The sequence below is a fragment of the Haliotis asinina genome, chromosome 4, assembly GCF_037392515.1.
Source record: "Haliotis asinina isolate JCU_RB_2024 chromosome 4, JCU_Hal_asi_v2, whole genome shotgun sequence".
NCBI lineage: Eukaryota > Metazoa > Mollusca > Gastropoda > Lepetellida > Haliotidae > Haliotis > Haliotis asinina.
This window is the reverse complement of record NC_090283.1, coordinates 64,761,657-65,050,014: the sequence shown is the minus strand read 5'-3', so window position 1 is coordinate 65,050,014 and position 288,358 is coordinate 64,761,657. Positions and strand designations below refer to the sequence as shown.

The 288,358-nt window shown below is 40.6% G+C and overlaps 3 protein-coding genes across 4 annotated transcripts; all 3 read right to left on the bottom strand.

The window, feature by feature from the left end:
- Positions 1-58,594: 58,594 nt before the first annotated feature.
- Positions 58,595-61,798, bottom strand: LOC137281782 (sodium-dependent glucose transporter 1A-like). The gene is made up of 3 exons (XM_067813397.1): positions 61,727-61,798; positions 60,771-61,062; positions 58,595-59,682 (listed from the first exon to the last, which is right to left on the bottom strand). Exons 1-3 carry the CDS (start codon positions 61,796-61,798, stop codon positions 58,595-58,597), a joined length of 1,452 nt encoding a protein of 483 aa, XP_067669498.1.
- Positions 61,799-98,259: 36,461 nt separating this feature from the next.
- LOC137281779 (uncharacterized) lies at positions 98,260-174,641 on the bottom strand. Of its 2 annotated transcripts, XM_067813394.1 has the most exons (52): positions 174,552-174,641; positions 167,712-167,769; positions 164,829-165,116; positions 163,802-164,029; positions 160,960-161,151; positions 158,626-158,850; positions 157,597-157,815; positions 151,748-152,044; positions 150,353-150,408; positions 150,079-150,225; positions 148,856-148,938; positions 147,617-147,779; positions 146,890-147,157; positions 146,161-146,367; positions 145,252-145,467; positions 142,987-143,211; positions 140,510-140,734; positions 139,699-139,919; positions 139,274-139,350; positions 138,738-138,933; positions 137,763-137,904; positions 137,109-137,345; positions 136,122-136,367; positions 135,162-135,376; positions 134,562-134,641; positions 133,955-134,147; positions 132,363-132,492; positions 130,835-131,065; positions 130,102-130,323; positions 127,986-128,209; positions 127,209-127,285; positions 126,387-126,573; positions 125,219-125,357; positions 124,061-124,288; positions 122,721-122,966; positions 122,155-122,375; positions 120,273-120,349; positions 117,980-118,178; positions 117,310-117,439; positions 116,596-116,813; positions 115,850-115,935; positions 113,531-113,732; positions 113,007-113,124; positions 111,371-111,784; positions 110,271-110,485; positions 109,243-109,319; positions 107,871-108,060; positions 106,478-106,592; positions 104,342-104,562; positions 102,782-102,864; positions 102,136-102,322; positions 98,260-101,650 (listed from the first exon to the last, which is right to left on the bottom strand). In XM_067813394.1, exons 3-52 carry the CDS (start codon positions 165,109-165,111, stop codon positions 101,516-101,518), a joined length of 9,213 nt encoding a protein of 3,070 aa, XP_067669495.1. In that variant the 5' UTR covers positions 165,112-165,116; positions 167,712-167,769; positions 174,552-174,641; the 3' UTR covers positions 98,260-101,515. The 2 variants fall into 2 exon arrangements, with proteins under 2 accessions (XP_067669495.1, XP_067669496.1); XM_067813395.1 differs by lacking the exons at positions 98,260-101,650; positions 102,136-102,322; positions 102,782-102,864; ... (2 more) ...; positions 107,871-108,060; positions 109,243-109,319 and having other exon boundaries at positions 110,333-110,485; positions 111,399-111,784.
- Positions 174,642-178,733: 4,092 nt separating this feature from the next.
- On the bottom strand, positions 178,734-234,554 carry LOC137281781 (uncharacterized). Its single transcript, XM_067813396.1, has 40 exons — positions 234,505-234,554; positions 232,283-232,584; positions 228,841-229,068; positions 227,025-227,216; positions 223,186-223,410; positions 222,113-222,331; positions 220,754-221,011; positions 220,007-220,062; positions 218,386-218,547; positions 217,612-217,694; positions 216,955-217,117; positions 214,336-214,651; positions 213,382-213,602; positions 212,389-212,465; positions 211,941-212,136; positions 211,364-211,493; positions 210,590-210,804; positions 209,913-209,992; positions 209,067-209,259; positions 208,437-208,566; positions 206,403-206,633; positions 205,656-205,877; positions 203,470-203,693; positions 202,422-202,498; positions 201,100-201,286; positions 200,425-200,560; positions 199,540-199,767; positions 199,156-199,401; positions 198,283-198,497; positions 196,973-197,049; positions 196,275-196,473; positions 190,034-190,169; positions 189,203-189,417; positions 188,345-188,430; positions 184,166-184,367; positions 183,024-183,141; positions 182,191-182,238; positions 180,596-180,826; positions 179,712-179,951; positions 178,734-178,883 (listed from the first exon to the last, which is right to left on the bottom strand). Exons 2-39 carry the CDS (start codon positions 232,557-232,559, stop codon positions 179,716-179,718), a joined length of 6,735 nt encoding a protein of 2,244 aa, XP_067669497.1. The 5' UTR covers positions 232,560-232,584; positions 234,505-234,554; the 3' UTR covers positions 178,734-178,883; positions 179,712-179,715.
- Positions 234,555-288,358: the final 53,804 nt, after the last annotated feature.

The following is a 288,358-nucleotide window of genomic DNA, read 5'->3' as shown; positions in this document are numbered from 1 at the left end:
GTTGATTTGCTGATGCCCTGGTACACATCATTGACTCGTTCTCTCTCGCTTTTCCAGAGATCCTTGTAGCAGTGAAACACGTCGCTGTCGTCGATGCTCAGCACCTCGTTACCGCTGATCTTGACGGTCGTTTTCTTTATGATGGCTCGACCCACGTTCCGCACTAGCTCGCGTTTGTCGTTGTCGGAGGTCAACGTGATATTGAACGCCAGTCGAACAGTGCCTGGTACAATGAGGTCATTCTCACCAAGGTTTGGAAATCTAACCAGCAGAGTTTGATTCTGGTCTATCTTGCTGGGATTGTTGGTGATGGTCACCGACTGGCGCACGGCTCTGGCTCCTAATGGCTCTCTCAATCTTCTGAAAGGATCTAATTTTCTGCCGTACATTGTTATATAAAAGAAATATATTTTTAATACTAATGGATGAAGACATAGATATGACGGAGATGCCGGGCGCTAGTGCCCAGGCATTCGATGATGAGCAGGAGACCTCATTTACTAGTTCACCATTGAACCAAGAACTCTTGGAAACAACGGTAAATGATTATTACGAAAGTTTAAGAAGAGATAAAAACTACGTTGAACCACAGGGTCGATACCATAAGAATTTTTTTATTGATACAAAGGGTGTTCTACGCCTTAAGTCTGACCCAGGGGTTGACCTCTTTAACAAGAGCAATAAAAAACCACTGGCCTTGTCAACTCTAGCCAGCCGCCATGGTGTTGAATTTATCCGTAAAAATCTAAACATGAATGATTACGGTGGTGCAATACCTAAGGCCGTTAAAGAAGATCTGCAAGCTACCAGATCCCACCTCACCACTAGAGATGAAATGACACCACAGCGTGCTACAGAAGCCTCGGACAGCATAGAAAAACTGTTGAGCACCTACTGGGACAAACCGTTACCGGGGTTTGACTTTCCGGTAAGGGAACTGCGCGGCTTAGACGAAGCCGTGAAACGCGTGCGTGGAGAACTCGTGAACAACATGGGGAAACTGAACGAAATCGACGAGCACATCGCTAGGGAAAAAACCAAACTCAACGAAACTGAAAACGATGATATGAAGCGTCGTATCAATGAACGACTACGCGATTTAGAAGACGAGAGACGTACACGATTGGAAGCCGCTTCCTCGAATCGTGAACAGCTTCGATCCCAGATCAGTCGCATTCGGGAAACAATCGATAGAATACTGAATGAGGATACAACTTTAGCCAACAGGATTCGGATATTGTTCCGGGAGCAAGGGATCACCATCGCCAGCATTCTAACTGCATTGGGTTTCATCATATCAACCCTGGTGGTGTCACTGACAGGGGGTACCCCCACACCTGCCGGCGGGGGAACTCCAACTGGCGGTGGTGTTAAAGACTGGATAAAAAAACTCGGGGAAGGCCTAGCTAAACTGGCTGGTAAAGCCGCCGAAGGCCTTCCCGGCATCCTGGGTAGCATCGTCTCGTGGTTGTTGAGCGCTCTGTCTAAAACTGCCATGTGGCTCAGTCAAAACCTGTGGGCAGCCATCGTCGCCGTGGCGGGTCTGGTGTACGTAGCGGCTAAGAAATCTTTAACCAAATAAGTCCCAAAGTTACCCCACCAACCACTAGGGCTGTTTTATTATCAATATGATTGGAGGCCTGAATATGGGGGTGTGTGGGGGGTACCCCCACATGAACTTTAGGCTCCGGAGGTGGCGCCACTATACCCTTTTCACGTGGTGGGATGTGTGGGATATAGGGGGTGTTAATATCGGGGTTGATACCCAACTTTTGATCCTTCGTGGCTATGACTATTTTGTTGTTATAACCCACCACTTTTTTTACTCTCAGTTGCATATCACTCGGAGCCATGTACAGCCCCACACCGAACACGTAATTGACTTTCGATCTGGCGTATTCTAACACGTTTTGGTAGCGTTCGATGGCCCGCGGGAGATCAACTGGAGAATTGATAGCATCCTCAACATTAGAAACGAACTGTTTCTGAGCGTCGTAAGCAGTTCCCTTACCGAGGATGTTGGAACGCGTCATCGACTGCGCACCCAACAGCGCCCACACGTACGTTCGAATCGAGTCGTTCAACCTGACTACCCCGGCACGAGTGAATCCTTTCGTCGTGTCCAGCATGAACATTTTCCACCCGTCTGCGGTTGACTGCTCCACTTTCTGGACTGTGAAAGCAACGCCACCTTTAAAGTTCATACGATCATCCCTCCATTCATTACTCGACAAAGCAAAGTCCTGGCGTAGTATATCTCGTTTCAGTAAATCATCACTGACTTCTTTCACTGGTCGCGCGCCATCATAAGGAATACCCAACCCGTGGTTCGGCCCCTGCAAACGCCAATCCGTCTTCGGGTTTATTTCGAATTCATTGCAAATACGTTCGTAGACCCGTCTATCGTACGGGTTGTTTGTTGCGTCCCACGCTTTGTCCTGTGGGAGGGGGGCACTGATCTCTTTAAGGATACGTCTGACCTGGTAGTACACGTGGAACTTGAACACAGACTGACTCAGCGGTCCACGCTGAGTGTCGGCCAATGCCACACCACACCCCGTTGTAGCGCACCACACGGCAAAGTTGAATTGATTCTGCCAGAACTGCATAGGGTTGTTGAACCAAGCGTGGACTGCCTTGATGTTAGTCACCGAAAGCTTATACTTATCGAACACATCTAAAAGCTGGGCATTGAAATACAACTCAGGAGCAACCACGATCTTCATGGGGGAGAAATCTACGTCCAGTTTAGGGTAAAACACACCAGGGGAATACATTTTAAAACTATTATATAATAAATATATATGTAATATGTACATAACACTTCCAGGAATAACGAGTGGTGAGGCCGTTCAGCTGACGCACGCGATCGATAACACGTCAGGTCAACTCGAAGTCGCACTCTGCGATATCACCTACCTACCGCAATGGACTAACATCAATATCAGCAACAATAAGCTGTTCGTCAGTGGGGCTCGCAGCCAGATAACTGACGGCTACTACAGCGTGTGCTCTCTAAACGACGAGGTCTTCAAACCCCTGGGAGCCGAACTCAAGATGAACGACTCAAACGGCACAGTGGTGTTAATCAACAACGGAAGAACCTCCTTGAGGCTCGGCCGACCATTAGCGAGGATACTCGGTATGTCTCCTGACGAGATAAAACCAACAACAACCGTCACAGGCACGAAGTTACCCGACCTAGTACCGTACCGAGAGCTGTACATTCATCTCGGTCAGGTGAGCACAACGTATAACATTCAAGGAGGTCACCCTTCCACTATACTGAGAGCAGTGCCGGTGAAAACTGAGAAATTCAACGACGGTAGAACCGAGTCGTTTTCACCACGGCAGTATAAGAGATTAACCCAGGGCAACATACCTGAGCTGACAATATCGGTGTTAGATATAAATCATAATCCTGTAAATATAGGATACCTCAGCTTAACGCTTCATGTAAAATGACCAGCGCACAAGGGCCCGGAGTGAAAAAATGCGTCAATATCGGGATCTCCGACCTTGGAGACACGCGCGGTTTCGACGCTCCCGGAGTAGATGGTAAATCGTACGCCTTGCAACTGAAAAACAACATTTACAAACGCGTTGAAATCCCCTCCGGTGGAGCCCTAAGTGATATGATAGATACCACAAGAGCAACAGTAAACACTAAGTACTCCCTTGTCAACACCGGTAATAATAATTGGGTAATATACCCATCGTTCGGTGGTAAACTGTTCGACTTAGACGATGTTGAGAGCACTACCGTCGCCCGAAACAAGCCATATATGCTCGTCTTCACCGAAGATGACAAGTGGGTGTTGTTACCCGATAAAGACGACTGGTTTCTCAATATTAGGCTCGTCTCCCCTTACGTGTTCACGGATAACAAAGACAACCACCTAAACAAAGTCGTGAACAATGGAACCCTGCTCGTGGCTTACGTCCCAACTCAGAGACGTAGCGTAGTCGTCAGCCCAGTCAACTATATAGCAGCCCACATGCTATCGAGTAAACCGACCATACAAAACGTGAAATTGCAGTTGGTGTCTGAATTCGAAGGCGTGGTTAGTATACTAGAGGATCTAACGATAAACGGAACACTGATCATCAAAGTCTACCTAGGGGAACCATCGGGGAATAATATCGAGATCGTGAAGGGGATCAAACTCGGGTGGGTGAAACGACATCAGTTTCAAGTTTGCAATGTTTACGTGCGGGGGGGTGTCGACCCCAAGACCAGTCTGCAGGGGGTCAACGTGATCGTGGAAAATAAGATATCACTAACCAATATCTTCCTACCTGACAACATACACTTCATGGGTATGAAGTTAACCCCTGAATTATTATCAGAAAAACAGTTGGAAATTATATCGTAATATTATAATAATGACCAGTCATCATCCCAACACTACACTTAACGACCTGGGAGATACGGAGGGATTCGATCAGCCTGGTGAGGAAGATGAATTATACATCCTGCACTTCAAAGACAACGTGTACAGACGGGTGTTGTTATTAGATTTTAAAGAGCCCAAATGGCTGATCAACTTAACACTCACCTCACCTTATATCACATTAAGCGAAGATGTATTGATCTCTAAGATTAGGAACAACGGTATCTGGCCCGGGGATTTCATTCCAGAGAGTAAATCATACATGATAACTGTTGGTATCGAAAAACATAAGTTAAAGTCTGTAGGAAAAAATAAATTAACATTTAGCAATAGTGGTTATAGCAGATATCTTCCTAGCATATCAGCCCCTTTCACACTCATCATAGAAGTCTTCTTGCATTCAGACGATGAAAACACCTCACGAGTACACCAAATTTTACCCGGGGTGTCAATACACTGGTTTGATGAACACCATGGTCAATATTGTCGTATTGTTATACAACAGGATTCCTACGGGGGCCCTATAAACCGCTTAATATACCTCAGTGGGGTTTTTATTACAACAGAAAGGTATATTAGCCTCTCACCTATTACCCTGACTGATAAGATAGATCTTGTAGACTTCAAATTCATTTATAGACTATTAACTGAAACCCAATTAAAATATCTTTCATAATATATATTATAGGATGGGTCTGTACCCAGTCGTAGAGGAAGTAGCGAAGACGTTGGAAACCGTAGATGGGTTCCGCTTGAGGCAGTTATGTGATGTGAAACGTCAACTAGAACAAGACCGTGACACGCGGAAAGCACTATGTAAAAAGTACAATAGAGCTTTCAATATCGTGGACGGGGCTGACACTACCCTTATGGCAACCAGCATGGGACTAGGGGCGGCAGGCGTTGGGTTGTTGGCTACCATCGTGGCTGCACCTATAGTGCTAGGTATTGAAATAACGGCTGGGGTGACAGGGTTGGTAGGGTTGGCGCTTAAGTTAGTATCACGCAGACTTAATCGTAAGGCATTGAAACACGACGAGATCAGGGTTCTGGCCGAAGCAAAGCTGAACACAGTGAGTGAGCGAATTTCCACGGCACTCTCTGACAGTAAGATCTCAGAAGAGGAGTTTCGTTCAATCCTATCTGAACTCAAAAAATATAACGGAATGAAACAAGATATTCGGTCCAAGTCTCGTAAGTCTGCTATCAGCGAGGACGAGAAAAAAAAGTACATAGAACAGGGGATACAAAAAGCCCAGCAAGCCTTTATTATGAATACCAAAGAGATCGTAGGCGGTTCACGTTAAACTGTTTCATCGATATAAACATGACATAGGGGAACACGAGGGCGATAGCCGTAAGCGAGCCACCGATCCTATATGGTCAGTCAAAACTTACAACATAGATAAAGTGGATATGAAAGCCGACGAACCTAACTTATACTACTTGAGGGATGGGCCGGGTAGGGGTTTTGTAAGAGAAGAATTATTGATCGTACCGTACGGCACAGTGTTACCTCCTACCAAGGCACAGTAATTACCGCCAACTTTTTTGTAGTAGGGGTAATAGTAGCAAGATCTAAGGTCCCAACCAAAGCCTTATTTAGTAAATAAGGCTTTGTAGAGACATTTCTTGAAAGTGTTTTAAAACCCCTATTCCCTATACTACTCCGATCCTAAGTTTAACGCGACCTTAGAACTTATGAAACCATATATACTGTAGCAGATCTGGAAGTAACTGCCGAAAAGTCATACACCAAAAGCAGTGGGGTCTTATGGATTATGTTGTGGTGACTCGATACACACTTTGAAATTTGATTTCAGCACCTGTTCCATATGACTGCACAACGCAACCGAGTCTCCCATGCGGCATGGCACTAGGTATTGTCATCTCGTTAAAGTGCGATGGCGCCCGCCAACAAAGGCAAACAAATCGCCTCGGCGGAGTGTTGTCATCTTGATGACTTCATATAATGCTCGCTAGGGCTCGGTGAAGAAGACAAACAAAACGCGTCAGAAAGGGGATTGTCACACCTGCCGTCTTATCTGACACGTAAACCGTTTTCGTATTAATTTCGGAATCATTTATGTGAATGTTTACAGGTGGATTCACTAACTACAATGATAACTGGTTAGGCGTCTTTAACGTAGAGTGACTTGTAGTCTTAATGTTATTGGAACGGTGTCATCAGGCTGTTAGTGAGTGAGTGAGTTAATATTTAACGTCACATTGGCAATATGAGGCTGTTAATGTTTATAGTTGAAGTATCTACGTGTAAATATGTCGTCGGGATTTGAAAAGTTATAAATCCTTCCACGTCACGATATGGCTGCAAAATTGTCGATGTGACGGTAAATATTAACTCACTCACTCACTCATTAACAGCCTGATATTGCCGATGCGACGTTAAATATTTAATAATTCGTATTTACTAACATACATCGTAACCTAAAACGTATTGTCTACAGAAAGCAAACAACTATCTATACATAGCAACAATTTAATGCTTAACACGTTGGTTCACATATACAAATCTAAATACAACGGAAACCAGTCTATCTGGGTAACCCTCTCCCAACACGATAAATGACTGGTCTGACCTACTTAGATTCCTGGAAAAAAGTGTTTATTTGGAAGGAGGCGGACAAGCCAGTCTTTACATTCTGCGCGAGATTGAAATTTGAATTTGAGTTGACCGTGGAGCATGCTAAGGTACCAACTGTCGAATGGGAACCTTGCACAATTAAAGAATATAGTATCCTTTCTGATTGACCGACGAGTCAGTGTTGTAACTCACCAAGGTCTGTTGATTACTGTGACCAGTGAGCTTGACGATTTTACGTGCCTCTATCCCGGCATGCGACAAGAGAGTGATAGTGATGGTCCTAACACAATGATTGGTGTAAATGCGACTAACCTGGCATTCTTTAAAACTGGTTTTCATCATTTCTGACAGAGTATTGTTGCCAAGTGGTTTCAATGTGTACCAGCATGGATCGCCAGCAGTGACATTCTTCCGAGGAAGTTGGTAGTAAGCGGGATGCTGCTTGTTCATATTTCAAATGTACTTTTTGAAGGAAGCAACTGGGCATATGATGCAGTGTAAGTGGCGTAAATGCGGGGTTTCGCCTGACCCTTGTCTTGCAACCTACCGGGATGATGTTTGGTGGATTCGGAGTGTGTCATTGCTATATACTCCATACCTACATCGTCGGATTCAACAGCAAATGAATCAATCGTCAAATCACGCTGAATTTCATTTCCCCTGCGACCAAAGTCAAATCAAACCACATGTTTTTCTGCAACTGAACCGGTGTGTCAACGGATACAGAACATCTAATTTTTGCGAGATCTGCCTGTGAGATGGGTTCGTGGTGTTGTGGATTGTCTAAACCAAGTTTTTTTTATTTTCTTAGCATTCCTATCAAAACATTGTTAGCACTATGGAACTCAATGTCCTGCAAAATATTGATGTTTCGTTCAAACGGCGGAGATCTCAGATGCCTATGAATCGCCCATCGGATTCCGACAGAAGAAGGCTTTGAGTAGAATTTGCCATCTTTAGTGCGAAGTGTCAGAGGTGTGACGCCAGTTTTTCTTTGGGAAGTGCTTCAAACTTGATGGATATCTCATGATGTGTTAGCCATTCTAAATGGAAACAAACATACTCTTTACCGGGTGCGCACTTACTTTACATTTTGATGTCATCTTTTCCATAAATAGGGAAATTTACAAGGCTTTGAGCAATGTTAAATATTGGTTTTTTTGGGGTTGGACATATAAAGAGTGATTGTGTGGAAGCTTATATGATAGATTCTCTCATAATTAAGGAGGAAATAGTCGTATTTTTCTGTTCTAGAGACAAGGTTTATTGCATGAGTCCACGTTAGCTTCATCAATTGTTACGAAGTGGCAGCGGCTTTCCCCAGAAGTTGTTTGTCTCTTATCTCTGGGGGAATAATTTATTGAGCTTTTTTTTCTTAAAAAAAATAAAGAAAAAACAATCCATTCAAGAGATACAAGTGTAGATCTATTGTGTTGGCTATCTTAATCAGCTGGCTCATTGCACTAAATAATTTGCAGGCCCCATTATAAAATTGTAAACAAAGCTCGTAGAATCTCATAATCAGTTGTTATCGTTTTTTTAATAGTTCCGGACTGTTATCTTTTTCATTACTTCCATTCGCCCTACCTGTGTTTAAGTTTCCATCGTTATTTAGTTGTTTTTTCGTCCTTAGGTGCATATTTATTCTGTCCTGGTATGGCACTTTCTGTTATTTCTGAGAATAAACGAGGTTGAAAATGATTATGTACTTATGTTAAATTGTAGCGATATATTTACAAACATTTAAAAAAAGAGAGATGTTTTTTCTCGGACAGATAGGCTTAGATAGCAGACAACATTTTCAAACTGATTTATATCCAAGATGTTGTTATCATAAGGTTTCGGGGGTCAGTTCACCGGAAAGGATTAGGTTTGCCAGGATTGAGTCAAACTCATCATCATCAAATTCGTCCAGGTCTGGGCCAAAACTGCCGACTGAAAATGTACCGACATCAAGCGCTTGTGCGATGTTTACATCCGCCATGTTGGTGGTCAAGCGGAAGTAGACCGGCAGTGTTGTAAACGTTCGCCATCAAAACAGGCGCATTCTCACTCGAAATTGAAAATGTCTATTTGTATTGATTGACCAATCAAATTCAAGCATTTCACATAGCTATGGTAGAATGCAGGAAGAATATTACACTGAGCTATCTTCCCAGGGTCCCGTTTCACAAAACTTTCGTAAGCCTAAGATCTCGTAACTGTATTCGTAGCAAAAGACCCGTGAAGATCCCGGGGTAGAATAGGCCTTCAGCAACCCATGCTTGCCATAAAAGGTGACTAACGGGATCGGGTGGTCAGACTAGCTGACTTGGTTGACACATGTCATCGGTTCCCCATTGCGCAGATCGATGCTCATGTTGTTGATCACTGGATTGTCTGGTCCAGACTCGATTATTTACAGACCGTCGCGGTTTCAAAGTAACAGGACATTGGGTCCTGTAAGTTTCAGATGTCTGTCTGACCCACTGAAAATTCACAGGACCATCAGAATGCAGTTAAACAAACATTTCAGATTTGACATTTCTTATAACTGGCATTGAAATTATTAACAGTATATGATAACAACCATAAGATTTCTAAACAACAAACAAGAACTTCACACAAAGACATTGTGAAATAATCAGTCAGTCACTGGGGATGGCGGGTTGGTGATTTCTATCTGACCACTGGTGAATCTGCCAGATTTGTCAGAGGGTCAGATGCTATTGGTGAACACTGAGCTTCATCGTAAATGTCGCCATTCTTCACACTATACAAAAATCGCATTTTTTTGAAATGTGAAAATTGGATAAATACTGTGAGTACTGAATTTCAAAAATAACATTAATGATCACTGAAGTCAAGTTTTCAACCAGTAATGATAAGTCTTCAGACGCCTATTACATCGCGCATACTTCATAGTCAGCTGTGACAAATGCATCATTGAATTCCCCACACATCATAAAATCAAACTGCAAATGGTCTTTGTCACCAATACCGACTGTCTGGATAAAATGAAAGATACTGGGCATGAGAACGAACGCTTAGCTCGAATGACTGCGCTTGTTTGAAATGTAAATAAAGAAAACATCTGATTTTACACTGCGTAGCTTTTTCGGAAATTTTCAAAATTGCTTAGAATGGCTCAGTACGCTTGGAACATTCAGGGGAAGACTATCGTAACAAGAAATAGCCAGTTAAATAGATACGATGCAATCATTTGATAATTCAGAATAAACTGTCAAATTTCTAGTGCAGCGTGACGCCATGACTGACACAAAATTACGCAGAACGACAACGGTACTTATCGGTATTTCTGGCTTCTTTCGTCATTTACAAAGTAAACGATAAAAACATATAACAATACACAGATATACAGAATAATTGTGATTACTTACATCTCACGTTTATGTACAAAAGATCCCCGAATCAAGGAGAGAGTCCATAGGCCGAATAAAAGGGGGTGGGGTCAAAGCGAGCCCTCTTATTGGTCGATACTTGCTATCGTCCGCCATTTGTTGATGATCGTTAAGTTGATGGTCAAAATCGGCTTTCAAATAACGATAAAGAACCGGTAGGTGTCATGAATGGTGATCAATAGGCCAATCACCCATGGTTATGTTTAGATGAAGTTTTGATCGATTGCATGCAATGGTATCGTAGCGATCGGCAAAACAGGCTGGTGGGGAACACCGAAGTGTCAGGCCTTGTCTAGATATATGATACCGTGAAGACGGGCGTCATCTCAAAATTTTAATATTTTTTTAAAAAAAAAAATATTTAAACCTCGCAGTGGCACGAGGGACTTTGGTTCCGACTGGTGACTAGGAACCCGACTACGTGCGTCGCAAAGGATATATCATAAATGCACAGGCTGTGCGTGATGGCAAACTCAGGTACAACAGCAAATCGTGTCCACAATATTTAATTAATGTTTCTATCGATGTGCCTTGTTTCAATAACGTTAGATCTACCCGAAAACAATTTGGAGTAAGTTGCCCTGGTTGTGGTTCATTTAAATATTCGACTTCCTAAAACGGAAAAATATGTAAAAGAAATCCCCGGTACTGACAACTCAACGTTTATGTCATATTTACAAGTCACAACATACAATATATGTAAAAACAATGTGAGAATATATTTAGACACAAGTGCGTTACAAGCTGATGAGACCCGTGAATGTCCCGGAGTAGAATAGGCCTTCAGCATCCCATGCTTGCCATAAAAAGCGACTGTGCATGTCGCGACTAGCGGGATCGGGTGGTCCGGCTCGCTGACGTACATGTCATCTGTTCCCAATTGATCGATAATCATGTCGTTGACCACTAGATTCCCTGGTCCAGACTCGATTATTTACAGACAGCTGCCATCTAGCTGGAATATTTCTGAGTGCGGCGTAAAACAAAACTCACTTCCTCACAAGTTGATGGAAAGGTAATAAGCATTTACATATTACGGAAAACAATGAACTGATGCAAAAGAAGTAACGGTTTTCTTGAAAGTTAAATGCTAATTATACCTAACACTTGCATGGTCATCATAATCTATGATGTGGAGTTAAATAACATGCAGGGTATAGCAGTTTAATTTCCATGTTTAATAGCCTTGTACAAAATGCATACATCTTTGAAAATCTTCCAACTTCACCTGGTATAGTGGTACTAGATACAAACATATTGACACCGAGATATTTCTTAGAGAAGGAGTTGTGTAAATTTTCAGTATTATCTCTTTCAGTGTAGCCGCATTTTTCAGAACCATATACAACAAATCGTACTATTTTTTTGCCAAATATTTCCAAAAATAAATTTTGTGAGTTTAATCGATATTTCTTAATAAGCTCATAAATGGGAAAACAAATCTTTTCACCTTGAGGTGCTAATATGTCACGTGCCATTGAAAATGGTTTGAAAAAATATACCTAAATAACAAACATTTGTCAATATCAAATTGCTGCTGTTTTACTTGATAGGTATGTACACATCGATTCATTTAAGGTCAATGGTTATATTACAAGCAGCACACATCTTTAATAATCTTGTACGATTAGGTTTTAGTGTTTGGCCACCTAGTATGTAGCTCAATGCAAAACTTTATTACAGGGATAATGCTTAAAACTGAACCAAACTCCTTTCTCCTTTCCTTCAATTCTAACTTTTCTCTTTCAATGACGTTCCGTTCCTCCATTGCCTGAGGTATTCTCCTCAACACTTCCAATTTTTCTATTTCAATTTTGACAATATTCTGAATGTCGTTGTCATCATCGAATGTATCATCAACAGCCACTGTAAATAAGAAATGCCTTAGAATTAAACTTACAAATGCAACTGAAAATCTACAATTTTCAATTATATAACATAAACTGGATCAGCTAGATTCAACTGATAGATGCAAGTGACTTTCCTGTATGAGTATTCCTTTTTGTTTGCTTGACGGTTACTTCACTGCAGTGTTGGGAGGCGATATGATACTGTGTAATAATGATATATCATATCTTTTGACATAATATAATGACGATAGAGTATTACGTTGCAATTTTGCAATAATACGTCAGTTGAGAGAGAGAGAGAGACTATATGTCAAGCTTTGGGATTGATAGCAGAAACATGATTGGAAACTGATACTGCTCTTAGGCAAGTAATATACATGCTGTTTAGTTTGACCTGGTGCATGATATATCTAAGGGAACAAACCTCCACACGAGTGATTTTCCACTGGGGTATCGGACACACTTGTTGCCGGTGTCCACTGAGCCCTCCGTCACTGGTGGGGACCGTGTGGCCATACATTAGTATGTAGGACCTGTAAAGACATTCATGACATTAATGTTGAGATCATGACATCTGTTGAAATATTTTCAGTGTAAAATGCAGACAATTATTTTAAATTAATGTCACTGATTTTATGTGAAGATAACTGAAATGTTTTTTTAAAGAAATTATATTGAAGTTTTAGTCGGAGACATACTGTGCTTATGGTAATGCTACTTACTAGTTTGAAAGAATTCTGACTCCACTCCACCATCAATCTCTTCCAACTGTCATGTGAATATGACACTAACTACCTGTTAAAAATTGTCATGGTTGATGCAAAATATTGTCTTTATGGTACCGTCAACGACAAATCAATATATTTTCTAATAATTTACTTCACACCATTAGGATAGATATTTAGAAACTTAGTCATTGTCATTCATGATTTCTGTCTATGCAGAAAAATTGTGTAGCACATTTCAGCAAAGTTTCAGCAATATAGTGAATACTCCTCTCTTCCACTTCTGACATTGTTTTGGGCCAAGGGCCGTCACCAGTTTTCTTCATCTCCCTCCTCGTCATTTCCTTTTTTAAAACTAAGGATCTGTGAAAATTCAAGTCTTGTGTATAAGATCATGATAGATCCAAAAATACATTGACATGTTATCTCATACATAATTATGATATTTTGAGAATGTTGGTTTATCAACATTCTCATCTCTCTATTGATACATGTATGTGAAGTAATTGTAATATATGTTTTCTATTTGAAAAGACATACAGTATATCTTTTATGTTAGATTTTGTGTATCAAAAGGTAGCAATGTTCTTTACATTGTTACGTTTAAAAAATTGCCATGTCAAAAAGCATAAGAACTCCCCTCAGACCCAACAAAATATAACACTGACAAGTCTAAAATATGCAGTATTTTGCATTGAGCAAAACAAAGGCAAGATACAAAGGTTCACAGAGGTTTCAGGTTATGTAGGTCAAGCATTGACAGAGGGGCAGGCTAACTGATGTATTACATCACTATGAGTACACTGAGTGAAGACAATTGTGGTGTCCCGCCAGCTGGAATGTTCCTGAAATCAGCGTAACCCAATAACTCTCTTAATTACACTGTGACATATAAAGCAAATGTATTGCCCAAGCATTAACTTCTAAGACTTTGGGGAAAGTACAGGGAGTTCGATCCAGTTTTTCGTCAATTCTGATTTTTCATTCGATCCTGGTTTTGTTTCCGGACTTTAAATCTTCAAATGCGTAAGTCCAACTTTCACTCTACATACGCCTTATGTGGTTTTCCAAAACGGTCTCTTCAAGAAACTTTGATATAACACATGTCAATGTATATTCAATGTTGTTACATGCTTCCATCACAGGATGTGTTTCAGTCACGTGTGATACACCACCTGCTGCGACATGACGCCGCTGTCAACGTGTGTTCTGTTAGTTGCGTGCACGGCTTCTGAGATCGGGGTAATGGGGATCAAGGAAACGTTTTTCGGCCAAGCCAGGGGAGGCTACTCCATGATCCCCTGGGATTGTAGCGGGTACCTTACTATAGCAACACTCATCTGGGGCCGGGCATGTGAATCAACTGCTCCCCCGGACTCAGCTTCGACATGAGCTCCAAGAACTGTGAATGGGACTCTGGGTCATGCAGTGCTTCTACCATTGCGGCTAAGTTTCACAGTTTCGTAGAATTTGTACAGTTCTGGTAGTGAACGAATGATATGATTTTACTCAAACTTCAGCCATATGTTCTGCCTTATTCTAACTGGCTAAACCGATATCGTGTTTGCACATATTCACGCATGTGCAGATTTGAACGGGTTTCCGGTTTCGTGTTTTCCCGTAACACTCAGACTTCAGCAAACAGAATAAACAAAATGTTATGCTCGAATACGATTGGTTTGTATTGCTATGCGCCGATGTCCAAATTAAAACAGTAAGTTCAGGAAATGTTTGTAAATAGTTCAGAATGAAACCAACTAAGAACAAAATGCGTCATAAATTCCCAATTTGTGTGTTAGAAATAATTAGGTCTGCCCATGGAAACAAAATAATGTAAATTACAACTAGCTACAATGCAGTACATAATTAAGCGAAATTACAAAATTCAATGGCAGCACAATTACAATTAGACTAACAACTAGTCACTCAAATGAACATATTTTACTGAAAAAGTTCATAGTAAAAGAAACAACATGATGAAATGGATGTCTTCATTTTCAGCAAAGGATATCTAGATTTGCCACATTTTCTAGACTTGCTATATGTTTGCTTCAGGGCCTGTACGACAGACTGAATTACAATGACAGTATGAATTCTTCTGAATCTAATCTGAAGCAAATGAATACAAACACAACCTTGTTTTACAATGAGGAACGCTGCCGAAAATCACAGATCTTTTACTGACTGATTCTTGGGGGGACTGTTTTAGTTTGAACTTTGGTTAAAACTGGGTGAACAATAAGTGGAGACATTAGCTATGTATAATACTTTAATCCGTCTTACACAGAAACTTTGGTACATTTTGATATTTTATAATATTTACATTCAGCCGCAGTTTCAGGATAAGATCAAACTAAATAACATCTCGAGTATTATCCAGTATAGGAATAGACAATGCTTTTTAATTCAGTCACAGCCGCAAAATACTTTCTGTATGTTACTAAACCAAGTCAAATGTTTGATTCAGTACAATAGCGCTTTGAACATAACATCCAAGTATGGAAAAAGTGCAATACAAATGCGCAATACAATACAATAGAATTCTCTTTCAGGAGTGTCATCCAAACGGTGCGCCTCAGGTTTCTCACGATGGTGCTTGTGCATCCTGGCAGCTGTGCCAAGTTCCACAAGCCTGGCTTTCTCGAGTAAGAAGGAGAGTGTAAATACCCGACCCTCTTCGATCCTACCTCCGGTTTACGAGGGTTTAGTGAAACGGGGCCCAGATCATCAAGGGTCAATTACTAAAACATACCTTGAACGTCTCTAGAAAATACGGACCGCTCCGGATCGAAAACCAAACCCGGCTTCTCGCAGGTGTGAGTGGAGAGAGTCTACCACCCCCCGCCCTGCAATCAGGATGTAGTGTTTAGAGAACAGGGTGTCGGACGCCGGGTGGACGTCGGTCAGGGTCGAGTAGGGTTCTACAGAACAACCGCTCTCCCTCACATACTCACCTGGATCGATCGAGAGTTCTTTACTATATATTTGAGTGCAAAAGAAAGGGTGACGCCATGCTGGAACTGAGAATTAAGCAGTCAACAAACGATGATTTTTAACACGTGGACGTTTCGGACCTTAAGTCATCACTGTTTTGATCGCTGCTGTTGATATGTCTTTTGATAACGCATATAAGTCACTTATCAGTGACGAGTAGGCAAATCTTACAATTTATCTACACGTCGCCGACTTTTTCGACAACCACCGGAACAGTGTTGGGTATTTACACCATCCTTCTGACTGGGGAAAGCCAGTTTTTCAGTTACTCATGCGTGTGTTACAGCTTGTTCTGCTTGACCTGAGCTACTCTACATATGCATGACCCGGGAGGTCAAATGGCACAAACGGCAGGTCGAGTTAACTTCATTAAAGAGGGGAGCTCGCTGCCAAAAAGTCAGAATAGGAAACTTAAACCATCTGCAGCTGAGTTAACACATTGCCGACGATTTCTCGACATTGAGATTTCAAACGGACACCTTGTCTCGGCTGTTCGGACATGTTAACAATCACCTGACAAAGGCACACCCCTTCACAATAATAGACCCAACCAGTTGTGACACGATCACGCAGTGCAAGATTTCTCACTTGATCAAGTCAATATGAATAGTCTGTAACTGGCGACTAAAGGGATCGGGTGGTCCGACTCACTGACTTTGCTGATGAATGTCATGCCTCCCAGTAATGTTATATAAGTATATAATACTACTCGGTTCGACAGACTGCAGTTGAGCTAAAATCTATCTACTGTATAAATATCTCATTATTTGTACACATCAGGGTTCCATACCTTTCCTTTGTCAGCTTACTGGTTTCATCAGATTACAGCCTGGCCAATTATGCTAAGCATGTTGTTGCCTTTGTTACTTTCAGCCTCATTAATCACAAGTCAAGCCATTGGTAACACTGTTTCTGGAACTTTGCTCAATCTTCGTTTTTGTGCCTCATAAGTCAAGTTTTGTGCCTCATAAGCCCCCGGATGATTACGATATTTAGACGTAGACAACCTCCAGCAGCATGGCTTTTGACGCTCTTTTGCAGTGACGATCTTTTCCTAAAGAAATAATCTATATCTCCGACAACACCGCATACCTAAACGCATTCAACGTGGATATTCAAAGATGTATAATTATGAAAATGAAAACAGCAGAAACTAAAATCAAAACTCAACGAGACGGGTGCTTCTTCTAGTGACGCCATGTTTTGATGTGTTTTTCAGGACGCGACCAACAAATCACGGAACGGGGCCAAGAAATCTCCGAAGATGGCCGAGCGTGTTTCAAGTATTACCGACATTGCTTCCGATAGGGCCGTTGTGTTTATGTTATTACCGCTAAACTACCGATATCGGTGCAATTGTTCCGCGAGTGGGCTGCGTTTGTTTACATGTGAAATGCAATTCCTTCAAATTTGCCGTAATTCCGTCAATTACTTAGGTGAGCCTGACATCGAACCTCGTGAAATCGATCATGCTTTGCTGTCAATCAGGTAATGGAGATGTTTGAGGTATTCTTTTGATACATCCAAAGCCACGGGGCTTGATGGCACTGGAAACATTGTATTAAAAATATCTTCAGGTTATCTACCGTCGCTGTTAGCGGAGTTAACATTTCCATTCGTAATAAAACATTCCCTTCATCTTGGAAACTAGCCTCAGTAATACCGCTTCTTAAGAATGTTGATGAACGTTTGTTCAAATTATAGGCCAGATGCGCTAACTACCTGTCTCTCAAACTTTTTTAAAAAACCGTTTCTAAATACGTCTTCAACTTCTTCACAGATAGAAATGCTCTGTCAAACTTACAATCTGGATTAATGCTTGGCGATTCTACAGTAAAAGGAGAATACCAACGTAAAACTATTTTTGATTAATGGAAAAACGCATTCAAAAGATCACTTTCCGTATCAAAATTTCTCAGAAAGTTTGTAAAATCGCAATATAAACCTGAAAAAACGACCTCGGATTTCCGCTTGTTACGGAAACACCCGACAGTTAATGAGCAGAGGCGGTATCAAGTGACATGACGTCAAATGTGACTATTACCGGTGGCTTCCTCTTCGGTTATATTTGACAACTTGACAGTGACCATGGATTCTGAAGCTGTAATATTTGTACCCTACGTCATGTTTTACCTGAAAGTTAGACTGTATCAGTACTAACTGATTTTACATCGAGCAGGAGAAACTTCCAGTGAAGATGAAGACGTAGAATCAATCGAATTGCAGGCACCAATTTGATTCCATTCAATTCAATTTATTTCTCCGGTAGTTTGACCATGTGCCCCAAAGTACAATTGATTGTGACTTAACATGTGACAGGAAGAACATAAGTACATCTCCATGAAAAGGAAAACACATGTTTCATGAATATTGCGACAGAAGTTATGGTTCGGGTAATGTTTTTGTACGGAGGACAGACAGACTTTTATAATTATTTTGTTCCGCGATGCACACACCTTTCACATACAAATAACACATGGTACTCATCTTTCAGAACTTCTAGATTACAACATACATACGTAGTACATACAGGAATGCTCTCATTAGAACAATGTTTTTTCTCAATAAATGAACTTTAAACTAATGCAATGCAATAGGTAATTTACGGAATGTCACGAATCAAGGTGTTATCACTTAGTGATGTAAGGTTGTATTAATGATAAAGTAATTCCTTTAAGTTGTGGATGTACAAAGAGACTCATGCCAAATCTGGTAATGTATATATCACTGATTCTTTGCGCAAAAGTGTAGTTAAACATTTTTGTGTTTTTCCTGCACATTGCTCTATCCAAACATATGAAATACCAGTTGTGAAAAATAAGTGAGGGACATGTGAAACATGTATGCTCACCATGTTCATCAATTTTTTTAAGGAATAGATAACACTGGTGAGGAAGGCTGTGTGATACCATTCTTAATACTTTTAACCAAAACGTTATAACACGCCTTTGAGTAGAAATGTGTGCGCATCTACCACACACACCAAATATGGCATTATTTGATGCACACTTGCAGACACTTCGTAATGATTTTAAGTATGTAGTTTGTACCTTTTCTGTGTATCCATAATACCTAGCACCCTCTTCATTCATGAAGTACTAATTACTGTCTAGTTTTTTACGCTGTTGGCATTTTTTCACATCGTACAATGTGAATAGTGTAACAACCATCAGACAGTGGTACGAACAACCGTCAAACACTCGCAGTTACGCATCTGAAAATAATACCTTATTTCATAACACTCCTCCATTCCTTCAACAGGCAAACTGCTTAAGCAAATAAAATACACACACACACACACAAAACACGCACGCACGCACGCACGCACGCACGCACACACACGCACACATTGACCCCATCAACACCCTGACCCTTGCCCGTCAATCTCACCCCATTTACCCATCCATACAAAAACAGTCAAACTGTTTTAACCGATGAATTACACAGATGATGGTATTACAGTTCATACACACAGAGATGTTTTCATTGTACTTTAATATAGTCGTAGGTGTAACTGCATTCCGATGTCAACTGGTCTTGAAAGTAAGCGCTCCTGACACGGAATGAACTTGCCTAAATCTGTCTTTGAAAACGGGTAAAATGGTAGATCTTTTCATTGTTCGATGATTCCATACATCCCCAGGTAACTGAATAAATCATCATACCACTTTATACATGGTATTTGGTCTCAATATTATTCCTGTGTTGTAAACCTACTTCATTTATGTATCCAGCTGTCGCAATAATGTACTTAAAGGACGTTTGTATATTAAGTTTCTGCATGCTTTGGCGAAACAGAAATGTTTAAACCACTTTGCAACTATTTTCAACAGGATTTTTTCAACAGTATTTTTTTTAAAGAAAAGAACACACCAAACCATTGAGATGTTGTCTTTACGTGCTTTAACGTCCGATACATTCTTTTACAAATCTACTTGTCACGTAATGTTAATGAATTGCTCGTGCAAGTCACTCTATCCATGGAAAGTGGTGGGCAATACACATGCATTGATGCTTTTTCACTGGCGTTTATTGTTCAGTTACCTGCTTAAAATTAAAGCTAAAAATAAGAAGTTTGACACTTGCTGTCAAACAGTAGACTAGCCAGCCTCGAGCATACCGGTTGCACGTTCACGTTCAGCATCGGTAAGGCGTGGCATGAGAATGGGTAACCTCGGCTGAAATGGGTTTTTTTCCAGTCACCAGCCACTTATCACTGTGGTTAGGCAAATGAAATCGTTGTCCCGTGACAACTATCACGCGCACGGTTGCGTTTTCACAAACTGCATTCACCATGATTCTTGAGAGCTGACATGGGAGGATACCTCAGGTTTGACCGAGGCATGTTGGCATTCGATCATAGTATTTACCCTGCGCACATAATTTTAGTTCAGTTTCCCGACCACTAATGAACTAGTGACTTCACACTTTGCAACGTACGTACAATCCCATAAGCTGCAATGTTTAAAAGAGTTCACAACACTGTATATATTCATTAAAGTATTGAAATTCGGTAAATAAGCAACGGAAAATTTGACAGATAAATTATTAGAGTTAAGTTGATTCCTCACAAATGTGCAAAATCAGACTTGAATCTTACGGAAATTGAATTTATGAAAATTATTTATGCTACACTAAAGTAGTGAGTGAGTTATCATTATTACAACCATATCGTGACGTACAGTAAATTAACATGTACATCTATGGAAATTACGTCAAGTGTCCGAATACCTTTTGCACGATTCTTTAGCCTGGCCAGCCTCGAGCATATGAGGTGCGCATAATTTATGTTCAACTTTTGTAGGGCGTGGCATGAGAATTAGTAATCTCTCAAGGACTGTTGATGCGTGTTTCAGCAGCAAATTCTGTTTGTAGTTAGGCAAATGAAATTGTGGTCTCGTGACCTGGAACACGTGCACAGTCGCGTTTGCACAAATGCATCCACCGTGATTCTCGACAGTTCAAAGGTGCGGATGCGTCAGGTTTGGCTAAGCCACGGTGGTATACAGTAACCATGGTAACTCTATGTTTTAGCCATGTTCACTATGATTTATTTCTCCAGATGTGAAGGTCAGTATTTAATACCTTGCCCTTTAGGTAAAAAAATATGATTTGTGATGATGTTTAATGATAACTGTTTGAACAGTTTAACTTCAAAGGGTTTCTGTGACTTCTGGCATTACCCACAATGACACCTGCTGGAATATTACTAAATGCGGTGTAAAACTAAACTCACTCACTCACATTTACAGATAATATGTCGTGTCACCTACTATCTTTGAAGGGAATACTGGGCGTTCTGCAAATGCATTCTGTACACTGCATATTCATTACGTAATGTTTGTGTAGTTCACGCGAAATAACAAATCGTAAACCACAACGCATGCTGACGAAACACCTCAAACTGTATCATCATTAATTTATCATGGTGTTAAAAAACGTTACTACAGCTCTGAAATTGTGAAAAAAGGCCCGGCATAGAGCCAAGCAACCTATCAGATTCCCGTTGTTGTCCCCAGAACACACATTAGCACGGCTAGTTTGGTACCAGGCTCCATATCAATGGAGTTTGATGACACTCAGTTGGTTTACTGGTCGGGGGAAAGTACCCGTGAAGATTCAGATAACAATAGGGCCTCATTATCAGATGCTTCGATGACTAACGTGATGGTAAGGCTCGCTGACTAACTTGGTACATGCCATCTTATGGCATCTCCGTAGATCAGTGCTCATGTTGTAGATCACTAGATTGTCTGACCTCGATTCAGTTATTATAGACAGCCGTCTGTTAGCTGGAATGTTATCTCCCGACAGACAGATGATTGACAGACACTGAGCGAGAAGGTTAATTAGGGTAGCACCTTCGAGTATAATTGAACAGTCCACTGTCTAGTGAGTAGAGTAGGGTGAACATGAAACAGACTCGTTACTAACAAGTAACTTCTCTTCTCAAAATTACTGAATTCACTAGGGCGAATGTTGATTTGTTTTGTTCATGACGATGCACAGAATAGACACAGGGGATTATCGTGGAACCTTTTGGCGGGAGTCCGTTGATACTGTTGGTGGTACTGCTCATATGACATGACAGACATTGCATTTTTCACTTTTCGAGTTGACAACTGGTGACAATGACAGAACATTTTATTAACAATACTATTTTCTTAATTTACAAATAAGCACAGAGTACATAGAGTGGCAATACACATTGCTAAGATAAACATTTTGATGGATGGATGTGTGTGTGCTCGCATCCGTGTGTATATGTGTATGTATGCATCTATGAACAATAATGAGTCCATTTATGATCGATCATGAATAAATTATAAACGAATGAATGAATTTACGAACGAAGGGATAAATGCACGAATAAATAAACAAATGAATGAATACTCGACTGATTAAAAATGACAAAGAAAAATAAAACATGCTGATATGAAAGGACTTACTAGGAAAGTGCAATAAACAAAGCTTGAAATAGTAAGTCCTTGGTAAGCAACCCGCCCTACAACACACGGGTTAAGTGCTACAGACTTCAGTTGCACACACAGTTATCAACACTGACAACAGTCCGAACAACTGTACTGTAAGTGTCCGGCTATATATACACTGAAGTGTGTTTCAATTCAATTCATTTCCTTTTATTTTATTTCTGTGTTACAGGCTGTTGGTCCGAAAATATAAATAGCAGGAAATTATACAGAGAGAACAAACAACCCAACATTTTACAGGAAATGTAACCAATCTTCTAAGAGCAAGAGCTTATTAGTGTATGGGTACAATTGCTGCTTATGAACGGAAGGTATTTAGTCAGTATTGTGACGGTTTATAATTTGCCGTGACAACAAAACGTTTATAAAATCCGCTCAGAACCAGCACAATATAACACTGACAAGTCCAAAATATTCAATAATATGTATTGAGCCGACAAATAGTAAGATACAACGATTCACAACAGAGGTTTCTAGTGCAGTGCAACTAAATAAAATCTTAAATATAATATCAAAACACCCAAATCCTGGTTTTAGTGAGAAACAGTTCTACTATATGTTACGCAGAAGGCGGTCTTTAATGCATGTCAACGCACGTTAATGCACGTTGACGAAGAGGCATACAGCCCCAGTAATCCAAGTGTAAGTCCGTGCCTGTGTGTGTGTGTGTGAACACATCAACCATATATATATTCACAGTCACTGATTCTTGAGCATTCCAGCGGAGTATGGAGCCTTCGCCATTGGTCTCGTGTTTACCAACAGTCAAAACACACACTCATATACAGAAGAGTTCCTAAAGTGAGGCAACTCTAAAGCACTACCTTAAAAGGCGAGCCGCTGATTACTATTACCGATGATACGAAATGTGACCCATAATAACTATCACACAAATCTCTACACATTGTGACCCAACAATAACAATCACTTAATCAGTAATGATGCAAACTCTCGTAACAGTGTCCTGTAATGTGCACAATATGGAAAATACTTATCTGTGATAAAATTATATGTTGTACATTCAACCATGAAGTGATTTTTATCTTCATTCCAGTCACAGTCACATTTCACAAATCGTATTAAAATTAATTTCTGTAATTTCACATGTTAGTGGAAATGTTGCAAGCTAAGTAAACACTTCTTCTAATTGTTATGGGATTAACGGAAATAACATACTATTCTCAAGGCTATATAGTCGACACAGTGTCGTCATGACGTGTATCACCACGACATACAGACGTGATCAGTCAAGATAAGACAGAATGTGAAATAGTGGTTTTATGCCATCACACGAAACACACTATGGCATACAGGCACGATCAGTGTGGGTGAGATAAAATATGAAAATATGTTTTAATATCAATACACGAATTAACAAATGACATACATACAAGATCAGTCGGATAAGATAAAACAGGAAAATGTGCCTAAAAATCAATACACGACCACACTATGATATACAGACATGACTAGTAGCTTTACAATAAAATGTGAAAATATGGTTCAATATCAATACACTTAACTCCCAATGACATACACGAGTCACTGTATCACATACAGACATGATGAGTCTAAGTAATATAAAATGTGAAGATATGGTTCAATATCAATGCACGAACTGCACTATCACATACAGACATGATGAGCCTAGGTAGGATATAAAGTGCCTTAAACGGTTTTATATCAATACACGAAAATTACATATTGATCTTTCGAGAAAAAATACAATGTCAACGTAAATGTAATGAAACAATACACAAACCACACTATGACCTCCAAATATGATTAGTCTGATAAGAGAAATGTGAAATTATGGTTCAATAACAATATGCTAAACTCTCAATAACATACATAGATCGCCAGTCTAGGTAAAATAAAATGCAACGGGTTTATAACAATACATATATGATCACTTTATTTAAGATACAATTTCATTGTCAAAGTCTTATAATAATACACAAAACCCGCTATGACGTACGGACGTGACCACTCTAAGTATCATAAAATGTGAACATGTGGCTCAATATCAATACACGAACCACACTATGACATACAGATATGATCAGTCCGGTAAAAGTAATGTGGAAATGTGGCTCAATATCAATACACGAACCACACTGTAACATACAGACATGATCAGTCCGGTAAAAGTAATGTGGAAATGTGGCTCAATATCAATACACGAACCACACTATGACATACAGATATGATCAGTCCGGTAAAAGTAATGTGGAAATGTGGCTCAATATCAATACACGAACCACACTATGACATACAGATATGATCAGTCCGGTAAAAGTAATGTGGAAATGTGGCTAACATGTCACAATTTAATTCTGGACTCACAGAAGTCCAGAAACTCTCAGCACTGTGGCCACTCTCGCACAAGGGATTTCGCAAAATTAAACAGGCAGCTGTTATGTATATGTGCTAAGGATGAAAAAATGAAAAAAAAAGTTTTCGAAAACTCAAAATTTGCGAAAGTGTTTCATTTCATCCAGAATAAATGTTTTGGAGGTTGTAAATGAATGAAAAAATGTTAATAAGTATCATGACACAAATTTCAGCTTGTTGTGACTTGACTCTGCTAACTGACAGCGATTTTAAAAAATCGCGCCCATGGGTGAAAAACATATTGGCCCATGGACGAGAATAATTAATTTCATTGAAACTACATGTTTTTTTTCCGGGCTTTGCAGTTTTTCAAAAATGAACGTGTATTTATTAGTGTCTTGACACGAAATTAAGCTTATTTTGACTTAAACCGGCTAATTAAGAGTAATTTTTCAAAAAGTCTCGCCCATGGGCGAAAACCATTTGGTCCATGGGTGAGAATATTTACTTTTACTCAAAATATACCTTTTCCCATGTTTTGGAGGTTGTGAATGGATGAAAATATGTTCATAAGTATCATGTAACAAAATTCAACTCTTTTTGAATTAATTCCGTTAATTTAGAGCTATTTAACAAAGTCTCACCCATGGGCGAAAAACATTTTGGCCCATGGGCGAGAATATTTCCTTTTACCCCAAACACATCTTTTCCAATATTTGGAGGATGTAAATGAATGAAAGTACATTTATGAGTATCATGACAGAAATTTCAACTCATTTTGACTTAATTCCTCTAAATGAGAGCAATTTTGAAAACACCCGCCCATGGGCCAAAATGTCTTTCTCCCATGGGCGAGAGTTTTCAAAATTGCTCTCATTTGCCTTCACTCAAAATACTTCTTTTCCTGTGATGTGGAGGTGTAAATGAATGAGGATATATATATGAGTATCATGGCACAAAATCCAACTCATTATGACTTAATTCTGCTAATTGAGACCGATTTTCAAAAACATCTCGCCCATGGGCGAAAAACATTGGGCCCATGAGCGAGAATATTTCCTTTTCACTCCAAATACATCTTTTGGAGGATGTAAATGTATGAAAGTGCCATTGTGAGTATCATGACACAAAATTCAACTGATTTTGACTTACTTTTGCGAGTTCAGGAAGATTTTTAAGAAATATGCCAGAATAATCACTTTTACTCAAAATACATCTTTTCCTGTGTTTTGGATTTTGTAAATGAATGAGGATATATTTGTAAGTATCATGGCACAAAATTCAACTCATTTTGACTTAATTCTGCTAATTTGTAACAAGTACAAGAATCCGGATTTCCACTTATTTTTTCATTAGTCTTAATTCGACTAATCTCCCTCGTGGACTAAAATATTTTCGTTTGCTCGTTTTCTTTATTTTGCAAACATATGGTTTAAAAATAGATGAAATTCTCATGAAAATTCAGTTTAATTTTGTGAGTTTAGTTTTATGTCGCACTCAGCAATATCCCAGCAATATGGCGGCGGTTTGTAGATAATCGAGTTTGGATCAGACAATCCAGTGATCAACAGCATGAGCATCTACTTGCACAATTGGGAACTGATGACATGTGTCAGCAAAAGTCAGCGAGCCTGACCACCCGATCCCGTTAGTCACCTCTTACGACAAGCATAGTCGCCTTTTATGGCAAGCATGGGTTGTTGAAGCCCTCGTCTACTCCAGATCTTCACGGGTCCCGAACACAGAGCTTTACTTCCAGCAACATATACAGTACACTTAGAATACTAAGCCTTGAGATTCTTTTGAATTTAGGTATTCTATAAATATACCAAAATTCAACCTATATCTATGAAGTTGAAGTTATTTGTGAAAGCCCTAATCAAGAGTGACCAAACTCCAGTGACTATGCTGGGACACATTAATAAACGGTGTTGTGAGATCTTTAAACTGTATTGAAATATGTCTTGTCAATTCCGCTGACATTCGCCAAATGTACCTACCTAGTAGTTTTAAGTGTACCTACCCAGTTTAGCATGTTTCGTTTTAATAGTGTGGTCTACATTTTTAGTAATTCCCGTTTGCCCGTCTCGGCTTTTCTTCGTCCGAGGTTTTATGGGGTATTCTCCTATTTGTCAGACCAGAAAATATCTACAACAGGGGTAGGTCACTCGCTTGTTTTCTTTACCATTTGTACTAATTAGTATGCGCCTCCTCATGCTCCAATGCACACAGTGACCTGATTCGCCTCCATCGCAACTTAGGCTGCGTTTAACAGTACTTCAGCCAGTTTACTCAGGCCTCCCTAAGTAATTGAAGGAATTACAGCAAATTTGAAGGAATTGCATCTCAAATGTAAACAAACGCAGCCCACTCGCGAAACAATTGCAGCGATATCGGTAGTTTAACGGTAATAACAGAAACACATCGGCCCTATCGGAAGCAATGTCGGTAATACTGGAAACACGCTCGGCCATCTTCGGAGATTTTTCGGTCGCGAGCGGAAACTCACGCAGCAAAACATGGCGTCGTTGGAAGAAGCACCCGTCTCGGTGAGTTTTGTTTTTAGTTCCTACTATTACATTTTTATACTTATCCATCTTTGACCACCCGCGTTGAATGCGTTTAGGTATGAGGTGTTGTCGGGTCAATAGCTTATGTTTTTAGGAAAAGATAGTCACTCTAGGAGAGTGTCACAAGTCATGCCCCTGGAGATTGTTTAAATCTGAACATCGAAGTCGTGCCGATGATTACGAACATCATGAACGTGCGCCATGAAGAAGTTTATGAGCCATAATTTTTCTTGCTATGAAGTGCAACTGACAAATTTAAACACATTTTACAAAAAAAATGATGTTATATCTAGCGCACGTTCGTAATCATCGGCACGACTTCGATGTTCAGATGTAAACGATCTCCAGGGGCATGACTTGTGACACTCTCCTAGAGTGACTATCTTTTCCCAAAAACATAAAAACATATTGCCCCGACAACACCTCATACCTAAACGCATTCAACGCGGGTGGTCAAAGATGGATAAGTATAAAAATGTAATAGTAGGAACTAAAAACAAAACTCACCGAGACGGGTGCTTCTTCCAACGACGCCATGTTTTGCTGCGTGAGTTTCCGCTCGCGACCGAAAAATCTCCGAAGATGGCCGAGCGTGTTTCCAGTATTACCGACATTGCTTCCGATAGGGTCGATGGGTTTCTGTTATTACCGTTAAACTACCGATATCGCTGCAATTGTTTCGCGAGTGGGCTGCGTTTGTTTACATTTGAGATGCAATTCCTTCAAATTTGCTGTAATTCCTTCAGTTACTTAGGGGGGCCTGTTACTGTATCAGTCGAAATCTTACAATGAATGAATGAATGAATGAATGAATGAATGAAGAGCAAGAAGTATATGTGAATGAATGAAAGAATAAATGATACACCACGCCCATCCCTTCCAAAACATGCTAAAGAACGCAAAACTATCGTTAGATCACATGTGTTAACATCAGCTTGTTATTGTCTCCCTGGTCAGGCGTAACAATTGTCAGACAGGTTAAAACAACAAACTATCTGGTTGCCTGCACAGCTGCCTGTTGACGTAGTATACCCACATCACCTACTTTTCCTGCGTAACCTTCATCTACATCACCACCCTTAATATATTGAGCAGAGAGCACAGAAGGCCCAATAGCTGTAACCACTGAACCGTGGCGTCTCTTTGCTCTCAAGTTCCCAGGTTTGGGTGTCCTTTTCTACCTATTCCATTAATCTTTGAAACATCTAACAAGCTTAACGCATGCATTTTTTTTACTCAAATGTGATGTTATACATATCATAAGAGTATTTTTGATGTGTTATTCAGTTGATAAATGATTATTTCATGATACATATATGTACAATATTTTGCTTTGATTCTGTAACTACCCACATTATGACATTGAGACCATTCTGATTTATCGAGTAAAAAACGATTGTATTTGAATTTGAATCTTGGCATATTTTACCGGTTTGCCACTTTTGCACTCTACCTTTTTAAAGGGGGCGTGCATATTTTGGTGGGTTTTAGTATTCCATCTATTCATTTGGATTTATTAATTTATTTGTTTTTGTTTTGTTTTGTTTTTTACTGCTAGTGGGCCTGTTAGTCTGCTTTGATAACTGTAAATTTATTCTGACGTTTGACGAGCGGAACATGAAGTGTTGTTATCATGTATGTTATGTTATTATATTATTGGTATGGAGCGGCATTGATATGTATGTTTATGCTTGCCAATCCAGTCCCGATTACTTGAGGATATTAGTTTAAACTATAGATTAACGTATCCATACTATTAATGTGTAATCATTATATCGGGCTATGAGGAATACGTAATGTAATCAAGATTGACTTTGCGTTTACTTTTCTATTTTATAAATAAATTTTCACTATTTTTGCTACGCTCGAACAGATTTACTTTGGCTTTCGTGATTGTGGTCTCTAAGTATTTTAGAAATTATGTTGTTGAGACAACCGGAACTGTTGATCTGCAGTCTTTCAAAATTCATTTTCACGAGATATGTTTTCCCTTTTTACCAGTTCTCAAAATGAACATATAGCTGTTTACACAAAGGTATCTTCCCGTAAAATAAGTAGGACGAAACGCGAAGCTTAGCAGCTTTACTGAAGCCATAACTGATTGCCATAACTGAAGTTGTTAAAATGATCCTGAAAACTGTCATTTTCAACATTCACCTTGCAAGCAATTTTACCAAGAAACTAAATAACTCATTACTAATGGAAGGAGTGAACTGAAAGCCCATTTTATTAACTGAAGTCACTGATTGAACTCGCTAACATCGATTCACTTACATTCTGGTACACGTGTCTTATTTCGTTTCCTGAGGACACACATTTTACTTTTTTTTTATAGGAAATCCGTGTCTAATCCCATTAAACAACACCGTTGTCACTACACCAAACGATTTTGACCTCGACCCAAAACAAAAGTTTAATTTACAGGACTACCTGTAAGATATCCCTTTCTTGATAACGAGTTTAACAGCTACGCCGAAATGCTGCTTACCTTATAAGAAGTTGTATATCCATAGAACTTTCGCATTTTTTTCCAAATGATCATGACCTGAACAGATATTACTTTGTCAGAGACTTCATGAGTGATTTTCAAGTTCTATTCTAATCCACACACTGATTTCCACTTTTTCATCATTTTGACTTTTATCTCAGTTTGTTGAGTATCTCAGCATAACTTGCAAAGACAATGGAAACTGAGCGGAACGATGACGCTTTCTGTTTCTTCCGCGTTCACTTACGTAATTTCCGCAAAGCGCCTACGACAATTTGCGCCGAAAAAGTCATGTCTCGTCCGCTGATCTTGTTTATTGGAGTATAACAGCTGCCGCTTTCAAGTGTATTTTACTTGTCATATACAAAATTCATCCATGGATCACATTAGGTCATTAGGGGACACCAGCTTTGAAATGAACAGGTGTTCGTGAGTGTATATGGATGAAAAAGACTGATTGCGCAAGACGCGCAGCCAAATATCTCACATTCAAAGGAAATCTCGAATTGATTGTTTTATAAGGCGTTGAGCTGACCGGTTGGTTTTGGTGTTGTGTATAAACCTCCTTTGCAAGAACTTTGTCAAGCATACCTGCTTTGTCCTTTTGCAAGACCTGCACATATTAGTCTTTGAAAGACATTGACATTTATGTGCAGGTGCTCTGGAAAACCTTGTCCGGCACGATATTACTTCCAATTTAGTTATTGTGTGCATGCAGCATTTCAATTTTGGAAATGTGCTTAAAACATATTTTGATTCTCAAAGAATGTGGTTCATTTAGCAAGCAAAATATTGCTTTGATTAACACTTCACCAGTACTATACAATATTAAAGAATACACAAAACCGGATACACAAAAACGACAAATTATAGCATTGTGATTAGGGGTATATGGGGTTGTAGGAGTCCCTTTTTATCCACCGAGACAAGTCCTACACGCCCTGGTGGGGTGTGGATTCGGGGAAGGGGTAGCGGAGGAGATGACCAAGACACACGTACTCCATACGCTATCATGGTCTTCCTTATTGCTTGAAGATCGACATTTTCTCACTGTGGTCTATGATGACTTCGGTGAACGGAAAAGAACTTATTCAATGTGAAAACCAGAAAATAGTTGAATTCGTCCACGATTTTATCATAAAACACAAAGCTTGATTTTTAATTTTTTTTAACAGGAAACTAATTAACTTGTCAAAAACCTTCTCACAAATGTTCAGTGTTTCTACAAAGAGCTAGTCAGACACAACAAACCATAATTCTATTTTCCATGTTTACTTATGTGATAGATGTATTTGATGTAATGATATGTGACCCGTGAAGGTTCCGGGGTAGAATAGGCCTTCAGCAACCCATGCTTGCCATAAAAGGCGACTCAGCTTGTCGTAAGAGGCGACTAACGGGATCGGGTGGTCAGGCTCGCTGACTTGGTTGACGCGTGTCATCGGTTCCCAATTGCGCAGATCGATGCTCATGTTGTTGATCACTGGATTGTCTGGTCCAGACTCGATTATTTACAGACCGCCGCCATATAGCTGTAATATTGCTGAGTGCGGCGTAAAACTAAACTCACTCACTCACTCACTGTAATGATATGTATGCATATGTTATTATATGATAGTTCATATGGATGACGACACATGCTTCATTTATATTTTGTATTATATGCTGTATGGGTGAGGTACTGTAAAGCTTGTTCACCAGTCCCAATCACAGTTACAAAACACACAAAAATACAACAACATGGAGATGTGTGGAGAAAATAGAGACATATGGAGAACAGCAATGTCATAACTGAACAGAAATCATTCCCTCTATTGGTGAAGGCCGTGTGGGATTAGTTAAACAAAGAAATCTAGTCGACCATGCCTCCTAATCCTCTTACTCCTTAAACAAACGACTTGCCCGGGCTGTCTAAAATTGAACTGAAATTTGTTTAAATTCGATGTTTCGGGTATTACGTAAGGAGGTAATCAGGTGTCAACACTATGGCGTTCGACGCTCCGGACATGAAGGAAAACCAAATACGTTATAAAGTACAGTAATGTGGTCACTATGAGCGACGCAGACAGTCTGATGAGCACAGCTTATTACGGAAATCTCTTGTCTTTGGAGCTGCTCGTTGAGACGCTGAAGCCTTCTGTCAAGTTCTTCTTTATTCTTTATTGTGGCCACTGTGTCACAATATGCAGTTTACATTGCTCACAGACCCCCGATTCACGATGACGCCAACTTTCTCGACTACTGTTCGTGCGACGACTATCATTCAGGAATTGGTTCCACAGCTCATTCTTTCACCGAAGTCTTTGTGTATGTGTTTTAGCTCGTTAATTAGCGTAGAGACGAGTCTTCTGCTATTCCCGGGCATTCTCGGGCACAAGTTCTCCAAGGTAGTCGACGCTCCGGGTGTCATTAGAACAGTGTTGAGCACTGTCACACTCCACTGTTTTTCGACAGTCCTGTTGTGTATTTAAAAAACAATCGACAATCCGGGTGTGAACCAAAAGAGGATACCACCATTCTCATCGGTGGATGAAATGGGATGAAGAAAACCCGCATACTCTTCACCACATTGCTACACCGTATTTACCATAACGAATGTTTAAATATCACTTTATGTAAATAGAGCATCAAAACAAGCTGAAACCATGTATTATATTAACATGGTACTAACCATAGTCGATTCGAACCACTGCTTTACAGTTCACTGACTGGATGCAGGCTTTTCCCCGGCACGTGGCGGGGTATTCTATTCTCCCTCGCGAGGCCACGTGAACCAATCAGAAATGGACATTCTTAAATGGGGTAGGAGAAATGTGCCCTGTACGTTCTTATGAACCTTGATCTTTCAGGTACATTTCATCAGTTGTGTACAAATAATGGTCTAGAATAATGTTTCAAACACTTTAATACGTATTGATGCAGGGGCTCCATATATGTTCTTGTTTACGTCAAACGTCAGAATAAATTTACAGGTATCAAAGCAGACTCACTCGCTGAACCACTTGCAATAAAAAACCGAAACAAAGCAAAAATAGGTAAATCAGTTAATTTAAACAAATAGATGGAATACTAAAAACCACCTAAATATTAGTATGCACGCCCCATTTAAAAAGATAGAGCGCTAAAGTGGCAAAATTCAAACTCAAAACTATTCAATCGTATTTTACTCGATAAATCAAAATGGTCTCAATGTCATATTGTGGGTAGTTACAGAATCAAAGCAAAATATTTTACATGTTTATGTACGATTTATTTAGCAAAGCCAGAAAAATCCCCGACAAACACGGCCGCTTCTCCTCAATACGTGGGTTTGTGAGAGTGAGGGTACTCCCTACAAGGCTCACTCCCATTAGTTAACAAGGCGTCTTCCCATTTTATGTATTTTTTACTCGATAGGTACGGAAAATTAATTAGGCGATGTGGGTATGTCATGACCGGTTGGTTTCTCAGGATTAGGTGAATTGGGTATGGCAGAGTCGATATACTATGATCATAGGGGATTTAGGAACCATGTTGGAGTGAAGGAATGACCAAACTCTGTGATAGATTAATGAGTGTCTTTTTTAAGCATTATGAAAATGGGAATGGTAAATTAAGACAAAATGCAATACATAAAAATACTCTTATGATTATGTATAACATCACGTTTTAATAAAAAGATGCATGCGTTGAGCTTGTTAGATGTTTTAAGATTAATGGAAGAGGTAGAGAAGGACACCCCCACTTGGGAACTCGGGAACAGAGAGATGCCACGGGCCTTCTGTGCTCTCTGCTCAATATAATAGGGTGGTGATGTAGATGAAGGTTACGCAGGCAAAGTAGGTGATGTGGGTATATTACGTCAACAGGCAGCTGTGCAGTCAACCAGATAGTTTGTTGTTTTAACCTGTCTGACAATTGTTACGTCTGACCAGGGAGACAATAACAAGCTGATGTTAACACATGTGATCTAACGATAGTTTTGCGTTCTTTAGCATGTTTTGGAAGGGATGGGCGTGGTGTATCATTTATTCTTTCATTCATTCACATTTGTACTTTTTTCTTTTATTATATCTTTCTCATTCATTCACATATGCACTTCTTTCTTTTATCATTTCTTTCTTTCATTCACATATACTTCTTGCTCTTCATTCATTCATTCATTCATTCATTCACTCATTCATTCATTCATTGTAAGATTTCGACTGATAAAGTAAACTGGCTGAAGTACTGTTAAACGCAGCCTAAGTTGCGATGGAGGCGAATCAGGTCACTGTGTGCATTGGAGCATGAGGAGGCGCATACTAATTAGTACAAATGGTAAAGAAAACAAGCGAGTGACCTACCCCTGTTGTAGATATTTTCTGGTCTGACAAATAGGAGAATACCCCATAAAACCTCGGACGAAGAAAAGCCGAGACGGGCAAACGGGAATTACTAAAAATGTAGACCACACTATTAAAACGAAACATGCTAAACTGGGTAGGTACACTTAAAACTACTAGGTAGGTACATTTGGCGAATGTCAGCGGAATTGACAAGACATATTTCAATACAGTTTAAAGATCTCACAACACCGTTTATTAATGTGTCCCAGCATAGTCACTGGAGTTTGGTCACTCTTGATTAGGGCTTTCACAAATAACTTCAACTTCATAGATATAGGATGAATTTTGGTATATTTATAGAATACCTAAATTCAAAAGAATCTCAAGGCTTAGTATTCTAAGTGTACTGTATATGTTGCTGGAAGTAAAGGGCTTCAACAACCCATGCTTGCCATAAAAGGCGACTATGCTTGTCGTAAGAGGCGACTAACGGGATCGGGTGGTCAGGCTCGCTGACTTGATTGACACATGTCATCAGTTCCCAATTGTGCAGGTCGATGCTCATGCTGTTGATCACTGGATTGTCTGATCCAAACTCGATTATCTACAAACCGCCGCCATATTGCTGGGATATTGCTGAGTGCGACATAAAACTAAACTCACAAAATTAAACTGAATTGTCATGAGAATTTCATCTATTTTTAAGCCATATGTTTGCAAAATAAAGAAAACAAGCAAACGAAAATATTTTAGTCCACGAGAGAGATTAGTCGAATTAAGACCGGAATGATTTCATTTTTTTGTCGTGATAATTATAAACACACTTTCATTCATATATTTACCACCTCCAAGACAATAAAAAAAAGCTATGAAAATTTAAGTGGAAGTCCAGATTCTTGTACTTGTTACAAATTAGCAGAATTAAGTCAAAATGAGTTGGATTTTGTGCCATGATACATATAAATATATCCTCATTCATTTACAAAATCCAAAACACAGGAAAAGATGTATTTTGAGTAAAAGTGATTATTCTGGCATATTTTAAAAAATCTTCCTGAATTCGCAAAATTAAGTCAAAATCAGTTGAATTTTGTGTCATGATACTCATAATGGCACTTTCATTGATTTACATCCTCCAAAACAATAGAAAAGATGTATTTGGAGTGAAAAGGAAATATTTTCGCTCATGGACCCAAAGTTTTTCGCCCATGGGCGAGATGTTTTTGAAAATCGGTCTCAATTAGCAGAATTAAGTCATAATGAGTTGGATTTTGTGCCATGATACTCATATATATATCCTCATTCATTTACACCTCCACATCACAGGAAAAGAAGTATTTTGAGTGAAGGCAAATGAGAGCAATTTTGAAAACTCTCGCCCATGGGAGAAAGACATTTTGGCCCATGGGCGAGAGTTTTCAAAATTGCTCTCATTTAGAGGAATTAAGTCAAAATGAGTTGAAATTTCTGTCATGATACTCATACATGTACTTTCAATCATTTACATCCTCCAAATATTGGAAAAGATGTGTTTGGGGTAAAAGGAAATATTCTCGCCCATGGGCCAAAATGTTTTTCGCCCATGGGTGAGACTTTGTTAAATAGCTCTAAATTAACGGAATTAATTCAAAAAGAGTTGAATTTTGTTACATGATACTTATGAACATATTTTCATCCATTCACAACCTCCAAAACATGGGAAAAGGTATATTTTGAGTAAAAGTAAATATTCTCACCCATGGACCAAATGGTTTTCGCCCATGGGCGAGACTTTTTGAAAAATTACTCTTAATTAGCCGGTTTAAGTCAAAATAAGCTTAATTTCGTGTCAAGACACTAATAAATACACGTTCATTTATTGAAAAACTGCAAAGCCCGGAAAAAAACATGTAGTTTCAATGAAATTAATTATTCTCGTCCATGGGCCAATATGTTTTTCACCCATGGGCGAGATTTTTTAAAATCGCTGTCAGTTAGCAGAGTCAAGTCACAACAAGCTGAAATTTGTGTCATGATACTTATTAACATTTTTTCATTCATTTACAACCTCCAAAACATTTATTCTGGATGAAATGAAACACTTTCGCCCATGGGCGTGCCCATGGGCCTACCCATTGGCCACTGTTCGCCCATGGGCGTGCCCATGGGCGAGCGAGTTTAAATTTTGAGTTTTCGAGAAAAATGTTTTTCATTTTTTCATCCTTAGCACATATACATAACAGCTGCCTGTTTAATTTTGCGAAATCGCTTGTGCGAGAGTGGCCACAGTGCTGAGAGTTTCTGGACTTTTGTGAGTCCAGAATTAAATTGTGACGTGTTGGCTCAATATCAATACACGAACCACACTATGACATACAGATATGATCAGTCCGGTAAAAGTAATGTGGAAATGTGGCTCAATATCAATACACGAACCACACTATGACATACAGATATGATCAGTCCGGTAAAAGTAATGTGGAAATGTGGCTCAATATCAATACACGAACCACACTGTAACATACAGACATGATCAGTCTAGTTCAGATATACTGCCAAACAACGGGTTTATACCAATACAGATATTATCAATCTAGTTAAGATACAATGTCATTGTCAATGTCTTTTAACAATACACGAAACACACTACGACATACAAATTTGATATCAATACTGTGACATGCTATCGAATGCATGTATGGTCAGACTAATAAATTAACCATTGACCATTTGAGGAACAAACACCCTGAATGACCTTGGTGGTCATCGATAACAAAATATGAAGGGCCTCTAAACCAAATATGCCAGCGCAAACAATATGCTTTGGTTCTAAGGATGTAGTAGCCACAAACTATTGTATTTACTCTGCAGTTCATGGGAGTAATATTATTGCTTGGAACATTGTTACCTGAGTTGGCTCAGGGACTTGAAACCCTAACTGTCTCCACGAAACAAACGGAAAAGAGGACATTTTGTTTCAAGTAAAGCAACCTGAAATATAACCAAATAAGATAGTTTCTACTGAGATTATAGTACACTATAGCGCAACAAGAAATGTTACAGGCAGGGATTCCCTTGGAAACTTATAGTTGGGAGTCAGATTGAGTCTGTAAAATGTTTCGGCAGTCAAAATCAAAATTTAGGGTTTGAAGATAATCGCTTTTCAACTAATTGTGTCTTTTGTTCGGGTATATGCCTGTAAGTCTGTAAATTCTAAGAAATTGTCTCATTTCAACAGTTTGTTAAATGATGGCTAGTGGTCAATGCAAAAATAAAAAATAAAAAAATAACTAATTTGTAAATAAAGATTACGCAAAAGCTAAGATTCCACCTACATATTTATTCAATCATAAATTTCAATGCCAAGTGGTCACTGACCAAGGAATCTGGATTAAGGGGGATATCAAATGAACTTGTTCCAAGGGAGGGGACTCTGACACCAAGCAGGGTGGGTTGGCGTGGGTGTGTATGTCATACTGACTAAAATAGGTATTTGCCGTAATACTTATGCCTTCAGAACAATGTTGTGGCTCAACACTTGTGAAATAAAAATCTCTCTTTCTTACCTTTTCATGCTGGAACAGCAACAGCATAGGGGATGTCCTTAGATCTGAGCTTCTCTGGTCCTTATCTACGTGTTAAGTTTCGTGAAACTATTTTCAGGGGGTAAGAAAACGAAATACCATATCCCGAAAACGTAAAGACGACTTTGTATGCAAAGACTTTAAAATTGCAATTTCACATCACTAGACAAGACTGTTTACCATTTCAGTTGTTTGTGCTTTGTTATATTATATGCGGGTGGTTTAAGCTGACAGTGTTTGTTTTACTCGTATTCAGAGCCGGATATAGCTATCGACTGTGCTGCCCTGTGATTTAACGATGATTTGCGAGATGATTTCCGATGCAATGGTCAGAAGCAGGTTTTGCGCTATGAAAGTAAAATATTTGTAATCATAACTATGGTTCGCGCTGTTACCTCGTTCAGATGTATACCCTTGGTGTGACAGGCTAGTTTTAATTGACACGAGATCGTGATGTTGTAGTCTAATCATCAAGGTGGCTGAAGTAATTACAAACGTCGCCGCATTGCATAGTATGCAGTGCCTGATTGGTTGAAGTAAACACGAGCTATGCCGTACATAAATAGATGGAAAACCGAAAAAATAAATATAGGTCAAGAAACTTCCTTGGGTATTCGTCATGAAATGATGAACCTGGTTTGGTTTAAAACAGAAGAGTTTGTGATTCGCAGGGTTGTTACCAAAGACGCTTTTGATATGCGATATGGTGACATACTACGCTACGATAGGTATGTGGTCAATGGTTTGCTTATCAGGTCTCGCATCGAACGTGGGTGTGGTAAGAGGGGGTGAATCATTGAAATATTTCAGTACCGGAGTAACCCAAACCACATTTAGCCGGGTTCTCTGAATGGGACACAGCTATTATGCGAATGAATATCTCACCTAAGTGACGTACGTTTATCAGTTTCAAGTCTTACGTCTATTTAGTTACACTGATTACCTTCTTTAGCATTACATTGTGAGGTTTTCATTAGTGATTTTGTTGTGTCAGAAGCGACGCAGTGTTGCTTTTGTATTGGCATTTTCACTTTACACTGCGTCATACACGCAGGTTATCCGCGACAAAGGGAATCCTATTTACAGGTATGAATATTCCCAAATACTTGATAGACTGTACTGAAATAATAAATAATATAGAGTACTGTAGAACGTAATAATAATTGTGAGAGATATGAATGTTTATCGAATACCCGATAGACGGTCCTGAAATTATTGTACAGTAGAATGTAACAAGAAATGCGATAGGTATGAATGTTCTCTGAATACCCGATAGACTCTACTGAAATGCCTGCTTGAGATGTGTATTGATTAATAGTCTTGTAGTCTTATCATAATACCAGTACAGAGTCACAGACTATGTCACTAAGACAACAGAAATGCGAGCAAATAATCCAAGACACAGTTTCGATCGATGCCTGGAACTAAAACTCTACTGGAAAATTAAGAAAGCAGTTCTTACGTTTCTAGGGAATGTATGGCCTTAAAGTGTTCCAGAGGAATTGATTATGTCACACATACAGTCTTGCTGTTCTTTAGATATCACAATCACCAAAAGATGATGGTTGGTGTTACATGTGTGTTGTGTAGGGGTCACATGTGTTTGTGACTGAGAGGTCACATGTGTTTGTGGTAGAGAGGCACATATCTTTGTGGTGTTGAGGCACACGTTTGTGGTGTAGATGTCACATATGTTTGTGGTGTAGAGGTCACATGTGTTAGTGGTGGAGAGGCACATATGTGTGTTGTGGAGAGGCACATGTGTTTGTGGTGGAGAGGTCACATGTGTTTGTGGTGGAGAGGCACATATGTTTGTGGTGGAGAGGCACATGTGTTTCTGGTGTAGATGTCATATATGTTTGTGGTGGAGAGGCACATATGTTTGTGGTGTTGAGGCACACGTTTGTGGTGTAGATGTCACATATGTTTGTGGTGTAGATGTCATATATGTTTGTGGTAGAGAGGCACATATATTTGTGGTGTTGAGGCACACGTTTGTGGTGTAGATGTCACATATGTTTGTGGTGTAGAGGTCACATGTGTTAGTGGTGGAGAGGCACATATGTTTGTGGTGGAGAGGTCACATGTGTTTGTGGTGGAGAGGCACATATGTTTGTGGTGGAGAGGCACATGTGTTTCTGGTGTAGATGTCATATATGTTTGTGGTGGAGAGGCACATATGTTTGTGGTGGAGAGGCACATATGTTTCTGGTGTAGATGTCACATATGTTTGCGGTGGAGAGGCACATATGTTTCTGGTGTAGATGGCACATGTGTTTGTGGTGGAGAGGTCACATGTGTCTGTGGTGGAGAGGCACATATGTTTGTGGTGGAGAGGCACATGTGTTTGTGGTGTAGAGGCACATGTGTTTCTGGTGTAGATGTCACATATGTTTGTGGTGTAGAGGTCACATGTGTTTGTGGTGGAGAGGCACATATGTTTGTGGTGGAGAGGCACATGTGTTTGTGGTGGAGAGGCACATATGTTTGTGGTGGAGAGGCACACATGTTTCTGGTGTAGATGTCACATATGTTTGTGGTGGAGAGGTCACATGTGTTTGTGGTGAATAGGCAGATATGTTTGTGGTAGAGGGGCTATATGTGTTCTTGGTGGAGAGGGCACATGTGTTTGTGGTGGTGTGGTCACATGTGTATGTTGGAGAGAGGTCGTATGTGTTTGTGTTGAAGATGTCACATTTGGTCTTGGCGCAGAGGTCACCTGTATTTTAGTAGAATGTGCTATGTGCGCTGTACAGGTCACTTGTGTTTGAGGTGGAGAGGGCACGTGTGTTTGTTCACGATTTGTAAGTAAGTGTGTTGTGTGTGTTTACTGAGGAGAGTTCACATGTGTAATGTGGTGAGATCACCTTCGTGATATGGAGAGCTCGCATGTGTGTTGAAAAGTTGCATTTATGTCGAAGGGAAGTCACATATGAGTTGTATCGTGCGCTCCGGCGGTTTGTTGTGTTTTGTGGTGTGATGTGGAAACGAGCACGTAGCACATAACTGACACATGATTTGGGGAGTCCACATGAGTGTAAACAGGAAAAGTGTGTTGCGCACAGATCATATGTGTATTGTGGTGTGGTCACGTATGTGATGTGAAGCGGTCACATGCTTTTCTTCTGCTGCCGCTCTCAGTGCTGCGTTTCGGCGTTGTTGTAAGTAATACGAGGGATGAAAGAGTTTCAAGCCCTGCTCTCTAAATGGTTTGGATGTTGCAGTGAAGATAAAGATATTCATGATGTAGTTTGATCTTCTTAACATTTTCAAGCCGTACGAAATATGGAAATCGGCAGGGGCGAAGCGAAATGAGTCAAACATAATTGAAGGTATAAGAGAAATGGCTCCCCAAGCCAGGTAGAGGGTGATCAGCCATGGGAATTTGAACGGTGCTCCACCGTAGGCCATTGATAGTTTGTATTCCCTACATATTTGTATGTACGAGAAGGCTATGACACAGATCGGCACAATAAGTAAAAGACTGCTGAACAATACCTTCAAATACGTGCTCGAGAAAATGAAGACACACTGAAATCCTTGTCTGTTTGTTTGCCCCAATGGTACTGCCGATGCGCAAGAAAAGACAACAAAACACAGTCCAGTATATGCAAACATGGCAAGCAGGATGTTCCGTCCCGTGACGATGGAGACGTAGCGGAGAGGATGACAGACAGCGACGTACCGATCAAGAACAGCTAGAGTGGCCTGGAAAAAGTTCAGTGCTCGTAGAACACCTGTCATGATTATTCCAGCAGTGGTAAACGAGCTATTACATGTCATTTGTGAAGAAAACAATAACGGAACGTCGTACATGAGTACATGAAGTCCCGTCACAAAACCAAGCACAGCGATCCCCGTCAGAATATGTAGCGTTGGTATTTGAAGATGCCGTGACTTGACAGTAACTAAAATGATGATTCCATTGGTGGCCATGATGGTGATCGCCAAACAGATGTAGACAGCACAAAGGGTCCTGCTCCTCTCGCTTACAGAGAGCGTCTCTGTCTGGTCTCTGTCCGCCATCGACACTATCTCTTGAACACACTTGCTTTTCAAAACGAATCCAATATGTTGATTTCTTTCTGAACCGATTGATAAAACATACTTTAAGGAGCATCTGCAGCTCTACTGGACTGTTCACTTGCTTGGATCTGAGACACTGTGTACAGATATTGTAGTTGTGCTAGGTCCTGTTGTTCTGTGAGCGTGACCTCGCTTTCCAAATCAGCTTTGTTAATGCTAATGCTCCAGACAGAAAGCCATTGGTGCAGGAGGTGTTGACGGATGTGTCATTAATCAGCATCCATTGTTGTTACTGAATGCGGTAATGACCGCTACATCAAATTATACAATTATAGACAGGTGATGAGGTCAATACCCTTTTTATGCGATATTAACTGAGGACGAAGTCACATGTATATGATTGTTTATTTACGTAATTACCGGTGAAAAACCTTCTAAAAACAAAACATGTCCATTTCGTCAAGAAAAGTAATGTTATTTTCACTACAAACCAATAACGTTATGTCAACAATGCTGTGACATGTAAATAACAGAATGAGCTTGCTTCACGGCAACAGCGACTCGCAGCAGTCAGTATGAGTTTTGGTCGAACCTGGGTTTTAGTCAATATGCTTTTCTGTCGAGTCGAGTCAAGTGACTACCTCTGGACCAGTCAGGTTGCCGGAACAATATGCTTAAATAATAGAACGACATATTTTATAGCAGCGGTTCATTTCTAATGTTTGCTATTCTCTAAATGACACAGTCTGTAACCGTGGCTACATTGAGGCCAAATAACCTTTTTTTATTGATCTGTATAGTTTTTTGATAATCTACGTCAACGACACATTGCCAAGAAATATTACGAGTATCCTACTGTGACAAATGTAATATACTCATATCTTCTAATCAACCATGTGTTATAAAGACAGCTTGTTTCATTTGTAATATCCTACTGTGACAAATGTAATATACTCATATCTTCTAACCAACCATATGTAATAAAGACAGCTTGTTTCATTTGTAATATCCTACTGTGACAAATGTAATATACTCATATCTTCTAACCAACCATATGTAATAAAGGCAGCTTGTTTTATTTGTAATATCCTACTGTGACAAATGTAATATACTCATATCTTCTAACCAACCATATGTAATAAAGACAGCTTGTTTTATTTGTAATATCCTACTGTGACAAATGTAATATACTCATATCTTCTAACTAACCATATGTAATAAAGACAGCTTGTTTTATTTGTAATATCCTACTGTGACAAATGTAATATACTCATATCTTCTGACCAACCATATGTAATAAAGACAGCTTGTTTTACTTGTAATAGCCAACCGTGACACATGTAATATACTCATATCTTCTAACCAACCATAGGTTATAAAGACAGCTTGTTTTACTTGTAATATCCTACCGTGACAAATGTAATATACTCATGTCTTCTAACCAACCATATGTAATAAAGACAGCTTGTTTTACTTGTAATAGCCTACCATGACAAATGTAATATACTCATGTCTTCTAACCAACCATATGTTATAACGACAGCTTGTTTTACTTACCATGCCTCGCATCCTATGTTTACAGTAAAAACGTACTGATGAATTTTTCTTGAAACGAGAAGGTAAATCAGATGAAGTGAAATTAAGACAGCAAATTTTCATAATAGGACCTTGCCAGTTGAACATGTAAATCTCTGAATTTTATTCACTTCAGGATAGAGGTTGCTTAACACGCAATCATGGTATTAGAAGGGAGTATGCACACTAAACGAAACACGGAGAACATGAGGAGTTGGTCCAAGATAGCGTTCATGAAGTAGCGCACGTGCATTTGTTTCACAGTTCCAACTACTGCGCTTACTCCCTTGTAATACAAACCAACAATAACGATTCGAGTCTATCACCATTTGAACTTTCATCCACGGATAGTGGCACCCGTGGCATCCACGGATAGTGGCACCCGTGGCGAGCCACCTCCTCGTGGTGGGTGCTGGGTAACGCCAAGAGCTCGCCAACACCCCCGTTGTAGACACGGGGGTATATTTGGTCCACCAACCCGTTAGCCATGGGTTGCGGCCCTGTGTCGGTGGAGGAAGGGATCCTGGTGGTTGAGGGCAACAGGGGCCTGGAACCGTGTTCCTATTGCCTAACACACCACTTTGACCCTGACTTCACCTAGACGGGTGGTCGAATGGGCCCGGTTCGACCAATCGGCTGGTCATGCCAAGCCCTGTGTGTATACATTGTTTTGCACATATGTGATGACAGGTAAAAAAAAAATGTCAAAAGTCTTGGTTAAATGTTACCTTTGAATTTTGAATGAACGGATAAACTTTCATAATTTGCCTAGAGTTGTACGCCCAGAAGGCGGTGGCTCATGGGCCAATCTTGTGGAATAATTACTTTTCGATTATTCTGCTTGAGTATATCATTCAGGTATCCTTGGTGCTGCAAGTTGGAAACCCACTTGCAATTAGCATTGTCCTTGTGATACTCCGTGGTGGGTGGGGAGCCTGGATGATGAATCAAAACAAACTCAATATGGACTACCAAACTCCCACCAAAAAAACCAAACGTCAGCTCGACAACGATAATGAACAAACACCGTCCAAAGTAACAGACAACTGGCCACGTTTCCTAGTTCTCGACACCGTAGATGAGACACCACTGAAGCTCAACCCTTTTGTAATATCGAAGGGTATATATGGCATCGCAGGTGAAGTGAAGAACATAAAACGCTTGCGTTCAGGATCTTTGTTGATCGAATGCAGTAGGAAGCAACAAGTCACCAACCTGTTGAATACCGAAAGTTTAGCTGGTATCAAAGTTTCAGTTAAAGCGCACAGAACACTGAACACCAGCAAAGGTATTATAAGGGACAGAGATCGTTTGTTGGCGGAAATGTCAGAACTGGACATCGCTTCCAAAATGAAAGATCAGGGTGTCACATATGTAAAGAGATTTACCACCCGCAGAAATAAGGACATCATTCCAACAAACACTTACCTCTTTTCATTCTCTTCGCCAGTTCTTCCTAAATCTCTCAAGGTTGGTTATTGTAATATTTCAGTCAATGTTTACATCCCAAATCCCTTGCGGTGTTTCAGATGCCAAAAATATGGTCACGGTGTCAACACATGCACACAGCCAATAACATGTGCTCACTGTAGCGAGACTTCATACGTAAATGAGGATTGTGAAAGTACGGTTAAAAAATGCACAAACTGTTCCGGTAATCATTCATCCTTTTCTAAAGACTGTACAGTTTGGAAAAAACAAATGGAAATAAACAAAGTCAAATTTACTCAAAACATTAGCTTCGCTGATGCTAAAAACTTGTTGAATCTACAGTACGAAATGATTCCTATGCATCAGTCGCCAGGACACCCTCCGAAAGCTTGCCAACAGTAAATTTACCAGTATCCCGTTGTTCCACTGAATGTCAAACAGATTTGACATGGGTTACAAACGATACCCCCCAACTTCTTATACCAGAAGAACAGTCTACTCAGACTTCAGAGTCATGTGTAAACAGTCAGATATTAGCCAAAGTTCAGGACGAAGTGCAATTGTTGTCACAGTCCACCCAGAAGACTCGTTCAGAAACAGTTTCAAAGTCAGAAGCAAAAATTACAGCCAAACCAAGGACGGAGAACGTGAAAAAAGGTGGCAGAACCTCTAAGGGTTCAGAAAATCAAATACAGATATTTAATAAATATGGTTCACTGGAGGATATGGATGTGTCTGAAAACATCAATCTCAGGGCACATAGCTTGTCGCCCTCGAAGAAAGTGAGGGGCAGATCCCCTATTAAACCACCTAAAAGATAGGTCATTTTAGTAATATCGTGCAGTGGAATTGTAGAGGTCTCAGAACCAATTATATTGAATTGCAGCTATTGGTCCAGGATTTAACACCATCGGCATTCTGTCTGCAAGAAACATATCTTAAACAGACAGATAATTTCAATTTACGTCAGTTTGAAGCGTATCACTATTTTGCCCCTCCAGTTGATAGGGCTACTGGAGGTTCTACTATCCTTATATGACGGGATGTTATTCACAGCCCTACTACACTTAAAACTAATCTCCAAGCTGTTGCAGTGCGACTGACTCTGGGAGTAGCATTTACATTATGCTCTCTGTATATTCCACCTTCTTTAACACTTCAGCAGACTGATCTCCAATCACTCTATGACCAACTCCCGAAGCCATGTGTTATTATGGGTGACCTAAACGGTCACAACCCACTCTGGGGCAGTACTAACACTAATACTAAAGGCAAAATACTGGAAGATTTCATTTCAAATAATGATCTGTGCATATTTAATGATGATTCAAACACATATCTGCATCTTGCAACTGGCACTTATTCCTCTCTAGATCTGTCTCTTGCAGATTCTAACCTCCTCAATGCATTTGATTGGACTGTTCATAATGACCTTTGTGGAAGTGACCACTTCCCAACTATCCTCTCAGAAATTACTCCATCCGATTCTTCATCGTTTACAAGATGGAACTTTTCAAAGGCTAACTGGTCTTCATATCAGATCCCATTCAGACTTTTGCTGACATTCTAAATAGAATAGCTGATGAGTGTATACCAAAGTCCTCTACGACTCCACATGTACGAAAACCATGGTTCAATGCAGACTGTAGACAGGCCAGAAAAGCGAGGAAAAAGGCAGAACATTATTTTCGCCGTCATCCAACTGTCCACAATTTAAATAAATTTAAGATACTTAATGCAAAGACGCGTCGTACCTTCAAGCAAACCAAACGACAATCTTGGAGAAACTATGTCTCCAAACTTACTTCACGCACACCAATATCCAAGGTATGGAATATGGTTCAAAGCATTAAAGGCAAAGGTTCCAAATCTGCCGTGCACCATCTCAAAGATGGTGATAATTTAATTACTGATAAGTCTAACATTGCAAATAAAATTGGCGAAACGCTTGCCAAGAATTCATCATCGACAAATTATGTTCCTCAGTTTCAAAGATATCAGAAACAACAGGAAAAGACAAAACTTAATTTCGAATCAAATAACGGTGAAGACTACAATGAAGTGTTTTCATTACATGAGCTACATACTGCTCTTGAGCAAGCTCATGACAATGCAACTGGTGATGATAATATCCATTACCAGCTTCTGAAACACTTACCTGAACCATGCTTGATAACCCTTTTAGATATATTTGATACAATATGGACGTCTGGGGAATTTCCTCCTTCTTGGCGTAATGCCATTGTAGTCCCAATCCCAAAACCTGGAGGGGATCATACAGATCCATCGAATTATAGACCGATATCTCTAACTAGCTGTGTCTGTAAAACCATGGAACGTATGGTGAATAATAGACTATCTTGAAACCAATAACCTGATCACAAATATTCAATGTGGTTTCAGAAAAAATCGAAGTACCATTGATCATTTGGTACGTTTAGAATCCTTCGTGAAAAATGCTATGGTCAATAAACAACATGCAGTATCGATTTTCTTTGATCTCGAAAAAGCTTATGATACCACCCGGAAGCATGGTATTTTGAAGGATTTACATGACTTTGGCTTGAGAGGCCGTCTGCCTCTTTTTATATCAGAGTTTTTAAAAGACAGGCAATTTCAAGTCCGAGCATTTTGTCTGTCACATTATTTAGTATTAAGATCAACAGTTTATCCAAGGTTTTAAACGATTCATTTGATGGATCGTTATTTGTGGATGATTTTAATATTTCTTGTCGTGTTAAAAATATGCATACTATTGAACGGCAACTGCAGTTGTGTTTAAACAAAATAAATAAATGGTGTCTTGAAAACGGCTTTAAATTTTCTAAATCCAAAACAAACTACACATTTTTGCAGAAAATATAAACCACATAAGGACCCTGAACTATCTCTAGATGGCACTCCCATCAAAGTTGTAAAGGAGGCCAAGTTCTTGGGCCTAATCTTTGACTCCCATTTAACATTTCTGCCTCATATCAAGTCCCTTAAAACTAAATGCCTGAAGGCTCTTGACTTGTTAAAAGTTGTTTCCAAATCAAAGTGGGGAGGGGATCAGGCAACCCTCTTACACCTGTATCGATCACTCGTACGTTCGAAACTCGATTATGGCTCCATCGTATATGGTGGAGCCTGCAACAGCAACCTTAAACTTCTTGATTCTGTCCACCATCAAGGCTTAAGACTTTGTCTTGGGTCTTTCAGAACTTCACCTATTGATAGTCTCTACGTTGAGGCCGATGAACCATCTCTTACTCAACGTCGTATAAAATTGTCTTTACAATACATTACTAAATTATATTCTAATGAATCTAACCCTGTCTATAACTGTGTGTTCAATTCCCTTTATGAGGATTTGTATAACAAAAAGTCTTCTCTTGTTCCACCTCTTGGGCACAGAATTAAACCATTTATTTCTTCTGCCGGTATTGAGCTGGAAAGTATATCGCCTTCCCGTCTTCTTTCTTCTCCTCCTTGGCAGTTGGTTAGGCCACAAGTTGACCTAACATTAACATCATTTAAAAAATCAGAAACAAACGACTTACAATACAAACAAGAATATCATCAATTAAAACATAAAAATAGCAATTACAAACCCTTATTTACAGATGGGTCCATGGACGGTGGCGCAGTGGCTTGTGCCACTGTCATTGGATCCAGAACAATATCTTCTAGATTACCAGATAATAGTTCTATTTTTACAGCTGAAGATATTTCTTGTAAACATCCACTTTTAATAGAAATTATTGAATTGTATAATGATCTTGCTACTGGCCAATACGACATCGTCTTCTGTTGGTTACCCAGCCATGTAGGGATCTCTGGTAACACATTGGCTGACCTTGCTGCTAAAACAGCACTCAACAAATCTGTGACACCACTTCTTATTCCTTATAGTGATTACAAAGCCACCATTAGATCTTATATCCGTGATTTGATGCAGAAGAAGTGGGACACCCAAGTGGGTATCAATATATTACATGAGATAAAACCTTACATTGGTTATACCTACTTGGGTTGTCAGTCCAGATTTGAGGAGGTAATCATGCGACGATGTCGTATTGGCCATACACGATATACACATGCATACCTGTTGACAGGTGAGGATCCTCCGTTTTGTATCCCTTGTGATGAGAGAGTCACAGTCAAGCACATCTTGCTTAACTGTGTTGAATTCTCCATCACAAGGGGTAAATACTTCAATGTCAAAACCGTTAAGGATCTTTTTACCACTGTTGGTGTCCATTTAATTATTGGCTTTTTAAAAGAAATTGATTTCATGATTGAATTTTGATTACTGTGTTGCAAATAGATGTATTTTAATTATCGGTAGTATAAATTAGCAACTGGTATTGTTAGTGGCTGTATCCTCAAAGGGGGTTAAAGTATCGTAAAATTATTGCCCTCCTGAGAGGGTACGTAAGTCCCAAAACTTTTCTCAGTTTAATTTTTGCTTACCCGATTTTAAACGTAGTGTGTTTGTTCTTTTAAAAATTTGGCTAAACTTTCGCACAAACGCCAACGGCTGAAAGGATGGTGTAAATCCAGCTAGGGTCCATGCAGGTAGCAAAGGTACTGTAAGTCCCCATGGACCCTGGTATGGTGATCTTCCTTCATTTGTTGGCGGTCTATAGCCTGTTTTTATATTGTATCGTCCTCTAGAGTTAACTTTTTTAGATTTAATTACTAGTTTTACATGTCTGTCTGTGATAGTCTAGTTATTTTACTGTCCTACGTTGACAGGTTTTTTACCATTCTCAATTAGGTATATTATTATGGGTTCTCGTCACGATATGGCTGCAATATTGCCGATGTGACGTTAAACATTAACTCACTCACTCCCTCACTCACTCACTCCACGGATAGCAGACGACGAGCAAAATGTGCCACAAGGATGTATAGTAGTGTTGACGATTGAGTGCCAATTTCAGATCCATCTTGCCGTCATACAAAACACGTTTCTCACATCATCACTGAGGAATAACCCACAAGTCCAGCTGCATCCACACCCACTGGTGGTATGGTTCCTCTCCATACACGACAAAAACTACGTCGGCAACGTGTGGATGATTGCGATTGTCACTAGGCCACTGTACACAGGAAGTACCTTTGACAGGATTTTTTTAGTAGAAACGTTTTTCAGCAGTGGGCTGGCAAAACAAGTGTGATTGTCATGGAGGGCTGTTCCACACACACTGTCCACGCCCTTTTACATTTACATGTGATTCGTCGTTTGGTAGACAACTTGACCCGTTCTTCCAGCCTATGTAAGAACATTATAGCGACGATTTGGTGCGACAAATGACTAACTTTCATGCCATTTAAGACGATTTATTGTTTCGTAATGTTGATATATTTGCCATTTAATCGGTGCAATTTTGGCCCCTAGTATGGTGATCTACTTTCAGTTGTTGGTGATCAATAGCCCATTGTTACACGGTATTGTCTAACATAGTTTGCTGCTTTTAAAAATACATTCTTGCTAGTTTTAATTCTTTTTGTGACACGGTAATAAGTTTACAGTCCGTCGATGACTGGTTCTTTAAGTACTTATTTTGTATGGTATTTATGGTGTATCCACACCAGTTCCGTCACTATATGGCTGCAATATTGGCGATGTGACGTTAAATTTTAACTAACTCACTCACTCGGTGCGACCTTCAGTTTAGGAAAACATGGTTGAACTGAAAAATATTTCGAATTGTAAAATTTGTGTGATGTCTTACAATGTAGTTGTGTGGATACATTTTAGTTTACGTAGGCATTTGGCGTCGTGTTCAAACGGCATCCCCCCATGTAGGGAATCGAACCCGGACCTTTAGCGTGAAGAGCGAATGCATTAACCACTAGGCTACCCTACTACCTCTTTGCGATTATCAAACCTTGAGAAATAATATGCATTTGCAAATGTACGTAACAGCTGGTAACGATTACGTCATAATATTGTCACGTTTTCGTCAAACTATCAGCATTGTTAATATCAGGTTAAATGTTTTAAAAGCAGGATTTTTTTAGTTCTTCAGTAAGGCTTGTGACTGATGGGATTAAGCAGAAAAGAGTTGTTCTTCTTGTTTAAAGTAGTTCTATTGACGCGTCAGTATGAACCACTTGTTGTTATCTGACTTGTTTCGGAATGACACGAGTGAATGGTGACGGTATGCGCTCTGAGGATGACGCTTCAGGTATTATCTTGGTTTTAAAGTTCCAGTGAAAAGCCTATGCGTTGTGTGGTTGCGTAATGGATAGAGCGTCCGCTCGTCACCCCGAAGACCTGAGTTCGATTCCCCCACGGGATATAAATCTCCAACAACTGAAGGTAGATCACCATACTAGGGACCATTGAGACTTACAATACCTTTGATACCTGCATGAACCCTAGTTGGATTTACACCATCCCTTCAGCCACTGAGTGAGTGAGTGACTTTAGTTTTACGCCGCACTCAGCAATATTCCAGCTATATGGCGGCGGTCTGTAAATAATCGAGTCTGGACCAGACAATCCAGTCATCAACAACATGAGCATCGATTTGCGCAACTGGGAACCGATGATATGTGTCAACCACGTCGGCGAGCCTGACCACCCAATCCCGTTAGTCGCCTCTTACGACAAGCATAGTCGCCTTTTATGGCAAGCAAGCATGGGTTGCTGAAGACCTATTCTACCGCGGGACCTTCACGGGTCCCCTTCAGCCTCTGACGAGTGTACGAAAATCTAGCCAAAATTAAAATGAAATGAATACTACATCTAAAATTCCTGGTAACTTTAATTTTCCTTCAGATTCTTTGAGATTTACGTACCCTCTCAGGAGGAAGATACTTTAACAATACTTCAGCCTCAGTTGAGAGTACAGTAACTAACATTCTCAGTTACTAATCTAAACTACCAATGAAAATATGTATCTCTGTATAAATCATTGACCAAATCTAATTCTTTTCAAAATGCAATAATTAAATGAGAACTTATATTATTAAAAAGATCCTTCATAGTTCGGGATTTGAAATATGTATACCTTGTGATAGAATATTCAACACCGTCAAGCGAGACATGCTTAATCGTGATTTTTTCTTCACAAGGAATACAAAACGGAGGATCTTCACCTTTAAGCAAGTATTCATGTGTATATCTAGCGTGGCCAAAGCGACATCGTCTCATGATGACCTTCTCAAATCTGGACTGACAGCCCAAGTAGATGTAGCCAATATAGGGTTTTATAGCATGTAATTTATTAATACCTACGTAAGTGTCCCACCTCTTCTGCATCAAATCTCGGATATATTAGATCTGACAATAGCTCTATAATCGGAGTATGGAATAAGAAGTGGTGTCTCAGATTTGATGAGTGCTGTCTTGGCAGCAAGATCAGGGATTGTGTTACCAGAAATGCCAACGTGTCTGGGTTACCAACAAAAGACGATGTCGTACTGGCCAGTAGCAAGATTATTATATAATTAAATAATTTCTATTGAAAGTGGATATCAACAAGAAAGAATTTTAATAGCCTGGGGGCACGAGAGAGAGAGAGTCTGAAAATATTATATACTGTATGCCAAAACAAACAGACATAACAGAACCCGAATGGGCACGTCTATATAATTTTGCCACATGTTGTCCCCAAACTATTTCCTTGGTTAAGTTTTAGTCGATGTGTCATACATACACTTTAAAACTTATCACAATACGCACACTCTCTCTCACAGTGGTATCATAGCCACAGTAAATTAACGCATCAAAACACCAGTTAATAACATTATCGTCCAGAAATGAATCTGGCCGGATGAATCTAAAACCTAAAAGAATATTCAAACTGAACATGTAAATGGCTAATGAAACTGTAATTCATTCAGAGGAGCAAACATAACAAAAATGACTCATTTTGAAGTGCTGTCTAGTCGCATGACATTGAACAAGTGCCGTCAATTCAACAATCTGTGTATGGTGGTCGATCGGTACTCCAGGCCCTCAAAGGTAGAGCTGCTGCCTACCGTTTCTTGACGTTAGAATTCATGCACGATATGGCCAAGAATCGTGTTTAGAGGATGGCCATCGAAATGTGGTACAACAACCGTGTCTAGGATCTCAGTGATGTATCGTTGTCCATTCAGGTTGTGTCCTCATGTGATCCTCATGTTTACTTTCATTTGTGGTGCATGCTGGTTCATGTTCATTTGAGGAGGGTCCATTTTTGTTACCAACAACGCAAATCAGTGAACGATCATTTTCAAATTATATTCCCTTCACTTATACGCCAACTGCGCTGATCCTGACGGTCCAACCTTAAACCGACAGCACATGTCATATGCGCGATGGGAGCTTTGCGTGTTACTATTACACTTGGAGACAGTTAACCAGTATCGCATTCACCTTCACCAGTAACGTTCACGCTGGTGCATGGACAGCATATCCTTTCCCTTCAACGATAATATACCAAGCGTCATGTCCTGAAATACCTGTTCCATGATTCCACGATTCATCAGTGGGAATTTTGATCTCATATACACTAATAAAGAATCCCCAGATGGTAGTTCTAAGAGAGGTGGTAGAATCACCTGGTCGTTCAAACAGGTCATGTTTTGTCGTTATGGTAAGGTTTTGCAACCGGTGAAGAAAGTCTTTTACTAGATGTATGGATACCAAGCTTTTATACCTGGAGTGTATTTTCATTGTGTACGCACCACAATCTCTTTCGCAACTCATTATGGCGGGTAGCAGACAAAATATGAAAGTCTTGTATGCAACCACACTATACTGGGATTGTTACAAAACACAAATATTTAACAGCTCACAGAAGTGAAAAAGAATGGTCCAGTCACTGTGAAATAAACGGTCACTATCATACAACCTTTATAACGATTTGTAAATAGAATGTACATAGCATCATTATCATTTGAAGATTTACCATTCTTCAAATTGTTAAGAGCTGAGAGTATTTCTTTGTCAGTGATTCCAACATGGCGTTATCAATCTCATCCAAAAGCATGTTATCATCATCAACCACATTGTTATCATTAAGCACAATGTCATCATCACTATATGTACAAATCACAGTTAAACGCCACGACAACGCATATATACATATGGAAATTAATTAAGCAACACCAAATTCAAAGACACATAAAAACTTAACAAAGTTTAACGAAGTAATTTTGATGATTGATTATTCAATTTTGATGTATTGACATACAGCATGAGCTTTTCATGGGTTGATATGACGCGCGTGAAGCTTGCACAGCGCACGTGCATTGCTTTAACCTCAACTTTCGAAAAATGCACTTTTTCCCTGGGGTGTTTACAAGCGCAGGTTGTCGATTGCATTCGGTTTTTCATTCATTTCAATGTCATGGCACGTAGGAAATTATCAGAGGCCACTCGTTGGCAAATAATCGGCATGAGGAATGCTGGTATGTCTCTAAGACAAATCGGGACTCAAATCGGACGACATCATTCCATAATTTCAAAACTTTTGAAAAAATACCGGGCCACTAATGAAGTTAAAGACCTGCCTAGACCAGGAAGACCCAGGAAGACCACAGTCCGGGAGGACAGAGCTTTACTGAGACTTGTACGGCGCAGGTCCTTCGACTCGAGCTCTCGGTTGAGACAGGAGTGGCTTCCAGGGAGACCCATCTCGAACAGGACTGTTCGGAATCGTCTGAAAGCTGCAGGATACCGGGCAAGGAGGCCAATCAAGCGACCCAGACTGTCTCCAGCCCATAAGGCAGCCCGACTGGCCTGGTGTAATGACCGTTTGCACTGGAACATTGCCTCTTGGAGGAAGGTCCATTTCTCAGATGAGAGCCGGTTCTTGCTGCACATGGTGGACGGTCGTACTCGGGTCTGGAGGCAGAGGAACACAGCAATGGCTCCACGGAACATCCAGGAGACTGTGGCCTTTGGGGGAGGTTCCGTTATGGTATGGGGGTGCATTTCCATGAACTGCAAGTTGGATATCATTACCATCCGTGGCAACCTTAACGGTGTTCGTTACCAACAGGAGGTTCTTGACAGGGCTGTGGTACCTCATTTTGAGAACCATCCTCTGGCAACGAGACCCATATTTATGGACGACAATGCTAGACCTCACAGGGCGCATGCTGTAAATGATTTTTTGCGGCAAAATGCAATTGACAGAATTCCATGGCCTGCCATGAGCCCTGACCTCAACCCCATTGAACATTTGTGGGACTTTATTGGCCGTCGTGTGAGGCAGAGAGACCCACCAGTCCATAATCTCAACGAATTGACGGCTGCCCTGCATGAGGAGTGGAACAGGATCCCCCAGAATCAGATCCGGAGACTCATCCAAGGAATGAGGAGGCGTCTGGAATCGGTGGTGCGTGCGCAGGGAGGACACACTAGATATTGATGAAAGTCGGTGTGCAGACTCTCAGATGACTGTTCTTTCTTTCCATGTGACATTTGTGTTAATACACCTGACAACAACGTCTGTGGATGAATAGTAAATTGTGTCCATTTTTTCATGAATTTAAGACAGTTTTAAGAATTTGGATTTCGTTGCAATAAAGCAAAGTCTTGATACTTTTTCCCTTTAAGTTGTTTGTCAGAGATCGTCTGTTGAATATAAAAGTGTCAAACTATATCAACCCGGCATATTTTGATTGTCAGAACACTTCAAAGTTGCTCCAATAGAAAAAATTGGGGTGTTGCTTGATTAATTTCCAGGTGTATATTTCGTTTTGTAGACCTAACTCTTTATGTTTCCTTGCAATAAACGAATTTTTGAAAACATCACAATTTCGATACACTATCACTTCTTCCAATGCAGCTGATAATCTACACGAAGAACTTATCTAAACCCCTGACATGTATCATGATTACATGAGCCCGAAGCTTCAGCACAGTGAACATTTTTTAACATGCTGCCCAACTCATTGGAAACTGATCTGATACAAAATGGTTTATACAACTACTTATATCGTTCTAAAGCGATGGTCGATCAAGATCAGGTTCTACAACACACCTACAAACGCTATATTAAATCCAAACTGTTGTATCACTTACATTAAAGCAAACAAACCATTTGTACGGTCTCTGTTATGAAATGTGTGTACACTTTGGTATCACTGCCCATGTATGGGTAGTTTATACGTCTTGTCCCATGAACATCTTCGTACAAATGAATCAAATGACGGCATACTCCCATCTAAAAGTGTCGTTTTAGATGGCGGAGACGCAAAGAAACACAAGACGTGATATTCTGCAGTCATTCTTAACCGACGCTGACAACAACCTTTCACTGGACACCCTCTTGATCATCATACACTACCCATTCTCTTGATAATCATGCACTACCCTCTCTCTTGATCATCAAGAAATACCCTCTCTCTTGATCATCATGCACTACCCTCTACATAGATCATCATGCACTACCCTCTATATAGATCATCATGCACTCCCCTCTCTCTGGATTATCATGTACTACCCACTATTCAGATCATCATGCACTCCCCTCTCTCTGGATCATCATGCACTACACCCCATATAGATCATCATGCACTCCCCTCTCTCTGGATCACCATGCACTACCCTCTCTTTTGATCATCATGCACTACCCACTATACAGATCATCATGCCCTACCCACAGTACAGATCATCATGCACTCCCCTCTCTCTGGATCATCATGCACTACCCTCTATATAGATCATCATGCACTTCCCTCTATATAGATCATCATGCACTGCCTTCTCTCTCTCTTTCTCCCTCGACCACCATACGCTAATCTCTCTCGTGATCACCATATACTACCTCTTTCTTGACCACGAATACACTGCCCTCTCTCGTGATCACCATGCACTACCTCTCTCTCTCTCTCTCTTTCTCCCTCGACCACCATACGCTAATCTCTCTCGTGATCACCATATACTACCTTCTTTCTTGACCACCATACACTGCCCTCTCTCGTGATCATCATGCACTACCCTCTATATAGATCATCATGCCCTACACACTGTACAGATCATCATGCACTCCCCTCTCTCTGGATCATCATGCACTCCCCTCTATATAGATCATCATGCACTCCCCTCTATATAGATCATCATGCACTCCCCTCTATATAGATCATCATGCACTCCCCTCTATATAGATCATCATGCACTCCCCTCTATATAGATCACCATGCACTTCCTTCTATATAGATCATCATGCACTCCCCTCTATATAGATCATCATGCACTACCCACTATACAGATTATCATGCCCTACCCACTGTACAGATCATCATGCACTCCCCTCTATATAGATCATCATGCACTCCCCTCTATATAGATCATCATGCACTGCCTTCTCTCTCTCTTTCTCCCTCGACCACCATACGCTAATCTCTCTCGTGATCACCATATACTACCTCTTTCTTGACCACCATACACTGCCCTCTCTCGTGATCATCATGCACTCCCCTCTCTCTGTATCATCATGCACTCCCCTCTATATAGATCATCATGCACTCCCCTCTATATAGATCATCATGCACTCCCGTCTATATGGATCATCATGTACTACCTCTCTCTCTCTTTCTCCCTCGACCACCATACGCTAATCTCTCTCGTGATCACCATATACTACCTTCTTTCTTGACCACCATACACTGCCCTCTCTCGTGATCATCATGCACTCCCCTCTATATAGATCATCATGCACTACCTCTCTCTCTCTCTCTTTCTCCCTCGACCACCATACGCCAATCTCTCTCGTCATCACCATATACTACCTCTTTCTTGACCACCATACACTGCCCTCTCTCGAGATCATCATGCACTACCTCTCTCTCTCTCTTTCTCCCTCGACCACCATACGCTAATCTCTCTCGTCATCACCATATACTACCTCTTTCTTGACCACCATACACTGCCCTCTCTCGAGATCATCATGCACTACCTCCCTCTCTCTTTCTCCCTCGACCACCATACGCTAATCTCTCTCGTCATCACCATATACTACCTCTTTCTTGACCACCATACACTGCCCTCTCTCGAGATCATCATGCACTACCTCTCTCTCTCTCTTTCTCCCTCGACCACCATACGCTAATCTCTCTCGTGATCACCATATACTACCTCTTTCTTGACCACCACACTGCCCTCTCTCGAGATCATCATGCACTACCTCCCTCTCTCTTTCTCCCTCGACCATCATACGCTAATCTCTCTCGTGATCACCATATACTACCTCTTTCTTGACCACCACACTGCCCTCTCTCGAGATCATCATGCACTACCTCTCTCTCTCTCTCTTTCTCCCTCGACCACCATACGCTAATCTCTCTCGTCATCACCATATACTACCTCTTTCTTGACCACCATACACTAACCTTTCTCGTGATCATCATACACTACCTCTCTCTCTCTCTCTCTCTTTCTCTCATGATCACCATACACTAACCTCTCTTGATAATCATGTATTACTATCCCCTCACTCTCTCTCTTTGTCTCTCTCTTGAACATCATACATTACACTCTCTCTTCACCATCATACACTGCTGTCTCTCGATCACCATGTACTACTATATAGTGCGATGTATCTTCGTAAGCAAGTAGAACAGGGAGTCTGTGAGTGAATTGCCTTCCTTCAAAAACTCTGTTCATGCAAACAGTCTGCAGGCTACAATGTACTGCATGGTGCATCAGTTCAAAATGTAGAGGTCTTACACATCCCTTGGCCACGAGTAAGGAAACATGATTCCTGATGCTGGCAAATACAATTCACAGCAAGTTCCCTACCGTAAAGAGATTGCCTAATAACGATATGTAAACAATAATGATTATTATTCACACAAATACCGTGTGTTTCCCAAAGATGTTTTCTTACTAAAAACTGCCCGCTTTCTACGTGCTCTTCCCTATACAAGTGTCAAGATCTACCTCAGCTTGAGTCAGCATGGAGCACTTCTGAATGAAGTTTCTGATAAACAATTTGGAATGCAACACCAAAGCCAGAAATGCAGCGAACGCTGCACAATGTTCAATGATAGGCAGATACAGGAACCACATAATCGATACTTCTTGCAGCAGGTACCCCATCACGACCGGGTTAACTATCCCCGCAATATTTGAACCAATCATGATGACTGTCGTCACGTGACCCGTTACTGGCATGACGTCACCATCCACGTAAGAAATCCCGGAGGCAAATAAGGTTGATATGGATGCGCCTGTTCCAACAACAGATACCCAGAGACCAACATCAGAATCCAAGTGAACAGAAACCCACGCCATCAGCATCGACATCAGCATCGTCACCTGGAAAGCATTCATCATCGTCAAAGGAGAAAGGAACTTGCACAGGACAACCGCTACCAGCCTGAACAGACAGAGGCTCCCCCAGAAGGCGGTTGTGATGATTGACGCGAGGTACTTCGTCCATCCACGCTGTTTTACACAGAACGTGGCGAGATAAGCTATATAAGATCCACCTGCGGCACAAGTGAAAAGGTAAAACAACCCTACGAATATGAACACTGGATATGTGAGTCTCGGCGGTAGAGTTGGTCTGGGTAATTGGTCTGTTTGAGCTGGTTGAGGTCGCGATTTCTTTTCTGTCTTACAAGCCTCCATAAGAAAAGGAACTGCAGCTGTGACTGACATAAGTCCACTGATGAGGTAGGCGTAATGAATGAGACTCCGAGTTTCCGGACATGATATGGTCTGGTTATATAGGGGCAAAACACCCGTAGTAACGTTGTGCATTGGGGAAGTGTTACGGAAGATCATTGGATTATGAGATCCACCAGTCGAACAAGGGAACACTGTTCCATTGGAGGCTTGGTCAGATGATGTTGGGAGCTGGGATTTTACAAGGAAAGGTTTCAAAATGAGAGGAGCTACTGTCGCTCCAGCGGCCAGTGCGAAGTGCATGAACTGGAGATGCATACTGCCCTCACTGCCCCACGTGGCGACCATGTCGGTGTTACCAACTGGAACAAAATACAAAATACAATGTTCACAGACAAACCCAGACATTACAGTCAGTGAGTGAGTTTAGTTTGCCCCGCACTCAGCAATATTCCAGCTATATGGCGGCGGGTCCCAAGACATTATATGACATACCGATATGTATTAACACACCAAAACATACCATGACATGCCACTACATTGCTATATAGGTACAAAGTATAACGTTATGACTATAAAGAACCTTATATTAGAATATGTGAACGAGGAACACTCGATGTGTATAACAATGTTTACAGACATTTCATGCATAGTGACAAAAAGGGTTTAGTGGCACCAATTATCAGTGGATAGCTGTTTCAAATATATGTACAGACATACGTCACTGAAGATACTGAGGATGCATGCTTTGTTGCTGTGACAGATGAGAGAGGGAGGTGCGTACTGACTCTTGACCTACGGATCTTAGTAATCTGGGTATTTTTTAGCTCTCCTAGCGCCAAAATAGCCGCAAGTGTCATCCATTAAAGGTCACATGCAACGTAAAACACAACTTTGCAGTTTCTGTATTCACGTACCGAAGCAAATCATCAAAAATGCCAATTCAACCTATGAAGTTGAAAAAAAAACGCGATGGAAAAAAAGGCCCGCGACATGGGAGTTCAAACGATCCACTAAGTTGCCCCCAGTGCTGGGGAAAAAGGTAGTTTGCTGATGACAATATGAAATGCACAACTTCAATGATTGACCAGATGCACTTTGAAATTAACACTTATCCGGCTTATAAGCCATAAACAAAGAGCCGGCTAAGCGTATCGGCAAATGAACCAGTGGCCAATGAAAAAGGCTTCGTTACACTTGAGTGCACACCCACCGCCTCTGACTGGGTTCGGTATCGTGGCTACTTCGAGGGAGGTAAACACAAGTACAAAGTTTTGCACTTTTGATCTGCAATTACACGCTTATAATTTTGTTTACTTGTTTTTTTTCTTGATCAACAAGGCACTTTATATTGGCCTACTGAACACCAATTATAGCTTAACGGGTCTATGACGCGTTCAATTATTATTGGGTCATCACAACATAGTGCTTAATGTTGAACCTACAATACCTGTTTCCATTCCACCACTGATGAACTGGTTGACGAAACAGAGGGCTATTGTGAGTGGGTACTGCACACTGCACGGTATTCCCGCCGTCGTGATGCCGACGCCGATGTTGGCGACGCCGACAAGCAGGGACTGGTGACGGGGGAATCGATCAAAGAGCCAACTCACACACAGCGTTCCAAATAACCCCCCAGTAGCCATGGCGGTGAAGAACATAGATGCCTGCTCGATATTGGTATGAGTGATCTGCGCCAGGTCCAAGAGGGCGGGGCCGTGAATGGCGTTGTGAACGCCCTGCAACAGGAATTACGCATTAAAATTGTGAGCTACGAACATTAGCGACTACAAAAAGTTGTGGACACGTCACAGCAAACAAGATATACGTGTAATGATATTCATGCAGATAAACTTGAAAAACGCACACCACGAACAGTACCAAGGTTAAGACTTAAAAGGCTTTGATTGAAGGTATATATGCATACCTCCTTGGGTGGCAAATCTAACGGTGATAAAAGTGCATCCCTGTCTATCAGTGACAAACACAAAGGCGCGCATCTTACTGTTATAAACACGCATTCGTCTGTCGTACCTCTGGAAAGACTAAAAAATACTACTTACCGTTGCAAACAAAAATAGGGCTCTCAAATCGATATTGACATGCGTAAATGCCCCTAACCATAACAAATACGCATACACCTGTCTTATGACAAACACGCATACACGTCTCCTATCATGACAAACACGCATTTTTGCTCTTAGCGTACACGCATCTCTCCTACCATAACAAAGGCACACACATCTTTCTCATTTTTTTCTGTTGCAAACGCGCACACATGCCTCTTGACGTGAAAATCAGCCATAAGTCATTGCAACAAACGTTTTAAGAAATATTTTTCCCCGAAGCGAATCACACATACCCATACACACACCCAGATAAACACACCCAGATCATACCTACCGTAACGAAGAACGCCCAGAACAGAAAGATAGAGTGAAGGAATTTCTCCCGGTAGGTCGCATTCTTCTTCATTCCTGTGACTAGGGGGTTTGGTCCGCGTCTTTGAGTACGTTAAACGTATTAAACACTGAAAAACTACATCAACAGCTTTTAGGAAGATTTAACCCTAGTAATTATATTTCATATTGTGAATGGGATCAATAGATTAACAATGTAACGAACACATCTGAGAGAAAAGCATCAGTGGGTGAACGTCAAATGGACATAGATTGTTTATATGAATAGCTAAATCGCCCTTTTCTTATTCTCTTCTTTTCTTCTTATTCTCTTCTTTTCCCCTTTGCTCTACTGTCAATCCCGTCCAACAGTCAACCTCATCACTATCGTTATGTACTACCTGTGCAACCGGTTCCTTACATGTTATTGATGCATGGCAATCGTGCACACCTTTGTAACATCGTGAAATTCCATATATGCAAAAGGTTTGAAAATGAATTTTGTGTGAGCGTTTGTGTGCGTGTGTGGGCGCGTGTGCGTGTGCGTGTGTGTGTGTGTGTGTGACATGTTGGACAGGCACAGGCACAATAGTTGGGCGCCAGCGAGTCTAGGGCGCTACAGGCCTATATAAAATACCATAACAACCCATTGCTTGCCCAACGACAACAAATGCGGCCAATGAAAACAATCGTGGTCCAACGGTTGCCAACGTATCCAAACGACTGCCAACGAGAGGGTCGAGACTGCCAACAACATTTGGGCGGAATAACAGGCAATGCCAAATCCAAATAATTAGCAATACGCCATCACATTTGTGGGGATCCACTATATATATCACACAAATGGCTACATTTCTATTGTTTGACTTGTAAATGTCAAATGCTACTGAAAGTTGTGTACAGTTCTATATTGTGAAATGAGAGCGCAGAAATCATTACTTACGCAAAAACGCGGAGGTGATTGAGAAAGTGGCCTCTTCTCTCACTCAGCCCGTCAGGAACAAACTGAGTTAACGTCAGGCACAATCGCTTTTCACGTATACCGTAAACGTTTGAAAAAATCTGTGTTATATTTGAAGATATTTTGACTCGTGCTTCATTCGAAGGAGGTGTTGACTTCAAGTGGCCTTTTGTGTACTCAGATCTATTTACCACTCTTAGAGGGGACGGATCAGCTTTCGGAAGGACTATATCTCTTTCCTAATACATAACTTCCCAAATATACTATGCTCCATAGTTGAACGCTTCAAAGTATTCCATCTTTCCTCTGATGGATCACTATAGCCCCTCAGTTTCTATTTCCTTCCAGTATGGCACTGGACCAGTGCTTGTTTGAGACCCAGAAATAAACGGGTGTGTGCAGCGTGTATGCTAGTGTGGTTTTTATCCTGTGTCAGGGAGACCCGTTGTAATTCAAGACATGGTTTATCATCTGGTGCATGACGCGTAACCCATGACACATGACGCGTAACCCATGACACATGACGCATGTTTTGATCCATGCTTGAAGCCGTTAATTCTACCTAGGCGACAAATCCCTCAGCGCATCGTTTGAAACAACATAACTTCAAACCAGCATTTGATTCTATTTCTGTGGTCTGCTTCTGATGGTAGTGTTTAAAGTCATGCGTATATTTGGGGCTATACGGTGTCTATGGCTCTCTCTTGCGGAAAGGGGTCACTGTCGTGTTACTATGTACATAGCCAATGTTTTCACAAAGTTTCAGATATCAGTTATTTATGCTCTATACACAGACAATCTACGTTGTTAGCCCATTGTTCCAACAATGGTGTATTCACATGTCGGAGGAGTAGCTATATAAATTGATTATTTGAACAGTGGATCAAGATTTACGGCTAGGACATCTAGTGACAGCTGTACCCACGGGATGAAACATGTACATAACCTGACCTACCTCCGGCCTGTTTGAGCGAGGTGTTGACCTTATTGACGCCCAATACTGGGTCAAATCTTCCTCGATGTCCTTGCGATCACGTGCAAGTCACAGTTACTTCATGAGAGAGCATGGCCTCATGTACAATACATGGGCGAGTGACTGGTGTCAGCATTTTAACAGAAAATGTCCCTCTAGCTCCCTTGAAGACATATCAACATCAGCAAACGGTTAAAACCAGTCAAAGTCACCTTATATATTTAATTGCCAAAGGACTGTGAAGATTCGATGTAGAATCGGCCTTCCGCAGCAACTAAAATGAGTCGTAAGAGGCTAGAGTACGCCAAAAAACCCTCTACTACAAAAGCTCCAGAAAATACAGTGAATGAGTTATAGAGGATACTCAACGAGTTTAGTATTCTGCTTATTAATCGCTAACATAAGTTGACAGAAACTGCGGCGAAACTGCCTACTGTGTTAGAACTCTCAAGTTTTCTTGAGTCAAGCAAATGCTAGTAATTGCCACAGCGACATTAGCATTGTGACGTCACAACTTTGAACCATTTTGACGTCATACGACAAGAGGTATCACAGTAGTGTCATACTGCCGTAAAAATATTACACTGCACACTTCTCAATAAATCATTGCATTACTGTCGCCGACAGTTTTCTTTCACATTTATGGCGATAAACTTGTTGGATGTTACATAAAAGTAAGATAACTTCCTGATTCCATGCAAAATAGGTTAACTTTTCCTTGTTGAACATAAAATTTGAAAACTTACCATCAATGCCCCATTTTGTAACGTTCATCAAACGACACTGGATGCCATATAATACTTCTAAATTTGTGTTCCCATGAACATGAACAAGGTAACGTGACTGGGGTCAATAAATTTTCTCTTATACATAGATTTCCCTTTGTTTTCAAAGGCAATCCCAGGGAAAACACGTATCTAATGTTATAACAGTTCATATATGTGTCTCTGGTTTTTCATTAAACAGCTAAACATAAATGATTAAACCAAACACTGTGATTTTAATGACCAAGAAGAAATGTTAAATGCTGCAAACGTATTATAATGTGAATCATAAACCCGGAAAACAATCTATTTTGTGACAAAGAAGTACTGTTTTCAAAGTATTTGACATCAAAATTTGAAAAATTGAGGGTTATGGATAAGAGTGTAATGTACGTTACCTACCACAAACCAGGATAACGAAGTTATACTATTTGCAGGCTATAAGTATATAATGTGTTACACTGTTCACGTCCTTAGTAGAATCAGTTCGACATAAATGTCGTTTTTTAACTCTGTGTTTTGTTATTTTTTCCGACTATTCGAAATGAACGTTACTGTAATGTACGTTACACTAATGTACGAAACTGTGGGAAACTGACATCTATGTTGGAGCAACTTTACCCGTGGCATGTGAGCAGACGATGCCATTTTCCCACGTCACATTGACGTCAAATGAAGTTGAAAAGATCTACGTTTATGAAGTTGCAGACGCTCCAAGTAAGCTTGTAAATTGGTGGGTTTTTTTGTGAAAGATGGAAAATAGTGTAATGTCAACATGTTAACGAAAATGAATGTTTATCTGATAGGTAATTGGCGAGAAAAGGTGTGCAAACATACGAAAATTGTCATTCGTTCACAAACATTCCATAGTCAGGTTCTGACCATGGGGTAATGTACGTTACTGACGGTAACGTACATTACTAATTTCTTATCACCTAAAACATGATGAATTGTATACGCTGTTTTGATTGTGTATCAAAATTGCACATGCGGTATTAAAGTTTGAAAGCAAGTTATGTGCTGAAATCACATTTGTTCAATATATTTCAAATTGCTGATGAATTTGCGATGACTGAAAAGGGTTCTAAATAATTAAAACCTGGTGTACATGAAAGAAGATTGGTAAAGTGATAAAATGTATTAAAACACCAATGGTTATGGTAATTTCGAGATTTTGAAAGGCAGCCAACCATATGGTGAATGAGGATTACCTGCTAATTTGTGTAATTAAGTTCTGTAGTTGGTACAGCCGTCATCACATGTATGGTAACGTACTTTTCTATTCAGGTAGCGTAAATTTCGCTTGTATGAATTACCTTCGTTATCTTCGTTATTTCACAGAAATGGCAAAAACCCGTGCTGAAATACAAAAGACCTACAGAGTGAAGTGTTTCAGTGGCCCAAGAGAGAGGATGTCATTTGGGTTGCGCAGGATGATATTCTCTGATAAGCTGATACTCCAGTTCCTAGTGGCAAATCACAGAGAATGCTCAAGATATTAGAAACAGATTATTCTCTCATAACATCCACATTTGAGACAAGATCTGCTTCTATGTAATGTACGTTACACAGGGAGAGAAACATCGTTGTTTGTTGTTTTCTTCTAGGTTTATGACATTGATTTGTTTGCCGTTATTGTTTATTGTTATTGTTTATTGTTATTGTTTATTGTTATTGTTTAGATTTGTGGGATGCCTTCTATCATGCTGTACCAAAAGTGGTTTGTTAATGGAAACACAAGTGAAGGACTTTGGTAAAATGTACGTTATATCAACATTTTGTGATCCTTGTTAAAAGTTCAAACATTTCCAGTGTCCTATTTCATTGAAAAAGACTTTTTGTGCTAGTGTTTATCAACATGGACAGGTATAGTTGACAAGTCCAATTTTCAATTCAAGAGGCTTTGCAGTAATGTGCATTACGTGTGACATTGTATTGAAAAAAGAATGTAGTATTTGTATCGATAAGGTTATTGACCTTTGATCATTGTCGTTCCAGTCTTCAATAGTTTTCTGATGCAGAACAACGAACTCGATTTCATGCAACCTCTGCTTATTTGCGTAGCAAGAACAAATTTACTAAAGTTTTATTGAATGGAAAAGAAAATGTGTGACTATAAAAAAACACACGATTTCAACTGATCTGAGTGATTTTCATATACCTCGCGCTAGTTTCAGAATTACTTCTTCTGTGACTTGCATACATCTGGTAATTTGAAACGCAATTTTTAGCAATGCTTGGTGAACAATAACAGGAAAATATACTTTAATAACAACCCTAATCACGTACATTTCAGGAGCAGTTTTTGTATTATTTACGTCCCAACTAAGATGCTAAGTGACACAAAATCTAAAGAGAATCATATCCCGTTCTTTTTGGAAATGCTCACAATATGTGCTGAACAATATAAAAATAAAACAATCTTCATCTAGAATACACTTTAATTCTAAAAAAAACTAGGTATGCCAATTGCAACGATTTATTGAGAATGAGTGTACAGTATCTTTAATGGGCGAGTAATAGGATATTTATTGTCACATCGGCAGTATTGCAGGCATATCGTGACGAGAACAAGCAATAATTACACTGTAGATCAAGAAAATTGGAAACTAAAACCCTGTCGACGAAGACCAGTAAAACCACTAGTATATGACACATGTCCATATAAAACTTGTAAATAAATCTAGAACTACAGAAGACAATGCGATGTAAAAACATGCCATAGATTGCAAACAACTGAAGGTAGATCTCCACACTACGGACCATGGCCAGAACGTACAGAACACAACAGTACTACAGAACACAAGAGTGTCCAAATTCTCGCCCATTACACCAACCCTGCTATACCGACAGTGGCTTCCTGTAAAGGAGAGACTGAAATTCAAAGTTCTGTGTCGGACGTACAAGTGCTACCATAGACTGGCTGCAGCATATATATCCCGTCCACTCTCACAACCAGTGCCGACGTTCACTGCTCTGAGATAACATCCACCTTCTGTCAATGCTTCAGTAAAACTTCAGAAGCTTTGGTGATAAGTCATTCTGTGTTCATGCCCCGCGAAACCGGAATAGTCTGCCTCCAAACATAAAACTCTCTGCTTCATTTGCCTCTTTCAGATCAAGACTAAAGACCTTCAGATTCCGTAAACGCCGAGACCTTTCATCTATATGCCGCTCTGGGCATTAAGGGGTCAAGCGGGATACTAAACTCCACCATTATTACAATCTGGGGATAAGACGCTCACAGTCACAGCGCAAGGTGTAAATTATACTCCATAAGGCATATTATCTTAAACGGAATCATACAGTTGGAAACAACACTGAAAGTAGCGAGTCAGTCAGTTTGGTGTTACCTCTCTTTCAGCAATATCCAAGAAATATCATAGCGGGGAACACCAGAAACGGGCTTCACACATTGTACCCATGTGGGAAATAGAACTCGGATCTTCTATGTGACGAGCGAATGCTTGACCACTTGGTTACCTCGATCACAGCCCTAATACTGAAAACAAAAGTCATAATCACCATTCACTGTGATTAGGCGCCTGACCCCGAGAGTGTGGTTCGAATCACGTACAGTAATCAAACCAACGATATAGTAGATTTATTAGTTGACCGAGAAAATCTAATCTTATATACGTTACACGAGGCGTTTTGATGTGAGAACAGGCACGGTACAGGGGATAATAAGTGAATCCAAAAATGTTACAATGTATGTATGGCATTGGCACAAGTACCAAATGTTGGTTCCAGTAGTTATTGTTTTTATCAAAGTAAAGTATGACACAGTTACCATTTTAATATGCGGCACTGGTATAAAACCATTGCCAACAGCACGTTGTGATTTTTACTTATCAAAGGATTACTGCGTGATGCTTCATTTATGCTATTCACAGATGAGAAGTGATTAGAGACACGTCAAACATGAGCCTTCCACTCCTTGATCACCGTTGGCTTTCTTGTTGGTAAATTAACATTAACAAAGTTGATTTGGAAAAGAAGGTGGTGGACATCCGTCAACACTTCCTTCACTAATGGCTTTTCGGCTGGATCATTAGCATTAACAAAACTGATTTGAGGAGCCAGGTCAGTTCCAGTGAACAAGACCAAACACACAACGTCTCAGATCCAGGGGTAATATTTGCTCCACCACCCCGTCTGCCGTGCGTTGCGGTCCTGTGTCGGTGGAGGAAGTGATCCTCGTGATTGAGGGCAATAGAAGTCAGGAACTGTGTTCCTGTTGCCTAACATACCATTTAGGCCCTGACTTCCCCCCTATACCGATATTAAAACAATTCTAAATGATATTTGTGCCATGAATAATGATATATATACATATATATTATAATTGGACAAATATCGTTTGGAATTGTTATTAAAATCATTTGACAAATTTCATTTGGAATTGTTTTAGTTTTGGTCTTGGCTTTATTGGTCATCTAAAACGTTACTGATTTTGAAATGTGATGTTCTGAACTTTGCCTAGTCTTAAGCCCAGAAAGAAGTGTCTCATTCGGCCAACCTGGTTTAATGGTTTTCTGCTGCAGCATATCATCTGAGTATCGTTGGTGCTTCAAGACGGAGACCCATGTTTCTAATATTGTCCATGTGATACTCCGTGGTGGGTGGGGATCTCGGATGATGAACCTTTAAACAATGGCCATGGCTTATGAATCCCCTATTACCAAGACAAAGCATCATCCTGACACAGATCCTGATGTAAATGACCACATCTATTGACTGGCAACGTTTTATAGTGTGTGAGACCATTAACAAGACCCTTTTCGTGTTGAACCCTTTTGCAGTTTCAAAAGGCATACAAGGAAATGTTCATGATTATTCAACAGGTGTTAGTACCTGTTGAAAGGTGAGGAAGGATCGCGGCCAAGCATGTATTACATCTACTCTTTAAGTGATGATATTCTTGTGTATATTGTAATATGTTAGTTTCTGAATTATTAAAGTTTTATGTCAACTTGTGGCCTCCCTAATTGCCAAGGAGGAGAAGAAAGAGTGAGTGAGGCAGTGACTAAGTTAATACTTAGCGTCTCATCGGCAATATTGCAGTTACATCGTGACGAGAACAATTTAATTATATCAGCATTAAAGTCAATTAAATTGATCACGTAAAAACCTTTCATCGACGGACAGTAAATACACTAGACTATCACATATATGAACATAGAACTAGCATATAAAACTAAGAACTTTGTAATAAAACAATCTAAAACACAGGCTATAAATCACCAACAACTGAAGGTAGATCACCATACAAGGGACCATGGGACTTACAGTACCTGTGCTACCTGTATGGACCCTAGTTGGATTTACACCATCCCTTCAGCAGGAGGTGAGAGAAGACAAATCTAAAAAAACCCCAAAACATTGGCAAGTTTTAATTTACTTTACATGAGTTGGGACTTACGTACCCTCGCAGAAGGACAATAATTTCACAAAACTTCAACCCCCTTTGAGGGTATAGCCATTAAGTGAGTGAGTGCGTTTAGTTTTACGCCACACTCAGCAATATTCCAGCTATATGGCGGCGGTCTGTAAATAATCGAGTCTGGACCAGACAACCCAGTGACCAACAACATGAGCATCGATCTGCGCAGTTGGGAACCGATGACCGGTGTCACTGGGCTAATAAAAGGATTTTGTTCATGAGAGATTTATATAATGAACACGGTTTGTATCTTTACGTGATCTGAAAAACAAATATGATATAAGGGGTACTGATATGGATCGTAGCTATATGTTACACATTTTACCTGAATCATGGAAATCAATCTCTAGAAGAATGAAGACTTTCGTGGCAATTATGTCATTAATAATACCCTACAAAAGGTTCACGGACTTTATCTTAAAGGGTGAGTGAGTGAGATTAGTTTTGCACCACACTCAGCAATATCGTCAGCCAAGTCAGCGAGTCTGACCACCCGATCCCGTTAGTCGCCTCTTACGACAAGCACAGTCGCCTTTTATGGCAAGCATGCGTTGCTGAAGGCCTTCTGTTCAGTCCAGTACCAACAGAAGCAATAACTGGCTTAATTCTGAGCCCGAGAGGTGGCGCAAGACAATTTGTTTTCGTTTTGGCGAGCAGCAAGATCATTATATAATTCATTTCTATTAACGTGGATGTTTACAAGATAAAAATTTCAATGGCTTGAATCCATGAAAGAGAATTGGAAAAGATTATGTATTGTGACATAGTTCCGGTATTAATATATTTAAGATCTGATGACATTCGCTTCTACTATCAAAACAGAACTGTTCTTGGGCAATCGAGAAGATATTTTTGTTTATCCAAACCTTCCTTGAACCCATCTATAAAGACGGATTTGTATGTACTATATCTACTTTTCAATTGATTATATTCCTGTTTATATTGCAATAGTATTTCCAATTTTTAAATGTTGTTACTGTGAGGTCGAACTAACTGCCAAGTAATTCAAAGTGGTCTCCATTTGTGAAAGACGAATAATATCGTTTGAATGCTAATATTTCACGGATGCACAAGTTCTAATAGTTATGTCTAGAAAGTTTCAAGCTGCTGGGTTATACACGAAGAACACCATCATCGATTTTCGGCAGAACATATATTTTTCCTTAGACAAGTTCATTTCAGATATATATAGTTTATTCGAAAATATAAAATAACCAGGTATTCCGATGTAGCAAAGTATATGTTCGACCAATTTCAACCTCACCTACATGAATGAGAGGGTTAGGTGTAGATATTGCCCTCATGTGGATGGCTTTGGTACCTTTGTGAATCACTGTGTAAAGGAACACGAAGATATAACAAAACGCACAATGGCCATAAGCAGTATTACGAAGACGGTTCTGCCGCACATGCGATCTAGAGGCTTTCTTATGGGTCCCAGCACCCATTAAAATAGCAAAGGCCACATCAGAAACATCTTCGAGGTGCACTGATTTTGGTCCTAAGGACTGGTTTAAAAGAATCTCATTTTCGCTAGGGCAACCCATTTTTTCTCAGCAGCAACCAATCCCATTTTTCGACCCTGCACCAAAGTTGCTCGAACTTCTAGTTAGACACATATAGATGCTGCAGTGTAGAGGATACACTCTGACAACAAGAACTATGTCAAAGCAAATTGCAGCAACTTTCAAAGAAATGTGTAATCGGTGCAACAAATCGGTCCTCCTGGAAAATACCCACGACAAAAAAATTTTATCCAATATCTCGACGGTTAATATCTCGCTGGAAAACCTCTTTAAACTTCCCGCTTGCGCGAAATTGCTTTGTTCAACAAATTCATCTTGACTACAGAGGAGCAGGGATGTCGAGTCTACATTCATTCATTATGGCTCCCCAACAACTCTCTGGTTCTCGATCAAAATTCAAGAGAAAACATTTAGATTTAGAAACTGTCTCATCAACTGAAGGACAACCATTAAAACAGAACCCGTTCGGAAAATCGAAAGCTATTGCAGGAATATGTCATGACGTTTTAGAACAGGTTCCTTGATGGTGGAATGTACCAGAAAACAACAGGCTATTAATTTGTTTAAACCTTGTCAGTTTGCAAATACAAGCATTTCGTGTCGCCACAATGAACGTTGAATTCGTGTAGAGGCATTGTTCGCGATTGGACAAAATGTCTCTCTGGCATGCAAACTGTCACGGGGAACATATGTCCTCATCATGATCCCGTCCAGGCTTTGAACGACAAGCCCAAATTGTCAAACTAAATCATGCTAATAATATATCCTTTGCTGAAGGAAAGAAACTGCTACCAGACACATATGGAATCTTCCCACCAGATAAAATCCAACATACTCTGCTGTAGTATCTACCCCCTGTCCAGCAGTTGATCACGAGTGCCAGACGACCCTTTCCTTGATCTCAGAAAAGCAGAACATTCTGTATACAATTTCTGATAAGGATACAGGAACATCCACCTAGACAGATATGATGCCTGAACCAAAGAAAATCACAATGACACTGAAAGGAAAACAACAACAACAACAAAAAAAACGAACAGAAGCAACAAAGACGCTGGAACCTAGGGCCCTTAAACATATTGAGCTGACTTTACCATTAAAAGTGCCAATGGAGGTTCATAACACCTATGAACCGCTAGATATGGAGACAAGCCCTTCACAGCCATCCCAGCATAAAAGGGCTTTGTCTGATTTGCGTCTCTCTTATTGAGCTCCCATGAGTTGCTCTCATACTGTTATCCAATGGAATTGCTGAGGCATTAGAAACACGTTTACTGATCTACAACTATTTTCACAAGATTTAAAAGATCAGCTTTTAGTTTACAAGAGACATACCTGAAAAGTACAGATAGATTTGACTTGCGTCAATTCATTTCATTTGTCTTCACCCCCAGGTTATATAGCCTCTAAATCGCATGTGCGGCAGAACCTTCATTGCAATACTACTTACGGCCATCGTGCTTTTGGTGAGGCATGGTGTGATTCATAGCCCTCTTCCCATTAAAAGCAATATTCGGGCTGTTGCTGTACGGATTTCTTTACCAATAACTTTCACGCTTTGTTCCCTGTTCATTTCACCATCTTCAGCTGCTCAGCAGTCCAATCTTCCGGATCTATACGACCAACTTCCCAAACCATGTATTATCATGGGTGAACGGACATAACCCTTCATGGGAAGTACTGATACTAACAATAAAAGGGAAAGTACTTGAAGACTTCATATCTAATAACAACGTATACATATTCAACGATGGATCAGCTACTTATTTACATCCTGGTACAGGAACCTATTCTGTGCTTAATTTGTCGCTCCCAGATCCAGATAATTATATACAATGAGTTACAATGGTCAGTGCATCATGACCTTTGTGGAAGTGACCATTTTCCAACAATGCTATAAATCCAACTGATGACCCACCTGCCACAAGGCAGAATTTTAATAAGGCCATCTGGCCATTATTTCGGACACTATGCACTGAAAACTTGAAAATAACGATGTTGTCAATACTCTGGATCCGAAAAAGGTATTCGCTACTAAACTGAGGAATATGGCTAACGTAACTATGCCTGAGACCTCTGCAACGCCACACGTTCATAAACCATGGTTTAATAATGAATGTAAGCAGGGCACAGAGAGTAGGAAGAAGGCCGAGACTTTTTTTCGGCGATATCCTATATCCTATTTCCAAGATAAATTCCCGCACACCAATTTGAAAAGTGTGTAACACGGTTCAAGGAATAAAGGGCAAAGGTTGCAAATCTACTATCCAATATCTGAAGGATGGTGACGATGTATTAAGGGACAAGTGAGACATTGCCAATAAGCTTGGTGAAACTCTCGCCAAACATTCGTCTTCATTAAATTACGTCAAATACTAGAAACAGCAGGAAAAGCAAAAAAATAACGCAGACAATGATGAAGATTATATTGAACTGTTTTCACTTCATGAGCTATATACTGCCCTTGAACAGGCTCATGATACAGCAACAGATGCTGATGATATTCATTATCAGCTCCTGAAACATTTACCCGAATCATGCCAGGGAACACTGCTATAAGTCCATTTATGTAATGGACTACATGGACTTTCCAAAATTCATGGCGCAATGTAGTTGTCGTTCCTATACCAAACCCTTGGCTGGAATCATACTGATACTTCGAATTACAGGTCAGTCTCTTTCACGAGTTGTCTCTGTAAAGCCATTTAACGAATGGCAAACAATAGGTCCACATGAGTAGTATAGGGAATGACAGTTCTGGCTCACTTTCAAGAAATGTCTCTACAAAGCCTTATTTACTAAATAAGGCTTTGGTTGGGTCATTAGCTCTTGCTACTATTACCCCTACTACAAAAAAGTTGGCGGTAATTACTGTGCCTTGGTAGGAGGTAACACTGTGCCGTACGGTACGATCAATAATTCTTCTCTTACAAACCCCCTACCCGGCCCATCCCTCAAGTAGTATAAGTTAGGTTCGTCGGCTTTCATATCCACTTTATCTATGTTGTAAGTTTTGACTGACCATATAGGATCGGTGGCTCGCTTACGGCTATCGCCCTCGTGTTCCCCTATGCCACGTTTATATCGATGAAACAGTTTAACGTGAACCGCCTACGATCTCTTTGGTGTTCATAATAAAGGCTTGCTGGGCTTTTTGTATTCCCTGTGCTATGTACTTTTTTTTCTCGTCCTCGCTGATAGCAGACTTACGATACTTGGACCGAATATCTTGTTTCATTCCGTTATATTTTGTGAGTTCAGAGAGGATTGAACGAAACTCCTCTTCTGAGATCTTACTATCAGAGAGTGCCGTGGAAATACGCTCACTCACTGTGTTGAGTTTTGCTTCTGCCAGAACCCTGATCTCGTCGTGTTTCAATGCCTTACGATTAAGCCTGCGTGATACTAACTTAAGCGCCAACCCTGCCAACCCTGCCACCCCTGCCGTTATTTCAAAACCTAGCACTATAGGTGCAGCCACGATGGTGGTTAACAACCCAACGCCTGCCGCCCCTAGTCCCATGCTGGTTGCCATAAGGGCAGTGTCAGCCCCGTCCACGATATTGAAAGCTCTATTGTACTTTTTACATAATGCTTTCCGCGTGTCACGGTCTTGTTCTAGTTGACGTTTCACATCACATAACTGCCTCAAGCGGAACCCATCTACGGTTTCCAACGTCTTCGCTACTTCCTCTACGACTGGGTACAGACCCATCCTATAATATATATTTTGAAAGATATTTTAATTGGGGTTCAGTTAATATTCTATCAATTAATTTGAATTCTATAAGGTCTAGATTACTAGTCAGGGTAATAGGTGAGAGGTTAATAGAATTTCCTGTTGTAATAAAAACCCCACTGAGGTTTATTAAGCGGTTTATAGGACCCCCGTGGGTATCCTGTTGTATAACAATACGACAATATTGGTTTTGGTGTTCGTCAAACCAGTGTATTGACACCCCGGGTAAAATTTGGTGTACTTTTGAGGTGTTTTCATTGCCTAAATAGAAAAAGAAGACTTCTATGATGAGTGTGAAAGGGGTGTATATATCAGGCCTTAAGTTAGCAGGATAATTGTTAAATGTTAATTTATTTTTTAATGCAGACCTTAACCTATTTTTTTCGGTATTAGTAGTTCCTATGGCTACACTATCCGGAATGAAATCCCCGGGCCAGATGCCGTTGTTCCTAATCTTAGCGATAGTCCCATGTTCGTTTAATGTGATATAAGGTGAGGCGATTGTTAAGTTGATCAACCATTTGGGTTCTTTTAAATCTGATAACGACACCCGTCTGTACACGTTGTCTTTGAAGTGTAGGATGTATAATTCATCTTCCTCACCAGGCTGATCGAATCCCTCCGTATCTCCCAGGTCATTAAGTGTAGTGTTGGGATGATGACTGACCATTATTATACTATTATGATATAATTTCCAACTGGTTTTCTGATAATAATTCAGGGGTTAACTTCATACCCATGAAGTGTATGTTGTCAGGCAGGAAGATATTGATTAGTGATATCTTATTTTCCACGATCACGTTGACCCCCTGCAGACTGGTCTTGGAGTCGACACCCACCCGCACGTAAACGTTGCAAACTTGAAACTGGTGTTGTTTCACCCACCCGAGTTTGATCCCCTTCACGATCTCGACATCATTCACCGATGGTTCCCCTAGGTAGACTTTGATGATCAGTGTTGAGTTTGCTGGCAGACTCTCTAGTATCTTGACCACGCCTTCGAATTCAGACACCAACTGCAATTTCACGTTTTGTATGGTTGGTTTACTCGATAGCATGTGGGCTGCTATAGTGTTGACTGGGCTGACGACTATACTACGTCTCTGAGTTGGTACGTAAGCCACGAGCACAATTCCATTGTTCACGACTTTGTTTAGGTGGTTGTCTTTGTTATCAGTGAACACGTAGGGGGAGACGAGTCTAATATTGATAAACCAGTCGTTCTCGGGTAACAACACCCACTTGTCATCTTCGGTGAAGACGAGCATATATGGTTTGTTTTTGACGACGGTAGTGCTCTCAACATCGTCTAAGTCGAACAGTTTACCTTCGAACGATGGGTATATTACCCAATTATTATCACCGGTGTTGACAAGGGAGTACTTAGTGTTTACTGTTGCTCTTGTGGTATCTATCATATCACTTAGGGTTCCACCGGAGGGGATTTCAATGCGTTTGTAAATGTTGTTTTTCAGTTGCAAGGCATACGATTTACCATCTACTCCGGGAGCGTCGAAACCGCGTGTGTCTCCGAGGTCGGAGATCCCGATATTGACGCATTTTTTCACTCCGGGTCCTTGTGCGCTGGTCATGTTACATGAAGTGTTAAGCTGAGGTATCCTATATTTACAGGATTATGATTTATATCTAACACCGATATTGTCAGCTCAGGTATGTTGCCCTGGGTTAATCTCTTATACTGCCGTGGTGAAAATGACTCGGTTCTACCGTCGTTGAATTTCTCAGTTTTCACCGGCACTGCTCTCAGTATAGTGGAAGGGTGGCCTCCTTGAATGTTATACGTTGTGCTCACCTGACCGAGATGAATGTATAGCTCTCGGTACGGTACTAGGTCGGGTAACTTAGTGCCTGTGACGGTTGTTGTTGGTTTTATCTCGTCAGGAGACATACCGAGCATCCTTGCTAATGGTCGGCCGAGCCTCAAAGGGTTTCTTCCATTGTTGATTAACACCACTGTACCGTTTGAGTCGTTCATCTTGAGTTCGGCTCCCAGGGGTTTGAAGACCTCATCGTTTAGAGAGCACACGCTGTAGTAGCCGTCAGTTATCTGACTGCGAGTTCCACTGACGAACAGTTTATTGTTGCTGATATTGATGTTAGTCCATTGCGGTAGGTAGGTGATATCGCAGAGTGCGACTTCGAGTTGACCTGACGTGTTATCGATCGCGTGCGTCAGCTGAACGGCCTCACCGATCGTTATTCCTGGAAGTGTTATGTACATATTATAATATATGAATTATATATTATAATATGGATTTAGCACACTTGAAAATCGTGGTGAATGCAGATGGTACGGGGTTTAAAACAACCTTTATTGATATCTTTGAAAAATATATCGTGTCCGTTAATAACGCGCAGGCGGAGGTAAACTGGAATCAAAACCCAATGCAGTTTTGGCAGAACCAACTCAACTTTGCTGTGTGGTGTGCGACGACAGGGTCGGGTGTGACACCAGACTACGGTATAGACGAACTGAGTAAGGCGGTTATTTTGTTTCATATTTATTATCAAACGAGACGAATATTGAAGGAAATAAGTGCTCCTCTTCCCCAAGATAAAGCGTGGAGTATGACGAATAACCCCTATGATAGACGCGCTTATGAACGTATTTGTGGGGAGTTTGAGATTCCAACGAATAAAGACTTTCGCCTTCCTGGTGTGAACCATGGTCTCGGTATAGTTCTCGTGTACTTCTACAGGTCCGGAACATATTATGCCGGTTCTAAAGATGGTTCATACAACCCAAACCGTCATACATTTACAGGCCCCACAACGAATGAAAAGATCCATGTCAGCTGTATAAAGCAAACCAGTCCTGATGCAGCCACAGCCTGGACTAAAATGATCTCAAAAACATCGAAAGAATTCACTCGTGCTGGTACAATACGCTTGAACGACTCGATTCGAACGTACGTGTGGGCGCTGTTGGGTGCGCAGTCGATGACGCGTTCCAACATCCTCGGTAAGGGAACTGCTTACGACGCTCAGACACAATTCGTTTCCAACGTTGATGATGCTATCAATTCTCCAGTTGATCTCCCGAGGGCCATCGACCGTTACCAAAACGTGTTAGAATACGCCAGATCGAAAGTCAATTACGTGTTCGGCGTGGGGTTGTACATGGCTCCGAGTGATATGCAACTGAGAATAAAAAAAGTGGTGGGTTATAACAACAAAATAGTCATAGCCACGGCGGACCAAAAGTTGGGTATCAACACCGATATTAACACCCCCTATATCCCACACATCCCACCACGTGAAAAGGGTATAGTGGCGCCACCTCCGGAGCCTAAAGTTCATGTGGGGGTACCCCCCACACCCCCTCATATTCAGGCCTCCAATCACATCGATAATAAAACGGCCCTGGTGGTTGGTGGGGTAACTTTGGGACTTATTTGGTTAAAGATTTCTTAGCCGCTACGTACACCAGACCCGCCACGGCGACTATGGCTGCCCACAGGTTTTGACTGAGCCACATGGCAGTTTTAGACAGAGCGCTCAACAACCACGAGACGATGCTACCCAGGATGCCGGGAAGGGCTTCGGCGGCTTTACCAGCCAGTTTAGCTAGGCCTTCCCCGAGTTTTTTTATCCAGTCTTTAACACCCCCACCGCCACTTGGAGTTCCCCCGCCGGCAGGCCCCACAGGGGTTCCCCCCGTCAGTGACACCACCAGGGTTGATATAATGAAACCCAATGCAGTTAGAATACTGACGATGGTGATCCCTTGCTCCCGGAACAATATCCGAATCCTGTTGGCTAAAGTTGTATCCTCGTTCAGTATTCTATCGATTGTTTCCCGAATGCGACTGATCTGGGATCGAAGATGTTCACGATTCGAGGAAGCGGCTTCCAATCGTGTACGTCTCTCGTCTTCTAAATCACGTATTCGTTCATTGATACGACGCTTCATATCATCGTTTTCAGTTTCGTTGAGTTTGGTTTTTTCCCTAGCGATGTGCTCGTCGATTTCGTTCAGTTTCCCCATGTTGTTCACGAGTTCTCCACGCACGCGTTTCACGGCTTCGTCTAAGCCGTGCAGTTCCCTTACCGGAAAGTCAAACCCCGGTAACGGTTTGTCCCAGTAGGTGCTCAACAGTTTTTCTATGCTGTCCGAGGCTTCTGTAGCACGCTGTGGTGTCATTTCATCTCTAATGGTGAGGTGGGATCTGGTAGCTTGCAGATCTTCTTTAACAGCCTTAGGTATTGCACCACCGTAATCATGCATGTTTAGATGTTCACGGATAAATTCAACACCATGGCGGCTGGCTAGAGTTTTCAAGGCCAGTGGTTTTTTATTGCGCTTGTTAACGAGGTCAACCCCTGGGTCAGACTTAAGACGTAGAACACCCTTTGTATCAATAAAAAAATTATCAAGGTATCGGCCCTGTGGTTCAACGTAGTTTTTATCTCTTCTTAAACTTTCGTAATAATCATTTACCGTTGTTTCCAAGAGTTCTTGGTTCAATGGTGAACTAGTAAATGAGGTCTCCTGCTCATCATATGCCTGGGCACTAGCGCCCGGCATCTCCGTCATATCTATGTCTTCATCCATTAGTATTTAAATATATTTTATTTATATATAACAATGTACGGTAGAAAATTAGATCCTTTCAGAAGATTGAGAGAGCCATTAGGCGCCAGAGCCATGCGACAGTCGGTGACCATCACCAACAATCCCAGCAAGATAGACCAGAATCAAACTCTGCTGGTTAGATTTCCAAACCTTGGTGAGAATGACCTCATTGTACCAGGCACTGTTCGACTGGCGTTCAATATCACGTTGGCCTCCGTCAACGATAAACGCGAGCTAGTGCGGAACGTGGGGCGAGCTATCATCAAGAAAACGACCGTCAAGATCAGCGGTAACGAGGTGCTGAGCATCGACGACAGCGACGTGTTTCACTGCTACAAGGATCTCTGGAAAAGCGATGGAGAACGAGTCAATGATGTGTACCAGGGTATCAGCAAATCAACCCGGGCGCGCATAGGGTATGTCTTCACGCAAGACCAGCAAGACAAGCTATCGGACGGTGAAAAAGCCATCGCTCTAGCATACGGGAATCGATTCTGCGTGCCGCTCGACTTCGAGTTGCTCACGGGACACGCGCCGTTTTACCAGGCCGCGCTGGGTGATAGGCTCGAATACGAGCTCACGTTTAACGACTATAGCAAAGTAGTGCGTACGCCGAACGGTGATGAGGCCAGTTATGCTATAGACAACATCTCTCTGGAGTTCGACATGGTCACTAGCCCGGAGCTGGCCAGGCAGGTTCGAAGTCAGTACTCTGGGAAGATGGCTATCCTATACGATCGCGTACTGAGGCATAGATCAGTTGTGCAAGATAAGAGCGACACTGTGTGGAATATCAACCTGAACGTGCCGGCGAGATCGATGAAAGGTATCCTGGTCGTCCCCGTGGAGGATTACAAGCCATTCCAGAGGGACAGCGAGAAGTTTTTCAACCCCGAGATTGAAAAGGTGGAAGTGACCATCGAGGGCGTGCCCAACCAGCTGTTCAGTCATGGTATGAGACCACACCAGCAGTGGGATGAGATAAAAAAGCTACCAGTGGGGGATTACATAACAAAGGACCTGGACCTAAGCTCCGTGCAGATCGGTGAATACCTGACCACCAAGTACGCCCTATGGTTGGACATGCGATCCACGGATGATGATAAACTGCACGGTAGCGGGCGCCGTATAGATAACGGCAGCGAAGGGATAACCATCCAGATTACTAAGAAGGCTCAAACCGCTGGTAAGTTGAAATTATATCTGTACGTAATTATGGACGCGCAACTTAATATAGACAATGGGAGATTCGTGCAAGCCATCTACTAGTGGGGGAGACCCCCACACCCCCCAGGGGTACCCCCACCTCCCCACTGACCCACACTGCGCTATCATATGCGGGCAGACTGGCTGTGGGAAGACCGTTTTCGTGTTGGATATGTTGGAGGGTTACTACAAGGATGTGTTCGATAACATCGTTATCATGTGCCCTACTCTGAGGATGAATAAAACGTACGCGCGACCTTGGGTGATGACGGACCCAGACGTACACAAAATCGACCCTGGAACACGCCTGCAGGACTGGTTGAAAGCTCTTCACGAGAAATTTAAAGGGGAACCGACGCTGTTCATATTAGACGACTGCAGCGCTAATCGCGAGATAACAAAAAAGAGAGACATGCTATCGTACCTGGCCTTCTCCGGCCGGCATGCAAATCACAGCGTCTGGGTGCTAACGCAGAAGTTCAACTCGGTGTTGAAAGACCTCAGGGAGCAGACGCGATGGGTGGCCTTATTTCACTGCAAGGACAGGGATTCGTTCGAGGAGTGTTTGAGAGAGAACGATGTGATGAGCAAATTAGAACGGGAACGGGTGAAGAAACAGCTCGCTGAAACTAAACACGCTAAGCTCGTTCTAAAGACCGACCAACCAGTAGCATATATAGTATGCTAAAGCTAAGCAAAGCTAAGTAAAGCTAAGCAAAGCTAAGCTAAAGCTAAGCAAAGCTAAGCAAAGCTAAGCAAAGCTAAGTATATAGCTATGATATTTGAAGTGTTTGTCGTGTGCAACTTAACCTTCATTTCTCTGTGTTTTGCCTGCATCGGGTATTATATAGTTAAAACTAAATCTTACTTGTTATATTATAAGATGGAGTGTGAGGAATTGCTCGAACAGTTGGAGGGTTCCCCCAGTGGGGGTGTCGGGGATTCCCCCAAGCGAGAGAAACTGGTGGCGTTGGCTGTTGGTGGCAAAGCCAAACATTACTTTGGAGACTACACTCCGGATAAAATTCACAAAATGTCAGCCGAAGAAATCGATAAGCTGTACGCTAGATACGAGTCCCGGCTCGGAGCAGAAATGACAAAGACAATAGGATCGGCTATGACCCAGATATACACCGGTATTGTGTCACATTTCCTTCCCATTCCACCAGAGCGCCGACTTTACCTGTGGGAGGACCTCGAGAAAGACCCTTTTATCGAACACGCCGTGAGCTCTATCAGCTGCGGGCTGTACCATAAATATGGTATGTTGTTGGCTCCAGTGACGGCGGCGATTATCACGGCAAAACATTGTCAATTTGAGAGAAAGAATAATGATAATAGTATAGATGGATGCTGCACAGGAAACCCCAGTGGAGGTACCCCCAACAGTGGAGGAGACCCCACCCCCAACAGTGATGGAGGAGACCCCTTCAGTGGGGGTACCCCCAACAGTAACCAGGCAGAAGAATCCTAAGAGAGTAGCTGCCGGTAAAAAACGGTGGTGTAACCAACATAAAGTGACCAACCCCCGACTGTTGTTGGCTGTAGGCGTAACTGCTGCCTTGGCTATCTCGTGGTTATACGTGGGGGTACCCTCCCACAGTGAGCCACCACCCAACAGTGAGCCCCCCACCCCCACGGTAGACCCGCATATCATGTTATAATTTTAATATTTTATATCATATACATAATGTCTGAGGGGAAAACGTTCGTCAACGACGCATACCACGCCACAGTGGTAGCCAGTCTAGCAGTAGGGTACGCTCGGTTGACTAAAATGGTGCTTAAACAACCAACTATCAAGCTAGATTTCAACCTGCAGGATATGGGTATGCTCATAATGAACCTTGGTATGGCGATGGCCACAAAAGACATCCTAGTAAAACAAGGAATAATACCTGATAATATAATGAAATAAATATAGGGATGGCCACGATAGCTATGATGGTCGGTGGGGCGTTAGTGAATGCCCTGGCATTTTCCGGGAGTAATTTCCTCTTCTCGAAACTACGAGATGATCACGCGGCTGAAATACAGGAAGAAAGGAAGCGACACGATCTCGCTACTGAGAAATTACAAAGGGCACAGGCCGAGTACGCTAAAAAACGCCTCCAGAGGATCGATTTTATTAACGAACAACTCCAGCGTGAAAACCATGCCGTTCAAACATTCAACGATGTCGATGAAGCAATGAAAGAATACTACCTACTAACTGGTAAACAATTGGAACCGCTCAATAAACCCACACTCGCTCAATACTACACACCATCCAAGGGACAAATGAATCGTGAACTGGGCTTCATAGTGTTGGGTATAGCAGCTACTGCGTTGGTTGCGAAGCAATTAAACTAAAATACCTATATAAGTAAACATGAGACCCGCTCCATACCGATGTGAATATATACTTATGGGGAAGACCGAGGCCTGTGGTAGGAAATGCAGGAATCAGGGGTTCTGTTGTTTCCATATGGGAAGTCCTAACTACACGTGTTCTGTGTGTGGTATCGGGGTTAAAGGACACTACTGTTTATGTAAAGTTCACGGAGCGAACGTAGTCAGACATCAACTCATCTACGAGAATAAAAAAGGCTACATAAAAGAACGTAGGCGACTGCTCAAGATAAACTCCAGTGCGTGAAAGGGTTATCTCCCCTTACTGTGAACCAATTAGACATTAGTTCTCTTAGGTGTAAACACTATGTATACTGTGCGCGAGCTGAAGAGGGTCGCAAAACAGAGAGGTGTGATCGGGTATTCTAGAATGCGGAAGTCAGCATTGTTGAGATTACTAGGTTTAGAAGCCCCTCCTACAGTAAAACAATTAAAAGCTCAAGCAAAACAGCTTGGATACACGGGTTATTCAAACATGGGTAGAGACTGGTTAGTCGGATTGTTATCACATGATACCTCGCTGATAGAAGACTTCAGAGACATGTTAAATAAAATATATTTTTAATAAGGTTACTGTGAACCAATTAGACATTGGTTCTCTTAGGTGTAAACACGATGTCTACTGTAAGCGAGCTCAAGCGGGTCGCAAAACAGAGAGGTGTCATCGGGTATTCTAGAATGCGGAAGTCAGCATTGTTGAGATTACTAGGTTTAGAAGCCCCTCCTACGGTAAAACAATTGAAAGCTCAAGCAAAACAGCTTGGACACACGGGTTATTCAAACCTGGCGAGAGCCGGGTTAACCGCATTGTTATCACATGCCCCCGTAGCACGTCCCACTGTAAAACAATTGAAAGCTGAGGCACACGATTTGGGTTTAGGTGGGTATTCCCGTATGAGAAAACCACAGCTTATAGAATTATTACGACAGAATAGAGCTATTGACCTACAATTCGTGCGCACTGAGCACACCGTAGGTAATTATTTGAGAGGTTGGCGCATGCGCGTTGATAGAAACATAGACATTACAGATATCAAGCCTCTGATAGCTGATAAGGTCAACCAGGAACTAAATAACCTAGGAAGTATCAAGTTTCAGATCACAGTGAAAATGTCGCTCGATAAGCAGGTTGGGAGTACCACTGAGTATGTTCAGTCTTACTTCCGAGGTAAACAAGAGGTCGTCACACATGCAGAGACCATTGACGCATCAATCGATAACAGTTTTCAGCAGATACGAGAATACCTAGAACGCTACACACACTTGGGGTCCGGGTGGGCTGTAGATAAAATCGATAATGTCTATCTAGACATAGCTAACTACGTGCCGTTCAGAGGCGGGTCATACCTAGCTTTGCCTCCCTACTATAGGAACAAACATGCCATAGTAAACGTTAAGAATAGAGGAAACGATTGCCTGAGGTTAGCTATCAGGTCAGCCTTATTTCCAGCTGGTAAGAATTCAGATAGGCTTTCTAGCTATCCCCAAGATGATGGGCTTAATTGGGATGGTATAGATGAACCCACCCCAATATCCCAGATCACTAAAGTAGAAAAACAGAATAATCTGGCTATAAATGTCTTTGGGCACGAAGGTAACACAACAACAGTACACAGGGTCAGCCCGGTGAAGGATCGCCAAGTTATCAATATATTCATGATCCAGCGAGGTGAAAAGTATCACTACACATGGATAAAACATCTCAGCCGGTTGTTGCACGACCAGTCGAAACACGATGGGGAAAAACACTTTTGTGTACGATGCCTACACGGTTTCAGTCGAGCTGATTTATTAGAATCCCACCGGGATGATTGCCAAGGTGTGGGGCAGACGGCCATACGAGTTGACATGCCTAAGGAAGGTGAAAATATCCTAAAATTCAGTAACCACAAGAACCAAATGTCTGTACCTTATATCATATACGCCGACTTCGAAGCCTTAGTTGTGGGTGAATCCCCCACACACCCTGCCGGCGAGGCTCCCTTCACCCACAAGACACAAGAGCATAAAGCCTGTTCGTTTGGATACATTGTCGTCCGTTGTGACGGGGAAACGAAAGCTCCGGTAGTGTATAGGGGCCCTGACGCGGCTGAAAGGTTTCTAAAGTGTTTGCAGGAGGAAGAAAAAATTATTAGGAATGTATTGTATAGAATCGCTCCCATGCGTATGACCCGAGCCGACAGGCTAGCTCACGCTAGCAGCACTAACTGTCACGTGTGTGACTCACCACTTAACGGTGATTCGGTGAGAGATCACTGTCACATAACTGGTAAGTATAGAGGCGCCGCTCACAACGCGTGCAACCTCAAGCTTAAAATCAACCCTAAGACAATAAACATCCCCGTTGTCTTTCACAACTTGAGAGGGTACGACTCACACTTGATCATGCAGGCCATCGCGAAAATCGATGGTAATATAACGTGCATCCCCAACAACATGGAGAGATACATCTCCTTCAGCTTAAACGGACTTAGGTTCATTGACTCGTTACAGTTCCTCCTGTCGTCACTCGACAGTCTGGTCAAGGCCAACAATACCTTCCCTATCACCGATCGATACACAGACGCCGAGACTAGACCCCTGCTTATGAGGAAGGGTGTGTACCCCTATGAGTACATGGATAGTTGGGCCAAGTTCACCGAGACCAGACTACCCCCTATTGACTGCTTTTATAGCAAGCTGAATGAGGCGTCCGTCTCACGAGATGATTACTCGCACGCGACTAACGTATGGAATAAACTGGGTTGTAAGAACCTGGGTGATTATCACGACCTGTACTTGAGGACAGATGTACTGCTATTAGCCGACGTGTTTGAAACGTTTCGGCAGACATGTTTAAAGCAGTATAAACTCGACCCCGCATGGTATTACACCAGCCCAGGTCTGTCGTGGGACGCCTTGCTTAAAAAGACCGGAGTTAATTTAGAATTGCTCACAGATTACGACATGCACCTATTCATTGAGAAAGGCTTGCGAGGTGGGATTTCCATGGTATCCAAACGATACGCGAAAGCAAATAATCAATACGTGAAAGGTTACGATCCTAACAAACCAACCAATCACATTCTATACCTCGACGCAAACAACCTGTACGGCTGGGCCATGAGTCAGTATCTACCTACAGGGGGATTCGAATGGGTACCCCACGTTGATGTTATGGAGGTTGCACCAGATTCGAACAAAGGGTATATCCTCGAAGTTGACTTAGAGTATCCCAAGGAATTACACACATCGCACAACAGCTATCCCCTTGCACCCGAACGTATGAGGGTTAACACAGACTGGATGTCTGAGTACCAACATAACTTGTCAGGTGGGCGTGTGACAGACGTTGAAAAACTCGTGCCTAACTTAATGAATAAGACCAAGTACATCGTTCACTATCGCAACCTACAGCTGTACCTGTCGTTGGGTATGAGGCTGACCAAAATACACAGGGTGCTCATGTTCGACCAGAGCCCATGGATGGAGCCCTACATCAGAATGAACACAGACCTACGAAAAAAAGCCACCAGTGATTTTGAGAAAAATCTCTACAAGCTCATGAACAACTCGGTGTTTGGTAAGACTATGGAGAACCTGAGGAAACGCGTGACCGTGAAGCTGGTTAGATCTAGTGAGGAAGACAAGCTCAGGAAATTGATAGCCAGTCCGGCATTCAACCGTAATAAAATATTCACAGACAACCTGGTTGCTATACACATGAAGAAAAACCACATAAAATTCAACCGGCCTGTTTACGTGGGGATGAGCATCCTCGATTTATCCAAACACCTGATGTACAACTTTTACTACAACGAGCTCAAGAAACAGTACGGCGACAGGTGTGAAGTACTATACACTGACACGGATTCCCTGTTGATGGAGGTTCGAACCGAGGACGTGTACGAGGACATGAAAAAACACCTCGATTTATACGACACTAGCGACTACCCTAAGACCCATACCCTACACAGCACGGTAAATAAAAAGGTCCTAGGTAAGATGAAGGACGAGTGTGCTGGCACGCCCATAGCCGAGTATATAGGTTTGAGACCTAAGATGTACTCCATACTGAAAGCCGACAATAATGAGATCCGGAAGGCTAAGGGGGTTAAGAAGTATGTGGTGAAACAACACATCAAACACGCCAGATTCAAGGAAGCCCTGTTCAAGACCCGTACCTTTAGACATAAAATGAACACACTTAGAAGTGATGGGCATAAGATATACGGACTGACTATAAACAAGACGTCCCTGTCGCCTATGGACACGAAACGTTGGATAGCTATTGATGGAATAAACACATACGCGTATGGACATGAAAAAATTTGAGGCTATTTACTACAGCCCGCGTGGGTACTGGAAAGGAGCTAGCGCAGTAGATAAGCTAGCTAAACTAGCGCGAGTACCCCCGGAGGAAGCCAAAGCGTGGCTTGAAAAACAAGCCCTGTGGCAGATCTATTTACCGGCACCACGCTACGTGCCTAGAAGGAGGTTCGGTATTAACATACCTAATAGCATTCACCAGGCAGACCTACTGTTCCTACCCCACGATAAGAGGTACAAGTATGCCTTAACCGTAGTGGATGTAGCCAGTCGTTACAAGGAAGCCGAACCCTTGACCACGAAAGATTCGGCCCAGGTAGCCAGAGGATTTGAACGTATATACAAACGCAGCCCACTGACGTGGCCAACAGAGCTGCAAGTTGACCCCAGACGGGAGTTCATGGGTGCCGTGTCACAACTGCTAGCCAAACACGATACAAAGGTCAGACGTGGCACGGCCGGAGCCCATCGCAGCCAAGCCATAGTTGAGAGATTTAATAGGACTTTGGCTGAGCGCTTGTTCGGCTATCAATATGCTAGGGAGATGACCACCCCTGGAAAACGATCGACTGAATGGGTCACGAGGTTACCCAAGGTGGTGTCGGCAATCAACCATGAAGTCACCCGTCTCACCGGTAAGAAACCGGCAGACGCTATCAAACTAAAATCAATAGTTGCAGAGTCGGCCGCTCCATTGCGTGGGAAGGAGAAACAGATACCAGATAGGGCCCTAGTGAGGTATCTATACCAGCCGGGGGAACACGAGGGCGATAGCCGTAAGCGAGCCACCGATCCTATATGGTCAGTCAAAACTTACAACATAGATAAAGTGGATATGAAAGCCGACGAACCTAACTTATACTACTTGAGGGATGGGCCGGGTAGGGGTTTTGTAAGAGAAGAATTATTGATCGTACCGTACGGCACAGTGTTACCTCCTCTCAAGTCACAGTAATTACCGCCAACTTTTTTGTAGTAGGGGTAATAGTAGCAAGAGCTAATGACCCAACCAAAGCCTTTTTACTAAATAAGGCTTTGTAGAGACATTTCTTGAAAGTGAGCCAGAACTGTCATTCCCTATACTACTACATGTTATTGTTACGGGTACAAATTTGCCGTGACAAAGAAATCTCCTCACAACCAGCAAGGTATAACACTGACAAGTCTAAAATATTCGGTAATACGTATTCAGCAAACGGAAACAAGATGCAAAGATTCACAATAGTGGTTTCTAATACAACACAACTGAGTCAAATCTAACGTAATGGGTCACAAACACAACATCAACTCACCAAAGTCTTGGGTGGGGGTTGGAAGCAGTTATACGGAATGTAACGTGCGGACCGCGATGTTGGATGTAGGTCAAGCGTTGACGTAGAGACAGGCAGTAAGTAGGCAAAATGAAGCACACTAGTTATTCGTGTGTTTGCATGTGTGTCATCAACACAATAACACATGCACACACACGAATAACTAGTGTGCTTCATTTTGCCTACTTACACCAAAAGAGAGAAAGGGAAACAAATTAAACAACTAAACGAAATAAAAACAGAAAAAGAAGAACGGTAATAATGGAAAAGACATTAGAAAGTAGAAGGAATAGGAAAACAATTGTTCCCAAATCAGGTATGCAAAGCACAGATAGATATAAGCAAGCAGACGTACAATGCAGAGTAAAAATAAAAGGGGGTCCGGTGCGAATACTTGGAGCAATCAATATCACTTTTGGTGGAATTTGTCAAAATCACTATTTCGTTTGGAAATAGACTTTCCTTCCTTGAATGCATATTCTAAAGACATTAAGAAACTGTCTTAGAGATAATTATGTGATTTAATAGGCGATTTTTTTTTAAGTCACAAACTAAACAAGGAATTTTGTCAGTTGCAGTTGCTGTGTATTTTGGTTAATCCAATCTTGAAGGTGATTCCAAACTTTTTGGGTCTTATCACATTCCCAGTATACATGGCCCAAGTACACACTCCACAGCTGCTGATCATCCCTCTACAGAGCCCGAGCCAAAACCTTCCCGCCTCTTCCTCGGTCCAGCCTATCAGAATCATATTCCAGAATAACAGCCGGTGACAGCTTCCTCCTGCATTCAACATCTGACAACAACTTCATGATATTTTCCACGACAGACAATCTCCGTCATCTTGCTGCTGCAGACACCCTAATTTGTGATAGGGCACTTGACATGTGCCTTAGATTATACCTTCAGATTTATACCAGATTTATTCATGCTGTTGTAAGAAACAAGATGGTTCCTCTAGTTTATGGATTGTTGCCTGACAAACAGCAATATACATGTCCTGACTTTCTAAAGTGAACTAAAGATAAGTGTGTTATTTTGAATTGTCCACTATCCCCTAGAACTGTGTTTACTGCCACTCCAAACGCTGTAAGAAGTGTGTTACCTGACGGCTAGCTGAAGGCTGTTTCTTTCATTTTAATCAATGTGTCAGGAGAAAAGCACAGAAATCTGGTGTACAGTCGAGGTGGTGACATCAATAGACTCATCCAACATGGTACTGCATCGCCTCTTGCTCCAGTCGCCCAGATAAGTGACATGCTGAGGGAAGCGTTAGACAACCAAAATATATCCCACTTCACAGACAATGTAACGGAGTTCTTGGTAGAGGGGAATATAGGCAGGGGCACGTGGAATCACCATGACACCGAAGGCCTTCCTACGACCAACCATGTATAGGGTTGGCGCTCTAAGATTTTCTGATTCATTGGTTCCTCTCACCCGGATGTCTTCCGGCAGGTCCAGTTCTTCAATTCTGAAAAGCCTGTACAGAATCATCCATCATTCAACTGCAGACCGACGGCAAGTTACGCACATAATTCAAGAATTATCGAGACGTTAGCAGTAGATTTCCACCCTCTGGGATGACCTTCACCGTGGAAGAAAATCTGTTCTACAATACCTGGATTGTGTATCTCATTTAACTGCAATATGAATTGACAGTTAAAGGACATGAACACGTAAAAGATGAGAAAATGACTGGTGATTCCAGATTGTTGATGACATTGATATTATTAATAAATTAGTAATATCTGTTACACTTATGCCTTGCTGAGTATCACCAGCTACAACTAGTTCCTCTATTACGTATGTAGCTAAGTGTATATATACTGTATACCACTGCCCACACACTATTCTGATATAGACTATACCCTAATCCCTCTGTTGTTTTAAGACTACCCATTTCCAACAGTGGGCACTGTGGGAGTAAACCGCGCTGATATCGATATGGGCTTGGTAAGAACACCTTCGACACCATTGGTTTATAAGAACACACATGACACACAGATGCAGATATAGGCCTGATACGTACACTATCAACACAAGTTACAACAAGCAGGTCACATCTTACATGTAGCTTTGGTACTATTTTCCATTACTCGTGAAAATATGATCCCAATAAAAACTGATAATTCGACTGTCGATAACAGCTCCTCATTTATGCATATACGGCATGTGCATAAAAGTAAATATGATTTACGTACATTAAAATACTTTCTTCCATCCACTCCAAAACGGTACCTGTAAGCAAAACTACAGGTCCCATAAAATACAGAATTCTGTTACAAGTAACAAAAGTAAATTTTGTGACTGCTGAAAGTATGCGAAAAATATGTTGACGATATCTTCCTGCTATTGGCTGCTTCTGCCTGACCAGAGAAATTCTGTTTTTTCATTGTTTGCTTTAGGAAACAAATATAACAAACACATTTACCTGCATGCATGGACAGTTTTGGTTTCACTCGAAAATCGACCGGATAGCGAGACGTCCGGTTAACTGGATCAAACAAGCAAAAAAGGTGTGAAAGTGAAAGCAAAAACATTTCATGTACGTGTATAAATAAATCAACAGTCAATAGTAATAACAGTGAATCATCATAACATATAAGTATACCGATAATACATGCAAGGCGGGACGCAGGTTACCATTTGGCAGGTTGTCTCGGGCGTAATCGTGTACTAAAAATACATTCTCCACAAAAATGTAGGGAACATATTTATTTCTTTGCAATTGAAAACAAAATGGGGCGATATGTCAGAGTCAGTCAATGTTGATATGATACAGGTAATGAATGTTTTTGAGAACGCATCACCACTAGCACTTCCTTATGACCATAGTTGCTTGCGCAATGACCTCTCTAGAAATATGATTGGTTTATCACGTATAAGTTGCATGTGTACGATTTTCATTTTCAAACACACAAAAACGGGCGACGTTGAATTTCATTTCATGCAAAACAATCTAGGAGGCGACAGAAAGCCTTTTAGGAATATGTGATGTCCAGAGTTACCCTGATTGTTGAGGACATGCCATCGGTGTCCACTGCTAAACTTCTTGACCTGCAGTATTTCCAAACACAACTGATGTACAATCAGACCACTTAGACTGAAGTTACTGGACATACAGGGATATATTTAACCAAAGTGTCCCAGACTTCAGCTCTGGCACATAATACTCAAGATGTAAATGAGTTTCATGTTGGGAAGTTTTATGGCCCCCCTTTTAAACATTGAATGTTGAAGACTGTGGGCACAAGAATTAAGATAAGTCATTCGACTCATTTTGATCCACTTTAAGACCGCCATCGAAAACGTTGGAAACATTAAGGACAGAATGCTCTTCCAGATGGGCACACAAACTGAATTAAGTCAGTCACCTCATTTTGATCCCTTTTAAGACACCATCGAAAGCTGTGGATATGTTGAAATGCGTACGCCTCTCTAGATGGGCACTAGAACTGAGTTACCTCACTTTGATCAATGTTTGGGGATTACTCGAAACTGTAGAAAAGTAAAAAGCTGCAGACGAGCAAAAGAACCGTGGCACTTGATCCATGCAAGTAGGGGAATCAATGGAATAATATTTTTTTATGATGGATGAACGACAAATATACTTTTCCTCTGAAAGGCGCTGCAGGACACAGTTTCATAAAAAAAGTATTTGGCTTGGATGCAAAGGATGCAGTGCCAGTCTTCTTCCCAGCAGTGTATTCGGAATTTCGCTCCCCACAATCACATTAGTTTTCGTGGACGTGGCTGTCAGTTGTCACTTTGTGTGGTGAACGTTTCGAACAGTTTTGTGGACAGCTTTCATGGGTGTTTCTGGAAGGGTTACATTGATATTTTCGAGAGCACTAGTGGATGTTTTGGAGAGCTGTGGTGGATGTTTCGGAGAGCATTAGCAGATGTTTTCGAGAGCATGGGTGGATGCTGAGGAGAGCTACGGTGAATGTTGTTGAGAGCTATGGTGGAGAGCTGTGGTGGGTGTTGTGGAGAGCTGTGACGGATGTTGTGGACGGATGTTGTGGAGATGTTGATGAGTGATCACATGGATGTTAAGGAGAGCTTTGGTGGATGTTTTTGGAGAGCATTTGTGGATGTTGAGCAGAGCTGTGTTGGATGTTGTGGAGAGGTCACAGGGATGTTGATAAGTGATCACAGGGATGTTAATAAGTGATCACATGGATGTTAAGGAGAGCTGTGTTTGATGTTGTGGAGAGCACTGGTGGATGCTGTGGAGATCTGTGTTGGATGTTGTGGAGAGCATTGGTGGATGTTGTGGAGAGCTGTGGCGGATGTTGTGGAGAGCATTGGTGGATGTTGTTGAGAGCTGTGGTGGATGTTGTGGACAGCATTGGTGGATGTTGTGGAGAGCTGTGGTGGATGTTGTGGAGAGCTGTGGTGGATGTTATTGACACATGGGTGTTGTATAGAGGTCACGTGTGTATTCTCTACTAATGCCGCTCTGATCTCACTGAGTCGACGTTGATGTACATATTGTGAGTGACAGAAGATTCTCAAAACCTGTTCTCTGAATGGTTTGAATGTTACAGTAAAGATGAAAATATTCATCACGCAGCTTAATCGTAGTAACATTTTAAGGCCATAGGAAACTAAGGAATCTACCGGAGCTAACCGAAAAAGTGTAACCACCATTGAAGGAGAGTAAGATATGGCTCCCCAAGCCAGGTAGCAGGTGATCAGCCATGGGAATCTGAACGATGCTCCGCTGTGGGCCGTTGATGGTTTGATACATCTGGCTCTGTACTCCCTCCATATTTGTACGTACGAGAAGGCTATGGCACATATCGGCACAATAAGCAAAAGACTGGTGAACAACAGCCTCACATAAATGCTCGAGAAATCGAAGACACACTGAAATCCTTGTCTATTTGTCTGCTCCACTGACACTGTCAGTCCGAAAGAAACGAGAACAAAACACAGTACTGTATATGCAAACATGGCAAGCAGAATGTTCCTTCCCGTGACGATGGAGACGTAGCGGAGAGGATGGCAGACATCGACGTACCGATCAAGTACAGCTAGAGTAGCTTGGAATATATTCAATGGACGTAGAGCACTTGACATGACTGTCCCAACCACGATAAAGCTGCTGTTACATGTCATTTGTGCAGAAAACAATAACGGCACGTCGTACATGAGCAGATGAAGCCCCGTCGCAAAAGAAAGCAAAGCGATCCCCGTCAGAATGTGTAGCGTTGGTATCTGAAGATGCCGTGATTTGACATTGATTAGAATGATGATGCCATTAGTGGCCATGATGGTGGTCGCCAGACAGATGTAGAAAACACCAAGGGCCGGGCTCCTTTCCCTTTCAGAGAGCGTCTCTGTCTGGTTCGCCATCTACACTTCACTTTGTTCTCTTGAACAAACGTGGTTTTTGAATTAAATACAAGATGTCGTTTTCTTTCTGAGCTGATTGATAAGTCATATGTTTTGAAGCATCTTCAACTCTACTGGACTGTCCAACTGGTTTGATCTGAGACAACATATGCATTCTAACTGTTTGGTCTTGTTGTTCAGTGGGAGTGAGCTGACTTTCCCAATCAGCTTCATTAATACTAATGGTCCAGACAGAAAGTCACAGGTGAATGAAGTGTTGACGGATATGTCATTAATCAGTATCCTCTTTGTTACCGAATGAGATAATTAAATATACACGAATGTGGTATTCTAATGTCTAAATAACGTAGTCATTGAATCCGTGATATTATTTTCTTTCTGAGCCGATTGTTAACTACTGGGTCATCTGCAACTCTACTGGACACTTGCCTTGGTCTGAGACCGCGCACGGATATCCAGCTGTGTGGGGCTTGGTGATCACTAGGAATCACCTTGTCTTCCAGATAAGTTTTGTTAATGTTGATTAACCTGCAGGAAAGCCAGCGGGGATCAAGATGTGGAAGGATCACGTTTGACATGTCAATAATCACTTCTCATGTGTGAATAGTTTAGATTATTAGGGCTGCTGTGCAAATACACTGTCCACCTACAGTTCAATACAACTGCCATGCAGCGCGGTACATGGAAGAAGGTAGGTAATGAGGAAGTTTCAAACTGCCGCAGCAAAACTGCAACATTACTGCCACTGATAGAACTCGAAACGGAAAAAAGTCTCTACACTCTTTTGTTGGGACGAGACACCCCGAAAAGGGTATTTGTTTCCTATATCTCCATATCGCATACGAACTGTCCACGCCTGAAGCATAAATGAAGCATCACGCTGTAATCCTTTGATAAGTAAAAGTCACAACATGCGGCTGACTATGGATTGTATACCAATATCGCATATTAAAATGGTAACTGTGCCATGCTTTTACTTGGATAAAAAACAATAATACTGGAAGCAACATTTGGTGCTTGTGCCAATGTCATACATCTACAGTGGAAGCTGTATAATCCGGCAGTCATCAGGACTGAAAAAATAACCCGGTTTCGACAACCTGAGAGCTGTAGAGCTGATGATAAATGCACATGCCACGGAGAAGATTTTATGCTGGTGTTGCCAAATTGCCGGACTGGACAGATGCCGCTTTTGACAGCTTCCTCTGTATACACATTGTAACATTTATGGCTTATTATCCCCTGTACCGCGTCTATTTTCTCATCAAAACGTTTCTGTAGCATGCCATACATAGGATTCGATTTTCTCGGTAAAACAATAATTCTGCTACATCATTCGGTTGCTTGCCAACCGGGACTGGAAGCCACACTCTCAGAGTGAGGCGAATAACTGCAGTTAATGGTCATTATGAGATATATTTTCTGTATTGCACTGTGGGGTAGGCAAGCGGTTAAAGCGTTCTCTCAGCACGCCGGCTTCGAAGATCCAGGTTCTATTCCCCAAACGGGAACAATGTGTGAAGTCCATTTCTGATATGCCCAAACAGTGATACTGCTGGTATATTGATAAATGAGCACCAAACTCACTCACTCACTCATTGTTTTCAGTATTGTTTCAAGGTGTGTGATTCAATATAATATAATATACATTGTGGAAGTACGGAGGCAATGATAAGTTCCGCAAAGAGTTACTGTGATATGATGTGACAACTTTTGACTTTGACGGCACATTTAAGATTGAGAAAAAAATACTTGTGAATTTAAAAACAATTCAGCTTGAAAACGTTTCACATAAATAGAAACTTTCGCCGGTGATGTTCGCTGAACAAAATCGTAATTATCTACCACGCCAGGAAATGGAAGTTTTTTATTGTGGGTGGATAGTGATAACCCAAACCTAGACTCAATTTATTCATTTTTAAATCACAATTAGACTACATCATTAATGAAAGACAATAGGAGTTTGATTTTGTTCGGTGCTGTAATAAAATATGGGACGTACTGTTTTCTGTTTAGACGCAGTGAATTATTCTTTATTTTACATTTTGTCCACTGATGACGCCGTCACATCCAGAGACTGTAACAATGATGTATGCTCAGGTAGCATCTAAATCGAAGGTCATAGTTTTTGGATTTTTAAAAGGTTCTTAGTTGGGATCTGAAAGAGGCAAATGAAAGCGAGAGCTTTACTTTTAGACGCAGACGGGTCTAGAATATTGGGGCATATACACAGAATGACTTATCACCAAAGAATGTGAAGTTGTACTGGGGAATGGACAGAAGGTGGATGTTATCTGAGCGCATTGAACGTTGGGAGCGGTTGTGACAGTAGACAGGATAGACAGATGCAAATCTGATACATTGACATGTGTCAACCAAATCATCCAACCTGACCACTCGACGCTGTTCGCGGCCCCTTACGACTAGCTTTGGTTGCTGGAGAAGGTCATTTCCTTTGGCAAGTAAATATATAAGGTGACTGATTTCACCGGTTGTAACCGATTGCTCATGTTGATACGTCTTCAATGGAGTTAGGGATATTTACTGCAACAGTCACGCACCCATGTCTTGTACATGTGACCATGCTCTCTCACGAAGCAACCCAGTATCGAACGTCAGTTAGGTCAACATCTCACTCCAGCACGACAGGATGTAGGTCGGATGATGAACATGTTTCAGCCCGTAGGCACAGCTGTAGTATTTTCAGTAGAAAATCCCGGCTAGAAACTCCATACTAGCTATGTAAATGGATAGTACACTATAGTGTAACAAGAAACGTGACAGGTGTGAATGGTCTCCAAGTACCTGATAGAATCTACTGAAATGATAGTACACTACAGCTGAACAAAAAATGTGACAGGAATGAATGTTCTCTTGATACCCGATACATTCTACTAACATATTAGCACACTGTAGTGAACAAGAAATGTAAGACGAGTGAGTGGTCTCCGAATACCAGGTAGGTACTACCGAAATGATTGTAAACAATATCGTAAAAAGATGTGTGACAGGTATGAACGGTCTCCAAATACCCGATAGACTGTACTGAAATGATAGTACGCTATAGTGTAACAAGCAATGTATAAACTCTCCCCGATTACCCGCTAGACTCTAATGAAATGATGGTGCACTACAGTGAACAAGACATGTAACTAGTATGACACCGAACGTCCGATAGACACTTCTGAAATGACAGCACACTGCATACATGACAGGTATAAATTGTATCCGATTGCTCGATAGACTCTACTGAAATGACACTATAGTGTAACAGGTCATGTTACAGGAATACCCAATGGACTCTACTGAAATGTTAAAACAGTACGTAAAGACAAATGTGACAGGTATGAATGGTCTTTATATTTCATATACACGGAATACTCTGGTGAATTGTTAACATCAGTAAGGATTCCGATGAGTTCACATATATGTTTCGGAGAGGTCACATGTGTGCTGTGCAGAGGTGATGCATGTCATGAAGGTCACGTCTGTGTTGTGGAGAGGACATGTGGGTGCTGTGGAGAATTTATGTATTATGGAGAGGGCACATACGCGGGAGAATCCAGTCTTTTGTCCATTAACTTCAGTCTCTCTTTCTTCGTTTTGACATTGCCATTTACTTCACATGGTCTGCATAAGGCGTTTTCATGCCACGTAAACAAAATACTGCGACATCTTATGAGATCGACACTGATATCTTCAGATCGAATCGTATGAGAGGTAGCAATCGGTCAGTGAATATTCATTAACACCGAAAAAGTTGCACAATGTATAGAAATCGGCAGGTCGTTGAGACGTGGAACCCCCTTGAGTTGAACTTAACGCCGATAATAAGATTCAGCAGACTGGCCGCTGCGTCCACAATAACAATCAAGATATACCCACTTGTGATCAATGTGCAAATAGTTGTGTGCACATTCAGGATGGTTCGGAAAGAAGCATGGCTACGAGCAACTATGAAATCATTTTATTCATGTAACAGAAACATTCACAGAAATATTTCATCGGGTTTCATTATGTATGCAGGCTGTCACGTACATTCAGAAATGAAGTTGTAAATTTTATTGGCCTGTTTCATTCTGGTTTAAGATCATGACTCAAATGGGATTTGCATCCCAAATATGATGCTGCCAAACAAGAGATATACATCCTGATTATTATGACGATATTGCTACTGCGTCTTCGGTAGTCGACACCAGACATGTCCTCATGAATGTAGCCCGTTGTTAATGACGTCACATCATTCAGTTATGACGTAACCACACAAAGAATGTTGTAGGTTTCTGCCAAGCATGAAATATAGAATCCATGTCATATCGTGGATCTTTTTAAATGGCCTGACAAGACAAACAATAATCCCTGCAAACCGGACAATATAACACAAACCGACCAACTACAGATAATACCCTGAAAACCAGTTCGTCCAAGATGGAATACAGAGGGTGAGTTTAGTTTTACGCCGCACTCAGCAATATTCCAGCCATATGGAAGCGATCAGTAAACAATAGAGTCTGGATCAGATAAAGAGAACGGAATATAGAAAGCACTGATCGACTGAAAAGAACTGTCTTGCTTCATTGACAGCAACCAAAATACATCATGTCAACACAAACATGAAACAGATAATACATGTAACAAACAATTATTGAACAAAGAGCTGACAACATGAATGTCACGCTTCCAAGTAAAACTAAGACATTGTTTGCCTCCTACGCAGAAGAGGTCCTTAAAGGGGCACTGATGTGGAGCGAATAATGTTTCTCGCCAACGGTCTAATTACGAAACCAAACCGCAAATTGGTCAGTGCCCGCTCCTTCGACCGTGACGGACAAAGGAACTGGGCTCCTGTCCATATTAGCACAATTTCTTCGCCTAAACAGTCAGGAGGCCGGATGCCCATCATATGCCATTTGTTTAAAAATATCCATGGTATTCCTTGTCTGATCGTAACCAAATTTCCCAGCAGTGTAGCTCTTTTCGGATGCCTGGATGGTATAGTTACTGACCCAATTTGATCCTATTTCTGTGTTTTTAACCTCGATATTTAATCATGTTACATGCAAATATGATGTCTACAGGCACGTAGCAAGCCATTTGTTTCAGTACGGAAGATTGCAAAGCTTTATATATAGGTAGTTTTGAGTGTTGGTTCAGCTGTGATAGCAAATATCATACGTCAATTTTGGTAGCTATGGTAGCTACAATGGTTTATTATTTATGATAATAAAAACACACGGTTGATTTATTTGAATTCGTAAACAAAAAACGATGACTTTGCCTTTGGTAGAGAAATCTGAAAATTTTCTTACGTAAAAACCCCTTATTTCACCTATTTACCCAAGTACACAGCAAATGCCTGTGTGTATTCCTTATGTAACGAAATTGGTATCCGCAAAACAGTTTCGGCCCATAAGTGTTTTCAGGCTGCATGCGACACAGAGATTACATCTTCCTTGCTGTAACTCGCGTTTGAACCTACACGTGTTATTTCTCATCATTCTCTGGATGGTCAATTAACGAATTTATAACAGGTATAATTAGTAGTAACACCACTTCAGTTACTCAACAAAGGTTCCCATTTGGCATTTCTCCTGTCTGGAGTAAATACTCAACATTATAAATTAAGGTCTGTAATGGCAAATGTATTGTATGTTATGTAATATGTGCATGTAAGTGATGCAAGAGGGTTTATCAGCTGAGTTGCAAAAACAAACATCGATCAAAGGATTAACCGATAACACACTGATTGATTAATTACTTTTATCTCCTAGCGGATTTGTCAAAAGGCAGTGTGTGTAGATGACTACACCCTGTCGTAAAGAGTGAGTGCAAAAACAACATCCTCCCTTCAAAGAATTAACCACCCTTGCATTGATTGATTCATTGCTCATTATTGGTTAACTAAATTACTTAGAATAGTGGACATCATACAATTAGTTGCCAGGTGTGCTATCTTGGGAGACCAATGAGAGGTTTATCTGGTTTTCACTAACGAAAGACGTGAAACGATGTGTTAGTTTTTCGCAAACTAGACAGTTGTAAGACACAGAGCATGATTATTTACCAGCTGCAGATGAATGGAATACGATTTCTTTTACGTGGATATTGATGGATGCATTCCTGAACAAGGTAGTAGCCTGACATTGTTGCTATAAAATTAGTCTGTTTTACATTCATTATTTGCATTTTGTTTTAATTTATTTGTTGTAGCATTCAGCAGAATCTGTATGACAGAAAACACACTATAGATCGCGTATGTGTGTGAAATAGGATCCACATTGACAATGTATAAATGTTGCTGTTATGTTAGAAATTTAGCAGATCGTGTGTTCTTTCATTAATTTTCAGAATCATACAAATATGACAATAAACTAATTAGGGTTATGAGACAAAATATAGAGACGTACATTGGCTTCGTTATTTTTCTGTCCTAATAGTTTTTTTACCATTTCTACCACAGGCAGATGATTAACCTTCAAAGTGTTTCATTTGTTTTCATAATACATTTGTAATGAAGTAAAAATGACTTCACCTAAGTTGATCTGTCTATAATTAAACTATCAGTTGCGCTTACGGAATGCGCAGCAGAGGTCACGAACCAGTCACGAATTCTGGGATATCATCTGGGTACTCACGGGAGAAAAACAATAACAAACGTTTACACCAGTCCACGGAAATTGCTCCACATCAGTGCCCCTTTCAAGGTTCACTGCAAAGGAGTAACGACTTGTTAGTGCGTCACTATTACAAGCGTCATCGTTCTCCGCAAAAAACCCAAAAACTGACTATTTTCTCAGCTACAAATATTTGACAACTCATTTACTACACACCCAGACTGGCTGAGTTTTGCTAGAAATACGAAACAATTGCTTTATATTAACCTACTAGACAGAAATGATATACGCCGTTGTTCAGATGCCACAAAACGATGTGTGATCCTGTAAAGATGAACGATTGTGTAACTATCTATGCAATGTCCACAGAGTTCAGGTGAAAGAGCGTATGATGCTTCAGATCAGAATAAAGCGCATCTAAAGTGCATCATAACCGTGCAAAATGGGGTGGCCGAGTGGTGAAAGTGTTTGCTCGTCATGCCGATTGTTAGTTTGCGATTTCCCCACGCCCTGATAACGTGTGGAGCCCATTCTTGTGTCTCACGCCGTGATATTGCTGGAATATTGCCCAAAATGGCGTAAAACTAAACTCACTCATGGACTAAAAGTTGGTGTCGTGGTCACTTCGAGAGACCTGATAGCTGTTCCCGACGACACAGAGATGTGCTTGACTCGCAGCGACGGGGACGTTGACCGGAAGTCCGACACCATCTTTCCGCCAACATATACCTGTAAATACAGCAAAAGATACGTCACGCATAGCTTCTATTTGTTGCATAGTCAAACCTACGGAAAGCCAGTTCCAACCAGGATATTCTCATGATCGATCATATCATACCCAAGACGTTAACGATATAGTTCTTGTTAAACCGGACAAAGCATGCCATCATGAGCCGTTCGTCCTTGTATTGTGTATTTGTGTTGAACGACATGTCATCTTTCATAAAATATAATCCAGACTCGGAGTAATTTCAGCGAGATCTTTGCCGTCTAATGGAACGAGATATAGAGCTCAAGGTGGATTGGAAAACCGGCATCTGTCCAATCCAGCAAATTGTCGAAACTGACATAACGTCACAGACCAGTCCTTGCCTTGTACATTCATTATCTGCTCTACAGTACGGCTCGTTGTCTAAGCCGAATTAATTCTTCAGTCCCAATGAGTGCCGGTTTAGACAGCTTCCACTGTAATTGTGTATTGCAATACAACTTGCCATGTAGGAATCTTTCATCACTTTAACGCTCAGTCTGAACGCCACAGGAGTAATCCCATGATTCTCGACATCCTGTGTCTTCAACACTGTGCCGCTCAGGACGTTGCTGATAGTCATGGAGTTCCGTACTTGGTCATACGTGATGAGGACCACTGCCTCTGGACCAGCTACCAGTGCCATTGTAAACCTGGACAATGAAGTCGTGCAGTTAGAGTGAGTGAGTTACTTTGGTTGAACCACCACGTTCTTCAGCATGCATGTTGGAATGTAAACCCCATGCAATTATATGTTCATTAAAGGGCATCCATCTGGAATATATAATGAAATATATTGGTATGTGTCTTATATTAAATCTATCAAACACATGTGCAGCACAAGAAACGCAACCATTTTGGTAAGGCTTTTAAATAGAAGACATGAACGCTGATTATTTTTTTTAATGAACGCTGATTATTTTTTTTAAAGCTTGCGTTTCTTTTGATGTTCAGTATGATATCGAATCGCGATTTTCGATTTTACTTTCCGATATCTTTGTTTGAAAATGAGGTTTTTTCTAAAAAACAAAATCTCATATCCCCAAACTCATTCTTGTGTTATGAGGCTTTGACAGACAGATGGTCACGGTGAAACACAGATCACTACTTACACGTCGGTTGCCCGTGATAACGTAGCCTGTAGTATGATGACATCCCCGGTATTCAGGGCACATGGGATGGGGAAGTGTGTTTCCTGATCAACAGGGGAAAAGATAGCAGTGTTCAAATTTACCACTTATAATATTTGTATGCAAATATTGACATGTACAGATCGTTTGGGCTGCCTAACATTAACTTGGCCTGTTGACGCACGTGCACCCTGCGAGTGTAAGGGTGTGTGTGTGTGTGTGCGTGTGTGTGTGTGTGTGTGTGTGTGTGTGTGTGGAACTGAATGCAATATTGTACAGCGATATACCTTGTGTAGCTTGACCTAAAACATGATACATGGGTTGGTTACAGAGCTTGTCCTGCCAAACAACACTACTGAAACACCTGAGATATCACACAGCGCCCTCCTCCCGGTTGTTTGGAGTGATAAAGGTGCACCCCTTCTCAATAATAGACCCAACCAGCTGTGACACGGTCACGCAATGCATTAGGATTCAGGTCAAGGGGAACAAGCTGTGAGATTCAGTTATCGGTATTTGATGTCTGCTTGTTTATTTGTTGGATAAATCAGAGCTTATCCATGTTTATCAATAATACAGTCCCTAGTATGTGATCGACTCTCATTGGCTGGTGATCTATAGTGGCTAGCGATTTATTTTTATTAGCTTTTTGTTAACAGCTGTCATAATCTAGTACAGTGGAAGGTGTTAAAACCGGCATCTGTCCAATCTGGCAAGTTGTCGACACTGGCATAAATTCTCAGTCCAGTCCTTGGCCAATGCATTTATCATCAGCTCTACAATCCAGTACGTTGTCCCAATGAGTGCCGGTTTAGACAGCCTCCACTGTATTTCTATTGCCCTACGATGACAGATATTTACGTTCTAAATTTATTGATTTTAATGTTGATATGAATTAAATTGTTCTCGTCAGGTTATGACTGAAATATTGCCATGGGACGCTAAATATTGACCCAATCTCCACTATTTTTATCGTAGTTATTTTACGGTATGCCCCGCTAATAGCTGAAGAGATCGTGTAAATCCAGCTAGGGTCGAAGCAGGAGGCTAAGGCACCGTAAGTCCCCATGGCCCCAAGTATGATGATTTACTTTGTGTCGGGGCGGTGGGCTAGCCTAGTGGTTAAAGCGTTCACTCGTCACGCCTAGGACCCGGGTTCGATTCCCCACATGGGTACAATGTGTGAAGCACATTTCTAGTGTCTCCTGCCGAGATGTTGCCGGAATATTTCTAAAAGCGGCGTAAAAACACACTCACCCATTCACACTATCTTGAGTCGTTGGCGATCAATAGCCTATTTTCATAATATGTATTGTACACATGGTGCCATTGCTTTTAGCTTCACATGTTAGTTAAATTCAAAGTGTGATTGTCTAGTTATTTTACTGACCTTTGACGACGGGTTCAACAATATATCCATATTCTTTATAAACGTCATATTTCTTCTCGGCATAATATGGCTGAAACATTGCCGATGTGACGTTGAATATTAACTCACTCAGTCACTCACTCACTACTCATGCAAAACTTTTGTGGCCTTACCTTGCCGAGAGGGGCAAGACTAGTCCATTGGTAGCGTTCGCACTTCTCAGGTCTGTGGAACTTCCATGTTCCATCACTCCAGCAGGTGACCTTGGTGTTAGTCCCGCAGTGACGGTATTCCACGTTACATTGCACGTTGCCTTCAGCTCCCACCGAGGTTTCGTCGGAGATGACTCTAGCATTTGGCACTGTGGCATTTGCGCAGTCTGTGTAACGCCCCTCTGGAATTTTAACGAAAACTGTATGACCTGAATCTGTTACCTATATCACTCATCCTCAAAACACCCACTCCCACAATAATCAGAAACTCTTAGTAATAGAACGGTTAAGGTTCGGTTAGGATAGACAGCTCACAAGCCGCCATAACTTGGATTATGGCATTACCATCCAGTATCAGTATCGGTGTTAAGTACTGGAAGTTATATTTGGAAACTAAAGGTCATACCGACCCTTTCGACCAAACACTACATCGCACGGCTTGAAGTACCTGTCATGTCTGAAAGCGTATGTTAAAAAAGGCATAAAATCATTGTCATCATTACTGTCATCATTACTGTCATCATCTTAACGGAATGTTAGTGGTTAAAACGTTCGGTCGCTACACCGAGAAGTCAGGTTCGATTCTCCATCTGGGAATGATATGTCCTCATTATTATCAGTACACTGCAAAAAGTGGCGTAAATACCATACTCACTCACTCACACGTTTGTTATGAGAATGTGTTTTTACATTAATTACATGCCACATTAATAATTAGCTTTTAGTTATTGAGGGTCGCAAAAGTTTAAAGCGCTCACTGCCGACTTGAACTCACATCTTGAACTTAGTCTGTATAATTTCACCTGTTAAGAGTAACCTGAGCTGCTACGCTCAGAGTTACCTGTCCTTTTTTCTAGAGTGATCTTAACCGATAGTAGCGCTGCGTGGGCTTCGCTAAGAATGTCCAGAACTGTAACATAGGTATGTATGTGGGAATATGAAAACTATCAAATATCAAAGAAAAGAAACGTGACACAGGAAAAAATGAATTTTAAGAAAACAGGTGACACAAACCAGTCCATGCTATATCCTAACATGTGGGAGAATGGCTGCCGACGTCAAAACGTTTGATAAAAGAAATGTTGAAGAAACACGTATCGTAACACTCACAACTCTAGTGAATCTCTAAAACATACCCTACATGAAATGCACGAGCATTATTAAATTGTGTATCACCTTGAGCAGAAGTCTGTGCTAGCAGCCTTTAAAAAGTCACATCTCGATAATCATGTTTTGGAAATTTGTAAAGCGATGGTTTTACTCTAATTGTAGAAAGACGTTATGTTTGAATCAGTTATATGCACTCAGTAAGTTAACTCCAAAACATCATGTCATTTTTCTTTTATTCTTAAGAGTATATTTCAGATTGGTGTCCCAATATTCTAGATTTATGACGCAGATGTATTGTATTAGAAATCTGCGCAATCATTCATTGCAACCTGGCATATTTATTCAACATATCATTGAATATCATATACATGTCTATCCTCTATTTTGCGTGTTTAGTGGGGACTCGTGAGCCTTTTATCTGTGTAATTGCTAACGGTATAAGTGTGCTGTGCGAAAGTAACAGGCATATCATGAATTATCTCAACTGAATGTGTGGTATATTGTCATACCATGCACTTGCGATTCAACATAATCATTATTTCCATGATATACCACGAACAAAACTGCAAAGGTTACCTGTTTGGAAACAAATGACAGAACACCACTTCATAACAGTGTTCCTATTTTTATTCTGATATTTCTTCCCGCAACGCTATTTCAAAAGTTGAAAATGTTACAGGAACACTTGAATTTGCCCGTTCCTTTATTTGTTTCTTTCAGTATAGATCTGAACTAGATGCCTTCTGTTGATGGAGGAGTAGGAAGCAGGGCTTGAAGTCACCCCATAGAGGTTTGCTGAGGAGGTTAATGAGGTTGGTGGTCCGATTTTGAAGGTCCGTGGTTCCACTAATGGACGCTACATTGTGTGAACATTCTAAATGTTTGTGGTTTGTACTGAAAGTCGGTTTATAAACTTTAGATATGCTGAATTTTAGAGATTGCACAGAAAGACATGTTCCGCCATGTGAATCCTTCAGAAATACTTACCTTCTGTGAAAATATGTACGACGTCAATATTGGGAGCCTCCACTGCAACTCTGCTGATGGATGTGTAGTTGGCGACGTGGGGAGACGTTGCCACGGACGTCCCGTCTACCCGGATCTAGATGCAGACGCGGTCCAGTCAGTACAAGAGAATACTCCACATAAATTGCAACAGAAATGATTGCAACTGTTTAAGGCCCGAACCAGTCCTTTGTAACATTGATCACAAAACACAAGTCTAGGAAAATCTCATTGGTGGATACCCTTGGAGATCCGGGTTAGAACTTATCTTTAGTAACCAAGGTTACTGGTAACAGGCGACTAGCGGGACAGAGTGGCCACGCTCGCTGACTTGGTTGACAAATATCATCGCCTCCGAAGATAGATGTTCATGCTGTTGGTAACTGGAGTATCTGTTGTGGACTTGATTATTTACAGATCGCCATCATATAGATGCGAAACTAAACTAAACCCACTCTCTTAGTTGTGGAACATGGTAAAATTCGACCCAAAAGTACAATCTACCCAATTGTGTCATGATACGTTTGAAATAAAATCTAATTGCGGGCTCTTTCAAAACAATGTTTTAAAAAATATCAAAACCGCGTGACGACATCCACATGTGCATGTAGACATTGCGGTTGTAAACAACTTACTGAACAAAATGTTTTATCAATTTTAGAACATTGTACTTTCACATCCTCAAAAAATCCCAAAATATTTAAAGGAAGAAAAGGTCCTTTACGTGTTAATTGGCTAACATTTGTTGTCCTGCCAATGATTGGCATGAACCCAAGTGACCTGTCCTGTGTGTATACATATACCCCTAAGACTTGGGAGTTCGAACTTGACCATGTCCTCTACCTGATATTTTCCTAGAGTTTTCATATGAAATATAGAAATGGCTCAGGGTTTAAAACAGCTCTGTTAAAATGGTTATCGGATAGGTCAGAACCGTCCCAGGGTGATTGACTAACAAGGTTGAACGATGACATAAAAATATAGTTTACGCTACTTTTAGCTACAGTTGGAACATCACTCGTTGACCCAGTACCAGTGAAGCGCGCGAGAATGCTTTCACTAGTATGCTTTTCGCAATATCCCAACCTAAAGACCCAAAATGGGGTTCTCATGGGGGGAAATCGAAAATGCACCTTCAGGGTGACACGCGAACGCTTTCACCACAGGGCTGCCTCGCTGCCCCCGTGCGGTGTCTGGTCACTGCCAGTGTGTGTTAGAAGCAACATTATGAAACGTACAATCGATGTTTTATATAAATACACCATCTCCATGTCTTTCTGGGGACCCCTTCTGTAATAATGATGTAATACAGTGAAAGGCGGCGTAAAATTACACTCACTCCTAATAGACGCAGGATGTTGTAAGTAGATTTTACCTCAAACTGTAGTTCCATGATCGTGATAGTCAGATGGAATCTCTTATTGACGGGGATAGGAAATGGGTTAACTGGGGCAGATCTTCCCCCTCCCGGTACTGTGCTACCCAGGGTCAGACGTGGCTGGGCGGGGTCCACATTTAACGTCAAGTGACTGACTTGCTCATTCATCAAACTGAGGTAGATCGATCTGAAATGTATGTGGTGATAATAACATGCGTCTGGCCACCATTTGCACAGTATCTGTAATTCATGAGAGAAACATATGAAATTTATCTGTCTCTTATAACTGGTTAGCTATTCGCGAAACGTTTCAAGCCATTACAGCGGAATGTAGCCTTAAGAGAGAGTATGTGTTGACATACAGAGCATATGTAGTGTTGAGCGAGAGGACGTATGTTGTGTTGAGAGAGAGGACGTATGTAGTGTTGAGAGAGAGCACGTATGTAGTGTTGAGATACGGGGCGTATGTAGTTTTGAGAGAAAGGACTTATGTAGCGTTGAGACACAGTGCATATGTAGCGTTGAGATATGGGGCATATGTAGTGTTGAGATTCAGGGCGTATGTAATATTGAGATACAGGGCGTATGTAGTGTTGAGATACGGGGAGTATGTATTGTTGAGAAGGAAGGCGTATGACGTGTTGAGGTAGAAGGCATATGTAGTGTTGAGATACGGGGGCGTATGTCGTTTTGAGAGAGTGGACGTATGTAGCGTTGAGATATGGTACATATGTAGCGTCGAGATACGGGGCGTATGTAGGGTGGAGGGAAGGCGTATGTAGTTTTGAGATATGGGGCAAATGTAGCTTTGAGATACAGGGCGTATGTAGTGTTGAGATACGGGGCGTATATAGTGTTGAGAGAGGAGGTGTATGTAGTGTTGAGATACAGTGCATATGTAAGGTTGAGATACGGGGCGTATGTAGTGTTGAGATATGGGGAGTATGTATTGTTGAGAGCGAGAACTTATGTAGTGTTGAGATACGGGGAGTATATAGTGTTGAGATACAGGGCGTATGTAATATTGAGAGAGAGGACGTATGCAGTGTTGAGACAGAGGACGTATGTATTGTTGAGATACGGGGCATATGTAGTGTTGAAATTTAGGGTGTATGTAATATTGAGATACAGGGCGTATGTAGTGTTGAGATACAGGGCGTATGTAGTGTTGAGATAAAGGGTATATGTAATGTTGCGATACAGGGCGTATGTAGGGTTGAGATACGGGGCGTATGTAGCGTTGAAATACAGGGCGTATGCAGTGTTGAGACAATGGGCGTATTTGTCTTTCGAAGCACGACCTACGTATGCATCCGTGTGGAACACATGTGTACGTTCGTGTTACGTTTGAGATGTAGAATGTACGCACGTCGTCAGTGTCAGGTAGACGGAGACCGTGGATCCAATTTGTCTCTTGCAAGGCCAGGCGAACATATTCAACTGCGACTGAAAAAGCATAATGTGCAAGAGTACGATTACATTTCAGATAATATAGGTCTAATTATTACATACCAGTTTGAAAAAATAATTTGGTATTCAATTTCGTAAACTTCTTAGTGACAGGAGTGAGTGAAATGACAAAAACTCCAGTTGCTATGGTTTCATATATTGTACCTTCCCCATATCTATGTGAAACAAGGCGGTGGGATAGCCTGGTGGGCAAATTGTTCGCTCGTAAAGCAGAAGGCACGGGTTCGACTCCCCGTGGGTACAATATAAGTTATTCACTGTTTGCGAGGGGGCCATGGACCCCGCAGACGTCCTATCTCCTACGTAGGACTTACTATCTCCTATGTAGGATTTATTATCACCTACGTAGGACTTACTGTCTCCTACGTAGGACTTAGTACTTAACATCTCCTACGTAGGACTTACTATCTCCTAGGAGTTACTATCTCCTGCGTAGGACTTAGTATGACCTACGTAGGACTTAATATCTCGTGCGTAGGACTTACTATCTCCTACGTAGGACTTACGATCTCCTACGTAGGACTTAATATCACCTACGTAGGAGATAGTGACACCAAAAAAAAATTTCAACGTGGCCCTAATACGCTGCCGTATGATTCAATGTAATTCGAGGTGAAAAATACACTACCATGCAGCACCATAAGAGTTCGGAATTCACATAGAAAATAATACATCTCCTGTAAGCGGGGTACATTGAAAAAAAAATAGAATAGCGCTTAGCCAATCAGAAAGCGACATTCAAGAGTGAGGTAAGATAATGTGTGAAGTCCATTTCTGGTGTCCGCCGTGATATTGCTGGAAGATTGCGAAACTCGGCCTTACACTAACCTTACTCAATCGCTCTGAGAAACATTCGGAAAAAACTTTTTAACAAACATGAACTCGCTGACTATTCACACAATTTGACGGACGCTGATCGTGACATACCTGTGGCATCCATGTCATTTGTCGACATTCGCCCTTTACTTGGTTTGTGACGGGACCGGCAGGGGCACAGCGAGACACACTGTCCTCCCCACAGAACATATACTTTTCGTCAGCACACCTGTACTTAGTCGTTGTGTACTCCCCGGTGCTGTACTCGTCTACAGCCATGTTATATGGCGGAGGGTCTGGTCTGGTACACCTGGCGAGATTCCCATCTGCAATAACGGCCATCCCCAGTTCCGTTTATGTCTGACTACTTAAAGGGCTGTTGGGTAGCCTGATGGGTAAAGCGTTCGCCCATCACGCCGAAGACTCCGGTTCGACTTCCCATATGGGAACAACGTAATTTCAGGCTCCCTGACTGTGATATTGCTGGAATATGTATAAAAGCGGAGCAAACCCCAACTCATTCACGTTCCATAAAGCGTTCGTCATTCGCAAGGATATTTCGGAATCGAGACGCTGCAGATCATGATTCTCCGTGTGAGAGTGAGTGAATTGATTTTTGCGCCGCTTTCGGCAATATTTCAGCAATATTACACTAGAAATAGACTTGACAAATTGTACTCATATGGGGAGTCCAACCTGGGTCATCGTTCAACCACTAGTTACCCCACCAGCCGATTCTCTGTAAGATGGCACAGTGGGTTAGGCAAGGTGTTAACGCATAGGCTCGGATTTGAAAATATATTTAGCTAAATAACAGTGGTCTGTACGAATTGAGCTGTTCGAGTCTAGTGATTGATATCATGAGTATCGATCAAAGCAAGTGGAATACGATGAGGGAACCAAACAGGCCATATGAGATGGTTTGCTTCCGGATAACGGATTTTTAGCTAAGCCCATGCTTAGTAAGAGAAAACCAAACTAATAGGATCGGGTGGTCATTCTCTCTGACTTCGTTGATACATGTCATTGTATCCCATTTCCGTACGTTGATGCTCATGATGTTGATCACTGGCTTATCTAGTCCAAACTCGATTACTTACTGACCATATAGCTTCAACACAGCTCAGTATGGTGTGTTAAACAACAAAACGAGCAATCGGCATTATTACGACTGAATAAACGAACAAAGAATCACAACGTTCTACAATTACCGTCCTTTACTTTGGCGTTGGCGCTTACGCGTATGTGCTTTACATCAACGGTCGACGACCACGGCGAACTCGTGATGAAGTCGCGACCGATGATGTAGCCGGCTCCAACTCGCATCTCGCCACCATTGCCCCAGTCCAACCAGAAAGGCTTATACTCGTCACAAGAGAGGGGGCTGTGCCACTTTGTAAGTTTCGTTTCACAAATCGTACAGTCTGTCTTTGTATTCTTCCTTGCCCCGAGGGTGAACTGGACATTTGTCCCAGAGGCTGCATCACCTTTGATGTCGACAGTGACCTCTGTGCACGATTTTACCAGGAATAATTTCGTCCTCTCAGAACCATTCAAGGGCAAGGTAACCCATGTGTTATTTGTGTCTGGTTTCAAAGGTTGGTCGTTATAGGCGAAGGCATTATCTGAAACACATCCGGCAAAAAATGCATTTGTAGTTGAGGACGATTATGTTTATTTTTATTACATAAATCTAATTTGAAGTTAACGTTATTTGCATCCATAATACATGTTTAGGCACTATTTGTTTCTGATCTGGTTGAATTACGGGCGACATAACAGAAGTTTCAAAACAACAGAAATATGTCTGACAAACCGATGATGGATATAATGAATATCTGATATGTCATGATGATATAATATAACAAGTCGAAACATCGTACTAGACAACTTTGAGGTACACTCTTTGATGTAGCACTTTCCGAGATATGCCCATCTCCTATCATTACATGTGCGTTCATGGAAAGAGGTAACTCAAGCGTCTACCTTTTTCATAGCATCACTATGTTACAAAAGAACGTATCCAAACTTCGATTTAATCATACTAATTAGAAAAGCTGACTCAAAAAGAATAATCAAACCGAACATCTACTATGAAAATCTCAAAAGGAAGATAAACATGTAGTGTGTCAAGAAATACCCCAGGTATAACTTAACGCAATGTCAGCGTCAACCAACAGCGATAACATTCCTGACCCTTTTCCTCACTGACAACATCGCACGTTGAATGTGATGTTAATGTTTTGTTATCCATTACTGATGGAGAGACTGTGCCAATGCACGAAGGTTGTTTACTTTACGATTTCTATTGAGCATTCTTCTGGAAAATAATGTCCTAAATATACAACAGAGATGTGGACACAGCAGACTTGCTGCCGCCTCTAATAATCAGAGAACGGTGTTGCCTAGCGCTCTAGAAGACTAGTACTGAGATCAAATGATGGTCATCGAATTGTGGTACAACAACCCTTTCTAGGATGTCCGTGAAGTGCCGTTGTCCATTCAGATTTTGTCTGATCTGCGCAAGGTTACGGGTGTGTATATATTATATTTGTCTTCTTTGGTCCACAGTGTAAAATTGAACACGCAAATCTTGCAGTGTAAAATTGAACAAACAAATCTTGCGGTAATGATGTAAAAATAACTTGGACATTTGGATACTTTGTACACGATAAATTTACCTATCATGATCAACATCATGATCTTTACGGTCCGATAATCAGGAGATCACTGCAGCATATCGAACATAAGGATGTTTATTAATGTCTTCTGTCTTTACACATACCTCTTTCCAACATTTACACCTTCGCCCACTAGCACATGGCTGACACCTTCACTAAAACCTACCGGGCATCTGGAACTGGACAATCCGGACAGCCATTGGTCCTTTCATGGACACGGAAAGGACAAAATCTTCCCCTACATTGACCTGTACGTCTTTCAAGTCCTTACCGTCAACATTCACCTGCGAATATGAAGTTGAGATATATATTCTGCTGCACCAGTAATACATTAAAAGGTAGTTGTAATTATGTGTAATACTGATCACGTGCACAACTAATAGTGTTAGTGTGAGTTCAATGCATAACTGTCCTCGCACAATCCAATCTTTGTTTTAGGGCTGAAGGAGGACTTACATGAACTACATCACCTGATCTTCCGATCCCGTTAGTTGCCTCTTAGAGCAAACATGGCTGACTGAAGATCAATTCTAACCAGGATCTTTACCAAGCCTGATACCGTTACTCGCCTCGTATGACAAGCATGGGCTGTTGAAAATAATTCAGTGTTTTAGTGTGGAATCGAACCATAGACCAGAACCGGCATCACGATGCCATTGTTCGGCATCCTGGGTGTCAGCGGTCACTCACGCGGAAGCTCTTGACCAGATACGTGATGACCATGTGAAACTCTTGACCCATGTGGAACGGGAAGGTGTCGACTATTACGTCGCCGGTTACGTTGCTCGACAACACGAGGGTGTTGATGTACTGATCACTGGTGAAGATGATTCTGGCTGTCATGACAGAGGTGTGTCTGGGGGTGGCAGTGTTGACCAGTTGTATCTCCATCCTGGAAATAAGAGGAACAAGATTCTTGTAGAATCTTCAGAAGCCTAGATTGTGGTCTAGACCAGGATCCCGATAGATAAATCATCCTTAGCACAGAAACATTCAAAAACCAATATTAACTCTAGCGTTTAGACAAGCCGTAACGTTACGAACGCTCTGTAGATCAAGACCCTGGACGTAAGTTTACAGACTTTACAAAGATGTCTCATTCTGTTCCGCTATTTTCCTTGTGGAAAGCATTTGGAAAACACCGTGTCAACTTGAGATCTTGTTGCAACAGAGTGAGTTTACTTTTGCGCCGTACTCAACAGTATTCCAGCCACATGGCGTTGGTCTGTCAATAATCGAGTTTGAACGATGCAATACAGTGATCAACATAAGACCATGGATCTACGCACGATGATATGTGTCAAGCACGTCAGCGAGTCTGACCACCTGATCGAGTTAGTCGCCTCTTACCACAGGAAACGGTAACTGTAGATCAATTCAAATTCGGAGTTTCATGGGCTATGGCAACAGAAGCATCAGTGTTAGGACTGTTAGTTATAGCAACATAACTGTCAGAATGAGCTGTTAACACCATTGGTAGAGTCGTGATGCTAGAGAAATCCATATACATGGAAATAACAGTTTAGGGCCAATAACGATAACATTAGTTTTAAGAACTCTGACGCAACGCCAGTGAGAAACACATGTGTTTGCATGCCTACATGACAAGGACTTTTCACTACATTTCAGACGATAATTGGAGGTGAGGAATACTTTTGAACTGTGTTACGGTTATGAATTTGCAGTGACAAACGATGTAAGAAATCCCCTGTGAACCAGCAAAACAGAACAAAGACAAGTCTAAAACATTCATATATTGTCTTATTAGATCTAATAAAAAAAAATCACAATACTGATTTCAAATACACTGCAAAAGAGACAAAATCTAACGCAATGGGTGATGGTATAGCAAACTGACCAAAGTCTTATGAAACAGTTATGCAGAATGTAACACAGCGAGCGGCCTGACAGCAGTTACAGGCGTTTACGGATATTGATGATGATGTGTATACTCCAGTAATGTGAATGTGCCCCAGTCTCAACACGGTCACTAGCCTTTATATACATACTCAGTCATTTCCCGAAAGTCCGGGCACATACGACCATCGCCAACACTGTGGAAATCTCTAGCTGGCTCCCGGAAGTAACAAATAGAAACCCAAGGGCAGATAATTTCCGAACAGTCTGCTACCAAAATCTTAAAAATGCTGACCATCTATTATACGAAATGTGGCCCGTCAAAGTTACTATTCAAAACACTAGACGTTGGACCCCAATAATAATTATTACTTAATTAATAACAAAATATGCAGAAAATACACACTTGTAGCAACTGATCGTAACTTTCTTGATCATGTCTACGTGAGATTTTCAAGATTTGTAACCCGCAGTTATGGTGTTTGTTAATGTGTAGAAAAACTGAAGACATTTGTCACCGCGAATCATTGTACAACTGCTAATGAGGTCTTCGGCAATATTCACTAACTCTATGTAAAGGGTCAGTATTGGTTTCTGGATGCATTGAAAGGCTGTGAATAACTTCCGGGTGAACATTTTGTTTTGTTACTCTTAAAAAAAGTGAACTTTCAATTAGGATAGGTAGTGTAAACGTTAGCAAATGTTTCAAGGACAGACTCTATTACCACCTAAACACAACGTATGATATACACGTGCACAACGGAGTAGCCCCATACACATGATTCTTGATACACATTCTTGATTTTGACGGTTTTTCAAGACGGTCGAGAAATCACTTAGAACATTCATTTGAACACTCATCTTGCATCGCACATTTGTTAGTGTTTGTTTCTAGCCGTTTATTTTAAAACGAAAATCGTACACATGCAAATTACATGCCATACGCCATTCATCTTTAAACAGCGACTACATTCCAAATAACTATGGTTGTACGGAAGCGTAAATGGTGATTCACGTTCAAAATATTCAATAATATCATTCATCATTGATTGACTCCGATAAATCTCCTGAATATTTTTAATCGTAAACAAAAACATATGTAGATCCCCTTCTTTTTCTGAAGAGTATAACATAATTACTAAAAGGACTTACTCCTGTGCCAAAGTTGGCGTTGCTTTAATATGGAGCTTCGTTGAAGAAACCGGAGGACATGGGAGAGTTATTATATTCGCTCTGGTCTGAAATGAAATGTACGATTAAGACAAAGAATTTCGCAATTCATACTTTTATTCATGAAATGGGATAAAAAGAAAAAATCGGGGTTCGGAAAGCTTCAAAATTTGGGAACATTTTTCAGTATTTTAATTATTAATACGATAACTGCATGATTTGGAAAGAACTAAACGAGAATGAAGACAGTTCAAGATTCAGCTGATAAGAAGACTAAATTCAAAGGTAAAGTTTAGGGAACACTTCCGACTTTAAACAGGGATTGTGTTGCCGCTGGCTCTACCTTTGGGCATACAGGTACAAATGGTGGTGACGTTGTTGATTGCGGTTCAAAGTCGAAAACTGATTTACCGATCCACATTTACTTGGTCATATAAAATTAAAAAGATTAGTAAAGACTTGCTGCAACACATGACGCAGAGTTTAATTCAAACCGTTTTTGGTTCTTCACCTAAAAAATAGTTTGTCTTCTAAACAATGTGTAAGCACTCAACACAGAGATAGATAGTGTTGATGAACGCCGTACTCAGTGGAATTGCAGCTAAACGGCATCGCTCTGTAGTTAATCAAGTCCGTCTAGGCAATCTAGTGATCAACATCGTGAGCGTCTAAGATATATGGCGTTAAACAAACCGCATAAGGCTTTGATACAGCTTTAGCATACGTACAATATCGGGGTATCTGAAGGACGTCCTGAAACACGATCCTTCTACGGACTGCCAGATCCCCCTTAGGCATGTACGGGAGGGTGGGGCGTTTCCACACGCAGCCGTACCCCCTTCACACGTGTATCTGGCGACTAACGATACTGGCGTCGTGCCTACTGTGTCCAGTGTCATTCCCGCCACTGGGGGCGGCGGCGATATGCAATCAAAGGGACCGAGTTCTGAAACAAGCACACAGTTTCTTCATTTTCGCGCTCAGGAAGGTGTGGTAGCTCGGGGTGGTAAGTTGTTCGCTCGTCCCACAGAACACCCGCATGGATTCCATTTTTGGTATCTCCGCAGTGTCGCTAAAATATTGTCAAAAGTGGCGTCTAAAATACTTCACTCGCCCACTATCACCAGCTAATGTTATGAAATGTCGACTATATCTTCTGCAGTTGAAATGGTCTGGGTACAACCCAGCAAGTCGCAAGGATCGGGTCCTTGTTGTAGGAATCGATGTCACGACCTACTAACAGCTATCAAATTCAAATGATTAGTGTTACTTGCGGCATAAAACAATACCATTTTTTCATTTGAAGGTAGAGACTTTCTATTTCAGCAAATCTGACCGATATCTTTGCAGAAGCAATTTAACCTTGGATTGAAATAAGAGTTAAAAGATGAAGATTTGTTGGATTATAGTGTCAGTATTATGTGGTTGTGTATTAGTGCAACCTTTAATTACGCCATTTCCTCGCGTCCAAACAAGTCTCCTTAGGTTGACGTTGACTGGTGATACTAACTGTACTCTAGTCGGTTGTATGGAGTACGGGTAGATCATCACGGGACGGTCATTGATAGTTATCTACAACAAATGTGCAAGCTTGCAGTTACAACATCAACATTGTACGCTATAAAGCTGGCGGTACTTCTTTTACAGTTCTTTCCTGAAATTATAGAATACTCAGTAATCCATTGTTCACCACTCACTTTTCTGACACACACATACATGTGCTGCATTACTCCTCAGCAACATTTAAGTGTTCTATTACTGGTCAGCAAGATACTGGGGTTCTATTACCGTTCAACATCGTATATTTACATAGATCTGTTCTACTCCGTTTTAGCAACATACAAGGGTTCTATTGCTGTTCAGCAGCATACAAGCCTTCTACTTTTCAGCAACGTACACGGGTTCTGTTACTGTTCAGGAACATAGAAGTGTTCTATTACCGTTCAGCAACATACATATGTTCTATTACTGTTTACGGTAACTATATTTTACACACAGATCTGTTCTGCTACCATTTCAGTTATTACTATTAATTTCAGTTATACTATTACTGTTCAGCAACGTAATCTCTTCATGCTTTCATACACATGTTCTGTTGCAGTACACACTTACATACAGATGTTCCGATAGCAGAGTAAGGACCAAGTGCCATTCTTTTCCAGAATGTATGGAACTGACATCACTCGCTGACAGGATGTTTCCTGTTGTGACGCTTTGATTAAAGAAGTAAACATCCAGCTTGTTAGTCGATGGAAAGTAGTTCAAGACTATACCCTTCTCTGCTGGGCGATCCATAAACTTGAGTTCCGACCTGCAAAAACATAAAAGCTGTAGCATAGTATGCTATTTTCCACCATGACTGGAGCATCTACAGAAAAATCAGGGCATCTAATGGTTTTCATTTATATTATTATTACATTATGTTGGTTTCAGCGTTTTCCATTATGTAACAAAGCGATTAGGTGCTAATGGTTAAAGCGTTCGCTAGTCACGCAAGAATCCGGGTTCATTTCTCTACATGGGGACAATGTGTGAAGCCCATTTCTGGTGTCTGACGAGATATTGCTGGATTATTGCCCCAAACGGCGTGAATCGAACGCACTCACTTATTGCGTAACAATGTTCCAAGTGAAATACATTACACATGTGGATAGTGAATGGGGGGTGCCGGTTTTGTATTATACTGCCTACCAATTAGTTGTACTGTTACTGTATTTGTATACTGTCATAATGATACATGTGTATTGATTAGCATTTGTAACCAGCATTTTCTTGGGGAAAATATGTCGCCACAAGAAAAAAATATTTGAATTTTAGCCATAGTATTTCTGACGACACGCGTTGCATGATCACTGAAGCTGTTTTTGGATCAATTATTGCGGTTCAAGTCGCGTTCAAAATGTTTGAAATTCTGTGATGACGTACATGTACTGTATATCACTGCTAAACTGGTGTCCGTCTCACAAAGCGACATTGTCACTAAGGTCACCGTGTCAGTCCTAGCGCTGCTTCCGGTTATTTTGAACATTGGCACCTTTGGTGAGATTTATCGCCGCGCTCAGCGTCAATCTGTAAATAATCGGGTATATACCAGACAATCCAGTGTCTGACATGGCCATCACTCTTCGCAGTTGAGACGCAATGAAGACAACCCGCTTGATTACCCCTAATACCTTAGTGGCGGCTCACGACAAGCATGGTTTGGCGAAGGTCACTTCTAAATGGATCTTCTCTAGTTAAACTACCATACTATTCCACACAGAGACCAGCGCTATAGGCAAGATTACATACTCTGTCGCATTTCTCATATGAAACTTTGAAGTCTTACATTCTGGCTTAATTTTTCACAGATGATTGCCAAGCTTTTTCCCTTACTTTGATAAAGATTTTACTATGTCATTTATGTACAATGTCTGATTTCTAAGATTGATTCGGTTGAAAGTTTGCTATAAAGGAAGGAAACATTCTGCAATCCTCATATATGACATACGACTCTCCTTAGATACACGGATGTTAAAGTTCGATCGTCACGCTGAAGTGAATGAGTGAGTGAGTGAGTCATGATTTAATGTCACATCGGCAATATTTCTGCCATATCGTGACACGAACAAACATGATTATAAGGAATACGTATATATTATAAAATCCGTCATCGAAGTACGGTAAAATAACTAGAGTATCACAGTTCGAATTCAAAACTTGCATAGAAGTTAAAACTAACAGCACAAATTGGACAATACATAATATATATATACATATAGGTTACAGATTACCAACAACTGAAGGTAGATCACCATACTAGGGACCAAGGGGACTTACAGTACTTTTGCTACCTGCAAGGACCCTTACATCATCCCTTTAGCCTCTGGCGATTGTGGGAAAATGTAGCCGAAATTTAAAATGACACAAATACTAAGTTTAAATATTGGTAAGTTTAGATTTGCCTTTGAAAGTTTTGGGACTTACGTACCCTCTCAGGGGGACAATAATCGTCACGCTGAGGACACAGGTTCGAATCCCCACTTTCGCATAATATTCGAAACCCATGTCTTGGGTCCTCCGCCGTGATATTGCTGGAATTGTGCCAAAAGTGACGTAAAAACAAAATCACTTACCCTTATCAATAGAAAGAAAGATCAGGTGGTCAGGCTCCCTGACATGATTGACATGTCTTATTTACAGAGTGCCGCCATATGATGTAATATATCTGAGGTAAACAACAATCAAATCAAACCAAATCATATCTATTACTGACAACTGGAGTTCACGAAGCAGAACAATACTGAACGACAAAAGAAACGCAACGAAACGGGTTTCTTTTGTTTTTAAATAACGCTTACTTTCATGATATTTTGCGAAAATGTCGTTTGTTTTGATGTTCAGTATATTTGTTGATATGTCTTACATTGTTCCTTCTGGCGTCATCCACACATCCAGCGTATCACTGACGCTTAGAGGACATTGTAGTTCCACCTGAGACATCTGTACAGACAAATAGATGAATTAGTCAAGAATAAATATAAACTTAGATCACTTACTACTGACCCTTCTGAATTAATTATGTATATATTGTGTATTATCCTCTCATTTTTGTGACCAGTGCAGGTCCCGGGGTAGAATAGGCCTTCACCAACCCATGCTTGCCACAAAAGGCGACTATGCTTGTCGTAAGAGGCGACTAACTGGATCGGGTGGTCAGGCTCGCTGACTTGATTGACACATGTCATCGGTTCCCAATTGCGCAGATCGATGCTCATGTTGTTGATCACTGGACTGTCTGGTCCAGACTTGATTATTTACAGACCGCCGCCATATAGCTGGAATATTGCTGAGTGCGGTGTAAAACTAAACTCACTCTCATTTTTGTAGCACCTTGAGTAAATGTCATGACGCAAGCGCGTTTTTTATGTCAATTATGTCATTATCAGTATTTAACACAATGTAACGTGGATTAACTTTAATTACTAGCAGAACGTACCGAGCATTGACAGCACAGTTCTAGTTTGGTCTTCCCTATGGGAGCGACGAGGTAGCCTGGCGGTTAAAGAGTTAGATCGTCACGCAGAAGACCAGGGTTCGATTCCCCACATGGGCACAATGTGTGAAAATCATTTCAGGTGTTCCCCGCCCTTATATTGCTTGGCTATTGCTAAAAGCCTTGAAAGACCATACTCACTCACTCTTCGCCCGTGTCTTGTGTGATAATACATAGTTTTTGCCATGAGAAGGTGCGTGCATGTAATTGGAAGCCGCTTTGAACAAAAGCCAAGATATATCACTGCGTGTCAGTGGGGGAAAAATAGCCAAATGATGTAGGTCCAAGATGTTCACTAATACCAATAGTGGAGCCACGATCTTAGGTGCATGCCGCGCCCAAGGGACGCAACTTTTCACTCCCGTTCTCTGTCTACAGTTACCATGGTATCATGCACTGGCAGGCTTTACTGATAACAGTTCAGGGCATAACTGTACTGTGTACTCTTCACATGGAGTAAGTGAGTTTAGCTTTACGTCGCACTCAGCAATATTCCAGCTGTATGGCGGCGGTCTGTAACTAATCGAATCTGGACCATCGAATTCAGTGATCAACAGCATGAACATAGATCTGCACAGTTGGGAACCGAGTACATGTGTCAACCAAGTCAGCAAGCTGACCACCCGATCCCGTTAGTCGCCTCTTACAACAAGCATAGTCGCCTTGTACGGCAGGCATTGGTTTGCTGAAAACCTATTCTAGCCCAAACTTTCACAGGTCTCTGCATATGGAACAATTAGAAAAGTGTATTCCCAATATACTTGAGCTCAACATAGTATCATACTATGCCATGAAGCTCGCATCATTACATCTACTAGAGACTGCTGAATGTTACTAACAAGTCACGTCTTTTTCCTTAAACAAATGCATTCCGAAATATTATAACTCTTTATATTAGTGATACCAGCAGTTTCTCTACCTTTTAATGCATTTGTAATATTGGTTTCAATGACCAGTAGAGCCTAATATTGCCGGAAGTCAAGAAGGAAAAGATAAAGATGAAGAAAGGGGAAAAAATAAAATCCCCTTAATTAAGGGGAAGAAGAAGCGATATAGTGAGGAGGAAGGGGAAAGATTAAAAAGACAAAGCAAATGTAAGTACAAGGGAAGACAACGAAACTGGAGAGAACAGGAACTGGGGAAAAGTGTAAGAAGGGAAGAGAGGACAAGAAGAGGAAGGCTTCAACAGCTAATGATGAGATGTCAATGAACATTCTAAAATATGAAAATGTGAACAAAGATCGATACTAACGCCCACACGTTCAAACACAGCCTGTTTACAGACTATGTCGGCATCTGGCCAGTCATTGCTTGAGTTGCATTTGATGGAGGTTTTCCCGCTGCACTGGGCAAACCCATCCTGACACTGGTAGGTCGCTGTTGCCTCCGTGGCCGAGTGAGACAAGTGGACAAAGGCACCGTCGGGAAGAGGTGGGTGGGGACAGTCGAATGGGGACCAGTCAGCGACCGCCCCTGAAAGAGTGAAACATATGTATTACAATAACTATTTCAGAATTCTAACCAAAGTTCCATCGAGTTTCTTCTGTCAAGGCGCGATTGCAGTCCCGATCAACGTGCGGAGGGTAGAATCGGCATTTCATGTTTAACTGGAAAGCAGAAACTGGCGCAGGAACTGACAAGATGTTTAATACTGACGCCAATCATGAACCCAGAACACTTGCACCATGCAAGTGCAGTATTGACACAGAGGTTACGAGGGCTTTTTTGACAGGAGTAACTTCTGTGGGAAGAGAAAAAGCATGCTATCATTAATCACGATTAATTAAGGATTGTGTTTTCGCAAAGAAATGTTCATACCTTGTTTTGTTGGTTTTGATACAAAGACTTCCACTTCACACATCGTCATAGAATCACCCGCAGCCAGTTTAGTCATACTACGGATCCTGACATAGCGACCAAAGACGCCAGGCAGACAGTCTAGCATCAGACGTTTACCGTGGGGAAACTGACCAGGGTGGGAGTAGCAGGACTTGGCGGGCGTGGCAGGGTAGAATGTAGGGTCGTGAAGCAACACCTCCACCTCGAAGTCATGGAGAAACTTCTCTACAAAAGGAGATGTTCACACCATACCACTCTATTTTATATATTATAAAACGGTGGCTGTGAGAGTTAACCAAGTGGTTGATGCATTCCATTCCTGAGGTGGATTCCAGATGTCAAGTCCAGTTTTGCCCCCACCCTTCATATGACTAGAATATTGCAAACGTGCACGTGCCTTAAAATATAAAACTTAAGTCTCTTATTTCTTCTGCTGTCGAAATATCTTGAAATGTGTATATTTGTAATCCGAGACAAGACTGGACGTTGAATGAAGACTGTAAAGACGGTTATATTTACCCCTTATACGCGTTTCATTTGCACGTTCTTAGATTGCTAAGGTTCGATAATTTACAGTCTGGAAAAAGCCTATTTTCTAGTGATTCTGGAATTTGCAGGAATCCCGGAAGAGTCTGACAGACTAATGAATGGAAAAGCCCATCCACAGCAGATGACACTCTCAGTGTTGAGCGGTACATTTTGTTATCATTTGTGTAATCATTGCCCTTATCAGTTCAAGGTCGGCGCGGTCGCCTAGTGGTTAAAGCGTTCGCTCGTCTCACCGAAGGCTCGAGTTCTATTTCCAACATTGGTACAAAGCGTGAAGCCCTTTTACAGTGTCCCCGCCATGATATTACTGGAATATCGCTAAAAGAAACCCAGCTCACTCACTTCTAAATTCAGAGGTGAGGAGAGCCTGGAAGACCGAACATTGGAGACCAATGTTCGATTCCCAACTAAGGCGCAAAATGTGAAGGTAATGAAAGATAATTTGTCTGGATGCGTGTCTTGAAGTTGAAGATGTTCTTTAACCAAAAAAGGAATATATATTGTCTGGATTTACGTTCTCTAGATTCACCCAAACCTTTAGTGAATTTAAATGATGATGGTGGTTGAAACGATACAAGACGTAAAATTTCTTAATATTGTTGAGAGCTGTACATGACTTCATTCCCTTCAACATGACACTGCCAAATGTTACATCAGTTTTACCGAGGTGAAAATGTGTAGCACATAATCAACATTGTAGGTGGGTGGGCTTGTTCATGTATAGCTGCTTGTGCAACTATTAGATGGCTAAACGTATCGATCCGACTCACCGCAGCCCGCACACCTCTTATTGTGTGTAACAGCCACCCTATCGATGTAGTAATAGGCCTGCAGGTCCACCTGCCACCAAGGGTTGGGGTCCTGGGGGGACACTTGCCAACACGTCGTGCTAGCGGAGGTAGGGGAGGGATGGCCGTCCACCACACTTCCGGCAGGGCTGCCAGAAGCTGAAGACCCTTTTGTCGGCTTCAGAAGTGCAACATTCCTGCTGATGGCTTCTGTAAACGGACAAATAGGATAACACCTATTCATATTGTATAGCCATTATACGTTTTATTGTTATTGGTATACGTCAGGTATTCCGTTATGACGCAGTGCTTTTCATTAAGGTGTTCTTTGAACACTTTCATTGATGACCTCCTTCTGACATTCTATCCTTATGCATGCTCATAACACCTGTAGTGCGTCAAAGAGAAGATCGATAAAAAACCTCAAAAACTTGGATTTTCCAAACTTTATCAATTGGCAGCAAAAGATAAAGATACCGTTTGTCAATAGTTATTCCATGGATGTATTGGTTTTGTTTGTTTTGTCATTGTTTAGCCAACGATATTTTTATACGTGGTTGCTTCCTATCAATAATCGAGATTGGGTGTGACAGTCCAGTGATTTTCGACGACTAGCTGCAGGGTTGCCCTTGACGCAGAGAACGCAATGTGAGGTGATAAAAAACATCACTGCGTCGCTTCTGATGCAATAAAACATCAATCAAAACCACATAATTCTTGCTGCAGATAATAAATGTAACTTAAATGATTTCTGATTTCAAACTAAAATCAGAACACGCGATAACTCTTTTGAATTTAGACTTAGAGGTATATACCTGAAAATTGATTATCTTTGTAAATCGTTTGACACTCCAATTTTTATTCTGACTTCCCACCATAATTTTCAGAGTCAACCTGACCCCCAAAGGTAAATGTCTTGGTCAATGTGGACACTAGCACCACATTGATTAAACTGATTGGTTGGAAGTCATATATCTAGGTTTCTGGTAACTAATCCATCCCGGTCTTACCAACAAAATATTGATAGATGAAAAAAAAAACCTCCGTCAATTCGAAGATACGGAAACACTGATAATATATATAGTTCACTATGTATAACAGGTGTCCAGGTCAAGCATGCAAATACATACAGGTATTTACCTTTCTTAAGTCCAGTGAGATCTACCCTGTTCAGTTTCAATTTCCGCAGAGGTAGTAGGTTGGTAAATTGAATACGTTTGACCTTCAGAGTTTCGAAAACGTGGTCAGCTTTTATGACTTCCTGCTTGTCAATTTCAACCTGAAGTTAAAAGGTACTTTTATTGTATGAACACGTTCGATGGGAACATATGCTGACCTCCAATCAACAAAACTGTATATTCTATAGTGGTTCCTGTTGTATCAGAGTAATCATTTATCGTTTATTTATTTCTAATTTATTCGATTCAGTGAAATTCATTTTAAAATTTAAAGATTACTTGATGTAGTATGAACCATCATCCCTGCGATACTTGCTCTTGACGTATTAGTAATCGAAAAGAAATATCAGAGGGTTGTCTTACGTTCTCTTAAAATTGTTTGAAACAAGTATATGCATTATTATAGCAATAATGTGGATAACTGCCTCTATTCTAGACAAAATAAGTTAGGGATGTTGGTATTTTTATGACTGAAATTTTATCAGTATGTCAGTGAATAAATAGTTATTCATAATTTCCAGTGTATATTACAGTTGTAATAAAGGCTATACACTTTAACAATAAAATACAGACTGTTGGAGCCATCTAATCCACATTAGCCACATTATTTGTGTTCTGCAGAGAAACTGAGATCCCAAATATAGCATGCGTTACACTTGACCACATTCTAAATAAAACGACTTTTCGTACAGTCGCCAGCAGCTAAAGGGATGGTGTAAATCCATCTAGGGTCCACGTAGGTAGCAAAGGTACTGTAAGTCCCCATGGTCCCTAGTGTGGTGAGCCTTCTGTTGTTGGCGATTTATAGTTTGTTTTATATTGTATTGTCTAAATAGTGATATTAGTTTTAACTTTCCATGCTAGTTTTAATTGAAATTGTGATATTCTAGTTGTTTTACTGTCCTTCGTTGACAGATTTCACCACATGCATATATTTCATTTAAATGTTTTCGTCACGATATGGCTGAGATATTGCCGATGTGACGTAAAATATTAACTCATTCACTCCAAATAAAACGAGATTCACTAGAAGAGAAACATACCTAACGTATCCATTTACCTGCGCAGTACCTCATGACTTAGAGTACTGATGTATGTACTGTGTACTAGTATTCAAATATTTCACTTACCAAGATGTACTCTGGATGGAATGTTAACATGATGTGTGCTGGTTGATGAGGGGTGAAGGGGAGAGTCTGGAGACGCTGTTCCCCTCCCTGGTGGCGGATGTAGGCGAAGGATTGTGCGGCTGTAGTCGAATCCATGACAAGCTCCATTGCTGTGGTATTGTTGTCAGTCAGGAGAGTCATCTTCACGCTAGAAGGGAGTAAGCATGATTTTACGCCATTTGTCACAGTATCAGCAATATAAAGGCGGGAACACCAGAGTGAATGAGTATGATTTTACGCCACTTGAAACAGTATCAGTAAATTCACCAGAGTGAGTGAGAATGATTTACGTTACTTGTAACAGTATCACCCATATCACAGCGAGGACACCAGAGTGAGTGAGAATGAGTTACGTTACTTGTCACAGTATCATCAATATCAAGGCCAGGACACGCTACTTGTAACAGTATCAAAAATATCAAGGCGGGGGCACCACAGTGAGTGAGTGAATATGGTTTTACGCCGTTTTGTTGCTGTATTCCAGCAATAGTGCTGTGTGAATACCAGAAATGGGCTGCACACATTATACCCATATGGGGAATAGAACCCGTGTTTGACTTGGGTTGCCCATCGCTCCTAGCGATGAAACATATTACTGCAGAAAACGATTGTATCAGGTCATCATACGTTTCCTCCTTCGTCATTTGCATTTTATGAACCTTGTGGTTCCAATAGCCCCTACTTTTTAATGGTATATATTACTAACTTCAACAAAGATGATTCTATTACTAATGTCATATGTGTGAGTAAGCCTCATCACTTCAGGTGTAGATGTGTACTCACTCAGGGGACTGCGGCGTGGCCCAGATCTCAATGGAAGAACATATGGTCATAGGACAGAGGAACACGAACCCTGAAACCTGGAACACCGCACAGTAGCAGCATCAGCACTTCATAGAGGATGTAGAACACAGTGGATTGGGTTTCAACAATATTCCTGTAATGACGGCAGAGGACCCGAGAAATGGGCTTCAAGAATGGTAAGTTTCCATGTGGTTTGTGAATTGTTTGCATAACGCCGCACTCCTCAATATTCCAGCTATATGACGGCACACTGTAAATAGTCTAGCTTCGATTTAGTATGGTTAGGATGTTTATGACTATGCTTCAAGGTTTTCTTGTATAAAGTGCGCAGCTGAACCTTTCATTCCAGAAACAACACTTACAACCTTCAAACGCCCTTCACAACCCGAGAGTTTTTCCGCTTCTCGCCGCGGCATGCTCACCTTGCACACCGCTAAAGAAAATCGCGTTATCTTTCTTACGCCAATATTTAACTGAACATATTTATGGTGATATGTATTGTAATTGTAATTTTTACCATATTCCACAACATATTTTATTTACTGTCTTAATTTTAATCACTCTCGTAAAAGTCATAGTTATGTAATTAGTCAATTCCGTCACTTGTATGGGTACTGATTTTAGAACTCCTTAAGAAATCGTGCACAGGGACAGTTCATGAATGTCTCGATGAAGAGAAATAGAATACATCTGTATCAGAGAAACGTCAGTTACCAATTTAACGTTGTGTTTCTGCTATCATGTATAGCTGCTTACATCATTGTTCTCCTCGTAGTCGTACAGTGATGTTAAACACGTGATGGTCGCACCCGTCCAGACTTGACCCCTGGAACATGTCATGACTCCGGTGCTGACGTCGCCACAAGACATGGAGTTGGCGTTACACGTGAGGGTAGCGATAGCGTCGGTGTCAGTGTAGGTCAAGGCCATCACGCTGTTCTTAGGTACTGGCGGGGCACCGCAGTCAAAGGGCGACCACTCTGTTAACATTCGTACACTAACTTCACTCATCAAAGTGAATCGAGCTTGAAGCCATATACTAGTAAATGTTCATTTCTACAAAGACCAAAATTGCTGGCAATTCCTATGGACAGAAATGATCAAACATTTAGAATGGTTCACTGCTAAGATATTGTTGTTGCCACAGTCTACACAACTGCTATGCGATGACAGATATCAACCAAGTCAGTTGTTCGCTTCTTACGAGCATGGGTTGCTGAGCCCATTCTCAACCAGATCTTCACAGGCGTGGCGTAATAACATGTTTCTAAAACTGGAATGTAAATATATTACCCATCACTTACAAGTGTAAATATAGCCACTTCAGTGGCTCTATAGGTAATGTTTACGCAAGAACTGGTGTATTCTAACACGAATTCGTAAAGTTTAAAAAGTTGTTGTACAGGTTCAATAAATGATGAAACTCTTTGAAAACTGGTAAATCCTAAACAAAGCTCTACACCAAAAACGCAGCTGTTCACATGCACGATATTTGACATGCTTTCCAGTAACGCGATGAAAGATCCTCATGCAATTCATCTGCATAAGGATTGCAGTTGTTTACCCCAAGTTAGCGGAGAAAGTCATGTTCGATGTAACCATAAACATTGACGACAGTAGGTAGTAAACAAGGTTTTCAAGAAGTCATCATCACTGACCCAGACAACCTAGACACACAAACCTAATACAGTTGTGATAACAACATTTATACTCAGCCTGAGCTAAAAATCACACCCATACTACAAACACACGGGTCGCCAGACATGCTCGAATTCACTAGGGGGCTTGAAAAACAGATTTCAAACACAGACGATAAGCAGGTACCGAGTTACACACAATTAATGTCCACTTCCATCGCTTCAGTATCCTACATGTCCACCCACTGCATCAATACAGGCACGCATTCTTCTTCTAGCCGAAGACGTAGGACAAGGTCAAGTGGTATGCGACGCCATTCGTTCCGAAAGGCTTGTGCAAGTTGCGGTCGTTTCTGTGGTGGACTAGGGCAGGCATCTGTCTAGTGCATCCCACTTGTGATCGATCGGGAACATGTTTGGTGAACGTGTTGGTCAAAGTAGAGCGTTCACGTTGTTCCTCTCGTCGCTGTCAACGAGACACAACTTGGCATTCTGCGACGTCTGTGTTCATGGGTCATCACGTGTACTTTGACGGGTCCGTAGTCTCTGATACCTGCTGCCAGAATACGTCTACCCACCGTGAATCGACTGACGGTGAACGAGGGAATTCGCCGCTGATGACGTTACCGTAAGGAAACGGTTTCTCGAGTGCAACGTCCTCAAATGCCGGTCTTCAGCTGACGTTGTTACTCGCGGTCTCCCTCTTTTTGGTCCGCCCTGTGTCTGGCCCGTCTGCCTCTAGCGTCGCAACAGTCTAGCCACGGCTAAGCGGGTGCAGCCGAAGGTTATTGCAACGTCGACCACACATGGAGCATACCTATCACCCTCTCGGGTTCAACTGTTGATATTCATGGCATCTCTATGGTGAACTTTTATACACTGCATGTAAAACCTGTCCGCTCACTAACCTTTATACCATTAGTGTATGTGAAACTCTGACAGAAGCCCCAAATCATGTTTTATACAACTGAACACTTCGACTTCCTATTCACGTGAATTTCACAGCGTATCAGATTTCTACGCTCGGACGACACCTTTATATGTATAATGTACCTACAAACATATTTCTTCTAACATGTGAGAACTGGCAACTTTTCGTATACTTTCCTTTGCCGGTTAGTGTATATATGCATAACATAGAGTGCTTGCTTGAAGTGAGTCTAAACATTTGATGGGTAGTATAATACAGCAGTGATTATACATAATATTGTGCTGCGTTGAATTTGTTTGCTTACGTTTCAGGGATAGTTTACTTCCATATACTTCCACTTCACAAAACGTCATTAGATCGTTGACGTCCTTTCTGGCCTTGGGTTTAATTCTGACGTATCTCCCCAACACCGCCTTGTCACATGCTAGTCTCTGGGTACCTCCATCTGACATAGCGCCATGGTACACGTGACAGACCTCTTCCTTGTCTGACATCACTGTGATCTCAAAGTCATGTGACCGTGTAGCTAGAAAAAAAAGTTGAGTAAAGAAGAAACTCGGGTGTCATTTCAAATTCGAAACTGAACATGCTCATGCTATTCATCATTGGGTTATCTTGTCCAAACGCGACTATTTACAAACCACCGTCATATAACTGGAAATTGCTGAGTGCCACTTTAAACAACAAGCAAAGATATTTCAAGTCGATGCCGTTTGCCTGATAAGAAACGACGCGTGCGCCAAATAGAAGTCAGATATTTGTAAATGTTTGGACGATGTCTGTTAATCAGGGGTGATGGGGTAGACCAGTGGTTAATTAAAGCGTTTGACGATTACTCGGGTTCGATTTCCCATATAAGTACAATGTCAGAAGCCCATTTCTTGTGCCGTCCGTCGTTATATTACTGTAATATAAGTTGAGAAACTACGGTAGTATTACCACCAAACACCCATTAAGGATGAAGGAATTCACTATTTAAGCAAGGATGATGAAATAGTAGCTATATCATTTGTTGTATATATATATAGTATACTCACAGCATGGGCCAGTACATGTGATAGTTGTGATGACGACACTGTCGACGTAGAAGTAGCCCTTTAAGTCTACCTCCCAGTACACGTTCACGTCGGCTGCGTTGTGGGACCAGCAGGTGTTGTCGCTCCATACGGGGGAGGGGTTGCCGTCCACGAGCCAGCCAGGCTGGGATCCGTCTTTGCTCGAGCTGGATGTGGCGGGTTTGTTCAACGCAAGGTTTGTGCTGACTGGCTCTGAAATATATAGTGTTACTTAGTGTAAGTTTGTTCATACAAGTCAATTCGTTCTAATGTTTTTGGGGGTGGTGCGGTTAAAGTGTTCGTTAGTCACGCCGAAGACCCGGGTTCGATTCCCCACATAGGTACAACACGTGGAGCCCATTTCTGGTGTTTCCCTCCATGATATTGCTCAAATGTTGCTAAAGGTGGCTTAAAACCGTACTCACTCACTCACTCCAGCTTTTTCCTTAATGTACGTACCAGGCTTATGTCTGTGAGTGAGTGAGGTTAGTTTTACGCTGCACTCAGCAGCACTACTCCAGCTATATGGCGGCGGTCTGTAAATAATCGAGTCTGGATCAGGCAACCCAGTGACCAACAACATAAGCATCGATTTCGACCGATGACATGTGTCAACCAAGACAGCGATCCCGTTAGTTGCCTCTTACGACAAGCATAGTTGCCTTTTATCGTAAGCACGGGTTGCTGAAGGCCTATTCTACCCCGTGCCTTCATGGGTGGCTTATGCCTGTGAGTATTCACTTTGTATTCAGTATTCACTTTGCTCCAGTATTCACTTTGCAGTGTTGTGTTTCTTGGTCAAGCAGGATCCTGGATTCCTTTAAATTATGATTTGGTTTTACCAAAGAGATAATCGTCAAACAGTACCACCATATCCTCCTGTGTGATGTTGACAAGCGTTGTCTCTGAAGGCATTAATGCACCCGCTCAAATACCATTCAATAGTCATCGGAACAGAGAAGCGTCAACTGCGATGCATGTTACGTCGAAGTGAATTTCGAAATTTTAACAGAATCGTTTAGACAATGGAACAGACTACCCCTTTGGAAAACACACTGCTGAAGATTTGTTGATGAAAGAAGGTTCTGTACTTTCAATCAATTTTCAATTTTCTCCACGGACTGTATTGATAAATAAACACATCCTTGCGAATATTTCAGCATATCCTCACATCAGCACATGACACTGTGTTTCATTTACATCACAGACTTTTGGAACAGGAAAGTTCATGAGGCATTCAGAATACTCTGGACATGCGTAGCTGGACTCACTAGGAACGACAATCACATTCTGTAATCATGATAAAGTTCGAATATTCAGCAGGAGGAGCGAACGCTTTAACCACAAGGGCAATGAACAATTATCGACACCATGATAGCACAGAGTTTTTTTTGTATGAAACAACAGTACACCAATTTTAGTTTCAGTTGAAGCCAGAATCCCGTACTGCATGTTGTTTCTGATTATCTAGGTTTTTTATGAAGTCAAAGAAATGAATGCTGTTACCAACCTTTAGTGACAGCTTCGTTCTTTGTTATAAGAACCTTTCTATTATTGAAGCCATACGTGGTAAGAAGGCCTTGTTTATGTGATGGCTGATCATGGGGGTACTTCAAAATCAGAACATCATTAAGTTCTACCTGGAACATAAAAGCAACATCGATCTCAACCTGAAACACAAGAACATCATCGATATCAACCTGGAACACAAGAACATAACCGAGCTTCACCTGGAAAACAAGAACATCATCGAACTCAACCCGGAACACAAGAACAGCTTCGATATCAACCTGAAACACAAGAACATCACCAAGCTTCACCTGGACCACAAGAACATCATCGATTTTAACCTGAAACACAAGAACCGCGATCTCACAAGGAAACCTGAACATCATCGATCTCAACCTGGAACAGAAGAGAGCCATCAATTTCGACCTGCAAGGAAAGAACATCCTTGATCTTGACTTGTAACACTAGAACATAATAAACCTTATCCATCGGATTCTTGAATACAAGACCTCCAGAACTAAAATCACTGAAATTTCAAGTGGTAAGAACGAAGACACAAAGTTATCAGACCATAAGAAAATGCCAGAACAGAACAGAAAACGCTGAGACGTCAAAACAGAAAGCACAATCTTGTCAAGTGCAGAAGAACATAAAAAACACAAACGTCAAGCGCAGAAGAACATAAGAGACACAAATGTCAAGAGCAGAAGAACATAAAAGACACCAATGTCAAGGATAGAAGAACATAAAAGACACAAATGTCAAGTGAAGAAGAACATAAAAGACACAAATGGCAAGAGCAGCAGAAACGAAAACACTGAAATATCAAGGCAAAAATGAAAGAAGAAGAAAAAAAGAAGCAATGCCAAACCTACCATATATGTCAAGAACATAAAGATACGAAATGAAAAGGCAGAAATATCCATGACAGAAGAACACAGGCGAACACTAGCATAAAATAAAAACACATACATGCAACTTTGGAGGATGCAGTGCACATTACAAACAACAGTTCCAAAGAAATATTACTTTTATATGATTTCTCTAGCAATTGACAGGTATACAATGACAGATCTCTATTGCTCCCACGTGAGGTCGCTCCAACAAACAATAATATTTCTTGTCCCATGAATCCTGACATACTGAGCCCCAGAATCACCAACAGGTAGAAGAACACTCTTGCACGATGGCCATCACGCCAGTCTACCAAAGGCAACCATCAGACTGCTTCAAGGTAGACGTTTTTCAAGGTATTAGGAATATTATTAATGCCGACCTGGCCTGAAATAAAAGAACCTTTCCTTTTGAGAACCCCGTACCATCTCCAGTAGACGACCATTATGACAGTTCAGACTTAAATACCACGGTCGAGTCAGGTCGCCCAGTGTGAATCAGTGCCTGTAGCGAGTTCTTCTTTTGAGATCCAGTCGCCATGGATAACGTCCTTAAAAATGTGAACACACTCAAGATTTTGGACCACTCTGAGAAGTTCCTATCTTGCCTGTTACTAGGCAAATAAAGCCCAACCTTTTAACCTCTCATTATTGCCTCTGATCGCCGACCTTCTCAATCCTTGACCCTGATTCCACCTACCTGGAGATATTCGCTGAGGAACGTGTACACGAAATGGTATTCCACATCTGTTCTCACTGCAGGGAAGGTAACCTTAAATGCCTGTTGTGGCTTAAAACCATCTTTTATGTGAAATACTCCGGGGTTGTTGAGATCAAGACTCAAGCTCATCACTGTTGGTATGTGTTTGGTCTGCAGAAACACGGCAGGCTTTCTGGAACAAAGAGAACAACCAGACTTCAAAACTATATTCAACTCAAGCTCATGGCTGTCGGTATGTGTTTGGTCTGCAGGAACACGGCAGGCTTTCTGGAACAAACGGAACTTTCAACTTCAACTTTCATCAGCGTGTTTATTCATTGTCTCAGTGTTCCCAGGCTCGTACAATACATTAATAGAGAATAAACGGCCTACTTTCCTGCCATTTTCAAACCACACATGATCTGCAAGCCATGTATGAAATAGTAATAAAGACTACACTCTTTGTTTCAGAATGTATTTGGGGTGTTACCGGAAGTTTGTTTTGTAAACATTTTCAGTCCTTAATCTGAGCAAATTAGGCACCTGACTGCCAAATGCATGTACATAAAATGCTGATTACAGTAAGTGAAGTGAATGGATGACTTACGATTGCAGGCCGTCAGGGGATGTCCACAGGTGTAGACTAGTACCGAGTCTGACAGGACAGCTGAACTCGTATCTGTTCATCTGAAACAAAGTGTAGTGTCCGTAAAGGTGGATGCTTCTAGAAGCAACTTTGATCTTGTAGAAAAATAACAAATGATTATATTTACGTTAAGGATGTTTACAAACAGGGTATGGTCGGTTAGCGGAGGCAAGAGTGAATGAGGGGGCTAATTGTTTCGCCACTGTTAGCAATATTATAATATGCACCAAAATATGGGCTGGCGAATCGAAGCCAGGACTTCGGTGTAACCTGCGAAAGCTGTAAAACCCAGGCTACGCCACCTTAACTGCGCGAGAAGTGCAAGGTCGGGAAGGAAATATGAAAAAGATATATACTAAATAGCAAAGAAACGTACATATGTCTCGAAAACATGAATCTCATACATGGAAGATTCATGTTTATGTTTTTTCTATTTAAAAAAATGCGTTTCTTTTTCTGTTCTTTATACTTTACGGTGGACTATAGTAAAGGGCAGCGTACGGTCAGGTAGAGAACAATACCGTCAAAACTAAAGACGCTGAGAAAGGCAAGAAAACTCACCGCGCCAAACACCATCGGTTCACACAGCTGTGGTTGACCCCGCCATCCGGAACTGCTGTTACAACGTACGACGTTGTCGTCACTGCACATTGTGTAGCCGTCGTCACAGACGTAGGTAGCCACTGCCTCCTCCAAGGTGTGAGATATTTGAACTTTCATGTTCTCTAGGAGAGGTGGGAAGGGGCAGTCTTGAGGGGACCAGGTACTTTTCTCAGCTGATACCGTTTTCAAAGGCAAAACGTCAATGGTCAGACTAAATAGTGAGATTTTCAATGCATGTGACAGGTAATATGGGGCGCTTGGAGTGACGTCATTAAGAACACCCAAAAAGGAGGAGAAAAACGGTGTGATTTTAACTGTGCTTTTCAGTGTATGGTTGAAGATTTAACATTTATGTTTCAACGTAAAACAAGTTACATTGAGTGATTTTGGTTTTACACCACACTAACTTTCATATTAACCCATACTGTCTAACTTTTCACAACAGCATACAATTTTGTATCGGCACACCTTCCTGTCCACAATGTGACCCCAGCGTTCAGATGATCGTAATGCCCACTTGGGAACATCGTCGTAATGTTAGGATCTCTTTGTGAAACATAGGTTTTGATATTAGTGTTTCCCCCTGAAACCAAAAGGTCAGGGCGACAGAATTTTAACTGGGACATGCCCATTCCAAAAGGAGTATGCAAAGGCAGATTCCCATGTATAGTGTAAACTGTCTAAACCGGCACTTACTGACACTGAAGAATTAATCCGGTTTCGACAATGTACCGTATTGTAAAGCTGATGTTAAATGTATAAGTGTTTTGGACTGAAATTGTGTGCCGGTGTTGACAGCATGCAGAATCGGGCAGATGTCGGTTTTGACAGCTTCCACTGTATCAAGCCTCACATATGATACCTAAAGGGTTATATGAAGTTATTTTAGTTAACTCTAAAACAGTAGACTTTACTCACATTTTAAGACATATTTGTATCCCATCACTTCGACTTCACAGACTGTCAGCACATCAGCGATGCTGTTCCTCCTGGTACCCCTGAGTCGGACGTACCTCCCGAGGTGTTCCTCCCGACACGGCTTGTACTGGGAGCGGGAGATTGCATGTTCGCCGTTGACGAACTGACATAGCCCTGCCTTGGCATGAGGATCTGTCACCGGATTGGTCAGATAAACGTCCAGTGCGTAGTCACGGAGACCACCACCTACAGCAGAAATGTTCAGTAAATATGTATCAGACTGAGTATTGTGAGTGTGAACTGTGTTTAGTCCTGACGGGTTAGATTGGTATTCAGCAACACACGCTTGTCTTAGAGAGGTGGCCTACAGAATGGGCTGGAATATTGCTGTCTGAGGCGTCAAACAACAAACAGATTCAAACGAAAGTCTCACGAGTATCAGAAGCTTCTGTCCACATTTCTGATGTGTGTGGGAGGCTGTGCCGGAAGTATACAAAACTAGGTCGTTAACGCTAGGTCCGGGGATCTGATTGGCTAACACTATTGTGTACAAAAAACACCCACCCAGGTGAAGTTGTAGTTTGCATTATTAACCAATCAGATCCCCGGACCTAGTGTTGACAACCTAGATTTAATGAAAAACAAGTGCATCTCCTCGAAAGGCCTGTTTACATGCCTCCCACACACATCAGAAATGTGGACAGAAGCTTTTGGATACTCGTGAGACTTTTAAAATACGATATATTCAATGACGAGTGCGAAATTGTTCTGTTTTCGATCACGTCGCAGTGATTTGGTGATGCACCTTTATACGTTATATAGTAAGAGGGTTGGATAGTAAACCGGGGCTTAGTTTATCGATTTTTCGAACCCGCGGTGGGCGCCTGTGATGTCAGCCTGCACACAATCGAGTTGAGGCCAGGTAAAGACCACGATTCGAGACAGGGGATATAATTATGTCTTTCAAGTACGACATAGATAACTTACCACAGCCTCCTGTCGGGCACCTGTCGCCATTACGGCTTGTGACGACGACAGCTGTGATGATGTAGTAGTTTTGTGTGTCCACCTGCCAATAGGGCGCCAAGTCATTGGCGTCCGACTGCCAACAAGAAGCCGACACTGAGGTGAGTGACTGTTTTGATCCGTCCACCACAAGCCCTGACCGCGCTGTATTGGAAGAGGCTGTGGTCGGTTTCTTCAATGAAAGGCTGCCACTGGACTCTGTGGAAAACAGTGTAACATACAATTTACAATTGAAAGCGGGTTACAGATTGTTAAAGTCAGGCTTCCATATTATGGAAGCCGAGGTGGGTGGGTGGGTTAGATCGCTAACATCGTGTCTAGGAAAATATGTGCCTGACTCTGAGATTGTAGGATGGGACAGTCAACAAATGTGGTAGAATGTAAACTTTACTGAATAAGTGTAATCTCAAATATAATATATCTTACATTTCACAACTTTCGAAATGGCGTAGTGAGTTCGTGAAATTCAACGGCGTTCATTGATGACGATGACTAATCTTATTGTTGTAAGCACTTTGTTTATTTCTTCTCTTGAATGTATTTCTCGTTGTTGAATTTCATCCTACATATAATAACCTTGCAATTTTCCAATATTAGAGTTCTATAAGTCCCTACCCTTTTGGGTCATCTTTGACCAGTCCTGATTGAGTTTGATTTTCTTGATGGACAGTTTCGCGTCCTCCACAACGATTCTGTCAATTAGCGGAGCTGGTACGTGATGGGGGACAGACAGGAGGGTCTCGTCTTCAACAAGAATCTAAGAAAACAGTAATATCTGATGACACTTGATAAATTCAGGTAAAACTGATTGAATCGTTTGCCATCATATACCAGTATTGTGTATAGATTCTAGGAGTGACGTCATACCCAGTAGTTTGTGTTCGTCTCTCTAGCCGATGCTGCAATAGTCTTAAAGTCTGCTGTGATATAGTTTGTATATTGCTGCTGTTTCATAAGACATCGGTTACCTGAACGAAATTTGATCAAGTGGCAAGACTCGGTGAATTGACTGACGTCGCTCATAGTATCAACCACTAGGTTTCTCTACCATATGTTCAGCCGAGACGGGATACGACCGGAGTAGCCAGGCGGCACCGGATGTTGTTAGTTGTGAGTGAGTTTAATTTTAAGCTGCAATATTCCGGCTATATGGCGGCGGTCTGTAAATAATCGAGTCTGGACCAGACAATCCAGTGACCAACAGCATGAGCATCAATCTGCGCAACTGGAACGATGACATGTGTCAACCAGGTCAGCGAGCCTGACCACCCGATCCTATTTAAGACAAGCACAGTCGCCTTTTGTCGCAAGCATGGGTTGCTAAAGGCCTATTCTACCCCGGGACCTTCACGGTTGGATGTTGTTAGGAGTGTGTAAGGTTGGTACCAATATTACAGCAATATCAACATCCGGGACACAGTGTCCAGATTGAAACTTGAACCCGGGCTTTCGGACTGACAAGTTTAACAAGTTTAACATCTATTTCAAACTGCTGTCATATAGCAGGGATATTGCTGATTGCGACAGTGAATAATAAACAAGCACTGGACATTATTTAGATGCAGGGGCAACATGCCTAAATGAACGTACCTGGAGGTGTTCTGTCAGGAAAAGGAGGACCACGTGTGTTACTTTCCGACCCTGGAACGGCATGGGCGTGTCTGCAGGGATGGTGGTGGATATCCCATCTACTTCATAGGAGTATCTGATGAACGGCCCCTCAGTCGGCCACTCAAGGGTCATCTGGATGGCCGTGTCATTGCCAGCCTTAAAGGCGATGTACGACCTGCATTGGGAACAGTAATTTGGTTGAGCGTCTTACAATACTCGTAAATGCAGTAACAGGGGTGATAACGTAGAGTGAATATAGTTTTAAGAACATCAGAAATGGGATTCACAATTTGTTCCCACGAGGGTAATTGAACCCGGATTCATGGCGCCACGAGAGACGGCATTATGACACGTTGGCCCTCTAACTTGACTGTTTGATAGAGATTCATTATGAGTAAAATGTTGGAATGACATACGCTGCATTTGGCATACATGACTATGGAAATTATTTCTTAACATTGAATTGTGATGAAAGCCTTCTTCATTTCTGGGAAAGAGAGATCTGGTAACGTTACCCGCTCTGCCTGGGTTCGACCCACACTTCATGCGCGAAGCCCACCTTCAACCGACACGGTAGTTCCACGGACCCAATCTGTGTGTAGAAATAGCATTATGGTTCTCACTATAACCACGGTGCTGTGGAAGTTGAAGGGACCTACCTAACTACTTCGTGTTATCCGAAGTTCGACTCTACCACGATTTGATGACTTACAAGGAATACACGGGGAACGAGCTTTTGGAACCATAAGTTCGACACAAAGGTGATTTGACTGTATCCCGCTTTCGTAATTAAATGTTGAAATATATTTAACTCACTTAAAGTCGTTTACAGTCTGCATTACAAAATAAAATAAACATGCGGTAACAGATTCAGGTTTAATCAGCAACTTCAAGATGAAGAATCAAAGGTCTGTACTTTCTCCATTATCGCTACTCCTACCGTCTCATCTGTCCCTGACTCCACCCTGATGCAGGTCCTGGGCTGACCCTCCCAGCCCTTGTCACTGGTGCAGTACAGTACGTTGTTGTCGTCACAGCCGCCGGAGTAGCCGTTGTCACAGGAGTACACCGCCACAGCGGCGGTCTGAGAGTAGTGGACATCCACCATGGCCTTGTCCAGCAGAGGGGGATTGGGGCAGGAGAAGGGGCTCCAGCCTATCACTGAAAAACAACAGGCAGACATAGTGGGAGTGAAAAAGAAATTCACCAAATCAAAAATGTAATGACACTCTAAACATTGCAATACCTACCCTCTGATACACAATGCAGTATTTCCCCCAGACAAACAATTAGTCATAAACTACCTAAAATAACGGTTAACAAAAACAAACAATACCTATTAACTGAAAAGGAGCCGCATTGAGATGGGTGATCGAACATGGGGAAATCTAGACTTGTTTCATATATTTGAACTTTGACATACCATTTAAATTTTAACTGACATTTTGTGGTGTGTATTCGGTATGCAGTAAGCCGAGGTATGTTTAATTTAGTATGCACATGTTAACTTAATGATACATGACGTTATAATTTGGGATGCAATATATTTCTTTAAAAGCGATGTCTACCCTTTAGTACACAAGATTTTAATGGTGCAAGAAGTCAATATATGGTATGCAATATATTTCTTGTATAAGCTAAATCTCACATTTAGTATACAATATGCCAGTTTTGACGCAACATGACCTCTCCATGTCTCGACATATCTCACCTGATAAATGATATCTCATTGTTGGTACGTTAGGTCTCACCTTTGCTCCCAAACACCTCCAGTTCACAAACAGTGAGCACATCTGTGGTACCAGCCAAGTAGTGTACCCTCACAAACCTCCCGATGACCGGAGTGGTACACTGCAGTTTGTTTCCAGCACCACTTGTCTGTGCAGCCGTTGTGACACACAGTGAGCCGAGGGCATTAGGGTTGACCTCCGGATTCTGACTGAACACCCGTATGGCGATGTCTTCATGTTGTCTGTCTGGTTGCAAAAACACATGTATTAGAAACTATGCTGTCAGTTGGGTTTTTCTGTGTGTTTTTGTGCAATATGTTAGACTACATGTCAGAGGATCTAGCTAAGTAGCGTCTGTGACATTTGAGTTAACTCATTTCGTACTTCTAGTAATATAAAACCCGTGAAGGTCTATCCGGGGTAGAATAAGTTCACAGACATAAGCGACCTATGAAGGTCCCGGGGTAGAATAGGCCTTCAGCAACCCATGCTTGCCATGAAAGGCGACTATGCTTGTCGTAAGACGCGACTAGCGGAATCTGGTGGTTAGCTTCACTGACATGGTTGACACATGTCATCGGTTCCCGATTGCGCAGATCGACGTTCATGTTATTGATCACTGGATCGTCTGATTAAGACTCTATTACTTACAGACCGCCGCCATATAGCTGTAATATTGCTGAGTGCGACGTAAAACTAAATTCACTCACTACAAGCTTAACGTTTGTGTGCGTCAATCGACAATCTTTCTCTTCGCGATCACAGATAAATTCACCGGAAATGATACACACAGCAACATCAACAGACCGGCCATGTTAATGGGTAGGTTCTTGTCGCAAAATGAAGGATTACTAATAGACGAAGGGCATCTAAATGTAATTAAGAATCGAACTTCACCTATTTCACTGATGATCACTTTCATTGTGATCGCAGGTTTTGTGAAGGTATTGCTTTTTGTCCTTTTTCTGATTCTGAATCATGACCTTCCCTTGACACATATCGACCCATGTTATCCTATTCTTATAGATATTCTATTCTTAAGATGTGAGTTAGCATTCGTCTCAACAACCCATCTGTCTCATAAGGCGACTAACTGATCGGGTGGTCACGCTGGCTGACAAGGTTGATCTGTCATTATATCCCTTTTGCGTTGTCCGATGCTCATGCTTTTGATCATTAGATTGTGTGGTCTAGACTCGAATATTTACAGACCGCCGCCATATAGCTCAAATATCACTGAGCGTGGAATTAAACAAAATCAAAACAAAATAAACCGAGGCTTATGAATTTATAATAAAATACATAAATTACAGTATAAAGGTTGTCAGGGAATATCAAATTAACAATGGGTGGTCACAACTGTTTAGACGGGAATATGCCGCAGCACGGACGTTGCCTTTGCGATAGTGCAACTGACAATCAAAGACATGAACGAACTCGCAAAAATAGTTAACTTTCAACACGATTACAAGCCTGAAAAAAATGTTGTGAGAAAACCGCTAAATCGAATTTGTTTGAGTCTCGATTCGGGTAAAAGAAATTGAGTATGAAGGCTACATAGTTTATTTCATAAAATGCATGATGTAAGCGACGCTATTTTTCTCATTTTGCATACTATAGCTTGCTTGAGAAATGTATATTTTGATTTTGATGAAATTGCAAAGGGGGAAATTCTGTGCTACTGGTAAACACATATAAGATGATCCACGACCTGACAAATGACCCCAATTTGCATACTTGGGAACGCCCCACAGAACGATCCACTTGAAACAAGAGGGAGACAGGTTGTCTGATAAATATCGAGAAGTTCATTTTCCCCGTGCGTTTCACGCATGAATTGTTATAGCACACTCGATTTGGGAACAGGTACAATCCCAACGAATTGAATCAACACAATATACTGAGCAAATATGTTTAGGACCACCGATCCATTTCACGAAGCAAATGACATTTTCCTGGGGTTTTTTTAACAAAATTGTTGAATATCTAAAATGCTTGTCAATGCCCCAATCATCTATTTGTCTTCGTCTTAACTAAAGGTTAGCGCGGAATATCAGTATCTTATGCCTGAAATTGCAGTCTTATCATTCCAAGGAATATGCGATTTTGATTTCATGTCAAGGTTAGCATGTATTGCACGTGCATAATCGTCAAGCTACCTGTAGCAGCCAAGTGTACTCGCCCAATTCGCTGTACCGCCTCTCTTGTCACAAATGCGTTGAGTGAGCATGATCATCTAATATGTGTCTAGCAGTCAACTCGCCTATTTCGGATTATTTTGCAGTAAGTGCTAGAAACAAAAGTTGTGAAAAAGGATAGTCATAGAATATTAAAAAATCGAACTTTAAAAATGCTCAACACTGATATAAAAGCCCAGAACTGTTTCATTTCTAATCCATGAGGACAGTAGCACATTGTTACACTCTTAGGATACCAATGTTGGGTATGTGGTACACTAAAATAGGTTCTCTGATCATGAGCAGGGCATCTGTACTTACGAAGGATTCCATACACTTGCACTTCACAGACGGTGAAGTGGCCCACCTGCAGCCCGTTCATCCGCTGTAGGCGAACAAATCGGCCCAACACTGACGTCACACACGGTATCTTGTTAAAGACCATGATGACGCCGGGGATGTCCCTACACACAATGGGCGTGGCTGAGGGGTCAGTTTCAGGGTTGGTCAGGTACACCAGGACAGTCATGTCCGACAACTGGTCAGCTGCGAAATACAAGTCACGCATCTTTTACAGAGGGGACACTAAAAATTCAATGTAGTGAATCCCTGATCTGGAAAAGACACCTTACTTAAAGATCTTTAATTATGCATTTCTTTTGGGGTATATAAGTGAGTGAGTGAGTTAATATCTATCATCACATCGGCAATATTTCTATGATATACACTGAACTACAAAAGAAACGTCGTACATGTACATATTTCAAACTGTTTTATTTATGTGGAAACATATTTCTTATTTAAGGTTGAAATTGAAGGAACTGTTTTGTCCTGTTGATTAACAAGTACACCAGAAACAAGTCTGACAACACATGGTGCCACATGATGAGGTCATGTCCTTGACATTCAGGGTTGAAGTCAGTGGCGTGTGTGGCCACCATTTGCGTTGATAACTGCCATGCAACGCCTATACATGGAGTGTATCAAGTGGTTGATGAAGGCCATGGAGATAGCATTCCACACTCTGAGAAAACCTGCCGTGAGTTCTGCAGCAGTTGTCGGCCTTGGTCGAAGGTCATTCATCCTTCTCTGAATTCCATCCCATAGGTGCTCAGTTGGGTTCAGATGTGGACTTAGAGCAGGCCAGGGCAATGTACGGATGTTGTGCTGTTGTGGAAGAAGTCCCTCGTTATCCTGGCTGTGTGAGCACGTGCTTTATCCTGTTGAAACACGTGGTTTGGATGACGGGCGAAATGTGGCACAACGTGCGCTCTTAACACTTGATCGATGTAACGGACAGCAGTCACTCCATTTCCTCGACCTGGACCAATATTCTGGAAGACCTGGGGTCCAAGTTTGTGGTTCAGTCCAATGCCACCCCAAACCATGATGCTTGGTCCTCCCCACGAGTCCCTCTCCATAAGACATGCATCAATGTACCGTTCACCCCTCCTTCTCCAAACTCTAGCTCTGCCATCTGCCACGGATATGCAGTAACGACTCTCGTCTGAAAAGATGACAGTCCTCCACTGCTGATAGCGCCAGTTCCGATGTTGTTGGGCCCACAGACCACGTTCCCGACGATGTCGAACTGTCAGGACAGGACCCTGAGCAGGATGTCGACAGGCCAGGTTGAACGTTCTCAGCCGACGACGAACTGTTGCTGCAGAAATGGGTCTGTTGTGGGTTCCAACAGTCGCTCGAGCCGATTCTGTCGCTGTGCGGAAGCGATCCTGCAAGTGCTCCCGGTGAAGATGACGATCTTGACGTGCTGTTGTTACCCCTGGACGGCCACTGCGCTGACGATCGTTAGTGCTGTTGGTTGCATTGTACCGCTCCTGCAGTCTCTCGACTGTCCGAACACTACTGTTGAAGTCGTTGGCAATGACCCGTGGACGTTGACCAGCGTGAAGACGTCCGATGGCTTGTTCCCTCTCATTTCGAGTCAAACGTGGCATGGTGACAGTGATCAGGAATCGAATAACAGGGTGATGGTTTGGGGTCCTTTTTATACCCACTAGACCAGGGATTTGCACGTGCATCACGCTTTTCAGAAAGCTGCGTTCGAGAGCATTACCATGTTCGAGGAAAGGGTATGAGTTTGAATCCTACTCAAAAATCTCATTTCTTTAAAATGATGTGTTATGAATGGTCAGTGCCATATTTGTAATGTTACAATAGCATAAACTGTGAGTCAACCTATCAAATTCCACATCAGGTGTGAGTAAGATGACTTTGAAAAGTGCGACGTTTCTTTTGTAGTTCAGTATATATCTTTGTGTCTTCTTTATGAGCCACAACATCACATGATAAGTTTTTTTCCCTTAGCACGTGGGTTTATGTGGACAAGATTTAGAATCGCATTAATACTCCGTTTCATAATAAATGTTTTGGTGGTTTTTTTTACTTACGTGCCTAATTTACAGGGGATCGGACGGTCGCATTTTAGTGAAGTAGGACAATACCATGATATCTAGCGCATTGTATATTTTTGTATACTAGCACTATGGGCCATGAGGACTCAAATGGAAATACACTTGTCACTGTCACTTGACATTTGAAGAAGGACAATAACTGAGTACTCACGGTAGCCATCAGAACGTGGCTGTAGAGCCACGCTGTCGATGACGTAGTTATCACCGAGGTCCACCATCCACCATCCAGCGTTACCAACGCTGGTGAAGCAGCTCCCGCGAGTCCTGACGGCGTTCAGATTACCGTCGACGGCGTTGTCATACGATGAATGCGCATCGAAATTGGCGTTGCCGTAGGTCCGTTTTCTTAGTGCAATGTTGGTGCTTTCTACAGAAAGATATACCACATGTTGCACGTGTACACAGTTGGTTCTTTGAATTGAGGTTTACAATAATTATTTGTCATGATACTTTATGGTTTTCCACTCTAAGATCCGGACAGGTGCAGGATCTGCGCAAAATTTATTTTCCCTCAACAGAATCATTGCAATTATCAAATTAGAACATTTGTGTAGCTATTTGAGAGGAAAACGTATGAACTATTCAAGTTTGGATGTCTTTTCAAACACATTTAAATGATTCTGTGTTTCATGTTGATTTGCTTAGATTCTGACTTTATTCCTATGTGAAAAACACCAGTATTAAGGATGCGGACAGGAACAGGATCTGCGCAAAATTTATTTTCCCTCAACAGAATCATTGCAATTATCAAATTACAACATTTGTGTAGCTATTTACTTTTTAAGAAGAAAACATATGAACTCTTAAATGTGTCAGCTATACAGACAATGTTACCTGTAATAGAGATTATACACCTTTTATTTTTATGATTTTAAGATTCCATTTGTAGAATGTTACAAAGTTTAACTCAAGTTTGGATGTCTTTTCAAACAAATTTTAATGATGTTTAGATGCTGACTTTATTCGTGTTGGAAAAAACACTCGTATTCCGGAACGACTTTGCAGTAACCGACATCCTCATTTCCTCATCGTGGATGACATTTTGTTTAAGTCTACGTACCGTAGGCATTTCCACTTGTCAAGGCAACGGAAGTCACGTGGTACATCGATGTCAGGTCGACCATGACCCACGGCTCAACGGCGGCTGTCACGAAGCAGTGGTTAGCGGTGACGTTGTTGTGGGTGTTGCCGTCGACGACGGTGTCCGTCGTATAACGCTCATACATCACGGCACTTGCCAACACTGGTTTCCTGAAAGCTAGATTCTCTGTGGAAATATTGGGATAAAAGAAGCAACTTAAAATGAGTGAACATGTGAGTGAAACAATGAAGTTGGGAGGGTATCAGCAAGTTGTGGGAAAAATAGCTTTAGCTTGTAACATAGTTTTTTTTTCAAAATTCGTGCTCAAATTTTAGTGTGATTATAGATAAGATTGTCATTTTCATGTACAAATACTTCTTTTCTAGAACTACAGATACTAAATTTGTTCTCTTATATTTAGGGACGGTGGGGTAGCCTTGTCAGTAAAGCTTTCGGTCTTCACGTTCAAGGCCAAGTGACATAGCTGGACTAGTGCTGAAAGCAACGTAAAACTCCACTCACTCGCTCACTCACTCACTCAGTGATTTTAATCAGTTTCCCCGCTGTTCCCCGCTGTATCGTGTAAGGTTACCTCCCTTAGTTAAAAGAATCTTGAGACAGTCGGTCTTCGTGAGGCCTCTTACTCTCATATGCTAAGATTACAGGTACAAAGAGCTGAACAAATATACGAAAACTAAAATTACTTACGACCTGTTTCAACGACTACAGCTCTAGCCTCTGTTGTTGTTGCCGGTGTTGTACCAGGAGATGTAGTGAATGCAGGCGTTGTGGCAGGCGATGTTGGAACTACTGTAACAGGTGCAGGCTGGGGTGGGATAACGGGTTCCGGTGACCCCGCGGATAAGAGCCGCACTTCATGTAAACGACCACGCCCAAACACGGCTAGTTCCTGTATGCCGGTGCCCTTGCCAGCTTGGCCGACGGAATGAGCTATCTTTATTCCGTTCGTGAAGAGCTACCACAGAAACAAATCCTTTCAATGAAGTAGGAAACTAGTTTCCACTGGATTTACAACATATCCAAACTTATATTCCGGAGGTGTTACGATTACTGGCCATAAATTACATCCTAAAAGACACAGTCATATTATAGGAACAATCGAGCACATATATACGTATAACTGAAAATGTGACATTTAATTTCCCAGAATTTACACACACGCACGCACAGACACAGGCAGACACAAAAACCTCATTTATTCAGACTAACTCGCTCACAACAACACTCATACCCAAGCTCTCACTCACCCACTCACCCTAACAGACCCAATCACTCACCCACTCTCACTGTAATAGCCTATTCACCCTTTCACTTGATCACTTTCACCTACAATCACACAACCACTCACTCACTCACTCACTCACTCACTCACTCACTCACTCACGCATTCACTCAGAGTATATCAAGGACGTACTTCATATCGTCCTCCTGTACGTGAAACCCTCCAGCTTCTTGTGGAGATTGTTTGGGGTGGGTCCAAAGGAAATGTTTTGGAATTTGCTTCTATTCGTCCCTTCGATATATTGATGAGAAACTCAAAGAGTTGTCTCCCTTCCTCCGTCAGTCGTATACGGAAGCTGGCGAACAAAAATAGGCAATAAGATTTAAAAATAAGAAAAGACAAAAACACATACTTTGGGCCTGGAATACGGCTTCTTTGTTTGACTGATTGTTGTTTAACGCCGCAATTAGCAGTATTCCAGCCATATGGGGTCGATGAGCGTCGATGCAAGGAATTGGGGAACGATTACATGTATCAACCAAGACTGCGAGACTGGTTACCCGATCCCGTTAGTTGTCGCCTTTTACAAGCATGGATTGAAAATCAACCCTGATCTTCACGGGTGTTGGGAGCGTTTGTGACAATGAGAACACTACACGAACATGCTGAGATCATGACATGAGACCCATTGTGTATCTCTCTCTAGTGTCCAAACATACCACAGCTCTTGTGTTTGGAGAGGTTTGTGGTTCGAACCTATGTTCACAGGATTGTGCTATTTCAGATATGACGAGAATTACATTCCCTTAGTCAACAGGTCCACTTGCGCACTCCATTATATAGCATAGGTCTTCACCGCGGGTCACAAAATCGATAAACTGAGCCCCGGATTACTGGGGGAATCCCACCTGTCTAGGACATGACATGTAAAGATGCATCACAGAAAGACGGCGACACGATCGAAAACCGGACAAATACGCACCCACCAGTTAATATATCCTATAATTTTAAGGACCCTTAAAGAAGAATATATTAACTGATGAGTCCGTGATTATCCGAGTTTCTATCATTTATGTGATGCACCATGTTATATGGTAGAGGGGCTGAATAGATAGTAAACCAAGACTTTGTTTATCGATTTTCTGGCCCGCAGAGGGGTTTTGTGTCACAAAAGTAGTCAAACGGATTAGCATGATAAGCATTGTGAGAGACCTTTCTTTCGTCGCACTCAGCAATATTCCAATTATACGGCGGCCGTCTGTAAATAACCGTGTCTGAACCAGACAACCCAGTGACCAACAGCATGAGCATTGATCACTGATCCCGTTAGCCGCTTCTTACAACAAGCATGGGTTACTGAAGACCAACATTCTAACCGGGATCTTCACGGGTAGGCATGATAAGCATGATTTGATTAGCATTATGACGTACTCGTCTTGTGACGTCATCACGAAGTATATCGAGTTGTGGTCTGTGAACGGACAATCCAGGATTACGGTGTTGGCATCCACGCTCTGTCAGAACAAAAAGATATTGAGAGAATATTATATGAGTGACTATGCCATACTATGTTTACAACATGGGTGCTGAAATGTTGGAAGTTCCCGAATGTATCATTTAAACACGAAACGACGTGTCTGCCTATATAATTAATAACATGTCATCGTCATAGCGACTGGAGAAAATATCAACGTAATTCGGAAGAAGTGTGTTTGAAACAGCCTCTATAGCACCTAGGACAAAGGCAACACAAGACAGCACCAGAGCAAGAACGATTACGTCAAGTCACAATTTTGACGTCACAATTAAGTGTGACGTCACCGGCGGAACACGTTGCTGCTTCACATGACAACTATCAGATTGCTTGGCGCAAGTGAACGAGTGACAGTCTCGAGGAGAACTTGGAGGCGGTGTTTTTGATCTTGTTTCACACCGTACGTTTCCGTTTGAAAATTATACACATGAAATTTCCCAAGTTGGTGGATGTCACTCTCTACTGTTCCAACTAATCTGCCATCGATCGTGACAAAATTAAGATTCTTGACAGTTGAATAGGGCAACCCTGCTTGTCCCCTGCAGGTTGATCAATCTAAGTTACAAGTATGTAAGTAAAACTGTAACGAATTTGTATGGGTTTATGTGTTTTAGTGAAAAATATACCCAACTGAACAACTTTGTTTCAATAACAATAACATTGCAAGCGAAATCCGAGATGGCTTTACTTCCGAGTAAAATTTTATGAATGAAAAATGTAGTTCCGTTCGAAATCAATGCTTGACAAGAAACACTTCCTCGAGGTATTTTGCCATAGGGCATTGTATGGAAAATACAAAACCGATATGTGTGCTCTCTTAGGTAATATATAAAAAACAATCAGAAATTGACGTCATAAATAATAGACATACATTAGATGTATCCTTTTGTCTAGACCAGATAATCGATTGATCAAAAACACACTGGTGTATGAATTATAACGTGATATGTTCGACAGCCTGGTATCAGCAACTGAATCAAGCAGACATGTACATGCTGACATACATAAGAAAGTGTTTTGATAATAGGCCATTTTTAAAATGATCCTAAATTACCAAGTGAATACTTTCTATTGCAGGACAGTTTAGATGCTCTTCACTAACGACTCTACTGAAGCTCACCTTCCAAATCACACGACCACACCTCCCAGGGGGCGCTGTCCAGGCGTCGTTGTTCCTGCATTTGCTGACGTCGTTACCGTCACAGATGCCGTATTGGTCACTGGCGCATGTGTACCTTGCTACAGCTTCCTGACCTTCGTACGTCAGCTGGGAGCAAAAGGTGAGGGAGTAAAGTTTAATCCCGCTTAATACACAAATTATTGTTTCATTTTGCGGTATTGCATCTATATTGTTTACATCTTTAACAAGAGACGCTATGATAAGGATGCCGCACCCTAGTCACTGCTCCATCCGGGTTAGGAGGGGACACACAGTCATAGGGACTCCGAACTGAAACAGTGAGACATAAATGTGCTCAATATTCCTTGATATTACAGGAACAATTTCTAAAGGTTTGATGGATGACAAAGAAGGTGCTGCAAAATGAATGTCATGCACCGAAATAATGTTATTATCGAATTAAACATCCCCTGAAGTTATTTAACTGACGTGCAAAAGAAAGTTCACAACTGTTGTCATGGGGCTCTCTTGAAAAGTGTTTAGATAACCTACACTACTGCTTGACAAGTATTAGATGAGCCGTGACAAATGACCCCAATTTGCATATATAAGAACGCCCTCTTGTTTCCATTTGAAACAAGAGGGAAACATGTTGTCGTGTAAATATTGAAAAGTTCCATTTCCTCCTGCGAATCGTGTCGTGGTGGTGTTTTGAACTAAATCGCGCTACGAGACACGTGTTAAACAGCAGCGCCATTGATTTTACGCCACGGTCAGCACGTAGTGCACGTGCTCATTCGCCAATCTACCTGTAGCAACCAAGTGTATAACTTGCTCCGCCTGCTTGTCGAAACGCGTTCACTGCGCTGGCTCATCTGATACTTGTCAAGCAGTAATGTTGTCTGTAATATTTCCCTTTACTTTGCTTAGAAAGGTTTTCAAATACAGTTGTAACTCCGTTACTTAGTATCCATCAAAAATAAAAAAATAAAAAAATAAATTGTTGGTAACACTATATGTTTTGTTTGATCGGCATTCTAGAAGTTTGGGAGTCAAAAATAAAATATACAGCTTTAGGAATGTGGCTTTAACTTGATAAAAATCGAAACCTACATCGAAACGTTACTGTATTCAATAAATAAAGTACTTTCTTGATACTGGTATCATGATATCGATATTCTTCAAGGACATTTAAGAAGTTGGCGTAGTAAGGCGTTTGGATAAAAACGTCTTTACTAGTTTATCACGGCGTTCCTGGGCTACCCTTCGTCTTCTTCCACCCGAAGAAGGGACAAGAACTAGCCCAGATACATCGAGCTAAACTAGTAAGTGAAGTTGTATCCGTACGATCTGGCTTGGATTGCTGGCTCTGTGATTCAATTCTCCATAATGAATGAATCGGCTCTATCCATTTATATAAATCAGTGTACTGTAATATGTTGTTTTGTTACTATTGTAAGTAGTTCTTGTCTCATAAGATGTTGTTTGGTCACTGTTATTATAAATACCTTTTGTCATATTATGTTGTTTGGTTATTATTCTGAGTAGCTTCTGTCCTGTAACGTCGTTTTGTGATAGTAAATAACTCTTGTCCAGTAATGTCTTATTTTTAGTAAAACTGTAGTTTTTCTGAATATCTGTATTTTTTTGTGTAAACTTGTCCAAGTACCTGTGGGCTTTGCTTGGTTTATGAAGGCTCGAGTGATTATCGTGAGGTTGTTCAGTCTCTGAACCAATGGCGTTATCTCGTCTAGACATGAGCACACAGGGGGTGGCGTTGGATACAACGCCGTGGTAGTTGACGTTGACGTTGTTGAAGGTGTTGGGGTGGTAGTAGTCGGTGGTTGTGTTGTAGTGGTCGATGTAGTTGTCGTTGTTGTGGTCATCGTTGTAGTCGTCGTTGTAGGTGTTGCTGTTGTAGTTGCCTGCGTAGTGGACTCAGTTGTAGCTGCCTCTGTGGTTGTTGCTGTAACATGACGTATGACAATATATAAATATTTCTCATACACAAAAAGTCAGATGTTTGTGCGAGTCATGCTAATAGACACAGTTAATCATACTTAACAGAAATGGAAACATTTTCAGCTCACATCATCTTTGAAAATATTGTTTTGTTCCGTGTAAGTTCTCGTTTTTATTTATTTATTTATTTATTTATTTATTTATTTATTTATTTATTTATTTATTTATTTATTTATTTCATACTCATTGTTTCAATTGGTGAAGAAGAATTTCATACTGATGGCACGTCATATCCTTGATCCTTGTTTTGACGTCTGACTCAGAGTTCTCAGGCAATGTGCTATCTACATGCCATTGGCGATGGTCTCCAAATAGTCGAGTTTCTACAGACAGTGATCAACGGCATCCACATGTGGGATTCGGTGACATCTGTCACCCATGTCAGAGAACCCGATACCCTAAGTCACCTCTTACGACAAACATGCGTAGCTAAAGACCAGTTCTAACCTGGGTCATCACGGGTGTCGAATTTTGCAAGGACCTCAGATATTAGATCTGCGTCCAACTATAAAATTACACAGACATGTAGGATATTAAGTTTTCTGTCTGTTGGTATAAATACAAGTGCGACTACCTCAATGTTTTGAGAATAAGATCAAGGCACTGCTAACTGTTGTCCAAGGTTTTGTTACTCTTTAAGGAAACAATAAATTTCTCCGCTTTTCACTGTGCTACGATTATGTTCTATTTATTTTGGTATCTTTACGGAATGTTTGAGGGAAGGAAATACAGCCTGTTTTCTGAACATACGTGTTATACATATGAAATGTATTTATGTACATAAGATAAGGGGGCATAATTCCGTCATGCTTCACACTAGGTCAATGTAACTCAAATCATAGAGAGGAATTGTTGCGGATATGGACACTATATTTTCGCTATGTTTTGTTCACGCTGAACCAAGCTATTACAAAGTTCTCCATTGTGACTGATACCTTTTGCAAGTTTCACAATTTATGAGAAAAGATGCCAGTGTATTTCATAAAAAAGAAGATTTAGTGATTTCGATGACCCTATCGGATAAATAAGTTAGCTCTTAGATCCCTGTTTGTGTCGATGTGTTTTGAGTTATGTCGCATCATTATCAAAGGAACAGCATCCAAGAGTTCAAATGTAATGAAGTTACTGAAAATAATAAACATTTTAGATGATGTCATGGCATGGCTGTTTTGAAATTATGTGTATTTCGTGACGACGTCGTGAGATGACGGCTTTGGTTTGCTGATAGGTATATATCTCACCTAACTTCCATTAATTGTACAAAAGGTCTCGGTCTCTGTGTCAGAATTCAACACTTTAGACAAAAGATAAAATGAATGGTTTAACCATTAAAACAGTCTTTTGACTGTTAAAACAACCAGACGGTTTGACTGCGTATTTTACTTTGAGCAACACGCGTGCCCTTCTGGCATCAAATGAATGTAAAAGAAAATATTCACAGCATCTGAATATATATTTGGGATATACACTGTCTTTGTTTATGATTGTGAGGTAATTTCTCTTCACAAGTATTCAATGGAAAATGAAAAATGTTCGTATTAGAATAGGCATGTAGGGTTTGTCCAAATTAAGGCATAACGCGGTGGATATATATTTGACACTTTTCGTTTAAATATTGTTTTAGTTTGATATCCTGCCATCTCAATATGTTTTATTCGAATTTGAATTTATTATCTTATCGAAAACAATGATAATTAATCATAAAACGTTTCTGACAAACGCGCACTTGATCAATCAATAGTCAGAGATAATTGTTTTGTCTATAAAACGACACAAACAAATTCTATGAACAAGACAATTCCTTTAAACATGTGTGCAAGTCATTTTCATTTATATTCTCAGTTTAACTGACAAGGTTGAATTGTATCGCAGTTTATTAACCTGCTCATATGAAACTGGAATAGATGTCCCAGTATTGTGCATCACAGAAGCTAAAGTACTTGCTGCAGTAACGGCTAACGGCTAACAATCGTGTAAAGGCTTAAAATATAGTATACTACACTAAATGTGTCTATTTCCTGTGTAATTATTATGTAAAGAACATACTCTATATCCACATATGATATGATATTAAACTAGGCTAAATGAAAATATACATCATAATACTGTTAGTGAGAGTGTAATTTGAATTATAGGGCGATTGTGTTTACACTTGATCAAACGACCTTCACCTCAAAGAAATTTGCCTAATATGTGCAACAATGTTGATGTGTGACATCACTTCCGATGAGAGATTTCTTACATAATGGCGGCTTCGTATACAGGATTTTGCGAGGACCCTTCTCTTCATTCAGGGATCGTTTGTACATAAATGTGAGATGTAACTAATCGCAATGATTCTGACTATGTGTGTATTGTTTATGTTTTTTTTATCGTTTTCATTGTAAATAAGAGACGACGCCAGAAATGTCGATAAGTACAGATGTCGTTCTGCGTGATTTTGCGTCAGTCATGATGTCACGGCATCTTTAACAATTGTTTATGAATTATGTTTATGAATTTTAAAATACATTTAGATAAATCAAAAACAATTTGGATTGGGTGAAAAGCTAAATCTGCTGATAAAATACATATATGTAATTACCTGAAAATTGAGTGGGAAACTAGTGAATTTGATCTACTGGGTGTTAAGTATACACCAGAAAGAGACTGTAAGAAATTAATAGTTTCCTAGCATCTTGAAGAAAGCGACAGTTAAGGTTCTATTAGTAAAACAACAGTAATACCTGGGTAATAAGACCCTAGCAATCTCAAAACTAGTTCATATTTTCATTTCTTTTCCAAACCCACCAACAGAATTCATTACCTCGTTATATTTTAAATTCATTTGGAATGATAGAAATGATAACGAGGAATAAAATCAAATATATATAGAATAGAGATGTCTGACAATGGTTGTTTCAAGTAGATTTATTGATGCTTTAAAGTTAACAACCTTAAGATTTTATTTCAAAAATGTGACAATAAAAATCCAATATAACTTTCAAAGATATATTAAACTTTGGAGAAATTTCTGAAAATTATATTGAGATTGAAAACCCTTTTTCGTGCACGATGTGCTAAAGCATGGAAACTGTTTCATAAACATTATGTTGACCCAAGTAACATAGAAGAAATTCTTTCACAACCACTATGGTTCAATCACAACTCTACATATTTCATAAAGAGTTGGGCGGAGAAAGGGATTATGAATATTAGGAATATGTGGGATGAGAATGGATTACAATCAATTGAATCTTTGAAAAATAAAATTATCATATCAAAGGTACTTTTAATTAGATTTCAGATATTTACTGAACATTTTACCCGAAGTTTGGAAACTTACTTTAAAGATCTGTCTCTCTAATCCAGTCAGTAATATGATTGTTAACCATTGCCGATACATTTAGCAAGAGCATCTAAAGGCCGCAGATTTTTCAATTTTTCATTTTTTATGATAAAGTTATTTTTAGTGATAAATATCCAAACATAATATAATTTGTAATAACTCCCAGTTTTTTCCCAGAAAATGACTTTGATTGGAGAAGTATATCTACAGTATATAGAAACGGATTGCAAGATACAAAACTTATACACTTTCAATATAGATTTCTACAAGGCATTATTTACAAAAAGTGGAACTGGTCAAAATGAAAAAAGTTGACAATAGTTTGTCTTGCTTTTGCAAAGATGTAAATAAGAATGTGTACTGGGAATGTGAGGAGACTCAGTACAGGGAATGTGAGGAGACTCAGTACTGGGAATGTGCGGAGACTCAAAAATATTGGACAAACGAAGAAATTTGTCATAAGTTTTATCCACATCCATTGAAATTATCACGAAAGCATGGTTTGGTTCGGTACTCAATATGAAAATAGACTACTAAATCACAACATCACGGCGGCGAAGAGTCATGTGAACGATTCTAACAAACCAAAAACCTGAGGAACGTCGGCTATCATACGGGAACCCTAGACTAATTAAATATTTTGTTAAAAAATTACAGTTTGCGTAAATATTCATTACATTTTACCGCAGCTAAGTCATATAATTTCAGTCATTTTTATTACAGGTTCGTGTATTAAAATTTAATCAAATTTCGATACAATTTACGTCACCTTTATTACAATTTGCTGCAAGTATTAAAATGTCCGTTTGTATTACAGTTTATAACATTTTACTAACTTTACAGGTGATACATAGAGGATACTAAAAGATCTTCCGTCAAATACCAATTTTATTTTAAAAATGAGTAAATTATTTGGTATTAAACGAACGGAAACGACATTGATACTAAATCTTTCACGAGTTAAATAAAACTGGTATTTCACACGGAGGCAATTTTAGCATTCTGTCTATTGTATTACTTTCCAACATAAATTGCCCACAGTGTGATGACTATCATATCAATTTTCCGCGAGTCACGCCAGGAGTGAAACATCGCGATAGAGGCATTAGCATGGTGAGTGAGTAAGTGAGTTTAGTTTTACGCCGCACTCAGCAATATTGCAGCTATATGGCGGCGGTCTGTAAATAATCGAGTCTGGACCATACGATCCAGTGATCAGTATCATGAGCATCGATCTGCGCAACTGGGAAACGATGACACGAGTCTACCAAGTCAGCAAGCCTGACCACCCGATCCAGTTAGTCGCCTCTTAAGAAAAGCATAGTCGCCTTTTATGGCAAGCATGGGTTGCTGAAGGTCTATTCTACGATGGGACCTTCACAGGTCGCATTAGCATGGTGACGTCATAAGTGTCATCATGACGTCATAAAACACCAGTGTAATATTCCCGCAAAACTATTACAACTCAGTATCTTCCACGGGCGAGTAATTAGGAGATAAAGATGATAAGTTGTTCACTGGTCGCGAGGGGGCAATGGGCTAATGTATCCACGAGGTGTGTTCCCCGAACATAAACAAACCTCGACGGTGCATGAGCCCATGGACCCCGAGGGACCAGTGAATTTTAATTTAGAACTGTTTGAAGCACTTCTGTTGAACGCGAGGCGAATCGCCATTTTGCAGACACAGGGTAAACTGATTAAGAGTGATCTCCCTTCCATCGAGTTTCAATCGGTAATTTCCGTGCTTGATGCATGATTCAATGTTATTCGAGACAAAGAAGTACTGCCATGAAGCACCAGAAGAGTTCTGAATTTCCAGCGGTGTACATTGAAAATAAAACATCGCAAGTAAGCGGGGTACATTGAAAATAATAGAACAGCTCTTAGGCTGTCGGAAAGCGACATTCATGTGTGAGGTAAGATAAACTGTGTTGTAAAATAAGAAACAGATTAGAGCTAATATAATTTCATTATGTCCCTCTGATCTTCCAACACAGTTCGTTTATCGCCGTTCCGCCATAAGCGCGTTATCAAGATTTTTAAAACAAAATATACATACTGTGTTGGAAAATCAGAGGTATATAACGCCACTGAATACCTCTAAATAACTTCATTTTACCAGTCACTATGGAGTATTTACTGAAGTCATGGTAGTATAATACTTACTATCCTCGGCGTCCAGCACACAATTTCTGATTTCTGGATGGAATATATATCCCTTGGGACATTCTTGAATCTCCACCGTCCTCTCCCCTCTACAGAACAGATGGTAGCGCGTGCGAGGAATGCCGGGATACGGTATTTCTCCATCCGGTTGTCCAACACAGGAAGCGGAACACGCCATGCAGTGCTCTCGACCCAGGCACCGCCCTATCCTGTACTCACCTTCATGTAACAAGCGACATTTGCATTCATAATGAGGAAAATACATAATATTTCAATATGTCGAAATGGGCAGTTCTTGACAATTTAATACAAATCATTTGCATATAACGAACTTTGGTGCTTCATAAACTGACGTCAAACAGAAAGCACACCTGATTTTATGTGCAAAATGAATCTGAGGGGATTTGTTATACCTTTTGTCACGGCAAAGTATTTACCGTAAGATAATATACACGAGTAATGTAAAACCCGTTATATTTCTCTTAGACTACGCTTGTGCTGGGAGAACAGAATCCACAAAAAGTGTGGTATTAGCACTGCATGACACAGGAATCGTGGGGGAATTCCTTTTAAGTGCCAGTTTCGATTCCGATCTTTCATAATCGGGTACTGACCGTTTTCCTCTTGCACTAGCACTATCCCAATGATGCGTAGATTTATTTTGAAGTGACTTATACCGTGACTGGATATTAGAATTGCAATGGAACTGAAGGAGGTGATTTTAGTCTTTCGCCGCCCTCAGCAATATTTCAACTATATGGCGGTGGTACGTAAATATTCGAGCAGACCAGACAATCCAGTGACCAACAGCGTGAGCGTCTTTCTTCGTAACTGGGATACAGTTGCATGTGTCAACCAAGTCAAGGTGTCTGATCACTCAATCCCATTAGTCGTCTCTTGCGACAGGCATAGTTTGCTGAAGATCAGTTTTAACCCGGATCTTCACGGGTGTCTTAAATAGCAGTCAAAAAAGTTATTACCCATGCTAAGTCACTCCAGCAACAGAAGGCATATCTTGTGAGTACTCACACGGTGATTTCGGCTCAAATTTGTTTCCACACGGAGTTTTGATCATGTCAAACAACCGACACGTGGAGCTGCTCTCGTCATACAAGTACATGTACTTGCATTCTGACTGGTAAGGCTTCAGCCCGAAGTGGTGGTACCTTGTACTACAGTCGTAATACCGAGCGCAGTTCCTCGGGTCAGCGAATTTGGCCGAGGGGTTCATCTGGCAGTAGCTATTGATTGACTCTGAAATTGTGAGCACAAGCCTATTTTTTATTATGGAGGTTTGGGCATAAAAAGTTATATTCACACACTGGCTTTGACAAAGAATGCACACTGGTTTCTTCAAGTGTGGACAAGTTGAATAAAAACATACATTGAATCAGTTGTGATGGATATGTATATAGAAGAGATAAAGCAGCTGAGACGCTAGGTCTGTAATCCATTACTTCATAAGATCAGATTTGTCAGAGACAGGTTACACACGCGACCAATTCCTGTAAAGGCGGCAGGCACCTTGACCGAATTTTGATCCATGAAGCAACATGTTTGTGCTTTGGAGATTTAAATGTTTTTTTCTTGAATTTAAACGAAACAAAAAATGCTCCTTTTTAAGCAAAATCTTGCTTGTGACGGATGGTTTCGTATTCGATCAGGTTTTCGCGGCCAGGTGATCGTTATTCATAAATGAATGTCGGTGATATTGTCGGGATTCCAAAATCTATTTTCCTAAGAGATTTCTTATGATTTAGGAAAATGTTCGACTCTTTGAGGTACATAATTTATAACAAGGTTATTAAAATGGATTTAGTTTTCCTTATATTCATCAAAATCAGTTTAAAACGTATTTCGTCTCATTCGATTATTTCACAGATCGCCGCCATATAGCTGGAATATTGCTGAATTAGGCGTAAACTTAAACTCACTCACTCAATATAATGTAAGTGATACCTGTCGTGGATGCTTGATACTTCATTGAAATTAAAACTACAAGATACTTTACACACCCATAAGAAATATCCTTCTGCTAAAATCACTGTTGATTGTACAGTTGTGATTATATCATGAGCTGATAATTGTTTCAGCCGTATTATAGCAGCGCGATGTTGTATGTAAAGAAAATTCAAGGCTGTATCAGACAATCCAGCGACTGTCACCATGTGATATGATAAGCGAGCATGTGTTATGAATCACTATGACAGTGATAGTAACACGTTGGCGAAAAGGTTCCCCACGGGTGGTACCTGTCATAAACACACGCTCGTCAATTATTCATCTGAAAAAATGTGTGGTATAAGTTCAAATTGGAAATTGAATGAGACATCATTTTTTATCCAGTTTGGAAATTTTGTCCATTTTTTCCTCCCATAAAAAGTTTTGAAAGCTTTACTGAGGCCTTGTATATCGTAACCTTGATCTTACAAGCAACAGTGGCATGACGCTCTTGGAAATACTGATAAAAAGAGCACGCTCATGATAACCTCAAAAGTTTCGAAATGTAATTTAACACCACAGGCTGGACCTGTTGGAATGTTGCTCGACATGAAAGGGAAGGTAACTCCTGGAAAGTTGAAATCATCCCTTTTGTCAAAGAGCCGTGGGGAGACTTTTTAGTCACCCTATATCGTTCTGCTTTCAAACGGCTGTCCGCTAATGTCCTGACCGCAGTTGTTGTGTACCATCACGCAAACCGCTCACGGCGACGGGTGTCGTCATGTAAAGACGTCACGGCAGCGGCGTAAAGGTGCCACGTGCCCGTGTGTAGATTGCCTTGGATTGACAAGATGGAGTAGGCAGCACTAGCATCCTCACGATATTCACGAAAAACCCTCGTTAGCCGTGTGACATATTTTGAGGTGTTAACTGGCTAAACCGGAGATACCATTTGGAGACAAATAGCTATAGCCATGAAGCCATGGGATAGTTTGAAAACAGGTAAAATGCACACCAGTAAAATTATCTGTCTGAGAATAATGTCACTTTATAAATAAGACAAATGGCGTTTAGTCAGATAAATAATCCATATTTACTATTTTTAGCAAAAAGTGTGAATGAGGTAATTTGTAATTTTAGAGCTCCAAAAAAAAAAAAAAAGAAAAAAAAAAACAGAAAGAAAAACAAAACATACATACAAACAAGAAACGTCCAAGGTGTTTCTCCGAGGTTACATACAATCGACGACCAACCATAAGAATTTAATGATGAAAAAATAAAACCCAACCATATCAAATCTGCCAAATTTGGCTTAATATTGTTCCATGTAACGAAATAATGTGACACGTCAACCATATTTGCAAACATGTTCAATGACAAATAATAATTGAACGTATTGATTTCAATTATATCAATACTTACTTTGATAGCTTGATGTGCAGTTCTTTCCTATTGGGTCAAATACTTCTTCTGAAAGTTTACATTGTAGATTTGACACTATTTTCCCTGCTTTACAAAGGATGTGATGGGACGAGAAGATAGTTCCTGGTTTGGGGGCGTAGCCATCTTGCATACACTGACTAGATACAGAGAGGCACTCCGTCTTGTAATCACCTAAAACCGAACATCAGCCTGTTATCTTGGCATAAGAAGTACATGAATAACAGCACAAAAATTCTTATAGTAATAATAATAATAATAGTAATATAGAGCATGACCAAATTATAATGATGGTAATACTAAAACGTCACTGGACTGAAGGCGAAGTGGAGCTAGTCCAGTGGTTAGTGCATTTTCCCGTGTCGCGTTTGATGCTCCAACTGGTTACAACGTCCATAATTTTACTTTTGGGTATGGCTAATTTTGTACAGCCATTCTCCCTCAGTTTTCTGATGTTAATTAAGATTGGTACATGTATACGGGCTTTTGGAGGCTTGATATTTTACTAACACTTTACCTTCTGTATCATCTTATGATACAACGTTTAATATCCCATCCACCCACAAGAAATGGATACAACAATTCTGTCATCTCAACCCGGATATTCACTTTATAATTGACTGAGAAGTTGCGTATCTTGCGTATCTTGCCATCGCTGTTGCTCAACAGTTTCTAAACAGTTTCACACGTATATGGATTTGTCCACACTCGTCACTTGTTATGAATATATTGCCCATTTTCAGGAACTCTGACTTGACTGTGGGATGTGTATGGGTGAAATAACGAACGATGGGGGGCAAGTCGGTTTTTAAGACCTTTGCCACTAACACTGACAATCGCTCCGAGGGACGGAGTAGCAGCCTTGTGGTTAGGACATTCTCTCGTCACGCCGAAGACCCGGGTTCGATTCTCCACATGGGTACTATATTTGAAGCCCATTTCTGGTGTCCCCCGCTCTGATATTGCTGAAATATTGCTGAAAGCGGCGTAAAACTATACTCACTCGATGTTACATATTTCAGAACGACACTTGGAAAGTAAACCCATGAATAACTTACAGTTATATCCCTAGAACTACTCACTCGGAGTTTCAGAAAAAGTCGCGACGTGAAGGCACTGCTCTATTTGTGCGTGAATACTTTGCATTCTGAAGTAAAACTGCAAGACAGAGACATCTATCTTTCTGTGAACCACCAAGGTCGTCATCACTGACATGCACTCTATTCAGGGCATGTGAAAATGTTAATATGCTAATATAGGATGTTTATAATTAAATGTGCCACGCATGTTCTCAGCATGTAGACGTTGACAGTCACCTTAATGCCACATGCATCTAGATAAATCTGACTTAGGTACGAAACACAAGCTGGAATGCATATTTATGTCTTCTTATCGTGAAATTACCTCAAATAGAGTGAGTGAGTGAGTTTAGTTTTCCGCCGCACTCAGCAATATTCAAGCTAGATGGCGGTGATCTGTAAATAATTGAGTCTGGACCAGACAATCCCGTGATCAACAACATGAGCATCGATCTGCACTTGTGGGAACCGATGACATGTGTCAACCAAGTCAGCGAGCCTGACCACCCGATCCCGTTAGTCGCCTCTTACGACAAGCATAGTCACCTTTTATGGCAAGCATGGGTTGCTGAAGGCCTATTCTACCCCAGGACCTTCACGGATCACCTCAAGTAGATATCTAAGGGAGTGAATATGGTTTGGTGATATTTTTGTAACTGGTTTTGTTCAGTGTGCCTGTATAGAATTTGGCTAGGGTATAGCAAGACAACATTTTTACTATATGGGTACTTTAACTGAACTGCGGGAGAGGTACGATATGTTTGGCACGGATCACCCTTTTAGGGGATCAGTTCTATAGTATGCATTGCCATGACATCAGGTCAAACTGACAGTCTACCCAACCACGACGACGATAGAAACAATGCGTAATATTATTTTGTATTTTAGAATACCCAAATCCAATAAAATCCATTGAAAGTAAATGAGGTTTACGAAATTATGAAATAAAAAATAATATCATTTTTTTAAATTTATATTACTCTTTTTCCCTTTTATCTTTGAAACTATATTTGTGCAGGATGTCGGGCATTTGTCCCGGAATTTAAATCGGAAGAATCGAATGTCCCTGGACACATCATGTTTTGTCTATTTAATATGTAGCTCCTGGCTTTACAGAACGAAATGTATCTGTTAAAATATTAAGTGGCTGTAAAATGAACACGCCGCAACGCCTATCGTGTCCAGTGACTATCTCTGATGAGAGTCAAGTTCATTGTACGATTCTATGTAGATCATGAGGAGCATGTGTGTATGACTAACTTTCAAGAAAAGGTGAGCATATCTTCTCATCACTAACACCAGTTAACATTTAAGATTATGACTATGGAAATAATGAACTGTTTTAGAGGCTTTCTAGAAGTTGTAAGCAATAGGAATGGCAAGTATTTATGGATGATCAACTTCTTTATTGCACCAAATCGGCGTTTTCGGTACAGATTCTTATGGCAACCACATTTGATTGCGACTGCACAAAAAAAGAAGAATCCTCGTCACTCTTTTACACATAATGAAATGATTTAATGGTTTAAATGATTAAAATGAATGTATAACATATTTTAATGTTAATGACATTTTAATGAGAATGCAAGGATGGCGGTAATGGCGGGCAAGATTAAAATGAAATTATTATTTTTTAAGGAAGCATTATGTTTCATATTGGAATGAAATGGCGGGGCGGACGGGAAATGAGCATCACAGAAAATGACTAAACAACATATGGACGCCCGATAGTGCCATGTACGTACATCTACTGGATGGGGGGTTCATGCAGGATATCTCGTTACTCATTTCGTTCTCCCGGCACACTGCCAGTTCAGGATCAAACAGCCTTGGATAGGCACATTCGTTCTCGTAGATCTTCAATCCATATCGTTTGTCCGGCATTTTCCGTGAACAGTCGTAGAACATCGTGCAACTACCCGGATGCGGAAATCGCAAGTGGTTATAGATGGGACAGTATCTCTGTGCCACTCCTGGAAATATCAGCATGGTATGACAGGCAATAATAGTATCAATAACATTATTACAAGCGATAATCTACAATGGGTGGCTCAGTCCGAACATGTGGCGTTGAATGCAGGATAGGAGTCACCCGCATATATACACATACACATCAACACACCGCAAAATGTGCACATTAAGACCGGCCGATCGCACATGCTCAGATTTACATAGATACAAACCAACCGATGATGAAGCTAACATTTCCACAACTAAATACCATATACTATACCAAGAGGAGTTGATAAAGTTACAAGTATGTATGTATGTATGTATGTATGTATGTATGTATGTATGTATGTATGTATGTATGTATGTATGTATGTATGTATGTATGTATGTATGTATGTATGTATGTATGTATGTATGTATGTATGTATGTATGTATATATCCCTATATATATGTGTGTGTGTATGTGTGTGTGTATGTGTGTGTATATACTTTGGATTGCAGTTTGGACCAAGACAATCCACCCATTAACTCATCTGAGGTATATATTTAATCGCTGAGAAAATTAAAGTTCCTGGTGTTATCGAAAACAATATTTGAGTTTGGCAGAATAATGAATTATGACAACTTTGATACCGGTAACAATACCGTTATGTTTCAAAGCAAGTTTTTAATGATGTTAAAAATGATTTTACATGATTGTATGTGTCTAATGATTGTATGTGTCTAATGATTGTATGTATCAAATGATTGTATGTGTCTAATGATTGTATGTGTCGAATGATTGTATGTGTCGAATGCAATGGTGTAATCTCACATACGGTCCATGTTCATGCAAGAAGGAGAAACTCGGAGACAGTTCTGTGATGTTGCATCAAATTTCAGTGACGCCGGACAGTTGAGCCAGACACCGTAGGTAGTCATGCCTTGGGTGTAGCAGTGGAGGTACCCCGTGCAATCCCAGGGCACCTGAGTCAGACCTGATGACCTCTTGCAGAACAGGTTGACCAGCCAGCGGGGAGCATGTCCATTCCTCAGCGTCCTCCCCAACGTCAGTAGCATCAGCATCAACAGGAACAACGACGACCATGTGGATGACACCATAGTACCTACAGAACATATTGGTTCCAACATGGGTGAATGAACGCCATTCTGTATTGGTTGGGGGAAAAACGACCTTTTGAATCATGCAAGCGTGAACGTTGAAAAATAAACATGTCACACATATGTCCTGGCATTGTCGAATGTGTCATAACACTTTTGGCTGAGGTGAATTAGCAATATTCGTGTGAGTAAATCGACATGTCACTCACAAATCCCTGCATTAAAGGTCGGTTTGTTTGTTGGTCCACGCCGCAATATTCCAGCTTTAAGGCGACTGTGCTTAATGGTCCAGTCTGAGGCACATAATCCAGTGATCAACAGCAAGAGCATAGAATATATGCAATGCGGATGCATTGACATATGTCAATCAAGTCAGTAGCCCGGACTATCCGATCCCGTTAGTCGCATCTTACAACAAGCATGGATTGCCAAATAACAATTGTAACCCGTACCTTCACAGATCCTGAATGTAATAAGTGTAGATTATTATGCAATAAAAGAACATACCACATTTCAGTCCTTGCGTGAAATACGTCGAATAGAATACGTGAATAAGCTATGCTTACGCGGTAAAACAAACATGTCGAAATTCTTGCATAAACGGCATCGGAGTAAATGAAAGAAGAAGCAATATTTATGCGAATAAATGGACGGCATGTCCCACATAAACTCCGAAAAAATCCTGGGTCGGTGATTAAGGCAATAATCCGTATTTAATTTAATAAACGAAAGACACACGTGAATATCTGTATGAATGGCACATGACTAATTAATGAAATATGCGACATTAAAGGTAATACCCCGATAGCCAAAAAACTATATAGCGTAAATAGTGGGAAATTCGATACTTATGTGCATAAAAGAAAGACATATGAAATGGTTTTACATGAATATTTGATTGAAAGGGAACTACCAAGATAATTATGTGAATAGACGGACGATATGTCACGCACGAGGGGCATGTGACAGAATATTTCATGTTTGAGTGACGTAGCGCATATTTTGTTTCAGTCATACCTGCGATGAATTTACAACTGAAACGTACATCAGGTGCTGCACCAGTATATAAACGACATGCTACATATCAAATCTGTCATTTTCTAATACATGGCACTGTTTATCAAGTGGGCACATGAACGATATCAGATTACGCCACTTATAGCAATATTTCAGCAATAACAGGGCGCTGACTCCAGAAATGGGCTTCACACATTGTACCCGATGTGACGAGCGAACGCCTTATCCTCTAGGCTTCCCCACCGCCCCTTAACAAATTAGACTAAACGACATGTCACATGTCCTGCATGAGCTACTGACCGATATGTTACATATTCATTCCTGAATGAATGAAAGACTGATCTGTGACGCGCATGTTAGTTTGAAATAACGTATAGTGAGTGAGGTTAGATTGGAATGCTGGCACTTTGAACAATATACCAACAATAACATGGCAGATTACACTAGAAATGAACTTCACGAATTGTACACACGTGGGGAATCGAACCAGGTCTTAGGCGCAACAATTTTATGTAAACGTTTAACCAATAGGCTACCAAATATGTAATCCTTTGTGTTAACAAGATATTCAACGAGGTGGAAGTCACAACATAAACTAGTTAGAATTGACGCCAGTTTAGGTTGATCATATATCATGGATGGCTCAAAATTTGAATAATATTTTCTTCCATCATGCCCTTTTATTTGTTAAGCGACAGTAATAGTCAATCCAAAAGCTTCTCCACTGCCTCAGCCGACAGTAACACGCTGGTATGATTGATAGTCTAGACACGTCAAACATTTCACCTACCTAAATCTGTATTAATAAGATGTCATGACGCACTCTCAGGCGTCAGGGAGTGTTATATCTTCTCTGGCGGAAACGTCAACGTGACATACATATATTGAAGCTACAGATTGTATATGTTTCAACTGGTTTCTGTGATTTATGTATTGTCTTGCAACGAATGCATTGCAACACTGCAGGTGGCATCAGGGAAAGATGGTTCAGCTAGATCAACCTTAAAAATGCGTCATGTAGGTTAATGTGTTCTCCGCTTACGGTTGTATTTAGACACGTGCTGAGCTGGGTTAGAATTACCCAGTTACACAGTAACCCGCTAGAGGCGACTAACGGTATCTGACTTGGCTGCCTCAATTGAAAAAGTTCAGATGTAATGCCTATGTACAAAGTAACATGCCCTTAAAATGCCTTAACATAGTGAAACTTGGCGCTCTGCCATCATTTTGGGGTTGAGGGGTTGGTGTGTCTGTCTGTCTGTCTTTGGAGCGGGAAGGGGATTCTTTGTGTGGGGGTCATTGTGTGTGTGTTGAGGGGAGGAATGATAGGAGGTTATTTTTGTGAGTTCTCTAGTAGTTGTTATGTTAGGTGATCTGACTCACTGATGCATGTCATCCTCCTTACGTAGATCGGTGCTTGTGATGTCAGTCACTGGATTGTCTTGTCCATGCCATATAGTTAAAATGTGCCATTTCAAAAAGCACAGACAGGAAATGCGCAGCGACTGACAAATAACGCTGACACAGCAGTTTATGGAGAATTTTTTCATCTCAAATGTTGCATAAAGATGATGAATAATCACCTGCCAGTCAGTGTTCCCCTGTCTGCCACACCGGAGAAGGAAGCACGTCAGTTACACGCTGAAAATGCAAAGTGTAAATCAAACCAAATGATATTAATTCATGCGAAAGCATCTCGTTATTCTGGGAGTGCGGACAATGATATTCAAAACCTTTTAAAAGAAAGCTAATGGTGAATGTAATATTCAACTATCAACAGTGACGGTATGAAACTGTCAAGACAATCAACAACGTGTCAGCAAGTACTTGGATATGCTAGAAACATTTGCTCTTTGATGTATATGTTTACGTGTCATATAACATTCCAATTAAAATTGGTACATAAAATTTCCCAAAGTACTTGCGATTTTGTGTCTGGGCGATCGAAATACAATTGTAAAATAGCCAATGAGGCCGAACACCTGAATAAATGTACAGAGAATACCACCTAAGTGATATTCATGTTATTGATAACTGGATCGTCTTGTCCAGACTGGATTGCATACATGAGTTATTGCTGCGGCATAAAAATACATTCACTCACTCGCTATATGTCAGTGATACCTATCGCGGATGCTTAATGCTTTAGTACCACAAAAGCGACAAAATCTTGTTTCACAACCATAAGACGACATGCTATATTATGAGCATGGGTTGATTGGGTTGTTCTACGCCTCATGACGTCGGTTTACGTTGAGTCTGGACTAGACTATCTACTGATTGGCATCGTGCGATACGATAGAGGATGTGTTTAGGAAACACTATCTACTAGTGATGCGACCAGGTGTTCTCAAACAGATAAAAGTATCCTGCTCTACCCGTGACATTCGTCCTAAATTCTTTATCAAAATATGTATATATTACAACCAAATTGCTTTCGACTTTTATGTGGTCTGTCGAAATGCAATAATTTTTGTATTCTATGCTGTGGCCCCATGAGTCGAACTACTGAACGGATATGTAAAGAATATTATGCAAGCGTCTCCTGATATCGGTTATATCAACACGATTTGTTTAGGTTACACATATCAGGGTATTTGCACTTTTGCCATCGGTTTCTGGCGCTCCAAGCGTACGCAACTCTGCCAAGCGATTTCATCGTTTCTAATATCATAATAACAGTTCATTTGTATTGTGTTTTCTCAAGACAAATATCACGTTCAAAGCCGACCTATACTGTCTTTGAGGTGCTGGATGGTTAAGTGATATCACCATCTCATTCCACTGATCTGGGACAAAATCACCAACGTCGGAAATGACCTATGAAACTCTGTCAGGAGCCACATTGTCGAGCATAGTGACCCATCCGAGGACATCACCTGATGTTTCTGACGATGTGGCCTGAATCTTAACAAATTGATGAATGTATATATCGTGCTGGGATTCGAACCTATGACCATAGTTATCTGGTGTGACTAAAAGACACAAAACTGCACAGCAAATTACCTCACCTTGAATGATAGGGCCGCTGGGTGCCGTGATAACAATGAATAGACGCGCTAATAATTTGGTTTTCGTCTAAAACACACTTGATCGGCTGAACACATTTACAATATATAAAATACGTTTGAAGTGTAAAATAAAGTATAACTTTTCTATCATGTCGTTCTACGCACGCGCACTGGTAGTCGACAACGCGACAGTGCGATATATTGAATATGTCGCGTGTCAGGTTGTAATCAATTTTGGGGCTTTTTTTGCAGACATCTTATAATTAGACGGGGCGACGATGGAACGCGACATATTTTGACCTTAAAATTGTAGCTATGTCACTTGTCGCCTTCGGGAGGTATAGAAAAATATTATTAAGTACGCGACATGCGACAAATAGGCGAAATGTCGCGTTGTCGCTTTGTCACTTTGTCACTTTGTCGCTTTGTCGCATTGTCACGCTTTCGTCAAATTTTGCCTCACTTAACTTGTTTTTAAGAGGGAGACAACGAGACAGTGTCCCTTCCCGGATTCCATAGTTATGCATACACTTTCACTACCCACGATTGCTTACTTTTATCAATACATACCCTGAACTAACAGGTATCCTCAGACACTTCCAATCCGTTTTCTGTTGGCGCAATGCTCGTCCTGACCTTGCAGCTACATGCCTGCACTTTTTGGGGATATTGTACAGACGTAGGTAAAGAATCGTGTTAAATGTGTAGTTATTCATAGTGTCTTTCACACTCTGAGTGTCCGCTTGATTATGGTGACCTTGCAGGTGTAACTCATATCAAAGCACAAACAATGGACAATGGAAGGTTGAACAATACACTCATTGTCAGTCCATCGCCATGTGTTGTTCTGTCACGCTATAATGTTTTTTCAGTTGTGGGGGTAATTTTGCTTTAAGTGACGTAATAAATACTTCAAATAAAGCTTCTTTGATTGACATTCTTGATGTTTAGGAGAGAATGAGGACATTTTGGTTACGGATATACAATTTCTTTATCCTATATTCTGGACGTTTCGACATATATTCTAACTGCTTCCTTGAGTACATCAGAATCTATGTCGAAAAGTCGTCTATACAGAATAAAGCTACATCTAAAAAGTGCCCTTGTTATACAAATAAAGCATTTACGTTCCATAACGAAGAAGAAATATGAATTTACACCAAACTAAATCTCTGTATCAACTGTAAATAGTAACTGACGGATATGTCAAGCTGATTTTAAGGTCAATGACACTTGACGCATGCTTTAGTCGAACTACGTATAACGAACTACTGTTATAACGATATATCGTTGGTGGTCCCTTTGTGTCCCAGTCCATACAGCTGTGAATTTCTGTACCTCGTTGGGATGAGAAAACCACAACAAAAAACTCGGTGCACCTAGTAGCAGCTGGCTGCTTCACAAATTTGGTTTCCTTTACAAAAAATAAGCTCAGAAAATAGACGTGTACTGTGCGAGAGGTCTGATATTCTTCGACTAAGACACCAGTACTTACACACAATTCGAAAGAAACGTACAGAGGGTTACGAGCCTGTATATGTGAACGAAACATGGGTAAATGCTTCCCATACCACAGGGACACAATGGTTCGGTAGCTCCTCTTCAGAGTCCTGTGCCTGAAAATTACCACTTGGCAAGGGAGAGTGACTGATTGTGCTCCATGCTGGTAGCAAGAGTCGGGGATTCCTACCTGGCTGCTCCTTAGTCTTCAAGTCAAAATCTAAAGACAACCGAGACTATCACACCGAAATGAACGGGGTGGTTTTCTTAGAGTGGGTACAAAATCAATTGGTACCAGCACTGCACCCCCCCCCCCAAAAAAAAAAAACCAAAAAAAAACCAAAACAAAACAAAAAAAAACAAAAACAAAAACAAAAACAAAAAAAAAAACCCAAAAAACTCTGATTGTCGTGGATAACGCTCCATATCATGGCGTTCAAGTACCTAATACAAGGGCCCTAACATCTAACAGTAAGAAGGGAGACATGATAGAATGGTTGCAGAACAAAGCAATATCGTATCCAGAAAAAGCAACCAAACCTGTTCTGTATGACATCATAAAGTCAAAGTAAACCACAACTGTCTTTAAGTACCTTACAGAACATGGTCATTCAGTTTTGCGATTGCCACCCTATCATTGAGATTTAAGCACCAAAGAACTCATTTGGGGCATCATGAAATCGGATGTTGGCAGGCAAAATATAACATTCAAACTTCGGGATGTGCAGGTGGTTGTTCAACAGTCAATAGACACCATCACGCAGGAAACATGGTAAAGGTGCGTTGAGAAAGTTGAGAATGAAATAGAAAGACATTATTGGGAATAAAGTGGACTGGACCATATTGTTTGTTTTTGTGAGTGGAGAACAGAGATACTGATGAAAACGTTTTCATATTGCTGAATGATTTGTATCTGCATCCAATGTGATCAGCTTCCTTGTGTTTATGAATGCAATGGGTTTCTTTGCATTGTGTGAATGGAGATCGTCAGTGATGGTGAATGTGTTGTCACAATGATGTTTGCACTTGGCAGGTCACATGTGAACACATGGTCCAGATCATCAGGATCACTTATTAGGCTCTATTCCACAAAAGGGCAAGATGTATTCTCATTTGCCCATGTATGTCTATTTTTAAGTACACCTTTCTTGTATCTACGAGGGGTTACCAAATATTTGTCTGGTTGTATGTCTTTATAATTGTGAACGTTATTGCCTGTCAAAATATGTGTACATATTGCTAAGTTTAACAGTGTTTTGGGCAGAGCTAGTAGATTTGTGCAAGGTGGGGCTCAACAGGCAGAGTTAGCAGATTTGTGCAAAGTGGGGCTCATTGGGCAGAGTTAGTAGATTTGTGCAAGGTGGGGCTCATTGGGCAGAGCTAGTAGATTTGTGCAAGGTGGGTTCATTGGGCAGAGCTAGTAGATTTGTGCAAGGTGGGGCTCATTGGGCAGAGCTAGTAGATTTGTGCAAGGTGGGGCTCATTGGGCAGAGCTAGTAGATTTGTGCAAGGTGGGGCTCATTGGGCAGAGCTAATAGATTTGTGCAAGGTGGGGCTCATTGGGCAGAGCTAGTAGATTTGTGCAAGGTGGGGCTCATTGGGCAGAGCTAGTAGATTTGTGCAAGGTGGGGCTCACTGGGCAGAGCTAGTAGATTTGTGCAAGGTGGGGCTCATTGGGCAGAGTTAGCAGATTTGTGCAAGGTGGGGCTCATTGGGCAGAGTTAGCAGATTTAGCAAGGTGGGGCTCATTGGGCAGAGTTAGCAGGTTTGTGCAAGGTGGGGCCCATTGGGCAGAGTTAGTAGATCTGTGCAAGGTGGGGCTCATTGGGCAGAGTTAGCAGATTTGTGCAAGGTGGGGCTCATTGGGCAGAGCTAGTAGATTTGTGCAAGGTGGGGCTCATTGGGCAGAGTTAACCGATGGGTGCAAACTAGGACTTACTGTGCTGAGTTAATCGGTATTTGGAAGATGGTACAGAGTTGTTAGACTTGAGCAAGGTGGCGTTCATTGGACAGGTTTCCTAGATTTGCCTAAGGTGGGACTGCATAGCATTTGGATATGAACGGTATTAGTACATGGACATGTAGTCAAATTTGTTTCTTGGAGCTTAAAGTCTGCCCAGTTCCATGACGCTATGTCGTAGACATCCGTCCGAATAAACGTTTGGTTTATAATCTAAATTCATGGCAGTACGCATAAACTTAATGACAGTAAGTCATGAATATGCTGGAACAAACCCATCAGGGTAGGTATAAGAGCCTTGAAAATGATATGACCGGATGACAGAATATGAATTATTACATCTTTCACAGAAAGAATAAGCATGCCCCACCCTTGCTGCAGAACTCCTTACATAATGTGTCACACACGAGTACGTTGGAATGTTTATGAGTCAACCCAAGCATGTAAAATGTTGTTTTGTAAATACCTCATAATCTACAAAAACCCTTTTTTTATTTTGATGTGAATATTTAATAAGCAGACACAAGGTTGTTGTCGAAGTTTTTCTGACTACACTGTTTGCTTTATTTGTCAAAGATTCTCGCTTACATGTTTGTATCTGTTTTCCGTGCATACTATAAGTTGTTCACTGGTCACGAGTGGAGCACGGGTTGAGGAAACAAACAGCGAGAGTACCTCAACTCAGGGTCCCCGTTGGACCAGTTAACAGCGTATTTATTTTACCGAACGCCTCAATGTTAAGTTTGAACTGTTTGAAGTATGGGTATCGGATCGTACACCAACCAACCTGTGTGAATCAGACGATTAGAATCTTGCACCTTGCTGTTTTTTCCCGCAGGTATTGTTTTAGTAAAGTCACCGCGACGTAATTCCCGTTCTTAATATTCGCAAAGACCATATATATGAACGTTTTGTCAAAATTTAGTTACTGGAAAGAGAGTGAAATGTTTTCGTAGCCACCGTTAGATTTTGCGGACGACACAAGAAAAACAGATTTAGAGTCATCTCCCTTCCATTGATTTCTATTCGCAAAACATCGGTAATTTCCGTGCATCATTTAATGTTATTCCAGTTAAAGAAAAGTGACTACCACGAAGTACTGAATGAGTTATCGGCCAATCGAAAAGCGACATTTATGTGTGAGTGAAGATAAATTATTTTGTTCCTGGCAAGTTCCAAGTGCAGGTAATTTGGCTTCATAAGACGGTTCAAAGTAATTTATGTTAGGGTCAATAAGAAAAGAGAAATGTTTCTCGGGCATCGGTGCGTCACTTTTATTTGTGCTCGTAATCAACATTTTTATTGCCATTTAAAAAAAGAAATGACTTTGCCACGTCCCAATCATCCATTTGTCTACTATAAGAAAGAGAGTCTGTAAGAACGAGTGTGACTGTATCTACTACTCAGTAACATCTGATAATATCTCAGTAATATCTGATAATATCTCAGTAACATCTGATAATATCTCAGTAACATCTGATAATATCTCAGTAACATCTGATAAGATCTCAGTAATATCTGATAATATCTCAGTAACATCTGATAATATCTCAGTAACATCTGATAAAGTTTCCAAGCTGTATTTCCGAGAAAAAAAAATATTTTAAAAAATGGGTTCCTCCAGTGTCGCTTTTTTTCTATAAACAATTTTTAAAAGTCTTACCGCCCTCGTCACTTTTGAAAAAAAAATGTGCGGTAGGAACAATTCTTTCTTTTTATGCAGTCTTATGACGTACGTGTAAGATCATTTCATAAATCTGTCATTGAAGTTCTGAACTTACCTTTAGGAAATGCCTAATTGCAACCCGATAAGAAGGCAGCACTGTCCCACCCCCAGATGCCTTCTGTTACCCATATTGATTTTTCCAATCATTAGTTAAATTTGAAAAATTGATACAAGTTAAACGTACCAAGGATATAAAACTAAAGAAACAAATCGTTAAATGTCTTACCTTGTCTGTATCAGAGCAGAGTTACCACACGACCTAGCTGGTGAAACTCATGTTTGATGTACACGACAATGGGTCTTGCCCAGCTAAGGGATCCTAATGTACTGGGGGTCGTATACATGATTTGGCTGCAGGGCATGTTTTAATATGTCACTGGGCAATTGGAGTTTAACATCACATGAATACTTATGCTGCTTTTTCCGGATGCTAACACCTAAACCTGCATGATTTACCCGACAGGCGATATAAAATCCTGTGTGGCACTGTTTTATGAAATGATTATTAGAACGCCCGTCAGTTAGGTGCGGGGAATGAATTAACGATGTAGCAGAAAGGCAATGCGGACTTGACTTGGACTTGAAAACAACGTTATAAACCTCATGTATATATATCCACTGGGCAAAGAGAAACTGCTATTGCCGTGTTTGTTTGTTTTCCAAAGTCTTCATTACATCTTAATTTATTTAGATACAACACTAACCTGCATGTAATTATATTTCGCGGCACAGATGAGTCTAAAGGCGTTGTTGCTTGTATTGGTCGTGGGATTGTAGAATCATATCACTAATATCGGCATCAACAAAACAAAAACAAAACAAAACAAAAACAAAAACAAACTAAAAAAACATACATGGCAGTGGTCTGTAAATATTCGAGTCTGGACCAGACAATCCAGTAATCTGCAGCATGAGCATCGATCAGGGAACCGTTGACATGCGTCAACCAAATTTGTGAGTCTGAAAACCCGATCCCTTAGTCGACCCTTACAACAAGTATAGTCGCCCTTCATGACAAACATGGGTGGCTGAAGGCCTATTCTACCCCGGGACCTCCACGGGTCTGATTCTTAATGATAACGTGTCGGGGTAGCGTCACTGGTCTCTCCGAACGGGCGGGAGCGAATCCACAAATAGGTGCAAGATATGAAGCCCATTTTTTTCCGACGTTATATTGCAGGAATAACGCTAAACCGACGTAAAACCATATACGGTCAATGTTAATGATCAATACAGTATACAATACACGTCAAAAATACCAAAGGGTATTCAAAATTCTAGTGACAGTGGGTTTTGCAACACTATAAACTGTCCGGTCTTCCCAGAAAGATGTGTCAAGGGTCAGAGAAATATTAAGAAGGTATTCCAGAGAGGTCGCACTTTGTGCTGCCTGGTACAAGTCAATGGTTCAGAAACATGCAAGTGTAGGATATCGTAGGCGGTGTTAAAGAGGCTGGTTTATTTCTATGACATGATGAAACAAATCTCTTAAGACCATTTACTGATTTCGACATATCCTCCACATTTCAGGCATATACGTTTAGTGAGTTTTAAGATTGAAAGATTTGTTAGGATATGAACGGTATTAGGATCTACCCCAGGAAAGAAGACAAAAACATCAACTTTCATTCCTTTTCAGACAAACATTTAAGCTTTCATCTCACAGCTAGGTCATGCGTGCGTTTGGAGTTGAACACCAAACCCTGAATTATTCCAGTCACGTGACTTTAACCCATATGCTCCAGTCTGGAACCAAACGATCTACCCATTTATTTTATGAGCAAACGGTGGCGCGCCTTTAACTAGCCTGACTATCTAACCCACTAAGACGTCTGCATAGCTACCTGTTTACCCCGTGTGATTCATGTCTAGTCTGCTAGATGTGAAAATAGTACCACGAGTGTATAGTTAATTAGACTGCAGACCTGTATACCCACATCTGGATATATGTACAAAGCCATTTCAGGACGGTCATGGTCATCAACACATTAAGGTTACAAGGTCATTAATGACACGTGACTGGAAAAGTAGTTCTTGTTCACAGTGTGTCTCCTTTCGCCAAAGAATAGAAACATAATGTTCAGAGAAACCTGATATTTGGGCCTAAATAATTCCATAACACCGTGAAACAAAAAAATGAGTGATCAAAAATGAAAATAACCTGACGTACTTGACCTCATATACCTACAAAGGATGGCATGCACGCTCAAAATGGAAACATTCGTTTTTCAGACTTTCTGAACGGAACATTTTAACATCGTGGGATGTGTCACTGCAAATGACACCTTTACGCCTTGGAGCTTTCAACGGGTTCACTGTCAAGTTCGCCGTTTACGTGGAGCCCTGAGCGCGACGCTGTGCCGATGCTGGAACATGCAGCCTGGTTTGGGATGTGATGAAGCGGAGTAACAAGATCATGTGACGATGAATTTAGGTCCGAAATATTGAGTTTGGTATCTGCCATAAGAATCACGCACGTACCTCAGCGAACTCACATTCACAGCTCGCGCAGACACACACGCTCGCGCTCACGCACACAAATGGTTAGCCACGTCGTTTTGCTGTCTATTCAGGGACGCCTGTAGTTTGTAACGTTGCAATGATATGATCAAACCTCAAGGAAGACGCTTGTTGGCAGTAAAGGTTGACAACCAATGCTCGAGGGAAAAACATACTAAAGTACTGTCGGAAAGTGTTTTTTTTCGCATTGATATCAAGAAGATATGCTATTAATGTGGAGGCGTGAAATGTCTGTTAAACTAAGTTCAGCCCAACTATAGTTTCAGTAGTAAGGGGATGGAAAAAGAATCTAGATTAGTGCAGAAATGAGCGATGTATTTGAATTCCAAAGTCCAACAGCGCCATATTTGGAACAGATCATGGTTTAATGAGAATTAGTGTGCGATGATATTGTAATTCAAAGGTCACATTTAAATTGCCATTTTATTGTACTGAATTTAGCTTCATTATAAACGGTAACTTACGTCAAAATAATAACTTTAGTGCTAGAACTATTATGGAGATAGCCAACATGGCATCTCAGTGTTACTATAACAGGAAACATGTGGGAGGGGTCGTCTCATACGATATGTCAGGATGGGGTGACACAAACGGTGGTTGGGGTCGGGACAGATACCAGCTGAGATAAAATGATCCTTTAGAGGAATTAAACCACTAGGGAAAATCATTTCCAGTGTCCTTTGAAGTGTTTTATTATAATAATAATAGCTGCCCTAGTGTAATTATTTGTTTACAAAAATAAGATTGTACTTATTTTCTAATATTATTCATGCCTTATAATTAAATACATATGTCCCCGTTGTGTAAGGCGTCTAATCATCCTCACTATAGTAGTTATGTAACGGCATGTCATGGCAGTCTACAGATAATGACCAGTGCTGTCGATTGTCGGGTGGTCATGCGACTTATATATTTTAAGATGTTTAATACGATGGCTGATTTAGATTTCCAATGGGTATCATACACTTTTACACATTTGAACACAACCCTTTTGAAAGAGAGACAGTTCATCGATAGATGAGAAACATTGAACGCTCTGAGAAAGGACACGTATCTTTGAGATGACCCCTTTGTGCCTGTGAGCAGCACATGCATCTCATGTCCGGTCTGTCTCACACTTGGCTGAACAATCTAATTGCCATCTATAGTCTTTCTTTTGTTTCCTGTTTCCGACAGTACTTCCTCGCCATGAGTTTATACTAGTTGCTTGGATATGTACGCTTTCTAACTTTCCTGTCATGATGACGATGACGACGGCGACGGCGACGGCGACGGCGACGGCGATATCCATGGTTGTGAGCTAAACCAAATTTAAAAGTTACACAAAATACAATAAATATCATGAAACCCTCGAAAATGAGTAAAGAGTGCCTTTTGAACCAAAAACATTAACTCGGGTTTCCGGTTCCCTGAACAGACGCAACACTAAACAGTGAATAACATGAGTAGACGAGTCACCACCGTTTACTTTCAAATACGGTGTTCTTGTTTGAGTGAATTATCTGTTATTTTTTAGCATTAGGCTCATAGTGTCACAGATGATAGGTTCCTGGTTCGCCTAAGGTGCGCCATTCTAAACAGCGCACTACTTGAGGAACTCCGATACCAACGTTTACGGGATGGCGGGGGAGGGGATACCAACAATTGTTGTCTGTGACTACAGCTAACACACCCTTTGTCGACGCGAAACAACCAAGTCATCATGTGACCGTGACAATTACTCCTATCGTTTGAAAAGCATGTTTACTTTCATAAAATTCCCACAATTCACTGGTCCAGCAAGAGGCACATGGACCAATATTGGAGGTGTGACTCTCTAGAAACTCTCTTTGTTTACAGAACCTAACGGGAAGACCAGCAGCCATCAGTGCTACAACAGGACACAATGTGGACGTGCTTACAGTTTATTTCAAGGCACGATTGTAACACACAAAAAATAAATACTGTTGGAATCAGACTGATGTGTTTCATACACTCGGATACAGACGAAACAACGGCAGAAACCGGGACTGATGGTGGTGTTCGTGAGCAACTCAGTCTGAAATGAAAGTAGATAGTTGCAGCTAATGTATTTAGGATCCAGAACTAGTAACGGTTTCGATGAACACTTCTGTTGAAGTTACTAGCGTATTTTTCAGTACATGTGATTGAGATAAAATAGTTTGGAAAAGTGATGAATTATGATTTCATTCAGACCGGTCTGGATTACTGTCGTCGTGGTACACATGACACATTGCGTAACACACTTGTATAATACATCATGTTCCAAGAACTGACACATAAAATAGTTCACAAGTTCTTGTTTGTATCAAACAGTCAAACTTCAGAGAGAGAGAGAGTGGTATATCGAGAATCTGGAAAAGAGACCGAGAAGGTCTGGTAGGTACCATGCCTATATGATACGTTTAAACAACAGGTACATTTAAATTCGATTACCTGCCCGGAAAAGACTGGCGTTCAAGCTAAACTAAAACGTTTGATCACAGACATACAGTGATTACAACATGTGTTTCGCGAAATGTTTGAGCATGACCTGCAATTCCCTTACTCTTACAAGATTTTGTAGGTTGTATACAGTTCCTCTTTTGACGGTCTGGATGGAATGGCTTATTGATCTGACAGTCAAACAGACAACCCCCAGTCAAAGATGGACAAGCCAGTCAAAATTAAACCATAATACAGACAGTCAGTTGATGGACCAAATAATTTAATCCAGTGACATGAAAACACATTTGCTGCTCTTGGTGATGATATAAGCGATACCTTGATTTTGATGTACGTCAGGTGTGTACAAATGCTGAGATTGGCTTACAGCGACAGATGCATGTGTAAGCAATGTGTTTACTTTGCGACACACTCTACCTACATGCTTATGCTACTTTCGTCCCGTACACCTGCACTTCACACAAGGTCAGTAGGTCATTTTGGTCAGTCCTGCCGGGGGAGGTCAGTCTCAGGAACCGCCCCCTGACTTCCGTATTACACCTTAGCGTCTGGGTTTTGGAGTGGGGGAACACTCCGGAGTACGACAGGCACTCCACTCCAACATCAGAGGAACGGGGCTCGTGGTCAAATAACTCTATCTTGAAGTCATGGAGCCTGGAATCTGAAAGACAGTCAGGGAATGTGGATTGGGCAAAGGAACATGGCCGCCGAAACAAAAACCAGAATACATACAAAGATGTAGATGTACATTGAAGCTTTAAATAGGTCAGCTAGTGGTCGATAGTATGAGCAGCGAAGGACAACAGCCACGATGGGTGCACTCAGTACTACTTTTCTTTCCCTTCCAGAGGTGTCATCGTTTTCCTTAGTGAATATGATCAACTGATTCAAACGTTGGATCTGACGACCTTGCCACGTATTATGTAATTACCGTTTGTGATAAACGTTCCTCGCGTTATTCGTTACTTTGACATGCAGACATTTTTTAAAAAAATGTTCATAGCGAATTAATACCTCGCCTTGATATTGCTGGAATATTGCATCCAAGCGGCATAAATTTAAACTCGCTAAATCGCCACTTTTGCTCACTAGCACTCGGCAAACTCCTGAATCGTTAGTAGGTTTGCTCGTGTTTTTCTCCCACATCAAGCTCACAAGCCGTGACATAAGAGAAAATACTGTCTAACCAGTGACTCGCTCCCTATTTCATCATCATGATGCAAAGGCGTCGACATAGCTATGTTAACTATTTTGATTACATGTACGTCATCACGCGCCAGACATCTGACAACAAACAAAGCTTACCACATGGCTCCCCGCACGAGCCCCTGCTGGTGATGATGACGTTGATGATGCTGTAGTTAGCCAGGAAGTCCACCATCCACCAGGGATTCAAGTCCCCAGTCTGAGCCGCCCAGCAGGACTCTGAGCTCCAGTTCTGTGAAGCGTTACCGTCCACAACTCGATGGTCTGAGCCGTTTATCAACGAACTGCTGGACGTGACAGGCTTGCCCGCCAGATTTATCTCTGGGGCCGCTGAATGTAACATATATTATAATTTAAAACGTTTTTGTTGGGACATACACTTCCATTTATCAAACAAGGACTTTATGGATGGTCTCTTTGTGATTTATGTGATGGGCACTGGGCCAAAAAACGATAGAAGACATCGCGTATGCACGTTATTATAAACATATATTGTTATATATTATGAACAGGGTATTATGAACATATATTGTTTTGCATTAAAGTCTTTTTATTACAAAACGCTTTGTTGTTTAATTTACATGTGCTGTTCGGCAGTCTTTGCATTTGGTTTTGGTTTTGATCTCTGTACTTGTTTGGTGTTGTTTTGTCTTATGAATGAGTTGTTTATTTCAGAAATATTACTGCGATGTTTCAAAACATTCTAATCATAGGTGTCGGGTGCGTCTATCATTCTCAAATAGTTACTGGGAAATAATAAATGCTATGAGTGTCGAGGAAGGCAGCAAACCCCAGGGACATGAATGCATTGTATTTCATGTCATGGACACAACAAAAGTCAAATTAGATGCACAGCGGCCCTGACTCCACATATTTTCTCATACCTTTGCAGATCAAACCAGATCAGTTTCATTGGCTTGTTAGTTAGCCGTGTTAATTATACACATTATTTAAACGTGCTGCCTGAAACGTTCTGACGTCACACCAAAGGCTTTAGTTGGATTCCTCACACTTTAAAATGCTTATCCTTGTACCTTTATCTGCCCCTTATCAGAATGTGACAGGGATATTGCTGAGAGAGGTGTGAAATCTATTTGCATATTCAGTATTTTACCACAGTCATTTTGATGTCAGTACTTCGTGTCTTGCGAACAAGCGAAAGCCAAGATACACCTGTCACAAAGCACTAAGGTGGTAGTAAGTCACTAGGGTAACCTTACTGCATTGTTAAAGAAAGAGAGTTAAGGTTAACCTTAGTAAAGGTCGAGAAAGAAGCCCCAAGTCAGCTATTTTCGAAACGTTCGTAACCATACGAACTTCGTAAGCCCATTTGTAACACATTGGTTACGATCAAAGTTAAGAATTCTTGTGGTTTCGAGAATATGGTCCCAAGACTGTAATAATGGATACCTGCGGTCAAGACTTAGTGGTCAGTGATGGACTTGGATCTGGTACTGGTGCACTCGGAACAACCTAAGCGTTAATAGCTGCACATAGATGTTCGTAAACAACAAAAAACACATCTGTCCTTTAAAGACGACGTTATTGACTAAATATTAATTGTGGTATTGTATTGGCTGATTGGTCTGCATAGGTCTTATTCTTAGGGACCGATCCCTATAGCAAGGTCGGACAAGAAAGTCCCTGACTTCTGGTTTGAATAGATCTTTAAAAGAAATATCAATCAAATTCACCTTGAGTCTGGGTACTTGGGATCTCCTTGACTGTCCCTTTTTCATCTCCTGTCGATGAAAGACATGAATTTAATGTAGAAATTACCCTCGACAAGGAACTCAGAGCAGGCACCAATTGCACACCAGAATTGCAACATTGATAATTAGCAGAATATTCCTGACAACCAAGGGCGAAAATAGTAGGAAAGTAGGGTAGGTGTGCTAAAATGAATGATATGATATCGGGAACCGTGAGTCTTTTAAAGCTGATTAGTTTTATGAAAGTATCATAGAGGTAAGATAGGTGAGTATATCAGTGTTTGATGACGCAACCATCACTCCAATATTGACCAGATACCTTAGAATGACGACATGTGAAAACCTTGGGGTCATCTGTGTGTGCAGGCTTGTGCACTTTAAAGAATCCGTTGGTATATGACCAGATGGTGGCCACATGAAAACGTACAAACACTTGGTTGCCGGTACAGCAACGTGCAGTAAACGTGGACAAAGAGCTAGGACTATATGTTCCAGTCCACCAGGCTCTGAAATGGGTACTTCGTTAGGATGAGGGAGCCACAATAAACTCTAGTGACAGCAAGAGTTGTATACTCCTCAGGGAGTTGAGACTGATAATACGATCTGACTCTGAGACTTACATCCAATGATCGAAAAAACACCAGTGCGCCTTCAGCATGGACTTGTGCGTTATATGGATATCCTCGTATAATATTAGTAATTACGTTCAAGTTTAAATTCCAAATAAATGTCCCATAGATGCACATGTGCCCCCCTCACTAACATAAACCAGACTCCTCTATAACAGCTACATGATTCAATAACAAAACGGCTACCTGGCATCTGGAACTCGACAGTCCGGGCGGTCATTGTTCCTTTCATTGACACAGCGAGTAGAAAATCTCCCCCCGTATCGACCTGCACGTCTTTCAAGTCTTTACCGTTAACACTCACCTGCGGATCACAATCATCAGGGAATAACGGTATCATTGGCGTACGAGTGAATGACTGAGTACGGTTTTACGCCGCTATATTCAAACACTAGCATGGTGTCACACCTGAAATTGGCTTTTGCACATTTTACCCACTTGGAGGATGCTACTTGACCTCATCGTCCCACTACGCGACAAGCAATCAAGTACTGCAGAAAGTGTCAGTGATATGTTTGGTTAATAGTATTATAGATCCATGTCAATGTATACTGACAACAAAAGAAACGCAATTCAAGTGTTTAGATAGAAGCCATAAACATGAACGCTTACTTTTATGAGATTTCATTTTTTTCCTAAAATTGCGCTTCTTTTGCTGTTCAGTATATAGGTTGTGACACACATGTTTGCACTTTTTTCAACTTTCCTTAGATGGTTGATCATTGACAATGCCGTACTCAGCGTAGCCGCAACTCTATCACATTATTCTCTGCAAAATTGATTGTGAATCTGCAAATCTGGAGATTGCCTAAGTGAACACCGGTCCAGCATATGGACTTCGACAAAACGCATCAACGACTCATCTGTCCTGGTCAGTTTAGTCACTACATTGCGTAAGTCCACATATCAATAAATACTAGTATATATCTAAAGTGAAACTCTACAAAACATATCGCTGGACCTCAAAATACAAGCATCTAGACCAGTGTTTGACAATTTAATACTTTAATTTGCCAGTTGGCTATCAGGGCCTGCTTCCGCTTGCAGGCTTTAAAATCTACAGGCCCTGAATGAAATCTGCAGGTCCATTCTGTTAACGTCAAAACAATAAAATCGAAATAGACTACACTGCACACAGTTTCGTACTGTTTCTACAAAATCTGTTAGCGAAGCAGATTGGCGCTGAGAGACATTAATATTTGTTAAAGACTGGTTTGGACATATCTACGCTCAATGCGCTGAAATACCAGGAAGTGGAACTGTATGTTATTGCAAGATTCCAGTTGAACTTTACTGAAGGCTTGCAGTTTTGTCTCTCGGTCACTCACCCGGAAACTCTTGACCAGATACGTGATGACCATGTGAAACTCCTGACCCACTTTGAACGGGAAGGAGTCGACAATTATATCACCGGTCACGTTGCTGAACAGCACGAATGTGTTGATGTACTGACCACTGGTGAAGATGATACTGGCTGTCAGGACAGGCGTGCGTCTAGGGGTGGCAGTGTTGACAAGTTGTATCTCCATCCTGAAAACAAGAAAACACACTGACGATTCAACATCCGTGGATCCTTTGCACCAGAAGCTTCAGAAACCAAAGGGCGATGGGTGGCCCAGTGGTTAAAGCGCTCGCTCGTCACGTCTCAGACCCGGGTTCGATTCTCCACATGGGTACAATGTTTGAAACCAATGTCAACCCAACAGCTTGTCACAATTCATTGCCGTTGCATTGCACGATTACAATATCCATGGCAAAGAAAATAAACCTGGTGACAAATCCAACCCAAATAATTACCAATATATATCCTTAATAGGTGTATTATGTAAAACCTTTTGTTCAGTTATGAGTTCTAAGCTTAAACAGTGGTGTGATGGCCTAAACTGTATAAGTGAAGTGCAAGCAGGGTTTAGGGAAAATTATTCAACCACTGATAACATCTTTGCTTTACATTCTACATGTCAGAAATATTCATCAAGGAAAGGTGGTAAGTTTTATGTCTTTTTGTTGGTTTTTCCAAAGCATTTGAATCAGTAAGACATGAAGTACTTCTGAACAGTCTCTCCGAAGTTGGTATTGGTGGCAGGTTTCTCCATATAATTTTGTCAATGTATTCAAACCTTTGTGCATGTGTGAAAATGTCTGATGGAAGTCCTTCAGCTGTAACATTGGCACCCGTCAAGGCTGTATCCTGAGTCCACAGATCTTCATAATCTTTATTAATTAATTAGAAAAAAATAATGCCAGAATGTGTGTCTGGTCTGTTGATAACCTATGTTTTCTAATGTTTGCTGATAATGTGTCTCCATTAGCCAGCTCTTCCCTGGAATCGCAGCATAAGATCTATGCTTTAGAACAATGCTGTGATCAAACTGGAATGACGGTAAAGGACAAGGTATGAGAGAGGCCCTTATTGGCCCACAACATGTCATGATTATCAAAATTTTACAACACGATAATTTTAGCATAAAAAGGGCTAAATTAATTGTTGAAGTTACCTCCAATTGCATTTTTATGTTTTAGTGTTCTTAGTTTTCCTCTTTGAAGACCTCAAAGTTAACATATTTTACAATATCTTCTAGAAAACTACATTTTCTGATTTTCAGAGCGATAGAAAAGTATGAGCAAAAGCATGACCCATCCCAATTTTTTCACCATATATGAAGAGAGTAAATTAGAATACACACCTAAAAAATTGCGGTGGGTCACGCTTTTGCTCACATCAAAATCTTTAAAAAAGTACATTTTTTTCGGTTTATGAAATTGCCCCATACAACATCTAAAAAAATAAACATTGACATAAAATAACATCTTTAAAAACAATCCATCACATTTACACATCTGTGCCATGGTACATTATATTTTAAATGGTTTTGTGATCTAAAATACACATATCAAACATCTTTATTAAACTTTTTAATATCATAAGGCACTCACAAGGCTGATTTATGAGGTAAACATTGGTTTTTGGTTTTTGGTCTCTGCTAGAAAAGTAAGAAGATATCTGAAGATTTTAAAAATATGATCAAGCAGCATTGTAAAGGTGAGAATCTTTGTTATTATGTCAGAATTTGATCATAGTCTTTCCGTCATCTATTTATCGAACACCTTTGAGTCACCTGTCACTGTCAAAATAACAGGATTGCCCCGTATAAACCTATGCATCTTCCAAGACCTTATGCACCTTGATTTTTCCAGTGACCTATTAGATTTCATTTAACCAAAATGACTACACTTAACTGTATGAAAAGGATTTTTTAGCTAGAATAAGAACATTGTATCAAGGTCTAGCAGATGATGAACACAAACAGACGTCAAGTCATACATAGTTGTAACGTGTAATTATATAAGCTTAAATTCACATTGTGAGGCAAAGGAACATGTGGACTAATGGTTGCAATAGTAGACTGTAGACTTTTTTTTGTTATCAGACATGCAGGTTCAAATCCATTTAACTTTTCTTTCTTTTTTTCCAAGTTTGTTTATCCAGTCTACAATGTTTAAATAAACTGTTTCACATCAAATCCAAATATTTTAATTTTTTTCTGCAGTTTGGTAATCTATGTACACTGTTGAAACAAGCTTTAATTAACATCATGTAAATCTTTTATTAAGACACTGATCATTCACCTTTTCAAGTCAGTATAGTTGCCTTTGTTCCCAATATTTTAAAATTCATATTTTATATATTTTGATCTGCTTTAGGTTTATACACTCTTGAATTCTGCAGTTCTTGACAGTGAATCAGAAACTGAGATTGATGACTGTGTGAATGAAGAGTAATAGTGGATGTTTTGTATCTTTAAAGTGGATAAGTTGTGAATAATTACTCTGTGAAGTCTTTTGAATACTGACTTTAACACTTGTATGGTGTTAATATGAACCTGTGCTGACAATGAAATTGCACCCGAAATGGGCCCCTTTGAGGTCAAGATCTATGATGTTTACTGCAACATGATTGGTTATTGTAATAACATATGATGATTGAGATGTTAACTGTATATTTGCTAAAACTGGTTGTAAATGCTGACTTGTAACACTTACTAGTTAGAATGAAGCTGTGCCCAAAATGAAGCTTCACCCAAAACAGACCCTGTGATTCTTAGTGCAACATGATTGTTATCATGCTTACATGTTGTACAATGGACCCATGGATTACATTTGCAAAGAATGCTGTGAATAATGACTGAGTTTTGGGGTCACACTTGGCAAGTAATTGACTTAACAATGTTTTGCAACCCTAATTGGGCCCCTTGAGGTTAAAACATTATGATTGACATTGACATGTTTTTCAGCATGACTACCTGTCGTAAAACTGCTGTAATTTGTATGTAAATAAAATGACAGTTGTAAATACGTCATTATGGCACAGTGATATTTCAGACTTCTTGTTACTTTTCATGGGAACATAAAACCCATTGGGCCCCTCTGCAGTGAAATTACACCTCAGACCATGTAAAATGTAGCATTTTTATGCAAAGCTAACTTGTCTCTAAACAAATAACATGTTTTCAGCCAATTCTGTTAGTGGGCCAAAAACCACCCTTATCATACCTTGTCCTTTGGATAAAACTAACATAATGGTATTGGGCAATGGTGGTCCACTTCGATCATATGAAAAATGGTATTTTCAATGAAAACGAATAGATACTGACAGTGTTTCTTCACATAGATATTTAGGACTTATATTCACTCCCAAATTATCATGGGGCAAGGCACAGTTTTGTCTTCGCTCACAAGCAAACAGAGCTAAGATGTCAATTTACGGGTTTTCTTGGGTTGGAGGTATGCCATGTATGGTGTTATTAAAGATATTTGATAGTATGGTCGTGCCAATTATGTGTTTATGGGTCAGTATTATAGTAAAGAAGTAGTAAGAGCACAGTTAAAAATCGTGTAAATGGATTCTTAGAGTTTGTTCATCTGCATCTGACAATATGGTACTGGGGGAACGTGGGCGTTTGCCTTGACAGCTGGTATACACATCCAGAGCAGTTAAAGACTGGTGTCGGCTCATCACTTTACCTCCTAGTAGGTTCCAAAACCAGTGTTATCAGATGGTTATGTCCCTCGATATAGGCCGTACTGCTGGGGTCACACACATTAGAGATATCTTATTTAGACTTGGTTTTTGTTTCCCGGACTTTGCCCTGGTGGGGAATCAAACCCGGGTCTTTGGTGTGACAAACGAACGCTTCAATAACTGTGGAATACATCACATATACATGCAACGACAAGGCAAGTGTTCACGTGACAATACACAGGATCATGGCGACTAGACAAAATAAGGAACTGTATTGTACAGCTTTGTCACACTGGGGAATGCGTTGCACGAGTCTGTCACACACCATTGTGATGCTATATTAACATTCATTCAGTCACTTACAAATGATTCAGGCAATAAAGCAAAACACTGGAATACCAAACAAAAAAACCCAAAAAAAACCAAAAAAAAAACAAAAAAAAAGAAAAGAAAAAAAGGAAGAAAAAAACACGAAACGACCTACTCTTGATTCATAGTTGGCGTCGCAAACACGTGTATCTTCATCAAATTTTCAGGGGGACACCCCATGTGGATTACACTCTTTTTGGTCTGCAAAAAGTATCACGATCAGTTTATGAAATGTATATGGGATTTTGTTAATTGAAATTATTCCAATTTGATCAGAACGTGTCATATTTGAGTTGGAAGAGACGTTTCTGACCCTTGGTGAACTCCACAATCGAGACTGAGAGTTACCACCCTTGGTGAACTCCAAAACCGAGATTGAGAGTTACCATCGTGTGTGAAATCCACAGTCGAAATTGAGAAATTGTTGGACTTCAGGCAATAAAGACGTTATTCATCGATATTTTTTCTTTCCTGCTTCTAAATGCTTTGAAACAAGTAATCACAGTTATGGCGCTATGGTGTGACAAACCTACAGCTTGGTGTTCATAGCCACGAACAAGGATTCGAATCCACAATCAGGATTTCTCGTCGACCCAAGGGACGCAACTCTGCATAGTTAATAGCCACCTCTTCTGTACACTGTAATGTTAAGCGCATCAGTGCGATGGACCTCCCCAGGCAGCAGTAATCTCCCCTGAGTACATCAGTGATTATGACGTCACGGGTTGGTGTGTACCCGCCATTATGTCACTGTGTAGCCTGGAGTTAGATTTTCGTAGCTCTCTTAGCGCAAAGATTGTCGGAAGTAGGATACATTAACATTAACTTACGACTATCTTAGCGCTAAGAGAGCTTCGAAAATCAAGGCCCTGATGTTTTGCTCAGCCGATTAAACCGGTCAAAGAAACTACCACTCAGTTTTCACTAACAAAACATACACCCGAACAGTGCGGTGTGTGTATGCACTACATACAATGTCAGGGTTATTGAATGTCGTCACGAAACACATCCCTTCGACGGTCTGCCAGATCCCGCCAATGCAAGTGCTAGATGGCTGTGTTCCCCCACACTGATCCGTGCCCCTTGTACACGTGTATCTAGCCACTAGTGACCGTCCTGTTGTTTCTACCGTCACGTTCGCGTCTCCAAATGCCGGTGGTGGCAATGAACAGTCGAAAGGGCCCCGCCCTGAAAGTATATATACAGTAATTTAGACAAGTCGGAAGAGACCTCCTCCAACCATAAGAATTGGTTTGGTTTGGTTTGGCTGGCTTTTTACCGTAGCACTCAGTAATATTTCACCTATATTATTATTATATAAATTATATATATATTATATTACTAGAGTAATAGTTTCTAGGTCAAAGAATTCAGCGATCAGTTTCTTGAGCATCCATCTACGCAACTGGGATCCGATGACGTATGTTAACTACGTCAGCGAGCCTGGCCACCCGATACCATGAGACGCCTCTTACGACAAGCATGGATTGCTGAATACTATTTCTGCCTCATAAACTGCCTTCACGAGTGTCGTGAATTAGGAAATCGCAAAGAACAGTCCCCCTTCCAGACACGCACTCTCACCAGAACCGTCTAACCTGTTAGTGACCATTAAGCTCATTCAAGGCTTGTGCATTTGTGACAGTCATCATTTTGATGACTATAAGTATGGTATGTACTAACGAATAATAACAGTGCCAAACCCATCCACAAGCATGCTTACATTGTTACTCTGTTTCGATCAGAATGTGCCATTTTTCACTCTAAGCCTCAACTCATTCCCTCAAATACAACAATACCCTACGTTTAATGACATCGGTTCCCTTCGTCCACACGAGCCTTCTGATCATGAAATTCAAGTCGGTCCCTGATACAGAATGTATGGTCCTCGGGTCCATCAAGTTGGGTAATGCCAAGACGCCACGATCCTTGATAGATATCTGAAAGAAAAATATTTATACATCTAAGCAGTTTTGTTACTATGAGCGAATAAATATATATATATTCTCCTGACGTAGGCACTAGCATGCAGATGTTCACATACAGTGAGTGAGTTAAGTTTTAGATCGCGTATTGCACTATTCCAGCGATATCATGGCGAGGCAGAAATGGGCTTTACACGTTGTACCCAAGTGTGGAATCGAAACCGTCCCTGGCGATCGCTTTCACCATTAGGCTTCCTTACAACCCGTTTTTGCATACAGTAGGAACATACAGATAATATAGATGAAATATCGAAAAAAGGGTATGGGAGAAGACGACTCGACAATGGCTCGACAATACTTATCCATCTCTGTTCATCCGAACATTTCCGAACTGACTGCTTGTGAACTACGTAATTCTAGTACCATACGGAACATAATGGGCAGATCCACCTTCTTGTAATCCAAATTTGAACTCCCTCGCCAGTGTTACCAGAGACACCACCATATTTGTGCAGTTCAGACGTATCATTTACAAGGATAGACCTCTGAATCCAAAAAACCCCATCTGCCCTTGTGGCCATTCCACGCAGGATCCATTACATTATTTTCTGATTTGTTCTCAATTTAATCACTTGAGACAAAGCAAATACTTTTCCCCCAAAAGGATTTGATATCAAAACTGTTCTGTACACTGATAGTAAACGCATGCAGGTGTTCTGCAGTAGATATACATATGGAAATTAATTAAGCAACACCAAATTCAAAGACACATAAAAACTTAACAAAGTTTAACGAAGTAATTTTGATGATTGATTATTCAATTTTGATGTATTGACATACAGCATGAGCTTTTCATGGGTTGATATGACGCGCGTGAAGCTTGCACAGCGCACGTGCATTGCTTTAACCTCAACTTTCGAAAAATGCACTTTTTCCCTGGGGTGTTTACAAGCGCAGGTTGTCGATTGCATTCGGTTTTTCATTCATTTCAATGTCATGGCACGTAGGAAATTATCAGAGGCCACTCGTTGGCAAATAATCGGCATGAGGAATGCTGGTATGTCTCTAAGACAAATCGGGACTCAAATCGGACGACATCATTCCATAATTTCAAAACTTTTGAAAAAATACCGGGCCACTAATGAAGTTAAAGACCTGCCTAGACCAGGAAGACCCAGGAAGACCACAGTCCGGGAGGACAGAGCTTTACTGAGACTTGTACGGCGCAGGTCCTTCGACTCGAGCTCTCGGTTGAGACAGGAGTGGCTTCCAGGGAGACCCATCTCGAACAGGACTGTTCGGAATCGTCTGAAAGCTGCAGGATACCGGGCAAGGAGGCCAATCAAGCGACCCAGACTGTCTCCAGCCCATAAGGCAGCCCGACTGGCCTGGTGTAATGACCGTTTGCACTGGAACATTGCCTCTTGGAGGAAGGTCCATTTCTCAGATGAGAGCCGGTTCTTGCTGCACATGGTGGACGGTCGTACTCGGGTCTGGAGGCAGAGGAACACAGCAATGGCTCCACGGAACATCCAGGAGACTGTGGCCTTTGGGGGAGGTTCCGTTATGGTATGGGGGTGCATTTCCATGAACTGCAAGTTGGATATCATTACCATCCGTGGCAACCTTAACGGTGTTCGTTACCAACAGGAGGTTCTTGACAGGGCTGTGGTACCTCATTTTGAGAACCATCCTCTGGCAACGAGACCCATATTTATGGACGACAATGCTAGACCTCACAGGGCGCATGCTGTAAATGATTTTTTGCGGCAAAATGCAATTGACAGAATTCCATGGCCTGCCATGAGCCCTGACCTCAACCCCATTGAACATTTGTGGGACTTTATTGGCCGTCGTGTGAGGCAGAGAGACCCACCAGTCCATAATCTCAACGAATTGACGGCTGCCCTGCATGAGGAGTGGAACAGGATCCCCCAGAATCAGATCCGGAGACTCATCCAAGGAATGAGGAGGCGTCTGGAATCGGTGGTGCGTGCGCAGGGAGGACACACTAGATATTGATGAAAGTCGGTGTGCAGACTCTCAGATGACTGTTCTTTCTTTCCATGTGACATTTGTGTTAATACACCTGACAACAACGTCTGTGGATGAATAGTAAATTGTGTCCATTTTTTCATGAATTTAAGACAGTTTTAAGAATTTGGATTTCGTTGCAATAAAGCAAAGTCTTGATACTTTTTCCCTTTAAGTTGTTTGTCAGAGATCGTCTGTTGAATAAAAAAGTGTCAAACTATATCAACCCGGCATATTTTGATTGTCAGAACACTTCAAAGTTGCTCCAATAGAAAAAATTGGGGTGTTGCTTGATTAATTTCCAGGTGTATAGATACAGGTGTTCTGTCCTGGTAGGTACTGTAAATATGAGGGAGGTGCCACCAGGCCGACCGCCGAATTAATATGAAGTTGAAGTTGAAGGTGAAGTGTGAAAATTGTTCACAACTGTCACTTCTGTAAGTGGTGAACTCGTTAAATACATCACGAGCTAAAACCTACTAAAGTGGTGAACTCGAACTGTCAAAACAATGCAAGGTGACGTTAAATACTTCAAAGGACACCGGCAAGTCGGCTTGGCGCAACTCTCTGCACGCCTGTTTGGTTAAAATGTCTGCCTCGTTCTGCAGCACACGCATACAGGTGTTTTCCTGCAGCAATGCTTACATACAAGTGTTGTCCTGTAGCAAATACTTACATACAAGTGTTGTCCTGCAGCAAATACTTACATACAAGTGTTGTCCTGTAGCAAATACTTACATACAAGTGTTGTCCTGCAGCAAATACTTACATACAAGTGTTGTCCTGTAGCAAATACTTACATACAAGTGTTGTCCTGTAGCAAATACTTACATACAGGTGTTGTCCTGTAGCAAATACTTACATACAAGTGTTGTCCTGCAGCAAATACTTACATACAAGTGTTGTCCTGTAGCAAATACTTACATACAAGTGTTGTCCTGTAGCAAATACTTACATACAAGTGTTGTCCTGCAGCAAATACTTACATACAAGTGTTGTCCTGCAGCAAATACTTACATACAAGTGTTGTCCTGCAGCAAATACTTACATACAAGTGTTGTCCTGCAGCAAATACTTACATACAAGTGTTGTCCTGTAGCAAATACTTACATACAGGTGTTGTCCTGTAGCAAATACTTACATACAAGTGTTGTCCTGCAGCAAATACTTACATACAAGTGTTGTCCTGTAGCAAATACTTACATACAAGTGTTGTCCTGCAGCAAATACTTACATACAAGTGTTGTCCTGCAGCAAATACTTACATACAAGTGTTGTCCTGTAGCAAATACTTACATACAAGTGTTGTCCTGTAGCAAATACTTACATACAAGTGTTGTCCTGCAGCAAATACTTACATACAAGTGTTGTCCTGTAGCAAATACTTACATACAAGTGTTGTCCTGCAGCAAATACTTACATACAAGTGTTGTCCTGTAGCAAATACTTACATACAAGTGTTGTCCTGTAGCACATACTTACATACAGGTGTTGTCCTGTAGCAAATACTTACATACAAGTGTTGTCCTGCAGCAAATACTTACATACAAGTGTTGTCCTGTAGCAAATACTTACATACAAGTGTTGTCCTGTAGCAAATACTTACATACAAGTGTTGTCCTGCAGCAAATACTTACATACAAGTGTTGTCCTGCAGCAAATACTTACATACAAGTGTTGTCCTGCAGCAAATACTTACATACAAGTGTTGTCCTGTAGCAAATACTTACATACAGGTGTTGTCCTGTAGCAAATACTTACATACAAGTGTTGTCCTGTAGCAAATACTTACATACAAGTGTTGTCCTGCAGCAAATACTTACATACAAGTGTTGTCCTGCAGCAAATACTTACATACAAGTGTTGTCCTGCAGCAAATACTTACATACAAGTGTTGTCCTGCAGCAAATACTTACATACAAGTGTTGTCCTGTAGCAAATACTTACATACAAGTGTTGTCCTGTAGCAAATACTTACATACAGGTGTTGTCCTGTAGCAAATACTTACATACAGGTGTTGTCCTGTAGCAAATACTTACATACAAGTGTTGTCCTCTAGCAAATACTTACATACAAGTGTTGTCCTGTAGCAAATACTTACATACAGGTGTTGTCCTGTAGCAAATACATACATACAAGTGTTGTCCTGTAGCAAATACTTACATACAGGTGTTGTCCTGTAGCAAATACTTACATACAGGTGTTGTCCTGCAGCAAATACTTACATACAAGTGTTGTCCTGTAGCAAATACTTACATACAAGTGTTGTCCTGTAGCAAATACTTACATACAAGTGTTGTCCTCTAGCAAATACTTACATACAGGTGTTTTCCTGTAGCAAATACTTACATACAGGTGTTGTCCTGTAGCAAATACTTACATACAAATGTTGTCCTCTAGCAAATACTTACATACAAGTGTTGTCCTCTAGCAAATACTTACATACAAGTGTTGTCCTGTAGCAAATACTTACATACAAGTGTTGTCCTGTAGCAAATACTTACACACAAGTGTTGTCCTCTAGCAAATACTTACATACAAGTGTTGTCCTCTAGCAAATACTTACATACAGGTGTTGTCCTCTAGCAAATACTTACATACAAGTGTTGTCCTGTAGCAAATACTTACATACAAGTGTTGTCCTGCAGCAAATACTTACATACAGGTGTTGTCCTGCAGCAAATACTTACATACAGGTGTTGTCCTGTAGCAAATACTTACATACAAGTGTTGTCCTGCAGCAAATACTTACATACAAGTGTTGTCCTGCAGCAAATACTTACATACAAGTGTTGTCCTGTAGCAAATACTTACATACAGGTGTTGTCCTGTAGCAAATACTTACATACAAGTGTTGTCCTGTAGCAAATACTTACATAGAAGTGTTGTCCTCTAGCAAATACTTACATACAAGTGTTGTCCTGTAGCAAATACTTACATACAAGTGTTGTCCTGTAGCAAATACTTACATACAAGTGTTGTCCTGTAGCAAATACTTACATACAGGTGTTGTCCTGCAGCAAATACTTACATACAGGTGTTGTACTGTAGCAAATACTTACATACAAGTGTTGTCCTGCAGCAAATACTTACATACAGGTGTTGTCCTGCAGCAAATACTTACATACAGGTGTTGTCCTGTAGCAAATACTTACATACAGGTGTTGTCCTGCAGCAAATACTTACATACAGGTGTTGTCCTGTAGCAAATACTTACATACAAGTGTTGTCCTGCAGCAAATACTTACATACAGGTGTTGTCCTGTAGCAAATACTTACATACAGGTGTTGTCCTGCAGCAAATACTTACATACAAGTGTTGTCCTGCAGCAAATACTTATATACAAGTGTTGTCCTGCAGCAAATACTTACATACAAGTGTTGTCCTGTAGCAAATACTTACATACAAGTGTTGTCCTGCAGCAAATACTTACATACAAGTGTTGTCCTGTAGCAAATACTTACATACAAGTGTTGTCCTGCAGCAAATACTTACATACAAGTGTTGTCCTGCAGCAAATACTTACATACAAGTGTTGTCCTGCAGCAAATACTTACATACAAGTGTTGTCCTGTAGCAAATACTTACATACAAGTGTTGTCCTGTAGCAAATACTTACATACAAGTGTTGTCCTGTAGCAAATACTTACATACAAGTGTTGTCCTGCAGCAAATACTTACATACAAGTGTTGTCCTGCAGCAAATACTTACATACAAGTGTTGTCCTGTAGCAAATACTTACATACAAGTGTTGTCCTGCAGCAAATACTTACATACAAGTGTTGTCCTGTAGCAAATACTTACATACAAGTGTTGTCCTGTAGCAAATACTTACATACAAGTGTTGTCCTGTAGCAAATACTTACATACAAGTGTTGTCCTGCAGCAAATACTTACATACAAGTGTTGTCCTGCAGCAAATACTTACATACAAGTGTTGTCCTGCAGCAAATACTTACATACAAGTGTTGTCCTGCAGCAAATACTTACATACAGGTGTTGTCCTGCAGCAAATACTTACATACAAGTGTTCTCCTGTAGCAAATACTTACATACAAGTGTTGTCCTGTAGCAAATACTTACATATATATGTTCCGGTAGTATCGTGAGTACAATGTGCCATTCCGTATCAGACTTGAGGGAAGTCACGTCGGTCGCAGGTACAGCGTTCCCTATTACGGCGTTTTCTTTAAACGTATAAGCCTCCAAACCGCTACTCGATGGCAAATATTCCAAGACAATTCCGTTAGCTCTGAACCCATCCAGAAAATATATTTGTGGTCTGAACAAAAACACAAAAAACACACTTGACAATAAAATATAGCTACTGATGTCCTGTCATATCAAATCGATTCCCATTTGAGATCGACTTCTATCAAACAACTTGAGGATAATGACCACGGTAACGTTGAACAAATCAGCGAGACAAGAACTCGACATCACACATTGTTACCAATATGGGGAATCGAATCTGGGTTTAGATGTGACGACCGAACGCTTTAACCACTGGGCCACACCACTGCTCCTAAGATACATTTATACACACTGTCGTTTCCGAATGACATCAACATGAAACGGGGTATTTCTTTCGATGAATTAGGCGCGCTCTAAATTGTTGCTTTATTCATGAGCAGATTTCTAGTTGTACGGAAATGAAGGAAAATCTTGCAGGTCCAGACTCAATTACTCTTGTTTGTACCGGTCTGAGTTCACAGGAATGCATGTTATCGGAGTTATCGGAGATAAATATACAATTGTTGTGAGAATGAAGATGAACCTACTGTTGTGGAGTGGGTGTTACCCATAGTTCCAGAGAGTCACCAAACCGGATGTGACATTCCAACTCTACCACTGACATCTGTATTTAGAACAATGAATGAAGACACGATACTAAACAAAACACGTCAAAAGGCAGACAAACTGCATACATTGCAGGCAACAGTGCTTGCAGTTTAAGTAAACTTGGTCTCAGTATTATTGGTTATACTCCTCTGAGTCTGACAAACACTAGTAGGAGGTCATATCAGGTAACCTTTGAGATTGATCAATCAGAATACACCTTACAAAATCGCGAAAGTGGACATTTGCACACACCAATTGAACCTCGAAAAAGTTTGTATCGGAACGATTCCGAAAGATATTTTCGCACGAACGCTTCCGGGTGATGCAAAGGGAGAACGCTACAACACTGTCACCAGTGACTAAACAGTCGCTGGAAATAGTGTTTCAGCTTGCGGAAATATTAGCTAATGGTAACTATGTCACAGAAAGCCCTAAGCGTATATACTGCAGGTTAAATATCTGCGTCTTATGCGGATTTTCGTTTGTTTATAGATCAGTGTCAGTGACCAGTGTATTTTGTAAGTCTCGTCAAAACCTAAACAGTAGCCTTTGTCTGACTGGTTAAATCCGTTCGGCCTTCTCGCATTTGATTGGGCGGTCATAGGTCGCTCAATGGTTACCCGAAACGGCCTCCTAATAAAGTTTGTTAGACTCAGTGTAGGGGTGTAACGAATAATACTGAGACTCCGTTTACAAAGACGGCAGTGCACGTAGGAATGAACTGCATTGATCCTTTGACAAACTACGCTTTTCCATGTCATGATGAAGTTAAAGAGAAAGTTACACCCATGACTGTTATCAGTCTCATTACATAGAGCACAGAGAGATTCCGTATTGAGCATCCATGTAATAATAACGCCATTTGCTTAACGTTTTTGTAAAGTATACGTTTAAGTTACTATTAATGATGACAAGGGAATGGCTGCTGATCACTGCGTCAAATAATTTTGAAATTCAAATGTTTTGAGTCAGAATTTGTGTAAATTGCCAATTACAAACCAACGCTGTTTTGTTTAAGCTTTGATTAACACTTTCTTATCCCATGATTTGAACGGAAACGTTTTTTTGTCGTCTACATCGTGGGAATCATTTTGTGAGGAATGCGGCCTGTTCAGTGTCATTTCTATAGAAGAATTCGAAATGCTAAATGTAAATTCTGCACACGAGTAACGTGTGACAAGAGCAAATTAACTGCTAACTCTCACAAACTGACTTCACTTCTGACATTATTGAAATGTAAAAGACCCACACTATCAAACACAGCCTGTTTACAGACTATGTCGACATCTGACCATCCTTTGCTTGAGTTGCATTTGATGGAGGTTTTCCCGCTGCACAAGGCAAATCCATCCTGACACTTGTAGGTCGCTGTTGCCTCCGTGGCCGAGTGAGACACCTGGACGGAAGTACCCTTGCGAAGAGGTGGGTGGGGGCAGTCGAATGGGGACCAGTCGGAAACAACTCCTGGAAGAGGTAACAATCGTACATTAATTTTAAACAATGTGGCATTCAGAAGGTTCTCGTCAAGGGCGTGATTGCTTTCTTCCTCATTCCACTTGCACGAAGGTTGCTTCAACTTAATCGAGAATGGTTGAAGTCAGTTGAAAGCATGATTACATGTCATAGTCATGACATACTGAGGTCACAGACCCATGAAGGTTCGGGGTAGAATAGGTCTTCAGCAACTCATGCTTGCCATAAAACGGTACTAAAATATGGGATCTGAGTGGTCAGGCTCGCTGACTTGGTTGAGACGTGTCATCGGTTCCCTATTGGTCAGATCGATGCTGTTGATCACTGGATTGTCTGGTCCAGACTCGATTATTTATAGACCGCCACCATAAAGCTGAAATATTGCTGAGGGCGGCGTAAAATTAAACTCACTCACTCAGGCCACAGAATCATTTAGAAGCCGTTCACAGTGAGGTAGAGAATCACGTGTGGTATTTGTGACATGCATACTATTTTTATGTTGTTATGTATTTTGCATATCTCTATTTTACCTGGTGTGTTTTCGTGTCATTATCAGCTGGAATCAACCGTTCAATTCCGACCACATCATAAACTCATATATCTCCATCAGTTAGTGAGGATAACAGATGTATGCAACAACGGTTCATACCTTGTTTTGTTGGTTTTGATACAAAGACTTCCACTTCACACATCGTCATTGAATCACCCGCAGCCAGTTTAGTCATACTACGGATCCTGACATAGCGACCAAAGACGCCAGGCAGACAGTCTAGCATCAGACGTTTACCGTGGGGAAACTGACCAGGGTAGGAATAGCAGGAATTGGCGGGCGTGGCAGGGTAGAGTGTTGGGTCGTGAAGCAACACCTCCACCTCGAAGTCATGTAGAAACTTCTCTACAACATGTACATGTTACGAATTATTGATAAACGTGTACCTTATTGAACGTAATGACTGAAATGAATGGAAATAATACATGAGAAGGAATGTATTCGGTCTCCAACAGTATCATAATAACGTAGAGTATCCCTTACCGCAGCCTGCACACCTCTTATTGTGTGTAACAGCCACCCTGTCGATGTAGAAGTAGGCCTCTAGGTCCACCTGCCACCAAGGGTTGGGGTCCAGTGGGGACACTTGCCAACACGTTGTGCTAGCGGAGGTAGGGGAGGGGTGGCCGTCTACCACACTTCCGGCAGGGCTGCCAGAAGTTGAAGACCCTTTGGTGGGCTTCAGAATTGCAACATTACTACTGATGGCTTCTGTCAACAGAAAGACACAAAACTTACAACGTTACTAATTATTCCCTCAAGGGCCAGTTGCTGAATAAACCTTGGCCAGATTCAGACATTCAACATGATTGCTTCATTCCTCGTATATATGTGTCAGAGTTCAATGATCACTCAGTTAGACCACTGTGACCAAGGCAATAACACATTCCATTCCCTAAAAGCAATTCCAACAATGCATTCAATTTACATGTTAGGCTGCATAGAATTTAAGCATTTATAGAAACAAATGTTCCTCGGACAAAAGTGACAAATTGAAATTTTCAAATGAAAGAAAAAGAGTGACGAGGGAGGAACGCTGTTTTATTTTTTCCTCTCAGACATACAGCTGGGAAAGTTTGGCACGTGTTAATGAGTTGCAGATTCCGTCACACTCGTTCGTACATACACTCATTCTTATAGTGGACAAATCGATGAACGGGACGCGGCGAAGTCAAAATCATTGTTCAATAAAAAACTGTTACGCACACAACTAAAAGTAAAGCGCCGAGGCTCGAGAAACATTTCACTTATTTACTTAGCCTTACTATGGATGAAAATAACCACAGCAATGGATGGATTATTCATGAACAACACGACTTTTGGACTGTTTTAAAGTGTTTCTAAAGGCACGATTAAGAAATTGAATACCTCTTTTTATTCCACTCAAATCGCCTCTGCTAAGTTTCAGTTTCTTCAAAGGTAGGTGTGTAAGCAGGAGACGTTCAACCTTCAGAGTATCGAATACATGACCAATTGCCGCTATCGTCTGTCCGTTTATATCAAGCTGTAATGCAGAAGAATAAAATAAATTATCAGATAAGACAGGTAAGGTGGAAAGTTTCCAAACCTTAATCAGATATGTGAAGAAGATTGCCGTAAAGAACTGACGTATGTCTTTCGAAATCCTTTTAACAAGGACGGTGAGGTAGCCTGGTTTTTAAGCATTTATTATTATTTTAGACATTCGTATAGTGCCGATATTTAGTTCACCAGTTCAACAACTCAAGGGCTTTTTGTTTTTCCCAGCTCATTGGATGTCCATCTCATCGGCACATGGAAGTTTCAATCTCAACTCCCTGTGGATTATACAACTCTTGCAGCATAATAGGCCCACCTAGGTAATTGAATCGTCACGGAGAAGAACTCAGGCTCGATTCCCACGTGGTTACAATTTTGAAACAAATTTCAAGCATTCCCCGCCTTGAATCAACTGGTCAACTTCTAAAAGCTTTGTAAACCCACAGTCACTCACTGAAATTAACTGTAGCGCGCGACTCCGCGCTTCTTTCCCGTAGTAGTAACGCTTACTATCAATAGACCTACCAATATACTTTCTGGGAGGAATCTTAACACAATGTGAGCTGGCTGACGTGGAACAAATGGGAGGGTTTGCAGACGATGTTCTGCTCCGTGATGATGGATGTAGGCGAAGGGTTGTGTTTCTGTAGTCGAATCCATGACAAGCTCCATTGCTGTGTTATTGTTGTCAGTCAGAAGGATTATCCGCACGCTAGAATCACATTAGGGTAATTCACATATTTAATCAAGATTAGGATAGTGGATGTGTCGGTTGTGAACGAACCCAAAACGTGAATTAGAGCACAGATTGGTGGCTTTACCAAATTTTAAAATGGTCAAAATGAAGGATGTCCTTGATTATTCATAAATGTCACCATTAATGTTAACGATTCGACTCATGTACATGAACATGGCCTACACTTTCGAAGTCAATGTTAATGTAAGACACTCACGACTAATTAGCTATGATTACACCATGCCATTTAGAAAGTGGTCAGATGTAACATATGTCATATTTGGGTTTACACTTTTTTAGCAATGTACAAATTATAGTACATTTTTGGTTAAGTCCCATCCGGTATTCGAACCTGTACCCTCATAATCAGGCACCCAATCGCCAGCAAACAAAGTCGCTAGCCCGCTCAGCCACCGCGACTTCCACAAAAATGGAAGTCGAATAACTGGTAGTCTAGACTGCGTACTTTCTGTACCCCTCTTATCATAGGTACCTCTTATCTCTTGGTAGTCTAGACGGCGTATTTTGTGTACCCCTCTGCGTACTTTGTGCACCCTTCTTACCATAGGTACCTCTTATCTCTTGGTAGTCTAGACGGCGTATTTTGTGAACCCCTCTGATAAGAGGGTTGCACTAAGTACGCTGTCTAGACTACCAGTTATCCGACATCCATATTTGTGGAAGTCCCGGTGGTAGTCTAAACTTGCTATCTAGGAACATGGGGTCCTTTCAAAGAGCAATCTTAACTACGGTTAAACTAAACTCCCATTCCTAAACGTTGCACTAAGGTTACCTCAGTGACTTACGATCACCCTAGTGCTTTGTGAAAGGAGGTTCAGAACTCTATATAATAAAGATGGTTCCAACGGAATCTGAGCCTATCCAGTGTAACCATATGGACACGTTATCAATACAATAAGATATGCGTGTATCAAGGAAGGATAGCTTGGCAAAGGGGTGTGACAGTGGGGAATGGCAGATCTGGGCTGTTGGGCAAAAATAAATCAATGTCCCAAGAGCGTCATGTTCTAAAAGAATATGAGACTCAAACCCAGTATCAATGGATCCCAACGCTGCGCAGTATTAGGAATCGACCCAGCGATATACTCACTCAGGAGATCGAGGTGTGGTCCAGATCTCAACGGAGGAGAATACGTTGAGTGGACATCTGAACAGAAATTCCGACACCTGAAAATACCATAATCACCAGACGTGAACATTCAGATTGTCCATCAGCTGTAATAGTCTGCATTCAAAAGAAAAGCTACCAACGTAAATATGTATTCATTTAATATTCACAGGGTCATACAACCTGTAGGTTAATTAGGAACGTGCATAAAGATTGGGGAAGAACTACATGGTGCGAGGTTTAAGCGAATAGTCTGACTTTATGATTTTATACACAACAGTAGCAAAGTTCTCTGAAAACTACCTGTGTGAGAATAGAGTTAAAAACACGTGTTTTTACTTTCGTGCGTTTGACAAAACAAACATACAGCGCAGCGACGGGGATGTTACAGATGAGAGCAAAACTGGACTGTGTTGTAAGAATCATGGGATGTGCGAACTGCACTAATCGCTAGATTGATCACACGCCATCAACTAACTGGCCGAACAGCAGACAGGAAGACCATGGGTCACAACCCTGTAGGTAGATCGTCATCCCCGGGTGGGTTTCCTTGGAACAATTTTCTCACTGTGACGTCATCAACCAGAAACAGCCTTTTGTATCGAATCAACTACAGGACCTTGTCCAGACAAACCAGCCCACAAGGTCTCCGAGACTATCTGCCGTTTAAGACCGTCTACGCACAAACATTGACGAAGACGATTGATGTGGTGCCAGACAGCTCGTCAGTGGCAACAGCGAAATTGGCGAATGATACTGTTCGTGAAAACTACATGGCGGCGTTGCCTTTGAACCTGACCTTATTCAACCATTGTCTGCTATTAAACCCAAACTCTAATCATAGATGTGAACGATCAAAAGTCTATGTTGTATTTCTTTATCTATGTGGAGTGTACATCTAATAATGAAAACATTTAAGACAAGTTGAAAGGTTCTCTTAATGAATATTTGAAAGCAGGATGAGGTTTTTAAAGAAACATTAGAAACAAATTTTTAATGTGAAGTTTCTATTTACAATTTATTGTCTTACGTTATCTTTTTCGTCATATTCGTACAGTGATGCTGAACATGTGATGCTCGCACCCGTCCAGACTTGACCCCTGGAACACCTCATGACTCCGGAACTGACGTCACCACAAGGAATGGAGTTGGTGTTACAGGTGAGTGTAGCGATGGCGTCGGTGTCGGAGTAGGTCAGGGTCATCAAGCTGTTTTTAGGGATAGGTGGGGCACCGCAGTCAAAGGGCGACCATTCTGTACAGTAGATAGCGTCTCAATAACAACGTTAAAACATTGCATTCAATATAAGTTTCAACTTCACTGGATTGTTTTGTACTCGTTGTTACAAATGGAAACTGATCCATATCACGTCAGTTCAAATATGGTCAGAATGGATGAATAATATATTAGAATGATAACTTTTGAAAGTGATCCTTGAAAATGTATGCGTTTTTCAAAACTGATTTTTTATTAGTCTAAATAAAAAAGTGAAATGTTTCTCGGACATCGGCGCGTCACATTCATCTGTGCGCGTAACAGTTTTATTGACATTTATTAAAATAAGACTCGGCTGCGTTACGATAAATCATTTATCCACTATAAGAATGAATATCTGTAAGAACGAGTGGGACCTGAATCTACAACTCCCAAGTTGTATTTCTGGGAAAGAAAAAATATACAAATGTGTTCCGCCCTCGTCACTATTTTTTATCAAAAATTAAAAAATAAAGTCCTACCGCCCTCGCCACTTTTGAAACAAAAATGTACTCGAGAAACATTTAATTACTATGCTCAAATAATATTACATAAACAGACACTATACATCACTTTGGAAACACCATCATGTGATCGTGTTCCCATAACCAAATAACGCTGAAAATTGTGCCAATGATGGTGAAACTAAAATGAAGTTCGATTCATGTGTTCACATTCACTAAAACTTAAAATTCAGTGTCTTCTAATACACATAGGCTAACGGCATTACATTAGTAACTCAATCACTTGATATAGTCCGTTTGGGTTCAAATGAGGTCTATACATGATTAAACATAGGAATAAGGGATAAGTGCTCAAAACATTATTAAGAAACATGGTCCTGAAACTTCTATACTCTACAGGTTCTATAATCTGATGTTTTATTATCGATTACGGAAGAGTTATGTAAACAACCGTAATGTAATATTGTGCTATTTTCACAACGAGGGATGACAAACGACTGGTGGAAGAGCACTAGCACACATTCAGGTGCACCTCAGCATAGTCAGGTGAGATGGTCCCAGCTCGTCAGGCACTGTTCCATCAGCCATGTTGAACCCAAGCGGACTATAACACAGATCATCAACTCAACTTATTTCATCCCGCACACTGCCATAGTCAGAGACATAGACTCTCTCCGTTCACATATCAACAGAGAGCATCCTTGCTAGTTCAGTTCCTGACACATATGCCTATTACGTCCGGGTCCTGTGACAAATGACCACTGACATCACACATATACCAACACCTTTCATTTGATAAATGCTATTGGCATATGGGTTCGTCAAGCACATGTGCACATACGCTTAATATACCGCAACACCTGATTTTAACTCCCTTGTAGCCATGTATGTGCACACCATGCTATTCCTTGAAGGTCAAAATATCCAGAGAGTAAGCTTAATTGATGGTTGAATAAGTCATCTGTTATCTTGGTACATGGTTGTACTGATAGCTTTTTTTTCTCTCTCTCTCCATCTCTCTCTCTCTCTCTCTCTCTCTATATATATATATATATACATTGTATATATACATGTGTATATATACACTCACACACATACACACACACACACATATATATCACATACACACACGCACATGTGTGTGTGTGTGTGTGTGTGTGTGTGTGTGTGTGTGTGTGTGTGTGTGTGTGTGTGTGTGTGTGTGTGCGCGTCCACCCAGCGCACACGTTTATTTCTGTACGTTAAGAAATAATTACGTTTCGGTGTAGATCCTGACACCGTTATCAAGCAAATGATAAACAAAACATGTTTCAGTATAGATCCAAACACCATTATCCAGCTAATGATAAGCATTTGCTTGATGACGGTGTTAGGATCTAGACCGAAACGCCGCATCCAGTGCAAGAAAGAAGTTGTCTATCCATAACATGTGCTCCTCTTCATCATGCCAGTTTCTAAATGGCACTGAAGGAAGTAAAGCAACACATAGGTCACTTACGTTTAAGAGAAAGCCGACTTCCGTAAACTTCCACTTCACAAAACGTCAGTATATCATTGACGCCCCTTCTGGCTTTGGGTGTAATTCTGACGTATCTCCCAAACAGCTCCTTGTCACATGCTAGTCTCTGGGTACCTCCATCTGGCATAGGACCATTGTACATGTGACATACCTCTTCCTTGCCTGATCTCACTGTGATCTCAAAGTCATGTGACCGAGTAGCTGTAATAACGAAAACGTGAATGAGGTTTAACGTTGCTTCACCTACGACTGACTGCTCACCGCTGCGTGCCACATTAAGTGAACATTCGGCTCATAGCGTTTAAGTGTCATGTATATATCACTTTGGTTGGGCTGTTGTTTTACGCCGCACTCAGCAAATACACCAGCTGCATGGCGTAGGTTAGTAAATATTCTTGATCAACAGCATGAGCATCTATCTACAACAATGGGACTAAGTGTCAGCTAAGTAAGCGAGTCTGACCACTGGATCCCATTTGTCGAGAACCGAGAGCATGCTGGGGTTGTCTATGTAATCGCTAATACGCAAGAGTATTTGTTCCAACTACTTCGCTTACCAGATTGTAATACAAACCAAATATCGTAAATAAAATACTGAGATTTAATTACTCAACTGGCAAGGAAACATTACGCGATTTCGCAATCTGGCGGTTGTGATGACGCCATTGTTGACGAAATGGTATGTGCGCAAGTTTCCTCCCACGCATATATACTATATATACTTACAACAAAGACCAGTGCAGTTGGTGCTTGTGATGACGACACTGTCGACGTAGTAGTAGCCCTTTAAGTCTACCTCCCAGTACACGTTCACGTCGGCTGCGTTGTGGGACCAGCAGGTGTTGTCGCTCCACACGGGGGAGGGGTTGCCGTCCACGAGCCAGCCGGGCTGGGATCCGTCTTTGCTCGAGCTGGATGTGGCGGGTTTGTTCAACGCAAGGTTTGTGCTGACCGGTTCTGTTTTAGCGAAAGGTAATAGCTTTAAATGAAGGACTTGACACATCAAATACCATTGTTTGGTTGGATACCATGGTAACAGTACCGGCGCCATCTCTACATCCAGTCAAGCGGATATCATAGCTTTAATCAAAACTAGTTCTCAGTATTTAAACCGAGATGCTTTGTCTTGTCAGTGCCCTTTGACTAGTCCTTTGAAACGTCACCGGAACGTGTTTTCTTCACTTGTGTCACGACATGACGACAGTTAGTGACTTTAGTTCCAGCAATATCACGGAGGAAAATGGGCTGCACACTGGAAAATCGCACAGGGGGGTTCGAACGCTTTAACTACTAACCTACCTCACCGTACCTGACCTGACAACAACATGGGAGAGCATCCATCGTGATGCATGTCTCAGCCGTTAACCACTGGTCGGCTCGGCTACGGTGCTGGGAGACCAGTAAACATATTTGGGGTAGACAGGATTCAACCGTCTGTCATAATTTCTTGGCGTGCCCAAGGGACGCATCTGTGCGGTTTTGAATTGATTTGTTAATACGAGAGGGACGAGAGGCAAATTGAACTCGTCTGAGGTATTTACCGTACGGATGTTTGTTTTTTTATAAACTGTACTGTCCAAAGAAAACAAACTATTGTTTATTCAATGCAATGCCGTAATACCAAAGAGCGTGATTCATATAATCCCAACTCTACATGACTGAAAACCTGCTTGTTGTTTGTGTGGCGTGTTACTCTATCCCACGGCCACACAATGGAGTTGGGAGTAGTTGTTGACAGCGCGACAGTTCGAAATGGCGGTCGAGACGGTGTTTACATTTTGAGAAAGGTTGAAACTTGAAAAGACAGTTGAAAATACTTCACCGCTTTTTGACTCTGTAATCTGCAAAATCGAAGATTACATCCTTTTCTGATCGACCTACGAACCTGTAACTTAGCAAAGACATTTCATTTTTATGACGGGCGAGTGTCAGTCATTATTTCACGTGCGTGTCTCCACCCCGGCATGCGTCGAAAGAGTGACAGTGCTGCTTTGTGCACATGCTACTAACTTTGGATTCCTTGGAATGTTGTTTTCATCACTTGGGACTGGATAATGGCCAAGCTTTTTCACGTATATGTACGAACATAGATGTCTAGCAGTGACAGCCCTGCGAGGAAGCTAGCAGAGCAGGTTTCTGGTGGTTCAACATTTGACATCTATTTTTGAACGATGCAACAGGACATGGTGGCACATGTGGCATATATTCAGTGAATTGTCCATTCTAAGCGGAAACAAATATACCATTTACCATGCAGACAAATGTTTACTGATGAGTATTGTAATTGAATGTGAATATTTTCATAATAGAAGGTTATATTATAGTGTGCTTCCCTAATATTTGAGGAGGAAAAATCACAAAATTGCCTTTTTCGAATTTTAATAATATTTTGTAATCATTTACGACACGTCTGCAGTGTCGATATTAGCCATGTTGGTGGTCAAGCTGAAGTAGTGCGACAGTGTTGTATACGTGCGCAGTGAAGCGCCCTGAAATCAGACGCATTTTAAATCCAAATTGATACCGTCTGATTTTATTGACTGACCAATCAAATTCGGGTATTTCTCGAAGTCATGGTAGAATGGCTTTAGCAATATTCCAGCGATATCACGGCGGGGGACACCAGACAATGGGCCTCACACATAGTACCCATGTGTGGAACCGAACCCGGGTCTTCGGCGTGACGAGCGAACGCTTTAACCACAGGCTACCCCACCGCCCCGGTTTGATACAGAGCAGAGTTGAAACTAACACACTTACCTTTCCTCACATCACTGTTCATGACGATAGAAACTTTTCTATTCTTAAATCCGTCAGTCGCTAGAACGCTCAGCTCATGCATTGGTTGGTTATAAGAAAATCTTGTGATAAGCAGTTCGTCAATCTCTACCTGCAAACACGAGAATTAAAACAGAGTTCCTCACACACAACTATTCGCAATCTACAAGTAGATTCGTGCTCGTCTGTTTCAAATATTTCCCGAAAAACACATCAGATTATCAGAATCATGAAAAAGATAACCCGCCTCTTACTCTATATGGTGCAGATGAAAGTATAGCTAATATATTTAAAAGTTGAAACGTCAGAAATGTCAACCATTCTTCAAGCAAGTGGTCGTAAATGACAGCCACGGGGAAAATTCATCTAACGTCTCAAAACGAATGTGGATGTGAACAAATCCAAAGTTATTGCTGTTTCTTTAAGCACAACCATTGGTTGTGTCAGATATATCTGTTTAAAATGCAAAATGACTCCTTAATCTATGCCCCAATGTTACAGGCACATAAAAAAACGAGGTTCAACAACAAATATATTTTTGATACCCCACTGTAATCATAATTTTAAGGACCAACAATATATTGTGGACATACACAATACAACTAACCTCACCTGAACATAGTCACTCAACAGTGTGAATACAACATGGTATTCGGTGTCCTTGGTGATTGCTGGCAAATCCACCTCAAGTGGTTGCTGTGGTTTACCGTCTTCTTTCAAATAAAGCACCCCGGGTGTGTGTAGGTCCACAGTAATACTCATCGCCGTAAACATTTGTCTTGTTTGTAGAAATACAGTAGACTTACTGAAAGACAAACAATGCGTTAAATATTTATTTTCAGAAAACAAAACAAAACCAACCAAACAAACAAGAAACACACACACAGACAGAAAAAAATCACAAAAAAACAAACAAAAACAACAACAAATGTTTCACATTATATAAAGTTTTTGACTGCTACCGAGGTCATGCAGAAGACGAGATCGTGTCGACTTGGTTGACACATGCTGTTCAACACCGGATTGTCGGGTCTGGAATGGACAATCCAGTGTTTGTGGCTATTCCAGATACGGTTATTACAAATCCCCGAATAGCTTTACACCAGGAATATTGTCGAACGCGGTGTAAAACTAAAATCATTCACTCACCCCTATTCGGGGCTTGCTTCGAGCATTTCATCTCATCCAAACTGCCTGGATCAATGCCCATGGTATCGACCACTGGATGGTTGTTGGTTGTCATGTTTTAAAATTATTACACGTAAAATAATCGGAATCGGCTGGTCAGGTTCTTGACTTCTCTCATGTACGTTTTCGTATCCTGTTTTAGCTCAATGCTCATGATATCGATCACTCGACCGAATGCTCTTAATTCGATTATTCATAGACAGCTAGCATATTGCTGGGTGTGACGTAATGCAAGAACCTAAAACACACAAGGCGTGGACCCATACTTACGATTGTACCCAGTCAGGTGCAGTCCAAAGATGAAGACTCACGCCGAGTTTCAGGGGACAGGTGAAGTTATACTTGGCCATCTAAAATAAAATATGAATATCTGAGAAGGATGTCCCTCAAAGTGATTTTGGTTTTATTTATTTATTTATTTATTTCAGAACAATATTTCTATTACAGTTTGATTTAACTTCGGTCACTGAAGAACTCCCGGACACAGATTGGTATAGCAGAAGGGAATTATGTATGGATAAAGCCTGACTAGCACTGAATGTGCAAATTTGGGGAAAGAGTGAGAATGGTATCGTCGCTTTTGTAATTTTTCATCCATATTGTTAGGGGAAACACAAGCATTTGTCTTCACACAGTGTAGTTACAAAATGCCGGTTTGGGGACGACAGGGTAGCCTAGTGGCTAGAGAGTTAGCTCGCCATAGCATACTCACGGACTCGATTACCTTAATAGTTACAAGGTGTGAAGACAATTCTAATCTCAATTCCTTCCCGCACTGATATTCCAAAGTGAAAACCGTCTTGTAAAAGACTCACTCACTCACTCACTCACTGTGTCAGACACGCCAGGTCGTATTACATAATTTATATAAAGAACGGCAAAAGACAAATAACCGCACGATAAATCCCGCCCCCTCCTGACCACTGGCGTTAAATCTGTGAACCCACCGCGCCAAACACCATCGGTTCACACAGCTGTGGTTGACCCCGCCATCCGGAACTGCTGTTACAACGTACGACGTTGTCGTCACTGCACATTGTGTAGCCTTCGTCACAGATGTAGGTAGCCACTGCCTCTTCCAAGGTGTGAGATATTTGAACTTTCATGTTCTCTAGGAGAGGTGGGAAGGGGCAGTCTTGAGGGGACCATGTACTTTTCTCACCTAGGACATGTAATTATCAAACTCTAAACTGAAGACCATCAGAAGAAAGTGCACTCTTGAAAATTGAGCTTGTTGAAAAAATACAAACGTTATCAAAACGTAATTTGTCAGAAAACTATCTGCTATGACCACATCAGCGCATCGCCAGCAAACAACCAGTTTTTTTAGTTCTTGTTACATTCGTTTTCAGCCACGATTTCGCTTCGTTTGTTTGTTTATTGTTTAGTGTCACGCTCAACAATAAGGTGTCAGTTGCATTAGATGGAGTCTTGACTAGACAACATTTTTCCAATCATGACAATATAATAATATAACGAGAAAACCCGAAAAACAAAACAAAAACAAAACGTATGAAAAAAATATGAAAACAACTGTTTCAGTATTCTTTGTTTGGAAATGTTCTTGCTGACAAAGTAAGAATCTTGCCTGAATTGGCTCGGCACGTTTAGAATCAGACCAGGAAAGCGGAAATGTTAGGTTGAGTGTCTTTTGTTAGTAGGAGAGTTTGGTATTCAAACATATGAAAGGACACCGCCCTATGCCGCACTTTTTGCTGTACCTTGACTCCAGTACTGATTGAGTTTGATTTTCTTTATGGACAGTTTGGCGTCCTCCACAACAATTCTGTTAATTAGTGCAGCTGGCACGTGGTGGGGGACAGACAGGAGGTCCTCTTTGTTTACCAGAATCTGAAAATATACGACATGCACGTGGTGACTGGATGTCTACATTACGCGCTGACGTGGTGATGAGACTGGGTTTGAATGATATTGGCGCCGCTTTTACCAGTGTTGCAAGAATGTCGGTGGGCACTAGAAATAGGCATCACTAATTGTACTTATGTAGGGAATCTAACCCGTGTCCTCGTCATGACACAAGAATCCTTTAACTACTTCGACACTTTGTAATCTGACTGAAACATTGGACGATTATTTGAATGTGGCTTGCAAGGTCTTTGCATTTACATAGTGACGTTCATCCGTGAGCGTGGTAAGCTCAAATGTAAAATGTACCTGTCACTCACTCACTCACTCACTCACTCACTCACTCACTCACTCACTCACTCACTCACTCACTCACTCACTCACTCACTCACTCACTCACTCACTCACTCACTCACTCACTCACTCACTCACCTGAAGACTCGTCGGTTGGTAGAGCAGGACGACATGGGCCACATTTTGACCCTTGAACGTCACTGGTGTTTCTTCCGGTAGTGTGGTAGCAATCCCATCGACTTCATAAGAGTAAGTGATGTAGGGACCGGATACTGGCCAGTGAAAGGTCATCCTTAGAGCCGTGTCATTGCCGGACATAAAGGCAATAAATGATCTGGAACGAACACTAATACAGTAAGTCTTCAGCCAAAAATAAAAAAAATAAAATAACCCCCCCCCCCCCCCCCCCCCCCCCCGGAAAACGAGCCTCCTGTATCCCGCGATTCCGCGTTGATGCGTTGAAGTAACGTTTAAATGCAGCTTAGAATATTTATGCATATAAAATTGTTTTATGCTAATGGAAACTTTTTCAATTTACATTCCTCCAATCGAAAATGTCACAAGGAAATACGTAAGCAGTACCTACCCGGTTGTTTTGGGTTCAATCCACACTTCGTGAGCAAACCCCAGTTTAAGTCTGCAAGGAATGTCCACCGAACCTATCTGTGAAACACAAACCATAAGGAGCACATGTCATTTGGAAAGGCAAGGGGTCTCAGATGAAATTCCCTGTAGTTATTTCTATCTGGTTCCTTTGGAATGAAATTGTATTTTTGTACAGATTTACAAAACGACAATGTTCGTGACTTGTGGGCCTCAATAAAAATACCTGTCAACATATTTCGGTATTTAGTTGAAAATACTTTGTAAAGCATTAGATGTGCGTTTTCTTTTGTGCGTCAGTATATAGTTCTGGACATGGGAGTCTTTGATGTTTTCGAAATGTCAAACTGTAATTAGTGATCATATCAGTACAAATGTGAGTGATGTGATGCCATGAATATATATCATTTCATCATTTAGTACCGGAGTTGCAAATTCAAATGACACAGTTTCTATGTCTATTTTTCAAAAATTGTAATTTACCAGTGGTGATGATATTTTTTTGTATTTAAGACACTGCCCTATTTCAATCTTGTGTATATTTTCCATGACGATTCGGGGTGGAATGTATAGTTTAAAACGTTGTTCTTAGTTCTCAGAGGAACCCTTGGACATTCCCGGTAACATCTAGTTCCTGGCCGCCATTGACGTGTAAACAAAATGGCGTCTATCACCCGAATGGCTTTGTACCCAAGCAGTGAAACATATTTTGACAAGGACAGAATTGCTACAAAATGGTTAATTATCTTAAAACTGAGCATACAAACGATTCAATGCATAACATACTAGTAATCGAGAGGTTTTCGAACTCCGTGCAAAGCATGCGTTATATTACGACGAGATATCAATGTTCCAATTGTCACCCTCCTGGGAGAGGTCACACGGAAACTTGTTTAAGCAACATTGGCCAATTAAATTAAAGTATATTACATGGAGGTAATATAAAAATCGATATTCCAACCATCGCTACTCCTACCGTCTCATCCGTCCCTGAGTCCACCCTGATGCAGGTCCTGGGTTGACCCTCCCAGCCCTTGTCATTGGTGCAGTACAGCACGTTGTTGTCGTCACAGCCGCCGGAGTAGCCGTTGTCACAGGAGTACACCGCCACAGCCGCCGTCTGCGAGTAGTGGACATCCACCATGGCCTTGTGCAGCAGAGGGGGATTGGGGCACGAGAAGGGGCTCCAGCCAGTCACTGAAAGAGTGAGTTTAGTTTTACGCCGCTTTAGCAATATTCCAGCAACATCACTCCAAGAGGTCCGCACACGTATTGGGAATTGTAAGAATAGATGATCTTTATAGTGACTGAGGAATATCACAGCACAAGGGGATTCATACCCTACTACGACGGGCACCAACGACGTCGGAAAGCACAACACCGGTTATTTGTGACAAGTATGGAATCTTCACTGGCCATCCTCTCTGTATAAGTCACGGGTAGGGGTATGGCACAGACCCCCCACCCCCACCCCACCCCACCCCCCAAAAAAAACAACACAAAAAAACCCCACAAAAAACAAAAACCAACCAACAACACCCCCCCCCCCCCCCTCCCCCGAAAAAACCCCACAAAAACAAAAACAAAAACAAAAACAAGAAACAAGAATCACAGTTAGGTGAAACGGGGATTCGAACTCATGACAAATGTACGTGAACTGTGCGACATTTGCGGGTTTGCAGGTTACTGGCCGAGTACTACCCTAATCCATAACGTGACATTGCTATCTGACAATACTATCATATGAGTATTTATATAACGATATAGTTCATCCCATATACATGCATGTTCAAAGAGCGTAATACAAAACAAAGCTAGATGTGGTTTATATGGTACCAAATGCATATGGATTCAGATTCCGAGTTACATAATATAACTCATGGAACATATTCTTCCTTTATCTGAGTTCTATCACAACAACACAACTGACCAGTCGTGGCAGAGGAAGTAGGCGCAGTCGTTGTTGACTGCATTGACGTTGCTGAGGCCGTAACCGTTGTTGACGTGAGTGAAAACGTAGATGTGGCCTTTGGTGACGGAGAAGATGAAGGTGTTGATGGAGACGATGCGAATGCAGCTGGTGTTGTCAGGGCGGGTTCCGGGAGGGGTCTTGGTTCGGGTACCCCAGGGGGTAGGAACCTAGCCTCTGTGAGTCGCACCAGTCCGTACAGGGACAGGGTGAGAACACCGGAGAACGGGGTCTCGGCGGCGTCATGTTGAGCCGTTTTCTTACCGTTAACAAAGAGCTGAAACAGAAACATGAGTTAGTGAGTGAGTTATTAGTTCACGTTACATAGGCAAATCGTGACGAGAACAATTTAATTTACATGGATGTGAAAATCAATAAAGTTAGAACATAAAAAAACTGTCATTAAAGGACAGTAAAATACTCGACTATCACAACAATATCAATTTAAAACTATCCAGATAGTAATTCTCTATAGACAGTACATAACAAAAACGGGTTATTGATTACCAGCAACCGAAGGTAGATCACCACACAAGGGACCATAGGGATTATCCCTTCAGCCACAGTGACTGGTGATGGAAGACAAATCTAGCCATACACTAAAAGCATACATATACTACGACATATAAACATCTATACATATAGACGTGGTAAGTTTATATTTACTTTAAATTTGTTGGAACTTACATAACCTACCAAGGGGAACAATAATTTTCGATACTTCACTCCCCCCCTAACTCCCCCACCCCCCTTTGAGGGTACAGCCACTAACAAACTCAAGTATTAATCTGAACTACAAATAGTAAACGTACACCTATTTACATAATATATTAATCAAATTGTATCACTTAATTCAATTTCTTTTCAATATTCAAAAATGGTAATTAACTATAAAATTTTATAATAAAATTATCCTTAATGACAGAAATAGGAGATGTAAGTTAGATGAAACACCTGATGTACATCTGCAGATTTCAACGACACCTCTGAACACTTCAAACATGTAAACCCGCGGTTGTGCTTGTATGCAAGATGAAAAAGAAAACACTACTTGTCAAGTGAACTACTGTTTGTCCTGGATCAATGAGTGAGTGAGTGAGTTTAGTTTTACGCCGCTTTTAGCAATATTCCTGCAGTATCACGGCGGGGGGAGTCCTGGATCAGTGAGTGAGTGAGTGAGTGAGTTTAGTTTTACGCCGCTTTTAGCAATATTCCTGCAGTATCACGGCGGGGGAGTCCTGGATCAGTGAGTGAGTGAGTGAGTTTAGTTTTACGCCGCTTTTAGCAATATTCCTGCAGTATCACGGCGGGGGGAGTCCTGGATCAGAACATGCCTAGTAACGTTAGGCATTAAATTTCGACACTCTTTCACTTGTGCAAGGCTCAATGATTCTGGGTACGAATCCTCGATAGTAGATTGTTTATAGTAACCACCAGGCGCTGTAGGTACCAGGAAGGCCAATGACACAGGATACCTGACTTCATTATCGTCCTGGTATCTTGTTGCAATGACAAGCGGTAAAGTTACCAAAGGTTTATCATAAGTAACAATCGAATATATATTCACACGCATAAGAAGGGCACGTTTTTACCTAAAAGGAAACAAACTCGGAACGCTAAATTGTTATGTGTTTCGGCATATAGTTAAACCTGATGGTGTTATCAATCATTTTTGTTGCGTTTTGGAAGGTCCGTTTAAAAGCACTTCGATAGAAGGAATAACGCACCATACCAATGAATGTGGGTATAATGCACACACTTCCTGTGAAATCGAACATGCACGAATTGTCATCACCATTAGTTGGTATAAGACAGCACAAAAAGTGAGTCTATCACTGCAAATTTGAGAGAAACCAGGCAATCAGACAATTCTGAAGCCGGCGAGTCTGTCAAGACGTTTCTCGTCATTTCGACATAAACATATCCACGATTTAATTTAAATGTCACCGGCATCGATACAACGCAAATCAGCCAACAGAAGACCTTCCTATGACTGATCGTCCAAGGGTCACTCACGATCCCTCCAAAAGATCGTCACGTTACACGTTAACACCTGAGAAATGCGTTCTTATCCTGTTTACCTGTCGAAAACTTAATGTCGTCAGTCTTGGTAACGAATGAAATGTTTTCATTCAGTTTATATCTGTCTGACCCTGTATTTCTTGTCTTTAATATTGAAAATTACTAACATATGTGCATTAAACATGACGTGCGTTTCTTATGCATGTGCATATATTTCTGTACACAAATGTGTCCCTGTACTAGTCCTTCGTGTCTTTGTCGGAACTACAAGTTGCTGAACCGGAAAGTGTTGAAAAGTGTTTTTGTATCTGTTTGAATCAGCTGTACGGTTAGAAGTATATCACTATACGTTTCTAATATTTGTACATACATTGTATATAGTTAGTTGAAAATGATTATATTTCAGCTATACGCATACCAACCTAATCTCGTACCTAATCTAAGAATGTGTGTTAAGAACATGTCATCGTTGCTAATGCAGTTTTCACACACAAAGATTAATATCGAAATTTTTTTCTAAACGAATTAAGTAATACAAAAAGCATTCCAAATACGCACTTCGTATTTACCACGATGAAGTGTAATTTTCCAGTTCGCCTGGGTGGAGGTGAGACGTGCAGCTAAGGAATAAACTTTGGTCTTAGCCTCTACGGTGCCCTTTGCTATGGAAACGATGAATTTGAAGAGTTCAGCTCCATCCTCTCTTAAAGTGATGCCAAAGCTGTCAAAAGGAAAAATGTTTGGATCATTGTCGCTTGAAATAACTGAATGAGGGAGTGAGTGAATTTAGTTCTACGCCAATAACATCACGGCGACGGATCACAGAAATGGACTTCGCATATTGTGGGGAATAGAACCCGGGTGACGAGAGAAGGCTTCAACCATTGATGCGACCCACCGCCCCTCAGTGAGTGAGTGAGTTTAGTTTTACGCCGCACTAAACAATATTAAAGCCATATGGCGGCGGTCTGTAAATAATCGAGTCTGGACCAGTCAATACAGTGATCAGCAACATGAGCATCGATCTGGGCAATTGGAAACCGATGACATGTGTCAACGAAGTCAGCGAGCCTGACCACCCGATCCCATTAGTCACCTCTTACGGCAAGCACAGTCGCCCTTTATGGCAAGCATCTGTTGCTGAAGGCCTATTCCACCCCAGGACCTTCACGGGTTACCATCGTCCCTGAACGTGTATACTGTACGACCACTTACTCGTTTTGCGTGTTCAGCAATAGTAATATCGAGCTGTTAGTGACAGGAGGGCAATCCAATGTCAGTAAGTATCGCCCGACGCTCTGAAAACAGTACAAAAGTAGAATAGTTTACAGACAATCACCAAACAACAATAACTTCCTTTTCTGGACAATGCACTGCTACAACAGCCTAAATTCCTGGCATTTCCTAGGTCGCCATAGTAACGACGCCGGGGATTATCAAAGTGTCTGGTTTCCAGAAGAGCACTGAACCTAGAACACTTATGGTAATGTACAGGGCTCTAATGAAGGTGGTAACGGTTGTGACGACAGATGGCCCAGTGGGTAGTGGAGTCGCTGTTCTCTGGGGCAATAGGCTTTCGGGGTTTCCGCACCACGCCGTCTCTCGTGGGTTTTACTGAGACCAGTATTACAATAGCCTTTCCTCACACATTAAGCGAAATAGAAATGGAATGCCGTTGAAATTCGCTCGGTCACGAGCGAATACTTAAACCACTCAGTTTACCCCTTTGCCTCAGTTACATAATACCAGTGTTTATTAAATCACATTCACTCAGTCATGGATAAACAATGGGGGTGTGGTTGTCATGAGAGTGAGTGAGTACGGTTTTACGCCGCTCTTAGTAATATTCCAGCAATATCACGACGGGAACACCAGAGGCGAGCTTAACATATTGTTCCCATGTCGTGAATCGAACCCGGTCTTAGGCGTGACCAGCGAACGCGTTAACCACTGGGCTAGCCCACCATGACGGTTGTAATGAGGAAATACCTCGTCTTCGCGGATCTTCCACACCATACGACCACACCTCCCAGGTGGTGCTGTCCAGACGTCGTTGTTCCTGCATCTGCTGACGTCGTTACCGTCACAGATGCCGTAGTGTTCTCTGAGACATGTGTACCTGGCTACTGCCTCTTGCCCCTCGTACGTCACCTGAATAAAGATGAAACCAGTACATGGATGAATTTAATGCTCAGATTTGTTTAAATGGAAGGCAAAAAGTAAACATGGTCGAAACCTTTTGCGTCGGTCATCGATGTGTCGAAATTACCATTGTCTTAGATTATCAGTCTACTGTGCAGAGGTGTCGCGCCTACAGGATACGCTAGATGTGGATTCGTATTCCTATAAATACTCTCTTTTTTCTGACAGCTTCATACCTACAATTTTGCCAAATTGATGAAATCCTTCCCGTAGTGTATTTCCTTACTTCGTGATTTAACGTAAAGGCATCCAGTAACGCCACACTTCCCTAAAAAGTATTGCATTACTCTAATCAATATAAACCTAAAGTGTACTTCTCACTATATATTAGGTCATCTCGTTTTCCCAGAACCACATTTGAGTTTTTTGTTTTGGAGGTTCACGTTTTACTTTTCGCTAGAAAGGCCTCTTCCCAAGTTTTACTTTGCGTTAGTAAGACCGCGTCCCAGGTTTTACTTTTCATAATTTTATATCAACATCAATATTCAAATGATACATGAGTGTTTGAAATAAATTGAAAATATCGTTCCAAATTAAATTGACAATACAAAGGTTTTTTTCCGATGCGGAATAGGAAACGCAAATCTCTCATCCGTTGGCAGACGTTCTACTGCACGGCCACCGGACCGATGAAAGCAGTGGTGTTAAATTATCTACTTATAGTTACTGTCATGAAATTGCTTTTACGCGCGCTTCAGTTATTGTTATGTAGCTTCATTTAATGATCATCTACATTGTAATTACCCATCATTGATGGTATATATGTTAGAAAAACACTTCTCGGTTTTGGTAGACAATGTAAAACCGGAGGGGAGGGAAATTTTCTACCAAAAGCTCGGAGGCGTGTTTTTTTCCTATACCTACTAACTCTCAGAGCCCAATGACGCTACCATTGTCATATATTACGAAACAATGCCGGCCTTCAGGGAAGCCCCCATTTAATGTATTCTAATATATACGTATTACGAATACGATATGAATTTAAAAAGTTGGAATTAATTAATGAATTAATGCAACGTTGCATTAAATCGGATCTCACTCCCTCGAACTGAACTTTATTTCAAGCCAACCCTATAAAGTTATGTCCCTTGGAACAATCCTTTCGAATATCCTATAACTCGACTTGTGATTGAACCAGTTCTGCAAACACTTACAACACCGCGTGCGACAGTTTTCGATGTACGGACCAATCATACCGAATTCATTAACCAATTCAGACAATGGCCGTGATAACGTTTATGACCGTAAACTGAAGTGGCAGCAGTTCCACATTGCGTAATACAAAACGACGCAAAACATGGTACTTGATGTTACCCTGCCTGGTGCATAGCAGTAAAAGGATGAAAAAGAACTGGTTGAGAGGTGCCACCAAATGGTATCTCCATAAAGGAAGTTAAATATACTACACCCGAGTCACTGTTCCGTCGGGGGTAGGAGGGGCAATACAGTCGAAGGGACTCCGAACTGAAACAGTCAAAGCAATAAATGATCTATGCATCGCTAGTGCGTAAAAGGTCTTATTTGATTAAATTCCACGTTGCAGTCAGAACTGCTACAGCTATTTCACGGCCACCTGTAAATAATCGATACGTTCAATAGTCAAGCAACTCTGCGTGTGATATCGTTACTAGGAATACAATGGTAACATGAGTACTGAAAAGTCAATCAACCCGCATTAGCATGTGAGAGTACCGCCTACAGGCGTTTGCCATTGTAAGCGAAGGGGCTTAGGTTGTGCGATGGGTGCAGCGCTCGGCCTGTCTCATCTGTCAAAGGCGGAATCAGTTTCATTGCCATGCACTGCACGCGCACTAGCCTACAGCTGTTCTCCCTTTCACAAACAACGTGGGTTTGATCATTGCCGTGCACCGCCCACTCTCGTTAAACATGCTCTCAGCGCCGGTTCAACTTATTCTTGTTAAACGAAATCGCATCTACTTTGTATTAACGAAAAATAATTCCAGTTTCGTTGCTTTTTCTAATGGACAGGGGAATTTGGGTATCCTGTAATGATTCTATAACACCAGGAAAGTCGAAGCCGGCCATTAATGAATCTGTTGGACATTGAGCAAATTTCTATTACCATACCACGAGCACTTGATTCAAGGCATTACCTACCTTTCTGAAAAGGTGGAGTGAATTCGAGAGTCATTACCGGTGGGTTTCATCTGCCGCATCAAGGTGTTGGTAATGGTAGTTAGGTTGTCCAGCCTCTGCAACAGCGGTGTCATGTCATCCAGACATGAACACATAGGTGAGCGTGTTGAAAACAGGGTCGTGGTAGCCGATGTGGACGTTGTGGTTGATTTGGGTGTGGATGGGGTTGAACGTCGTGTAGTAGTAGTAATTGCCGTCGTCGATGGAGTGGTCATTATTGTAGTTGTTGCCCTTGTAGTTGCTGCTGGTGTCGTAGCTGTTGGAAGAACATCGCTGTTTCGTAAGTTAAACTAACGCTCTTTAAAACAAAGAATATGCAGTGTATTTATGGAAGCATTATATGGCACCAGACTACGATGTGAGACCTTTACCACATATATCACATGAAACATAATTTTGTATTTCAGATTTGTATCGTTCAGGTGCATTTTGCTCTAGTTTCATTTTGGTTTTGGATTTTCTTTGTGGTTCAAAGCTGCAATGTTTCATGCTATATGGAAAGCGATATCTGTATACAATAATCGGATCTTGACAAAAGTAATAAAGAGACTGACATCGCGGTTAGGATAAAACGGTTTGGCGACCGGTTAAGTGGTCTTTTATGACAAGCATGGTTTGTTGGAGACCTGTTCCAGCCAGAGTCTTGTTGGGGTTTTGGTACGGGCAGCTGCTGTTTTAGCGTGTCGTGTTTAAAATCTAACATGACAATGCACATGCTTCTTGTTCTCAATATGTCATGAATGATTATTATTAATTGTGATAGTATGAAATAATCCGTTCTTAATTGTTCATTGAAAGCAGGTAAATACATTCCCGTTTGTCTGAGGAGCGGCGCGGTAGCCTCGCTTAACACCCGGTTCGATTCCCCACGTGGATACAATGTATGAGGCACATTTGTTGTGTCTCCCGCCGTGATATTGCTGGCATATTGCTAAAAGCGGCTTAAAACTAGATTCATTGAAATTTCTCTGTTGCTGTAACTGTTACCTCGAGAAGTAACACTGATGATTCGGCTTTTAACATATTCACAAACTCAATAGACCCGTGAGGATCCGAGGTAGAATAGGCCTTCAGCAACCCATGCTTGCCATGAAAGGCGAGTGTGCTTGTTGTAAGAGGCGACTAATGGGATCGGGTGGTCAGGCTCGCTGACTTGGTTGACACATGTCATCCGTTCCCGACTTCGCAGATGGATGTTCATGCTGGTGATCACTGGATTGTGTGGTCCAGATTCGATTATTTACAGATAGCCGCCATATAGATGGAATATTGCCGAGTTCGGCGTCACACTAAACTTACTCACTCACAAACTCATTCCCTGAATTCATGTTAAGAAATACCCTGAATGCATGCCTACTTTCCTCAACGTCCTGCACACAATCTCTGATTTCTGGATGGAATATATATCCCTTGGGACATTCTTGAATCTCCACCGTCCTCTCCCCTCTACAGAACAGATGGTAGCGCGTGCGAGGAATGCCGGGATACGGTACTTCTCCATCCGGTTGTCCAACACAGGAAGCGGAACACGCCATGCAGTGCTCTCGACCCAGACACCGCCCTATCCTGTACTCACCTGAACAAATTAGTTTGACATATTTACCGATCGACAAAAATAGATTTTATAATCATTAGAACGGAATTGGCCTTCAAAACTTCCACCAAGGGTGTTTTGGGGGATCGTCCCTCATTACTAACTCGGGGACGTTGCTTCCCTCGAATATTATCAATGCCATCAGTATCAAAATTTACTCACGTAAATATCTAATTTACTTACAAAGTTTAAATTTGAGCGACAGTTACTCTTTTCATCTCCATGGTGTTAGTTCATATTAGATAACCGCATGACATGAAACAATATCCTTGGTCCTTCTTTAGGATGATTATGTAAATTAGAAGTTCAAACTTGGAATGACATGAAATAGATGACTGTCTCATACGATTTATGGAGAAGTCGAACAAAAAGTATTAATACTTTAGTTAGACGTTCTTAAGGGCAACTTCCGATAATAATTTCAGGTACACAATTATTAGAGATGATAAATAACTTGAGTAACCTAATGATCGAAGAGTCGAATAAGGTACCAGACATACTGAAATAGTTAGTGAGTGTCTTTACTTTTGAGTTGTCTCCCTTTCGATAAAAGGCGATGCAACCGGAAGTGGTCCCTCATCAGCCCCCTCAAATGGAGATGCACCTTGATAACGGAAGATGGCTTGCAAACCGATACTTCTCAGGGTTCAGAACCTGAACGTATTCTTTACATCATCTTCGAAGAACACTTTGCAAAATAGATTCATCACTCGTGAACGTAAATAATTTCCCGGATTTCATCTTCTTTCTATTCTTTGGTACTGCATTCGTTATGATCAATTGTGGTTTGGGCATTGCATTTTATATCCTGATTTTCACGTTTAGCATGTACTTACACGGTGATTTCGGCTCAAACTTGTTTCCGCATGGACTTTTGATCATGTCAAACAACCGACACGTGGAGCTGCTCTCGTCATACAGGTACATGTACTTGCATTCTGACTGGTAAGGCTTCAGCCCGAAGTGGTGGTACCTTGTACTGCAGTCGTAATACCGAGCGCAGTTCCTCGGGTCAGCGAACTTGGCCGAGGGGTTCATTCGGCAGTAGGTGATAATGGATTCTATAATTAAACATTGACCACGGAGTCAGTTATCATTAATAGAAAGTACTGATCAGTATGGATATTGAGCGAAGTGACAAATGAGTGGTTTATGTGTTGGTTCAAAACAACCTGGGGTTGGCTCTATTTCCAACATAAGCATAAAACATGATTTTTATGGTATTATGGTCGTGTGTGAGTGAGTTTATTTTACGCTGCTATGTACATGTGGCGGCATATTTTGGCCGTGACGTGACTGTGCAAGTGTGAAGTCAGCTTTTGAGAATTAGGTTTATCATGAAACAGTTAAATATTCAAAGTTTTCTTCCATAAAACTGCTAGTAATACAGTAGCATAAGATTGACTTTCAGGCCTGATTATTTACAGGCCATCGAGCTGGAATATTGCTGATCGCGGCGTTAAACAACCAACCAGCCAGCCGCCCATTAAACTGATCGATCTAAAAATTTATAGAATGAATATTGTAAAATTCATTGGATATAGGATCTAGTCCTTTGACAGGAACAGGCTGACATCACAACATCGAAAGATATGAACGGTTATGGCATTGTGTAGTATCCCAAAACGTAAGAATGAATTCCAATTTTGTATAGTGTGCCCAATTCATTGAAAATTCCTACCAGTCATATTCACCATTATCATTAGATGTTCCCAACTCCTGCACACGTAATGTCTGGAAATAACTTGATAAATACGTCCTGCTAGTCTTGAAACACCTGTCGTTTAGTAGCTTCGTTAATAGATGGTCTTGCCTATACCATGTACAGAGAATGTATGATGTTTGGCTCCATACGAACAGTAAATAAATAAATAAATAAATAAATAAATAAATAAATAAATAAATAAATAAATAAATAAATAAATAAATAAATAAATAAATAAATAAATAAATAAATAAATAAATAAATAAATAAATAAATAAATAAGTGTTCTTGTATAGCGCACAAATCAAACTGCAAGGCAATTTCTCTAGGCGCTAAAGTATATTTTTCCCTCGATCACCGGATGTCAATCTCAACAGCACATCGTATTTCAGTCTCAACTCCCTGGGGAGTATACAACTCTTGCTGCCACTAGGCGCACCGAGTTTATTGTGGCTCTCTCATCCTAACGAGGTACCCAGTTGACAGCTGGGTGGACTGGGACCATGCTCTGCACCTTTACACGGGGCCGTTTTGGTTAATTTTGCTTCAAATGTGAAAGCGCAAAAACGCGACAATGCCACAACGCGACATTTCGGCCATTTTTCGCATTTTCGCATTGTTACGTTTTGAAAAAAATGCATTCATGCAGAGGGCGACATGTGACAATGTCCGTTCTACGATTCAATACGTTAGTACCTGTCATTTCTATCACCCTTTCACTTATATTTCCAAAGGGTCCAGATGTTTGCCGTGATAAATATAAAAGTTGATTATCCATAAAGACTTGTTATTCCTACGTTAAAAAGTTGTATTTGATTTTGGAGAGACACGTGTAGACTGTGAAGGTAAAACTATAAATATAATAAGGAAATATTGTTTTCACCTCAGCGTATTGTGATTTCTGGCTAGTTCTTAATTAAATCTCCTTCCAAAATGAGTACTTTATTTTATAATTCATAGACTTACAATCAAGTGTTATTTTACTTTACTCCACTAACCTCCAGAGAAAAAAACACAACTGAACTATCATGCCCTTGAGATCTTGCCCAAAGGCAAATTCGTGTTGTCGAATAGAACATGGTGACGACTCTGTAACGTTGTCTCGCAGATCGTGTTAGCGGCATCAACAAGTCCAGTTGGACTGAGTACAGGACACATTAAATACCGCTCAAGACAGGTGTCAAGGTAAATATGCGCTCTAAACAAAGACAATTACAAGAAATATGACATTTACAGAAAAAAGCTAAAAGCGTGACTGGAGGATGTGGGTCCGTCTTTATAATGCGTTTTAAGAAGTTTACGTTGCTTTTTGACAAAGTGTCAGTTCAAGTCTTTGATAAATGACATGCTTCCTCTAAAATCTCGCTGACGGTGTAATTTCCTTATTCCCTCTCAATCCAAATGGTCTGTTTCTGTGCTCGGATGTACAATTGTAGATAGTAAATATTGGAAGTCGTGGAAATAGTAAGACAAGAATCAATAATGTCAATATCTGTCTTCCCTCCCCCAACCCCGCCACCCCCACCCCTGGAGTCTTCTACCGCATGTACAATACATGCGTAGTGTTGGCTTTGTTATGTAACAAGGCACCTGCGACACCGACGAGATAATTAACCTATTGTAGCAGCGTGATTAACGAACGCTCTGGTGATATTTTCATCACGACAACTCACAGGATATGTTTCCACAGTGACGCGTTCAGGAAACACGATACAGTGATATATTTAGGTTCTGATTTACGACTTGAACCCATCCAGCGCTGAAACAATAACTACTTAGATGGTATATTTTCCACGAAGACCAGATTCTATATATTACGGATGTCAATTTCTCCTTTATTGTATGTACAACGTTTCTGGGCTTTTTCTTAGCCCTTCGTTAGGTGAATGATGTTGTTATGCTTGTTTCTTCAACTCAGCAATGTTCAAGCTATATGGCAATGGACAAGTAAATATTGACAGTGTCGTGATACTGGGTTGGCCAAAATAGACTCAGTAAGAACATTTAGTGACAATTGATGACAGTATGCAAACAATGTGCAAAATTGTACAAAGAACATTTAGTGAGAACCGAGAACAGGATGCAAACAATGTGCAAAATATGTACTAAGAACATTTAGTGACAACCGAGGACAGGATGCAAACGATGTACAAAAATGTGCTTGAAATTGCTGACTGGGCTTGGCAAGAACAATAGACTCAATAAGAACATTTAGTGAGAACTGCCAATGCAGACTACACCCAGATCCCTCTGTTTTTTAACAGCTGCACATTTTCCAAAGAGGGCACAGTGGGTGTAAACTGTGATATTGTGGTTAGATATTAACCTATAAACATATCTTCAAAATATTCCTTGTCAGGTCATAAACGAATTGCATAGTACTTCAAATCCAACCCTTTCACATGTATTTCGATTCTATACAAGAATGCTGTAGGTGAAAGTTCATCGAAAGGGAAAAATAGACAATATGATAACATAAATGCACCATATTTTAAATACCAAAGAATAGATACATGAGAAAGGCCATATTTAAGGATGTAAACTTCTTTATTGTGGATAACACAACGATTCGGAGCGTATGCTTGCTCCTTCATCGGGTGAAGGATGAAGGAGCAAGCATACGCTCCGAAACGTGTTATCCACAATAAAGAAGTTTACATCAATAAATTTGACTTTTCTTTTGCTGGGCACTTCTAAATTCCCTTCAAAGATTTAATAGATCTATGGGTGACACGTGTCAGTGGTAAACCCTTCACATGACAGGACAGTGAAAGGCTGTTGTTTGACTAAACATTCGTGCAGGGATACCTCAGATAAACACACATTGTTTGATGGCGGAATCTTAAAGCTGTGATATTACAAGAGTCAAGCTGTGATATTACAAGAGTCAAGCTGTGATGTTACAAGAGTCAAGCTGTGATGTTACAAGAGTCAAGTCATACTCCCTTTAGTTCATGTTCATTTACTTACTGAGGTAACTGGATGTGCATGTCTTGTCAACTGGATCGAAAACTTCCTCTGAGACTGTGCACATTAAATGCGAGACTATTTTCCCTGCTTTACAAAGGATGTATCCGGGCGAGTAGATAGTTCCGGGTTTAGGGGCGTAGCCATCATGTTCACACTGGCTGGACACAGAGAGGCATTCCGTCTTGTAGTCACCTAGAAACAGAACAGGAGCAATGACAACTATGGACAAACGCGTTGTCTCTGTGAAACATATGAACTTGATAGAAACGAATAAATAGTATGTGTAAATTATCAAAAAGAATTCCAGAGAATTCATAGATTGAGACTGAAATATATTCACGATATGGCTGAAATATTGCAGAGTTGACGTTAAATATTAACTTACTCACTCACTCGTAGATTGAGAATTGGGGAAGGGTAAGGGGAGTGTTTGTTACTCTGACGCTGCATATACGTTGTAGGTGAGGACTGTGGCTACCTACACTTTACAGGTGAGCGTTTCTGCTAGTTTCACATGTTTGGTTGAGATTGATGTTATTTATAATCTGTGGGTGAAAGTTGTTGTTACATATATTTGTGCATAGATGCAGCAGCTGCACCTTGCACATTTGAAGCCGATGTCCCCCATGATACAGATTGTTGCTACTTGCACACTGAAGGTGTGGATTGATGTTACTTACACATTGTGGATGGTGGTGCTTGCTGTTACTTACATATTGTGGATGGTGGTGATTGCTGTTACTTACATATTGTGGATGGTGATTGCTGTTACTTACATATTGTGGATGGTGATTGCTGTTACATTTCGTGGATGGTGATTGCTGTTACTTACATATTGTGGATGGTGATTGCTGTTACATTTCGTGGATGGTGATTGCTCTTACTTACATATTGTGGATGGTGATTGATGTTACTTTCACATTGTGGATGGCGATTGCTCTTATATACATATTGTGGGTGGTGATTGCTGTTACATTTCGTGGATGGTGATTGCTGTTACTTACATATTGTGGATGGTGATTGCTCTTACTTACATATTGTGGATGGTGATTGATGTTACTTTCACATTGTGGATGGTGATTGCTCTTATATACATATTGTGGGTGGTGATTGCTGTTACTTACATTTCGTGGATGGTGATTGCTGTTACTTACATATTGTGGATGATGATTGCTCTTACTTACATTTCGTGCATCGTGATTGCTGTTACTTACATTTCGTGGATGGTGATTGTTGTTACATATTGTGGATGGTTATTGATGTTACATATTGTGGGTGGTGATTGATGTTACTTACACATTGTGGATGGTGATTGCGGTTACTTACATATTGTGGATGGTGATTGGTGTTAATTATATTTCGTGGGTGTGGATTGCTGCTACTTACATATTTTGTGCGCGTGTGTGTGGAGGGGGTGGTGTGGGGTGGGATGTTGAGAGTTGCTGTGACATTTTGTGGTTGGGAATTGTTCTAACTTACATTTTGACGATGGCGATTGTTGTAACTTACTTTTTGTGGTGGTGCATTGCTGTTACATTTTGAGGGTGGAGATTGCTGTTACTTACATTTTGTCTGTGTGGATTGATGTTACTTACATGTTTTGTACGTGTGTGTGTGGAGGGGGTGGGGTGGTGAGAGTTGCTGTTACATTTTGTGCTTGGGAATTGTTCTAACTTACATTTTGACGGTGGCGATTGTTGGGTGGGTGTGGATTGATGTTACTTACATTTTGTAGGTGTGGATTGATGTTACTTATATTTTGTGGGTGTGGATTTATGTTCCTTACATTTTGTGTGTGTGGATCGATGTTACTTACATTTTGTGGGTGGGGGGTTGCTGCAGGATATTCCGTTATTAGCGTTATTCTCTCTGCACACCGCAAGTTCGGGGTCAAACAGCATCGGGTACGGGCATTCATTTTCGTACACCTTCAGTCCGTATGCTGGGGTGGCAGTTTTACGGGAACAATCGTAAAACATGGCGCAGCTGTCTGGATGCGGGAAGCGCAGGTGGTTGTAGATGCGGCAGTATCTTCGTGCAATTACTGAAACAATAGGGACACAAAACAGTACGGCAGATTGGATCGTGTGGGGAATGATGGTCACAGACATGGAGGGACCGGGGTGGGGGTGGGAGAGGTTAGATAGTGAGTGGATTTGATTTATGATCATGTATTTGACTAAACCATTTTAGCAATAGTGTGACGTAACAAGCCAATGTTAACCCACAAAACGACCCAGCCTTAGTTGGAAATGCAATTTCTCTAACAATGTTCTACAGATCAGTAAACTGACGGGCAAAAGAAAGAACACATGTTATGTTCCTTCTAGAAAGCTACAAATCCTGAAACCTTGCAATATGGAAACTGTATGTGTAATCAGCAAAATGACATTGTAACAATACACAGCGAAGCAGTGATGGCCACTGCTCACGGTTCCAACGACACCTTAAGGTCAAGGTTATTCCACGCAGCGGTCGGTAGGCCAATGTGCACGAAGTAGTGTTGTGTCAGTGAATGTGCTCTAGCGATGACCCAAGGATGTGTCTGTTGCTGATGTCCCTAAACATACAGTTTCGTAGGTGAATATTTGCCTTGGCTGTTGCGCCTGAGCGTCGTCCACAACGCAATGTCATGAATCATCATCATCAATGTGTGACATTTCTGTGGCCCGTTCTCGCTGCATATTGGCAAATGAAACATGATGGTTTCACTCTACGCAGTAATTGCAGCAACGATTACAAGTGTCCGCTTTCTTTTGCACGTCAGTTTACATACCCGAATATGTAAACTTAATAGCTGTTACTCTTTAATTCGCAATTATATATTTGATTTGAACTATAAAACACATGGAAGCACGTTTGACAATCCGTATTCCCATCTATTAAACAATTACAGATATTTTCAATTTTTGTTAAAGGTTTCCGTAGTTTATTAAATGATATGAATAATGATTTAAAGATATCTTTAAATAGCTGAAGATATCTTCAATTCATTTCACATATCCAAACTAGAACTACTAATATATGACAATGTTATAGAGATCTGAAGAACATATTTCGTGATATATCTGAGTGCGTTAAAGATATCTATAAAATACTTAAATTCATAGTGTGCATATTTGTTTTAGAAATTAATTCAAGATATCTTGAATTAAGATCGTACTTATCCACAAATGTATTAGACATATGTTCAATTCAGTTAGAGATACCGATTATAGATATCTTTAATTTTCCTTCTAATACTGGTGTATAAAATTATCTTAGAGATATCCCGAATTCAGATAGAGATATCTTAAAATAAATTGAATATATCTTGAATAGAAACTGTTTCACCATATCTTCAGATACTTCCGGCTACATATCCATAAATACTTCCTGTTTGTAAAATGGCGCGGTGCAGTTCGCACTAGCCACGATGCGATCCTCATCCTGCATCGCCGCCGAGAATATCACCTTCCTGAATCCCAATCAGAGTCTCGTGTCCTAGATACCCTGGCCTCGTATTGTCTTGAGTCAGTTCTTGAGTGAGCGAGCTTCTCCGCTTTTACACACTAAACATGTAACTTTATAGTGTGTTTTCGTGTCAATATTTACAAATTTCCTTGCAGAAAGGATACCATACTCCTCGCAAAGATACAGCCACGAACAATCACAGTTACTAATTCAAACTTCCAATGATAAAATATTTATCTATTTACAATTCAGATCTGAAAAGTAAACACCTAGCACGGCACTGTATCTAGACACAGCTACACTGCCGGCATGTACAGAATGAAACTTGAACTTGATGAATGTTGTCTGAAATTTGTTACACCTTGAAAAGCGGTACATATCTCCAGTGCGGTCATACTTTGTGAAAATGCATAGTGCAACAAAATATCTGAACATCATGTCAAATCTCTCCCGCCCAGCTTCCCCTTCCCCCTCCCACTCTCTCCTTCTCTTCCTTTCTGATTGCAGCGTTAAGCAACAAAGACACCACTGCTGAACATGGACTATAAGAAAAAAAGGGAGTTGACTTCATAAATTGTATCCATGCAATAGTTACATTTCATATAACCTCAAGAGGACGTAGACTAACATGCGCTGCTTTAAAATTTTACATCTGCTCGGATTTCTTAAACTATACCGAAAGCTAAAGTTTGGGAGTATTTGTGAGCATTCCATGACGCCAGTGCAGAACACCTTCAGAAACGGAATATAGAAATTTGGCGCACACGGGCAACGTGTCAACATGTCAGCTTTTTTATACAAGAACCGATTGGTTTCGCGGCCTGTTATTGTCTACATTTATGGTAAAAGTGTGACAGTTACATGCATGTACATGCAAAGTATCTGGGAGTAAACGGGTAGCAACTCTTCAATCAAGACCAGACGGGAAATATTTTGAGAATATCTCAAGAAAATACGAGGGGCAATCGGCCACGAGAATCTGAACAGGGTTGTGTTGTGTTGAGTTTTACGTCGCATCAGCATTTTTTTCAACCATACAACGACGGCTCTGAGCAGGATTTATACCGGCGGTATTCTGGACGAGATGCTTGGTCATGTAATAGCTGTATAGGACCGCATGGTGGCTCTCGGAATATACGGGCTGTACAGGTCACCAGCCATTTACCGAGCCAGGCATATTGACGGATCTGTATCCGGAAGTATATGAAGATGTCTTGAAATTGTTTCTGTTAAAGATATTTTTAATTCATTTCAAGTCACCTCCATTTCAATTGTAGATATTTTCAATTCAAGATATCACTAATTCAAATCAAGATGCCAGAAATTCTTTTTAAGATATCATAATGATGATTCAGTATGTCCTTAATTCAATTCGCGATATCATGAATTTTATTCGAGATATCTATAAATATCTCAATTCAAGGTATGTTCACTTCAGCTCTAGACAATGTCATCTTAAATTCAATTCACGATATCTTCAATTCAATTCGATATCTCTAAAACAATGGAAAATTCTTCAGCTTCTCGTACGACATGAAAAACCGGATTGGGTGGTCTGCACTTGCTTCACACATGTCATCGTATCCCAGTTACACAGATCATGTTCATGCCGTTGAACACTGGATTTTCTGGTCTAGACCCGATTATTTACAGGTGGCTGCCATATTTGGAATTATGCCGAGTGCGGTGTGAACCAACAAAGAAATCCTGCACTGCAAAATAGAAGACTATTTCTCCAGTAATGGTCCGGTCAATGTATGACTGAAATCAGTGATGACACCTTGTGTTTTGTTGGCTGTACTCACATTCCATGTTTAAGCACGAAGGGGAAAACCTGACACAGGTCTCAGACGTGGGGTCGAATCTGAGCGACGAGGGACAGTTGATCCAGACCCCGTGTGTTATGATGCCTTGGGTGTAGCAGTGGAGGTACCCCGAGCAATCCCAGGGCACCTGAGTCAGACCTGATGACCTCTTACAGAACAGGTTGACCAGCCAACGTGGAGCATGTCCGCTTTTCAGCGTCTCCACTACTACCAGTTGCATCATCATCAGTGACAACAACCTGACACAAGACGTCATCTCGTTGATGCGTGTTGTTACGAACCTGTAACATAGATATTTATCTCGGTTGCAATATAAAGAAATATATATATATCATTCTTTGTTTTATTGTCTTATAATGGTCTCTTGGTCTACCCAGCTCCCACATATTAGTGTGAGGGTTCTTTGATTGGCATTTTAGTAGTAGGGTAGGTGAAAATTATTTCCATGTCTATACCACTTCTCTACTTTGTAAAGCCGACGTTTCAACATAGATTCAAATGTCGTTTGTCAAGCAAGTGATGACACCTGCTTGACAACGACATTAGAATTTATGACACTTGCTCCCCCCAAACTACCATTAAAAATATTGACACAGTTCTCTCTTTGTTAAGATCGAGGCGTGCAGACAGCGATACAGCCATGTCTGCAAGGAAGCATGGAGACAGCCCAGCACAGGTTAATGAATACATAACTTTCCCGGCACTTGTGCACGTGCTTCTCGAACACCTGGCTGTGCCTTTCTCTGCACTCCTCCCTCGTAATAAACAGTGAACTGAGTCAATATTTTATTGATAGTTTGTTAAACTGTTTTGTTATTAGGACAAAACTCATCCGATGTTTTGATTATAATCAGAGTTTCATTGAATATGTTATGCTTATTAGAGTAAGTGTATATGGATGACAACTTCCTAAATACTGGAACACGACGTTTCGATACAGGTTCTTGTATTGTTTTCAAAGTGTGAATGATACAGGGAGAGAACAGGCGATATATATACTAGTAACATAAACTAATTAACAAGTGATGATAGAGATAAAGGGTTAACAATGGATACAAGGAAACATGGAAGCTAGTAGTGCACAGAGCCTAGTATGAATACAAGTTAACAATGTGATGATAACTAAGTAAGCCAGAGAGGCACACAGAGTGGGTTGTTTGTACTGAGTAGGCTAGAGTGGTTTGATGAGGTCATCGTAAGCCGTGGGGATGGGGTAACCTTGGTCACTGTTATTCAGGGGTCGGTATCGCTTGATGTTGATAGCTTCAGTTATTTTCCTTCTGGTAAAGTCTGATTGGTTCTTTGAGAGGATGGTGTAGTCAGTCCAGTTGATTTGGTGATCGGGATGGGCCGCTATGTGATCTGAAACTGCTGATTTCTGGTCCGATTTGATGGTTGATTTCTGATGTCCCTTGATTCTGGTGTCGGCTTACGACGAGCTCATCAAACCTCTCTAGCCTACTGTACAAACAACCCACTCTGTGTACCTCACTGGCTTACTTAGTTATCATCACATTGTTAACTTGTATTCATACGAGGCTCTTTTTACTTCCAACTTCTAAAATATGCCTCTCAAGCAAGTTATGTTATGCGTATTAGTTTCAGTGTTACATTGCAATTCATCAGCCCAAGGATATCCGTTCTTTATGCTGGATGTTCCGAAACAAATACTATGCTGGGCCACTGACTGCACTTAAATGTGAGGAGAGCTGTCGATGTATGTTAGATTTGATAAATAAAAGAAGTACACCATTACTCATATAAATAATATCAGAAAAATGTTGTGAATGTATACATGACATAAGATGTTGGTTTAACTAACCAAATACATACATTGAACACAATGAGAAAAAATAGACTACCAAAACAAGTGAAAGCATCCACATCACATGCAAAAATATTATACGCAAGAATGTTGTAAAATGTATATATGACATGTGATGTGAAAACAAACAGAAAAGAATTTGTTTAAACAAGAAGAAAAAACATGTTGAGGATTAGTGAGCAAGCTAATAAACCTAGTCTGCCACGACTTCTTTCACCTTCATACAACAGAAAGCCTGAACGTAAATAATGCAAGAAATACACCATTCTACATCAAATTAATATCAATAAAATGTTGCAAATGTATAGTGGCTTAACCAACAATTTAGAGAACAAGACTAGCCATGTCGTGTTTTCATTAATACGAAAAGTCTCACCTTGACGATGGTGTCAGAACGCTAGGAAATCACGACTGTCACAATTCACAGTGTGTGTGATGTGAACGCCTTGTAGAACGTCTTACTCCGGAACACATTAAGTGCACACGATTTGGCTGCAGGGAACACGTGCATTCCACAAACATTAACGTTATTTTAAGAACGTGTGGTTCATGTTTAACGTCATTAGCGTTTTGTTCCTACAATTTAATGTGCAACTTTTTTTCGGAGACCGTTCGGTGGCCCAAATCATATAATGTCATGTTTGCTGAACATCCGGAGCAGGGTCGTGTACAGTTTGTGGCTGGACGTTGAGGAGAGATTCACGCCATTTGTGGTGACCTAGTGATAGTGTGTGTTCTCAAACATGAAAAAGTCGCAGTTCTATTAACTCAGGTAACAACTGTAAAACCGGAAACCATCTTGGTACTGGGCTAAAATTATTGAGAGTTATGAAAATGTTACATGCATTTGGGGATAGATTGTCACATACATTGTATAAGTAATAACTGCAGCCAATTGTAATACAAACTGGGATAAATTGTAATAAACTGACTTGGTAAATTGTGATACGTCCGTCTGTGGTAAAGTGTCATAACCTCTGTTGTAAAATGTAGTAAGTTATTTGTCAGTTTCTTGTACACAAGGAAACATATATGGTGTTGAAATCTTAGGCCGAAATCTTCAACTGGGCCACGATGAGCCCACGATTTTTGAAAACGTTGAATTTCTACAGATTACTCTACCAAAACGCTATAGAAATTACACGTACAGCAAGTCAGACAACTCACCCATAGGATTCCCACTACACTGAAATTAGGTAAGAAACTCATCTTTTGTATCAATTTCAAAATTCAGTTGATCTAATTGCAGTTTTTGATACCTATCATGTTAAAGACAAATGGTTTGTATATTTTTTAAAACTCTTTTTGGAGGCAGTTATTGTAAATCTACATAAAACTTGAGCAAACTGCAGATTGGTTTGAGGTACATTTCCGTAGAGTCTATTGTAATTTACTGCAGTGCACTTATTACAGTTTACCTAAATTTTTATTCCATTTTACCTTATTTATCATATTCATAAAAACGATTTATGAAAAGGCCGGACCTAAAACAGGACACCCAACATCAAATAAGCAATCTCAATCCCTCAAGCCCCTTCTCTTGCCATACACATACAACAAATGACCTGATCAAACGGCGATGTGCTGAATCCGGTTCTTGTTTCGCAACAAAAGGCAAGAGTTACTACCTGTGCATCATTCATCCAATAAGTATAAGAATATAAACTGACTTACAAAAGGAATCTACGCACATGATTGGCGGATTACTTTAACAAATCCAAGAGAAAACGAGATTTTGCAAAGTGTTTTCGTTGTTACTAACACATCATGAACACTGAGTATTATTTCATAAACACTACAGATATCCGTTAGAGTGTTGTACGAAAGTCATGGTTTGGCAGAAACCCATGCATGTGGTGCACAGTCGATATGAAAAACGGTCGGTTCATTGAGATTTCAAGAGGTTTTCGTGTTAAAAACACAAGACTATTGGCAGTGGACCGAACGAAACTCTAGCGTACGAACAGACGTTTTACGCAGATCGATGTTCATGTTGTTGATCACGGGATTGTCTGGTCCAGATTCGATTATTCACAGACCGCCGCCACAGAGCTGGAATATTGCTGAGCGCGGCGTAAAACTGAACCCACTCACTCTGATAGCCGAAGTAATGCAACTGTAAGAGTTCCTTGTCAAATCCCATTTACCAGCGAATTCGCCATCTGCACAACAGGATTCTAACCTTCTCGTCATCATAACCACCCCTGAGTCATCGCATTAGCTAGAGCACAGAGGCAGGGATCTTGAGATATCGGTATTGTTTGTCTTTCGTCAGTAAAATGTTGCAAATGTATATTGGCTTAACCAACGATTTAGAGAACAAGACTAGCCATGACGTGTTTTAATAAATACTGAAAGTCTCACCTTGGCGATGGTGTCAGAACGCTAGGAAATCACGACTGTCACAATTCACAGTGTGTGTGATGTGAACGCCTTGTAGAACGTCTTACTTCCACAAACATTAACGTTATTTTAAGAACGTGTGGTTCATGTTTAACGTCATTAGCGTTTTGTTCCTACAATTTAATGTGCAACTTTTTTTCGGAGACCGTTCGTTGGCCCAAATCATATAATGTCATGTTTGCTGAACATCCGGAGCAGGGTCGTGTACAGTTTGGGGCTGGACGTTGAGGAGAGATTCACGCCATTTGTGATGACCTAGTGATTGTGTGTGTTCTCAAACATGAAAAAGATGTTTGATAGGCATTAAGAGGTTGGTAGGTAATATGACAACGAATGGCATGAGTTTACAACTTCTTTAATATTCACAACACGTTTCGGGACTGCTTCTTGCCCCTTCATCATGTGTCAGTGTCCCGGTCACCTGATGGGCAAGACGTATGCAAAAACGTCGTGTTGTAAATATTTAAAAAAGTTGTAAATCCATACCCATTCGTAACCACTGGTGTCATCCTGGTAAGCCGAAAGGCGACTCACACCTCACTCGTAGCCATACTCACGACTTAGCTTTGTCTAAGTGCAGACTGCCAAGAGGGGGCAATTAGGCTGGGACCACTTCCAAGGAAAGATAACTCTGAATAGCTAAACATGGGTGAGTGCGAGAGTTATTATTTAGCGTCACATCGGCAATATCAGCCATATCGTCCCGAGAACAATCTAGTTTATAGCAACATGAAAATCAATACAGCTGTAAAAATACCAGATACCCCAGCTGTTTAAACTAGTACACTGTTGTAAAATGAAATCACTATAAACAGTACAAAATAAAAACGCGTTATAAGTCAAGGTCACGCAATCAGGCAAGTAGTTACAAGTACAACAACCTGTCAGCATAAATTTAATCGCGTAGAGTTTTCTCGGAACGTTGGGTTTTGGGTTCGACATCTACGGTGGCTTGACATACCATACACATTGTTTTGCTTCTTGTAAGTCACAAAAAAACACGATTTAAACAATTTTTACTGAAAATATATCCAAAGCATAATGTGTGCACTTGTAACGAATAATGTTTATATGAATATACAACTTCTTCATGCTGTTTCGGCGACCTTTCGACATGCATTCTAATGGTGTTGTCAAGAAAGTGTCCTTCGCTAAGCAGAATTAATGTTGTCTTTCCTTGGTAAGACAAAAAGTTAGGATTGTGTGTTTTAGTACTGGTCTGTCCTGATAATGTTTCTGAATCTGTCACAAAACAGGGTGAATTCCAAACCTCCTCTAATATTTTATATAACAAGAGGTCTCACTCTCACTCTCATCAGACACATCTCCTTAATTAGGCATATAGATTCATTAATCCGTCTTCACTGACAACAGTGTTGTGTTAGGCTTTGTGGTAGCGCTAATGCGCTAGTTAATTACTGGCCATTACAATGGTCCCGACCTTCTTATTATTCATATCCTCAAAGCTGATGCTCTGGGGGACGTGACAACCTGCACTAGTGGTCAACACCATTGAGCACAATAGGTACAGCTGAAAGCGTGTCTTTGAGACGCGGAAGGTCATTAAGTATGTGCTTCAGTGCAGAAGGCTGTACAGCACATGACTAATTCATGTCGTGTTCTGCAACTGTGCATCATGTTTCATCAAGAGATAGTTCAATGACAATCACTTAGATCCAAGCAAATAGACAGTCAAGTTGTGTTGTAGACGCTCCAGGAAATACGTCTTGTCAATCGGCTCCGAAGGAAATCTTGTATTTTATTTTAAAACTACGTTGCTTTTAGAGATAATGTCGATGGCGAACCAGACAGAGACGCTCTCTGAATGGGAGAGCAGCCCAGCCCTTGGTGTTTTCTACATCTGTCTGGCGACCACCATCATGGCCACCAATGGAATCATCATTTTAGTTACTGTCAAATCACGGCATCTTCAAATACCAACGCTACACATTCTGACGGGGATCGCGGTGCTTGGTTTTGTGACAGGACTTCATCTGCTCATGTACGACGTACCGTTATTGTTTTCTGCACAAATGGCATGTGACAACAGGTTTATCGTGGTTGGGACAATCATGTCAGGTGCTCTCCGAGCACTGAACTTTTTCCAAGCTACTCTGGCTGTACTTGATCGGTACGTCGCTGTCTGCCATCCTCTCCGCTACATCTCCATCGTCACGGGAAGGAACATTCTGCTTGCCATGTTTACATATACTGGACTGTGTTTTGCTGTGTTTTTGTTTGCAATTACAGCGACGTGGAAGGAATCAAGGACACAAGGTTTTCAATGTAGCGCTACTTTTTCTCACCTGTATATGAAAATGCTTTACATTGTTCTTCTACTTATTGTGCCGATCTGTATCATAGCCTTCTCGTACATACAGATATGTAGAGAATACAGAGCCAGATGTACCAAACTGTCAACGACCCACGGCGTAGCACCATTCAGATTCCCATGGCTGATCACCTGCTACCTAGCTTGGGGAGCCATATCTTTCACTCCTTCATTTCTGGTTACACTTTTTCGGTTCGATTCAGCAAATTCCTTAATGACCTATGGCATTAAAATGTTAGAACGGTTAAGCTGCTTAATGAATATTTTCATCTTTACTGGAACATTCAAACCATTCAGGGAACAGGTTTTGCGAATCTTTTGCCACTCAATATATATGCGTCAGCGTCGACGCACTCAGATCAGAGCGACAGTGGAAGAGAATACCTACCTGAGCTCTCGACAACACCCATGTGAGGTGTCCATAATATTCCCCAGTGATCTCCACAACATCCGCAGCAGCTCTCCTCAACAACCTCAACAGTTCTCCACAACATCCACCTCAGTTCTCCACAACATCTGCCACAGCTCTTCTCAACATCCATGTTTCCCTTCCACAACATCCATGAAAACTGTCAACAATGTCCACAGAAACTCACCGAAACATCCATCAAACCTTACAAAGTGCCAACTGACAGCCACGTCGACCATTGTGTCTGATGTGGAGCGAAAATCAGAATATACTACTGGAAAGAAGACGGGCACTGCATCCTCAGCATCAATAATAGATTACTATTTTATGAAACAGTGTCCATCGGCGTCTTTTCAGGAAATGAATATGTGTAGCTATTCCACCATATAAACAAATATTCCATTGGTTTCCCCTTCTAGTTTGCATCAAATGTCCTGGTTCTTGTGCTCATCTGCAGAGGTGTACTGTACTGTATTGTGTTTCCACAGTTTCCTTAAATGGATGAAAGTGAGGTGAATGACCCATCTTAAAAAATTCCACAGTTTTCAGTGGGACCTTGAAATTGTTTCAAATGCGGTGAATGACTGAACTCAGGTTGTGTGCCCATCTGGAGAGGCTTACAGACTTTAATGTTTCAATAGTGTTTAGATGTTGTTTTAAACAGGATCAAAACGAAGCGAATGAATTAGTTTTGTGCCCATCTGGTTATGCTTGCAGTGTTCATCGTGTCCATAGTTTAAAGGGGTGCCATAGACACAAGGTTCATTCCTCTGAGACTTATTCACATCTATTATGCTGAAGACTGAGGTATTTTTGTTAAATGTATTCCTGTATGGCCAGTATGTTCAGCCCATGTGGTCAGTCATGTTAATTTCTAAATACATTTGGAAATATTTCAGTCCCACAGGTTTAACAGTGGACAGCAATGGTGCATCCTCAACAACCGAAGTAAGTCTTGATATCACTTATTCCTAACAGACTTTCTGCCACCTCTTGGATTGTTACACATGAAATGGAACTTATTTAAAGTCGCCTGTGGCTAGTTGTTGGCACTAGTCTCAGGTTCTTACAGGTTTCAGTATCACTGTTGTGTATATGTGCATGAAAACATAAATGCTGAATTTGACATTTTTAAAATAACATGTGTTATAATTGTGAGTACTAAAATGTACTTTATTAAGAAAGTGTAATTCCAAATATAACATATGTTACATATGACCACTTTCTAAATGGCATGGTGTAATCGTAGCTTTCGGCCGTGGGAGCCTTCAATGAACACTTGTCAGAGTGGTACACAAAATCTGCCGTCTAGACATAGTCTACCAATTGTCCGACTTTCATATTTTTGGATGTCGCCGTGGCTGAGCGGGTTAGACGGCTGACTTTGTGTGTTGGCGATTAGGTGCCTGACTCTGAGGGTGTGGGTTCGAATCTCGCAAGTGGCTCAACTCAAAAAGTGCTAGAATATAAACTTTCCTTAGAACGTGTAATCACAAGTATAAAACATGTTACGAGGGTGCAGACAAAATGGCGCAGTGACGCCAACGCATTGTGACGTAAGGCAAAAAGTGCACGTTATCGTCTGATAAAGTATAGTCGGCGCTTTTGACTTTTCTCCGAAGCATCTATAAATCTAGATTTGTATCTGTGTGTCATGTGTATTATTATAAAAAAGGTTGTGTTGATGGTGTATTTACCGAGCCTGTATCTGTATCTGTGTGTCATGAATAGTCCTGTAAATCAGTTGTGTTGATGGTGTATTTACCGAGCCTATATCTGTATCTGTGTGTCATGAATATTGTTGTAAATCAGTTGTGTTGGTGGTGTACTTACAGAGCGAATATCTGTATCTGTCCGCCATTGTTACTGTGCTAAATGAAGCAAATGTATATATGATATAATTGATTAATTGAGTTTTATTGTGAATGGTTAGCTTGAGATCGCATAGATATAATGTTAAATTATTTTGGGTAGAAACATTCTCACTCTGTACATTTGGTTTATCACACACAGTGATTGCTCCACAGGAAATTTGTGTCTGTACTGCGGTGCATTAAAATATGAAAGGCCATTTGAGCTATTGTGCACAGATAATTCTTCCCACCGGTCATCACTGTCTATACAATGTACATAGGTAGTTAAAACAAAGATGTTTGATGCTTGTTACATGGCCTGGTCATCTTGAATGGGGACTATGAGCCTGAAACTGGCATCTTAAGGCATGGCGATGTCTCCTGTTGTTACTAGTGACAAAATGAATGATTATTACCACCCTTTAGAATTAACGTAATATGTCAGACTTATAGTGTACGTATTGCAATATATAGTCTACATAGTGTAATGTGTAGGGTATCACGCAAACTGCCTTTTATATTTGTAAACCTGGTGTTAATTGTACAATATATGAAATAATATGTACTCACGTATAATTGCCTGGATGTTACATGTGTTCAGTCATTGCATCACTTTATCGCCCACAAGAAAACATTTGATTAGTGTAAAATGCAAAGCCAATACCGTAATACTTATTCTATTATAATTATATATCTATGTGTGTGTGTGTCAGTGTGTGTGTGTGTGTCAGTGTGTGTGTGTGTGCCAGTGTGTGTGTGTGTGTGTGTGTGTGTGTGTGTGTGTGTGTGTGTGCAAATTTAATGGCAGTACTGTGGTGTACATTTGTCATTGAAAAAACTATTATGAAGAATGACTTTGGATCATAAATAGAAAATCACCCTTGTGTGTACTGGTATCCATTATATCAACACTGTTCTGTTTACACTACCGAAATAAACGGATCACATCACAACTCTGTGCTCACCGTTTCCTTCTCTATTCACGCTTCCCCAGTAACACAATTCACCATCTTAAAGTGCGGTCTCTACTTCTCAACAAGGAAGGGGCCTCACAAATAACCAACCAGAGGAAGTGATCTATTTAGGCCTTTAACCTCACGATTTCAGTGTTAACCAGTTGAGTAATTCGCCAACCTGTATCTTAGTGTCCAGTTATGCTATTTTATATGCAACAAAATGTACAAGACATCATTTTACAACAATATGATGTTCGATGTGTGCTATCAGACAAAGTTTACGCAATTCTGTCATGACGTAACTTTGCAGTGACTCGTGAATATTCGGGGTAAAATAGACCTTTAGCAAGCGACTATGCTTGTCATAAGAGGCGACTAATGGGTCGTGTGGTCAGACTCTCTGACTTGGTTGACGCATGTCATCGAATTCCAATTACGCAGATCGATGCTCGTGTTGTTGATCACTGGATTGTCTGGTCCAGACTCGATTATTAACAGACCGCCGCCATATAGCTGGAATATTGCTGAGTGCGGTGTAAAACTAAACTCACTCACTCACTATCATGTTCTTTGTCGTACGATACCTTCTGGTACAAATGACACATCCACCTGCCACTTCATGTCAATGATTTGCACATGAAGGTCATTTTGTCTGTCGTTCACTGTTCAGCAACTTGTGTGAACTCGTACATATAACTGAAACGTTTTCGCACGTGTAGAATAGGGTCAGGCGTTTGGCCTTTCGGAATGTGGTCACACTCAGCGGTATGTTGCTGTCCACTTTACCGTGAGTCGGACTAATGCTGGTAGAGTGCCGGTGGGTCTTAGGAATATGCACGTCGCCCAGCTCGCCTCTGAGTCACGCAGGGAGTAACCACATATTAATGGCCAAAGACAATCGGCAGCAACTACAGCAAAACGACCTTGGAAAGTGCAGGTTTTTTATCCTTTCAAGAACAATTCTACATTCAACTGTGTCAAACATTTATCTAAAATAATCTGTCAATCTTCACCAAACACTTTCAATGATGTGCAGAAAAGTAAATGAGTCAAAGAATAAATTTCATCCAAATCAGCCCTAACCAGACATGATAAACGGTGAGTGTCAGAAGCAAGTTGTTGTGACCTTCGCTTTCTTTCCTTGCCATCCTAGAATGATACAAATTCTGGTAGTTTCTCAGGGAACAATAACAAAGAACATTTCATACGAATATACTACAACAATATGACAAGCATCTATACATAATCAATAAACGTACAAGAGTAGAATATATACAGTGAGAGGCTTAAGATTAACATAGACCATACCAACTCTATTTATTTATTTATTTATTTATTTATTTATTTATTTATTTATTTATTTATTTATTTATTTATTTATTTATTTTGACATGTTATAATACGATTAGACCTTTACGGGAGAAATTTCGTAAATTCGCTTAAAAGCAATACTCTCAGCATCTTTAGCAATCATTGCAAATGAAAATAGGCACAATTTCGAAAAGTAAGTTATAGTTCAGAGACATTTAACATTGTGTGCCTGGAGCCTAGCCTATAATAATATATACTAATAATGAAATTATTTATATCATTGAATTTTCTGTCCCTTTTGACAGCAATGTGACAGGCCCCCCTAAGTAATTGAAGGAATTACAGCAAATTTGAAGGAATTGCATCTCAAATGTAAACAAACGCAGCCCACTCGCGAAACAATTGCAGCGATATCGGTAATTTAGCGGTAATAACAGAAACACATCGGCCCTATCGGAAGCAATGTCGGTAATACTGGAAACACGATCGGCCATCTTCGGAGATTTTTCGGTCGCGAGCGGAAACTCACGCAGCAAAACATGGCGTCGTTGGAAGAAGCACCCGTCTCGGTGAGATTTGTTTTTAGTTCCTACTATTACATTTTTATACTTATCCATCTTTGACCGCCCGTGTTGAATGCGTTTAGGTATGAGGTGTTGTCGGGGCAATAGCTTATGCTTTTAGGAAAAGATAGTCACTCTAGGAGAGTGTCACAAGTCATGCCCCTGGAGATTGTTTACATCTGAACATCGAAGTCGTGCCGATGATTACGAACATCATGAACGTGTGCCATGAAGAAGTTTATGAGCCATAATTTTTCTTGCTATGAAGTGCAACTGACAAATTTAAACACATTTTACAAAAAAAATGATGTTTTATCTGGCGCATGTTCGTAATCATCGGCACGACTTCGATGTTCAGATGTAAACAAACTGCAGGGGCAGGACATATGCAAGAAAAATTATGGCTCATAAACTTCTTCATGGCACACGTTCATGATGTTCGTAATCATCGGCACGACTTCAATGTTCAGATGTAAACAATCTCCAGGGGCATGACTTGTGACACTCTCCTAGAGTGACTATCTTTTCCTAAAAACATAAGCTATTGCCCCGACAACACCTCATACCTAAACGCATTCAACACGGGTGGTCAAAGATGGATAAGTATAAAAATGTAATAGTAGGAACTAAAAACAAATCTCACCGAGACGGGTGCTTCTTCCAACGACGCCATGTTTTGCTGCGTGAGTTTCCGCTCGCGACCGAAAAATCTCCGAAGATGGCCGATCGTGTTTCCAGTATTACCGACATTGCTTCCGATAGGGCCGATGTGTTTCTGTTATTACCGCTAAATTACCGATATCGCTGCAATTGTTTCGCGAGTGGGCTGCGTTTGTTTACATTTGAGATGCAATTCCTTCAAATTTGCTGTAATTCCTTCAATTACTTAGGGGGGCCTGTGATTGGCAAGATTCAGCAAAAGCATGATAAATATGCGGACCTCGCCTTTGAAATGTCTCGCTTGCATCCCAAGTACACTGTCGTCAGGCTCCCCATTGTTCTCGGTGCCCTTGGTTTGGTACCTCCTGATCTCTTGGCGCAGATGAGGAGAGTGCCCGGGTTCTCCACCGGGAGCACAGCCCTTCTGACAATCTGGGTAATGCAGAAGGCTGCAGTGTTGGGGAGCCTCCATATTCTCCGGAAAGTTCTTGGTGGGTTCGACTAGGCAGTGTTTCCTGGGAGAAGTCCCATTCGCTGTCTGGGCTGCGTGTAGAGGGGGCGAGGGCCCTGAGCCGATGATGAGCCTCACCGGCCTGACTGTGCCAGGATCACCCGAACCCTCTCTGCTGCATATCAATCTTAATCTGTAAAACTAATAATAAAATGCATACTTATAATGCGGCTGTTCCACACCCTAAGGCATGCTCAAAGCGCTACAGAATATTTACAGTGGAGTATTTACAGCTGAAATAATTAGTAGTACGTCGTGAAAACGTGAGTTTTAAGTCTGCACTTAAGAATGTCAATTGTGTTCGAGCTTTTAATGGCTCAAGGGAGAGAGTTTCAAAGCACAGGTGGAGAGTACGAGAATGACCGGCAGCAGAAGGATTTCAGTTTGTAGGATGGGATGACCAGTAGATCTTGAGTGTTTGAGGACATACGGATGTAGGAGTTCAGACAGGCAATAGGGAGCCAATCCATGGAGGCACTTGTATGTCAAACAGAGGATCTTAAGTGAGTGAGTGAGTGACTTTAGTTTTACGCCGCACTCAGCAATATTCCAGCTATATGGCGGCGGTCTGTAAATAATCGAGTCTGGACCAGACAATCCAGTGATCAAGCAATTCTTTCAACACAGGTGTTGGAAGGCTACATGCCGTCGTAAGCTTTTTACACAATACAAGGATATAGAAGATATTTGTTAGTATTGTCAAATAAAGTGTATATTTCATCGACTGGTCTGACAAAACTGCACTGATGATACTGTTGCCATAAATGTTATTTCCAGAGAATATACTGGAAAAGTTTGGCAGCTGCTGTCGTGACCGCGTTCCGGAGGAAAAGTAGCGAGGACAGGCTGCGTGTAGAGCCCTGGCTGTTTTTGAAAGTTAAAGGACTGGACAGGTAGGACAATCACGTCACTCTCGTCAGCTGGTGTCACAGATGTACATGCAGAAGCAGTGGAAGATTTCTTGGACAGGAGATGAGATATACTACCGACATAAAATAAGGGAACCAAGAAATTGAATGTAGATGACTTTGACTGTGACAGGGTCCGTTATCGTGGCGTATCTCCCAAACACAACATCCAATGACAATGGAATTTCGCATAATGCATGCCCAGCACGTGCTACACGTGCATACAGAAGTTAACTCCTGTAAATGTACTGGAGAAGTCGCAATCACTAATGCAATAGAGATTGACACTTACTGACAGAAATGCCTCCGAGGCTGTATCTTGGTGAAGCAACAAAATGGAGAATTGTGGGGATGATAGAGGGGGGACATCATAATGTGAAGTTGCCTGGCAGATGGGTAAATCAAAATGTGTAATTTCACGCCTGTGGGATAAGTACCGTCAAACGGGTGGGTTTGCAACGAGACCTGGGCGTGGTAGACCAAAATCAACGACACCACGACAGGATCGTCTCATTACGTTAATTGCTCCACGCGATAGGTTTAAATCGGCCCCTGCCATCAATAGAGAATTCCGCACACTCACTGGAAGACGCATTTCAACCTCAACCGTTAAAAACCGACTCTATCAAGCTCGTCTGAAAGTAAGACGGCCTTTTAAGGGTGTCACCCTTTCAGCTCACCATAAGCGCCAAAGATTGGCATGGGCTAGGCAGCATCAGGGACGGGCAATGCGCCACTGGCGTTACACCATGTTCTCTGATGAGTCAAGGTTTTGCCTACGATTCACAGATGGCAGAAAACGTTGTTGGCGTCGGAGCGGGTAGCGATATGCCAGAGCAGCAATTCTTGACCATGATCGATATGGAGGTGGTAGTGTCATGGTGTGGGATGGGAATACACATGACAGACGATCAGATTTGGTCATCATTAACGGAGCCATGACTGGTCGGCGATACGTTGACCAAATATTGCGTCCTGTTGTGGCTCCATTGGCTAGAGGTATCGGCCGAAATTTTGTACTCCAAGATGATAATGCCAGACCACATCGGGCCCGAATTGTCTCCGCTTATCTCCGACAAGAAGGTATCCAGACATTGGACTGGCCCTCTAAGTCCCCAGACCTATCCCCAATTGAACATCTCTGGGACGTTCTTGGTCAAAGGGTGTACGCCAGGGACCCAGGACCCGCCAACCTGGCCCAGCATGGTGCAGCTCTTCAAGAGGAATGGCGGGCAATACCACGGGCAACCATCCGGAAATTCATTAACAGCATGCCATCAAGGTGCCGTGAATGTGTTGCCCAACATGGTGGACACACCAGATATTGAACTTGACGCCTAAAATTGATTTAGTGGATATTTAAAGCAGTTTCAAATTCGCTATTATTTCATTACTTCCCTTATTTCTTGTCGGTAGTATATAGAGACTTTTGCTGATCAAGATTTAACTTTGAGTAGTTGTTTATTGAGTTGACATTGCGGTGCCCTGAAAGTCAAAATAATCTTAGCTATTCACAATAAAATAGTTTGTTTTTTGTTGTGTTGAAAATGGTTCAATTGTTTATTAGGGCTATAACTGAAAATCAAACATATTCTAGACATGTAAATAATGACAAATTCTAAATATACAATGGATATTTTGCAATGCTACATGACACCATGCTTATGCTTGATACTTGTCAATTTATGACAGTCTTTATTTTAGCTATTTATTTCTGTTATTTTAGTTATCAAGTTACTACCATAATTTCACATAATCTATACGCTTTAACATTTTCATCCACCGTACCCGATACTTGGATTATCTGGTTGGCAGGGAGCCCTTCATCTGTGAGAGTCTTCATGAGGTGTTTTCTGGAACAAGGAAACCATGATATAAATTTGATTGATTGTAGACTGGTGATAGATCTACACTGAATGGGATAATTATAAACTTATCAGCATCATTAGTGATTATCAAATTTGTACTAAAAAATAGAAAGTGATCAATGTTATGAATTTATGTTAAGAACTTGATATCTAACCTGTAAGGAGTTATTCTTTTGTTTTCTTTCATTGTTGTCCCTTCAGTCATTGTCTTCATTATCTTGTACAAAGAATTGATCTCGAGTGGACACTTTTTGTACCAAGGTGTACCTTGTTTGTAGTTAGTATTCACAGCAAGAAAGACCAGCTATGGGGTCTCTTTGGCGAAAATAATCGGTATTGTACAGCAAGGTCTGACTCACTACCATCAGTTTAGTATGCTCTATGTTTCACAATACGGATATATCGAGGATTTTCACCTGTTCCGGTTTTTGTTTGGCGTTCCTGTGTATAAATGAGATATTCTGTTCTTCCCCTCTATTGTGTTTCACATCTCCCCTCTCAGATTATGGGTCTCTTTACCTGTACGCATGCCAAATTGAGCAGTACAGATCATCAGCATAGAATTCTGTTGGGCAGTGGGATTTGAACAACCTAGAGTCTGGACCTGGCACATTTCGTCAATGTTGTTAGTGGTTAGTGGTCCTGCAGCATGAGGTTTGTTCCCCTTTCCCATTGCTTTTAGGTGTTCTTGTTTAGCTTTCAGTGTTTTTTTCTTGCCTTTTCAAAAGCATTATATTTTAGAATGTTTATGCCAGTTTCTTTCTTTTTCATAGACCGGTCCAATGATGAAGTGTATGATCTGAGGGTTAAGGGGCTCATATTCACCGCCATCACGCTTCCGAACAGCCATCAGGAAAGAACAGATGTATTCACTCAGCTTGGATGTTGGCATCCTCGATATCTCCAGGGTTTACGCTCCGATAAGTCTCCACTATATCCTGGACGCATCTACGGCTCTGCCAGATAAATTTATTACCTCCCTTGACTGTCTTTTCATCCAGTCAGGTGTCTACGCTGGGACGTTGAGCGAACCAATCACAACTCACTCTCGTTTTTTGAATTATCTAACCGATTATACTTGGCAACACAAAGCATGCAGAGGTTCTCTGGAAGAGGTAGAAGGCGTTCTTGCATATGTTGTTTTAAAGTTTCGGACCTGTCAATTTGTTTGTATGATTTCCCTAAAATCTGGGACGCACTGTGGGCAAACCTTCGCAGTTGCAACCGCTACCTTTGTTGACACTGGCAAGCTCTGTTATAACGGCGGCCTAGCTGATTGGCTACTGTGAGAAGGCGGAGCCAGCAAAGAGGGGTAATAAATTTATCTGGCAGAGCCGTAGATGCGTCCAGGGTATAGTGGAGACTTATCGGAACGTATACCCTGGAGATATCGAGGATGGGATGTTGGTATCTCCTCTGGTAATCTGAAATCTGCCACTGAAAACAGGTACTGGCGAAATACTTTGACATCAATGTCTGTTTTTTCTTTGTATTCACATTCTCTTGCTCATCAAGGAATTGATCCACATCTTCACAAGTGACTGAAGAAAATCGTGTGTTACCTTGTCTGCCTTCTTGTAATACATTTAAGTCAACTACTCAACTACTTCTGCAATATCTTCCTTTGTAATGTCAGGCAATTTGCTTATGTCCACTTCAGCCATGTTTCTAGCAGACGAACAAAGCGACACAGCTCTGTGGCGGTGGAGGTAACTCTTTAATCAAAAAGTAGTTCCAAGCAAAAGTGATATTCTACTCAGAGAAATAACATGTTATTCTACTCAGTGAAAATATAATTTTTATTTTCATCAGTATTTACAGTATTTCACTCTCAAAAAAATAATAAATAATTGTATTGTAAAGTTTGCTGAGTTCGGCAGAGACTTAGATGAGGAATTCAGCTAAATAATGTGAGCAAGAATGAACATCAATTGTTTAGAACATTCAAATGTTGGTTCTGGTAATACCACAAAGGTACTGGGAGATCAAATAAAATCAATAAATGTACAACGCCGTAACTTCTGTCAGGATTTATTTAACTTCCAAAAACATCAAAATGTAAATCGGACTGCAATATCTTACACAACACTTGAATTGTGGTGAAACATAAATATTTGAAGCTAAAACATCATAATGTAATAACATGATGTAAGGGAGGTAACTTAAGTTTCCAAAGTGACAAAACCTTACAGGATTCATATCCCGTATGTGCGTCGTTACTCATATTTGAGTTCATAATTCCTAAAGTAGAGGAACAGAGTACCCTGCCAGCATTGTGTACCTTGAAGTAGGGAGAGTTATCAACATGGCAGACAGACCACTACACAGCAGGGAGAGAGTTCACTGGTGAAGGGCCCTTCTTATCTCCATGCCTTCAAAATAGTCATAAGCCACTGTCAGAGAGACTTGAAGAGGTGATTGATATTTCTAACAGATCTCGCAAAATTGTAAAAACACATAGGAAATATTTACATGTAATCGTCTTATTCGTGACACTTACTTTACTTCATACACTGCTAACATAGGATACATTTACAGGTCAACAAATAAATGTCTAGCATGCATTCCTGTGTACACAGCTAATGAGGGAAATGTCTTATATACATTACTTCGTAAGGTAATGTAGGGAATATTTACAGGCGGGGGTCTAAACACTTTGCGAGTTTTGCATCACCAAGGAAAGGGTAAGGTACAATGAATGGCCTGTACGCCAACAAAAGGCATTAATTGGCCCGTAAACCTTGAACATCAACGTTACAAGGGAGCAGAAATAAAATTGACGATGCATACTCCGTCAGCTATGTTTTCGGATTGCGAGTTATCTGTGCAAAAGAATGAATTTTCCTTTACATCAATTTCGTAATGACAAAGTTTCTGTGACATTTGACTAATTCATGGAAATTGATACGTAGATATATTTTCGCAGGTAAAACAACACATATTCTATGATGAAAGAGGATAAACCCCCATCAGAAAACTTTGTATTATTTCTTCACTTTTCAATCGGATAATTTGTCACAAGAAAACGATTATATATCAAAGACTCTGCCACGGAAGCTACTCATCCTTTTCTAAAGACTGCCCTGTGTGGAAAATACAGATGGAAATAAACAGGGTTAAATATACCAGAAGCAAAAAAGCTTGTTCAGTCTTGAGAACGCACTGAAAAATATGCCTCTATTGCAAGAACATCAACCGAAACAAGACACAACGAAAGCCCTTCAGCCAGAATCAAAATTACCTCCTCACACTTGAAATGGGTAAACTCCGACACTCCTACATGCTTTTCTCCTGATACGTTCAGGAAATCACTTACACGGCAGAACCTCACGCAGGAAGAATCTTCCACAAACTTGTTCTCAACCTGACAGAAATGAGAACCAACCTGGAAAGTCCAAAATCAAATCACGGATAGACAAACACTTCAAAACCAAATCAAGCCTCTAACGGGTCAGATAAGACAAAATGTCTACCAAATTTAGATCACTAGAGGATATGGATTTTTCTGATAGCATCCATCCACGGTCACATAGCTTATCGCCCTCCAAGAAAATGCGGGGCAGATCCCCAATCAATGCTCCTAAAGTATAGTTCTTTCTTTCTTAAAAAATATAGTACAGTGGAATTGTAGAGACTTACATCCAAATTCAATGAGTTACAGATTTTAGTCAAAGATTTTGCACAATCTGCTTTCTGTCTGCAGGAAACCTATTTGAAGCAGATACTTTTAATTTACGTAATTTTGATGCATATCATTATTTTTCACCTCCGGGTGACAGGGCCACTGGGGGATCTTCAATCCTTGTTAGGCAGGATGCTATACATAGTCCTGATACGCTCGCAACTAATCTTCAAGCCGCTGCTGTTAGACGTACTCTTCACGTTACCTTTACACTATGCTCTTTGTATATTCCGCCTTCTTCAGCACTCCAACAGTCAGATCTGCATGCTCTCTATGACCAACTTCCTAAACCTTGTATTATAATGGGCGATCTCAGTGGTCATAACCCATTACGGTGTGGTTCAAACACTGACTCAAAAGGTCAAATGCTGGAAGGTTTTATCTCCAATTATAATTTGTGTATTTACAATGATGATTCTAGCGCTTACCTGCACCCTGCAAGTAGCACCTACTCTTCTGCCGATTTGTCTCTTTCAGATTCTAGTCTGCCAAATGAATTTGAGTGGTCAGTCCACAATGATCTCCGTGGAAGTGACCATTTCCTACTATCGCATCAGAAAGTAATCCGTCGGACTCTCCCTCATATCCGAAATGGAATTTCTCCAAAGCAGACTGGTGTTTATTTCAAACTTTAAGCACATCTAAACTAAGACCCGAAGTTTGTAGCCGATTCCAGTGAAATTGCAGATGAGTGTATACCAAAGTCCTCCACAAATCCACATGTACGGAAATCATGATTTAAAACAGATTGTAGACAAGCCAGGAAAGCCAGGAAAAAGGCCGAAAAATATTTCCGCCATCACCCAACTGTCCACAGCTTAAATAAACTTAAAATAATCAATGTGAAAGCATGACATACCTTCAAACAAAACAATCCTTGAGGAACTATGTCTTCAAAATTAGTTCACGTATGTCAATGTCCAAGGTACAGAACATGGTTCAAAGAATTAAAGGTAAAGGTTCAAAAGCTGCTGTTTACCATTTTAAAGATGGGGATGATTTAATTACTGACACATCTGAATTTGCGAAAAAAAATTGACGAAGCTCTTGCCAAACATTCATCATCGGCGCATTATGTCCCTGAGTTTCAGAGATATCAGAAACAACAGGAAAAGACAAAACTTAATTTCGATTCAAATACCGGTGAAGATCGTATGGTGAATAATAGGTTAGTTTGGTATCTTGAAACCAATAACCTTATCACAAATATTCAATGTGGTTTCAGGAAAACTCGTAGTACCACTGATCATTTGGTACGTTTAGAATCCATTGTTATAGGTGCTATAGTAAATCAACAACATGATGTATCAATTTTCTTTGATCTTGAGAAAGATCATGATACGAAAGCATGGCATTTTAACGGATCTACATGGTTTTAGTTTGAGAGGCCCTTTGTCTCTTTTTAAATCAGAATTTGTAAAAGACAGGCAATTCCAAGTCCGAGTGGATTCTACCCTGTCTGATCATTACAAACATGATCAGGGTGTTCCCCAGGGCAGTATTTTGTCGGTGACCTTATTTAGCATTAAGATCAATAGTTTATCCAAGGTTTTAAACGATTCAATTGATGGATCACTTTTTGTGGATGATTTTAATATTTCCTGTCGTGGTAAAAATATGCATACCATCGAGCGCCAACTGCAGTTGTGTTAAAATAAAATGAATAAATGGTGTCTTGAAAATGGTTTTAAATTAAAAACGTCGAAAACTAACTGTCTACACATATAAATCTCATAAACACCCTGAACTATATTTAGATGGCACGGCACCCATGAAGAGCCACCTCCTCGTGGTGGGTGCTGGGTAATGCTAAGTGCTCTTCTCCCGTGTGGACCCGGGATAGAATGTGTCCACAGCACCCCATTGCTTGTCGTAAGAGGCGACTAAATTGGGCAACCTGTTGGCCGTGGGTTTGCGTCCCGTGTCGGTGGAGGACGGGAACCTGGTGGTTGAGGGCATTTGGGCTTTTAACTACTTTCCATTTGCCTAACACACCACTTTGGCCCTTACTTCACCTAGACGGGTGGTTGAATTGGCCCGATTCAACCAATCGGCTGGTCATGCCAAGCCCTGTGCATGAATTATATATATATGTCATTGCACAAATTTTATTTGGACTTTTAATTTCGGTCTTGGCTGAATTATTCATCGACTTTTCTGGTTTTGGAATGTATTTGAAGTTCTGAATTTTGCCTAGAGTCTTATGCCCAGAAGGCGGTGGCTCATGGGCCAATCTGGTGGATTAATTATTTGTAATTCTTCTACTGGAGTATATCATCCGGGTATCCTTGGTGCTGCAAGCTGGAGGCCCGCTTGCTTTAGCATTGTCCTTGTGATACTCCGTGGTGGGTGGGGAGCTCGGATGATGAACTATATTACACTAACTATGGCGTATGAAACCCCAACCAAAAAAACAAAACGTCCACTTGATATTGACCCTGTTGATACTGACCATAGACCGTCTGCATCTGTTGAATATTGGCCGCGTTTCATTGTTATTGAGACTCCTGAGAAGACACCGTTAAAGTTGAACCCCTTTGCTGTATCCAAGGGTATTCAAGGTGTTGCAGGAGAGGTGAAAAACATTAGACGCTTGCGTTCGGGTGCCCTGCTAGTCGAATGCGGAGAAAAAGCAACAAGCAACGAACCTGATGAACATGAAATCTTTCGTGGGCATTCCCGTCACGGTCTCTGCTCACAAGACCTTGAATACTAGTAAAGGTATCATCAGAGATCGTGATCGATTGTTTGCTGATATGTCCGAAATTGACATAGGATCAGAAATGAAAGATCAAGGTGTGCTGTATGTGAAGCGCTTTTCAACCCGAAAAAACAATGAAACATTCCAAACTAATACCTATCTGTTTACTTTTTCATGTCCAAATGCTCCTAAATCAGTGAAGGCAGGCTATTGTAACATACAAGTTGATACCTACATCCCCAACCCGCTCAGGTGTTTTAAATGCCAGAAATATGGACATGGCGTGAATACTTGCACATTGTCTGTTGTGTGTGCTTACTGTGGTGAGAAGACACACACAACAGAAGATTGTGATAGTGATTATAAAAAATGCACCAATTGCTCAGGCGACCATTCTTCATTTTCTAAGCAATGTCCTATTTGGAAAGAGCAAATGGAAATCAATAAAATCAAATTTACTCAAAATATCTCTTTTTCCGAGGCCAAAAAACTGGTAAAGACATCTGATCTTCCACAAACTTATGCTACAGTAGCAAAAACATCATCGGGATCTAAATCTAACACTACATCAACCACAGGCTGCCAAACTACCTTGACTTGGGAAAATTGCGATTCTCCACAGCTTTTGTACCCTGCTATATCATCACAGACTGAGGAATCACTTCCTAGTACCTCAAAGTCTTCTTCTGATCACAAATCATCATCTCAGTCAAACTCAAAGTCTCAATCCACAGCTGATAGTCAACAAACTGCGAAAAATAAACCGAAGCCAAAGCCTGATGCTTCAAAACAACAAAGTGGCAGAGCTCCAAAAGGGTCACAGAACAAAATTCAATTGTTCAATAAATACGGGTCTCTTGAAGACATGGACGTTTCTGAAAACGTCCATTCTAGGGCACATAGCTTGTCGCCCTCCAAAAGAGTGCGGGGTAGATCCCCAATAAATCCCCCTAAAAGATAGTTTATTCCAATAATATTGTACAGTGGAACTGCAGAGGATTAAGGACTAATTTACATGAATTACAGCTATTAGTCCAAGATTTTATACCTTCAGCGATATGTCTCCAAGAGACATATTTAAAACAAACAGATACATTTATTTTTTGTCAGTTTAATACATATCATTGTTTTGTACCTCCGGGTGATAGGGCCACTGGCGGATCATCCATTCTAGTGAAACAAAACGTTATTCAAAGCCCTGTTTCACTTAATACTAATATGCAGGCTGTTGCAGTGAGAACTACCTTACATGTAGCGTTTACGCTATGCTCTCTTTATATTTCTCCGTCTTCGACGTTTGCTAAAACTGATCTTCAAGCTCTATATGATCAGCTCCCGAAGCCCTGTATTATAATGGGAGATTTAAATGGGCACAACCCACTCTGGGGTAGTGTAACTACAAACACTAAGGGGAAATTGTTGGAAGACTTTTGTTCTGATAATGATTTATGTATTTATAATGATGGTTCCAACACATATTTACACCCTGGTACAGGGACCTATTCTGCTCTCGACTTGTCACTGACAACTTCTAAACACTAAATGAATTCGAATGGTCAGTCCACAATGACCTCTGTGGAAGTGACCATTTTCCTACTATATTAAAAGCTGTAACTCCATCTGATGTTCCTCCATCATCAAGGCGGAATTTTAAAAAGGCTAACTGGGTTTTATATCAAACACTGTGTGCTGAAAAACTTAAACCTGAACGTTTTATTGACGTTCCGATGCTATTAAATGCTTTTCGGATGAACTGAATTCCATAGCTGATGAGTGTATACCAAAGTCCTCTGTAGTTCCACACATAAGAAAACCATGGTTCAACGATGAGTACAAACAAGCTAGGAAGGCAAGGAAAAAAGCAGAACGTTATTTCCGTCGCCATCCTATGGTGCATAATTTAAATAAATTTAAAATTTTAAATGCTAAAGCACGGCGTACTTTTAAACAGAACAAACGCCAATCTTGGCAAAATTATGTATCTAAAATAAATTCTCGGACACCCATGTCCAAGGTATGGAACATGGTCCAGAAAATCAAAGGTAAAGGTACTAAATCTACTGTCCATCATCTTAAACATGAAGATCAATTACTTACTGATAAATCAGATATCGCAAATAACCTGGGCGAAACCCTTGCTAAACACTCTTCCTCTTCTAATTATTTACCTAAATTCCAGCAGTATCAAAAACAACAAGAAAAGAAAACTATTAATTTCAATTCTGATAATGGGGAAGATTATAATGAAACGTTTTCTATTCATGAACTCCATACTGCTCTTGATCAGGCTCATGACACTGCTACTGGAGCTGATAACATACATTATCAACTCCTGAAGCACTTACCAGAATCCTGCCTAGAAACTCTCCTAAATATTTTTGATGATATTTGGACATCGGGTAACTTTCCTCCGTCATGGCGTGACGCCATAGTAGTACCAATACCTAAACCTGGACGTGATCATACGGATCCGTCCAATTATCGTCCGATTTCATTAACAAGCTGTGTTTGCAAGACCATGGAACGCATGATAAATAATCGACTTGTTTGGTACTTGGAAACTAATAACCTTATCACAGATATACAATGTGGTTTCCGGAAAAACAGAAGTACTGTCGATCACTTAGTGCGTTTAGAATCATTTGTTAAAAACGCACTGATTAATAAACAACATGCTGTGTCTATCTTTTTTGATCTTGAAAAAGCATATGACACTACTTGGAAATATGGCATTTTACGAGATTTACATGACTTCGGGTTGCGAGGTCGTTTGCCTGAATTTTTGCCAAGTTTTTAAATAACAGACAATTCCAGGTCCGCGTGGGCTCTACCCTGTCTGATCATTACAATCAGGATCAGGGTGTTCCACAAGGCAGTATTTTGTCAGTCACTCTTTTTAGCATCAAGATCAACAGTTTATCTAAAGTTTTAAACGATTCAATTGATGGATCGTTATTTGTGGATGATTTTAATATTTCTTGTCGTGGTAAAAATATGCATACCATTGAACGGCAATTGCAGTTGTGTTTAAACAGGATTACTAAATGGTGTCTTGAAAACGGCTTTAAATTTTCTAAATCGAAAACTAACTGCATACATTTTTGTCGTAAATACAAACCACATAAAGACCCTGAACTGTCTCTAGATGGGACGCTCATTAAAGTTGTGAAGGAAGCCAAATTCTTGGGTCTAATCTTTGATTCACACTTAACGTTTTTACCACATATTAAATCACTTAAAACTAAATGCCTGAAAGCTCTTGACTTGTTGAAAGTGGTTTCAAATTCAAAATGGGGAGGAGATCAAGCCACCCTTCTCCATTTATATCGATCACTCGTTCGTTCTAAACTTGATTATGGCTCCATCGTCTATGGTGGGGCCTGCAAAAGCAATCTTAAACTTCTTGATCCTGTCCATCACCAAGGTCTAAGACTTTGTCTTGGGTCCTTCAGAACTTCACCTGTTGACAGTCTTTACGTTGAGGCCGATGAACCATCTCTTGCACAACGCCGTATCAAATTATCTTTACAATATATCATAAAACTATACTCTAACGAATCTAACCCTGCATATAACTGTGTCTTCAATCCCCTTTATGAGGATTTGTATAGCAAAAAGTCTTCTTTTGTTCCACCTCTTGGGCTCAGAATAAAGCCGTTTATTGCTGCTGCTGGTATTGAGCTGAACAATATAGCTCCTTCCCGTCTTCTTTCCTCTCCACCATGGCAGTTGGTTAGGCCACAGGTTGACCTAACATTAACTACATTTAAAAAAACAGAAACTAATGAATTACAGTATAAACAAGAATATAATCAATTGAAACATAAATATAACAATTACAAATCCTTATTTACAGATGGTTCCAAGGACGGTGGTGCAGTTGCTTGTGCCACTGTCATTGGATCGAGAACAATATCTTCTAGATTACCAGATAATAGTTCTATTTTTACAGCAGAAGTTAACGCCATATTAACAGCTCTTAAATATATTCAAAGACACCCTAAACGTAAGCAGTATATGATATATTCCGACTCTCTTTCTTGTCTTCAGGCTATTAAAAATATTTCTTGTAAACATCCGCTTTTAATTGAAATTATTGAATTGTATAATACTCTTGCTACTGGCCAATGCGACATCGTCTTTTGTTGGTTACCCAGTCACGTAGGTATTTCTGGAAATGTGATGGCCGATCTTGCTGCCAAGGCGGCTCTCAACAAATCTGTGACACCACTTTTTCTTCCATATTCAGATTACAAAGCTTGCATTAGAACGTATATCCGTGATCTGATGCAGAAGAAGTGGGACACTCAAGTAGGTATCAATAAATTACATGAAATAAAACCGTATATTGGTTACACCTACTTGGGTTGTCAGTCCAGATTTGAGGAGGTCATCATGCGACGATGTCGTATTGGCCACACAAGATATACACATAAATATTTGCTTAAAGGTGAGGATCCTCCGTTTTGTATCCCTTGTGATGGAAGAATCACAGTCAAGCATATCCTGCTTGACTGTGTCGAGTATTCCATCACAAGGGATCAGTATTTTAATTCACGAACTCTGAAGGATCTTTTTAATAACACAAGCTCTCATTTAATCATTGCATTTTTAAAAGAATTAGATTTATTGTCTGAATTGTAAATAGATAAATATTTTATGATTGGAAGTTTAAATTGAGAACTGTGCTTGTTAGTGGCTGTATCCTCAAAGGGGGTTGAAGTACTGTAAAACTATTGTCCCCCTGAGAGGGTACGTAAGTCCACAAACATTCAAAGTAAATTCAAACTTTCATGTTTTTAATCGTAGCATAAGTGTCTTTTTATTTGCATGGCTAGGTTTCCCAAATTGCTGACGGCTGAGGGGATGATGTAAATCCAGCTAGGGTCCATGCAGGTAGCCAAGGTACTGTAAGTCCCCATGGTCCCTAGTATGGTGATCTACTTTCAGTTGTTAGCAATCTATAGCCCATTTTTATCTTGTATTGTCCTCTATAGATCAATTGTTTTAGGTATAGTTACTAGTTTTATATTCTCATCTGTGATATTCTAGTTGTTTTACTGTCTCTCGTTGACAGGTTTTATAATAGATATATATATTTCATTTCAGTATTAAATGTTCTCGTCACGATATGGCTGAGATATTGCCAATGTGACGATAAATATTAACTCACTCACTCACTCACTTAAATGGCACTCCCATCAAAGTGGAAAAGGAGGCCAAGTTCTAGGGCCTAGTTTTCGACTCCCATTTAACCATTTGTTTGCCGCATATTCAATCCCTTGAAGCCAAATGCCTGAAAGCACTCGATTTGTTGAAAGTTGTTTTCAACTCAAAGTGGGGAGGGTATCAAGCTACCCCCCTACACCTATATCGGTCGCTGGTGCGTTCAAAACTTGATTATGGCTCCACCGTATATGGCTGAGCCTGCAAAAGCAACCTTAAACTATTAGATTTTGTTCACCACCAAGGTATAAGACTTAGTCTCGGGTCTTTGCGAACTTCACCTGTTGACAGTCTCTTCGTTTAGGCCGAGCAACCATCACTTGCACAACGACGTATAAAGTTGTCTTTACAATAAATTCCCAGATTATATTATAAGGAATCTAACCCTGCATTTAATTGTGTCTTCAATCCCCTTTATGAAGATTTTTACAACAAGAAATCTTCTCTGGTACCACCTTTAGGGCACAGAATTAAAACCTTTCTTTCTTCGGCTAGCATTGAACTTGACAACAAAGCTCCCTCCCTTCTTCTTTCTTCTCCTCCTTGGCAGTTGGTTAGGTTTCAAGTCGACCGAACATTAAGTTCATTTTAAAAAAATCTGAACAAGAATATAATCAATTATAAAGTAAATATAGCAATTATTTACCGATTGTTCCATGGAACAGATCTTACATATGTTCAAAGACAGGCTAAACATAAACAATACATAATCTTTTCTGACTCTCTTTCGTGCCTTCTGGCAAATAAAAACCTATCATGCAAACATCCACTTTTAATAGAAATGATTGAATTCTACAATGAGCTTGCGACTGGCCAATACCACATCATCTTCTGTTGGTTACCCAGCCATGTTGGTAACACTTTGGCTGACCGTACAGCTAGGACAGCACTAAACAAATCTGTGACACCACTTCTTATTCCTTACACAGATTATGAAGTTATATATCCGTGATCTGATGCAGAAAAAATGGGACACCCAGGTAGGTATCAATAAATTACACGCAATAACGGGGTAGAACAGGCCTTCAGCAGCTCATGTTACCGTAAGAGGCGACTAACGGGATCGGGTGGTCAGGTTCGCTGACTTGGTTGGCACATGTCATCGGTTCCCAGTTGCGCAGATCGATGCTCATGTTGTTGATCACTGGTCTAGACTCGATTATTTACAGACCGCCGCCATATGGCTGGGATATTGCTGAGTGCGGCGTCGAACTAAACTCACTCACTCACTCACATGCAACAACACCATATGTCGGTTACAACTAGTTGGGTTGTCAGTTAAGATTTGAAGAGGTCATCATACGACGATGTCCTTTTATCCACACTAGATATACTCATAAGTATCTATTGAAAGGTGAAGATCCTGTGTTTTACATCCCTTGTGATGACCGAATCACTGTCAAGCATGTCCTACTTGACTGTGTTGAATATTCAGTCACAAGGGATCATTTAAATTCAAGAACTATGAAGGATTTTCTTAGCAATATTGTCCTCGTTTAATTATTGCATTTTAAAAGGAATTAGATTTGTTTAAGTGAATTGTAAATAGAAAATATATTTTGTATTTGGAAAATTAAATTAGTATCTCAAATCGTTAGTGACTGTACCCTCAAATGGTGTTGAAGTAAGGGTTACGCCCCAAAACATTTGATGTTAATTGAAGTTTTACAGGTTTTTAATTGTAGAACAACTGCTCTTTTACTGTGTGGCTAGATTTGTCTAAATTGCTAACAGCTGAAGGGATCTTGTAAATCCAGCTCGCATCCGTGCAGGTAGCAAATGTACTGTAAGTCCCCATGGTCCTTAGTATGGTGATGTACCTTCAGTTGTTGGCAACCTATAGCCCATTTTTATATTGTATTGTCCTCTGTAGATACATTGTTTTAGGTCTAATCACTAGTTATACACTCTAATCTGTGATATTCTAGTTAGTTTTACTGGGCACCCGTGGCGAGCCACCTCCTCGTGGTGGGTGCTGGGTAACGCCAAGAGCTCGCCGACTCCCCTGTAGTGGACCCGGGGGGATATTTGGTCCACCAACCCGTTTGCCGTGGGTTGCGGCCCTGTGTCGGTGGAGGAGGGGATCCTGGTGGTTGAGGGCAATGGGAGCAGGACCAATGTTCCTATTGCTCAACACACCACTTTGGCCCTTACTTCACCTAGACGGGTGGTAGAACGGGCCCAGTTCTATCAATCGGCTGGTCACGCCAAGCCCTGAGCTACAACTATTTCATGCTCAAAATTTATGAAACTGGTAATTTGATTTTTCATGCTTGGCTCTTTGGAGATTGTAATTTGAAATTCATCATTTTATATATGTTTTTGCCTAGAGTCGTATGCCCAGAAGGCGGTGGCTCATGGGCCAATCTGGTGGAAATATTAATCTTTTGATTTTTCTACTGGAGTATATCATCCGGGTATCCTTGGTGCTGCAAGCTGGAGGCCCGCTTGCTTTAGCATTGTCCTTGTGATACTCCGTGGTGGGTGGGGAGCTCGGATGATGAACCATTTAAAACCAACTATGGCTTACGAAATCCCCATTAAAAAAGCAAAACGTCCACTGGACCCTGATGAAGATGATAATGAACACAGACCGACCCAATCAATTGACTACTGGCCACGCTTTATAGTGATCGAGACTCATGATAAGACACCACGAAAGTTGAACCCGTTTGCAGTATCGAAGGCTATTCAAGGCATTGCGGGTGATGTCAAAAATGTTAGACGCTTGCGTTCAGGAGCTCTTCTCATTGAATGTAGTAAACGACAGCAAGCTACAAACCTGATGACAACTGAAATGTTGGTAGGAATTCCTGTATCAGTCTCAGCTCACAGGACGCTCAACACTAGCAAAGGCATAATTCGAGATCGTGATCAGTTGTTTGCGGACATGACGGAATTAGATATTGGGACAGAGATGAAAGATCAAGGTGTCATGCATGTCAAAAGGTTTACAACCCGGAAAATAAAGAAACTGTTCCAACAAACACATACTTGTTTTCTTTTTCCTCGCCAACTGCTCCAAAATCTGTGAAAGCTGGATACTGTAACATCGCTGTTGATACCTATGTTCCTAACCCATTAAGGTGTTTTAAGTGCCAAAAATTTTGACATGGAGTGAATAGTTGTACATTGTCTGTCACGTGTGCTCACTGTGGTGAGCAGACACATACAACAGAAGATTGTACCAACAACTTTAAGAAATGCGTTAACTGCGCCGGAAGTCACTCGTCTTTCTCAAAAGACTGTCCAGTTTGGAAACGGAACATGGAAATCAACAAAATCAAATATACTCAAAACATTAGCTTTGCAGATGCAAAAAAACTTGTCCAAAGATCAGACTTAACAGAAACTTATGCTTCTGTTACCCGAACATCGCCTTCGCCAACCGTGAATGTAATCAAGTCTTCTGTTTGCTGTCAAACCAACTTAACATGGATTAATACTGACACTCCTCAGACTTTGCTACCTGAATCATCCACTCAAACTGCTGACGTACTTCCGGAGCCCATGGGTGTTCAGGATGTACCTTGTACACAGGAGAAATTATCTCAGACAAATGCAAAACGGACGTCTCAATCCAATGTGAAAGAAACTGAGAAAAACAAGCTTAAATCTAGATGTGAATCTTCACAAAAGGGTAAAAGTGGAAGAGCCTCAAAGGGGTCTAGTAACAAAATCCAACTTTGTAATAAGTTCGGATCCTTGGAAGATATGGATGTTTCCGAAAACATCCAAACAAGGGCACATAGCTTGTCGTCCTCCAAAAGAGTGCGGGGTAGATAGCCAATAAATCCCCCCAAAAGATAGTTTATTCCTATAATATTGTACAGTGGAACTGCAGAGGACTGAGGACTAATTTACATGAATTACAGCTAATAGTCCAAGATTTTACACCTTCAGCGTTATGTCTCCAAGAGACATATTTAAAATAAACAGATACATTTGAACTTCGTCATTTTAATACATATCATTGTTTTTCACCTCCGGGTGATAGAGCCACTGGTGGATCATCCATTCTAGTCAGACAAAACGTTATTCAAAGCCCTGTATCACTTATTACTAACATGCAGGCTGTTGCAGTGAGAATTACTTTACATGTCAAGCTCTATATGACCAGCTCCCGAAGCCCTGTATTATAATGGGAGATTTAAATGGGCACAACCCACTCTGGGGTAGTGTAACTACAAACGCTAAAGGTAAATTGTTGGAGGACTTTTGTTCCGACAATGATTTATGTATTTATAATGATGGTTCCAACACATATTTACACCCTGGAACAGGGACTTATTCTGCTCTCGACTTGTCATTGACAAATTCCGAACTATTAAATGAATTCGAATGGTCAGTCCACAATGACCTGTGTGGAAGTGACCATTTTCCTACTATATTAAAAGCTGTAACTCCATCTGATGTTCCTCCATCATCAAGGCGGAATTTTAAAAAGGCTAACTGGGTTTTATATGAAACACTGTGTGCTGAAAAACTTAAACCTGAACGTTTTATTGACGTTCCCGATGCTATTAAATCTTTTTCTGATGAATTGAATTCCATAGCTGATGCGTGTATACCAAAGTCTTCTGTAGTTCCACACATAAGAAAACCATGGTTCAACGATGAGTACAAACAAGCTAGGAAGGCAAGGAAGAAAGCTGAACATTATTTCCGTCGCCATCCTATGGTGCATAATTTAAATAAATTTAAAATTTTAAATGCTAAAGCACGGCGTACTTTTAAACAAAACAAACGCCAATCTTGGCAAAATTATGTGTCCAAAATAAATTCTCGGACACCCATGTGCAAGGTATGGAACATGGTCCAGAAAATCAAAGGTAAAGGTACTAAATCTACTGTCGATCATCTTAAACATGGAGATCAATTGCTTACTGATAAATCAGATATTGCTAATAAACTAGGTGAAACCCTTGCTAAACACTCTTCCTCTTCGAATTATGTACCAAAATTCCAGCAATATCAAAAACAAGAAGAAAAGAAAACTATTAATTTCAATTCTGATAATGGGGAAGATTATAATGAAACGTTTTCTATTCATGAACTCCATACTGCTCTTGATCAAGCTCATGACACTGCTACTGGAGCTGATAACATACATTATCAACTCCTGAAGCACTTACCGGAATCCTGCCTAGAAACTCTTCTCAATATTTTTGATGATATTTGGACATCGGGTAACTTTCCTCCTTCATGGCGTGACGCCATAGTAGTACCAATACCTAAACCTGGACGTGATCATACGGATCATCCAATTATCGACCTATTTGACTAACTAGCTGTGTTTGCAAGACCATGGAATGCATGATAAATAATCGACTTGTTTGGTACTTGGAAACAAATAATCTTATCAGAGATATACAGTGTGGTTTCCGTAAAAACAGAAGTACTGTCGATCACTTAGTGCGTTTAGAATCATTTGTTAAAAACGCACTAATTAATAAACAACATGCTGTGTCTATCTTTTTTGATCTTGAAAAAGCATATGACACAACCTGGAAACATGGTATTTTGAGGGAGTTACATGACTTTGGTTTGCGAGGTCTTTTTAAATGACAGACAATTCCAGGTCCGTGTGGGTTCTACACTGTCTGATCATTACAATCAGGATCAGGGTGTTCCACAAGGCAGTATTTTATCTGTCACTCTTTTTAGCATCAAGATCAACAGTTTATCAAAAGTTTTAAACGATTCAATTGATGGATCGCTTTTTGTGGATGATTTTGATATTTCTTGCCGAGGTAAAAATATGCATACTATTGAACGGCAACTGCAGTTGTGTTTAAACAAAATAAATAAATGGTGTCTTGAAAACGGCTTCAAATTTTCGAAGTCCAAAACTAATTGTATACATTTTTGCAGAACATATAAGCCACAAAAGGACCCAGAACTATCTCTAGATGGCACTCCCATCAAAGTTGTAAAGGAGGCCAAGTTCTTGGGATTAATTTTTGACTCACATTTAACGTTTCTACCACATATCAAATCCCTCAAAACTAAATGCCTGAAGGCACTTGACTTGTTGAAAGTCGTTTCAAATTCTAAATGGGGAGGGGACCAAGCTACCCTCCTGCAACTTTATCGATCACTGATCCGGTCAAAACTTGATTATGGCTCCATTGTCTATGGTGGAGCCTGTAAAAGCAACCTGAAACTTTTAGATTCTGTTCTCCATCAAGGTCTAAGACTTTGTCTTGGCTCCTTTCGAACTTCACCTGTTGACAGCCTGTACGTTGAGGCTGATGAGCCATCTCTTGAGCAGCGACGTATCAAATTAGCTTTACAGTATGTAACAAAATTATATTCCAGTGAGTCAAACCCTGCATATAACTGTGTTTTCAGTCCTCTGTGTGAGGACTTATACAATATGAAATCTTCGCTTGTACCGCCTCTTGGTTTAAGAATTAAACCATTTCTTGCTGCTGCCGGCATTGAGCTGGAAAATATAGCTCCTTCCCGTCTTCTCTCTTCTCCTCCTTGGCAGTTGGTTAGGCCCCAAGTGGACCTAACACTGACCACATTTAAAAAATCAGAAACTAATGAATTACAGTATAAACAAGAATATAATGAATTGAAACATAAATATAGCAGTTATAAATCCTTATTTACAGATGGGTCCATGGATGGTGGCGCAGTAGCTTGTGCCACTGTCATTGGATCGAGAACAATATCTTCTAGATTACCAGACAACAGTTCTATTTTTACCGCTGAGGCTAACGCCATATTAACAGCTCTTAAATATATTCAAAGACGCCATAAACATAAACAATATATAATCTATTCAGACTCTCTTTCTTGCCTTCAGGCTATTAAAAATGTTTCTTGTAAACATCCACTTTTAATAGAAATTATTGAATTGTATAATGATCTTGCTACTGGCCAATACGACATCGTCTTCTGTTGGTTACCCAGCCACGTTGGCATTTCCGGTAACGCAATGGCCGATCTTGCTGCTAAGGCAGCACTTAACAAATCTGTGACACCACTTCGTATTCCTTATTCTGACTACAAAGCTAGCATTAGAGCTTACACTCCTGATCTGATGCAGAAGAAGTGGGACACCCAAGTAGGTATAAATAAACTACATGAAATAAAACCCTACATTGGTTATACATACTTGGGTTGTCAGTCCAGATTTGAAGAAGTCATTTTGCGACGATGTCGTATTGGCCATACAAGATACACTCATGCATACCTTTTAAAAGGTGAGGATCCTCCGTTTTGTATCCCTTGTGATGAGAGAGTCACGGTCAAGCATATTCTGCTTGACTGTGTTGAATTCTCCATCACAAGGGATAAAGTTTTCAATGTCAAAACTATCAAGGACCTTTTTAGCACTGTTAGTTGTCATTTAATCATTGTTTTTTTAAAAGAAATTGATTTTTTGGTGGAATTTTGAAAATTATGTTGTGTAAATAGATGCATTTTAATGATTGGTAGTTTGAATTAGTAACTTGAATCGTTGGTGGCTGTACCCTCAAAGGGGGTTGAAGTATTGTAAAATTATTGTCCTCCTGAGAGGGTACGTAAGTCCACAAACATTCACAGTAAATTTAAGTCTACCAGGATTTTAATCGTAGCATTCATGTTCTTTTAATTTCGGCTAACTTTTCATACAATCGCCAGCAGCTGAAGGGATTGTGTAAATCCAACTAGGGACCATGCAGGTAGCAAAGGTACTGTAAGTCCCCATGGTTCCTAGTGTGGTGATCTAGCTTCTGTTGTTGGCGATCTATAGTCTGTTTTTATATTGTATTGTCTAAATAGTGCTATTAGTTTTAACTTTCCATGCTAGTTTTAATTGAAATTGTGATATTCTAGTTGTTTTACTGTCCTTCGTTGACGGGTTTTTATGATTTATATATGCTCTTTTTCATTGTTGAATGTTCTCGTCACGATATGGCTGAGATATTGCCGATGTGACGTTAAGTATTAACTCACTCACTCACTAGTTTTACTGTCCTTCGTTGACAGGAATTTACAATGTATGTGCTGTTAATTCATTTGGGTTTTTATTCATAATTAATCGTTCTTGTCACAGTGGCTACATTATTGCCGATGTGACGTTAAATATTAACTCACTCACTCACACTCGTATTGCTTCAAACTGTCCAGGTTATAGGTATCAGAACCTAACAGCTCCAGGCGGTTATCTACAGTCTGTCCAAGTGCTACAGCCTGGCTAAGGCCACCTGAACACAGGCTTCCCGTCCGCCCTGAGTAGGAGCGACTGTGCTGCACGAAATTCACGTGACTGATATTGACACGACACGATCGATCCTGAACGTCAGGGCCTGTACGAGCGTCTGCAAGCGCAAGCGGTTTCAAATATGTGCAGGCCCTTATACCCATCAGTAAACTATCTGTCAATTACTTTTCATGTGGCATTTCCCCCCTCTTTTTATCCCCCGCATCACGTTTTGCGAGGAGTATTAAAATACACCTCGTCCGTCCGTGCACATTTATCTTTAAAACGATTCAATATTTCTTCACCAAACTTGGCACATAGATAGATCTGGTGGTGTATTAGTGCCTTTTGGTAGTTTGGGTTTTCTTAATGAAATATTTTTCGAGTTTCCATGGCAACGAGTGTCACTGAAATTGGAGGTCATGAGGGGGATATTGATGACTGTGTTTTATTGATTCTCTCTTAACCAACGTCAGAACACTAAGGGGTCTTTTTTCTACTGTTCATTCTCATTTATTTATTGATTTACTGACAGGGACAGGGATTTATTTACATAATTCTGAATGATATGTTATGTAGATAGGTATATGTTAAAGAATGGGTGTGTAGATCAGTAACTTAGATTGTTAGTGGCCGTATCCTCAGAAAGGGTTTAAATATTGTAAAATTATTGTCCTCCTGAGCGGGTACTAAGTCCCAAAACTTTTAAAGTATAGTTTCAATTGCCACATTTTAAACGCAGTATTTTTGTTATTTGCTCAATCTTCCTACAACTGCCAGCAGCTGGTGATGGAAAGCCAGCTAGGGTTCATGCAGATAGCTAAGGTACTCTAAGTCCCCATGGTCTTTAGTATGGTGATCTACCCAAGTAGTTGGCGATCTATAGCCTGTTTTTATATTGTGTTTTTGTCTATAGTTAAAGCATTTTAGATTTTATTACTAGTTTTAAAACATAAGCATCTTTTATAGTTAATTTTACAGTCCTTTATCGACATATGTTTTAAATTGATTAACTTGTTTTCATCGCCATATGACTGTAATATTGCCGATAGGATGTAAAATCGTAAGTCACCCACTCACTCAATTTGTTGTTAACTTCCGGGAAATATCCACGATCCATCATGTTACGATAACCTACAGTTTCACTTCCGGATACTTCAACGCTTTGTCGTAGAAACATCAGTCTACATCAGTCTAATAAATAGAAAAATCCTCTATGCAGAAGACCCATGAAGGTCCTGGGGTAGAATAGGCCTTCAGCAACCCATGCGTGCCATAAAAGAGGCGACTAACGGGATCGTGTGGTCAAACTCGCTGACTTTGTTGAGATATGTCATCGGTTCCCAATTGTGCAGATCGATGCTCGTGTTGTTGGTCACTGGATTGTCTGGTCCAGACTCGATTATTTACAGACCGCCGCCATATAGCTGGAATATTGCTGAGTGCGGCGTAAAACTAAACTCACTCACTCACTTTATCATGTTTTGTGAATAATGGTCTTATAATTGGATAGGCGATGAGATAAATGAGAGCGCAGATGATTAAATATTTCTTCTCCAGCAACAGATGACGGAAGGGGCAACAATTCTGACTTCACATAGTTTTGTTAAGATCAGCCTAGGCAAGCACCTTAATCATAGGGTCTACCACAACTGTTCCCTTGAGACGCAGCGTCTCTTCAATTAAACGTATCGTTTAAATAAGCATTAAATATTAATTTTACAACGGAATAGCTTCACCTTATCAAGAATCGTAATGAGGTGCACTCTTCATGATCGGGAGAACCTCTGATGAGAAACATGTATGATCGGAAATACAACACCAAAAAGAACAAAAATCAATTCCATATTAGAGAATTGTATCTCAAAGAAAGATAAGGACGACATTATTCAACTTAAGATGATTGTTCTTTTTTGTTTGCTGCACTCAGCAACTCAAGAGTTCAGAGCAGTTAATCCATATGAATTTGATAAGTCTCTCGTTGCCCTATCTCTGTGTTTCAAGTTGAGATATTTGTCCGTAGAAAAAATGTTAAAGGTAATGTTTCCACTAATGACGTAGCTGTGTAGAGCAGCTGCAAGCCAATACGTGGGATGCTGCAGATCAGTTTAGACCAGGCGATCATACCTCAAATGCTTGCTGACGTCGAATACCATGGGTACTTTTCTTTAGGGAGAAGCAGAGGACAATGGGTCATGACTTCAACCAGTGTGGCGTATTGCAAAGACCTGTGCTGTATCGCCTGATAAAGTAATGGGATCTTTGATCTTATAGAACTGACACTAAGGTAGCCTTTGGTTTGTTTTACAAATTCTCTTGACTTAGCACTGATATACTGTTAATCACCCTCAACAGTATCTTTACCGTAAATATTTTATTGATCAGATATGACCAGACAGTTGGGCCAAATTACGTTTATACAATAAGCTATGCTGCATTTGTTTGGCTAGTTACACATCCAGATCATATCAACCTGATGTATCAGTTAAATGAATAATTGAATGGTGATATTTCACACGTTGCTTACATTTCTTACCAAGGATGCGACAGGACATGTGGTTATGTAAAAGCGTTTTGCTACCAGTCACTCATATGTGTCTGCAATAACAACTCATGAAACGTGACGTGTGGCTGGTCTGTTGGGATGGTGTTGCTATTTATCCGATATGTGTGGGAGGTGATTGACATATGACTTGTCTGACAGCATGATGCATCTGATCGGTTGCATTTGGCGTTAATGGTGGGAATGCTTATGTTATGACTCTTTAGCTAAAACTGAGTATATCACCATGTTTCATCGCTAGTCGAATTCTATTCCTTGCCATGGTTATTGAAGTGCAAGTATTAACACTGTGTACCTGATCTTAGCTGTTTGTACCGTTTTTACTACTGATCATCATAGACAGGTGGAAAATGTCAGGTGGACCCGACATTGCTTCATCTCAACATTCATTCTGCAATAACGTAATCTCCTAACATGTTGGTTAGAGATTCCAATAGCCCTGCAACCTGTCTGTGGAGCCTGCGGTCTATAGTGAGCACTTAATGATGTTGCTGCAGTCTTCAAGTAACAGTCTGCATTCAGCATCAACAACAGCTGTTTACTTCTTGATTGTGTTTTCCACATGCAACACAAAGGAATGTGGACTTCAGTTGACAGGGAAGATGAAGAGCAGATCTGTCATTTTTAGAAATATCGACATAAAGATTTGCCAAGCTGAATGTATGGAACATGCTTTCATATTTGCATCCTGTTGTCGGTCATGTGAGGAAACCCAGAAGACTCAGAAGGCAAGCAGATACAGTATCCATCCACAGAATCATCTCACTGTGAGTTATGCTCAGTTTAGATATGTGTATGCAAATTGATAAGTGGACATAATCCACATGCGCGTATGTGACCGTGGGTGTAAGTATGCGTCAGAGTGTATTTGAACCGTGCAGACATGCTTCTTGTTGTTGGCAATCTATAGCCTGATTTTATATTGTATTGTCCGAATAGTGATCTAAGTTTTAATTTTTCACGCTAGTTTTAATTCCATTTGTGATATTCTAGCTGTTTTACTGTTCGTTGACAGGTTTTTACTATACATATATTTCATTTCAGTATTAAACGTTCACGATATGGCTGAGATATTGCCGATGTCACGTTAAATATTAACTCACTCACTCAAGCTTCTTGTTGGCGGTTTTATGTTGCATAGTCTTGTAGTTATGTACTGGTGTGTGTGCGTGTGTGTGTGTGCGTGTGTGTGTGTGTGTGTGTGTGTGTGTGTGTGTTTCTGCATGTTCGTATGTATAACATTACGAATAAGAGCTAAGGTAAATCTTGTGTGAAAATTCTTTATCGACGGATGTTGAGATAAAGTCCACAGCACAACTGGGACATGCATGTATGTATGTGCGTATGTATGTATGTATGTATGCATGGATGCATGTATGTATGGATGGGTGAATGGATGCATGCATGTGCTCCAGCTGTAGCATGGACTTTATCTCAACAAATGTCGGTAAGGTAGTTTCACATATTTCACACAAATTGAAAGGATACCTGTAGTATGTTAAACATCACATTTCCATTATCGGAACACGTTGATACAAATCCCTTGGCAGACTCAACGTGAAATGTTGTCTCATAAGTTCTGCATCGACGTATGGCAACCTCTTTTCATTATGTTCACAGTAAGGACGCGTCTTTATTTCACTCTTAAGGTACCCACTGCAGCTTGTGGATCTGAGATCTGCAAGAATTCCCTGTGTGTGGACCAAGGCTGCAAAAAGGTCTGTATGAAAGGTAAGTTTTTCAAGCAGGGTGTAACTTGTTCTTTTAGAATAATATCCTTTCACGTAACGACTTAACATAACATGTTTTTGAATAATAAATGTTTTCCCAACTGGCTCTTGGGGACGATGGAAGGTGGAGTGTGATGGAAATATTTAGGTTTAGCGTGTATAAGCTATTCTGAGACCTTGCAGTTGCGTTTCTAGAGGTGAAGATTGCTTACGAATGAGCGATCAGTTTGTTTGTTAAACGTATTATATATCATCCTATTTATATATCTACTCATCCATGAAAATCAAACGAGGTTTATTCTAGGCAAAGGCATATAATAAATGATAAGTCTCCTCGTCGATATTGTGCTTCAAAAGCCTTTATCATTACTGTTTAATTTTGTATGTTCATATTGTTGATCACTGGATTGTCTAGTCCAAACTCGATTATCTACAGACCGCCGCCAAATAGATTTAATATAGCTGAGTGCAGCGTACAACTAAACTCACTCACTCACAGTTTGATTTTGAAAGCAAAATGAGTGACTGAGGTAAGATTTTATATGCCATTTGTAGTATATCAATCATATCATGACTAAAACAAGTTTTAACAGATATTAACAGATGTGAATTATAAAAAGCCTGTCAGTGAGTGAGTGAGTTTAGTTTTACACCATACTCAGCAATATTCCAGGTATATGGGGGCGGTCTGTAAATAATCGAGTCTGAACCAGACAATCCAGTGACCAACAACATGAGCATCGATCTCTGCAATTTGGAACCGATGACACGTGTCAACCAAGTCAGTGAGTCTGGCCACCTGATCCCGGCCTGTCAACGAAGAAAAGCAAAAACAACTAGAATATATATTTTGTGAAAATAAACCAAGTATGTAAGTTATGAATTATGTTAGCCGCAAAAGACGACACAACATAAAACAGAATATAGGTTGTAAAGAGCTCAAAGTAGACCACCGTACTAGGCACCATGGGAACCAACAGAATGTTTGCTTCCTGCATGGACCAGAGCTGCATTTACACCATGCCTTCAGCTGTTGGCAAGTATAAACAACTCTAGCCGTAGATAAAACATGTATCCTACGGTTAAAGATAGTGACATATTTAAGCTGACGGTGCCTCGCCTCCATTGAGAACAGAGGTGGGCACACGCGGTACTCGAGAACTCTGACTTTTGCATGTGACTCAAATCACCGTAGAAGGTGCATTGTGTCTATACACTGCTTGTGTTTGATCAGAATTCATGTGATTTTGTTTGTATAATGATTTGACCTATACAATTTGTTTTCATCCCATTATGTTTTCTTTACCATACACAACTTAGTAGTTCCTTAGATTCTTTTGAGCAGTACATTAACTTGTTTGTGACAGTCAGGGCGAAACATGATTGTTCATTAGTATTCCGTCATATTATTAGAGGTTCCCTTTGTACGAGTACAACACTGAACTTAGTCTCTCAACTTGACTTTAAGTAAAGAAGTAAAGGTTTATTTTAATATTTAAAATTGTCAACGCATCTGTGTAAGCACTTGCTTTATTAAGGATTGTTCAGTGAAATATTACATTAACCATTTGGAAACATACAGGTCGTAGGTTTGAATTCAGGTTGCTGACTAAAGTTTTGCAAAGTTACAACAATTTACATCCTGGCAATCTGATCATATGATTAAAAGTACATGGGTTCAGGCAGTTAGAAGGCCTCAATGTTGCGAGCGAAACATACCGAGTCATTGCAGAGCACAGATGTGAGTAACTTTTTCAATTCTATGCCCAAACCAAATACCTGAAATCGTATTAAACGTAATTGCTTATTTTGAAATTAAGGATTTAGAATATTTGTACACTTCATGAGGTTCAGTTTGTACTGTTTACTCAACAGATATTTCGTTTCGCTTTTGTATTTTTCTGAACCTCTCGTCCCCTGCTTCTCAGAAATTGAACGTATATGCTACAACGGCGATAAATGGGAACAAACATTGGTCAGAGCGTTTCAGCCCAATATGACTCTTGCCACAACAACCTTACATTTGCGCTTTATGACGTACCCATTTTTCTCCGTTTCGCCATTCTCTCAAATGGCTATCTCACGTATCTACGTCTGTATTGGAAGGGAAATGACGAGATTTCCCTTCCCGCCCAAGCGCAGACTATCCAAACAAAATCACTTTTACTTCTAACGTCTCAAAAGACGGACGTTTTTGATTCGCGAGTTCGCGCTGAATACTTTGTTGTATTGTTGTATTATTGTTGTGAATTATTTTGGAAGGTATGCCGTTTCACCTTTCTCGTCATGTGGGTGAAGGTTTCAACATTTTCTCTTCATTTACCTGGTTACCTCGTGTTTCGTTCACTGTAGTGTGGATGTTTTCCACGTTGCTTGTATTTCTCCACCTTGGACTTTGAGATGCTTTCTATTCTTGTATGTCTATCTCACCATTATAATGTTCCTCATTTGTTGTATTAAGTCACATTATGTGTTTCTAATTGTTCTTTTTTTCACGCTCTTCTTGGTTCAGTGGGGAAGCCATCTTGGCTGTTTACACTCTGCTGTCCCGTCTGTTAGGGAGTACCTGACGTTTATTCATGATGCATTCCCATCTCATCATAATTCCCCCAGATTGACGGAACAAGATTGTCGACTTTCTCAATCGAGGTCTGTCTCAGATGCTGATGCTCAGGGTATGGCAGTCCCTCTTGGGTCTAATCACTTCAGCCCAGAATTTGACACGCAGGGGTCGCCTGATGTTTCCAGCTTCTTTACATACATTCGAACGAATTACAGGGCAGATTTCTCCTTCCAGTGCATCTTCATTCGTATCTCCGTTGGTGGACTGTCCACTCGAACGTTTGTGTTGGAGTCTACTGAAAAGGGTTTATCCGCAATCACGAACTGTTTGTCGACGCCTCTCTCCATGGTTGAGGCGAGACCACCTCAGGGCTTTGGTCTGGTGTCAAACTAGATTGACACATCAACAGTGAGATGCTGCAAGCAGTTATCCTAGTGACACGGCAGTGGACGTCTCAGGTCAGTAACACGTGTCTTCTCATAGAGTCAGACAACTCTACGGCGGTGTGGCTGATGCACAATCAAGGCACAACCCGGTCCAAACAGTTGCTGGAACAGACGTTCCTGTTGGCCAGTATCACAGCATCACAGTATGAGCTCGACACATCCCAGGATGCAGGGACGTCCTGGCAGACACTATTTCCAGACCGGGCAGACCATTGCTCACTAATGGATTGGATGTTTCACCCGGAAGCTTTCCAACTACTATCACAAGAAAAAAAAATGGTGATTTACAAAATTTTACAAAATTTAAATGTCATATTTACAACCATTTACAACGATTGTAAAGGTGATGTTTACAAGGCTTATAAACTGTTGTAAATTTAGGAAGGATTTTACCACTACTTCTTTCAACTTTGCCATTTCTCAAGAATCCCCATGACTCTGTATACTTACTAATTTATTATTTTTTTGTTCTGTTAGAGTTGTTACGGTTGATATGCGTAATAGATCTTGCATGTGACATACTTATTCACGAAAACTGAATGGAATAATGGAAAGGAATAAGCCATAATTTGTATAGTCCTTTTGTGCTTTATATCAATGCAACTGCGTCTGGTGCATGAAGACATGAAAGTTGATGTGTACGGCCAGCATTGATCTATATACCACGTACTTGTGACTGTTAAAACAGATATCTTGCCTTTGTTCGAGATCATCATCCCAAGCTCATTCCGGTGATTTTACCACTCTACTCCGTGGGAACTATATGCATTCTCTAAATAACACCTGACACTAGACCTTTTATGTTGGTGCTCATTAACGGTGTTATGCAATTGGCGTATTCAAGAAATCTCATAAACATGTCAATAGATAATTGGTTGTGATGTCAGTACGTGTGGATTGGAGCAAATACTCAAATGAATTAATACAAATCATTGTGTAACAAGATTTATATAATCATTTACAAGAAGTATGTTACAGAATATTTAAATGGTGCGTGCCGGTCTCTCATGTGTTTGTTTATGTTCGGCGTACATAATTTTTTTAATTTATCATTCATACATAAAACTTACATAACTGTACACTCTGTTTTGCATTTGGTAACTTTCGCAAATATAAGAAATTCTTAAAGTGCTACACAATCATACATCATCAGTGTCAACAGTGATAGTTCACTTTATACACAAGTGACTCAACAAGATGGGAAAAATTTTTTCCATACTCTGTCATGGTCTTCCCTTCTGCTTGAAGATGTTTTTTGTCTTTAGTCTATGGTGAGCATCCAATATTTTACTATCAAGACACCAAAAATAATTATCTTACCAATAACATTCTCATAAATGCTCTATATTAATACAATTAGTTTGTATGTGTGGAATGCACTTTACAAAGGTAAATAAACCAAAGTTCTAATACAAGATTATCATATGACAAACCACGACGTTAATTCTTCAATCATATTTAGTATCAAATCTAAAAGAAGTGACGAAGAGGTCTTAAGATGGACAGATTATTAAGATCAGATAATTCACTATTTCCATATAAGATTGTCTTCAAGCTTTACCCATGTTTGTAATTCAAATTTATATACATATGTGACAACGCATGCTGCATTTAAATTTTGTATTGTATGTTGTATGGTACCGGTGTCAATATAAACTGTAAAGCTGTTCACAATCGGATTTCATTTTTTTTCAATTAGAAACAAATACAATAATTAAGCACCAAAAATGAGATGTGTAAATCATTCCCTCTGCTGGTGATGGCTGTGTGGGATTAGTTAAACGACCAAACCCAGTTGAGCATGCCTTATAATCCTCTTACTCTTAAAATAAACAACTTTAGTCCAAAGAGGATATCACTAGTGGGATTATTTGGCTGATTTGAGTTAGTGTTTTGATAACGCTTAGTCTTGATGAACAACAGTCTATTTCAACAACAATTGGTAAAATTCATATTAAAGTGACATACCTTTATTTACATGTTTCACAAACCGTTGTGTACACGTGCACTGTCCATGGTATTTCTTGGTTGGAGAAGTTACAGAGAGGAAGAGTAACTCAAAGTAATTTGATGACCTTTTGAGATCTAAATACATATATGAACACCCGTTTGGAAAATGCAGTTGATCATTGCACACCAACATACGGACATTTTTGCTGTCGTGCATTTGAGACTTTACATCTACAAAGCCGTTCAGAATGTCTGTCAGCGATATTTCTTCAGAGGGCACATTCAGCTCAGGTGAGTATATTGCAGATGACGCAAGTATATTATTTGTAAAATCAGTAAGGCAATCCTGATGACGCCATGTGTTCCTTCAGCAGCATGGTTGTTGAGAAATCTTACACTCAAGACTACCATATCATTTAGCAGGGAGCTCAATAGACAGAGTCGTAGAGTATCCCTGCCATTCAGGAAGTGTTTAGTATATTTAATCACGATATGAGAACAACAGCCCGACTAATTGGCTGATCAAAGGTTTACTACATGTCATAAATATCCTTCCTGGGACTTAATCAGGCTATGGGGGTGGAATATATTCCCCGGACCATATTCCCCAGGTAACACCAGCTGTTTTTTTTGTGGTTGAGCTGAAGGATTACCTGTTGCATGCAATTATAATGTATAATTAGTATAAGACTGATTTTGGACGTATTCTTACAGACGTAAATCGTTCTGTTTTATGTTTTAAGACATAGGTTTCATCAAAAACAACAATGACGGAGCAATACAGACCAATCCCAGTATTCATGCATATACGTATTTTGGGTTCCAATATCACACGTCATTATATGGATGGAATAGTGACCTTAATAGATATATCCTTTTCAAAGTCGCTGAGGCATTTCCAAATCAAATTTAACACACATATATTTTAAAAACTAAATTGATTGTTTATCTCTTTGTAAATGTTTGTAACGTTTTCAGACAGGAAATTCTTATACGATGTTGTATTAGCAGTAATTCGACTTTATTTAAGACTTTAGTTGTAATACCTGCTAGTCATTTTGTTAGGTTTTTCAAAATGCTAATTGCATTTTTCCCATGAATTTACTTTCACAGACAACTGTGAGGCAGGTGAGTCTGTAAGAGGAATGACCCTAAATCCACAACACAACAGATGTAAGAATATAATTTAATGTGATTTAAATACAGTAACTGCAAGAGTTTCAATACATTAAACCACTCAACAAGTTTCTACAATAACCTCGACATGAATTTATCTTCATTGTGCTGGCAATAAATTTTGAATTGTATTTTTTCAGGTTGGAAACAGGACAGAATAAGGACGCTAAGGCAGCCCTCCCTGTTATTCCGCACGCTGAGTTTCAAGGTATTGCTGTTCTGCTTAATGCTCTGTCCTATATGCATCAGTGCACAACAAAAAATGAGCAGAACCTACTGTCATATAAATAAGAATGCTCATTTCTTGAGCTCCAAACGTGACTTTTGTTGCACAATAAAATTATGCAACAAAATGTGATGTTCATGGGCGATTTTGTTCAACCGTTTGAATCGGTTGCATGTGTTTGGTGACGACTTCTTGTTATAATTCTGTAATCACTCTATAATATACGTCAGTTTTATTGAAACATAAAGTTTCTGTCAGGGTATTGTATCTTGTTTGTTGCAGTTGCTATGACAAGATGTTTACAGACAAAAAAGGAAACCGTCTCGAGAAGAATAACAACCAAAACAAACACAGTGATGTCATGAGAAAATGTTCCAGAAAAACTACATTAAGTAAACATGAAAACCAATTTAACTAGCTTTCGGGAATCAAGAATTAGATGAAACTGTTTTAAGAGGATGCACTACGTAACTTAGCTTACCATCAATTAACAAGGAAGAAGGCATGTTAATTGATGAATCTCAACTGAGATGATATCAAGGTATTAGGCATTGTTAATTAATGAACCCTTACTGGCATGACTTGCTCATCAATGAACAAGGGATTAGGCCTTGTTATGTGTTGAGGCTTCAAGGCTGGGAGATACAGTAACAATCACCCCACAGCATTAATCCTAGTCTGTCGTACAGACCCTGAAGTATATATATCCAAGAAAGCCCACGCAAGTCTAGAAAATGTGGCTAGTCTAGATTTCCTTAGCTTCAGAAAATGAAGAAAGTCTCAGGGCTCCATTTCATTTTTTTTTTCACTATGAACGTTTCATATGTTCATTTCAGAGACTAGCTGTTAGTCTATATTAATCAATGTGATCTTTCAATGGAGAAAAAAGGTTGTACCATACAACACCTGTGTTCTAATGCACTAAATACACAAGTATCAATAATACTTGCTATGAGATTATGAGAATAACCATTGATTCTATTTTCACATTGGTTTACCATTCACTTAATGCAAGTATAATCATATTGACCGTTTTCTTCAGAAATCGAGTCGAAGGGATGCGACAGGCAGACCCCCCAGCCATAAGAAAGCAAAATATGAACCAGTATTAAAGAATGCACAACTACAATGCTACCCCATTGTTTTTTATTGTATATTTGATAATAATGTGTAACATATTTTCCGTAAATTTGTAAATGGAATGTTTTTGTATGAAATTTAATCTTCCTCTTTCTTGTTGTAATCTGTAAAAATAAACATCTAGTGTAAGCTTGATACTGTCTTTTTGTTTTTGGGTAATTTCATTCGCATGAAAGACATGAGTATTATAAAAGTGAAACAAATTCCGCATTATAGAATACCATTTCCATCAACACGGCAGTATTGACCACGGAGCACTATCAAGCGAACATCAAATTTATTTCAATGTTATGATATGCTAAATTCCTTGTTCACGCGTCATGAAACAAATTCAGCACATTTCAACTTTCACCACCTAAACAACCCACTCCTCGGCGCATTATCGCGATGATGACACTGCAAGATGTCAAACCAGCCTACAACTCAGCAGAAACAATTTCAAAATGTTTTTTTATCCAATTTTTTTATCCAAGAAAGATGCAGCAGAGTAGCGGGGGAAATGGAAGCAGTGTGACTCGCTACACCTCAAAAATGGTTCCTATGCCATATGAATAAAATGACAATGCACAAAGCCGAACGAAGGCCATTCTGTGTATTTTACAGGCACAAGGTGGATAAGAACTTACTAGTATTGATCACGAGATAAAAAAACCCCCCAAAACATATGAAATATCAACATGTCAAATATTTCACCACTATAAGTACTAGTAACATATATTCCACAATATCAGTTCTGCTGTTTGTAAGAAAATAAATAAAATTACAAGCGTACAATCACGATTCAGAAGTGCAATATGTTGTACCAGGGAGCCTATATAGAGTATTGTAGAGTATCCCCGGTTGTACTTGGACTTTCGTCCCTCGTAAGGAAGCCCGCGGGAGACTAAACCCAGTCATAGCTGGTGGATGTGCACTCAGGTGTAACGACGGCAACCGATTGTCTGCTTCATTTGCTGATACGCCGAGCGCTCATAAGGTGGGGCCCATAGCGTGTTCAGAAAGATGTATTTGATGGGCATTTTAGAAGTATGGCGAGTCACAAGAAAGTAAGATTCTTTGTGGATATCAACTTTCTGTATTGTATGTGATGCATCGTTTCAGTATGGATTGATATACCGTTGTCAAACAAAATCATATACACTATGTTGTTATCCATGAAGAATGTATGTAGAGATGTTGGGTTTTGTAAATCTCTGAATTTGCGTTCGATCCAATCAAAAATCATCTCAGTAGAGATGGTGAACTACTGGAAACTGTCATTCGTCCAAGTACAAAGCAGGACTTGAAACTGACAAGCGTTTGCACCAGTTTCCTTGAGATCCAGTCATCCATGAAAAACGGATGTAGTTTGTTTGCAACCCAGAGACATAAAAAACATGTAATATGTACAAGTATCACACCTGCTTTATTGCATAATGTGGCTGAGACAGGACTCGGATGCATGAGTCATCAATCAATTTATTTTGTTTATGGCATACAGCCTGATAGGTGTTAAGTTCAAATTGCACGTGGTCAATGCTGGAAGCTGTGTATTGCATGTTGTCTTTAGCAGAAATGCAGGCAGACATATAGGTGTGAATAAACCAGACACTGAGCTTTCTCTGTGACAGAGATTGCTTACCACAATCAACAAGGTATTTTACGTAACGCGTAGATTATGTACTTGCTTGTGTACACAACCAAGATTAGACTACTGCTCACGACCTCAGACGCTGGGCATGCATACAGTTTCAAGCTCCGCGAACTTATTCACTGCGCATGCGTTATGGACGCAGCGCAGCACAACTATTGAAACCAGTTTTCCCCCCAGCGCTGGGGGGAATTTAGTGAAACGTTTGATTTCGCGGGCTTTTTTTTCGTCGCGTTTTTTCAACTTTATAGGTTGAATTGGCATTTTTTATGATTTGTTTCGGTAAGTGCATACCGAAAGGTATCAGAATCTGCAAAGTTGTGTTTTACGTTGCATGTGACCTTTAAACATAACTACAGTTGCCGTTCAATATGGTATGCATATTTGTACCACGACAGGAAATATTAAAATCGTCCACAAATAATGATCCATCAATGGAATCATTTAAAACCTTTGATTAACTGTTTATCTTGATGCTAAACAGTGTGAAAGACAAAGTACTGCCTTGAGGGACACCCTGATCCTGATTGTAATGATCAGACAGAGTTGAACCCATTCGGACTTGAAACTGTCTGTTATTTAAAAATTACCTGTCTTTCAAAAACTGTGATATAAAAAAAAGGCAAACGGCCTCTCAAACCAAAATCATGCAAATCCTTTAAAATGCCATGCTTCCAGGTCGTATCATAGGCTTTCTCAAAGTCAAAGAAAATTGATACAGCATGTTGTTTATTTACTATAGCATTCGTAACGAAGGATTCTAAACGTACCATATCAATGGTACCACGAGTTTTGCTGAAACCATATTGAATATTGGTTGAAAGGTTATTGGTTTCAAGATATCAAGTTAATTTATTATTCACAATACGTTCCATGGTTTTACAGACACAGCTAGTTAGAGATATTAGTCTGTAGTTTGACGGATCTGTATGATCCCGGCCAGGCTTTGGTATTTGGATCAAAATGGCATTACGCCATAAGGAGGAAATTCCCCAGATGTCCATATGTTATCAGATACATCTAAATGTGTTCAGACATGGTTCAGGTAAGTGTTTCAGAAGCTGGTAATGGACATTATAATCACTAGTAGCAGTGTCATGAGCTTGCTCAAGATCAGTATGTAGCTCATGTAATGAAAACACTTCATTGCAATCTTCACCGTTATTTGATTCGAAATTAAGTTTGGTCTTTTCCGGTTGTTTCTGATATCTCTGAAACTCAGTAACATAATTTGTCGATGTTGAATTTCTGGCAATAGTTTCACCGATTTTACTTGCAATTTTAGACATATCAGTAATTAAATTAACACCATCTTTGAGATGCTGTACGGCAGATTTGGAACCTTTGCCTTTAATTCTTTGAACCATGTTCCATACTTTGAACAGTGGCGTGCGTGAAATAATTTTGGAGAAATAGTTCCTCAAAGATTTACGCGTACTTTGTTTAAAGGTACGTCGCGCCTTTGCATTCAGTATTTTAAATCTGTTTAGGTTATGGACAGTTCGGTGATGGCGGATATAATGTTCTGCCTTTTTCCTTGCTCTTCTAGCATTTTTACAGTCTATCATAAACTGGCACCCGTGGCGAGCCACCTCCTCGTGGTGGGTGCTGGGTAACGCCAAGAGCTCGCCGACACCCCCGTAGTGGACCCGGGGGGATATTTGGTCCACCAACCCGTTTGCCGTGGGTTGCGGCCCTGTGTCGGTGGAGGAGGGGATCCTGGTGGTTGAGGGCAGTGGGTTCTTGGAACCGTGTTCCTACTGCTCAACACACCACTTTGGCCCTGACTTCATCTAGACGGGAGGTAGAATGGGCCCGATTCTATCAATCGGCTGGTCATGTCAAGCCCTGTGTTGGACATACCATGTTTTGAGTCTAATATCATATTCTTTTGTGTTTGGGCTTCAGATTTTTAAAAGATATCTACAGGTTTTGCCTAGAGTCTTACGTCAGAGGCGGTGGCTCATGGGCCAATCTGGTTAATGTCAACCTCCGAATTCTGTAGGTCTCCAAATTTCTGTCATGTGCAGAACCAGCTGGACAGTCACTTTGGTAGACAAATATAACTATTCGTGTTACATTTGCTGGAGTATAGCAGACTTGTAGCCCTGATGACGCAGACTGGATTCCTCTGCAACATCGTCCTTTGTTGACACTCGATGGCGGGTGGGAAGCAAGTTTGCCGAATATAATTCTCTCACCACGTCTCTCAACCAACACTCTGGTTCGTCGAAGAACAAACGCCGTCATGTTGATTCTGTATCATCTGATGAGGAAGTTACACCTGAAGTTAATGATTACTGGCCGAGATTTATTGTCATTTCATCTTCCGATGGTAATGCGATCAAGTTGAATCCGTTTGCCATATCCTTGGGCATCAAAGGTGCCTGTGGAGAAGTTAAAAACGTCACTCGACTCCGCCCTGGCTCACTTCTTGTGGAATGTATACGAAGGCAACAGTCCGTCAATCTGCTTGGATTAAAGCAGTTTGTAAATGTCCCGGTTGTTGTCTCAGTACACAATACACTTAACTCCTGCCGTGGAATAATTCGAGATCGTGCTCGTTGTCTTTCTGACATGAGCGAAGAGCTTCTGGTCGAATTCAAAAACCAAGGAGTAATTGCTCTTAAGCGATTTACAAGGAAACAAAATGACACTGTGATAAAAACTAACACTTATCTTTTCACGTTTGCCCTGCCAACTATCCCAAAATCAATAAAAGCCGGATACTTCAACATCGGAGTTGATGTTTATGTTCCAAATCCTCTCCGGTGTTACCATTGTCAAAAATTTGGTCATGGTGCCAGAACTTGTACTCGCACTCAGATATGTTCTCGCTGCGGTGGTACTCATGCCAATTCTGATTGCACCAATGCAATAAAGTGTGCAAACTGTGATGGTGAGCATTTGGCCTCGTCCAGGTCCTGTCCCGTCTTCGTTTATCAGTCAAAAATTATGAAAGTGAAATGCACAAACAATCTTTCTTATTTTGAAGCCAAAAAGTTGGTGCAAGATCCGTTTTCAGTTTCAAGTACATTATCCTTTTCAGCTGTAGCATCTTCTCCTGCCCCTATGAAAAAAGTTACTACAGTGGATACATCGTGCCAGACGATAAACATGATAAACAAATATCTGTTAGTGAAAGTATCCTATCAAGTCAAATGACAAATACTTCGGCCTCTCAAACCGAAAGCCCACCATTGAAGATCACAGATCCAGAATCTCCAGAACTTTCTAACACTGAGAACAATGTTCTTCGTCAAACAAGGAAAGAAAAAAAACACAAGAAAAAAAAAGACGAAGGTGCTTCAACACTTGGAGGCGCCACCTTCTTCGCAACCACCTGTATAGGTTCAAAATTCTTTTGAACCGCTGGAAATGGAGGTTACTACTCCGTTTCAAACCAAAAGGAATGTTCTTCCCTCACGCTCTCGTTCACCCATTAACCCACCATGAGTGCAAGTCACATTATACAGTGGAATTGTAGGGGACTTCAGAATAATTTCAATGATCTGCAGTTATTAATTCAAGATTACAAACCATCGGTAATTTGTTTACAAGAAACTTTCCTTAAGACAACAGATAAATTTGATTTACGGCTTCACAATTCATATCATCACTATTCTCCCGCGGGAGATAAAGCTACTGGTGGATCGTCAGTACTAGTGCGACAGGGTGTGATTCACAGTCCTGTTCTTCTAACTACGCCCCTTCAAGCTGTTGCAGTCCGAGTTACATTAAACATAGTGTTTACTCTTTGTTCTTTGTATATACCACCCTCCTATTCACTTCAACAGTCTGAACTCCAGGCTCTGTATGACCAGCTCCCTAAGCCATGTGTTATCATGGGTGATTTAAATGGTCATAACCCAATTTGGGGTTCTCATGATACAAATACCAAGGGCAAAGTACTTGAAGAGTTTTCCTTGAATAATGATTTGTGCATTTTTAATGATGGTTCTCACACGTATTTACATCCTGCCACTGGCACGTATTCGTGCCTTGATTTATCACTAGTTGATTCTAATTTGCTTACAGAATTCGAATGGTCAGTCCACGATGACCTCTGTGGAAGTGATCATTTTCCTATCATTCTAAAATCTGTGACACCTTCTGATGTCCCCCCATCATCACGATGGAATTTTGCTAAAGCTGATTGGGATTTGTATGAAATTCGCTGCTCTGCAGAACTAACACCTGATGCTTTTGTTGATGTTTCTGATCCGGTAAAAATCTTCTCTAAAGAACTTCTTCAAATAGCTGATGAATGTATCCCGAAGTCCTCTTCAAATCCACACATACGTAAACCATGGTTTACTACTGACTGCAAACAAGCTAGGAAGGCCCAGAAGAAAGCTGAACAGTATTTCCGTCGCCATCCTATGGTCCATAATTTAAACAAATTTTAAATTTTAAATGCTAAAGCAAGGCGTACTTTTAAACAAAATAAACGCCAGTCATGGCAAAATTACGTTTCAAAAATAAATTCACGTACGCCAATTTCAAAGGTATGGAACATGATCCAGAAAATAAAAGGTAAGGGCTCTAAATCTAGTATTCACCATCTTAAAGATGGGAATCAGTTATTGACTAATAAATCAGATATTGCGAATAAACTTGGCGAAACATTCTTCCTCATCAAATTATGTACCTGAATTCCAAAAATATCAAAAACAGCAGGAAAAGAAATATATTAATTTTACTTCAGAGAATGGGGAAGATTACAATGAAACCTTTTCAGAAAAATACATGAACTTCATACTGCTCTTGACCAATCTCACGATACTGCTTCCGGAGCTGATGGTATTCATTATCAACTTCTGAAGCACTTGCCAGAATCCTGTTTAGAGACACTTTACATATATTTGATGACATTTGGACAACTGCAAAATTTCCCCCCTCGTGGCGAGATGCCATATTTGTACCCATCCCTAAACCTGGACGTGATCATACTGATCCATCGAATTATAGACCAATTTCACTAACGAGCTGCGTTTGCATAACCATGGAACGCATGATAAATAATCGACTTGTTTGGTACTTGGAGACTAATAACCTAATAACAGATATACAATGTGGTTTCCGTAAAAATAGAAGTACCATCCATCATTTAGTGCGTTTAGAATCATTTGTTAAGAATGCTATAATTAATAAACAACATGCTGTGTCAATCTTTTTCGATCTAGAAAAAACATACGACACGACATGGAAACATGGGATTTTAAAAGATTTACATGACTTTGGATTACGAGGCCGAATGCCTTAATTTACATCCAACTTTTTAAACGACAGGCAATTTCAAGTCCGAGTGGGTTCAACCCTGTCTGACCATTATACTCAGGATCAGGGTGTCCCGCAAGGCAGTATTTTGTCTGTCACTCTGTTTAGTATTAAGATCAACAGTCTATCAAAGGTTTTAACTGATTCAATCGATGGATCACTTTTTGTGGATGATATTAATATTTCTTGTCGTAAAAATATGCGCACCATTGAACGGCAATTACAGTTGTGTTTAAATAAAATAAATAAATGGTGCCTTGAAAACGGCTTTAAATTTTCTCAAACAAAAACTAATTGTATACACTTTTGTAGAAAATATAAACCGCATAAGGACCCAGAACTATCTTTAAATGGCACTCCAATCAAAGTTGTAAAGGAGGCTACATTCTTGGGTGTAATTTTCGATTCTCATTTAACCTTCTTACCACACATTAAATCTCTTAAAGTTAAATGCCTGAAGGCACTAGATTTGCTGAAGGTTGTTTCCAATTCTAAGTGGGAAGGGGATCAAACTACCCTCCTTCATTTATACATATCATTGGTACGATCCAAACTTGATTATGGTTCCATTGTGTATGGTGGAGCCTGCAAAAGCAACCTGAAACTATTAGATTCTGTCCATCACCAAGGTCTAAGACTTTGTCTTGGGTCCTTCAGAACTTCACCTATTGATAGTCTCTACGTTGAAGTTGATGAACCATCTCTTACACAACGCCGTATAAAATTGTCTTTACAATATATTACTAAATTATACTCCAATGAATCTAACCCTGCCTATAACTGTGTGTTCAATCCCCTTTATGAGGATTTATACAGTAAAACAACTTCTCTTGTCCCGCCTCTAGGACATAGAATTAAACCATTTCTTTCTTCGGCCGGCATTGAGCTGGAAAACATAGCTCCCTCCCGTCTTCTTTCTTCTCCTCCTTGGCAGTTGGTTAGGCCCCAAGTGGACCTAACATTAACCACATTTAAAAAATCAGAAACTAATGAATTACAATATAAACAAGAATATAATCAACTAAAACATAAATATAGCAATTATAAATCCTTATTTACAGATGGGTCCAAGGATGGTGGCGCAGTTGCTTGTGCCACTGTCATTGGATCCAGAACAATATCTTCTAGATTACCAGATAATAGCTCTATCTTTACAGCAGAAGCTAACGCCATACTAACGGCTCTTAAATACATACAAAGACACCCTAAACATAAACAGTATATAATCTATTCAGACTCTCTTTCTTGCCTTCAGGCTATTAAAAATACGTTTTGTAGACATCCACTTTTAATAGAAATTATTGAATTGTACAATAACCTTGCCACTGGCCAGTGCGACATCGTCCTTTGTTGGTTACCTAGTCACGTTGGCATTTCTGGTAACACAATGGCTGATCTTGCTGCTAAAGCAGCACTCAACAAATCTGTGACACCACTTCTTATTCCATACTCAGATTATAAAGCTACAATAAGATCTTATATCCGTGGTCTGATGCAAAAGAAGTGGGACACCCAAGTAGGTATAAATAAATTACATGAAATAAAACCTAATATCGGTTATACTACTTGGGTTGTCAGTCCAGATTTGAGGAGGTCATTATGCAACGATGTGGCATTGGCCATACGAGGTATACTCACGAGTATCTATCAAAAGGTGAAGATCCTCCGTTTTGTATCCCTTGTGATGAAAGAATCACAGTCAAGCATGTCCTGCTTGACTGTGTTGAATATTCCATCACAAGGGATAAATATTTTAATTCACGAACTTTGAAGGATCTTTTTAATTATGTTAGCTCTCATTTAATTATTGCATTTTTAAAAGAATTAGATTTGCTAAATGAATTGTAAATAGATATATATTTTATGCTAGGAAGTTTGAACTAGTAACTTAGAGTGTTGGTGGCTGTATCCTCGAGGGGGGTTACAGCACTGTAAAATTATTG

Bases quoted from the DNA above. Each gene is read 5' to 3' on its own strand.
- LOC137281781 (XM_067813396.1), bottom strand. From the start codon at position 232,559: ATGACGTCTTGTGTCAGGTTGTTGTCACTGATGATGATGCAACTGGTA. The intron at 229,069-232,282 runs GTGAGTACAGCC...CTATTGTTTCAG, and splicing joins TTCGTGCTTAAACATGGAAT to TAATTGCACGAAGATACTGC. The intron at 179,952-180,595 runs GTAAGCTTTGTT...ACTGTCTTTCAG, and splicing joins CTCGTGCGGGGAGCCATGTG to ATTCCAGGCTCCATGACTTC.
- LOC137281779 (XM_067813394.1), bottom strand. From the start codon at position 165,111: ATGGTGTCATCCACATGGTCGTCGTTGTTCCTGTTGATGCTGATGCTA. The intron at 124,289-125,218 runs GTAAATACCTGT...GTCCGTTTACAG, and splicing joins TCTCACTGGACTTAAGAAAG to AAGCCATCAGCAGGAATGTT. The intron at 108,061-109,242 runs GTGCGTACATTC...CATACATTTCAG, and splicing joins GTCTACCTGACACTGACGAC to ATCGATCTACCTCAGTTTGA.
- LOC137281782 (XM_067813397.1), bottom strand. From the start codon at position 61,798: ATGAAGAAGAATGCGACCTACCGGGAGAAATTCCTTCACTCTATCTTT. The intron at 61,063-61,726 runs GTAGGTATGATC...TTCCTGTTGCAG, and splicing joins TCTGGGCGTTCTTCGTTACG to GGCGTTCACAACGCCATTCA. The intron at 59,683-60,770 runs GTATTGTAGGTT...ATTTTGTTCCAG, and splicing joins CAGTGGTGGAATGGAAACAG to TTGGTAACACCGACATGGTC.